General features: G+C 41.4%; 3 protein-coding genes across 8 annotated transcripts; 2 read left to right on the top strand and 1 right to left on the bottom strand.

Annotated features, from left to right (window-relative positions):
- Positions 1 to 5,220: 5,220 nt before the first annotated feature.
- On the top strand, positions 5,221 to 38,347 carry LOC140728244 (uncharacterized). The gene is made up of 5 exons (XM_073046721.1): positions 5,221 to 5,438; positions 11,525 to 12,087; positions 21,539 to 21,617; positions 33,430 to 33,540; positions 37,577 to 38,347. Exons 1-5 carry the CDS (start codon positions 5,314 to 5,316, stop codon positions 38,169 to 38,171), a joined length of 1,473 nt encoding a protein of 490 aa, XP_072902822.1. The 5' UTR covers positions 5,221 to 5,313; the 3' UTR covers positions 38,172 to 38,347.
- A 6,147-nt stretch (positions 38,348 to 44,494) lies between these two features.
- Positions 44,495 to 71,325, bottom strand: LOC140728245 (eIF5-mimic protein 2). The gene is made up of 12 exons (XM_073046722.1): positions 71,202 to 71,325; positions 59,715 to 59,788; positions 58,206 to 58,382; positions 57,291 to 57,385; positions 55,957 to 56,022; positions 55,201 to 55,336; positions 52,222 to 52,331; positions 50,905 to 51,075; positions 50,089 to 50,235; positions 48,194 to 48,332; positions 46,802 to 46,924; positions 44,495 to 45,560 (listed from the first exon to the last, which is right to left on the bottom strand). The coding sequence occupies exons 2-12, from the start codon at positions 59,776 to 59,778 to the stop codon at positions 45,532 to 45,534; spliced, it is 1,257 nt and encodes a 418-aa protein (XP_072902823.1). The 5' UTR covers positions 59,779 to 59,788; positions 71,202 to 71,325; the 3' UTR covers positions 44,495 to 45,531.
- A 20,388-nt stretch (positions 71,326 to 91,713) lies between these two features.
- als2b (alsin Rho guanine nucleotide exchange factor ALS2 b) lies at positions 91,714 to 237,841 on the top strand. 6 transcript variants are annotated; one of them, XM_073046715.1, is made up of 35 exons: positions 91,714 to 91,818; positions 111,330 to 111,421; positions 119,979 to 120,133; positions 125,048 to 126,358; positions 135,613 to 135,781; positions 137,421 to 137,517; positions 140,144 to 140,221; positions 142,058 to 142,243; positions 147,720 to 147,891; positions 148,796 to 148,985; positions 150,567 to 150,632; positions 151,843 to 152,005; positions 153,375 to 153,506; positions 154,351 to 154,383; positions 163,844 to 163,972; positions 169,034 to 169,104; positions 169,763 to 169,829; positions 171,233 to 171,432; positions 171,797 to 171,862; positions 173,672 to 173,770; positions 183,981 to 184,145; positions 187,257 to 187,370; positions 198,727 to 198,838; positions 208,991 to 209,068; positions 209,959 to 210,092; positions 212,273 to 212,437; positions 214,196 to 214,313; positions 215,863 to 216,020; positions 216,120 to 216,215; positions 216,835 to 217,014; positions 225,078 to 225,123; positions 226,147 to 226,208; positions 228,786 to 228,935; positions 229,140 to 229,236; positions 229,827 to 237,841. In XM_073046715.1, exons 2-35 carry the CDS (start codon positions 111,402 to 111,404, stop codon positions 229,863 to 229,865), a joined length of 5,118 nt encoding a protein of 1,705 aa, XP_072902816.1. In that variant the 5' UTR covers positions 91,714 to 91,818; positions 111,330 to 111,401; the 3' UTR covers positions 229,866 to 237,841. The 6 variants fall into 6 exon arrangements, with proteins under 6 accessions (XP_072902816.1, XP_072902815.1, XP_072902817.1 ...); XM_073046714.1 differs by having other exon boundaries at positions 125,048 to 126,370; XM_073046716.1 differs by lacking the exon at positions 154,351 to 154,383 and having other exon boundaries at positions 125,048 to 126,370.
- The last annotated feature ends 6,578 nt before the right edge of the window (positions 237,842 to 244,419 follow it).

Below are 244,419 nucleotides of genomic sequence, written 5' to 3'. Positions count from 1 at the left end.
GGTGAAAACCCTCCGGGTCGGTAAAGGAGGTGGAGAGAACAACGCGAATGTTTGTCGTAGTGGTAATCAAAGGAGAGTGCGTGATGAGTTGGAGGTGCTGGCCGAGGGAGATCAATGCTAGCAGGGTTAATTGTGGGTAATCTGCCTGCGGGGGGCGGGGGGGGGGGGGGGATGTAAATAGATGTTAACAAACGAAAACAGACGAGAAATGACAAAGTACAAAAACTGGGTCTACCAAAGCATGTCAGGTTTCAACTTTGAGAGTAGAAAGTGTTAGTATTTCAGGTTCACACGAGGAAATCTGCAGATGCTGGAAATTCAAGCAACACACACAAAATGCTGGTGGAACGCAGCAGGCCAGGCAGCATCTATAGGAAGAAGCACTGTCGACGGATTCCCCCCCCCCCCACTCCTTTTTTCCTCATCTCTCTCTGCCCATCACTCTTTGCCTGGTCTCCATCTCTCTCTGGTGCTCCTCTCCCCCTTTCTTTCTCCCTAGGCTTCCCGTCCCATGACCCTTTCCCTTCTCCAGCTCTATCCCTTTTGTCAATCACCTTTCCAGCTCTTAGCTTCACCCCACCCCCTCCAGTCTTCTCCTATCATTTCGGATTTCCCCCTTACCCCCCCCCCCCCAATTTCAAATCTCTTGCTATCTTTCCTGACAAAGGGTCTCGGCCCGAAATGTCGACAGTGCTTCTTCCTATAGATGCTGCCTGGCCTGCTGCATTCCACCAGCACTTTGTGAGTATTTCAGGTTCAACTGGAAAGTAACAGTCTGAAACTATTGCATTCAATGGTAATTCTTGAAGCCTCGATGTGCATTGATTGGATAACATTTTGAAAGACTAAAGGCAGGGGGAGGAATGAGATTTAAACTGCAGCAATTTACTTGCTACAGATCACATATTCTGGGAGCTCAGAATCACCCTTATGAACTCGTGTAAACAGTAGTCAATGACTGTGTTTGCTTTTATTTCAATGTAGTGAATTCTACATCATGAGCACGCAATGCAATTATTTAAATTTGGGGGTAAAAGTACACCCCTTTAACTGTTTAGATCGATGTTTGGTGGAAGGAAAAGACTTATAAAGGGGCAGATGCTGATTAAGAAGGTGCCAAGAGAAGGAGAGTATGAAGCAGATTTTTGAGGAGGAAGTATCTCCTTTTGAATGCCCAAACAGGAGGGCAATGCATATCAGGTGTGGCATTACATTAATGTTATTGGGAATTACATTGGATATTTGATTGAATGCAAGTGTGAGAACAAGGATTAAACAGAGTGGATGAGAGCACAAGTTGGAAATAGGGAAGGCATGGTTGAGAACCCTGTAGGATACAGTAGAGGAAAAACATCAGTTGTGGATAAATGGAGGTCTGTGGCAAGTAAGGTGTTGCAGTTGTTTTCATCAGAATGGATACAACAAACCTGGGAAAAAACGCAAGAATGGAGTGAAGTCATTTCAGGATGCAGAGTGGAAGGGTGTAGCTGTGGAGCTGAAGTATCTGGATATTGATGACCCACTTATCCTTCAAGGTGGGGAAATCAAGAAAAGGAAAAGTCAAAGATAGACAATGTATAAAAAGAAAGAGCAAAATAGAACTTGGCAGCAAGGATCTGATATTCATCGGTAGATTTATGGTCCTGAAGGAGAAATGAGGTGTTAGAAAGCTGATATTTACCTTCCAGTACATATGTATCAGTTCATCACACTGTAACAATATTACCCTTGTTGCAAGTACTGCCCTTTTTTGCAGGTTTTGTGCTGGTTTATAGTGAATAGAGAGCTCCAAGTTCAAAGGGGTGATAAACTGTTGTGGAAAAAAATGAGAAAACCAAGCCACTAAAATACTATGAGTATCCACCTGATTCATAATCATCATGATTTTGTAAATTACTGAGATCACCCCTCATTTTACTGCGCTCCAAGGAATAAAGATTCAGCATGGCCAACATTTCCTTATAAAATAGATTATCTAGTCCAGGCAGCGTCCTTATAAATCCCTGCTACACCCTCTCCAGTTTGACGATGTCTTTCTTGAAACTGGGTGACCAAAACCATGCACAATACTCTTGCGTGCTGCCTCACCAATAACTTACACTATACTTGATGTTTATACTCCTAAATTGGATGTCCTGGCTGATTAATTCCAACTTCCTAAATGCCTTCTTCACCATCCTGTCTATTTGCACAACTGTGCTCTTGTACTCTCAAGTCCCTCTGCTCCACAACACTTGTCAGTGCCCTCTACAAGTCCTACACAGGTTTGAACATTCAAGGTGAGTCAGCTCACACTTATCTAAGCTGAAATCCATTTGCCATTCTTCATGCTATCTCCCTGGCTCAGGGTTTCCCAACCTTTTTATGCCATGGACTCTTACCATTAACCAGATTGGGAACCTTTGTCCTAACTGATCAAGATCTCTTTGCAAGTCAATGTAACCTGTCTGACTACATTAGTAAACTTGCTAGCCATGCTATGAACATTCAAATCTAAATCATTTACTTACATAATGAACAATAGAGTCTCATCACTGATCCCTGGACCACACCACTAGCCTCTGCTTCCTATCATCGAGCCAATTCTGAATCCATCTCACTACTTTCTTCTGAATCTCATGCAACATAACCTTCCAGATCAGCATGCCACACAGGATCTTGTGAAAGGCCATAAAGTCCATATAGACAACATTCACTGCCCTACCTTCATCTATCCTTTTAGATACCTCTTAAGAAATCTCCCAAAAATTTGTCAAACATGATCTTGCACGCAAATGCCATGCTGACTAGCTGACAAACCATAATGAGGTGAAGAGATCTTTGCTGAGAATAAACTAATCTCACTCTAAAAATAAATGTTCATAATTCTCAATCTTACAGCTTTTTTTCTGACAAAATTAACTTATCCTTGCATTTAATATATTTAAATTCTATAACCTATGATTGGTCACAATATCCTGTTAAGTCTGCACCTTAAGGGGAATACACATTTATTGTAATTAATATATTACTTCTTTCAATGATAACAATGGCCTGCCCCAGTCTTGCTCTTTAAAATAGCTTCCATGCCTGGTACTGTACCTCATATCTTTGGTTTCCTTTGTCTATATTGAAACCATGGTTTTTGATTGAAGAACTGTCTACTGCTTTAAAACTTAACATAAAATCTTGACATTTTAAGGTTGCTCTTTCCTTCAGGTCCCTTTACAAGATGATCATCAATAAACACTTCTTCATTGCACAATAATAGATTTTAAAATGTTGTGTTCCCTAAACCTTAACGAACCAGCTTATAAACATTTCAAGAATTTATTTTCCACATTATTGCTACTAATGTAGTCTATCTAGTTATATTCATATTAAAGTTCTCTGATTATTCTATCACCCTTTACATATGTCCTTCTAAATTCCAAAATGTAGACTGTGCCTTAGACAACTACTATTCACTAACAACCGCTAACAGCCACTTCCAATGTTTACTGCTTATTGCTGCCTCTTAGATTGACTCGAAAGGAAATGAAGATTTGATAACATTGCTGTAATATATGCAGAGAACAATATATTTATTCAAATAACTTGCAGTACAAATTTTGCAGGAACCAATCAAAAATATTCTCAGTAACTTACAAACTTTACACAAAATTATGTACCCACAGCCCTCTGTCATAATTCAAATGAGCCCCTCCTGTTAGACTGTTTGTGGTAACTTTTTTATTCTGTCTACTTCTCTTCTAATATTTATATCTGTGCTCACGATGGAGAAGGATGAGTCTACAACATATTGCAGCCTCTTACAATCCTGTGCATTAGACCCTCCATATCAAGCCAAGATGCAACCAGTCAGAAGGTTCGCCATTGTACATGTGTCAAAATTTCCTCGAGTTTTTGGTGACAAACCAAACGTCCTCAGACTCCTAATGAACTATAGCTGCTGGTGTGTCTTCTTCATCATTGTATCAATATGTTGGGCCCAGGATAGATCTTCTGAGATGTTGATGCCCAAGAACTTTCAGCTGTTCCACTGCCAGGGGTAGTGGTAGAGGCAAATATATTTGGGGCATTTAATGGGACTCCTAGAAAGGCACACGGATGAAGGAAAAATGGAGGGCCATGTGGGAAGGAGGAGTTGGATTGATCTCAGAGTAAGTTAGATCGACACAGCATTATGGGCCGAAGGCCCTGTATGCTGAATTGTTGTACATTCAATGACGGGAGTGTGTTCTCCTGACGTCCATAATCAAATTCCTTCATCTTGCTGTGCAAGGTTATTGTTGCAACACCACTCAACCAGCTGATCTATCTAGTTCCTGCACACCTCCACATCACCATCTGAGATTCTGTAAACCAGCAGTGTCACTGGCAAATTTATAGCAGGCATTTAAGCTGCGCCTTGCCACGCAGTATTGAGTGCAGAGAGTTGAGCGTGGGCTAATGCCATTAGGCTTTACAATTCTACTGCCAGGACTTAAGAACTTTTTAAAAGCTATTATTAATGCTTTTTGAGATAGTGATTTAGATGCATATCATATTTTTTTTACTGAGTTAAGTATTGTATGTAATTAGTTTTGCTACAACAAGTGTATGGGACATTGGAAAAAAGTTGAATTTCCCCATGGGGATGAATAAAGTATCTATCTATCTATCTAAGCACACATCCTTATTATTAATTGTCAGTGGAAGAAATACCACACTAAGATACTAGGCCAGTTGTGGGAAAAAATGGCCAAGGAAGAAGACTTTAAAGATTCTCCTAGGGGAGCTGTAGACTCCTTAAAGATGACGTTGGAAATTAACTCCGAACTCCACGCTATGCTACTGTGGTAGATTAATTTGGCGTTGTAGATTAATTCAAAATACAGTGGACAATCAAAAAATCAAGGATAGGCAAAAAGCCACTATTGGAGCGCTGACTTATCTTCAGATTTCATGGTTCTGAAGCAGCGTGTAGAGTACGAAGGGGCGAGGCCCGCTTTAAAATTAAAGTTTTGCTCTTCCAGGAGCCAGAGAAGGCCCGGGACGCCCTAGAGAGACCGAGTGGATGAGGAGAGGGACAGGGTTTCGGGAGAGCTAGGAAATGAAAGGTGGCCCACAGAAATTTTCAGGCTGATTAACCATCGCCGCCCAATGTCAAACCTGTGCGAGTTCTGAACTCTCTCTCGCTCTCTCTCTCTCCTCCAGCCCCGCTCGCCCGCCCCTTCAGCCCCGTCCCTCGCCGGAAGAAGGGCGTGTGATGGACAGTGGTTTGGTCCAATCGGCGAGCCCAGCGCGCGAGTTTGAACCGGGCCCGGGCCCCGGCCCCGGCCCTGGGTTGTCATGGAGAGCCGTGCGGGTTCGGCGCAATGCCGGCCGCTGGCCGAGGACCGAAAGATGATGCAGAAACTGCATGTTGGCAGTTTGCAGCAGAGCCAGCCGGAGTTTGAGAACGCCTTTCAAGAACTGTAAGAATTTTAAAATTTAGGCTTCATGGTTTGATGTAACGCACTATGTAATTTCCAGGGCGGTGTGAACGTAGTGACCTGAGCGGCGTTCCTACTGGTTACGTGACGGGAAATTTGAGTTATCTTTGGAAGTTTTATTGTAATACGTCAGTGCAAACAGTAAGCATTACAAATGAGCTGAGAATATCTGCTGTGTATATAATACTCCACCCTTGACATTGTCTCCGGATAGACGAATGGATCAGAAATATTGACCTCAAGGCTTGTCTGGGTTTCCTTTTCCTTATTTTTATGTTTAAGTGGTAACAGTTGTTTAAATACGGTGCTATAAAATATAGTGGTACTGCACTCAAATCATCCTGCAGTGAGAGTGAAAATCAACTTAGTATACTGGAAACAAGACAAAACGAAGCATCACGACTTTCGTTTCAAAAGACAACTTCACCAGTATAAAAATAGAATGAAGTAATCTTCTGCCACCTCCAAACTCCACAAGTTTGGATCAGTTCAAAAAATATTTTCCTTTAGACTTTCATATGTAACCATATAACAATTACAGTATGGAAACTGGCCATCTTGGCCCTTCTAGTCCATGCCGAAGCTTACTCTCACCTAGTCCCACCGACCTGCACTCAGCCCATAACCCTCCATTCCTTACCTGTCCATATACCTATCCAATTTTTTTTTAAATGACAAAATCGAACCTGCCTTTACCACTTCCACTGGAAGCTTGTTCCATACAGCTACCACTCTCTGAGTAAAGAAGTTAACCCTAATCTTTTGCCCCTTAACTCTCAAATCATGTCCTCTTGTTTGAATCTCCCCTACTCTCAATGGAAAAAGTTGATCCACGTCAACTCTATCTATCCCCCTCATAATTTTAAATACCTCTATCAAGTTCCCCCTCAACCTTCAACACTCCAAAGAATAAAGACCTAACTTGTTCAAAATTTCTCTGTAACTTAGGTGCTGAAACCCAGGTAATATTCTAGTAAATCTCCTCTGTACTCTCTTTATTTTGTTGACATCTTTCCTATAATTCAGTGACCAGAACTGTACACAATACTCCAAATTTGGCCTCACCAATGCCTTGTACAATTTTAACATTACATCCCAACTCCTATACTCAATGGTCTGATTTATAAAGGCCAGCATACCAGAAGCTTTCTTCACCACCTTATCCACATGAGATTCCACCATTATTCCTAGATCACTTATACTGCATTCCTCAATGCCCTACCATTTACCATCTAAGTCCTATTTTGATTAGTCCTACCAAAATGTAGCACCTCACACTTATCAGCATTAAACTCCATCTGCCATCTTTCAGCCCACTCTTCTAACTGGCCTAAATCTCTCTGCAGGCTTTGAAAACCTACTTCGTTATCCACAACACCACCTATCTTAGTATCATCTGCATACTTACTAATCCAATTTACCACCCCATCATCCAGATCATTAATGTATATGACAAACAACATTGGACCCAATACAGATCCCTGAGGCACACCACTAGTCACCAGCCTCCAAACAGTTATCCACCACTATTCTGGCATCTCCCATCCAGCCACTGTTGAATCCATTTTACTACTTCAATATTAATACCTAACGATTGAACCTTACTAACTAACCTTCCGAACCTTGTCAAAGGCCTTACTGAAGTCCATATAGACAACATCCACTGCTTTACCCTCGTCGACTTTCCTAGTAACCTCTTCAAAAAATCCAAAAAGATTTGTCAGACATGACCTTCCACGCATAAATCCATACTGACTATTCCTAATCAGACCCTGTCTATCTAGATAATTAAATATACCATCTCCAAGAATACTTTCCATTAATTTACCCACCACTGACGTCAAACTTACAGGCCGATAATTGTTAGGTTTACTCTTGGAACCCTTTTTAAACAATGGAACCACATGAGCAATATGCCAATCCTCCGGCAACATCCTCGTCTCTAATGACATTTGAAATATTTCTGTCAGAGCCCCTGCTATTTCTACACTAACTTCCCTCAAGGTCCTAGGGAATATCCTGTCAGGACCCGGAGATTTATCCACTTTTATATTCTTTAAAAGTCCCAGTACTTCCTCTTCTTTAATCATCATTGTTTTCATAACCACCCTACTTGTTTCCCTTACCTTACACAATTCAATATCCTTCTCCTTAGTGAATACCGAAGAAAAGAAATTGTTCAAAATCTCCCCCATCTCTTTTGGCTCTGCACATAGCTGTGCACTCTGATTCTCTAAGGGACCAATTGTATCCTTCACTATCCTTTTGCTATTAATATAACTGGATTTATTTGGATTTATTTTCACCTTACTTGCCAAAGCAACCTCGTATCATCTTTTAGCTTTTCTAATTTATTTCTTAAGATTCTCTTTTACATTCTTTATATTCCTCGAGCACCTCATTTACTCCATGCTGCCTATATTTATTGTAGATCTCCCTCTTTTTCCGAACCAAGTTTCCAATATCCCTTGAAAACCATGGCGCTCTCAAACTTTTAACTTTTCCTTTCAACCTAACAGGAACATAAAGATTCTGTACCCTCAAAATTTCATCTTTAAATGACCTCCATTTCTCTATTACATCCTTCCCATAAAACAAATTGTCCCAATCCACTCCTTCTAAGTCCTTTCGCATCTCCTCAAAGTTAGCCTTTCTCCAATCAAAAATCTCTACCCTGGGACAAGTCCTATTCTTCTCCATAATTATATTGAAACTAATGGCATTGTGATCACTGGACCCGAAGTGCTCCCCAACACATACATCCGTCACCTGACCTATCTCATTCCCTAACAGGAGATCCAACACTGCCCCTTCTCCAGTTGGTACCTCTATGTATTGCTGCAAAAAACTATACTGCGCGCATGTTACAAACTCCAAACCATCCAGCCCTTTTACAGAATGGGCTTCCCAGTCTATGTGTGGAAAATTAAAATCTCCCACAATCACAACCTTGTGCTTACTACAAATATCTGCTATTATTGGAGTATAAAATGGAGTATAAAATATTATGGAGTATAAAACTTGTATTTGCTGTGTAACCAAAACTATGTGAAATGCTAGGAATGTAGAAGACAATGTTGTGTTAATGAGAGGTAGCTACAGAAAGAGCTTGCTATTTGCTATGCATATATCTTAAGAATGTAGAAGACAATAGTATGTTAATGAGAGGCAGCTAAAGAGATGTAGATTAGAACATGATTAAGTCAATGGGTAGAAACAATAGGGACAAGATAGTACGTGTGATATGCAACTATAGCAACTGGACCAGGAGATTGCTATAAAAAATGCTGTGTACGGTGGGCTATCAGTGACTAGCTCAATGACTGTCTCAGCTTTGATTTGCAAATTAAAGTTTAACCCTTCTTGAAGAATCTTCTGCGTCTCCTGGTCATTTGTGAGGCACGAAAAACCACGACACTATCTCCCTACAAATTTACTCCTCCAATTCCCGCTCCCCATTAGGTAGTCTATAATACAACCCTATAAGTGTTACTACACCTTCCCCATTCTTCAATTCCACCCAAATAGTCTCCCTAGATGAGCCCTCTAATCTATCCTGCCAAAGCATCGCTGTAATATTTTCTCTGACAAGCAATGCAACACCTCCCCCTCTTGCCCCTCCGATTCTATCACACCTGAAGCAATGAAATCCAGGAATATTTAGTTGCCAATCACACCGCTCCTGCAACCTTGTTTCACTGATAGCTACAACATCATATTTCTAGGTATCAATCTATGCTCTAAGCTCATCCACCTTTCTTACAATGCTCCTAGCATTAAAATAGATGCATTTAAGAAACTCTCCACCTCCTACTCTCTGTTTATCTCTAACAGTGCAAACAACTTTATTATCTTTTTCTTCCTTCTCCCCTACATCTTCGGTCTGTGTGCTCCCCTTCTCTGTCACCTGCCTATCCTCCCTCACACACTGTCTACCAGCTTTCTCTATTTGTGAACTAACCTCCTCTCTCCTAGTCTCTTCACTTTGATTCCCACCCCCCAACCATTCTAGTTTAAAGTCTCCCCAGTAGCCTTCACAAATCTCCCCGCTAGGATATTGGTCCCCCTAGGATTCAAGTGCAACCCATCCTTTTTGTACAGGTCACACCTGCCCCAAAAGAGGTCCCAATGATCCAGAAACTTGAATCCCTGCCTCCTGCTCCAATCCCTCAGCCATGCATTTATCCTCCACCTCCTTCCATTCCTTCTCTCACTGTCATGTGGCACAGGCAGTAATCCCAAGATTACTACCTTTGCGGTCCTTCTTCTCAACTCTCTAACTCCCTATATTCCCCTTTCAGGACCTCTTCCCTTTTCCTACCTATGTCATTAGTACCTATATGTACCACAATCTCTGGCTCCTCAACCTCCCACTTCAGGATATCTTGGATGCGATCAGAAACATCCCGGACCCTGGCACCAGGGAGGCAAACTACCATTCTGACTGCATCTACAGAATCGCCTATCTGACCCCCTAACTATCGAGTCCCCTATTACTACTGCCTTTCTCTTCCTTTCCCTACCCTTCTGAGCTACAGGGCCGGACTCTGTGCCAGAGGCACAGCCACTGTTGCTTCCCTCAGGTAGGCTGACTCCCCCCGCCCTACCCCCCCAACAGTTCTCAAACAGGAGTACTTATTGTCAAGGGGTACAGCCACTGGGGTACTCTCTAGTACCTGACTCTTCCCCTTCCCCCTCCTAACCGTGACCCACTTGTCTGCTTCCCGTGGCCTCGGTGTGACCACCTGACTGTAACTCCTCTCTATCAACTCCTCATTCTCCCTGACCAGATGAAGGTCATCGAGCTGCAGCTCCAGTTCTCTAACACGGTCCCTTAGGAGCTGCAGCTCAGCGCACTTGGCACAAATGTGGACGTCCAGGAGGCTAGGAGACTCCAGGACCTCCCACATCCGATACCGAGAGCAACAAGCTGCCCTCACACTCATACTTCCCCCTTTCTTCAAATAACAGGAAAAACTGAAACCTAAACCTACCTTGCCTTGCCCGTTGAGCCAAAGCTCTTAAGTCTTCACTCTACTCCCGGCTCACTCCGCTGCCCGCTGTATAAGGCTGTGTTCCTTTTAAATCTTCTGCACTTCACTGTCCAACGTCACACGCCTGCACAGTCCTGCCTCTCTTAACTCTGATGAGAAGAAGAAAAAATCAAAATGGCTCCCACCGCACACCTGCTCAGATCCTCAGCCTTCCTTCCCCAAATTTTACCATTATTTCTCAATATTATTTTATTCCTTTGCCTTTGGTGGTTGATTTCCTATTTGTTTGGCTGTCATGTTCATCTGCTGTAAAGAATGGTACAGTGTAATTGTCCCAGGCCTGCCATTGGTTTCTCATTTACAATATGACTTAATTTCCCAGGGACCATTTTTTTAAATTACAAAGTAAATGTTGATTTTGGTGATCCTTACAAGTTTTTTTTATGCTCTATATCCCAATCAGAAAGAGGAATTCTGCAAGAAGGGTGATCAAAGAAACTATTAAAGCAAAAAATAGAGAATACAAAGTTATGTAACCAGCTATGCGCCCTAAGGATTAGTCCTAGGAATTCAATTATTTATTTTATTAATGACTTTGGTGTCTAAAGTATCTAAATTTACTGATAACATGAAAGGTGGCAGGACATGCTGCTTGAGGATATTGGAACACTGCAATAGGGTACAGATAGGTTGAGTCAGCAGGTGAAAATAGTCAAATTTCAGTTTAACATAGGAAACTGGTCATATACTGGGTAGGAAGGATCTGAAGACAGGATTTTGTCTAAACAGAAAAATTGCAAAACTTGAGATCTGTCTTCTTATCCATAAAATAATTACTTGTTACATCTGATAAGTGTTTTAGAAAGCAAAGGGTACATTGTTAGGGGGTTCAGAGTTTAAAAAAATAGTTAAGTATTGTTGCATTTGTACAGTGTGGTGAGGCCACATCACTATGGGCTGTTTTAGTTCCCGTTAAAGAAAGAATCTACCAACATTGGAAGCAGTTCAGAAGCAATTCACAATGCTGCTTTTTTGTTTAGAAGTTTGATTTTTTTTTGTTTATTTTTGTTACAGGTATAAGTCTCTGTTTAGCAGCCAAGAGAAAGGAGCTGAAAATGTCAATATGAAGGAGAAATATCGTGCTTCCATTACTACACATAAAGGTTGTGGCAAATTTGTAGCATTGCAGAATTTCTCCCAAATAAGCAAAAAACTTCCTTCTAAAGACATCCATAAAACAAAGCCTTCCATTCATTCTGACCATGTAATGCTGAAGGACAGCAGCAATAATGGGGCCATTGCTGGAGTCTACAGTACCACAACTGAAACTGCAAAAATCTCTGCTGAAACTCACAATGTAAAACTTGACACATTTTTGGATAAGGCAGAGTCAAACACTGAAACTGGCTTTTCTGCTTTAATGCCACAAATTCTCCACACAAGTTCAAGCCCCACATCTGTTGATGAAGGAAAAACTTCTGAAGCCTTGCATGATGATGAATCCATCTCCATTAGCTCTGGAGAAGATTACAGAGAAACAGTTACCTGTGAAGAATGCTCGAAAATGTTTTGGAAAATGGCAAATAAAAGAGGTCCCAGGAAAAAGCAACATGGGTCAAGCAAGAAGAAGCTTTATGGTAGGATAATTACACCATAACCCTTCTCCCTTTCTCGCACTCCCATCCTTTCTTTCTTCTTTAACAAAGTACAATGAAAGAATATATGACAGTGAAGGTAGTGGAGGTAGTGGTAGTCCGTGAGAATGAAGAAAATGTTTCCAATTTTACTTCTGGCTTTGACAATCTCATCCCCATCTGCAGTAAAAAGGAATACATCATTTGCTGTAATGACCAGATAATCCCCTTTTAAAAAAATGAATTATATACATTAATGAACCGGGTATGCAGACCTGTTTCTTACAGGAAGTTTCTAAATAAGAAATTTGTTTGACTATATTCCACTGTCAGAGTCATAGAATATTACTGCATGGAAAGAAGAACTTTGGCTCAAGTCGGCCACAGCATCTTCTCTGCTGGTCCCAGTTGCTCTCACTTGGCCCATAATCCTCTATGTACTTAACCAAATGCCTCTTAAATGTTGTAAATGTATCTGGCTCAACCACTTCCTCTGGCAGCTCGTTCCATGTACTCTTTAGTGAGTAATGAAGTTCCCTCTTGGATCTCTTTTATGCCTTCCCCTATTATCTTATATTTGCATCCTCTATATTTGGACTTCCCAACCCTGGGGAAAGACCTTATCCGTGGCCCTTGTGATTTTTATAAACTTCTGAGGTCACCCCTCATTTTACCGTGTTCCAGAGAACAAAGATACAACATGGTCAACCTCTGTCTGACCCTCTAGTCCAGGCAGAATCCTCTCTGCTATATCCTTTGCAGTTTGACAGTCTTTTCTGTAACAGAGTGACCAAAACTATATGCAATACTCCCAAGTGCTGCCTCACCAACAACTTGTATAACTGAAACATAATGTTTATACTCCTATATTTGATACCTTGACTGATGAAGGCCAGCATGCTAAATGCCTTCTCCACCATCCTAATTGCATGGCTGCTTTCAGTGAACTGTGCAATTGAACTCCCAGGTCCCTCTCTTCCACAACACTTGTAGAGTGAATGGCAGGGCAGTGACAAGTCCTACCTTGGTTTGAATGTCTAAAATGTATCTAAGTTGAAATCTATTTGTCATTCTTTACCTCATCTCCCTAGCTAATCAAGGCCTCCTTACAATTCATTGTAACCTGTTTTACTTTCAACAAGACAGCGCTAAAATAACAACACGGAGTCGGTAAACTGCAGTTAAAGAAGATTTTATTCGAACTTCACAGCCTCGCTTTAAAGCCTCCCTGATCCCGCCCTCTCCGGGCGCGGATGCTGTAGGGGGCACGTACTCACCGTCCCGCGCGGGCTTTTCCCTTTGTTGGTGAAGCAGGCCTGGCGCCCTTTTGGGACTGGCCTTTGTGCCGGCGTGCTGGCTATTTGTGAGCCGGTTCGAGTGCGCTAGGAAGTGGGTCGCCACAATAACCTGTTTCACTTTCAACAAGACCCCCTAATTTAGTATCACTGGTAAACTTGCTAATTGTGCCATGTACATTCATATCCAGATCATTTACATATGTAATAGTTGAGGTCCCACTAATCACAAGCCTCCAGTCAGAGAATTGGCCTTCAACCATCAGTATTTGCTTCTTATCATTGAGATAATTCTGAATCCATCTTGTTTTGTTCCCCTGAATTCCATGCAACCTGAACTTCCAGGTCAGCATTAAAAATCGCTGCAGAAAGCATCTTATCTGGTTGTATCATGACTAGGTATAGCAACTATTATGACTATGACTACAGGAAACTACAGAGTTGTGTTGAGCTATGTCATGGAAACCAGCCTCTGCTCTACAAGTACTCACTACTTCTCACTGCTTCAGTAAAGCAGTCAGCATAATCAAAGGCCCTACCCATCGCAGATAATCCATCTTCTTCCCTACTTCACTGAGCTGAAGATAAAAGTTTAAAGCACAAAACAGCAGGCTCAAGGACAAGTTGTACTCTGCTGTTATACAACTATTGAATGGTTCCCTAGTACCAGAAGTTGGAGAATTCAATGTTCATGCCAAGGGGCTGGAGACTACCCAGACAGTATATGAGGTGTTACTTCTCCAACCTGAGTTGGGCCTCATCATGGCAGTGATTCTCCAACTTCCAGTAATTCCCTCCCTCTCCCTTCCCTCATCCCAATTTCACTTTGCCTCCTCCTCCAGCTGCCTATCACCTCTGTCATGATTCTGCCTTCTTCTACTGCACATAGTGCTTTCCCCTTACATTCCTCCTTCACCTTTCCTGCCTATCCCCTCCCTCACCCCTTGATCTTTCCTCTTATTGGTTTTTCATCTGGCACCTACCAGCCTTCTTCCCACCCTCCCCGCACCTTCTTTATAGGGCCCCTGGCCCCTCACTCTTCAGTCCTGATGAAGGGTGTCGGCCCGAAATGTTGACTGCTCGTTTCCACGGATGCTGCCTGACCTGCTGAGTTCCTCCAGCGTGTTGTACGTGTTGCTCCTGACAACTGAAGTCGAGGCTTGCTGGCCTGTAGTTCCCCAGTCTGACCTTGCTGCCTTTCTAGTCATTAGCCACCATCTAGTCTTCTGTAGTTGTACTTGGGGGCTAACAACAAAGCAAATATCACTTCCTCCCTGGCCTCCCATAATATTTAGGGGTGCACTTGGTCAAGCATGGGCATTTGCCCACCTTAATGGACTTCGAAGCTGCAAACACCTCCTTCCTGATAATGCTTATGATCCAAAGCTGTTCTTCAGTTTCTTGGCCCACCTCATTTCCTACGAGGAGGTCCAGTATTTTTCCTTCCTGAGTGGGTATTGCTATATATTGGGTGAGGAAACATTTGAATGCATTGCACAAATTTGACCCCATTCAGGCCTTTGCACTAGAGGCAGCTCATGCTATAGAACGACCACTACCCTCCTATTCTCATAACTGTGCAATTACTGTACACTTCTGCTCCTCCGGTTCCCACTGACTATTGGGAATACTATAATATAAGCTGACCATCCCCTTCCTACATCTAATTTGTACCCAAATGACCTCATTAGTTGATCCCTCTAGTATATCCTCTCTATGCACACCAGTTATGTCCTCCTTTATCAAAAAGGCAACTCCCCTTCTACCCTTACCTGTTCTTCACTAATGCCTAAAGCATCAGTGCCCCACAACACTGAACTGCCAGTCCTGCCCTTCTCTCAGCCATGTTTCTGTATTGGCCACAATATTCCAGACGCTGGAGTTAATCCATGTCCTCAGTTCGTCTGCCTTACCTGTTAAGCTGTGTACATTGAAATAAATGCAAATTAATTTTGAAAAATCTCTCCTTTTTCTGTAATCATAGCTATCCTCATTGTTAAGCTTACACTCTTTGGTTGCGAAATGTACCCGTCTTCTCACTGACTTCACTCTCTTAAGTCCCATCCTGCTGCCAATCTATTTTAAGTCCACCTGAGTTTTAAAGCCACAATGACAGGTACTTTAGATGCAGGCCAGTATACTTCTAGTGACAGAAATCTAAAGCACCTGTCATAGACATATTGTGCTGCTAATATAAAGGTTTAGATCATTAATCCAATGAATGTCAGTTTGTTATGAATCTGCTTTAAAACAGAAAATAATGAATTGACTGAAAAAGTGTGAATAATTTGTCAAGAGTTTTGCTTTTTCATTAAAGTCCAAGCACTTTACCTGATCTCTAATGTTATTTTGATCTGCCTCACTTCTGTACATCTTACATTGTACTAGAATTGGTTCATTGTCACATGCACTGAGGCACAGTGAAGACTTGTATACAGTTCATACATATCAAATCATGACACAGTGCGCTGAGGTAAAATGGTAACAGAATGCAGAATACAGTTTAATAGCTGCAGAGAGAGTGTAGCTAAACAAGATCATAGGGAGGAAGAATGAGTTCAACTTTACGTCTTGTACTAGGGAACCATTCAATAATTGTATAACAGCAGAGTATGACGTCCTTGAGCCTGCCGTTTTGTGCTTTAAACTTTTATCTTCAGCTCAGTGAAGTAGGGAAGAAGATGGATTATCTGCGATGGGTAGGGCCTTTGATTATGCTGACTGCTTTACTGAGGCAGTGAGAAGTAGTGAGTACTTGTAGAGCAGAGGCTGGTTTCCATGACACAGCTCAACACAACTCTGTAGTTTCTTGTAGTCAGTCATAATAATTGCTATACCTAGTCATGATGCAACTAGATAAGATGCTTTCTGCAGCGATTTTAAAAATTTGGTTAATAAAGAGATGTCATCCTCCTGAAGTAGAGGCAGTGGTGAGCTTTCTTGACCATGGCAGTTATATGGTTGGATGAGTATAAACTTGGTGATGTTCACTCCTAAGAAAATGAAGTTCTCAACCTCAGTACTAAAAGTTAGATAAAGATAGAAGCATGTGCACCATCCCCATCCCTATCCTCATTTCTGAAGTAAATAACCAGCTATCTTTCTTTGCTCACATCGAAGGAAAGGCTGTTATCATGTCACTAAGCTCTCCTTCCTGCACTCTGAGTCTTAATTATTTAGATATGGCCCACTATGGTGGTATCATCTGCAAACTGTCCTCATTGCTTACATATCACCTGATAATTTTGAAATTCAAATTCAGGTTACTAATTGATCAAATTCAAACTGTGCTAATTCCAATTTGTAGATAAGACTACTTGTAATATGTATATCACCTTTATTGCCCTGGTTAAGGTTTCTACTGCAAAGCTGAGAGGTAGTTTATATTGGCAGTTTTCTGTAAAAGTAGTATGCAATGCTGGAAAGAAAGTTTTGGCTCTGCTTAAGATGAGGAGCTATGTTGACTAACTTGGGAATGTGTGACAGCCAATCAGGATTGTGGGATGTGAGAGAAGGTTCTAGAGAGCTGTGGGGAAGAGGTTTCTGAGGGACAGTAGTCTGGTGCAGAATGGGGATGCCACAGAATGCTGTTCGAACAAGTGACCCCATTGCAAGAAGTGCTTTGTGTAGATGACTGGCTCCAAGGAGGAAGGGCCAATACTCCTGAGAGAACCAGTTCATTTGGGATGGTCTTCAAGGGGAGTTCAGAATCTGGTGGGTGCTTTTATACATACATACACACCCTGCATATGAGTAAAGATTAACACCCCCAATTACTCCAGTATGAACTCCAACATTATGTGCACATTGGACTGGTTGAACTGTATTGGCCCTTTTATTTTTCTTTCTCTGTAACTGTTAAAGTTGAAAATTTGGTAAATATACTGTCTCTATAATTTTATGGTGGTGTACGATCTGTCATTTCTGGGCTACCAATAACTGTATGGGCAGTATTTACACAGCATTCGCTCAAATCAAAGTTCCTTTAATTGGAACATCACAACATTCCTGTTTTGTTGAACCCCAAATCGTACTGACCCTAGACATATATCGTTTATGAAAGGTGGCCTTGTCACCACTGAGTCACATGGCTGTTAGCAGTTAGTGAACAAACCAAGTTTGTATACGAACCCTTGTAAGAGAGTTACAAACCCTAAGAGGTTTGGGAAGGGTCATTTTTAAAAAAGCCTTCTACAAGTTATGCCAGAGGGTGTACTTTCAAAATAACATGCATTAGCTGTATTCTAAAAATCAGTACAATGCTGTGTTAATTTTGATCATAAATAAGCAGGGTTCCTTAACATAGCTGGGGGTGGCAGAGAAGATGAGATCCCACTACCTATTAAATGCTCCCAATGGCATGCATCTCAAATAGTCTCCTGGCCTTCACGTGTAGCTTAGCTACTAAGCCAAGTGAAACTGTTTCTACTGAGAAGAGAAGAGGCAAAGGTGGGTTTTTCCACCTTAAAACCAGTCAAATGGGCAGATGGGGCTCATTAGCCATGGTTGGCAGCTCATCAAGGAGAAGGAAAACTGATCTCAAACCATTACTGCCTTGCAGTTATACCCACTCATGGGGCAAGCTTCAGGAGTAAACCCAAAACAAAATCCAAAGTTGAAGTCCTTAAGGTTGAGTTGAGTTCAACACTCACTGGCAATTTCTGTGATTCCACTGGTGCCAAACTATATCGGTCTCTTCTGTTCCTTTGTATTCATCAGCTGCATGGAGGGGTGAGCCTGCTACACGGGCAACAGCTTGCTTTCCATGTTTTACTGCTGTGGTTTGTGTATCATGTAGACAGCTGGTACACAACAATTTAAACTAGAATCAGGTTTAATATCACCTGCATGAAATTTGTTAACTTAGTGGCAGCAGTACAATGAAATACATGATTATATAAAAATTAAGAAAATCAATTACAGTAAGATCAATAACAGAAAGTGAGGTAATGTTCATCGGTTCAATGTCCATGTAGGAATCAGATGGCAGAGGGGAAGAAGCTATTCCTGAATTACTAACTGTGTGCCTTCAGGCTGCTATACCTCCTTCTTGATGGTAACTATGAGAAGAGGGCATGTCTTGGGTATGGTGGTCCTTAATAATGGATGCAGCCTTTCTGAAGCACTGCTCCTTGAAGATCAGAATCAAATTTAATATCACTAGCATATGTTGTGAAATTTGCTAACTTTATCATAGCAGTGCAATGGAATGCATGATAAATAAATGAAGAGAAAAAAACTGAGTTGTGTTAAGTATGTGTCTGTCTAATAGTTAAAATAAACAGTGCAAAATAGCAAAAATAAAAAAAAAGTAGCAAGGTAGTGTTCATGGGTTCAATGTCCATTTAGAAATCGGGTGGCAGAGGAGAAGAAGCTGTTCCTGAATCACCTGTGTGCTTTCAGGCTTCTGTATGTCCTTTCTGATAGTAACGGTGTTGGACACTACAGAGGCTAGGACCCCAGGTGGAGTTAACTAATTTAAAATTTTTTGTAGCTTCTGATCCTCTGCAGTCCCTTCCTCCTGCCCCCCCATGCCATACCATTATATTAAAGCAACCTGTCAGAATGCTCACCATGGCACATCTGTAGAAGTTTTTAAGTGTTTTAGGTGACACACCAAATCTCCTCAAACTCCTGATGAAACTCAGCCACTGTCTGGCTCCTTCATTGCTGCATCAATATGTTGGGACCAGATTAGATCCTCAGATCTTGACACCCAGGAACTTGAAATTGCTCACTCCATTTCTGATCCCTCTGAGGATTGGTTCATGTTCTGAAGTCAGCTCTTCGGTCTTACTGACGTTGAGTGCAAGGTTGTTGCTAAAACCCCACTCAGCTAGCTGGTGTGTCTCACTCCTGTAAGTCCTCTTGTCCATCTGTGATTCTGCCAACAATGCACCAGTGGAAGGTCTCAGAATAAGCAGGAGTTGTATGAGAGTATTTAGAAATTGAGAATTTTTGTATAGGTATTGAGTTTCCACGGAACTGTTATTTGAAGATTCAATTTATTTTTTATGATTGTGTCTATTGTAGTAATGTGATTACGCTGACTTCCATTCTAAATGGATGGGTTTTTTCACAAATTTCACCAAAATGAAATTGATGAATTGTGTATTTGTTTCTTGTGAATTGCCCACACCTGTGTGTGTCAATTTTCTTTTTGAAGTGATGGAAGATTATCTTGTAAATTGGGGCGGGGGGTAAGTGTGCAATGATCTCTGCCTCATATATTTTTTCCACAACTCTGGCATTTGACTGTAACACTAGGTCCCTAGGTTCTCAGCTCTGATTTTTTTTGTGTGGTCTCTCCCCTGAAAGTCATGCCATTCAAAAAAAAACACCTAAGGCATTTTAAAATGACAAAATAACAGTTCTGTCTTCTGTTAGATATTGTTACAGCTGTGAAATAAATATGGTCTTCTCTTTGTTCTTCCTTATCATAAATGTATGCTATAATGTGTTTGTACTGGTGTGGGAGACCAAAATATCCCTGTGAAGACAGAGATCTATTGTTTGATATCAATTTAGTTGGTTGTCCCAAAGCACCCTCCTACGGTCATTCTTCCTAATGAAGAGCAGGGACAAACTGAATCACAAATGTCGAAATTGAGTAAGAAATAAATCAACGTTAGTTCTTTTATTGGGCCTGATTAAATAAAATTAATTATTGACATTAAAGTTGCTTCTGTTAATTTTTTTAAAAAATGAACTCAGAATTGAATGAAAACTAAATTTACGATTTTTGAAATATTTGCTTCCTATAATTGGCCAAGAAATGGATGCTATTAAGCTAAATATGTGATCCAGTGCCATAAAAGTGGTGTATTAGTGCAGTCCCGTAAAGTTATAGTAGAGTTTTAAAAACTTGCTTTCAAATTGTTTAAAAATGCATATTGGTTATTCATGGCTATCTCTCAAATGTTCCACAGGATAACCTGCTTCAAATCCAGTCCAGAAGCAGTTGCCAAGGCTGAGAATGGCTTTGCTAACTGCCAAGTGTGTGATTGAGTAATGTAGGTGGTGGTGTTCTGATGAAGTGTTTTGAGGTTTATCTTGCTTTCCCGGAGTCTATTCTTGTTTGATCAATCTGGGCTTGTGTCTTGAGAGCAAGTCTAAAACTTACTTTTTTGATGGAGAATTTGAGAATATCTTTGAATTGTTTCCCCTCTCCTGATGGAATAGAATTACTGCTTCAAGAGTCTAGGTATCAAACATGTGAATGATGTGACTTGCCTTTTGAAGTTAAAACCAGAAATGTATTAGCTGAGAGTAATCGGAACCTAATGCCAGTGATAACCAAGGAGAGTGAGCAAATATTGGTTCATCAAAAGATTTGAGGGTTGTGTGTTTTTTAAAGTGATGGTGTCTCCCTATGCTTTGAGGTGCCTGCTGCAACTAGTTCATTTTGCCAAACCAGGAGACCATGGATCTTTGCTGCAAGGTAAGTGAATCTTACCTTGGTAGGCCACACACTTAGTGCTAGGTTTGGGGTTTTGATCATTTGAACTATTGTATTCTTTGATGCCTTGGGTGTAGTAGAGCCAGTAGTAAATTTCATTATGGATATTTGCCTTTACTGAGGAGTAGGTCCTGATAAATAGGAAAACAGGTACTTTCCAGAGGAGGGGGTAGGGTTTGAGTTGTGTAAAACTGTGCATTGGGGTGGCAGAGAGAAGAGTACCTTTAGTTTTGCAGATATACGGAATAAGGACTATTCTTTTGCGGGGTTCAATGAACATGTCTGTGATAACATGCACACAAGAGTTTCTGCGGATTCTGGAAGTCCAGGGTAACATACACCAAATGCTGGAGGAACTTAGCATTTTGTGGAAGGGTCTCAACCCAAAACATCGACTCTTTATTCCTTTCCATAGATGCTGTCTGTCCCGCTGAGTTCCTTTGGTATTATGAGTGTGAAAATGTGCTATTAATCTTCATTGCATACACAATCTTTGTACTGTATCAAGAAGGAAACTATCACAATAATGATGCATTCTACTCCTTAGTACATTGCATGTACTTGGATATTGATGTTTAACTTTTCTTGCTATTGATCTCAAAATCTCAAGAGCATTCTGAGCACAGCTCAAACTTGCTAGCTTTAAATTTGGTTTTGCAAATTGCAGTGACCTCCATTTTCATATGGATTTCTCTTTCAGATCCTACTTCATTATCCTGTGACCAATGGGTCTTGAAAAAGCCTTTGTTGCCAAGAGGTAATCTGCATAAATACAGAAGGCAAGTATTCATGGTTTTGATTTATTGGGGAAATGTATTTGACATTTTAAAGTTGAGCTATTCCCAGCATTTGTTAAATTGATCTGGAGCAGAGGCAATGAACAATACAGGAAAGGATTTTTTAAAAAACTATTAAAACATGAAGTGCTGCAGAAATTCCTTGAAATTGGAAGGTACAGCCACATCCACAGAACAAGTTTCTTTTATGTTTGTTTCTGTCTCCATCTCTTGGTTTTTAAAGCATTGAAAAAAAAAACAACCTTATACTTAAACTCTGGATTGTTACCTGAGTTTTATACAAAATGGTAAAGAGAGAAACAGATCAAAAGTGCAAATGTGTTGCTGAAAGGACTGATGCGTAGGATAGTTTTGAATCATGGGGCACTGGAATTGGGATTTGAGAACAGAGGGAGTTATTGTTTTAGGTTCATGCTCCAGAGTAATATTGTGACTATCTAGTGGACTTGATACAGTTTTAAATAAAAAGTGTGATTGGAAGATACAGGAATGAATACATCCAAGAATCGCAAGCGAAAGATTAAAGCATTGGACAGAATAGAAATTTGGGTTTAAAAAAAATCAGGAACATAGGATTCTGGAGATTAAGAAACTTGGTAGATAAGAAGTTTTAAATATTTAAATAATTTAAAACTCTTATGCCAAGTGTTATAAGATGATAAATCCTTTTGGAAAACTATTTAAAATTATGCTATATATTGAATTCCAAAAATAGTACATTTTTAATATTGTTAAGTCTGAGGACTTTGCTCTCTTTCTGCTGGATGTGGACAAGCCTAGTCTCTCCTGACGAAGTTAGTCTTTCTATGCTGTATTTTGTAACACCTGCAATTTTCTATCTAGTTTCTCACCATCTTTTCCTATTCACTCATTGACCAGATTATCAATTTTTAAAGGTTATTCCTATGGTCACCCTGGTGTTATCAGATCAGAGATTTTTAAAATTGTGGTTAACTACGGTTGGAACAGCTTGAAATTTCTGTAAATCGTGTGTTAGCTCAAATAGAGCGCCTGTGTAATTTGAAGTTACAGTAGACATATTAGAAATGTAATTAATATATTTAAGCTAAATCTGTTCAAAGGTTAACGTCACTCTGTCTGCAGTTTGATCACCACTTTGTTTTTATTTCAGTGTTCAACCACAATGACTTTTATGGCTATGTAGTATGGATCAAAATTTTTACAGGACAGGAGAGGAGACGATTTGTGTCCATGCCAGCTTGCAAAGCAAGCACTTCAGTCTTATTTCCTACAATTTTTAATCCCAGATTATTTTCTCTCAGCTACATAATGACCTGGGATGCAACAAGTCAATTCCAGGCACTAATTTGGAGAAGAAACCTATCCGGAGCAACAGGTCTTCCACCAGTGGATACATATCTAGTTACCCGATGTCAGAATGGGCCCAATTTGATATGATCTGGTACAAAGCTCATTCTATATTGTAATTATCGATGGCTGAGTTGTCATGCTGTAATTGAACTTCAAGTGGTGGTGATCCAAATACCATGTCATCCTTCCACCTCATGGAGAAATAATTGTACTCTCAACTTCCTGAATTGCACAAAAGTCATTTTACTGTAATATAAAATCAAATGATCACTAATTTAAACTACCTGAGATGTTTTTTAAATGGTGCCAAACTTCTGCCCCTTTACCTGTTCCACCAGTCACCTCCCAACTGCTTAATTCACCCTCTCTCCCCCCCGCCCCCCCCCCCCCCCCCCCCCCCCCCAGACTTGGTCTCAACTGTTAGCTTGTACTCTTCATGCCCCCATCTTATTCTGGCTTCTTTCTCCTTTCTTTTACAGTCCTGATGAAGGGTCTTGGTCTGAAACATTGTTTATACCCCCTCCATAAATACTGTATGACTTGCTGAGTTCCTTCAGCACTTTGACTATTGTGTACAGAAGCAACATACAATGTATTAGAGACACAAGAGACTGAAAGAGCTGGAATCTAGAGTTTAGAGAAAAAAACACATTGTTGGAGTAACATTTGCCAATTACCCTTCCTCATCTGATTCCATCTGTTGTTTGCTAACATTGCCCATCTCTTCCACGTGCCTCCTTATACTGGCTAGCTCCCCTCTACTCTTCCAGTCTTGACCTAAACATCGACTACCCATTTCCCTCTGCAGATGCTGCCTGTCCCATTAAGTTCCTCCAGCAATTTCTTGCCCTTATCATTATGTGCCATATCATATGACATGGGCAATTACAGTCTTCCATCTCTCTTTAATCTGTGTATTCATTTCTCCATCCATGACCATGATTGTTTTTGACAATTTTTTCTCCAGAGGTGGTTACCTGCTGCCACCTTCTCACACTACCTTTATAAACTCTGGTTCAACAAGACTGCACACTAGGAATCAAAGCAAAATACAATGACTAATACTTTGATATTCATCTAATTTACTCATTGCTGTAAAGTGAACCGCACAAACAAATGGTATCAGTCTGTTCCGCACACACGTGCACCAACGTTTTTTAAAAAGGTATGTGCAGCATTCTTTAAAGAAAATGTGGTTTCTGCAAGATTAATACTCATTGCCAGCATGGAGTTTTCCCAGTGAAGAAAAAGTCTATTACCAAGGAGGCCTTTTGTTGTTTTACTGTTTTCTAGTGTTTTTTGGTTGTATCCTTGATTATCGCTGTCTTCTATGCTTTTTATTTTTTTTTCCTACCATGTCCTGATTTTGTCTACAATACCCCCCTTGCCCCACTCCATGATAAGATAATTGCTTTGTTCCGACATCCTTAAGAATATGGTCTCTCGCTCAAACATACATAACACCTAGGTTCAGCCAGCATGCATTTGTCTAGGGGAAGACAGCCACGGTCCCAGCCAAAATGAGAAATCTCGTTTGTGTGGATGCTGCGGGATGTGTTGCCCTGGTTACAAAATCCGAACTGCAAAGTATCAGACAGTACACCATATGCAATCTTAAAATTGATCTGTTAGCCTGACATCAGTGTGTGGAAGATGCTGGAGTCAATTATAAAGATGAAATAGTGACACATTTGGATAGCAAGTAACAGGATCGGATCCAGAGTCAGCATGGATTTACGAAGGGGAAATAATGCTTGACTAATCTTCTGGAATTTTTTGAGGATGTAACTATGAAAATGGACAAGGGAGAGCCAGTGGATTGTAGTGTACCTGACTTTCAGAAAGCCTATGATAAAGTCCCACATAGGAGATTAGTGGGCAAAATTAGGGCACATGGTATTGGGGGCAGAGTACTGACATAGATTGAAAATTGGCTGGCTGACAGGAAACAAAGAGTAGCGGATTAACGGGTCCCTTTCGGAATGGCAGGCTGTGACCAGTGGGGTACCGCAAGGTTCGGTGTTGGACCGCAGCTGTTTACAATATACATTAATGCTTTAGATGAAGGGATTAAAAGTAACATTAGCAAATTTGCTGATGACACAAAGCTGGGTGGCAGTGTGAAATAAGAGGAGGATGTTGGGAGAAATGCAGGTGACTTGGACAGGTTGGGTGAATGGGCAGAGGCATGACAGATGCAGTTTAATGTGGATAAATGTGAGGTTATCCACTTTGGTGGCAAGAACAGGAAGGCAGATTACTATCTATATGGTGTCAAGTTAGGCAAAGGGGAAGTACAACGAGATCTAGGTGTTCTTGTTCATCGGTCACTGAAAGTAAGCATGCTGATACAGTAGGCAGTGAAGAAAGCTAATGGCATGTTGGCCTTTATAACAAGGGGAGTTGAGTATAGGAGCAAAGAGGTATTTCTGCAGTTGTACAGGGCCCTGGTGAGACCACACCTGGAGTAATGTGTGCAGTTTTGGTCTTCCAAATTTGAGGAAGGACCTTTCTTGCTATTGAGGGAGTGCAGCGTAGGTTCATGAGGTTAATTCCTGGAAGGCGGGACTGTCATATGTTGAAAGGATTGGAGAAGCTGGACTTGTATACACTGGAATTTAGAAGGATGAGAGGGGATCTGATTGACACATATAAGATTATTAAGGGATTGGACACGCTGGAGGGCACGTTCCCGATGTTGGGGAGTCCAGAACCAGAGGCCACAGTTTAAGAATAAGGGGGTAGGCCATTTAGAACGGAGTTCAGGAAAAACTTTTTTCACCCAGAGAGTTGTGGATCTATGGAATGCTCTGCCTCAGAAGGCAGTGGAGGCCAATTCTCTGGATGCTTTCAAGAAGAGTTAGATAGAGCTCTTTAAAGATAGTGGAGTCAAGGGATATGGGGAGAAGGCAGGAACGGGGGGTACTGATTGTGGATGATCAACCATGATCACAGTGAATGGCGGAGCAGGCTCAAAGGGCCGAGTGGCCCACTCCTGCACCTATTGATTGAAGTCTATAAATCTTAATCTGACTACAGTATAGGGTTAGAAAGAAAATAAAAATAAAAAGAGCTCATTTTAAATGAAACAGTCTAATGTGCACGTTGGAGCTCACAGATTCGTCCATCTCGTTCCCCATCGACCTCCTCTGAGCGTTGCTAACCGTCAGATCCTCGCTCTGAGTCCACTCTGTCTGGCGGTCTACCAACTCTCTCCACTTGCGTCTTCTTTCTTCATCTCTGGCTGACAAAAGACTGAAATCCCTGCTCCAATACTCACAAGAAAGAACAACATGCCTCTCATTGAATAACACACATTCCAAAGCTCTTGTTATCTCCTAGTCATAACCCAAACATTGCTGCTACAGAGCAACCATTACCTTAGAGTGAAACCTTAGAGAGAGGCCATTACATTAGCAGTGAAACCTTACAGCCCATTACACATCTTCAGGTTCAATTTAACTTTCAAAAGTAAATGGAGTTTGGGCTTCATAGCTTTTTCTTAATCATCTTACAATTAATTCTGAAGGAAACTTTAGGTCAGAAATTGTTGGAGTCCTTCTGAAAATCCATCTTTTTTGTTCCATCAATTACCTTCTAAAACGGGTCCCAACCTTTCATATGCCATGGACCCACACCATTAACCGAAGGGACAGTAGATTGCAGGTTGGGAACCTCTATTCCAAAAGGACACATCTCTATTTGCAGTTGCTTCTTTCATCAGTTTGTTTAATTGAGTTGTTATTTCCATGTCTGTAGTGACAACCAACTTTGCTGTATTTTAGAAGCAAAAAGTGATGGTAATCTGATATAAAATCAAATACTCAATTCTCAGCATCTAAGAAGAGAAAAACAGTTCAACACAAACGAGATGCTAGAGGAACTTAGGTCAGGGCAGCATCTATGGAAATGAAATAAACAGTTGACGTTTCAGGCCAAGACTGGAAAGGAAGAGGGAACAAGCCAGAATGAGGAGGTGTGGGGGAGGGGTAGGAGTACCAGCTAGAAGGTGCTGGTGAAGCTAGGTGGGTGGGGGACGGTTTTGAAATAAGCTGGGAAGGATAGGTGAAAAGATTAAGGGCTGGAGGAGAAGGAATCTGAGAGGAGATTGGACCATTGGAGAAAGGGAAAGACCTGGGGCACTGGTGGGGGGGGGGGTGGAGGTTGATAGGCAGGTGAGGAAAAGAAGTGGTAAGAGGGGGACCAGAGTCGGGTATTGTAAAGAGGGAAGGGGGCTGGAGATCATTACTGAAGATGGAGAAAATCGTTCATGCCATCAAGTTGAAGGCTAACCAGAGGGAATATGAGGTGTTTGCTCTTCCAAACTGAGATGGCCCTATCATAGCGGAAGAGGAGACCATGAATCGACATGTTGGTATGGGAATGGGGATTAGAATTTAAATGGTTGGCCACTGGCAGATCTTGCTTTTTGTAGATGAAGCGAAGGTGCTAGACAAAGCGATTTTCCCCAACCTATGTTGGGCCTCACCAATGTAGAGGAGATTGCACTGGGATCACCCGATGACTCCATCAGATTTGTAGGTGAGGTGCTGGCTCACTTGGAAGGACTGCAGGGTCCCGAATGGAGGTGGGGAAGGAGGTGAATGGGCAGGTGTAGCACTTCTGCTTTCAGGGATAAGTGCCGGGAGGGATGAATAGACAAGGGAATCATGGCAGGAGCAATCCCTGTTGGGGGGGGGGGGGGGTGCAGGTAAAGAGGTAAAGGTGTTTTTGGTGGTAGGGTTCCATTGAAGGTGGTGGAAGTTTCAGTGAATGATGAGCTGGCTCAGTGTAGGTAGGTAAGGACAAGAGGAACAGCGTCCCTGTTGAGGTGGCAGGAAGATGGGGTGAGGTGGTTCTCCAGGAAATGGAGAAATGGATGGCAGCATCAATGGTGGAGGAAGGGAAACCCTACCTCTTTGAAAGAGGAGGACATCGTGATGTTCTGAATAGAAAAGCCTCAACCAGATTAAAGATTTGGATCAAATATATGCCCAAACTAAGAACCCTGAATTATACAAGAAGCGCGTTGAACTCCAAACTAAATTTAACCTTCTGTCCACTCAACCTGTCGAACGCCAACTTCTCGAAAGCAAGAGCCGCTTTTACATTCATGGGGATAAGTCTGGTAAATTCCTAGCCAATCAGCTGAGGCGTTCCAAAGCCAAACAACATATTACAAAGATCCTGAAGGAGAACGGAGACTTTACATCGGATCATTTAGAAATTAATGACGCATTTAAAAATTTTTATTCTCAGCTTTATTCCTCTGAGTCCCTGAATGACAATATCTCTGTGGATCAATTTTTACAGAATCTGAATATCCCCTCACTTTCATCTGATTTCAAAGCCAAACTCAATGCGCCTATATCACCAGAAGAAATATCTTTTGCAATTTCTGCACTGTCCTCAGGGAAATCTCCTGGACCTGATGGGTTCCCTGTGGAATTTTATAAATCATTCTCCTCACTTCTTTCTCCTCAGTTACTTTCAGTATTATCTGACTCGTTTAATTACGGCAAATTGCCACCCTCTTTCAATGAGGCATCTATTATTCTTCTTTTAAAAAAGGGCAAAGACCCAACAGAGTGTTCCTCGTACAGGCCGATCTCTCTGCTCAATGTTGATGTAAAGATCTTAGCTAAAGTGTTGGCTCATAGATTAGAAACCGTTATTCCCTCCATTATCTCTGATGACCAAACAGGCTTTATTAAAAACCGTCTCCCTTTTTTTAACATTCGGCATCTATTTAATATTTTATACTCAGTTCCAACTGGGACTCCTGAATGTGTTATCTCCCTTGATGCGGAGAAAGCATTTGACCGTATAGAGTGGAACTACCTTTTTGCAGTCTTAGAAAAATTTGACCTCGGCCAAAGTTTCATCTCTTGGATCCAATTGCTGTACCTGTGTCCTCCTGCTTCTGTTCTAACTAATTTTCAGAAATCCCAAGTATTTAATCTCAAACGTGGCACCCGTCAGGGATGCCCCTTAAGTCCCTTTCTCTTTGATTTGGCTATAGAACCTCTGGCGATAGCATTTCGAAATTGTCCTGAATTGACCGGGATTTGGAGAGGGGGTGTTGAGCATAAAGTTTCTCTCTATGCTGATGACTTATTACTCTTTCTCTCAAATCCGTCTACATCCTTACCTCTAATGTTTTCACTTCTTGACCAGTTTAGCCAGATCTCTGGCTATAAACTCAACTTACATAAGAGTGAACTTTTCCCAATTAATAAAGAAGCACAAGAACTAATATTTCGTGATCTCCCTTTTAAAGTAGTCCATAATCAATTTACTTATCTTGGAATTACAGTCACAAGGAAGTTTAAAGATCTCTTTTGTGAAAACTTTGTCAATCTTTCATATGCTATAAAACAGAGTCTGGTACAATGGTCACCTCTATCTATGTCCTTGGTAGGTCGTATTAATGTTGTTAAAATGTATGTTCTCCCCAAATTTTTATACTTATTTCAGTCTATCCCAATTTTTATTCCTAAATCTTTTTTTGATTCCTTAGACTCTATTATTTTGTCATATCTGTGGCAGAATAAGCGCTCTAGAATTAATAAAATCCACCTCCAAAAATCTAAAAAAGAGGGTGGCATGGCTTTACCTAACTTTTGCTTATATTACTGGGCAGCTAATATACGTTGTGCTACCTTCTGGTCTTTCTTCCACGGTCAACCCGAGTGCCCTAACTGGGTGGCAATGGAGTTGAGCTCCACTAAAGAATTATCTATATCTGCACTTCTTGGCTCTGCACTCCCTAGCAGTCTGCCCAGATCAATAGCTAATCCTCTGGTTAGAGACACTTTGCGTATATGGGCTCAGTTCAGGAAATGCTATGGTTTCCAGGGGTTTTCCGTTTCTAGCCCTGTCGCACATAATCACCTTTTTTTTACCTACTACGTACGATTCAGCATTCCATGTTTGGTACAGGAAGGGCATTAGACATTTTGAAGATCTCTTCATTGATAATCGCTTCGCTTCTTTTCAGCAGCTCTCCGTTAAGTTCAACCTGCCTAACGCTCACTTTTACAGATATCTCCAAATCCGACACTTTACTGCTCCTTTAATTCCTAACTTTCCTGAAATGCCTGCGAAAAATGCTATGGACCTATTTCTTTCCATTAATCCACTAGGTAAAGGTTTAATTTCAATTATCCGAGATAAACTAGCAGCCTTACGACGGGCCCCTGTGGATAAAATTTAAATGGCCTGGGAGCAGGATTTAAATATCTCCTTATCCGAGGAGAGCTGGGACTCAGTTCTCAAATCGGTTAACTCAACCTCCCTTTGTGCTCGTCATTGCCTCTTACAGTTTAAGATTGTTCATAGAGCCCATATGTCTAAATCTAAACTATCTCGATTCTACCCTGGCATTAGTCCGCTCTGTGATAAATGCAAGAGGGGCTTGGCCTCTCTCATCCATATGTACTGGTTCTGTCCTAGCTTGGAGAAATTCTAGAAAGATGTCTTCACTACATTATCGGGTATTCTGAATCAGCACCTAGAACCTAATCCCTTAATTGCTCTGTTCGGTTTTTGGGGCGAGACAGATTTATGTCTGGGTCCGACCAAATGCTGAATACTATCCTTTGCCTCTCTCCTGGCGAGACACTTGATCCTCCTTAGATGGAGAGATGTTGCCTCGCCCACTCATGCGCAATGGCTTAACGACATTATGGCCTGCTTGGACCTCGAAAAAATTCATTATTCAGTTCTTAATTCGGATCTAAAGTTCCATATGGTCTGGGGACCTTTTATCGAGTACTTTCATAACCTTCCTCTTGACTAGGGGTTTTTTTTTCTTCTTTTAGGTCCCTTGCTTTCAGCTCCCTTTTTTTTCCTGGTAGTAGGCATTATCATCCTCTGTTACTAAGTGTATTCACAGTCTGGGAGTTTGACTGTCCGGACTTATACTCTTTATACTGTGTGGTGGTTGGTCTGGAGTTGTTATTGTTTTTTCTTGTGTTGTGGGGCTTGGGGAGGACACTAAGCTCACTTGTCTTTAATTTAGGTGCTTTTTTGTTAAATTCTCTTCCTTTGTAGCATATTGTTATTGTATGCTTAATCTTGCACTGTATTAATGCTCCTCATTGGGATTTGGGGTCTTTAATTTTGTAAAATGTTTTGAAAAACTAATAAAAAAATTTTTTTAAAAAGAAAAGCCTCATCCTGGGAATGCAGATGCAGGAACTGAGAAAAGGGCAAACATGAGGAAGTCTGCAGATGCTGGAAATTCAAACAACAACACACACAAAATGCTGGCGGAACACAGCAGGCCAGGCAGCATCTATAAGGAGAAGCACTGTCGACGTTTTGGGCCGAGACCCTTCTTCAGGACTAACTGAAAGGAAAGATATGAAAGTAGGAGGGGGGAGGGAGAAATGCGAAATGATAGAAGACTGGAGGGGGTGGGATGAAGCTAAGAGCTGGAAAGGTGATTGGCAAAAGTGATACAGAGCTGGAGAAGGGAAAGGATCATGGGACGGGAGGCCTCGGGAGAAAGAAAGGGGGGGGAAGCATCAGCGGGAGATGGAGAACAGGCAAACAACTAAATATGTCAGGGGTGGGGTAAGAAGGGGGGGAGGGGCATTAACGGAAGTTAGAGAAGTCAATGTTCATGCCATCAGGTTGGAGGCTACCCAGCCGGTATATAAGGTGTTGTTCCTCCAACCGGAGTTTGGAAAACCTGAGAAAAGGGAATGGCTTTTTTGCAGGAAAAAGGTTGGGAACAGTAGGGTCAAGGTAGCCATGGGAGTTGGTAGGTTTATTAAAGATATTAGTAGACAGTTTGTCTCAGGAGGTGAAGACATTGAGAAAGGGGAGAGAGGTGTCAGAAATGTACCAAGTGAATTTAAGGGCAGGGTGGAAGTTGGAGGCAAGTTGATGAAATTGATGAGCTCAGCAATGGTTTCAAAGGTACATTTAATGTCAGAAATGTATGCAATATACATCCTGAAATTCTTTTTCTTCACAACCATCCACGAAAACAGAGGAGTGCCCCAAAGAATGAATGACAGTTAAACGTTAGAACCCCCAAAGCCCCCCCTCAGCTTTCTCCTCTCACGCATAAGCAGCAGCAAAGCAACATTCCCCCTCCCCAACCAGCAAAAAGAAGCATCGGTGCCCCCCGCCAAGCACTCAAGTGTGCAGCAAAGCATCAATAAAGACACAGACTAGTAGTACCCCAAAGACTACTCGTTCACCCGTTAATGGTGTATGAAGCAGTACCAAGAAAGGCTTGATACATGGACGGTTTCAAGCAACAAACAAAAAGGCAGGCAAAGCTGGGGCCCATGGTGCACCTTGAGATGGAGGAAGTAGGAGGAGTGAAAAGAGAAATTATTGAATGTGAGGACCAGTTCCAGCAGATGGAGAGTGGTGGTGGATGAGAACTGGTCAGGTCTGTTGTAGAGAACAAAGTGGAGAGCTTTAAGACCTTTGGGGAATGTAAGTGTATAGGGATTGAGCAGCCATGGTGAAAATGAGGTGATCAGAGCCAGAGAATTGAAAATTGTTGAGATTAAGAGCATATAAAGTGTCATGGATTTAGGTGGGAAGGGACTGAATCAAGGTGGAGACAAACGGTTAATGTTGCAAATTAATATGCTTTCATTCGGACTAAGAAATGTTACAAACCTGCTTTAACTGGCAAAGTAGATGGTGAAGTGAACAGAGTATTTGCAATTATCTGGAGAAACCAGATGACACTCTGTGTTGGTGTTGAAATGAAGGACAATGCATGACCTGTTGTGTATTTCTAGCCAACTTCTATAGAGGAAAATTTGCAAGCTGAATACTTTGTATAAGGAATAACCAGTTCTGATGTAAACTGGAATGGCTGGTTTTAAGAGTTGCCTGAATTCAGAATTGAGTTTTGAGGTCAGTAACATGGCTGGATGGAAGGTGGAAAGCAGTTCCTTGGTTCTTTGTGACTTCATTGGAACAACAAGAGGCCAAAAACAGAGGTCATAGTGGGATGGAGAAATTAAGTGACTGGCAACTAAAGTCCACAGTCAGCTTTGTAGAAGGAAGAGATGATTTGCAAAGCATACACCTGGCACCAACTGTGTATCACTTCATTTTCTCACTTTCACTCTATCATTTACATTTCATTTGTTTTCAACTTCCAACAATCTTCCCTCTCTTCCTTGCCACTTAAATCAAGTTATCTTGATAAAACCTACAGAAAATGTTGAAGGAGCTCAGCATCTATGGAGGGGACAGTTTATTCCTGACTTGCTGGGTTCCTCCAGCATTTTGTTTGTTGCTCAAGATTTCCAGCATCTGCAAAATTGCTTGTGTTTGTCTTGATGAAATATTGTCAACCTGAAATGTTAACTTGCTCTGTACTAATACTGACTGGCCAGGGGATTTCCAGGATTTTCTGGCTTCATTTAAATTGAGTTTAAATTGTTGAGTCTTCTAATTTTGGTTGTGATTCTAATTGCAGGGAGATTGAGTTACCGATAAGGTACCTGCAATCACTGGGAAAGTCTGCCCAGGTGAAAGAAACAACAAAATGGATTCCCCAGTGTTCCAGGCCTCATGTGTTTCTACACAGGTAAAATTGTGTGCCTGTTCCTCCAAAAGATGAGTTTTAGGCTCTTCTTTTCCCTGATAAAGTATTTTTGTTTCACTCCTCTAAAAGCAGTATTCAGTGCATTTTGTAGAATTACACTGGGGCCTTTTTTTCCAATGAAGCTATTATTGGATTTGGAAGCGTATGGCTCAATGAAGAACTGGTGTCCATGTATCAAGACAATAGCGTTCATGATCAAATATTTTAAATAACCTAATCTCTCCTGATTGTGGATTAAAAAATGGTTATAGTTGAGGTAGACTGATCAGTATCAGTAAAGTGCTATGATTGTCTCATTATTCATGAACTTTAGTTTTTTCTTACACTGTTCCTTAAAACTTATTTAATTTATTGATTATTCCTAATATCCACTTAAAATATATTTTTTCTCAGATTTTTGATCTATTATCCTGTGGTACTCTCCTAAATTAGAATTATAGCTTAATCAAGCTGTCTTAAATTTTAACAAAATTGCCTTTTTGGTCAGTTCATTGTCAGCAGTGTTAAGGTTTCCACCATCTTGTCCCCACGATTCTCATTTTTGACATAAATCAACCTTCGCTCTTATTTCTACTGTCTCTACTGCTATAATGGCCCCATTTGTTGTCTGTGACCTGTCTTGGCTGCAGTATTCAAGATGCATTTTGTCAAGAACATAATGCACTTTGACTTTAACTGATTTATATTCTACACTGTTCAAAATCTAATTCTCCGTGAATGCTGCTCTCCATCAGCTGTTTTGACAACCTTCATGGAACATGCGCATTTCTTAATTCTCTTTCCTATTTGAGCAATCTTGCACACAGACAAAAGTTATTCACATCTCTGTTCACCTTTGGACTGAACTGGAATTCTTCAGCCATTGAAACCTGGAAAACTTAGACATTGCCAAATGCTTAAGTCCAAGGCCTACCCAGTAGATAACATCCACTGCTGTACCTTCAACTTTCCTGATAACTTCCTCAAAAAACTCTGTAAGATTGGTTAGACACAACCTACCACACATAAAGCCACACTGACTATTCCTAATCAATCCCTGTCTATCCAAATACTTAAATGTCCCTTGGAATACCTTGGGAACCAGGATGCTCCATTTTTGGCAGATGGAGAGGAGGTGGCATGATGGCCCCAGCAGATTCACAGTTGAAGTATTGCCTCATCTGGAAGGACTATTTGGGACCCTGAATGGGGGTGAGGGAGCAGGTGAATGGGCAGGTTCAATAGATACATTTAATGTCAGAAAAATATATACTATATCCTGAAATTCATTTTCTTTGCAAACATCCACAAGAACAGAGGAGTGCCTCAAAGAATGAATGACAGTTAAACATTAGAACCCCGAACCTCCCCCACCAGCTCCCCCCCCCACGCATAAGCAGCAGCAAGGCAATGGCCCCCCCACCACCACCAGGAAAAAGCAACGCTGTCCTCCATCAAGCACTCAAATGTGCAGCACTTTGGCCAGTTGCAGGGATATTCATAATTACATTGAAATAAATGGATTATGGTCACTAGATGCAAAGTGTTCCCTTTCACAGACTTTTGTCACCTGCCCTGTATCATTCTCCAAAGGACCTCTAATATTGCAGTCTCTTAGTTGGGACCTGTATGTACCAATTAAGGAAACTTTCTTGAACACTTGACAAACTCTTTCCCATCCAGTCCTTTTTACAGTATGGGAATCCCAGTCAATATGTGGAAAGTTAAAATCATCTACTATCACAACCTTGTGTTTCTTTCAACAGTCTATGATCTCTTTACAAGTTTACTGCTGTAAATCCTGTGGACGTTTGGGTGGTCTGTAATATAATCCTACTAATGTGGTCATACCTCATTTATTCCTCAGATCTATCCATAAAGCCTCACTAGATAAGCTCTCCAGTCTGAGCACTCCCATGACATTTTCCCTAACTAGTAATGCCACCTGCCCCTTTAGTCCCTCTTACTCTATTACATCTAAAACAACAGAACCCTGGAAAATTGAGCTGCCAGTCCTGTCACTCCTGCAACCAGATCTCACTAATGGGTACAATGTTGTAATTCCATGTGTTGATCCATGCCCTAAGCTCATCTGCCTTTCCTACAACTCTTTGCATTGAAATATACACAGCTGAAAATATTAGTCCCACATTTTTGATTCCTGACTTTGTATGTAGGTTTAACACTATCTTTCTCCACAACCACTCCACTGTCTATTCCCATCTCCCTGCAACTCTAGTTTAAACCCCCCCCCAGTGCAGCAGTATCATTGGGCTCTCCACGATTGCCATTTGTGTTAGGATGAGGCTACTCGTGGACCAACATGTTGGAATGGGCATTACAATGTTTGGCCACCGGGAAGTTCTGCCTTTGGCGGATGGAGCGGAGGTGCAGTTCAGGTGCAAACCATCCTTTCTGTACAGATCCCACCTTCCCTGGAAGAGAGCCCAATGATCCAGAAGTTTGAAGACCGCTTCAGCCATCCTACCCCATGTCATTAGTACTGACATAGACCACAGCCTCGGGCTGCTCACCCTCCCACTTAAGAATGCAGTGGACTCGATCCAAGATGTCTCTGACCCTGGCACCTAGAAGGCAACATACCAGGAAACTCGTTCTCATCCACATAACTTCCTTTCTGTTCTCCTACTGAGAAATCCACCATCACTATAGCTTACCTCTTCCCCGTCCCCCTTCCCTTCTGAGCCACAAAGCCAGACTCAGTGCCAGAGACCAGACTGCTGTGACCAGATCATTCAGCCCCACCAACCCACCTCCCCAGCCCAACAGTATCCAAGAGAGGAGCATTCCACTATCCTGTCTAGCATCTCCGTTGCTCTAAATGTGCATAAAAAGGCAGAACAAATAATGAAAAAATACACACATATGGCCTACGCCTCTCCTCGCCAAAGTCTCAACTCCCCACTCTAACACAGGCCCACTCACACAATGGTCGCTCTGCTTAAACTATTATCTTTTTATTGGATCTTGCCAATTGATATAGGAAACAAACGGACTGTTGAATTGGAGACAATGGAGCAAAAGGGTAAGATTGTGGTAAATGCACTTCAAATGGTAAATCTGAGGTTGTCCGCTTTGGATATGGTGTATTAGTTATAATTTACAAGTTAGTGCAATTCCAGAAACTTGAGCTCCCTGCACATTACATTAGGGTATCATAGAAATACAGAAATTCAAAGACTAATGGAATGTTATCTCATAGTTTTTGTCTCCTTGTAGTTTTCCTCAAAACTTGTATATAAAAACTCTGATCAGACCTGTTCTGGACAGCCAGAAAAGTGAGATGTTCCTTGAAAGGAATGCAATCGAGGCATGTCAGCAGGTAGAGAAACTAAGGGCAAAATTGAGAGAAATCAGAAATAGATTCCTAGGAAGTTAAAGGGATAAGAGATTATTTTTGCCCTGCTGCCTTTTGAGTCTAGGTCAAGAGAAGAAAATTAGACCTTTCAGAAGTGAAGTTAGTTGTGTAATAGCGTCTAACAATTTTGAACTCTTCTACAATTGGAAACTGATGCTGGATGTATTGTTAATTTTATTCTTGAATAGATTTGATAACTAAACATATTTAAGGGTATGGGATTGGAAAAGAAGGCATGAATCAATAATTACTGGAGTTAACTGTCAAGACTGGCCTCTGTTTCCATTCAGAATATAGCCAAATTAAGTGAAACTGGTCCCCTATTGTGTCACTGTATGATGTAATTTCTTCATTTAAAAGTCCACCTCTGCCTGAAATATACAATGTGATTTTGGACAGCTGAATGGTGAGGGGCCTCCAGCTGAAATGGGAGTTTAGCTTTTCTCGGGTTATTTAAGTATGGGACTCCTTGGGTGTGAGAAGATGGAGGCAGGCTACTTTAGTTTAGGTTGTAAGAAAGATTAAATAAAAATGTTATCAAACTAATGCTTCCTCCCATTTAATACAAAAATCCTAGTGATTTATCGGCTGCATCCTTTTTTTGAGATGAAGGGGATGGAAATGAGAAAAATAAATTAAGATGTATTACTTTAATCTCAGGAATCTACGGTCCTGTAAGAGAAAAGTTGACAAATTTCTTCATGAGAGTGGAGAGAAACAACCTCAAAAGAAAAGAAAGAGATCCAGGAAGAAAAATCTCTTTGTCTACATGCTTCCTGAAGCTCCTCCATCTGCTAATGTACTCTCAAAAAATGAAGACTCTGGATTTGAATTGGAGGTCGGTTCTGTAAAAAGGAAGCTAGCCTCGGCTGTCCTGAACAGAGAAGCAAGGCTCAAGAGAGGCAGCTGTGATTTTTCAGATGATTTGAACACCATCGAAAGTGGATTTTGCAGCTCTGACAGTAAGTCGGTGCTTTATGAGAATAGCACTTGTTTCAAGCAAGATAAGTCTGCACTTGATTTATTTGAACCTGAACCATCTATCTTTTCAACTTCAACTTTATTTTGCACTGAAAACCATTTACATTCCCAATATGATGGTCCTAGATCATGGGAGGAAGCACCAAACGAAAGTTCCACAGTTCCTCTTAACAGTTCTTTTGGTTGGTTAAAACCTGGAGGGTTTACATCTATGATTGCGAAGTTAAAGGCTCAACATCAAATCTTACCAGGCAATGTTATTAAAGAGACATGACCTGCCCTTTAGAAACTTGCCTTAAAGAAATTCAGTACAGTGCTGTTCACATTTACAGCTATTAGGTTTTCTCTTTGCATTGTCAATTTTAATTTTTTTTCTCCTGAATTTGATCAGTTGCATTAAACAGCAGTGTTTAATCTGTAAACTTTATTTAAAATAAATGCTAAAGACTGGGAATTCCAATAGCAGTTTCTTAAATAAATAAGCATCAAACATTTCCCAGCTCAACACTAGAACAACTTTCTCTAGAATGGATTCTTTTTTTTGGCTTGGTGAAAACTTTACAGCTGTAATCACTAAGGTAGGTGCTATTACTCTGAGCGGTAGCAGATGGTGCTTTATTCCAACTTGCATTGTCTTGTAGTGAGCAGAATGGCATCAAATGTGTATTTTGGTAAATGGATATTGTAACTTAAATATCAAGTTGGTACTATAAAGGGGATTTAGTGAGGTTTGTTATTTAAGTTCTGATTTAGCATCAGCTTAATACTATACCAGTATGAAGAGACAGCTGTCAGGTTTACCCCGATACAAAGGGGACAATCTGTAAATCTGAAATTTTTGATTTGTTCAATGTATGTTTTAATTACTTCTAAATGACTCAATATCCATTGATGTGAAGCCTATGCCATCACCACCAATTTCAATTTCTTCTACAATCTGCCATAACATTGCATTCCTATTTCTTGGCCAGTGAGGGTGTGGTGAAGTAACAATTAAGTTAAAAATCCACTAGTTGAGTTAAAGGGTAGACACTAATAAAAATATGTTGGTACATCAAGGAATGTAAGTTCAGTTTGACTATTGTTGGCAGAATGATCAAGGGACAGTGAAAATTTAGGTGGATATGTGCTGAAATCTATAAGGAGTACTTGGAGCTATAAATTCAGTAAGGCCTGAGTGAATGGAATAACACTGGATAGGGCAGCAAATAGACAAGGAAGCAGACAATGTACAATTAGCACAGATGAATGGCAGAATTTATTATGTAGAATGGATGTGATGACTGGGTCACAGAAACAACATGGAAATGAGAAACTACCACTCACTCATTCACTGGGGCAATTTATAGTGGCCGGTTAACCTTACAACCATTGGAAGTTAGGACCAATCTGGAGTCCACGGACCCCCTGCTTAATGGTATTGGTTGATGGGAACCCCGGTTCTAGAGGAAATCATGCTGTCAACAGAAAATTGCAAACTTCACATGCTAAGTGCCCAAAGTTAAGATCAAATCTAGGTTGCTGGAGCTGTGCAGCAGCTGCTCTGCAAGCTGCCCCAATGCAACATTTTCACTTTAGTGGAAATGAAGTCGTTTTAAATCTAGTTTAGGCCTAAATTTACATTTCAAATCTATCAATGTAAAGATGCAACAGTAGCATACTGGTTAATGGCACAGAGTAGAGATACCAAGAGTATTATGCTGGAAACATAAATTGAAGAAGGAATTGAAATTCAAGTGGAAATAATGATAATCGTGAAGCTTAAATTCAATTCTTGCATAGTACCAGGTTTCTTAAGGTTGCTATAGATGGACATGGAGGTGGGTATAAGCTCCAAATATCCATTAAATCTCTTAACGGTATCTCAAATGGCCTTTGATAACCGTCCAGCTCTGGATTTCATGTGCAGCTTAGCTACTTGGCATGGTGGAACTGTTTCTACTGTCAGATGGAGGCAAATGCAGGTTACTGGTGCTTTTGATGGGGCTCATCAGCTACATTTGGCAACCAATCCAGGAGAACAAAAACCTCCACTGCCTTGCAGCTATACCCACCCAGGGAGAAGACTTTGGAATTAAACCCAAAGAAAAAGGCTAGAGCCAGTCTCTAAGGTGGTTCTAAGTTAAGTTCAACGCTGACTGCCAACTCCCACAATGCCATGGGGGCCCAACTTTATAGGTCTCTGCCATTTCTTTGGCTTCAACTGTATATGGGCAGCAACTTGCTCTCCCTATTATACAGCTTTGGCTTGCGTATCATGTAGATAGCTGAGACACACATCCATGGTCAACCTTGACAAACGGAGGAGCTCATAGCACCACAACAACCTAAGTTGTGACCAGTGATGTCTGGAACTGATGTGTGACTACAGAGTGGAGGTAGTACCTATTGACAAGATATCCAAGGACTATGTCAGACATGGCTTTGATCAACTGAGCCAAAGTTTGAATCCACATAGGTGTAGAGTAGCACAAGACACATCTTGGTTGGATTACCATCTCTGCCACAGCACTTGAATCTAAGATGAGCATACAGTATGTACAAACCCCATTTCCAGAAAAGTTGGGATATTTTCCAAAATGCAATAAAAATCAAAAATCTGTGATATGTTACTTCACGTGAACCCTTATTTAACTGACAAAAGTACAAACAAAAGATTTTCAATAGTTTTACTGACCAACTTAATTGTATTTTGTAAATACACAAATTTAGAATTTGATGGCTGCAACACACTCAACAAAAGTTGGGACAGAGTTAAAATAAGATTGAAAAGTGCAGAGAATATTCAAGTAACACCGGTTTGGAAGACTCCACATTAAGCAGGCTAATTGGTAGCAGATGAGGTATCATGACTGGGGATTAAAAGTAGCATCCATCAAAGGCTCAGTCTTTGCAAGCAAGGATGGGTCGTGGCTCACCCCTTTGTGCCAAAATCAGTGAGAGAATTGTTAGTCAGTTCAAAAGGAACATTTCCCAACGCAAGTTTGCAGAGAATTTAGGTCTTTCAACATCTACAGTACATAATATTGTGAAAAGATTCAGAGAATTCAGAGACATCTCAGTGCGTAAAGGGCAAAGTCGGAAACCACTTGAATGTGCATGATCTTTGAGCCCTCAGGCAGCACTAAGAAACCGTCATGCTACTGTGACAATTATAGCCACCTGGGCTCGGGAGTACTTCGGAAAACCATTAACAGTCCGTCGCTGCATCCAGAAATGCAACTTGAAACTGTATAACGCGAGGAAGCCATACATCAACTCTATGCAGAAATGCCGGCGAGTTCTCTGGGCCCGAGCTCATCTCAGATGGACCGAAAGACTGTGGAACCGTGTGCTGTGGTCAGATGAGTCCACATTTCAGCTAGTTTTTGGAAAAAATGGGCATGGAGTTCTCCGTGCCAAAGATGAAAACGACCATCCTGATTGTTATCAGCGAAAGGTGCAAAAGCCAGCATCTGTGATGGTATGGGGGTGCTTCAGTGCCCATGGCATGGGTGAGTTGCATGTATGTGAAGGTACCATTGACTCTGAGGCGTATATTAGGATTTTAGAGAGACATATGTTGCCATCAAGGCGATGTCTCTTCCCGGGACGTCCATGCTTATTTCAGCAGGACAATGCCAGACCACATTCTGCACGGGCTACAACAGCGTGGCTTTGTAGACAGAGTGCGTGTGCTTGACTGGCCTCCTGCCAGTCCAGATCTATCTTCTATTGAAAATGTATGGCACATCATGAAGAGGAGAATCAGACAACAGAGACCATGGACTGTTGAGCAGCTGAAGTCTTATATCAAGCAAGAATGGACAACATTTCCAATTGCAAATCTACTACAATTAGTATCCTCAGTTCCAAAACAATTAAAAAGTGTTATTAAAAGGAAAGGTGATGTAACACAATGGTAAACATGCCTGTCCCAACTTTTGTTGAGTGTGTTGCAGCCATCAAATTCTAAATTTGTGTATATTTACAAAATACAATTAAGTTTGTCAGTAAAACTATTGAAAATCTTTTCTTTGTACTCTTGTCAGTTAAATAAAGGTTCACATGAATTAATGTATCACAGATTTTTGTTTTTATTGCATTTTGGAAAATATCCCAACTTTTCTGGAAATGGGGTTTGTACATGAAATACAGGGCTCAAATGTGAAAGGGAGAACATCAACCACCTTGCTACAGTAGGAAACACTTTTCTCCAGAAAGGAACCTGTGAACAAATAGTTAAAATTTTAATGGCTTGGACAAAATTAAAGCTGTTCCTAGAAATGGTTTGCTGATCTAGCATTCCCTTCTTATAGTAGTTCAAGTCTAACACATGAACAATTTTAGCCAACTGATTAGTATTATTAGGGCTTCAGTGCTGCAAATATTGGCTTGGGATAGTCACCAACATTGTCAATGGCTTTAGGGTATTTTGCAGAAATATCATTGGTGGTTTTGTTCTGTTGTTACTGCCATATGTTTCAAAGTACAAGGTATGGAATTACTTATCTAGAAGTCTGAGCTTTGTCAGTGTTAAGGCTTTGAATCTTCAAATGTCCTTAGGTTGTCAAACATTGTGCTGACATACTGAACATGCCCGTGAGTTCAACATTTACTTCTGTTGAAAATGGCTTTGCTAAGTGTGCTTATCCAAGATCATAATTGGCAGACCAGTCCTGCAAATGTTACATGCGAGACCTATTCTTGAGGTCATTTAACAAAGTAAATGTTTTGAATTTCTTCTTCCAATAGCTGCGTGGGTACTCTTAACTGCATAACTGAGCTGCCATACCCTTGCTGTACAGCATTAGAACTGGAGCATACCCACTACAGGTGGTTAGTTTGGGGCAGAGGGCTTATACATTCAGAATTTTCTTGGAAAAACTGCTGTGCCACAGATTTGTAATAAATAGATAAATGTCTCATTAATAAGAAAGCTTATTAATAAGTAAACTTATTCAGTCAACTTAATATTTGCAAATGATTTTGGAAGAGTGAAGCTGATTAATTTTCATGATCTGGGTAGCAATAGGAAGACAGTAGCAATGCACTGCAGTTGGAATGATTGGCCAGTAACCATCTTCCTCTGCAGGCACCCTAACCCCAATTGAATGTTTCCTTAAGATAGCTGTCAATTTTCATTTTTCAATCAACACCAATTCAGGGCTTTGGTTGAGCTCAAGAGCTTAAGTTAGTAGTACCATTGAGGATATCTTGCATCACTTCATTGATCATGAGGAATAGTACAGGAACAGGCCAGTTGGCCCACAAAGTTGTTCTGAGCCACCCAAAAAGCAAAAACACCCAAGCACCTATCCCACCTCTCTACATCATATCCATATCCCTCATTGTATGCACGTGCCTATCCAAGCATAGCTTAAAAGCCTCTAATGTATTTGCCTCTACCACCACTCCAGGCATCCACAACTCACCTACCCCCCTCTCACCTTCAAATGCATGCCTTCTGGTATTAGACTATTCAACCCTGGGAAACAGATACTCTGCCTCTCAAAACCTTTAAGCCTCTATCAGATCTCCCCTCAGCCTCTGACAATCCAGAGAAAACAACCCAAGTTTATCCCATCTCTCGTGATGGTACATGCCATCTAAACCAGGCAGCATCCTGATGAACCTCTTCTGCACCTTCTCCAAAGCCTCAACATCCTGAAGTGGGGCAACCAGAACTGTATGCAATATTTTAAAGTTGTAACATAACCTCCTGAACTCAGTGCCTCGACTAATAAAAGCAAGTATTCCGTAAGCTGCCTTAACCACCTATCAACCCGTGCAGTCACTTTCAAGGAGCTTTGAACTTGAATCCCAAGATCTTTCTGCTCAGCAACAGTGTATTGTCTCCTTGCATGTCATATGGAGGTGCAACATCTTACATTATCTAGGTTAAATTCCCTGTACTATTTCTCAGCCCATACCTAAAACTAGTCTATGTTGTGCTGTATTCTTTGCCCATCTTTTACACTAAACACAACCCCACCAATCTTGGTATCATCTGCAAATTCAGTAACCTGCCCATCCACCTTTTCATCCTGGTCATTTAAGTACATCACCAGATACTGTATCTCTAAATAAGTTGGTTTTAGTGGATTTTCATTGCCTTTTGAACATTCAAGTAAATGCTACTTACTAGAACAACTTGCTGGAAGCACAGTTTTAATGGGATCAAAGCAAGGTCTGGGGGAAATGTCAGCTACATTTTGATTTTATAAAGAGTGGCCAGTGGCACTGCTTGCAGTGGTGGTAGAGAGGCAGATACATTAGGGACATTTAAGAGACTCCTGGATAAGCACTTGTGTGGGAGGGAAAGGTTAAGATTGATCTTGGGTAGAGGCATAAATAACTGTTCCACTGTCCAACAAATGGTAACTAATCTACAAAGAGCATACAGGTTTAACGGGCATTCAGGCCCAATGCACACAAGACTCAACAGTAAACGCTAGTGATGGATTTTCAAAAAGACAGCTGGGTGAGGAAATTATGGTAGCTTGATTAACTTGCAGTATTTAATTTACTAATTAACTCTAAGAGCCATATTTGCTTGTATTCTCAAACCTACCACGCAAAGGAACCTAACTGCAAAAAGCTAATTTAGCAAGCAAATTGATTAATAAAAAGTTTAATTTTTTTGGTACACAACTGAAGTTACAGTTTTTTTGTAGGGGAAGGTTTCACCATCATTGACATCAGCCCTGTGCAGCTGTTTTCAAACCATGTTCTGAAAACATGCATCCTCCACTGGCTGTAAACTTGAATGCCAACAAAAGAAAAGGACTTGCAGAGCTGAAGTGCCCAGAACAATTCCTCTTCTGTTGTGTGATGTAAAAATGCTTTAAAAATAAGTATTCACATGAATCAAGTACCTCATGAAGGCAAAAAATTAACTATCCAATGAACTTAGTATATTGCAAGTTGGACTGTGCTTTTAAAGTTAACCAATTTCCAAGTACACTCAAAAAAGTAACCAACTTCATCTGAACCACAACTTTAGGATTGTACAATTATAAAATAAGATGCACACATTTCCATTCACAAGGATACCATTAAAATTCAAATACTGTTTAGTTGAAACTGAACAAGCACTCAATTTTGATCTGGAAAAATACAATAGTGTAGCTAAAGGGAGATTACAATATACTTTGTCCTAGTTTTAAAACTTCCTCCTCCTGTAAATTCTTGATAGTTTACATGGGGACTAACAGTTGTACTTTGAAATGACCCCAGTCAGCAACATGCCACACTTAAATTTGAATTTCAATCACCAGACCTGCAAGATACTGTCTCTGGGTCTTTACGTCCTCCGAAGCTTAACTGCTGAAAGCTACAAACAACTTGTACCCCCAATCATGTTTTCTTGTGCTCCCAAATGAACAGCAACAATCCAATTGGTCAAAAAGTAACTGCAACTGACTTTAGAGCTAAATTTCAAGTCAGATGATGCCAGCAATAACTTTTATTATATAGAAAATGAAATTAAAACAAACCAGTGTGATCACTGTAAAGCCCTTAATTTACATCTAGATATTACAGTAGAAAATACAGGAGGTAGAATGCCAAATCAATTTCTGAACTCTGAAATTCAACTCTACAACCCCTGTTGTTTATTAAAAATACAGAACATGATTTCAATTGAGTTAGTTTCAGTCCTCTTCACTTTCAGACTCTGATTCTGTGGAAAGAATAAAGTTACAATTAGGATAGGCAACTGGTGAAAAATTACCTTTGAAAAATACTTCAATTCCTGGAAAAAATATCAAAGAATGGATAACTATGCCTCACACAAACAAAAATAAGCTTGTGGCTTTAACATATGGATGAATGCAAAGTGCTGAAGTTTGTTTATCATTGAATGCTGTAGTAAATTAAAGCAGCTGCATCTCCCTCAACATCAAATTCAAGCATTCCAGGTCTTATAGATTCTCCACCTTTTTTCAAATACCCAAATATTAATTTGTACTTATTTTACAATTCAACAATTTTGAACCTAACAGACAAACCTCCACGTTAATCAGAGCTTGATTATCAATTGTGCCTTGTTCTAACTTCAGTTTTCAGTGCTGGTAATCTGACCAGTGCCCTTAATCTAACAGCACTTCTTTCTTACAATTGGTTGTGACAAATTCTTGGACATTCCACCTCCCAATTCTAATCCATCTAATCTAGTTTGCATCTTTAAGACTACCCTTTTAAGAGCATTGTATGGTTTTCTTCCTCAAACTGGTCCTTCAAAAACAATTTAATAAGCACAAGTGATTTTTTTTTTATATAAATCCAGTTAAGCAGATACTTTGTTTTTGGAGATGGCAGATATGCAGCTGGTCCATCTGCTAAACACTGCTTTACATCAGCACCAAACAAGGCAAAGTTTGTGATGATTTCTGGTCGAACTGAGGTGCCTTTCCTGCCCATACACTCAAATTCACTCACACCACAGTGCCATATTAAAAAGTAGCAAATCCTGGGTTCAGGGCAGGTACTTTAATATTAAGCAACAATTTTAAAGTTCACCCAATTATCCAATGCAATTTAATGCATACAGTACAATGCAAACAAAATCTTCTAATGCAAAGTAATAAACATCTTTGTCAAAGTCATGCCTTCGTTGGCTGGGCAAAGATTGTAAGCTGGGGAAAAAAATTGCTGCTCATCTTGGAGGATGACAAATAGATCTCAATGGGGCTACCAATTTTCCATCTTGCCCAAAATCTAGCATATCATTGAAATATTACACTGGACTGTGCTCAAGTCGTAAAGGGGTGACTAACAGCCATCTTACTGAGACCAAATCAAATAGAAGAATGGGATTTTATTTTAAAATCCCAAAAAAGACCTACCCACCCCCTCAAACAACTGATCATAACTGAATTATAGATAGGAGTTCCTACATTTACAAAAGGACCTTTGTACTACCTTCTTCAGCATTCTTGAGCCATTCAACAAATTTCTTCATCTGCTCCAGGAAAATGCTTCTCCCTTTTGCCATATTGGGCTCTCTGTACCACTTCAAAATTGCTTCCTCACTCAGGACATCAGCTACAAATGTGAACAAAAGGAACAAAATAAAAGCTCACAAAAAACAAATCTAAGCTGTGTGTAGTTCTGGTCACCATACCATAAAGGATCTGGCTACACACAAAGGATACAATAAAGATTCACACGAATGTTGCCAGGACTGAAGTAAAATGGAGAGACTGAACAGACATGGATTGTTTCTCCTGTACAGAAAGAGGCTAAGGGAATAGATCATAAAAGTCATGAGGGACAGAGTAGATAAGACTTTGTCATGGTAGAGGGGAAAATATTTAGAAGGGAAAGGTTTAAAGGAGGAGGGAATAGTTTAACGGGTACTAGGCAAATTTCTCTGTTCCACTAACACCTCCAAAAGGATGATGGTTATAAGGATTGAGCTGCCAGAGGAAGTGCCAAGACACCTGGGATCAAGCATGTATGAGTTGGACCAAAAGGTCTCGTTTCCATGCTGTTGAATGGTATTCCATGAAATTTTAAGTTAAACCAAAGAGTACTGATTACTTGGCTTTAAAATTTATTATTTAAAAAGCAGCCATGTTATATCCAGCTGTTATTTTCAGAAGCTGCACCACAGTATCTCAAAACTGCTCACCTCAAAAAGTGAGGGACTGCAGAGAACGAAAGAGGACTAGTCTGGCAAATCAGAGAGAGTAGAAATTTTTCCTAGATTAATGCATTAGTGGAAGAACTGGAAGCACTGATGTTTGGGCAACAGCTATTAAACCAATATTAGTGATCTGGCTGACAAGGTCAAATGCCATATTTGAGTCTTCTAATACTAAACTGGATGAAATTGGGATTATGGAGGAAGAAGCTTCAGAGATAAAGACAAAAATCAAGACATGGACATCAATTAGATGTTAGATACAGCACAATTAAAAAGGTCAGTTACTATGGTGCACAAACCTGAAAAGTGATCAGAGATTGGTTAATACTGATGTTCAAAATAACAGACATCTGCAGTCACTGAAAGTCAACAAGTCAAATGATAGAGGCAACTATAATAATTTTTTAATTGAGGATTTATTTACAAAAGTTTAGCACTAACAAGAGAACCTTCAATTGGTAGCTGGTGAATCTTTGGAATTCTCTGCACTGGATGGTCATCTACGGAGGCTCAGTCAAATTCAATAAGAACAGATTTTGGCATATTAAGGGATATTCAATGACTATCAGGGTAGTCAAGAAAGGTACTGTAGTAGACCAACAACAAGTCTGAATGATGGTGTAGGATCAAATACTCTATTAGGCTAGCCATAAAATAGAATTTACCTTTGTAAAAAAGCACCACAATTTTTTGAAAGGCCTTTATGAACTGAATGTTGTCATAACAATATTCCTGAAGCTTCAGCAGCAACGTCAGCTCTGATTGACCTTGGGTGGTAAAGGCAGCAAGGAGAGGGCTGTATTGCTGAAAACAAAAATAATGGAAAATATAATCACAAGAAACATTATACTAAAACATACAGAAAACAATTTGTATTCAAAGTACAGATCTGGAAATAGCACTCTCTTCAATATTGTATCTAGAAAAGGAGCATGGGTAACAACAGTAGGACACAGAGCAAGGGATTTTAGAGCAGGGACAAACGTGTAATTTGAACCTTGGTATAAAAACACATCTAACTCAGTAGCCATATTTCAGTACCAAATATTTTGGTTGAGTACCTGCTGCACCCCCCAGTGTTTCAGAGAGGGTACTAGAGGTGAATAAAGAACAAATCACTGAATAAATTCAAAAGGAAAGAAGAGTCAAAGAGTACGAGTTCAAAACACGGTCTTGAAATATTCAATGCCTTGAAAAAGTATTCAGCCCCCACAACTATTTTCACATTTACTTTCATTTGCTACGTGGGAAATACATTGAAGTTGGTCAAGTCACAATGGGAATGCTGCTAAATACAGACAAATCCTGTTTTAAAAAAAGCACTAGCCCCTGCTGGAAAGCTTAAACTGGTGAGGAAGTTGGTTCGTCAGCAAGACAACAACTCAAAGCACGCTGCCAGAGTAAGCATTGAGTGGCATCAAATGAAAATTGATGTCCTTGAGTGACCCAGTCACAGCCCTGATCTTAACCCAACTGAACATTTGGCAAGACCTCAATTGCTGTCCTCTGCCACTCCAACTAACTTGGCACAGCTCAAGTAATTTTGCAGGAGGAATGGGCAAATCTTGCTCCATCATATTGAGCGAAACTGACAGGCCTATACTAAAAGACTACTAGCTGTGACAGCTGAAAGAGGTGGTTCAACTAAGTACTGAGCAAAGGGGGATGAATACTTTTGAATTGCTGATGTGTTTTTTAATTTTTAGTTTTACTTTTTATCTGTTTTTGGACTTCTGTGGGGAAAAAGGAGCATGTGATTCACAAATGAAAATTCTCAGTTAAACTGATCAAAATGTTGTAATCTTCAATAATGTGACCAAAGCGTTGGAGACTGAATACTTTTTCAAGGCACTATACTATCAGCCAATATTGAATTGAATTGAAAGCAGCCTTGAAGAGCTGAATGGCCTGCTGTGTTTGGTGTAACTAGTTTACAAACTGCAAATTAAAAGTTCTTAAAACACGATCAAGATCAAGCAGAAAAATTAAGGATAACTATGTACAGGGAGATGTATTATGTCATTTCCATATTGAGACCAATTTCAATTTGGTATAGAAAAATGCTTTTGCATTATTATGTGAGTCACAGTGGCTATAATCCATTTGCAAAATCTAAGCTTTAAAGGCAATTACAGCTCACTTCTCCAACATGACATACTCCCAGAAGGTTTCTACAGTAATCACATCTAGAAGATGATATTACCCTAACCCCACATAAAGAACAGCAAATTGATACTAAGTCAGAAGGTCAGTCTTGATCTTAACAAATGTAAAAGCCTGCAGAGGTGTCAAACAGTTTTCTTCAAATTCAAATGTGATGAATAAACTAACAAATCTGGAGGATGGGCCATTCTCTTCTGTAGTCTTCCTTTCACCACAGCAAAATTAGCTGTGGACTTTTACATAAAGTTATAATAAAACTGACATAAAATTCTCAGTTTCAAACATCCCCTTGGAACCACACATAAACTAAATGCACAATGAATTTCACAACTTGGGACTTTCCATTAATAAATTACAAATGAGAAAAATCATTTGTTTGAAAGCAAATGGAATTTACCTTTAAGTGCTTAATGGCTTGTTCTGTTAGCAGTTCCTCCTTCTTGTTCCATTCCACAGCACCCATTACACAGTTCCAAACAATACTGATCATAGTCTGTTCAGAGATGCTGTTTTTCTTCATCTCTTCTTTGGCATATGTGATAATCTTAAATGGATGAATACTATTAATTTTATTCATATCCTTCAAACATTAGTTTTACATCAGATTTTCCATACAACATAAACAGTCTCATTTTACATTTCTGGTACCTTGAATGGCTGACAGAGCAAGCATTATTACTCAATTTCTACCCTCATTTGAATGACTTACAGATTTGAGCCAATTTGAATTGACCTTATTGGTGCATGTCATGCTAAGAACAGAACTGCCCTAAATGTGCAAGGTGAGTGTAGAATCTGCTGAGTGGAGAGGAAAAAAAAATTCATAAAAAGATTGATACAGACTCCAGATCAGAAACACCTATTTCATCATCACATCTGTCACTCAAGGGTTTGAATGCAATTAATCTAAACATTTTATCCACAAGTTAACATTTTTAAAATGGTTGTATATTATCCACTTTCAGAAGTACAGCTAGATTAAAGCATCTTCTAAAGCACACATCTTATGGAAACATTAAAGCCTTCAGGTACTGTTTTTAATTACCCAAGACAACTAATTATTTTACAGACAAGTCCATCTGTTTAGATACTTGTGTTTTTTCCTCAAGTATCAAAATTAGCAAACTGAAAACAAAAAAGTTATAATAGAAATTGTGCGAAGATTTATTTAAGCGTTCATAGCAACCTTTTTAGGTTTGTTTAGTAATACTACCTCTTTGAGGGGATCACCACGGGCCATTTGATCTTGGAGCTCCTTCTGTAGCTCCTTCCGTGCACCAAGAGATTGCTGGTTGCGGACAAAATCAGCAAGTTCCTTTAAACCAGCATCAGTGAAATATTTGACAAAGTGATCAAAACTTTGTTTGTTAGCTGGAAATAACTCCTGCAAAAAAAAATTTTAAACTATATAACTATCTCATAATATTCTTTGGCTGGAACACAAAGCTGATAACTGATACATTTTTAAATGAATCCCTGTATATTGAACTGTACCATCCCCAGGAAATGACATTTGAGGAGATCCTAAAGTATCTGTAAAGGAAGATGTACAATATAGCAAAAGACCACAACTATGGCAGACAAAGCAATTCACAAAAACCAGATTCATAGAATTAAATAGCACAGAAGTAGGCTCTTCAGCATAACTTCCCCATAGTGACCAGATTGAGCTACATTCAGCCAGAGTCCCTCCAATCCATGTTTCTGTCTGAATGCCTTTTAAACAGTGTAATTGTGCAGAAGTGCAGCTACTGAAATCTCAAATTGCATGCATGAAATGAAAGGATTTTTTAAAAAATCAAGGGAAATATCTTCCTGCAAACAGATCTACATTCATTCATTTTATTAGCTGCACCTGTATATCAGTTTGTTAATGCAAATATCAAGTCAGCCAATCGTGTGGTAGCAACTCAATGCATGAAAGCATGCTGTTGACATGGTGAAGAGGTTCAGTCGTTCAGATGAAACACCATGAAATGATTGTTGGTGCCAGGTAGGGTAGCATGGGTGGTTCAAGCTGACAAGAAGGAAGCAGTAGCTATATCAGTGGCTTTCAGATGAACATCTTTAAATGCACAACACATCAAACCTTGAAGTGAGTGGGCCACAGCAGAAGACCACAAACGTAGCCATTTTATGAGGTAAAGCAACAGACAAAGCATTGCTGATGATGCATCTGCAATTCAAACTTTATATGGAAGATTAAGCTAAATTTGGAGAGCACAATTAAAATATCAGCTACCTAATTTATAACATGTACATTTTTGCTGAGATTTCTTTCATATTGCACTTTTACAAAAAAATTTCAGCTTGGGCATTTTGAACACCAAGCTAATAAGAATACTGAACTTGTTGACAACAAGGCCTGAACTACATGATTAAATCAAAGCAATAAATACTGCCAGGCATACTGAGTATTTCAAGTTGTAGTAATTTACACTTGAAATGGGGGATAACTTCCAGGGGGGAAAAAAAGGAGTTTAAAATAGTTGAGAAAACAAAGGATTCAAATTTTTCCTTAAAAACTCACCAGTAATCTGTTGTCCATGCTGACCTTGCGAAGGCTCCCAGCAACAGCATTAATGTCTTTTTCAGATATCCAGGATTTGAACAGTTTTACAGCAAATGCTGCTGAAACACCTGGAATGAGAACAGAAAATAAGTGGGCAAATAGAAGTTAAAATGTTAAACAGATTGTTTTACCCTATTTAACGATGTTAGCATGTACTCTAATTAGTCAGACAGCATCTATGGAAATGAATAGATGTTTCAGGCAGAGACCCTTCATCAGGACTGAGATGGGGAAGATGCCAGAATAAAATGATGGGGAGAGGTTAAGCCAAATGGGTGGGAAAGGGGCCCAAGAGGAACTAACAGGCAGGTGAGAAGCAATGTTCCCTCTAATTTTTAGTAGTCGGTGTGCACAAAAATCTTTTGTGCAAATTCTTTTCCTGTGACAAAAGTATGTGTACACTGAGTGCAGACATGGCAGAGTGTATGTAGGTTTACAAAATATTTGACATAAAACTGCACAGAATGACAAAATAGCATACATTTTAAGTCACTCAGTTATTCTTTCCTCTCTCCTGTCTCTGGCATTTACCCATTCTTTGTAAACTCTATCTAGTCTAATAGAATTTCCATCCAATTGATAGCTTTTGGTAGCAGTATCCTAGATACTGTTTTCTTATCTTGTTAATTTTGCCTCGTGCAAAATGAAGTGAATCAATTGCTGAAACAATAGAAGCATCGCACACCTGCAGCTTAACTATTCCACCAAAAAAACCTTTTATAAACAGTACAATCTTTAGATCTGAATTTGAAGTACAGAATGAGACAATTGTTGACAGATATGTCTGTAGTTTCATCAACTGCTAACGTGTGGAAATCTGCTGATGCTATTTCTTCAAACACGTCTCTCTGAACAATATAGTTGATAGTCTCCAGAAATTTGAACACATAATTTTTGCTTCACCAGCTGTCTCAGAGTTGAACATACTTTTCCATATGTTCATTAATGTGTTGAACTGAATGTAGAGAGTTATTCATTTTAACAGCTAACAACACACTGTCGATAAGAATTTTGATTTCCTCTGGGTTTGATCGTTTTCGCCCTTGCTCATCTGCACTCAACCGTAACATGCGTAGCACTCCTGTAACGGGTAATCTGCAGTTCTTTTGCGCTTCATGCCCTTCGCTTCTTTTGAATTCGACATAGTGGATCAATATTTTTTGAAATAAAACTTAGTAAGCTATCTACAGGATTTGAAACAGATCTTTGTAAACTTTACGATATGAACACTGTCTGCCAAAGATGGCTGCCACCGTGATGCAGCTGTACAAACCAGAACAGGAAAGGTGAGGTGACGTAAATTAGTGACATGCATTGTGGTATTTGAAAAAAACTGACTAACTAGTTAACGGAAACATTTAGCTAAAAGATTATTTTCAATAAGTATAATTAATTACATTTTAGGTAACCTTTTGTGCACATATTAATTTCCTTTGTGCGCTGGTTGAAAAACGTGTGCGCACATTTTTGAGGGAACATAGGTGAGAAGTAAAAGGTCAGAGTGAGGAATACTGAGGGGGTGGCAAAGGAGAGGGAACGTTTTCCAGACAAAATAAATACTCATGCCATCAGGTTGGAAGATACCCTGACAGAATACAAGGTGTTGCCCCTCCATCTCAAGGTGGCCTCATCTTGACACAAGGGGAAGCCCTGGACTGACCCATTGGAACAGGAACCAAAATTAAAATGTTTGGCCACCGGAAGTCCAGCTTACAGCAGATGGTGCAGAGGTGCTTGTTGAAGCGGTCCCTCAATTTACTAGGGATCTTACCGACGTAGAGGATGCCGTACTCGGAGCACCAGACACAACAGGTTCACAGGTGAAGTGTTGCCTCACCTGGGAGGACTGTTTGGGACCCTGCATGGAGGTGAAGAAGGATTTAAGGGCATCTGCTGACTCTCTCATATTTATGATATACTCTAGTTATTTGAACCAAAAATCTACTAATGATGGTTTCGAGATCTGGTGCAGAAGGAGGATTGGGTATGGGGCTAGTAACACTGTCCTGTAAAAACCAAGTGCTACAAAACTCCGAAGATTTAATTCCCATGAGAGGAAGGATACACCAAGATGGGCTACACCTGGGGACAACTTAAAAGACCGGCCTAGGACAGAGGACTCTGGCGAGTTGCTGTCAGCAGCCTACGCCACAGTAGGGATGTTAAGTACTTACACCAAACAAGCACTGCTCAAAACTATAGAATTTTCTCAAATTGGAATATCTTGCAATACAGGATCTCTTCAGGTTACAAACAGCCTACTTATGTGCGTATTTGGGGGACCAGGGTGATGAATTTGCCTGTGGGCCTGCGAACATCTTCTGCCAGGTGGAACTGTATTCACAGCAATACTGAATTAAACACCCTTGTTGCCTACAGTGCTCTTGACTGGCCTAAATTTTTTCCAAATTAAGTTGTTTGGGTTACAAACTGTTCTTGGGAGCAGAAGTCTGTTGAAACCTGGGGAACCTGTACAATTCCAATAATCCAGCAGCTACCAAGAGTCTTTGTCACTTGTGTCTATGTTACAATTTATTGACCCAAAATAAATCAATGCAATTAAAAACACTATACTCTGTGGCTCTAGCTAAAAATTGAAATCAACCCATTTATCAAAAAAGGTTTTTCACAGCACTATGAAAGTGAACCAAAGAAAAATTAGAAAGATGAACGAGGGCACTTTAGCTCAATTTGTTGCAACAAGACCTTCAATTCCGTTGTTAAGCAATGATATTTGAGCTACATTTGAAATCTAACAGCTTAAGTGGCTGCAACTGAGCTGCTATCATCTGAAGCTCTGGGATTACCTCAAACTTCAGCCCTAGATGCTACTGAAAAGTGGCTTTTAGTATTAACAACTTTGTAAAATACATTCAAGTGTAGATACAAATGACTGGTTATCATGTACAGAAAAATTCATAACTCATTAGAATTTACCTTCCTTAACCAAGTTCTCATTAAAGAGACTGCTCAAAATAGAGGATGATAATGTTCCATTGCTTAACAAAATCCCAGTCAGCATTGCTAACTTAGTTCGTTCAGATTCTGTGAATCCCTTCAGGAATAGCAGCAACTGAAACAAACCACAGATGTTAATTAGTCTCATTTGCAATCATAGCAGGAAATGTCCAATACAGAAAACAGAAGTAGAATTACAAATTCACATTTGACACATTAGATTTTCACAAAGTTTGAGTAGGTTCAGTCCTTAAGGGTTACTTATTTTGCCTGCAGGACACAATCCTGTGCGCTAAACTGTCTTTAGCAGGTCAGAAACAGATTTTAGCTGATTTCCAATTTCAGCGCAAAAAAACAGCTTTACTCATGAGCCATTAGTGAAGTAGACATTGTGATAAACCCATTCAAGTTTGTGGCTTAATTTCAAAGCAAAATTCAACTCAATCTGAAGATATCTCATCAATAATAATAATAATAATAATAATGTTTAAAAGTGATGCAGATTCGTTTGCAAGATGTGCAGTACAGGGAAAATCATTGCAGTGGGGATGGAGGTAGAGGTGGGGTGGAAGTGGAAGGAAAAATCCAAGCAGGAAAATGAAGCTAGTGAAATCAGCAGTCATGTTCTTGAATGATAGAGCAGGCTATGGGGCAGTCATGATTCATTCTCGCTGTGAAACTGAACCATATATTACCAAGAGCAAAAAAGCCTTCAGGCAGCCAAAAAAGTCAGACCTTCTTTATCTCATCTTCAAATCCTCTCTCCAGGTATTTGTAACGCCTGATCAATTTATTGAACACCTGTGAAGCAAAAAGAAATTGCCAGAAATCAGGGAATGTTGGCAACTTAACCTGCTATGCAAAATTTTAGTAAGTCCATCAAAATGTGGCTGATCATTAAGCAATGACCAACAGGCAACAATTTACAGAGAAACAAACACTAGACTTTTTCCAGCCAAACAGTCCTTACTTAATGAGCAATATTTAATCATATGAGCATTAATGGAATATTCATTCAGAAACTGAAGCTCAACCAATTAAAAAGCAACTAAAAGCACTGGAGGAGGAATGCAGGTCAGGCAGCATCTAAGGAGGGAACTGGACAGGTGATATTGTTTCAGATCAAGACCCTTCATCTTAAATATGTTGTGTGAATATGAATCTGCAGTCTATTTCTTCCCTTGCCTGCCTTCCTCCTCCCCAACATTGCTTGTTCCAAGTTTCCCTACTAAACTTCAGTTGCAGCCAATTAAGAGCACTTTTACCCTTGGGAAATGTGCAAAACCATACAATTTTTATTCAGCAGTTCAACATCAACAAATGCACAAAATACCACAAGATTGTTTATGACGCAATTACATTGTCAGTGTAATTGTTAAGTAGATTAATGAAGCACCTTAAAATCTTAAAATCACTACAAATAGTTACTAACAGCCATCCAAAACCTGGAAGGTGGTTACAAGATTTTGTAGAACAGTAAGAGCTAGAAGGAAGCAACACTAATTTCAGTATAGAGTTTAGTAGAGGCTGCAGGAAGTAGCAAAGGGGTATGGAAGAGAAGGAGAAAGGCAGGTAATAGGCAGACTGAGGATTCATATCCACAGCATATTTAAGACGGAGAATTCTTACATCCACATTCAGCCTCACAGCATCATTCAGCAAGTGCTTAAATTCTAAACCAAAATCCAACAATGTGTCTTAGAAGTTAATTGATAAAGCCATTTTTCAGGTATTGACTAACCAGAGTATTTCCAGAACATATTTCACTTTCATCTTGTTTTTATAGACCTATTATTACATTACCATCCCTTTCCAACTATTCAACTGCACTCAAACTAGACCACAATTGTTACCATGAACTTTTAAGTCAGCAGGTTTACAACAACTTACACCTAGCAAATTAAGATAATCTGCAATGGGCAACTGCAGCAAAAGAACTTGCAAGAAAGCTTATCAAATGCCATACCAAAAAAGTTTCAAATATTCATTTTACTGCTTTTTAGAACTTTCAGCAGAAGATTAAATTCAATGCAAGCATCTTTCCCTCCACTTCATTAACAGTAATTTACCTGAGCATATGCACGTATTGTCTCCAGGTTTTCTTGAGCAGCAAACACACAGACATCTGTACGGGTCACGTTATCAGCAAGGGTACCACCTGGAGCTACAAAAAAAATTCAAAAGCTAAAGCAGATTCTAATACAAAATAACTGGTCTCTCCAAATTTTATTTTACTGTACATGCAACAAATTGAACTCAAAAAATTAAAACACAAGATACAGAATAATTTCAGCCATTGATCCTAGAACCAAAGGAACTTGAAAGAGACAGGGATCGAGTCCCAGTAACCCACAAGCCATTTGTCTCAGTCTTTAAACAATGCAAGTGCACAGCACATTTAATTGGAAGGTGCATATTTAGGTGGTGCAGGGGCACAAAAGGAACAAACCAGTCTTGCCATCTCCCTACAACAAAACCTCACTCTAATCCAGGTCTCCCCAAGATCCTTGCGAGCAAAAGCTAGAGCAGCTATAATTGATTTAACTTGGGTGACAAGGCTGTCAACAGCAAGATGATGAAAATAGAACTGGATTTGCAAAGTTTGAGATTACAAAATGATTAGAGATTAGGAAGACTGTGGAAAAGGACGGAAATTTGAACCATTTAAAAACATCTGAGAGGGCATACTCCTTTCTCATCCCATCAGTTGCACCATTGAAATTAACTTTCCAAGAGGAAACATTCATAAATTGTTTCTTATAGCTCACTTACTGTTTGTAATATCTGCCAAGTTCATCTTCATTATTCCAAATCCAAGGAAATAACCAAAATTAATAGATTTATACTAGCTTTGTTCCAATTAGTGCATGCTGGAACACATTAAGATTAAAATTTTCCCCACCCCAAAGTATCAATAAATTTACAAAGTCCGTCTTCACTTCAAATGCCAGGATAAATTAAGTTAGCCTTAAGCGAAGTCTTACCCAGCATCCCACCGGCCACCAAGATATCAAATAGGGTCTCGGCATAGCGACGATAGTCAAGCTTTGCTCCAGAAGCATCAAGAAATTTTGTTACAGCTTCCAAGTCACTGCCATTTTCATTCAAACCTTGGATAATAGAATCTTGGAACTGAGTAGGCTCAAACTTCTCTTTTTCATCTGCGTATCAAGAGATTCATTGTCAGCATGGTAGGTATTAAGCAAACAAATGCCTATAGCTTACAAATAAACCCTACTACTTAATCTTCAAATGTACAATATCATAAATGTTAACTAATCAGCAGGGATGACAAAATGCTGTTGTGAACTTATTTAGTATAGCAAGCACCTCATTCAAGTATTGCTGACTTGTGACAGTGGAACAAATCAGTGCCAAATCAGGTAAATGCCATTTTGAGTTCCTGATACAAGGATATTAGTCAAGTCAAAAGAGACTGGGGTTAGACCCAACTGAAATATGATTTTATATAAAATCCTCCATAAATTGAATTTTTCAATGCAGGAAAGTAAAAAAAAAAGCAAACCAATATTCATCACCAGATACAGTACATGTTCCACTACTCAAGACAGTGTTAGGGAGAACACAATATTCAATCAAATTAAGGAGCACTACAATATGAGTAGCTACCATTGATACTATTCAATAATTTGGACAATCCTATTCCGATAGCTTCCAGTTCCCAATCCTACTTGATTTTTGTGAAACAGCGTTTCATGGGTGAATCACTGGGGGGCGGTGGAGGGGGAGATTGTTAACAAAATTAATGCAATGGATTGACAAAAAGTCCCTTTTTAATGTATTAAGGAACAGAATGGAGGTAGTCATAAACATTTACATATAATATGGTATAAAATATAACACTGTAGTTGAGTTAAATCTAAACCTTACTGCTGTTCACATCTCAACTTGCACTAAATTTCTCATCAATTACTCGTAAACTCTGACCTGCACCAACTTAGAGGGAGGGGAAATTATGGAGAGCTCTCAACAGAACCCTTGAATTACCCTTAGACGACTGGTTTGCAAAACTACTCATTTTCTCCAAATACAAACAAAGAAAAACACAACCTGCAAGATATTCCCCAAACATTTTTCCCTATTTTGCAATGTTTAATATTGCTTACAGAAGGAAAACATGATTAAGCATGCAGACTTACACACAAAAAAAGCACAAGTCAATTAGTATGCAGTTAAACTAGCGGAAATGGGCTTTTCAACTCAGTCAAAGCATTATTTACACTAGGTGCATTTTTAATTCCGTTAGCATACACCATTCTTTTCAAAGGCCAATTAGCCTATCAATCCAAAAGTCTTTCAATAATCAAAGCAAGCTAAACCACCCAGAGTCCTGTATAATGACGGAAGCGTAGAGAAACTCAACATAAGTAAGGCTTAACCCAAGACTGTGAAACAAAGAGGGCAATCAATGTTATTGGTTGCACCAGCGTGCCATTCTAAAAACAAGTATACATTTAGCTTCAGAAACGTACCTCTTTTCCTAGTTTTAAAACGCTGGCCAGTTAGCGTTGGCTTCTGCTGCTTTGGATTATTCATAAAAGACACCCTGTCATGAGAGAAAAAGGAACTTTATACATTTATCATGTCTCAACCAGTGTAGATACTTCTATCAATTTGCACATTTTAAAATAATTCTAAGATGTAGAAAACAAACATGCTGGAACTTAATCTAAAGAAATGAATTACATTCAAATCAAAAGGCACCCACCACAAAACAAACTTACAAATAACAAATTTATTGTAATTTTCAAACTAGAAGAACGTACTTTTGCTCCAAGTTTTTGGTTCCTAGGACTAGAAGTACTTACAGCCTCACACACTGCTGCAATTAACAAGCCGTTCTATTGCAATGATCTCCAGTTCAACCTCAAATCCATCATTTACACAAACTGAGGTCACTCAAGCACAGTAGCTCAACTTTTCTCAAATCCCACACTCACTACCTGATGTTCTTACACTGGCTCCCAATGCAGTAATTCCCAGAATTTAAAAACCATAGAATATTATTCTCTTGTATTTCATGAACCACAATCTTCTGAAATTCTGCCCTCTTATATATTTGAGATCTCTGAATATTAGCAGCAATATTTTCAGCAACCTATGCTCCAAAGTCTGGAATTCTCCCTTAAAAACTTACACATGGCAAAGGCTTTGCAGAAATAGCAAAAATATTTCCACATTTCTCAAGTGTTTGGGGATGTGGTTTGTACACAAACATTTGTCCCATAGGGGGTGTGTAAAATTCAGTTAAAATTCAAGTGGATTTCAATCCAGAAAAGTGCGAAGTGATGCGCTTTGGAAGGTCAGTGACTGGATTTTTAACAGAGTGGGATCCAATCCACAGGTCCCTCAAAGCTGCCGTGCAAAGCTGATGGTAGTTAAGTGGGCATATAGTGTTGGCCTTCATTAGTCAGGGGACACGCTTCAACATTGCAGCTCCGTAAAACTCTGGTTAATCTACACTTTGAATGTCGTGAGGGTTATGAGTGTAGGAGAGAAGGGTTGGACTGGTCATGGAGGTCGACCTTCTATAATCCGGCACCAATGGGACCTGAGGAGTGCCAGATTAGTGAAAATGCCGAATTACAGAAGGATCACATTAAGCAATAGCTAACCGCCTCATCATACCTTTAAAATATCTTGTAAATCAGTACAAGTTAGATAATAATGAAACAAATATTAAATGAGTAGCAAGTGAAATTTTAATAAAGTAATATACTGTACAGGCACAGATAAAATAAAAAGGTACAGGTAAATGGTGCTGAAACTGGCACAACAGTTTCTTCAAAAACTGTTGATGTTGGTGGCAGCACATCTGGGTGAGCAGAAGCAGAAGTCGGAGAAAGGAGGTCTTCCATACGCCACATTTCAAGCGACCGCCAGGCAGCCAGGGATTCAGCACTGGGCTCTTCCCTCGCAGTTACTGAAGGAATCCTCATTAGTTTCTTTTCCTCCACCTAGTAATATGCTTAAATTCAGCGGGTCGCCACGTCTTATCTGCGGTTGTAGGCAGAAGAGAACAGAGTGCCAGCCGGGTGATGCCGGAGGGCAGTGTGTGACTGCCGGCAGCAGGTGAGAAGGCGGACCGACCCAGCATGCGCCAGCTCCCCCACCACTGGTGGGCGAGACCGTGGGTGCCAGGCGGCCGCGCCTCATGCAAATGATATTAATAAATTCAGGAAAACAAGCAGGAATCGCCTGTCTCTGCTTACAAGAGCACACCAACACGTGAACAGATCTAGCACAACCAAAACCATGCGCAGCAGATTGGTACGGCGGCCCGAGAAATTTGAAATCAGTGCCAGATTATCAAAGGAACCAGATTACAGGCAGTCGGATTGCCCTGTAGTTTTATATACATCAGCACAATATTACAAGCCAAAGGCCCCATACTGTGCTGTGCTTTGCTGTTCCACATTCTAGAGTGGGCAGAGTGTTGACAATGCCCAATGTATTAAGCATTTGTAATACTACAGCATTTCTTTTTCATGAAAACGTACTCTGAATACCAAATTTTCACCACTAATTTAGTGGAAAGTGAAAAATCACCAATTCCAAAATACACAGGTCCCAAAAACTGTAGTATAGGCAGCTCTGGAGGCAAACATATAAACATACATCAGCATTAACATAACAATGTAATGCACATAAAATGCTGCAGGAACTCAGCAGGCCAAACAGCATCCAAGGAAAAGAATCAACATTTCGGGCCAAGACCTCAGCATTAACAGTTGTTTGCAATGAAAATTGCTGTAAAAATACCAATGGAGATGGGGAAAAAAGATGTTATAAAACTGTACATCAGCAAAAGCTAAATTAGCCATTGGGGAAACTGCATAATGACAAGACAACAACACAAAAATCTACAAGTAGCCAGGAAGGTTAGGGGCAAGGGTGGGGAAGGGGAGAAGAGACACAATGAGGGCAAGCTTCCACTATTTATTAAATGCTCCCAATGGCATACATCTAAAATAGCCTCTAATAACCAAGTTCAGCTCCTAGCCTTCGCATATGGCTTAGCTATTAAGCCCACCAGGAAAAGTTTCTACAAACAGAAGAGGCAAAGGCAGGTTACTAGCACCTTAAAACCAGTTACACTGGGCAGACTGATTCGTGGGAAAACCCAATATCAAATCTCCACTACCTTGCTGATACACCCACTCTCAGGAGGGCTTCAGGAGTAAACCAGAGGAAAAATTCAGAGCTGGAGTCCTCAAGACAGTCCTGGGTAAAGTTCAACACTGACTGGCCAGTCCAACAATGCTTCTCGTGCCAAACCACGAAAGTCTGCCATTCCTTTGGATTCATCAGCTCTGTGGAATAGGGCTGCTACACAGGCAACAGCTTTGCACTCTCCTGGCTTAACAACTAGAATGCAATGTTTGTGGTCAACCCTGACCAGAGGGACTCTTCCACTAGCTTTGTCATTCAGTGAACTGAAGACCATCTGGTTTGCTTTGCTATTATGTTAGGAAGAGGCTACTCAGCCCTTCACATCTGCTTTAAAAAAGCCAAACTGACTGAAATACCAATTCTGCATTCCTATATAGGTGGTAGTAGTATCTTCAGGATGGTACCAGTGAACAATGTGACTAACAGTGACATCCTGCAGACAGGTCATGAAACTTTACATTTCTATCACAAACAAGAGAAAATCTACAGATGCTACAAATCCAGGCAACATATACAAAATGTGGAGGAGCTCAGCAGGCCAAGCAGCATCACTGGAAAGTACAGTCAACTTTTTGCTGAAGTCCTGCTGAAAGGTCTCAGCCCGAAACATAGAATATACTCTCCCCCCCCCCCCCCCCCAAAAATGCTGCCTGGCCTGGTGAGTTCCTCCAGCATTTTGCGTGTTGCTTACATTTCTATCAAACATGATTCTACTACTAAGCTGCATGCTGTTTGATGATTGTTTTTGGAACAATTGAGTGATCTGGCACTTTGTCTCTGAAGAGGTTTGGAGCAGAGTGTGCAATCTTGAGGCCTGGCAGCCTGGAGACCATGATAAACATCACCGGTTTGCTCTGATTGAGGTGTTAAGCAAAGTTGAAGTTGATGAGGAGGAGAGCGGAGGAGGGACAGGTGTCCAGTGCCATCTCCCTGTGCTGAACTGTTCTTCCTCTTCTGCTCGCTAGCAGCTGTGAAAAGTGTGGAGTCTTAGGATTCACATTGCAAAGATTAATCAGAGGGGCCATGGATCTGCTTTGGGGTTGATGTTGCATGTTTTCCTGGATTCTAGTTACTTTTTTGCTATTTTTGAGTGGAGGTGACCGAAGCGATGTGGGACACTTCAGTGAAGAATGCTTTGCCTTGCTGCTTGCAGTGGGCCAACAGCACAATGCTTAATTGAACATTAATGGACTCTTGGTTTGATGTTTTCTTGAACTGGTTCTATGGTGTTTCTTTGTTGCTGGCTGCCTGCAGGAGGATGAATCTCAGTTGTATACACACTTTGATAATAAATGTACCTTGAATTTGTGTAACTCAGCAATCTTCCAGCATGTCAGGAGTCGAAAAACACAAAAGACTCCTCTTCAGTGACAGGTGAAGTGACCATTTTTGTCCTAATGGGAAATATTTTAGTCTTTGTACAAAAAAGGCCTGATTGTCAATTTTTTTTCTACACCTCTCTACATGAGCCCCATGAAGATCCTTCAGGGGATGTTATAGAACCAAATCAAGTCTCCACTCGCTCCTCTAAGAAATACAAGAGCAGTCTGTCTAATCCTTCCTGATAAAATAATGTGCTCAATCCATATTCATCCAAGAAATCTTCTATCACTTTCAGTACATGAACATCCATCCTTAAAAGTTCTGTACACTGTACTCCAGAAGTGATCTTAATGTTTTACAACTGAAGTCTTATTTCCCTACTTGCACATACCTTTTGTAACAAGTTTGTGCTTTAATTACCTCCTTTACTTACACAGGAGCCTTCTGAGGCTAGACCAAGATGCCAGAACCCCTCACTCTTTCCCTTTTAAGAACTTTAAACCTACATAGTCTAAGCACTATGTATAGTCTAAGACTAAGCATAGTCTAAGGATTCCAGTTAATTGGGGCTGCCCTTTATTTGGGATAACTCAGAACAAAAACTACATTTAGAAAATAGCTGAGATTCCCTTCATTTATTTGGAACATTACGTCACTGAATTGGAGCAGGAGACTTGAACAGGTTTTAACTAGAATCAGTCACGTGCACTTGAGTGACTGTGCTTCCAACTACCATTTTTTTTAAAATAGCATCAGTTGCATGTGTTTTTGTTGAAAAAATAGTGATACCACTGACAGCTGACAAGAAATAAGCAGAAAGACCATTTGGAACAGTTTTGCTCACTGTGATTTCAAGCATTCAGGCTTGGAGATGCCAGAACAACAAGGAGTGAAAATGATGACTTGGAGGATACAATCATCTAAAGCACTGTATGAAGGCAGTCCCTTATCTGCACCAGGTATCTGACTACCATGAACTCATAGTTATAGCATTGTAGAGGTACTGGTAGTGTTAACATGTTCTGCATTTCACTTAAATACACAATTTTACTCAGTTACAGTAGTTTGTCTTTTTTATGAAAAAAAAGTTTTCCATGAAACTTCAGCTAATTGTGACAGCCACTTAATGAGGCCAAAAAGCACTGGCCCTGACCCTGATGTGTCCCAATTAATCAGAATCCACAGTACATCATGAACAATGGGAAGTGAACAAAATTCCTTTTGTTGGGCAAACCACTATGCAGGAAACCAAACCTTTAACCTGTTCCACTAAATCTATGGTTGCTGGAAACCTACCATACCCCACCAGACATGACAAAGTTGATGCAGATGCAATTAAATCAGTGTCAAATAACCAATGTCCTAATGCTTAAAGATGAAATAGGTGAACATAGTCAAGACTATCTTCAAACAGGTAAAGACACTCTACAAGCAACTCTTGCATGTTGTAGTGGTACCAAGATTTCCATATACACTCAATTTACCTTGTGATATGTACATTCCAATGAAGTTTCTGAATTCAAGTATCAGATTTTAATAAACATGAGATTTTGTAGATGCTGGAAGTCCATATTAACACACTGAAAATACCAGAGGAACTCTACAGATCAGGCAGCATCCATGGAAAGTTGGAAACGAATAAACATTTCACATGACGGGTCGAGATGTTTTGAGACAGATTTTAATTAACCCCCCCCCAGTGTGTTCTGATATCATAGATGTGCTGCCACAAATCATCTAACTTCTGGCAAAATCAAACTGAGTATTCAAAAGTTTCAAGTGACAACAAAGACCTTCAATCACTAATGGTTGAAAGGTTATTTAATTGACATATTCAATGTACTCTGCTTTGTTACCATAAATGGTTCGTAGTGCTAGCAATGTAGGGCAAGAACAGCTTCAACAGTCACAGGCAATTCTTCACCCAGAATCCTCTAAACTATATCAGATGCAATTGAATTCTGTCAATGCTTGAAGCCATTTCTCATCAGAAACAGAAATTGGAAGTCCAGGTATGACCTCTTGAAAAGTTATCTCACATAGAAAGTGACAATTCCTGAGTCACAGAAAAGATGCTCAACTGCTGTGATAGTCTTGAATGCTATCACCTCCTCCAAAGTAAAACCAATTAACAAGTGAAAACAAGGTTTTGTTCCCAGATGCTTTTTAAGCTCACTTTGACTGACAGAACATGGAGTCATCTTCACAAACTCCCACAGCCCTCAACAACCAATCACAGGAAAACCAATGAGTGCTGCAACAAGAAAGCAGCATCCATCAATGACCCAATCATCCAGACCATGGGAAGTAGTACAGAAGCCTCAAGTCCTACATCATCAGGTTCAAGAACAATTATTACCCTTAAACCACAGTGGAAAACTTCACTGATTCTACAACCTACAGATTCACTTTCAAGGACTCTACAACTCAAGCTCGATTTTATTTACAATTATTCTTATATTTGCAAAATGTCTTTTACACATTGGCTTTGCCCATCTTTGTGTGTAGCTCTTCAATGATTCTATTGTTTCTTTGCATCTCCTGTAATAATGACCCTCTGGGTAGTATATAGTGACATATACACACCCATATCAGGATGACTATAGCTTTGCATTTAACACAATCATTCCTACACTCCTAATCAAAAAGCTACAGAATCTGGGCCTCTCTACCTCCCTTTGCAACTGGATCATCTACTTCCAAACCAGAAGACCACATTCACAATAACATTTCCACATTGCTGATAATCAACGCTGGCACACTACAGGGATATGCTTATCCCACTGCTTTACACTCATGACTGTGGCTGGGCACAACTCAAATGCCATCTATAAATTTGCTGATGATACAGACATTGTTTGGCAGAATTTCAGATGGCGACAAAAGAGTGTACAGGAGGAAGATGTACCAGCTTGGCGAGTGGTGTTGCAGCAATAATCTCGCATTCAATGTCAGCAAGACGAGGAGTTGATTGTGGACTTCAGAAAGGGCAAAACCGGAGAACACAAACCAAACCTCAGGGAAATCAGAAGCAGAGAGAGTGAGCAATTTCAAGTTCCTGGGTGTCAATATCCCTGAAGACAATGTGGATGCAACATATTGATGCAGCTGTAAAGACAAGACAGCAGCTATATTTCATTAGTTTGAGATAAACCAAACCTTACAAATGTACAGTAGAGAGCATTCTTATTAGCTGCATCACCATCTGGTATGGGAGGGGGCTACTTCACAAATCTCTGCAGCTTGCTTCAGTCTTATCAGCTCCATCATGGAGACTAGCTTCTATAGTATCCAAGACATCTTCAAGGGCAATGTACACCATTAAGGATCCCCAGCACCCAGGACTTAACCATCAGGAAGGAGGTACAGAAGCCTGAAGGCACACACTCAACAATTCAGGAACAGCTCCTTCCCCTCTGCTATCCGATTCCTAAATGTATGTTGAACCTGTGAACATCAACTCACTACTTTCTTTTTTGCACTACTTGTTTTAAATTAACTATTTTATACCTAATGTAACTCAGTTTTTTTCCCTGTATATTTATAATGTATTTCATTGTACTGCTGCAGTAAAGTTAACAAATTTCATGATGCCAGTGATATTAAACCCAATTCTGATTCTTTAATAATAAATCTACGTTGAACTTTAACATTGCAAGTGAAATCAAATCCACTTTTATATAGACTCACCAGCAGACAGATGGATTTTCCATTTCACTTTTGAAAAATGACTAAACATGGTTCACTGTTTTTCACACCCCAGTTATGGTGCTAAGCCATCATGGAAATACTCAAAACTGCCTACTATTGTCAGTAATTCAACTCTGATGTAACTTGCTGGTGTGAAATTTTAGTTCAATGCCTCTCCCTCTTAGATACATGTAGCCAAGCATTTTTTTTTTAGTTTGACATCATATTCAAGTGCATCCAATGAAGTTTCTCCTTTGATACAGTGTTGAGTTCTTGGTTTATGGGATTAGAGATGTTCTAGCCAATTGTATATTGTAGTGAAAAACCATTATGCCACTGACTCAGATACACTCCCAGATACCCAACCTTCCAAACAAAAGCAACACTTGGGAAAAATATATACGGTTGAAAACAAAATGCAGAAACGTAGACAAGACTTATTTTTGGTTTCTTGTCACACATCCCTATATTCACAGAAAAGGTAATGAAAACCAAAATGCTAAATAATAATTGGTCATAATGGTCTAGCTAATGTCCAAATTCTAGCCTCCCTATTTCTCAACTAAACCTTTGTGATTTAAGCTTACAACTGTGATTTAAAGATATGATAGCTACATTGACCAGTGAATTGCTTCTGAGCCTAATTAGTAAAAAAAGTTAAATGAAGTACAAACAATGGCAAGAATTAATGTGCATTTCTAATTAAAGATCAATAACCCAAATACAAATAATTTCTCCCTGATTGACACCCAATAGCATTTCTAATTTAATTTTATACTACCAGCATCTACAATACTTTCTTTCAAAAATCAGGCCTGCTTCCTTTGCCCCTAAAGTTGCAAATCCAGAATTAGTAAAAACTATACAAAACCTTAATCTTTATTTGAATGCACACAGAATGTACAATAAAGGAGTTGACAAGATATCAACACATGCATGATCTAATAGTCATGTTGGGTGCATAGCCCAAGACAGCCAACAAACATCTCAGGTTATACAGTGTCTTTGAAAGTGCCAAAAGGGGAACAAGGCAGTAGCAGTGTTAAGGAAGATCTCAAAGTGTCATGATATGGAAGCAGTGGATACAAATGTAGAATACATTTGGGTTGAAATTAATCAACAACAGAAAAAGCAGCAATGGGAGTAGCCAAGACCCCAAAATGGGTCCACTCTATAAGGCACAGCATGAACAGGGACACATCTTTGAAAGGAACCACAATTGCCTTGTGAGAATTTAATCTACTGTACATATCGATTGGATGAACCTAATAGGCAGCAGTATCATCATAGAAGAATTTGTGAAGCATTTCAGGGATTGCGTCCTTTTACAGAAAGTATGCTATGGAACCTAACCAGAAACAGACAATTTTAGTTTTGGACACCACTAATGAGAAGAATTAGCCAAGAGATCACGTAGTTAAAAAAAAACTACAACCAGAATTCCAGATACAGTTTCAGGATGAGCATCACAGAACCAAAACTATCACCTTTGATATGAATAAAGGCAATTATAATTGTACAAAGCTGGAGTTAGCCTATTATCCCAAATCACCTAGGATGAGGGATTGGTAAATAGATGAACAGAGGCACATACTCAAACAGCCAAACAATGACACTCATCAAGAATGTTTGAAAGACTGCCATTCTCTCAGAATCAATCTTTTGTAAGCAAAGGAGATCAAGCAAAGTTAAACTGAATACTAGGCTATACAGTACAAAGTGACAAGGGCTCATAATAGGCAAGAGGGCTATGGAGATTTTAAATGATCCAGAAGTAACAGACTGAAATTGATTTTGAAATTACCGGTAAGTATAATACTCAAATAACAAGTTTCAAAAAATGGATATACAAGTAGGAAGGTGGCAAAGATGAGCATGTAAAGAGAATGAAGTTACTGAATAAACACCAGAAACCAAAATGGCATGCTAAAAAAATTTTAACATCAGTCTTCGCTTTGGAGGATCATGCAAATATTCCCAAACAGAAAAGCCATTTTAAATAAGAGGAACTTGCAAAAAATTCAATCACAAGGATACAGTATTAAACAAACTTAAGACTAAGGCAGAAAAAACAGCAGGATCCAATAGCCCACATCCAGGATTTAAAGATGGATTTAAAAATCTGGCTCCAAGTCTTGGAAGCAAGTGGGTATCTTACATTTCACCATCTGCCACCCTTTTGTTCTCACTCCTATCTTTTCAGACTCTGCATTGTCTCAACAATGAATGTCATATTCCAGCAACAAACTGGAATTTTCATCTATGCCATTAGCATGGACTGTAAATACAATCACTTTTGGAATGACTATAGCCAAAAGCCTACATGACCGTGGCAGTGAGCCTACATAAACATTTCAAATCTTAAGCTTTTTTTGCAGCTGAAAGTCCAAAATATGGAATGAGGCATGAAGTGCAAATAAATGTGGGAAGTTTAATAAAGTTCAAAACAATAATATTTAGTTTTCTAAAATGAAGTTTATTGCCAGCTAGCAAAATCTCAAAATAAAGGCTCATGCTGAAATGAGGAAGTTTGTACATTGCCTTTCTGCCCAACTAATCACTAGTGCAGAAAACAGCTTCATTTGAAAAGCTTATACACTTCCTACAAAAATCAAAGTAAATCATTGTTTATCTTTGGAACACCTTTAGCAAAAGACCCTTAAACTACCAGCCTACCATTTTTTTTAGGAAATTATTTCTTTCAGGAAGGTATATATGGATTTTAGGACAGATTTAAACTAATTCAGTTTATAACAGTCATTAGATAACTAATTTGTTTCTCTGAATTACATCCATACCAACATATTTTACTTCTGTGAAATAAAAGATCCTCCATTAAACAAAATCTTGAATCAATAAAAATGGGCTCCAAGCATGACAGCTAAAGAATTGTCAACAAGTGGAGTATGGCCTAATAATATTAATAGAAGAAACTTCCAACTTAACGGCCCTAGACCAGCTACTCCCCCAATAATTATTTTTTTTCTAGAAAGCAAATTGGCGGATGATAAAAATATTGTCCACTGGCCAAAACCATAGACAGGATTCCAGCATTTGCATTTCTTGTGCTTCTAGAGGAATGAGCGATCTAGTACCATGAGGGGTGCGCTTCAAGATTTTACAGCGTCGCCTCTACTCCCCCAGTTGTACCTCACACCCCATCACGTCAATTTCTTACTCAGTGACAGAGCGGGGACACGACGCTGCCTGATTTTATCTTGTCCCTTTTTAGACAGTAAATTCAGCCGCCGAAAGCCAATTGCAGTAATGGCGGAGGCACGTGTTTAAAGAGATTGAGCCGAGAACCAGACAGACCGAATAGCCGTCGGGGAGGGTGGGGAGAGGAAGGAAGGAAATCGGACAGTAACAGCCCATCGTTCTCTGACAAGATTCACCAAGGTGACTCTCCAACTAGAGAATTAGGACAGTGAGCGAGCGAGCGATCCGGCGAGCCGGCCTGGAAAGCAGCGAGCACGCCGAGCAGCAGCACCGACGATTTAATTAACCCTCCTCCCACTTCCCCGAGGCGCTGATCAGGCCTGTGCTCCCTCACAAGCCCAACGCAAGAGGAACAAACCGCTCTCCTTTCACAGCCGCCGGGTTCCCAACCAACGCCGACCCGCGCACAGCCTCGCCCTTTCCAGCCGGGCTTCACCCTCCCACGAGTGCGACCACTGCGCCCGCCAACGCGCCCCACAACGACAAAGCAGCATCGATACCCTGCCGTTTATTCATCATGCAACGTCCAGAGAGGCCGGACACAAAGGACTCACCGAGATAACTACAGCTGTACAAGTCAGTGACACGCAGAAGGACCGGACGACCATACAGTGACCTACAGTAAGAGCCCGGAAGCAGTGCGCATGCTCAGTCTTTGTACGGCCCGGACGATACCACTCATCGCCCAGCACAGGGGACACCGCTGACGTCAGTGGGCCAATGTTACCGCCCGCTGAGGTGAGGGACGAAGGCAGAGGTCATTCGGAACACTGCAAACCGCTGCAGTGTTATGGGACCACGCCTAACAGGCTAATTTTATGGAAGATTAATATTTTCGCGATGTAGTCAATTGAAATTTTTTTGTTCACCCTGTCCTTTTGATTTCCACACTATAAAGCACACGCATATAGTGTCGCCCTGAAGGCTGATGTAATTTTACGCAACCTAACTGTTGACGTCACCACACGTAAAGAGCGTGGTGAGGGAAATACTACACTGCCTGCGTCAGCGCACGTGACGAAGGGTTTGTTCCTCTGCCGGTCTCGGCGCCGAGCCGGATGGAATGGTTCAGCCGTGGTAACCCTTCCCTCTCTAAATCAAGTTCCGTGGCTGTGCCGAAGCATCGTCTCCTATGCGATAAACTCAAGAGATTCTACAGATGTTGGAAATCTTGAGCACCACACATAAAATGCTGCAAGAGCTCAGTCAGGCAGTATCTGTAGAGGAGAATAAACAGTCGACGTTTCGGGCCGAGACTCTTCATCAAAACTGGAAAGGAAGGGGACAGAAGCCAGAATAATAAGGTGGGATTTGCAGAAGGAGTACAAGCTACATAGAAACATTGAAAACCTACAGCACGATACATGTACCTATCCAAAAGTCTCCTCCTATCGTATCCACCTCCATCGCCGTCGCCGGCAGCCCATTCCACGCGCTCACCACTCTCTTGAGTAAAAAACTTATCCCTGACATATCCTCTGTACCTACTCCCAAGTACCTTAAACCTGTGCCCTCTTGTGGCAACCATTTCAGCCCTGGGAAAACGCCTGACTATCCACACGATCAATGCCTATCATCTTATACACCTCTATCAGGTCACATCTCATCCCCCGTTGCTCCAAGGAAAAAAGGCTGAGTTCACTCAACCTATTCTCATAAAGCATGCTTCCCAATCTAGGCAACACCCTTGTAAATCTCCTCTGCACCCTTTCTATGGTTTCCACATCCTTCCTGTAGTGAGGCAACCAGAACTGAGCACAGTACTCCAAGTGGGGTCGAACCCAGGGTCCTTTATAGCTGCAACATTACGTCTTGGCTCCTAAATTCAATCCCAGGGTTCATGCAGGCCAATACACCATACACTTTCTTTACCACAGAGTCAACCTGTGCAGCTGCTTTGAGTGTCCTATGGACTCGGACCCCAAGATCCCTCTGATCGTCCACACTGCCAAGAGTCTTACATTAATACTATATTCTGCCATCATATTTGACGTACCAAAATGAACCACTTCACACTTATCTGGGTTGAACTCCATCTCCCACTTCACAGCCCAAGTTGGCAGATGATTGGTGAAATCAGGTGAGGGGAAAGGTGTGTGGGTGGACGAGGGAGTGAATTAAGAAGCTGGAAGGTGAAAGATGAAGAGCTGAAGAAAGAGAAGAGGTGGTGGACCATGGAAGGAAGGGGGAGGAGGGGCACCAGAGGGAGGTGGGTGAGAGGAGAACCAGAACAGAGAATGGAAAAGAGGAGGGGAGAAATTATCAGAAATTTGAGAAATTTATGTTCTTGAGATTAGGTTGAAGGTTACCCTCATAGAATGAGAGGTTTTACTCTTCCAACATGAATTTAGCATCAACATGGCAGTAGACAATGCCTGAGGCAGAAATATGGGAATGGGAGGTTGAATGGAAATCTCGACAAAGCAGTCCCCACCGCCCCAGCCGATCTATGTCGGTCCCACTGATTTAGGGGAGCCCACAATGGAAGCTCTGGACTCACAGGTGAAGTGTAGCCTCATGTGGAAGGACTGTTTGGTACTCTGAATGATGGTGAAGGAAGAGATAGATAGATAGATAGATACTTTATTCATCCCCATGGGGAAATTCAACTTTTTTTCCAATGTCCCATACACTTGTTGTAGCAAAACTAATTACATACAATACTTAACTCAGTAAAAAATATGATATGCATCTAAATCACTATCTCAAAAAGCATTAATAATAGCTTTTAAAAAGTTCTTAAGTCCTGGCAGTAGAATTGTAAAGCCTAATGGCATTGGGGAGTATTGACCTCTTCATCCTGTCTGAGGAGCATTGCATCGATAGTAACCTGTCGATGTAGAGTTAGGTGTAGTACCTGCACCAATTGCAGGGATAAGTGCCAGGAGAGAGATCGGGAGAGGAATGAGTGGACAAAGGAGTCAAGTGGACAGTGAACCCTATGGAAAGTGGAGGGCAGGGGAACAGAGGGAAAGGTGTCCTTAGTGGTAGCATTCCATTGTAGATGGTGGAAGCTATAGAATGATGTGCTGAATACAGTCTAGTGGGTGGTAGGTAAGGACCAGGGGTACTCTATCCCTGTTATGGCGGTGGAAGGATGGCGTGAGGGCTGAGGTACAGGAAATTAATGAGATTTGGGTGAGGGCAGCATAGATGGTGGTGGAAGGAAAACACTGTTTTTTGAAGGAGGAGGACATCTGTGATGTTCATCCTGGGAACAGATCCAGCAAAGAAATAGGAAATGAGAAAAGGGAATTGAATTTTTACAAATGACAGGGTGGGAAGAGGAATGGTTGAGATAGCATTAGAGTCATAAATAAAAACACAAAATGCTGGCAGAACTCAGCAGGCCAGACAGCATCTATGGGAGGAGGTAGTGACGACATGGGCCAAAACGTCGTCACTACCTCCTCCCATAGATGCTGTCTGGCCTGCTGAGTTCTGCCAGCATTTTGTGTTTTTATTTATTTCCAGCATCTGTAGATTCACTCGTGTTGCCTTAGCATTAGAGTCAGTAGGTTTATAAAAGATATCAATAGACAATCTGTCTTCAGAGATGGAAACAGAGAGATTGAGGAAGGGACCAGAAGGGTCAAAGATGGACCATGTAAATTTGAGAGCAGGATGGAGGCTGGAGGTTTAAGTTGATGAACTTGACAAGTTCAGTATGGGTGCAGGAAGCAACACTAATTCAATTGACAGTGTAACATAGAAAGAGTTGGGGAGCATTACCAGTGTAGGCTGGGAACACGGATTGTTTCACGCAGCCAACAGAATTAGAGGCTTCATGTGGCCCATGCAGGTGCCCATGGCTACACCTTGGGTTTTGAAAAAGTGGGTGAAGCTGAAAGAGAAACTGTTAAGGGAGTGAGAGCTGCTTTCCTGAGGGGCCTGTGCCCTGTACCCTTTCTTGTTAAAGATCCTGTTGAATTCAAAGTTCAAAGCAAATTTCTTAACACAGTACATATGTTACCCGGAGATCCCTTTTCTGGGAAGCATTCACAGTAGAATAATTAATCAAGTTGGAATCAATGAAACTTTACGTACAAAATATAGAAAAACAGCCAATATGCAAAGGAAGACAAACTGCAAATACAAAGTAAAATAATAATAATTCTAAATAATTTTGAGAATATGGTTGTGTTTGTTGAACGTGACTCACCTGGGTGCTATGGGCAAAAGTAAGGGAGAAACGACGTTAATAAAAAGGGATCAAGTGCATCAAGGTCAAAGTCAAGCATGGATGTATCCTGGACCTGATAGCCAGCACCTTGGGGTGTTAATTTAAGTGGTAGCACAGAATGCTGATACAGGTGATCTTCCAAAATTCAGTGGATTCCACAATAGTCACGACCGATTGGAAAGCCTGACGGGGAAAGCCCTGCAAGAAAGGAAGCTGACAGAAATTGGGAAACAGGCCAGTTACCCTGAAATTATTGGTGGGTGAAGAAGAAATCCAGCATTATTAAAGTTGTATCAGTACTATCAGAAAAATCATAGTACAAACCCCATTTCCAGAAAAGTTGGGATATTTTCCAAAATGCAATAAAAACAAAAATCTGTGATATGTTAATTCACGTGATCCCTTATTTAACTGACAAAAGTACAAAGAAAAGATTTTAATAGTTTTACTGACAAACTTAATTGTATTTTGTAAATATACACAAATTTAGAATTTGATGGCTGCAACACACTCAACAAAAGTTGGAACAGAGTTAAAATAAGATTAAAAAGTGCACAGAATATTCAAGTAACACCGGTTTGGAAGACTCCACATTAAGCAGGCTAATTGGTAGCAGATGAGGTATCATGACTGGGTATAAAAGTAGCATCCATCAAAGGCTCAGTCTTTGCAAGCAAGGATGGGTTGTGGCTCACCCCTTTGTGCCAAAATTTGTGAGAGAATTGTTAGTCAGTTCAAAAGGAACATTTCCCAACGCAAGTTTGCAGAGAATTTAGGTCTTTCAACATCTACAGTACATAATATTGTGAAAAGATTCAGAGAATTCAGAGACATCTCAGTGCGTAAAGGGCAAGGTCAGAAACCACTGTTGAATGCATGTGATCTTCGAGCCCTCAGGCAGTACTGCCTAAGAAACCGTCATGCTACTGTGACAATTATAGCCACCTGGGCTCGGGAGTACTTCGGAAAACCATTGTCACTTAACACAGTCCGTCGCTGCATCCAAAAATGCAACTTGAAACTGTATTACGCAAGGAGGAAACCATACATCAACTCTATGCAGAAACATCGGCGAGTTCTCTGGGCCCGAGCTCATCTCAGATGGACCGAAAGACTGTGGAACCGTGTGCTGTGGTCAGATGAGTCCACATTTCAGCTAGTTTTCAGGAAAAACGGGCGTCGAGTTCTCTGTGCCAAAGATGAAAAAGACCATCTTGATTGTTATCAGCGAAAGGTGCAAAAGCCGGAATCTGTGATGGTATGGGGGTACTTCAATGCCTATGGCATGGGTGAGTTGCATGTATGTGAAGGTACCATTGACTCTGAGGCGTATATTAGGATTTTAGAGAGACATATGTCGCCATCAAGGCGACATCTCTTCCCAGGACGTCCATGCTTATTTCAGCAGGACAATGCCAGACCACATTCTGCACGGGCTACAACAGCGTGGCTTTGTAGGCACAGAGTGTGTGTGCTTGACTGGCCTACTGCCAGTCCAGATCTATCTCCTATTGAAAATGTATGGCGCATCATGAAGAGGAAAATCAGACAACGGAGACCATGGACTGTTGAGCAGCTGAAGTCTTATATCAAGCAAGAATGGACAAAATTTCCAATTGCAAATCTACTACAATTAGTATCCTCAGTTCCAAAACAATTAAAAAGTGTTATTAAAAGGAAAGGTGATGTAACACAATGGTAAACATGCCTCTGTCCCAACCTTTGTTGAATGTGTTGCAGCCATCAAATTCTAAATTTGTGTATATTTACAAAATACAATTAAGTTTGTCAGTAAAACTATTGAAAATCTTTTCTTTGTACTCTTGTCAGTTAAATAAAGGTTCACGTGAATTAACATATCACAGATTTTTGTTTTTATTGCATTTTGGAAAATTTCCCAACTTTTCTGGAAATGGGGTTTGTATAATTAAGTATGGTTTTATGAAATTAGCTCAACAGCAAGAAGCAAAAGGCAATAATTGATGAGTGTTTCTGTGATTGTAAAACTGCAGTCAGTGGGGTTCCACAGAGCTTAGCATTCTTGTCACTTTCTAATTGTAATATACAATGTACATTGATTTAGACTTTAAAGACTGAGCATATAGAGAAGTCTGCAGGTGATACAAAAGCTGATCTTGTCATTGACAGGGAAGTGGAAAGCTTTTCATTTTAACATGAGATTGATGGTCAGATCCCTTGAGGGGGTTGGGGAGGGAGTGGCAAATGGAATTCAATCCAGGTAAATGTAATGCAATGGGGAGGAACCATGAACCAGCAGCTGTCCCCTTAAAACATTGCTTGTAAGTCTCTGCTGAAAATAGTAAATTTCAGGTTTCTGTTCACTGATATCCCATCCAGAGGAGCTACCTCCCTATACAGACTGAAGATACTGTGGACAATTTGGGGCGAAACAGAGAGCGGATTCAGAAATCAGAGGTGTAAAGTGAGTTGGAAATCGTGAGTGCAAGATTTCCTAAAGGTTAACTTGCAGGTTGAGTTGATAGCAAGGAAGGCAAATGCAATTTAAGTATTCAAATATAAAAGCAAGGATATAATGCTGAGGCTTTATATGGCATTAGTCAGACCACATTTGGAGCATTGTGTGCAGTTTTAGGCTCCATATCTAAGAAAGGATGTGCTGGCATTGGAGAGAGTCCAGAGGAGGTTTATGAGACTGATCCCTAGAATGAAAGTGTTAATATATGGAGTGCTTTTGATGGCTCTGGGCATGTTCTTGCTAGAGTTTAGGAGAATGGGGGGGGGGGGGAATCTCATTAAAACCTACCAAGTATTGAAAGGCCTCGATAGAGTGTATGTGGAGATGTTCAGATTGTGGAAGAGACTAGGAACAGAGAGTACAGCCTCAGAATATGAGGACATCCCTTTAGAGCATGATGAGGAGGAATTTATTAAACGAGAGGAAGTCATTGCCACGTGTCATTTTGATGGTTCTGAGGTGAGAGGCCTCATCATTACTGCTTTGTTAATATTTATAAAATACAACTATTTACTTTTCTTTGCAGTATTTGAATCCCATTAAATATCTTTATTTGTGCTATGTCCTATTGCTCATTTCTTTCTTCACAAAATACACTACCTTATAGCAAACTACAGATGCCTCGAATAAAAAATCTGAAAGTACATCACAGGTCAGGCAGCATCTGCAGTGAGAGAAACAGTTAACATTTCAGGCAAATGATTCTTCATCAGAACAAGGATTTTGAGATTGAGCAGCATTGCCAATGTAGAGTTTACTTGTTATCCTTATTTGCCCTGAGTACTCCGGTTTCCACCCACATCACAAAAATGTGTGGTTTGGCAAGTTAATTGGTATAAATTGCCCCTAGCATGTAGGGGAAACTTCACACAGTCACAGGGAGAATATGCAAACTCCACATACTGCAGACAGTGCCAATGCTCAGGATTGAACCTAGGTCACAGCTGTTATACTACCGGCATCACCTTGTCTTTGGATAATGAAACATGTAAAGAAAGAGGTTCTGAGAACATCTGTGAAAGATAACATTTGCAATCATGTTTAACCTACTGTGCCATGTGGAGATCCATGCCAACATGGAATCTGGTCTTCAGCCAATACGGTTCTCTTCATGAAAGCAGGAAATGGTGTCATCAACAGTGGTATAAAAACACATTTACCTTTGTATTCATACCAACTTTGGACTTTGCCAGGACTGGTACCACACACTAACCTGAGATTCATTTTCTTGTGACCATTCACAGTAAATACAAAGAACATAATTGAATCAATAAAAGGCCTCACCCAACAGGATGGACAAACAGCCAATGTGCAACAGACAACAAACTGAGCAAATACAAAAAAAGGAAGTAATTATACAGTAAAATAATAAGGGAAAAGCACCAGAAATATCCTGTATTAAAGGAAATTGAAAGACTTTGAACATGAACAAGGTATACGTTGTCCTGATAGTAATATCTACAATTGGTATCATCCCAAAGGCTCTACACAATAGTATTAAACAATTAAGAGTACACAATAATACATATAAATCTTCAGAAAGCCACAATACTAAACACCGCTAGAATAGTCTGAAAGTTCTGAGTAATTGACAACTGAGTGTGCTTGGCTATGCTTGTACTTCAGGTTTTACCAGCTTGAGCTGAGAAAAATAAATAATAATAACAAATTCCTGCAACATCTGATGAAGGATTGGCATACTATTATCACCCTATCCATTAACAGCTAAAAAAGAACAACCACCATTATCAAAATAAAATGAGTCATTTTCCAAGATGACTAAGACCACTATGGTTTTGTCTTGCTTTAAACCTGCTTTCTAATTTACGGAATGGGACAAAAATTGGACATCAAATCAGAAACAATGAAATGAGCTATACCTTAACACACCTATAAATGGCTGATTTGAAATTATATACTTTCATCAGTAAACTTAAAGCAATTAATTCAAATAGTAGGTCCATTTTCAAAAGATATAGACGTGATTTTTGGTTTGGATAAATGCAGAACATTAAAGATGAAAGGAGCAAGAGAACTAATAGAATACAAAACAGTGCAGCAGGATAGAATATATTTGATGGGTGAATATGATGCTTTTGGGTATTTGGGACATCAACAAGGAAAGAAAATACAAATGTAGATCATAGTGCAATAAAGGAAAAACTTTTGACAGAATTTACTTCAAGGCTTAAGAACATCTGCCAAACAGAGCTCAATAGTAAAAATATAATAAAGGAAATAAACACTTTTGCTATACCTATATTATTGTATTCTTTTTGGCATAATATCTTGGTCCGAAACCAATCTGGAATATTTACAAAGAAAAACAAGAAGTGAAATGACAAATTTCAGAAAACATGTATATTCAAATGCACTTAGATTAACATTACCTAGGACAGAATGAGGAAGAGGAATAATACACATTAAAACTCTAAACAACAATCAGATAAAACTTCAAAGGTTATACCTTTATTAACAAAAACAGAAACTAGAACTCCACTCAAGCATTTGCAATTCCGATCAGAAGTATACACCACTAAAACTAAATGAGAGCACAATCCAGAAAAATGAAGACATTATCACTTGAAGAAAAAGTTAACCAATGAAAGGGTATGACCTTCCATGCCTGGCTCAGAGTTGGAGACCTCTTCCCAGAAATAGATGGGTTCCTTTTGACAATTTGGGAAAAAAATAATAAATAAGCAATAAATATTGATGAACTGAACATGAGATGAAAAGTCCTTGACAGTGATTCATTGGTTGTGGGCACAGTTCAATGATGGATTGAGTGAAATTAAGTGAAGCTACAGTATCAGGATACCCTGTGGTTTAGGAGCAGATGGTTGAGAGGTAATAACTGTCCTTGAACTGGTAGTGTGGGTCCTGAACCTCCTTCCTAATGTCAGCAGTGAGAAGAGAGCACAGCCTGGATGGCGGGAGTCCTTGTTGACGGTTGCTGCTTTCCTGTGATAGCACTCCATCTAAGCTTTACCTATGAAGGCTGGGCTGTATCCACTACTTTATATTGGCCTTTCTGTTCAAGAGCATTGCTGTTTCCTAACTAGGAATCAGTAAGAAGTTTGTCAAAGTTTGAGATAACGTGCTGAAATTTTGCAAACTTACAAGGTGTTACCATGCTTAATGGCTATGATGTGCTGGTCCCAGAACAGATTCTCAGAAATGATAATGCTGAGGAATTTAAAGTTACTGACACTCTCCACCTCTGATCCCCTGATGAGGGCTGGCTCATGGACCTCCAGTTTCCTTCTCCTGTAATAAATAATTAGCTCTTTGGTTTTGCTGATATTGAGTAAGAGGTTATTGTTATGGCACCACTCTGCCAGATAGTCAGTCTCCCTCCTATATTTTGATTCGTCACCGCCTTTGATTTGGCCAATGACAGTGGTGTCATCAGCAAACTTAAATATGGCATTGTGTTGCTGTACTTAGTTAGCTTCACAGTCCTAAATATAAAGCAAGTAGAACAGTGGGTTAAGCACACAGCCTTTGGTGCATCTGTACTGATGCTGACTGTGGAGTAGAAGCTGTTGCCAATCCAAACTGACTGGGGTCTGCAAGTGAGGAAATCGAGGATCCAATTGCACAAGGAGGTATTGAAGCCAAGTTCCTGAAGCTTATTGACTAGTTTTGAGGAGAGTGAAAGTATTGAAAGCAGACCTGTAGTTGATAAAGAGCATCCTGGTGAATGCATTGTTGCTGTCCAGATGTTCCAGGGTTGAGTGAAGAGCCAAAGAAATGGCATCTGCTGTTGTGACAGCAGGCATATTAGAACAGATCCAAGTCACTTCTCAGGTAGGATCTGATAGATTTCATCACCAACCTCTCAAAGCACTTCACAGTGGATGTAAGTGTTACTGGACAAAAGTATTCAGAATTTTGCCGTCATAATTTTGTTGAACCTGGCAAAACTAAAGGCAGTGGGCAGCAAAAGGAAAACACTTCAATGGTTGGAATTATACCTATCACAAAGGAAGATGGTTCTGATTGTTGGAGGTCAATTGTCCCAGTCACAGGACATCAATGCAGTTTCTCCTATGTCCAACTATTTTCAATTGCCTCACCAATCTCCTTTCTTCCATGATAAGCTCAGAAGTTAGGGATATTTCAGTAATACTTATGCAATATTTAGCTCTACACTTAGTGGCCATTTTGGAACCTCCTGTACCTAATAAAATCATCACAGAGTGTATGTTCATGGCCTTCTGCTGCTTTAGCCCATCCACTTCAAAGTTTGACATGTTGTGCATTCAAAGAAGTTCTTCTGTTCATCACTATTGTAACACATGGTTATTTGAGTTACTGCCGCCTTCTTGTCAGTTTGAACCAGTCTGACCATTCTCAGTATCCCAAGTACTTTCACAAGGAGTAAATCATCAGCTAGAAGGAATACTATCTATTTGCCTTGATAAATGCAGCACCAAGAATATTCAACATTCTTGACATTCTACAAGACAAGGCCACCCATTTGATTTCATCTCAACCACCACCAACCAAAGCATCTATTCCTTCCAACACTCATGCATGGTGGCTGCAGTGTGTGCCATCTACAAAAGGCACTGAAGTGATAATGTAGCGGATAGCGCAATGCTTATTAGAGCTCGGATTTCAATCTCAGTATCCTCTGTAAGGAGTCTCTATGTCCTCCCCATGGAATTTTTTTTTTCCTCAGGTTCTCCAGTTTCCTCCACAGTCCAAAGATGTACCAGGTAGGTTAATCAGTCATTCTAAATTGTTCCATGGTTAGCTTAAGTCAGGATTGTCAGAAGTTGTCGAGCAGTGTGGCTCAAAAGACCTATTCCACGTTGTATCTCTAAATAAAGAAATAAATTACCCTCAGGTTATGCAGGTACTTCCAAAACCTGTGAGCTCTTGTTCAAGATAGACAAGGGCTCATTGCCACCTTTCTAAGGATATTTAAAGATGATCATTTAATACAGGCCCTTCCAGCAGTTCTGGGCACCAAAATACAAAGTGAAGGGGAATAAACAGGAACATCTTCCCATGCAGGTCGATAATAAGGCCAAAATAAAACCAGGAGATTACTCATTGTTTCCTACAATAAATTTCCCCCATTTTATCTCTGCTTCATTACCCAATTCTTCTCAGGTCTCCCCTTAATTTTTGGTTGAGAATGTATTTCCCTGCTTTACAGAGTCAATGGTGTTAAGAATACTGCAGTAGGAATTAATTGCCCAAAATAGTTTGGAATATTTCAATTTCATCAGGTACTGGAAAAAACATTATTATTATTCCATTTTGAGAGCTTGGTTATTATCTTCAGAACAAAACCTCAGTGTTTGCTACTAATCACTGTTCATCATCTGTATGCTAGAAGGGCCAACTGTGATATTCTTGCCACATTTTTTTTACACTTTATGTATCCTTTGGTATCCTCTTTAATATTATTGGCTAGCTTACCTTTGTGTTCCATCTTTTTCTTCTTCGTGACCTTTTTAGTTGCCTTCTGTTGGTTTTTAAAAGCTTCCCAATGCTCTATCTTCCCACTAAATTTTGTTTATTATATGCCCTCTTTTTGGTTTTTATGTTGGCTTTGACTTCTCTTGTTAGCCATGGCTGTCATCTTGTCTTTTGAATACTTCTTCCTCTTTGGGATGTATATATCATGTTCCTTCCAAATTGCTTCTAAAAATTGCAGCCATTGCTGCTGTGCTGTCATCTCTGCTAGTGTTCCCTTTCAACGAATTTTAGCCAGCTCCTTCCTCATGCCTCTGTAATTCCTCTTACTCCACTGTAATAGTGATACATCTGACTTTAGCTTCTCCTTCTCGAATTGCAGGATGAATTCTATCATATTATGATCACTTCTCCTGTGTTCCTTTACCATAAGCTCTCTAATCAATTCCAGTTCATTGAACAACATCCATCCAAAATAATTAATTCACTCGCAAGCTCAGCCACAAGCTGCTCTAAAAAGCCATCTTGTAGGCATTCTAGAAATTCCCCTTCTTGTGACCCAACACCAGTGTCATTTTCCCAATCTATCCGCATATGGAAATCCCACATGACTATTATAACATTGCCCTTTTGGCATGCATTTTCTATTTCCTATTGCAATTTGCAGACCACATCCTTACTACTATTCAGAGGTCTGTATAAGATTTCCATCAAGGTCTTTTTATGCTTGCAATTCCTTAGCTCTACCTCCAATGATTCAACACCTTCTGACCCTGTGCCTCTTCTTTCTAATGATTTAGTTTCATTGTTTACAAACAGAGTCATGCCACCCTCTTGGTCTCCCTGCCTGTCCTTTCAATACAATGTGTATCCTTGGACATTAAGCACCAGTGGATGGTGATCATGGGCATTGCCACGATTCAGTGATGCCCACAATGTTACACATGCATCTGTAATTGTGCTACAAGTTCATCTACCTTATTCCGTATACTGTGTGCATTCAAATATAACAGCTTCAATCCTGTATTTACCCTTTTCGATTTTGTCCATCTTTTACATTGCAACTCAACTTTGCCCTATCATCAGTCTCTTCCTGTTAGCAGTTTTACTCCACATTGCCTCTGTTTCTAAACCAACTACCTCATCCTCAGCGCTATCACTCCTGTTCCCATCCCCCTGCCAAATTAGTTTAAACCCACCCAAACAACTCTAGCAAACCTGCCTGTGAGAATGGTGGGTCTCCTTTGGGTTCAGGTGTAACCCACTCTTTTTGTACAGGTCATACCTTCTTCCCCAGAAGAGATCCCAATGATCCATTAACCTGAACCCCTGCCCTATGTACAAATATCCAGGATGAATGCAATCTTTCATTATGCTGGCTGCTTTAATGAGGCAGCAAGAAGTGTAGACAGAATCCATGGATGGGGAAGGTGATTTTCATGATGTGCTGAGCTCTGTCCACAACTCTCTGCAGTTTCTTTCCATCATGGGCACAGTGATGAAGTGTTTATCAATTCCTGCCTGAAAAATGACTTGGATCCTCTCCAGTTTGCCTAGTGATACAACAGGTCCACAGCAGTTGCCGTTTCATTGGTTCTTCACTCAACCCTGGCACATCTGGACAGCGAAGGTACATACAGCAGGATGCTCTTTATTGACTATCTGTCACCAGGTTCGAATATGGCCCAAGTGCGGAGTGAGAGACATTGAAGCAGGTCGATAGTTCACAGACTTTAATGCGAACTGTGTTAAAGGGGAAAGAAAACAATAAACGCTAGGCCAAACAGGGCTGCTAACTAAAACTCCCAAATGGAAAAACAAGGCCTACACTGCAGCTGAAAGGAACAACTAAAATAAAAAACAAATACTGTTAGTCTTCAGAATCAGTTGACTCGACAGTCCAATTTCTCAGGCAAGGTCGAATGCAAACAAGCAGCGAAGCATTGCTGTGCTATGTCCAAGTCTCAACAAGCACTATGACGACAAGTATGGAGTTAAATACTATCACAATGAAATAATAATTAGCTGACATGTGCATATTCACAAGCACAATTACTGTGCTGTGTGACACTATCATTCCCTCAAAACTTATCAATACACTCTTGACCTCAAGATCTTGGCCTCAATACATTCTCGTGCAATTGGATTTCTTCACTTGCAGACCCAAATTTCTTCAAGTTGACAACTGTCACAATGTGTGCTGGCAATATCGGAGCCCAAGTGCGGAGGAACAACAGGTTCTCTGATATAGAGATGGCAACGAGATAATTCCAAGAACATTGGTGACCCAGACAAGTGATTCCATGAGAAGTAACATTCTCAAAACTAGGATCATGCATTTAGCATTATTTGGACATCTACTTAAGCAATACAAGAAGCACCGGAACACAGAGACATTACAAAGAGTGATTCGCTCGAGAAAAACACAAGGAAATCTAAATGATTAAAGACCTGTTAAGTAACAATTAACCAATGCAGGTGGTCTAAAAACCTCAGAACCTACAGGACCCCTCCCTATGGACAGCACCTAATGGCCCAGGCAGACCTGAAAACTTGAGATCCAGGGACAACTTGTGAGACCTGGGGAGCTCGAGAGGAAACTCAAGAGCAAAGAGACTTGGGGACTTCAAGAGGCAGAGAGACCTAGGATCCCAGAGAGACTGAAAGAGCAGAGAACCTTGAGGTGAACCTCGAGCAAGATCAGGAAGCCTCGAGGAGAACCTCGAGTGAGGCCCCAAGAGGGAGGCTTGAGAGTTCTCGAAATGGGGAGAACATTGAAAAACCTCGGAAAATTTGAAAAAAATACTTGGAAATCTTGAAACTTCCCTGGGAAACCTTGCAAACCTTTTACACCTAGGCTGGGATGCTTAGACCCAGAAATAAACTTTGAGACTTGAAAACATGAATTTCAAAACCTAGGGAAGGATCTTGCTCACACTGTTTACTCTTAACTATTTTCCAGGAGTAATTTGGACACAGAAGGCTGTACTCTCAATTTTACAGATCAGGACAGCATAGACAGGCTCTTCTTCAGGTTGAAAACCTAAATCACTGTTTAATTTGTTACATGAAAGTTCAATTTTCGCAGTCTGTATCATGATTTTCATCAAGGTTAAATATAAGGTAGCTTATTCTTGATAGGGTTACTTGCAAGGAAAAACATCAGGAAAGGGCAAGTTCTTCCTAAATTCACTCTATTGTCTTGAATGTTGATTTGTTGAATCAAACAAACTTTATTAATAAAGTTGCATGAAGCATTCAATTGTTGTGCAGACTTGAATCATGGGATCCCAAAGCTGGGAACCTGGGTATTTATGACTTGAAAAGCACGGAATAGAGACTGGAGAAACTTAGAACAGAGAACAGAGAAGCTCAGAACACTGCCTCAGAACGTGGACTTGAAAAACTTAGAACATAGAATAGAGAAGCTCAGAATGTAAATTTGAGAAACTCAGAATGAGGACTTGAGAATAGATAGCATTCTCACCTAAAGCCAACTGATGTCAAAACACTGCTGGGCCCATTACTTAGTGTGGTCCTTCTGTCATGATGTGCAATGGCAATATCGGAACCCAAGTGTGGAGTAATGACAGACTCTGATGTAGAGACGATGAGAGTTTAATCATAATAATTCCAACAAAACATCAGTGGCTCAGCCGCGCAATGTTGCAAGAAGTAACATTCTCAAAACTAGGACTCTGTGATGAGTATCCGCTTAAATAATACAAGTAATATTCTCAAAATAAGCTTAGCAACCTTAAACAGAAAGCACCGGGAGACCACGTTACGAAGAATGAGTCGCTGGAGAAAAACACAAGGAACTCAAAATGATTAATGACTCCTCATTAAACAACAATTAACCAATTCAGGTGCATTAAAAATCTCAGAGCCCACACTCTCCGCTGTCCCACACAGGCCCAAAGAACTCATTACAGCAACAGCAACTCCTCTACAAGCTCAAGCAAGAGAAAATCTGCAGCTGCTGGAAATCAAAGCAACACATACAAAATGCTAAAGGAACTCAGCAGGCCAGGCAGCATCTATGGAAAAGGGTACAGTCGACGTTTCAGGTCAAGGCACTTCATCCTGCTGAAGAGTCTCAGCTCAAAACACAGACTATTTACTCTTTTCCATAGATTCTGCCTGACCTGCTGAATTTGTCCAGCATTTTGTGTGTTGCTCCTCCACAAGCTCCATCAGCACAGGTGCACCACAAAGCTGTGTGCTTAGACCCCTGCTCTACTCGCTCTACACTTACGACTGTGTGGTTAAGCACAATGCTATATTTCAGTTTGCTGAAGATACCACTGTCATAGGCTGAATCAAAGGAGGTAACGAATCAGCATATAGGAGGGAGATTGAAAATCTGGCTGTGTGGTGCTATAACAACGACCTCGTACTCAACGTCAGCAAGACCAAGGAGCTGATTATTGACTTCAGAAGGAGGAAACTGGAGCTCCAAGAGCCAGTCCTCAGTCATGGATAAGAGGTGGAGAGGGCCAGCAACTTTAAATTCCTTGGCATTATCATTTCAGAGAACCTGTCCTGGGTCCACAAGTACAATTACTGTACAAAGAAAACACAGTAGTGCCTTTATTTCCTTAGAAGTTTGTGAAGATTCAGGATGACATCTAAAACTTTTGCTATCTTCAATAGATGTGTAGTGGAGAGTATATTGACTGGCTGCATCACAATCTTGTACGGAAACACCAATGCCTTTGAATGGAAAATCCTACAAAAAGTAATGGATGTGGCCCAGTCCATCACGGAGAAAGCCCTCCACACTATTCAGCACATCTACTCAGAACTTTATCACAGGAAGTGAGCATCCATCATCAGGGACCCCCATCACCTACGTCATGCTCTCATCTCATGGCTGCCTTCAGGAAGAAGGATACAGGAGCTTCAGGACTCACACCACCAGGTTCAGGAACAGTTATTACCCCTCAACCACCAGACTCTTAAACCAAAGGGGATAACTTTCCTCATCTTCACTCACCCCATCAATGAGCTGTTCCCACAACTTATAGACTCACTTTAAAAGTCTCTTCATCTCATGTTCTCAATATTTATTGCTTATTTTTTTTGTTTCCTTTTGTATTTTCACAGTTTTTTATCTTTTGCACACTGGTTGTCTGTATTGTTGTGCGGTCTTTCATTTTTTCTATCATAGTTATCAGATTTATTGAGGATGCCTGCATGAAAATGAGTCTCAGGGTTGTATATAGTGACATATACTTTGATAATAAATTTACCTTGAACCTTGAACTTTGAACTTTGATGCATCCAAGTGCTTTCTATGGTATATCTATAAAAATTGCTGAGGGTCAATGAAGATATACCAAATTTCTTTAGACTCCGGAGGTTGCAGAAGTGCTGGTGTGGACTTTTAGGCTATGACATCTACATGGTTTGACAAAGACAGGATACTGGTGATGTTTACACCTATTGTTCCTGCTGCGCACTTGAATAATAGAATCTGGAGGGAGTCTATTAACTTGTAGTAAATTCAAAAAGAGATTAAAGTAAACTGAGTGTCAATGTGTGGTTGATAGTTGGTGAGGCTCAGTGGACTGTGTCTTTGGCTGTGACTTAAAGCAGGACGTGGCCAATTGTCATTGCACCCTAGTATCTGAAAATACACTAATCTCATCTGATCCTGAGATAACTATCAATACAAGATATACAGTACTTTAGACTAGAGTAGTGACCATCTGATGATGCACATGGTCGATCCATTCTAACTTCATTGGGTTAGTTATAAACATGTGCCAATGGACTTCCTGAAATACAGTGAGAAGAGCTGTCTGCAGTACCCCAGCTGTGGCTTAAATGGTTATACTTTAGCCTCTTAATTCTTCTATTTTATGCTCAGCTAAAATGTTAAGAAAAAGAATCTGATACTTTTTCTTAATCACAATAATATATTTCTAGGGATCTTTGGACTCCTCTATTTCTTTATGCTTCTCAGTACTCTAATGTCATTGTATATTTTCATCCGCTTGTTTTCCCTGACTAAATACGTTGCCTCACATCTCTGTGTCCAATTCCATTTGCCATTTTTGCACTACCTGACTAGTCTATTGATATCCTTCTGCAATCTTCCTCATCATTAACCACATAGTCAACTTCTGTATGATCCATAAAGTTCTTAATTGTGCCCGCTATACAAATACCGCTAAAATATATCGTGAAAAGATAGAAACCAGTGATGAGGCTTACAGAAGTCACTTGACACTGACCTTTTCCTTTCCTAATACTGAGTTCATTTGTGTTCAAAATAAGATAGTCTGCTCTATCCTAAGGGCCTGTGTTTTTCCACCAAATAGAGCCTGATCAAAAGCTTTGCTGACGTCATTTAAATTAAATGTGGTTTATTTACAGATGCATCGCTTTCTGAACACTGTTTCTGATTACTCTGTCTGTGTCTTTCAAAATGATGGTTCACATTATCCCAGAAAATTGTATTCTAATGATTCACCATTGGTTAGCATGGCTGCACCATAATCGACTATACCTTACCAAGCAACCCACACAAAACGCTGGAGGAACTCTGCAGGCCAGGCAGCATCAATGGAAAAAGTACAGTCCTGCCGAAGGGTCTGGGCCCAAAACATCAACTGTACCTTTTTCCATAGACGCTGCCTGACCTGCTGAGCTCCTCCAGCATCTTGTGTGTGTTGCTTGGATTTCCAGCATCTGCAGATTTTCTCCTGTTTAAACCTTACTGAGTTGGCAAAAAGCTGTGAACTCACTTGCACTGTAATCTGGTATATAAAACAGATGGATTCATCCAGGTGCAGTGTTGGGCAGTAACAGATCTTTATCCACCGGATACTTCTAGCCATTAAAAAATAATTGACATTTGGTTGATTGGCTATTTAGATAGATAGATAGATAGATACTTTATTCATCCCCATGGGGAAATTCAACATTTTTTTCCAATGTCCCATACACTTATTGTAGCAAAACTAATTACATACAATACTTAACTCAGTAAAAATATGATATGCATCTAAAATCACCCTCTCAAAAAGCATTAATAATAGCTTTTAAAAAGTTCTTAAGTAGTTTACTTAAATACATTGAGTCCTAACCCCAGCACTTTAACATATCTTACTCCTGGCGGTTGAATTGTAAAGCCGAATGGCATTGGGGAGTATTGATCTCTTCATCCTGTCTGAGGAACATTGCATCGATAGCAACCTGTCGCTGAAACTGCTTCTCTGTCTCTGGATGGTGCTATTTAGAGGATGTTCAGGGTTTTCCATAATTGACCGTAGCCTACTCAGCGCCCTTCGCTCTGCTACTGATGTTATACTCTCCAGTACTTTGCCCACGACAGAGCCCGCCTTCCTTACCAGCTTATTAAGACGTGAGGCGTCCCTCTTCTTAATGCTGCCTCCCCAACACGCCACCACAAAGAAGAGGGCACTCTCCACAACTGACCTATAGAACATCTTCAGCATCTCACTACAAACATTGAATGACACCAATCTTCTAAGGAAGTACAGTCGACTCTGTGCCTTCCTGCACAAGGCATCTGTGTTGGCAGTCCAGTCTAGCTTCTCGTCTAACTGTACTCCCAGATACTTGTAGGTCTTAACCTGCTCCACACATTCTCCATTAATGATCACTGGCTCCATATGAGGCCTAGATCTCCTAAAGTCCACCACCATCTCCTTGGTCTTGGTGATATTGAGACGCAGGTTGTTTGAGTTGCACCATATCACTAAGTCCTGTATCAGTTTCCTATACTCTTCCTCCTGTCCATTCCTGCTTAAAGCTCAACAGAAAGGGGGATTGACACCCGCTAATCCTTTATTTTGCTCCATCGTTGTGTGTTCAAAACCATGGCAATTTAAGAATATGGAACTCCAAAGCACAGTGTCACCTCATGATCCAGTAACTAGTGTAATGATGCGAACCGACAGCGTGAGGTGCCCTGAGGAAAGAATGCAACACCAGAGCAGCGAGTGGTCCAGGGGAACAGTATAACACAAAAGCATAGCGGATTCAATCAAACCATAACACAGACTATTGGAAAGAAACAATATACCCCCCTGAGCACAGAACAACCTAAGAAACAATTTCACTCAGGACACACCACAACCTCGGAAAATGATGTAACCTTACAGCGCGGTATAGTAGCGAAAACAATATACCCCCGGAACCTAGAGCAACCCAGGAACTCTGTAACTCTAAGTGTCATGCATCCTCAGAGCACAGTGTACCTGAAAGGACTTTGTAGCCTTGTTCCATGTCTCCTTAGCTTACTCCGGGATTGGAATATGTTCCTGGAGTACAGTTTAACACCAAAGAACGATCTCACCAAAGGAAACAGTGTAACCATGCAGCACTCAAAGCGCGGCACGATTTAAGGAATCAGTCTATCTCGGGAGCATCGAATAAGACACAGACTGATTGAAAGAAACAGAGTAACCAGGGTAATCTAGAGGGACAAAGTAACCCCAAAGTGTAATGTACCCAGAAAACATCAGAGGACACTGTAATCAAATGAAACATTTGTGTCCCAGAGCAGTGCGTAGAATAGCCGAAGGATACAGTAACCCTAAATTGTAGTTTAGCCCAGCACCGAAAGACACAATATATTATAAATCTGCTGAGGAGAGAGCATAAGGATACAACGTTACCTCAAAACACAAAGGAAACTAAAACAATATAACCGAGGAGCTCATAGTATCCTTCGGTAACAATGTATTTTCGGGGATAGACTAACTCCAAAGCAAGCATATTAACTCAGCTGAAGTTTCTTTTTTATTATATTCACCAATTTAACTTATTTCTGCCCCACTCTCCAAAAGAAAGTACATCACTTTAAACTTTCATTTAGCACGTATTTTGTTTCTCTTTCGAATACTCCCTCAATGCTTATCTCTCATTTCCTCTGTCAATCTGTCTTTCACTCCTCCTTTCAAAACGCGTTTCCCACCAGTCTTCGCGTGTTCTGGTCTGCATCGGCTCCTGTGTAGGCCGTGCTTCCAATGCGAAATCTGGTCCTGCAGCCGATCCGACGCCGGCCACGGGAGGAAAGGTAAGGCCAAGTAAGGGAGCGGGCGAAAAGGACCTGGTGAGGAGCGAAGCTCCTGTGTAAACCACGGTGAGAGTGGTTTTGTGAGTGAGTCAGCGTGAGGATCAATCAGGTTCCTTGTTTGTGTCGGAGTGCGAGAATGTGTGTGTGTGTGTGTCTGTGTGCGAATGAGACGGAGAGAGCTTGAGGATACGTGTGTGTCAGAACGTGGGAATAGTATGTATCAGTGTGCGAATGTGGTAATATGTATGCGTGTCAGCTAGTGTGTCAGAGAGTGTATGAATGTGTGTGAGAATGGTGATGTGTATGCGTGTCAGCAAGTCTGTCACAGAGGGTATGAGTGTGTGTGTGTCAGAGAGTATATGAATGTGTGTGAGAATGGTGATGTGTATGCGTGTCAGCAAGTCTGTCACAGAGGGTATGAGTGTGTGTGTGTCAGAGAGTATATGAATGTGTGTGAGAATGGTGATGTGTATGCGTGTCAGCAAGTCTGTCACAGAGGGTATGAGTGTGTGTGTGTGTCAGAGAGTATATGAATATGTGTGGGGGAGTGTGTATGTGTCAGGGAGTGTATGAATGTGTGTCAGGGACTCTGGGAATATGCGTGAGTGACAGGGAGTCTGGGATTATGTGTGAGTGCCAGAGAGTGTGGGATTGTGTGTGAGTGTCAGAGAGTGTGAGATTGTGTGTGAGTGTCAGAGAGTGTGGGATTGTGTGTGAGTGTCAGTGTGGGATTGTGTGTGAGTGTCAGAGAGTGTGGGATTGTGTGTGAGTGTCAGTGTGAGATTATGTGTGAGTGTCAGAGAGTGTGGAATTGTGTGTGAGTGTCAGTGTGGGATTGTGTGTGAGTGTCAGAGAGTGTGGGATTGTGTGTGAGTGTCAGAGGGTGTGAGATTATCTTTGAGTGTCTGGGATTATGTGTGAGTGGAATGTGTGAATGTCAGAGAGTGTGGGACTGTGTGTGAATGTCAGAGAGTGTGGGACTGTGTGTGAGTGTCAGAGAGTGTGGGACTGTGTGTGAGTGTCAGTGTGGGATTGTGTGTGAGTGTCAGATGGTGTGGGATTGTGTGTGAGTGTCAGAGGGTGTAGGATTGTGTGTGAGTGTCAGAGAGTGTGGGATTGTGTGTGAGTGTCAGAGAGTGTGGGATTGTGTGTGAATGTCAGAGAGTGTAGGATTTTATGAGTGTCAGAGAGTGTGGGATTATGTGTGAGTGTCAGAGAGTGTGGAATTGTGTGTGAGTGTCAGAGAGAGGGGGATTATTTTTGAGTGTCTGGGATTAAAGTGAGTGGGATTGTGTGTGAGTTCAGAGAATGTGAGATTATGTGTGAGTGTCAGAGAGTGTGGGATTGTGTGTGAGTGTCAGAGAGTGTGAGATTATGTGTGAGTTTCAGAGAGCGTGGGATTGTGCGTGAGTGTCAGAGAGTGTGGGATTGTGTGTGAGTGTCAGAGAGTGTGGGATTGTGCGTGAGTGTCAGAGAGTGTGGGATTGTGTGTGAGTGTCAGAGAATGTGGGATTATCTTTGAGTGTCTGGGATTATGTGTGAGTGGGATGTGTGAGTGTCAGAGAGTGTGGGATTGTGTGTGGGATTATATGTGAGTGTTAGTATGGGATTGTGATGGGATTATGTGTGAGTGGGATTACGTGTGAGTGTTACAGAGTGTGGGATTACGTGTGAGTGTTACAGAGTGTGGGATTGTGTGTGAGTGTCAGAGAGTGTGTAGTTGTGTGGGTGTCTGAGTGTGGGATTGTGTGTGAGTGTCAGTATGAGATTATGTGTGAGTGTCAGAGAGTGTGGGATTATGTGTGAGTGTCAGAGAGTGTGGAATTGTGTGTGAGTGTCAGAGAGTGGGGGATTATTTTTGAGTGTCTGGGATTATGTGTGAGTGGGATGTGTGAGTTCAGAGAGCGTGAGATTATGTGTGAGTGTCAGAGAGTGTGGGATTGTGTGAGTGTTGGTATGGGATTATGTATGAGTGTCAGAGAGTGTGAGATTGTGTGTGAGTGTCAGAGAGTGTGGGATTGTGTGTGAGTGTCAGTGTGGGATTGTGTGAGTGTCAGAGAGTGTGAGATTGTGTGTGAGTGTCAGAGAGTGTGGGATTGTGTGTGAGTGTCTGTGTGGGATTGTGTATGAGTGTCAGAGAGTGTGGGATTGTGTGTGAGTGTCTGTGTGGGATTGTGTGTGAGTGTCTGTGTGGGATTGTGTATGAGTGTCAGAGAGTGTGGGATTGTGTGTGAGTGTCAGAGTGTGGGATTATGTATGAGTGTCAGAGAGTGTGGGATTGTGTGTGAGTGTCAGAGAGTGGGGGATTGTGTCTGATTGTCAGAGAATGTGGGATTATCCTTGAGTGTCTGGGATTATGTGTGAGTGGGATGTGTGAGTGTCAGAGAGTGTGGGATTATATGTGAGTGTTAGTATGGGATTGTGATGGGATTATGTTTGAGTGTCTGGGATTATGTGTAAATGTAGAGAGTGTGGGATTACGTGTGAGTGTTACAGAGTGTGGGATTGTGTGTGAGTGTCAGGGAGTGTATGATTGTGTGTGAAAGTCAGAGAGAGTAGGATTTTGTGGGTGTCTGAGATTGTGGGATTGTGTGTGAATGTCAGTATGAGATTATGTGTGAGTGTCAGAGAGTGTGAGATTGTGTGAGTGTTGGTATGGGATTATGTATGAGTGTCAGAGAGTGTGAGATTGTGTGTGAGTGTCAGAGAGTGTGGGATTGTGTGTGAGTGTCAGAGAGTGTGAGATTATGTGTGAGTGTCAGAGAGTGTGGGATTGTGTGAGTGTCAGTATGAGATTATGTGTGAGTGTCAGAGAGTGTGGGATTATGTGTGAGTGTCAGAGAGTGTGGGATTGTGTGTGAGTGTCAGAGAATGTGGGATTATCTTTGAGTGTCTGGGATTATGTGTGAGTGGGATGTGTGAGTGTCAGAGAGTGTGGGATTGTGTGTGGGATTATATGTGAGTGTTAGTATGGGATTGTGATGGGATTATGTGTGAGTGGGATTATGTGTAAATATAGAGAGTGTGGGATTACGTGTGAGTGTTACAGAGTGTGGGATTGTGTGTGAGTGTCAGAAAGTGTGTAATTGTGTGGGTGTCTGAGTGTGGGATTGTGTGAGTGTCAGTATGAGATTATGTGTGAGTGTCAGAGAGTGTGGGATTATGTGTGAGTGTCAGAGAGTGTGGAATTGTGTGTGAGTGTCAGAGAGTGGGGGATTATTTTTGAGTGTCTGGGATTATGTGCGAGTGGGATGCGTGAGTTCAGAGAGCGTGAGATTATGTGTGAGTGTCAGAGAGTGTGGGATTGTGTGAGTGTTGGTATGGGATTATGTATGTGTGTCAGAGAGTGTGAGATTGTGTGTGAGTGTCAGAGAGTGTGGGATTGTGTGTGAGTGTCAGAGAGTGTGGGATTGTGTGTGAGTGTCAGTGTGGGATTGTCTGAGTGTCAGAGAGTGTGAGATTGTGTGTGAGTGTCAGAGAGTGTGGGATTGTGTGTGAGTGTCTGTGTGGGATTGTGTATGAGTGTCAGAGAGTGTGGGATTGTGTGTGAGTGTCAGTGTGAGATTATGTGTGAGTGTCAGAGAGTGTGGAATTGTGTGTGAGTGTCAGAGCGGGATTGTGAGTGTCAGAGGGTGTGAGATTATCTTTGAGTGTCTGCGATTATGTGTGAGTGGGATGTGTGAGTGTCAGAGAGTGTGGGACTGTGTGTGAGTGTCAGAGAGTGTGGAATTGTGTGTGGGTGTCAGAGAGTGTGGGATTGTGTGTGAATGTCAGAGAGTGTAGGATTTTATGAGTGTCAGAGAGTGTGGGATTATGTGTGAGTGTCAGAGAGTGTGGAATTGTGTGTGAGTGTCAGAGAGAGGGGGATTATTTTTGAGTGTCTGGGATTATGTGTGAGTGGGATTGTGTGTGAGTTCAGAGAATGTGAGATTATGTGTGAGTGTCAGAGAGTGTGGGATTGTGTGAGAGTTGGTATGGGATTATGTATGAGTGTCAGAGAGTGTGAGATTGTGTGTTAGTGTCAGAGAGTGTGGGATTGTGTGTGAGTGTCAGAGAGTGTGAGATTATGTGTGAATGTCAGAGAGTGTAGGATTTTATGAGTGTCAGAGAATGTGAGATTATGTGTGAGTGTCAGAGAGTGTGGGATTGTGTGAGTGTTGGTATGGGATTATGTATGAGTGTCAGAGAGTGTGAGATTGTGTGTGAGTGTCAGAGAGTGTGGGATTGTGTGTGAGTGTCAGAGAGTGTGGGACTGTGTGTGAATGTCAGAGAGTGTAGGATTTTATGAGTGTCAGAGAGTGTGGGATTATGTGTGAGTGTCAGAGAGTGTGAGATTGTGTGTGAGTGTCAGAGAGTGTGGGATTATGTGTGAGTGTCAGAGAGTGTGGGATTGTGTGTGAGTGTCAGAGAGTGGGGGATTGTGTCTGATTGTCAGAGAATGTGGGATTATCCTTGAGTGTCTGGGATTATGTGTGAGTGGGATGTGTGAGTGTCAGAGAGTGTGGGATTGTGTGTGGGATTATATGTGAGTGTTAGTATGGGATTGTGATGGGATTATGTTTGAGTGTCTGGGATTATGTGTAAATGTAGAGAGTGAGGGATTACGTGTGAGTGTTACAGAGTCTGGGATTGTGTGTGAGTGTCAGAGAGTGTATGATTGTGTGTGAAAGTCAGAGAGAGTAGGATTTTGTGGGTGTCTGAGATTGTGGGATTGTGTGTGAATGTCAGTATGAGATTATGTGTGAGTGTCAGTGTGAGATTGTGTGTGAGTGTCAGAGAGTGTGGGATTGTGTGTGGGATTATGTGTGAGTGTTAGTATGGGATTGTGATGGGATTATGTGTGAGTGTCTGCGATTATGTGTAAATGTAGAGAGTGTGGGATTACGTGTGAGTGTCAGAGTGTGGGATTACATGTGAGTGTCAGAGTGTGGGATTACGTGTGAGTGTCAGAGAGTGTGTGATTGTGTGTGAGTGTCAGAGAGTGTGGGATTGTGTGTGAGTGTCAGTGTGTGATTATGTGTGAGTGTCAGTATTGGATTGTGTGTAGGATTATGTGTGAGTATCTCTGAATATGTGTGTCAGAGAGTGTGTGTGTGTGTGTGTGTGTGTGTGATGGTCCCATCTGGCAACCCCCCATCTTGCTATTATCTCCTTGAAATTCCGTCGGCTAATTTCCAATTGTTCCCAGTTCTATAAATTACAGCACACCTGGTTTCCATTGGTGAATGCAGGATAAGAACCCTGGAGTCACAGCAATGAGCTGCCAGTTCGTTGGTCAATTCTGGTGTGTATAAACCTTGGTTCTCGATTCCTTAGGACTGTTATTTCTAAGCTCCACACCATTCCCTGGATAATCTACGTAAACCTTGTCTCCGTGTAAAGACTCTCCTGGATACCTGTTCCACGTTCACGACTGTGCTAATGCCTCACGACCATGCACTTGGGTTTGTCCCCAGTCACGTCCTTGCAAGAGAGGGAACTGGCCAAGAATGAACCGAGCGGACATGGACCCCGTGCAACAGGCCATCGTCAGCCAGGTCTCCTTACTGGGCTTACATGATCAACTGCTCAGAGAAGTCATGGAAAATCTTCATGCCCTGTCCAAGGATGTACAGAAGGCCAGTGAGCAGGTTGACCGGGTATCCGCTCCCATTACTCTGTCCCTTCCAAGAACCCAGTCTGACCAAACCGCACAGCCTGGGATGGCTCCACCCCTTGGGTCAGCAACACAATCACCTTGAGAGCCGTACGTACCCGAGCCGGAACCCTACGCTTGGGACCTAGGGAAGTGCTGGGCTTTCTTACTACAATGCTCTCTGGTTTTTGTGCAACAGCCATGTATGTACACCTTGGACAGATCAAAAATTGCGTACATCATGGGGCTATTACAAGGGGATGCCTTAGCATGGACCACTGCGATCTGGGACAACCAGCCAGAGGTCTGTTCCTCCATCTCCTCGTTTGTCTCCAAAATGAGGAAGGTTTTCGAACAGCCCATTCGTGGTAAGGACGCCGCTAAGCACCTGCTAACTCTCTGTCAGAGTTTGCGAAGCGTAGCAGAGTGCTCCATAGAGTTCCGAACATTAGCGGCTGACTATGGATGGAATGACGAGGCACTGCGGGAAGTGTTTCAACAGGGTCTGTCAGACAAGATAAGAGATGAATTGGCAGCGAGGGATGATGTGGACAGCCTGGACTCTTTGGTCTCTCTAGTCACCAGGCTAGATAATCGACTTCGAGAGCATCTGAGAGAAAAGACTGGTCTCGGGTCAACCCGTGGCCCGCCTTACCATCTTCGGCCAGCCTCCCTTCCCCAGCCGCTCTAGGTATAGCTCCTGCTCCGACCGTTCCCACTTCCCTGGGGGAAGAATCGATGCAGCTGGGATGGAACCGTCTCTCCTGCCGAACGACTCCAGAGACAGAGAGCTGGGGATTGTTACTATTGCAGCCAGCCTGGACACTTCCGGGATACCTGTCCTCTTCGACCAAAAGGGAGAGCTCACCAGTAGAAAGAGGTTACCCTGGTGAGCCAGACAACACTCCCTGCAGTCCTCCAGACCTAGATGCAGATCCAGGCTACTGTGACCTATTACCAACGGTCCCTGTCCCTATCCGCCTTGGTGGACTCCGGTGCTGAGGGAAATCTGTTGGACGAGGACATAACCTCCTGGGCCGGAATTCCTCAGGAACCGTTAAGTTCCCCTCTGGAGGCCCGGGCGCTGGACGGAAAATTTCTGGCTCAGGTCACCCACTGGTCACCCCTGACCTTGATTCTGTCCGGTAACCATCAAGAGAAGGTACTATCTAATTCATTCTCCTCAAGCCCCTATAGTTCTGGGATACCCGTGGTTAAACCACCACAATCCCCACATCGGCTGGTCTACTGGGAGGATAGCCAGCTGGAGCCCATTTTGCCATGCCACCTGTCTGCATTCGGCCCTATCCCCTATGGAGGCTACCGCAACCTCGCCTGTCTTGGAAACCCTTGACTTGTCCAGAGTTCCCACAGAATACCATGACCTGGGACAAGTATTCAGCAAACAACGGGCCCTTTCCCTGCCTCCACACCACCCGTATGATTGTGCTATCAACCTTCTCCCCAGGGCCTCGTTACCCACCAGTCGCCTATATAACTTGTCCCGACCTGAGAGAGAGGCCGTGGAGATATACATTAGTGAGTCCTTCGTGGCAGGCATTATTCAACCCTCATCCTCCCTGATGGGCGCCGGTTTCTTCTTTGTAGAGAAAAAGGATTGGTCGCTTCGTCCCTGTATCGATTACCGAGGCCTTAACAACATCACCATTAAAAACAAGTACCCACTGCCCCTCATTAACTCGGCATTTGAACCACTTCATGGAGCCACCATCTTCTCAAAGTTGGACCTTCATAGCGCCTACCATCTGGTCGGGTTAAGGGAGGGAGATGAGTGGCAGATGGCATTTAATACACCATTAGGCCACTTTGAATACTTGGTCATGCCATTTGACCTCACCAATGTCCCCGCCATTTTTCAAGCCCAAATCAATGATGTGCTGAGGGACTTTATTAACCGCTTTATGTTCGTCTATCTAGATGACATCTCAATATTTTCTAGCAGCCTCCAGAAACACATTCATCATGTCCATCTAGTCCTACAGAGACTGTGGAAGAACAAGTTATTTGTGAAGGCGAAGAAGTGTGAATTCCACGTCCACTTGGTCAGCTTCCTGGGCTACATTCTCAAGAGCGGGCAAGTGAGGGCAGATCCTGAGAAGATCCGGGCAGTGGAAGAATGGCCCAGACCCACAATCCACAAGCAACTTCAGCGGTTTTTGGGGTTTGCAAACTTCTATCGCCGATTTATCAGGGATTACAGTTGGGTGACGGCACTCCTTACCTGACTTACCTCGTCAACAACACCTTTCCTTTGGGACTCCGAGGCCAATTCAGCATTCACTGAACTGAAGAGGCATTTCACGACCACTCCCATCCTGGTCCAACCGGACCCCTCCCGCCAATTCATTGTAGAGGTTGACGCCTCTGACTCCGGGGTGGGAGCAGTTCTGTCCCAGTGATCAAGTCCAAATGAGAAGCTTTATCCCTGTGCCTTCTTTTCTCACCGGCTGTCCCCGCCAAACAGAATTACGACATGGGGAATCGGGAGCTACTGGCAGTCAAGCTAACATTGGAGGAATGGAGGCATTGGCTGGAGGGGGCAGAAAACCTGTTTATTGTTTGGACTGATCATAAGAACCTCGGATATATTCAGACCGCCAAACGTTTGAACTCCCGCCAGGCCCGTTGGACATTATTTTTTGGTCGATTCAAGTTTTCTCTCACTTACCATCTGGGGTCCAAGAATGGGAAACCTGACGTGCTCTTCCGCCAATGCAGTTCCAAGGAGGACACTTCCAGCCCAGAGACCATCCTCCCACCATCCTGTGTGGTGGCAGCCCTCACTTGGGAGATTGAGTCCATAGTAAAGGAAGCCCAACGGGATGACCCTGACCCCAGCAATGGACCCGCCAATCACTTTTTTGTGCCCGATTCCGTCAGGTCTCAGGTTCTCCGGTGGGGGCACACGTCTCAGTTCGCCTGCCACCCCGGGATTGATCAGACACTGTCTCTCCTGAAAAGACACTTTTGGTGGCCTTCCATGGAGGCAGATACCCGTTTCTTTGTCTCTGCATGTTCTGTCTGTGCCCACGGAAAAGCATCCCACCAACCAGCTGCTGGATTACTTCGTCCATTACCTGTCCCTGGTCATCCTTGGTTGCACATAGCCCTAGATTTCGTCACCGGTCTACCCCCTTCACACAGAAACACTACTGTACTCACCGTGGTAGACCGGTTCTCCAATACGGTGCACTTTGTAGCCCTCCCTAAACTCCCTTCTGCTCAGGAGACCACGGACCTTCTCGTCCGCCACGTCTTCCGCCTCCACGGAATTCCTGCGGACATCACCTCCAATCGGGGTCCCCAGTTCGTCTTGCAGGTATGGAAGCCCTGGGTGCCTCTGTTAGCCTGTCATCTGGCTTCCATCCACAGACGAACAGGCAAACGGAACGGGTCAACCAGGATTTGGAGACTGTGCTATGTTGCATAACAACCAACAACCCATCTGCCTGGATTAACCACCTCGCGTGGGTAGAGTAGGCCCACAACTCTCTGGTTCGTACTGCCACTGGAAGGTCTCCTTTCGAATGCTCCCTTGGGTACTTCAGTACTTTTAGTACTTTATTGTCACCAAACAATTGATACTAGAGCGTACAATCATCACAGTGATACTTGTTTCTGTGCTTTGCACTCCCTGAAGTACAAATCAAAATAAATATAATAAAAATTTAAATTATAAATCATAATTAGAAAATAGAAAAGGGAAACCCCTACCCGCTCAAGAAGAGGAGATGGCAGTACTATCTGTTCAGGCCCATGTCGATCAGTGCCGCAAGGTTTGGGAGGACGCACACATGGCCCTGCTCTGATCAGCCGATTGCAACCGGGGGATTGCCAATCGTCATTGGACCCCAGCGCCTGAGTATCGACCTGGGCAGAAGATGTGGCTCTCATCCAAAGACGTTTCTCTAAAAAATGAGCCCAAGAAGATCTCCCCTCGCTCCCTGAGACCTTTCGAAGTTGAAAGTATCATCAGACCCACAGCAGTCTGACTTAAGCTGCCTAAGTCTATGCACTTCCACCCTAATTTTCACGTTTCCCAATTAAAACCAGTTTCTGTCAGTCCCTTGTGTTCTCCGACTGAAACCCCTCAACCGGCCTGAATCATCGACAACCATCGGGCATACACCGTCCGGCAGCTGCTGAATGTGCGCCGTCGGGGCAGGGGCCTCCAAAACCTGGTCGACTGGGAAGAGTACGGCCCAGAGGAGCATTCCTGGGTTCCCCGCTCCTTCACCCTGGACCCTTCCCTCATCCAGGACCATCGGGACCATCCGGACAAGGCTGGAGGATCGCCTGGAGGCTCCCATTGGGGGGTGGGGGTACTGTCATGGACCCGTCTGGCCATCCCCCATCTTGCTATCATCTCCTTGAAATCCCCTCGTCTGATTTCCAGTTGTTCCCAGTTCTATTAATTACAGCACACCTGCTTTCCATTGGTGAATGCAGGATAAGAACCCGAGTGTCATAGCAATGGGCTGCCAGTTCTTTGGTCAATTCTAGTGTGTATAAACCTTGTTTCCTGATCCCTTAGGACTGTCAGTTCTAAGCTCCGCACCACTCCCTGGATAATCTACGTAAACCTTGTCTCCGTGTAAAGACTCTCCTGGATACCTGCTCCACGTTCACAACTGTGCTAGTGCCTCATGACCCCGTCTCCATGCCTGTGTCCTGCACTTGGGTTCGTCCCCAGCCACGTCCTCGCAACAGTGTGTGTGTCAGAGAGTGTGGGACTGTGAGAGTGTCAGAGAGTGTGGGATTGTGTGAGAGTGTCAGAGAGTGTGGGACTGTGTGAGAGTGTCAGAGAGTGTGGGATTGTGTGTGAGTGTCAGAGAGTGTGGGATTGTGAGAGTGTCAGAGAGTGTGGGATTGTGTGTGAGTGTCAGAGAGTGTGGGATTGTGTGTGAGTGTCAGAGAGTGTGGGATTGTGTGAGAGTGTCAGAGAGTGTGGGACTGTGTGAGAGTGTCAGAGAGTGTGGGATTGTGTGTGAGTGTCAGAGAGTGTGGGACTGTGAGAGTGTCAGAGAGTGTGGGATTGTGTGTGAGTGTCAGAGAGTGTGGGATTGTGTGTGAGTGTCAGAGAGTGTGGGACTGTGTGGGAGTGTCAGAGAGTGTGGGACTGTGTGAGAGTGTCAGAGAGTGTGGGATTGTGTGTGAGTGTCAGAGAGTGTGGGATTGTGTGTGAGTGTCAGAGTGTGGGATTATGTTTGTCAGAGTGTGGGATTATGTTTGAGTGTGGCTCTGTGTAATTACTGTTGTTTTGGCAATCACACAACTACAGTATTGACCTCAGTGTTAGGCAATGGCAGAACTCTCTCCAACATTACAGTTTCACAGCAACAACTCTACTTCTTATGCAGTGATTATATTCACTGACATACTAGTGTTCTATAGCAATCATTCATGAACCCCCAAAATTACACTTTAACTGTGTGGATCCACTGGTGATTTACCCAGTGCTATAGTCTCAGAGCTCTATGTATTGATATCGTGTACACTCAATGGCTACTTTATAAGTTACTTCCTGTACCTAATAAAGTGGCCACTTAGTGTATGCTCATGTTCATCTGCTGCTGTAGCCCATCCACATCAAGATTCAATGTGTTGTACATTCAGAGATGCTCTGCTGCACACAAATGTTTTAATCTGTGGTTATTTGAGTTACTGTTGCCTTCCTGTCAGTTTGAAATAGTCTGGCCATTCTTCTTTGACTTCTCTCATTAACAAGGCATTTTTCCCACAGAACTGCAACTCACTGGATGCTTTTTGTTTCTCACATCATTCTCCTTAAACTCCAAAGACTGCTGTGTGTGAAAATCTCAGGAGATCAGCAATTTCTGAGATACTCGAATCACATCTAGCACCAACAATCATTCTATGGTCAGAGTCACTTAGATCACATTTCTTTCATCCTGATGTTTGGTCTGAACAACAACTGAACCTCTTAACCATGTCTGCATGCTTTAACACACTTGAGTTGCTGCTACATGATTAGCTGATTAGATTCTGCTTTAATGAGCAGGTGTACCTAATAAAGGGGCCACAACGTGTATTTGTTATGCAATAAGTGTTGTACTGACCATCCAGTGATTTTGTTTCATCACTGAGATGTACCTACAGTATGAGTAATGACTCAGTTTTTTACAGAGTAACAGAACTGTACCTTACCAGTACTAAGTACCCCAGTGTTTTATATTTACAGTCCTGCAGCTGCTAGTGCTATCCTTTTCTCTATCAAACCTACCTTGTTTAATTCCGTGTCTTGGTACTCTACATTACACAATTTGGGTTTATTGGAAATGACTGTGGGGGTGTATTAATGATTACTTGTTCCCCTGGTATTCAATAGTTGTTGTTTAAATATCACAGTATTGTAAGTACAAACCAACATGTTAGGGCAACAGGCAAACATTTTTCCAATTGTGTTTTGCAATGCTCTAACTGGAATATCAGGGTGTGCTGAAATAATTGTGCTTATATGAGCCTGCTGTAGGTTTCACTTAGGGACTGAATAGAGGGTGCAGTTTCATTGGATAGGAACATTGATATCACTGGCACAGCCAAGACATTTGTGGAGTCTAAAAATGCAAACACGAGGAAATCTGCAGATGCTGGAAATTTAAGCAACACACACAAACTGCTGGTGGAACGCAGCAGGCCAGGCAGCATCTATAGGAAGAAGTACAGTCGACGTTTCGGGCTGAGACCCTGCGTCAGGTACATTTGTAGAGTCATCAGGCCAATTTACTGTTAGAAAGCAGAAGTTGCTAGTTTGCAATGACAGTAGTGAACATTCATTATCTTATACTAACAGGCTCCAATTTAGTACTGTCTTTCTTCATCCCCCTTCCCTTTTTGGCCTATGTCCACAGACGGCGGTGGAGGCCAAGTCTTTGGATATACGTAATTAAAGTGGAGGTTGGTAGGTTCTTGATTGGTCAGGGTATCAAAGGTTACAGGGAGAATGGAGTTGAGAGGGATAATAAATCAGCCTTGATGGAATGACAAAGCAGACTTGATGGGCCAAATGCCCTAATGCTCCTATGTTTTATGGTCTGAAAAAACGGTACCTTCTCTACATTTACCTGGCAATTTATTTAAAGATTTCTATTGGGTAATTTCTTAAGATTTTTTTTCCCCTTTCTGGAGTAATGAATTCAGACCTGTTCAATCTGTCTGGATTTATGATCTCTGATTCCAGTATTACTGCCATGATTTTTTTTCTTAATGCTTCCATATTTTATAATTTGGGATTATAAGTATTCCCAAAGTAAGATCTAAACAAAGTTCAGTACAACATTAGTATGACCATTTTCTCAGATCCTTTCACTCCTTTCCTATCTGATTCTTTTTTTCTCCGGCCATTTGCCTTTTTAATCTGTCACCTCCCAGCTTCTTACTTCAAAATGCTCCCTCACTCACCTGGCATCACCTATCACCTTCTAGTTTGTACTCCATCCCCTCTCCCCACCTTCTTATTCTGGCTTCTTCCCTCTTTCTTTCCAGCCCTGATGAAGGATGTCAGCCCAAAACATCAACTGTTTATTCATTTCCATAGATGCTGCCTGACTTGCTGAGTTCCTTCAACATTTTGTGTGTGTTGCTTTGGATTTCCAGCATCTGCAGAATCTCTTGAGATTAGTATGACCTTCCTACTTTTTAATTCAGTTCACTTACAAGTAAACCCCAATGCTTCATTTGTTTTTATTTAAATATGGCTTTATTAATTTCCAATTCTACTTCTAGTTGCTTGTATTTTTGTTCAGCCAGATTTCCTCTGCTGAACTTAACTACTGGCGCTTCCCTATTCTACCTCATCAGATGCAACACCTCAGACCATAGAATAGTATGTTACAGGACCAGGACCACTCAGCACACAATGTCTCTGCCAGCCTTGATGCCAATTGTTACTAATCTTACCTGACTGCAGTGAGCCATGATCTATTGTCATGGAATTATCCATTGCATTTTGCAAGTTTTTTTTGTTCTTTTTATATTTCTATTTTCAGAATGAAAGTTCAACTTTGATGTCATCTGCAACTTGAGGAATAGTACAGCTAATTGCAGAGTCCGAAGTGTTTATATATTGTGAACATGGTGAATGCATTTTATCAGTCTGAATGGCTGCTGTGTTGCATTCTGTTTGGCTCCTGTCTTCACATACTATGACCTAGTCATTCTACAATGTAGTATCTTAATCAAAGACTTCTTGAAATTAGAAGTGATAAATATAATGTAAATGAAGACTTAATTTCAATGCAGTCAGAACAAATTGGCAACTTAAAAAATCTCATAACTATTTTAAGTTTCCTGTGAATAATACAACTAAATAGTTTGTCATTGAATCATTTGTATTTGTTTGTTCTAATGTGCACACCTTCAAGAAAATGAATCTCAAGGTAGTCTTTGTTGACATATGTGTACTTCGAGAATAAATTTACTTTGAACTTTGGACTTTTGATGAACTTGACTTCTTAGCTATTATCATGAATTTCAGAATAAGGTTTTGCTCTGGTTTGCAACCAAGTGATAACTTTCTTGAACTAGAAATTTGAGATGAAAGTTCACAAAGTGTAGAATTCATTTTGGTATCAGTCCGGGTTCCAGCTTCCCTTTATTCATACACCCCAAGACTCCCTGATGGCTTGCAATGGCATCAACAGATACAATGGAAGATGGAGCATTTCTACGGATCATGAAGGGGCAGTAGGAAATTTTGCTCTTTGAAGGTGGTTTCAGTTGTTCAATACCACAGGGAAATAGTACATCGTGATTTTATTTGATTTGTTATTTTAACAGTGATCAGTGGTAAAAGCAGGATTTATCACTCACCTCCACCTGCCTTGACACAGTATCAGTGAGCAGCTTTTTGAAAAGTTATAACTTTTATGTTTAATATACCTCATACTGTGCTGTTTTAGGATATGGACATTGCTGAGAATGTCAGCGTTTTTTTTGTATGGTTCTAAATATCATTGAGAAAGATAGTAGTGAGTATGTGGTGAGAATACTCCCACTTTGCTGTAAGGTAGGGAGTTCCAGCATGTACACTTTGCAACAATAAAGGCATGATGATACATACTCAGTGGCCATTCTATGAGGTAACACCTGAGCACCTGATTTTTGCAAGTACTTAATTAGCCAATCATGTGGCAGCAACTCAGTGCATTAAAAGCATGCAGACCTGTTCAAGAGGTTCAGTTGTTGTTCAGACCAAACATCAGAATGGGGAAGAAATGTGATCCAAGTGACTTTAACTGTGGAACTGCAGGGTTGTTTGAGTTTCTTAAACTCCAACTCTTAGAACCTGCTGATCTCCTGGGATTTTCACACATAACAGTCTCTAGAGTTAACAGAGAATGGTGAAAAAAAACATCCAGTGAGCGTCAGTCTGTGGGCAAAAATATGTTGTTAATGAGGGAGGTCAGAGGAGAATAGCCAGACTGGATCAAGCTGACAGGAAGGTGACAGTAATTCAAACAACCACGCATTACAACAGTGGTGTGCAGAAGAGCATCTTGAATGTACAACATGGTGAACCTTGAAGTGGATGGGCTACAGCAGCAGCAGAGTATGAACATACACTCAGTGGCCACTTTATTAGGTGCAGGAGGTATCGAATAAAGTATCCCCTGTGTGTAACTCCAATTCAGAATGGTGGGCAATTTGGAGAACTTGCAGGTGCTGGTGTTCCCATCCACCTGTAGACATTGAGATCCTTGGTGGTGAAAATTATGTGTTCTGGAGTTGTCAGAGTGATCTGTGCTGAATGAACACTGCCTCAGTGAATGTGGGGATAAATGTTTAAGGTATGGATGACATAACAATAAGATCATAAGACATAGGAGCAGAATTAGGTCATTGGGCTCATTGGGTCTGCTCCACCATTTCATCATGGCTGATCCAATTTCCTTACAACGCCATCCTCCTGCCTTGTCCCCATAACCTTTCATGCCCTGACTAATCCAGAATCTATCAACCATTGCCATAAATACACCCAGTGACCTGGCCTCCACAACTGTCTGGGATAAATTCAACACCTTCTGGCTAAAGAAATTCTCCTCCAAGTACCCCGAAACCACACCTTTTTTTTGACTCCAACATCTTCCTAACCACTAACATTGGACTAACTGGCATATAATATCTCCCTTCTTGGAGTGGAGTATCATTTGCAATTTTCCATTCCTCCAAAATCATGCCAGAATCTATTGATTTTTGAAAGATCATTACTAATGCTTCCTCTTTTGCTACCTCTTTTAGAACCATTAGGTCTAAGTGACTTATCTACCTTCAGACCTTTTAGTTTCCCAAGCACCGTCTCCCAAGTAATAACAACTGCACTCACTTCTGCCCATGATGCTCTCAAACTTTTGACATACTGCTAGTATCTTCCATAGCGAAGATTGATTGAAACTGCATCTTCAGTTTGCCCGCCATTTCCTTGTCTCCCGTTACAATCTCTCCAGTGTCATTTCCAGTGGTCCAATATCTACTCTCACCTCTCTTTTACTCTTTATATATCTTTTAAAAACTTTTGATATCATTTTTGTTATTATTGGCTAGCTTACTTTCATATTTCATCTTTACTCCCATAATGTTTTTTTATAGTTGCCTTCTGTCAGTTCTTCTAAAATTTCCCAGTCCTCTCACTTCCCACTAATTTTTGCTCTATTATATGCCCTCTCTTTTGCTTTTATGTTGGCTTTGACTTCCCTTGTCAGCCACAGTTGTGTCATCCTGCCTTTAGAATACTTCCTCATCTTTGGGATGTATCTATCCCATTGCTCCCAGAAATTCCCAGATGTCATTTGAGCTCAGGCTAATTTGTCCTGGATAGTTAAACTTCATGTGTATTGTTAAAATTGCACTTATCCAGACAAGGGAAAAGTATCCCATCACACTCCTGATTTGTGCCAAGCAGATTATGGAAAAGCTTTGGGATGTCAGGAAGTAAGTCACTCATTGCTGTATGCCTAGCCTTTGACTTGCCCTTGGCAGATATGATTCCATGAATTGGAGAGTTTTCCCCTTGATGGAGCATTGACTTTTGATTTACCATGACTTCTTGACAGCATGCGAGGTCAAGAGGATTCAGTCTCACCTTACCCCTGGGATTCAGCTCTTTGATCCACATTTGCATCCAGGTCCCATGAGGTCTTGAGCACAGTTGTTTTAAGGGGAACACAAACTGGGGATTGATGAACAGATTATTAGTAAATAAGTACTGTGTGGTAGCTTTCTGTAGCTTGATTGGATAGTGATCAGCTTTTGATTTGTCCTGCTTTTTAACGACAGAACATATCCAGGCAATTTTTCACATTGCCAAACTGATGTCAGTGTTGTAACTGTATTTGAACAGCTTGTTTAGAGGTTAGAGGTGCATTAAGTTAGAGTTTGATGGGAAGGGTTTGCCCAGTTTTATTTTTCACATGAAGGACAGGTATGGAATTAAACTAATGTGTTATTTTAAGAATGGAGTACGAAACTGAAAGATGATAATTTTTTTCCCCGGAAATGTTTCTAATTGGGACACAATGAATAGTTTGCACTTTTTAAAATCACCTGTGTACAAGACCCCAAGACACTTACTCGAGCACATTCTGACATAAATTGACACAGTTACAGATCAGGCTGAGTGACCCAATGAGTCAGGTTTTATGGAGGAGAGGTTTAAAAAGGTTAAGAGAAGGAATTGCAAAGCCTTCGATGTACATAGCTGAAAGCAGAGTTGGCAATGGACATGTTTAGGGAAGTAAATTTAGGACAGATGGGTGGGGGGAATGTTTTCCCCAGAGACACAGTTAGACAGATTTTTGCACCATAGGGGAATTGAGGGTTATGTGGAATGGTAATGTTCGGTGGACAGATCAGCCATGTTCCTATTGAATAGCAAAGCAGGCTCAATGGGCCAGATGGCCTATACCTGCTCCTAGTTTGTAAGTTTTTATGTTGTAGAAAGGAGTGGATAAACAAGACGAGGGAGTTGATGAAAAACAACATCAACAGGTTGTCACCTTGAGAAGATGACGGTGTTGTGAATGCCTTGGAGGAATTTGAAGTATGAATTGGAACTTGCAAATGAAAGCACTTGGGGTCCAGGAGTCACTGTAGGTCAGTGATTGGAAGAGTAATAATCATGTTGAAGTTGATGTAAGGTAGGACTTGGATACAAGAAGTTTGCGAGACATTAAGCTGATTCAAAGTACAATAATGGCAGGTTATTCAAGGTAAGTTGAAGAAGTCTAACTGTGAAAAGAAGAGGTTGTTAATTGTGCTTTTAATGGAATGGGGAAAGTCTGGGGAAGGTAGTGAATGAACAACTTGCATTTTAGTAATAAAACACCAAAGACATTTCTCTTGAGCAAGCTCATACAGTAAATAAAAACTAGAAACTGGGGTAGAGGTTACAGAGCATCTCAAATGAGGGAGAGAGAGAGAGAGAGAGGAGAAGAACGCAAGAGAGGAAATTCCAAACCTTGGTACTGAGACCATGGCTACTAATGGTGGCGGGAAGGAAGGAGGGTGGATGAACAAGAGACTGGAGGTGGAAGAATGCAGAGATGTCAGCAGGCTGTATAGAACTAAAGAATCCACATTGAAACATAGGGATTGGAGACTTAAAGGGATTTGAAAAAAGAATAACAATTTTAAGATGAAGGTGTTCAATGACCAGAAACCAATACAGAGGATGAAGCAACACACACAAAATGCTGGTGGAACGCAGCAGGTCAGGCAGCATCTATAGGGAGAAGCGCTATCAACGTTTCAGGCCGAGACCCTTCGTACAGGATGCAGTTAAATTTACAGGTAGAGTACAACTAGAGACTAATTAGGATGAGAATGGTGAGAGAAAGAAGATGGAGTCTCAATTTACCAAAATCAAGGATAAATACTTCAGTGTAGGCAGGCTGAGACTTAGGTGTGATCAGCAGTTTATAGAGCTGGAAGTTGACGTCCAATGGCCAGAAGCCTAAAGCCTGCAGATCTCTGCAAGTCTGCTGGGGAAGTCAAAGGCCCAGTGCCTGCAAATGCATGAGTCCGCTGGAGGCTGAAGTCGGCCTACCCTGAGGTTAGAGGACTGTGTATGTGCGTGGGTGGGAGGGAGGGACAGGGCTTGTCTTGCTAGTGTTGCTTTGTCGATTGGTATGTTCTGTTTTGTTGTATCCTATGTTGTTTTGCCCAGCATGGTGGGTGGTGGGCATATGTGGCGACTCTTGCGAGCTGCCCCCACCTCATCCTTGGGTGTGTTAGTTATTAATGCGAACAATGCATTTCACTGTACAGTGTGTTTCGATAAATAAATGAATCTGAATCTGATCATCGAGATGGAGAAGGCATGGGGCAAAAAGCTCACACAAATAGGACACTTCCGTTGCAAGTAGACTGGCTCTGGACCACTGGTCAGTCAGCACTTTGGGGGATGACATGTTCAGCTGTTTTAAGTCAAGAAAGAAGAAGGAATTGTGACCTATTAACAGAATCAAAAAGACATGTTGCAAGAACCATGATGATGATCATTTCAGGCCCATAATAGGGATAGAGATCTAAATGGCAAGGTTAAAATGAGAAGTTGCAAAAAGATCATAATGCATTGGGAAGTATAAAACATTAGACAACCTGATGAGGTCTGGAAGCCAAAAGCTGGCAAATAGTCTTCATGACAGAGAAAGATCATGAGTAGATGTTTGGAAGGCATGGCTACTGATAACAGATCTTGTAAGGGAGGGTGAACAGTACTTGCTTTCAGAGTCAAGTGGGAACATGAATAAGAATTTGAATGGTAAGTAATTTGGAAGTAAGTCTGATGGATATGGTATTTTGTTGTGTAATTTGAATAATTCTTTCTTGTCTCAAGGTTAAACCCCATGGAATTTAATGAAGAGCTGTAAAGGTCTGAAATGGACAGCAGTGAGGGAAACGCCTATTAATGGCTGGCCAGGACACAAGGTAATATTTGCATCTGAATGCTTTTATTGGATCGGGATGAGGAAATGTGGGAGTCTAGAACCAGGAAAGACGCTGGGGAAAATGTACCTGATGACAAAAATAGCTTTCCCAAATCTTTATACCGTGCATCTGAAAACATGTGTTATGCATCAATAGTTTGGTCACTGCTTCATAGCCGCATTTGCTTGTGTCTGCAAAGCAGTATAACTGTGCAGCAATAACTACTCCAAAATCCAAGGGTTTCAAACATCTAATAATGTTGAAGCTTTTCAACTGGCAGAGTTCTTCCAACCAGCTTGTCCACTCATAAGCAACTGATGTTGGTATAGTGTCATCCCAGCCAAGCCCTTTCTTACATCGGTTTTGTAGGATCTTCTTAGCAGATAGCAAAACCAGACTGAGATCGTGATCTTAAACTTTGAAGTATCAGACTGAATGCACCATTGCACACCTCTCCACCGAAGGAATATCTTGATCCAAATCCAAATCCTTCATGTCTTTTGCTCTTTGCTCTTCTGGTATCCGAACACTACGTCTGTTGCTTATCCACTTTGTGAGTCAAAAGCCAACTCTAGCACAAATGGAAGAAGGTGTTGATATACACTGCTTCTTCCTCGGAGGACACTTACACAAGACAGTCATCAACATAGAAGCAATGCAAAACCTTATTCTCCATATCACAGCTGAACTGTTTTTCATTGTCTTCCATGCATTTCCTAAGAGCAAAGTTGGCACAGCTTGATGATGAAGTTGCTCCAAAGAGATGTGCCACCATTCTGATATCTACCATATCTTGGCTGAGGTCACCTTTAGACCACGTAAGAAATCTCAGTAGATCTGCATCTTCTGCTAGTACTTTAACCTGATGGAATATTGATTTAATATCTGCCACGGTCACCACTGGTTCTTTTCTGAATCTGGTTACAATTGCAATCAGTGAGCGAGTAATATCTGGTCCCTGTAAAAGCTGAACATTGTGATATTCCCTAAAAAGTTGCTCCACGATCAAACACAACACAATTTTCCTTTTCTGGGGTGATAAACATCATGATGTGGAATATATCAGACTTTCCCATCACTGAGTTCCAGATCCTCTGCTGGCAGTCTTTCAGCATAACCTTTGGAGATGACATCCTTCATGAAAGCTGTGTAGTCAGTGTGAAATGACAAATCCTTCTTAAACCTCTTTCAGAATTAGAGCATGCTGTTCAGTAATCTTGCTATTATTTAGCATGTTAACTTCTTTCTTTCTCAAAGGTAAGAAAATCTGGTAGTGACCTTATGCCAGTTTTGCAGAATTCGTAACCAGTTTCATGAACTTGTGATCTTCTTTTGACAAACTAGGTTGTTCATCCTGCGTTCAGAAAAGTCTGTCTTAAACTGCTGCTGCCAAAGGTCATCCAAGTTGAAAACTCAGATCCTGTTAACTGTCAGCTCGGCTGTGCAGTTTCTTCCATCACAAAGGTCTCCTATCAGTGGTCCATTCACAGTCCCAGCCAAAATTGTTCTAATTGTGTAGGTTCCATCATTAACACTGCAAATCATAGAGTCATAGAAAAATACGGCACAGAAACAGGCCCTTTGGCCTGCCTAGTCTGCCCAAACTATTTAAACTGTCTACTCCCATCAACGTGAGTCCATTTATTACTCAAATATATATACATTATGCAACCTTGAGATTTGTCTCCTTCTAGGCAGACATGAAACAAAGAAACCCAAAAGGACCCAGATTAAAAAAAGACCATCGAACACCCAATGTACAGAGAGAGAAAGCACACCATGCAGACAGTAACCACAAGCAAATAGCATTTTGAATTGAAGTCTGCAAGGACAGTCCTATAGTTCAGCGCAGAGTTGAGTCATGGAACAGTGATCTGACCCAGCCTGTCCCTTGACTCGGGCCCCAACACCCTGACCTTTTCAATCAGCCCGACGCTTAAATTGGTGTCCGAACATCGAGTTCCATTGCTGCTTATACGCTCTGGGGCCTGAACCCTACTGCTTTGATTTGGCCTGTACCTAAACTTTCCAATTGGGCCTAGTGCTTAAATCAACGTCCAGAATTGGGTTCAATCATCTTAAGTCTCCATCCAAATATTAAGTTTAGTCAAAGGTGCCCAGACCTTGCTGCCTTGATTCCACCTTCAGCATGGCCCTTAAATTGATTGAACCTCAGGTCTTCGTTGTTCTCAGCGATGGGCCCACTGCATCAATTTGCCTCAGTTCCACCACATCGAATTGCCTCCAAGTCCAAAGGGAAGTTACAGCCTATTATTTGTGATGATTGTTTGCCAGAAAAAGTGTGATTAATAAAGTATTTAGTTGTTTTCGTTGTTTCGTAAGCAACCAGCCAGAAGTTACTGAGGTTCAGCAGCGCCATCTTAAACCAATTTTGGTGTCATCCATAAATTTGCTGATCCAGTTCGCCACATTATCATCCAGATTATTGATATAGATGACAAACAACAATAGACCCAGCACCGATCCCTGTGGCACTTCACTAGTCACAGGCCTCCAGTCTGAGAGGCAGCCATCTACCACCACTCTCTGGCTTCTCCCACAAAGTCAATGTCTAATCCAATTTACTACCTTATTTTGAATTCCAAGCAACTGAAACTTTTTGATCAACCTCCCATTCGGGACCTTGTCAAATTGTTTGCAGAAGTACATGTTGATAACATCCACTGCCTTGCCTTCATCAGCTTTCTTGGTAACTTCCTCGAAAAACTCTGTAAGATTGGTTAGACACAATGTACCATGCACAATGTCATGCTGACTATCCCTAATTAGTCCATGTCCATCCAAACACTCATATATCCGGTCTCTTTGAATACCTTTCAATAACGTTCCCACTACTGATGCCTGGCTACCAACCTGTAATTTCCTGGTTTATTTTTAGAGACTTTCTTAAACAGCAGAACAATGTTAGTTATCCTCCAATCCTCCGGTACCTCACCTGTCACTAAGGATGATTTAAGTACCTCTGCTAAGCCCTTGCATTTCTGTTCTTGCCTCCTGTATGGTCAAGTGAACACCTTGTCATGGCCTGTGGATTTCTCCACGCTAATTTGCCTCAAGACTGTAAACATCTCCTCCTCTGTAATCAGTATAGGGTCCATGGCCTCACTGCTGCCTTACCTCACTTCTATAGACTCTATATTCATCTCCCGAGTAAATACAAATGCAAAATTCCATTGAAAACCTCCCCCATCTGTTTTGGCTCCACACATAGATTACCATTCTGATCTTCTGGAGGACAAGTTTTGTCCCTTGCAATCCTTTTGAATCACTTGCAATGGCTCCAATGCTTTAGGAATATTTGTCCCTATCAGCAGCTCAATCTCTGGCGAATGGACATGTTTCAGGTGAGACCGTCCCTGGAAATCCCTCTATTGTGGAATGTTCTATTTGTGGACAGGTGTACTATACTGTGTATAGATGTTAGGTAGTTCACAATAGTTTTCACTGTCTAATCCAGCCACTTCCAATCATGAAACAATGTAGCTATTCATGATCTTCTCTTGACCCATAGTGGGTAAGAGAATGTGGGTCCTTTTTCCTGCGAGATTGAGCTTGTTCATGAGGACCACTGTGCTTCCTTGATCTAGGAAAGCATAAGTAACCACTATCTTGTTACCCTTCTTAGACTTCACTTGTACTAGAACTATGGGAAGTTTGTAGTCATGATTACCAGCCCCTGTAAGGCCATTAGATACCAGGGCTCTACTCACTACTGTGTCTGATTACTTTACAGCTTGTTTTGATTTCGTCAGAGTGAATATGAAGTATGCTGGGATGCTTACCACTGCATACAGTGCATAAAAGCTGCTTCCTGCAATTCTTGCTGATGTGTCCTGTACACAAACAGCCAAAGCAGACACTATTTTCTTTTAGTAAGGCAACCTTCTCACTTTGAACCCTTATTTACAGCTGAGGGCACAAATTCAGTCTATTTTCACCCTTGCAGAACAGACTATCCTTTTTGGCTGACGGGACTATTTCCCTTCCTTTTGTTCCAGGTTCAGTTTTAGCTTTACTTCTCACAGTGGCCTCAGCAGTGGTTAAGCTGCTTCCTTTAGCCACAGAATGAAGTTGTGACTTAGTTTTGTTCACACCTTTGCTTATTGCTGGTGATGCAGCATCTGGTATATCCCTAAACACTGGGTCTGCAGCAATCTTTACTTGCCTTTCTATAAAATCAATGTCAGAGAAAGGGTTGTGCCTTTCTTGCAGTTTACAGACCATTTTTCTCCATTTATTCCTAAGTAGGGCAATTACTTTATGACAAACTACATATTAGCAGGCATGCCCAGTTCAGACATGTACTGCGCTTCTTCCATGGCATTGCAACAGCCTCTAAGAAAAGCTCTGCAGTCTTGAAGAGCTTTCACATCTTCAGACTTGATAGACATCCAAGAAAGAACCTTTTGCATGTAGGCGGATGCAATTTTCTGTTCATTTACAAAATGTTCTTATAGTAAAGTCTTAGCTTTTAGATACCATTTCTTAGAATCAACAAGCTGGCAACTTCTGACAAGTTCTCTAGGGCAACCTCAAGTGTACCGTTCAAGGAAGTAGAGGCAGTCACAATAGCTGTTAGCCTTGCCTTCAACGCTGCTTTCAAAAGCCCTCATAAATGCATGATACAGCAATGGATTTCCATCGAAGATTTGAATCTCTCTTTTAGGCGAAGATGAAATGTGTTACTGTTGTATCAATAAGGTTGTTAATTCATTTGGCTTCCTTATAATATCAATAGTATTATTTTGACCCCGACCATCTAAAACAAGAGTGTTTCCATGCTGTAATGTCACCTTGAGGACTTTGAGCTGTTGGACGTGATGTTGGCTCAGAATGCCTCATTAGTGCAGGATGAAAGTAAACACCCTGAACTACCTCTTGGGAGTATTGATCATGTTTCATAGACACATGATGATTGAATAAATCAGCATTCACATTGGGTGTTTATTGCTTTTCTTTATGCCTTTTCAATATAGAACTCACACCATAAGACTGTCCTGCTGGAGTACTTGTAGTACTTGCCACACTTGAAGCCCTTAGCCTATTAACTTTAGCCATTTGTGCAGCAATTTCTTCCTCTAACTTAAGCTGTTTCTTTCTTTTCTGTAGATACACTTCTTGCTCTTCCATCTGCTCCACTTGCTTTCCAGAGCATGTTGGTCCTTGAATAATTATTGACATGTGATTAATGCAGCTAGATCAGCCTCCATTTTAATGCATGCAAAGGAGGTAGTAGATACAGAAAATGTTCTTCTTGCAACAGAGCTTCGAGTGCTGACATTAGACACACTGTCATTCAGTTTCACGTCATCTTGTGGGTCACCTGCTCTATGCATAGTCAAAACATGCCTTGGAATTTGGGAAATATTGTGTGATGGAAGGTGAGACACATATTCACTTGATGCAGCAACGTGATCTTCAATATAACATACTTGGGTCACCATTGTTTCATATCCTTTACGAATGCAATGCAATAGCAATCAATGTTTGAAAAATATTGTTTTTTTTTGTTTGGCCTTGAGATTAGCAACCACAGAGATTAGTCAAATCCTCAAGGCAAGATTGCACTTGCAAGGCATTTTCTTTAATTTTCATAAGATCATTAATTGATGGTATTAAATCATAATTTTGTTCACATTTGTTTCATACTCTTTTTGAAGACTTTTGAGTGGATTATCCTTAGCTTTAGCCTTAATTTCTCTTTTGCAAGCCCTAACTGTAGGGTTGCTGATGCCAATTCCATGCTTTGATACACTCATGATATTTTCTCTCATTACACAACTTGCAATTAATTCTTTGTTCGCCTGCAGCACTGGTGTTATTCGATTGAGTAAATGTAGTGAACAAACTGCCCACATGTACACTGCACTTAAACCAGACCGAACGAACAACCTTCAATTCAAACGTCAACAACTGGAATATTTCAGCACTTTAATAAATCAAAGTGATGATCCCTTAGGCAATCACCACACAGTCAAGCAATGGTCCCGTGTGGATGGGCAGTGCTGACCATTCAAAACTGTTCGAACCACAAATACACAACATGAATCGCAAATAATCCTACTAGAAGCTGCTTGAGTTTCCGATGTGTTCTTCTCAGTGTTGCAATTCCCATTTTGCCAGTGGGTCCAAGGCAGTCCTTTGCCATAGACTGGTGTTCGTTTGGTATAACAAAATATAGCGGTTATTTGAAAACAAACCAAAACCATTGGAGGACTATGCAAGGTAATCAACACTGTATGGCCCATTTTCAAATAACAAATTTCCAAATCATAAAAGGTACATCCAGTCCTTTATTACAAAACCAGCAACACAAATGATCTTGTAGTGGTAAAAGAACTAACTCAACTAAATTAGTGATATAACTGAGTGATACTAAGCATAATTAGCATTCCAATAATGTTCCAATTAGCATTCTATATGCATTTAAGAGGTCTAATAACGTTCCAATTAACAGTTAACACAAAAAAATCATTCCCTGTGGCTTACACGAGGAAATCTACAGATGCTGGAAATTCAAGCAACACACACAAAATGCTGGTGGAACGCAGCAGGCCAGGCAGCATCTATAGGGAGAAGCACTGTCGACGTTTCAGGCCGAGACCCTTCATCAGGACGAAGGCTGCCTGGCCTGCTACGTTCCACCAGAATTCCCTGTGGCTTACTCACTCTCACTAGACTAAACTTAGCAACTAACAAAACGAGAGTACACAACTATACTCATTTGCTTCTACCACAGCCCAACCCACATGACAGATTACCATAATAAACGCACCACAAACTATAATACAGACAGAAACTAGATACATGGATAGAAAATAGACACAGGGCACCTGCACTGTCAATACATCTTCCTTTATGTTCACCAACCTTAGACTTTGTGTCAATCTTCAACATGGCATCAGGTTCAAACCTTAGATATTGAATCATTTAATATTCATTCCCCTGTCTCATCTTCCCCCAATTTCATCGATAACTTAGCTCCTGGAACCAGTTCCTAAGTACCTTAATCACCAGTTAGTTTTCCGTACTCAGAGGAAGGCTAGTCTTTTAAACCACTCCTTGATTTTTTAAGTTACTGTTCCAAAAAATCCTGCAAAGAACAGGAACTAGCATCTCTCTTGTACTTATGGTACTTAAAGCCTTTCACTGAGGTTCCTCTTACTTCATTTCTAGTAACAAATGAAAAGTGCTGGGAACACTCAGGAAACAGGCAGCATTTGTGGAAAGAGAAACAAAGTTAGTGTTTCAACTCGGAGAATCTCCATCACTTATTTGTTTTTATTTTTATTTGGAGATATGGCGCAGAATAAGTTCTTCCAGCCCTTTGAGCTATGTTGCTAGCACCTCCCAACAGCCCTGATTTAACCCTAATCTAATCTCAGGACTATTTATAATGACCAATTAACCTACCTGGTACATTGTTGGACTGTGGGAGGAACCTGGAGCACCTGGTTTTTTACCTCCACGTTCCACAGGAACGATGTACAGAGACTCCTGGCAGACACTGGGATTGAATTCCAAACTCTGACAACACCCCCCCCCCCCCCCCCCACTGTAATAGTGTCATGCTAACCGCTACACTACCACAGTGCTCCCTAACTGGGATAACACAAGTCAGCATCCAACTCTGGGGTGAATGTACATAACACAGTATTTTGCTCATCTGCAATCTTTTACCATTTAATTATTCCTCTGATAATGAATTCCTCTTAGCGGAGTTCATAACTCAGACTTCCTACATTTACCATTTACCAGTGTTCATTCAGTCACTCAACCTGCCCAACCTAGTTGTGTGTTCAAGTCCATTCGAGGAGTTAAACATAACCTCTGGTGATGTTCTGTTTATTAGGGGAGTTGTGCACTTCTTGAGGAGCCATCTTACATATAATTCATTATACTAATTCTTGGTCTGTATCCTTAGTTGAATATAGAGAGCTTTCAGCAATGTTTCAGAGAATAGCAGGGAAGCTCTTCCCATACCCCAAATCACTTCTCTGTATCACAATCACTTTCACAAAAAATAATGAATCTTGTTGCTGCTTGTCTGAGCTCCTGTTAGCGTATTAGCTGTCACATTGTGACCAGAACATCAGAGACTACACTTTTGAATTAAATCATTGGGTAAAAGGTTGCAAACTATGCTGTTGGATAAATTCCAAGTAACTTCTAGACCAGGCTGTCACAAGACAGAGGAGCAGGAAGAGGGTTAGGAGGGGGAGATAAAAAACATCACTCCTTCCAGCAAAGGAACTGGGATGAGTATTGTCTGATTACAGACAGGATCCCTATCAAAGCTGGTTTAAACTACCAGTTAGAGGTTGTTGCAGTGTGATAGACTTGGAAGTGTATCACACAACAACAAGTCATGTGCTGGCTCTCATCTCATCGGGTTGATACAAATAAAATAAACCAGGAGGAAAGAAGGGAACAAAGATACAGAGACAATATACACAGAGGGAAGATTTCTTAATAAAAATGTGGTTTAGCTTTTAAAGATGTTTTAGCATGTTTTTTTCTGTTTAATGTTGTACAGCCTGAAAGAGCAAGAGAATCCTCCGGAGCGGGGCATTCTACATATCTGGAGAGGGTATGGTAGCTCTGAAATCCCGGAGTTGCTGCCTGGTTTTGGCGGAAAGGTTGTGTTACAGGCTGCCCTGGGAACAGAACACGGACTATTCCTGACCGAAGGTGAGTGGGCCAAGCAGAGTGACTCAACATGCAAAGCAGGAGGTTGTAAGACTGCCGCAGGGTGGGAGTGTGTGGTGGGCAGCGATAGTACCTTTGCAAGGGGATAAGCTGGCAAATGTGAACCAGACATGCCGAACTTCCATCGACGTCGTTGCTGGCCTACAAGATGCAATGGACAGGGCAGTGCAATTGTAATGTGATGTGACAAGATAACGTGTGATGATTAGCATGTCGTCTCTTGCCAGAATTCACTATATCTGTCACCACCCTTTCTGAGTACAGGCACAGACCTTTCAGAAATGAGTTAAGGAAACAGCCTCACTTACAAAGAGAAATGGAAATCCAGAGCTCCCTCCCTAAACGTTTTATGGTTCATTGAATTTGAAAGCATTTCTTTTTGATTTTTGGTGGATAGGGATTTCAAAGGAATTGAATCAAAAGCTGAAGCTGACTTACAGATGATTGAATAGTGAAGTTGCAGTCCTACTCCAATATTCCAGTTTTCCACCTATTCCACAGCCTCTCTAGACAAATAACAACTGTTGTTCCTGTTAAGCTGCAATTCCTCTTCTCAGTAACATTAACTGAATCTATATCCAGTTGTGCCTCTTGACCACCTTCTAACCCCTCTACTGCTTGCATGCCTCTAAGTCCTGGATGAGACAAGATTCCAGTGGTTACACACAAAGGAACCAAAATCATTGTCTTATGTCCCCGCTTGAGTCATTCAACCCTCAACATTGATCCCATTGCTCACTGGAAGACTGACACAAATGGTGGTTGAAAGAGGGCGGTAAAAGGTAGTTAATTCTAAATGATTTTTGAAGATGCAGATAATGGGAGATGAATGAGGAGATTGGAAAAATAGAAGGCAATGTTGGAACGGTGAGATACATTCCTAAGCCTCTCAAGATCTTCTTAAGATCAACCTCTCCAACTGAGTTGATGGTTACCTGCCCAATATAACAGGGTGGGTCTTCCCAGTGCCACTAAATAAAGCTTTGGATGCAGCACAATGCTTCAGCTTGCAGAGCTGTTGCCTCACAACGTACAACAACCCAGATTCAAACCCGACCTCTGGATATCTCTGTGTGGAGTTCGTGCATTCTCCCTGTAACTGTGTGTGGGTTTCCTCCAGTGCTTCGGTTTCCTTCCACAGCCCGAAGATCTATGGGTCAGGAGATTCGTTAGTCGCTGTAAATTGCTCCGAGCAATTCCTATTCATTCCTGGATGTGCAGGAATGATGATGTGGGATTAGTATAAAAGGATGCTGATGGTCAGCGTGGAAGTTGTGATCAGAAGTTTCTGTTTTTGTATTGTGTGACACTGAGAATATTACAGCCGCTAAAAATCGAAACACCGCTGAACTGGAAGATCATTGTCTTGAAATATTAACTGAGTTTCTTTCTCCACAGAAGCAGGGCAACCTGCTGAACATATCGAGCATTTTCTGTTCTTTTAGTAATATGTTTAGGAATCACCTCCCTGTTCAAGGATGGCAGAACTCTTCTACAAGTGACAACTGATGCTTGGCCAGATGTTCATTTAAAATCTGATATTGCTAGATATCTGTAATCCAAAAGGTATTAAAGATGAGAGGCCCAGTGTCAGTCATAATGACAGCAAACAACAGAATATGTTCAAGAGATTTGGTGATTGATATTTGTTTTGATTTTCAAGCTATAGTTTTTATTTCTAGTCTTGGTTATTCCAATATAATTCAAGCCAGACTCCCAAATGGCATGTTTGACCATTTGACCATTTTAATCTCTTCCAAATCTCTATATCCAAACTCAGTTTGACTCTTGCTGATCAATAACTCTGTACTCACTGAACTACATGGGGTCAAAAAGTACAAAACTGCTGGTTAAGCAACAACTGACACGTAAATTCAGTATTTGCATTCTTCAGTGCTCATGGTCCTAACTACCCCCACCAAACCCTATGACTCTTATATAGTAAAGCTCTGTTTTAAAATCTTATCCAGTGGAATAGTATATTTTTCAGTGAACCTGGAAGTTGAGTTAGTGCCACTATGTGTCACAGGCTGATCCACTGGGACTTCTGAATATAGAAACATAGAAAACCTACAGCACAATATAGGCCCTTTGGCCCACAAAGTTGTGCTGAACATGTCCTTACCTTAGAACTACCTAGGCTTACCCATAGCCCTGTATTTTTCTAAGCTCCATGTACCTATCCAGGAGTCTCTTAAAAGACTCTATCGTTTCCGCCTCCACCACCGTCACTGGCAGCCCATTCCACGCACTCACCACTCTCTCTGTAAAAAAAACTTACCCCTGACATCTCCTCTGTACCTACTTCTAAGCACCTTAAAACTATGCCCTCTCATGCTAGCCATTTTAGCCCTGGAAAAAAGCCTCATGGTCAATGCCTCTCATTATCTTGTACACTTCTATCAGGTCACCTCTCATCCTTCGTTGCTCCAAGGAGAAAAGGCCAAGTTCACTCAAACTGTTCTCATGAGGCATGCTCCCTAATCCAGGCAACATCCTTGTAAATCTCCTCTGCACCCTTTCTATGGTTTCCACATCCTTCCTGCAGCGAGGTGACCAGAACTGAGCTCAGTACTCCAAGTGGGGTCTGACCAGAGTCCTATATAGCTGCAACGTTACCTCTCGGCTCTTAAACTCAATTCCATGGTTGATGAAGGCCAATGCACCATATGCCTTTCTGACCACAGAGTCAACCTGCATAGCAGCTTTGAGTGTCTTATGGACTAGGACCCCAAGATCCCTCTGATCCTCAACACTGCCAAGAGTATTACTATTAATGCTATATTCTGCTATCCTATTTGACCTACCAAAATGAACCACCTCACACTTATCTGGGTTGAACTCCATCTGCCACTTCTCAGCCCAGTTTTGCATCCTATCAATGTCCTGCTGTAACCTCTGACAGCCCTCCACACTATCCACAACACCCCCAACCTTTCTGTCATCAGCAAATTTACTAACCCATCCCTTTTCTTCTTGACTAGATTTACAACAGCCTTTGTACACCGCAGTTCCTGTACCCTACCATCCTTTCGCTGTCTCATTGGAATGTACCTATGCAGAATCCCATATAGAATGTACCTATATATATCCCCTGAAAATTTGCCACATTTCTTCTGTACGTTTCCCTGAGAACATCTGTTTCCAATTTATGCTTCCAAGTTCCTGCCTGATAGCTTCATATTTCTCCTTATTCCAATTAAGTGTTTCCCTAACTTGTCTGTTCCTATCTCTCTCCAATGCTATGATAAATGAGATAGAATTGTGATCACTATATCTAAAATGCTCTCCCAGTGGGAGACCTGACACCTGTCCAGTTTCATTTCCCAATACCAGATCAAGTCCAGCCTCTCCTCTTGTAAGCTTATCTGCATATTGTGTCAAGAAACCTTCCTGAATACACCTAACAAACTCCACCCTATCTGAAGCCCTCACTCTATGGAGATGTCAATCAATATTTGGGAAATTAAAATATCCCACCACAACAACCCTATTATTAATACACCTTTGCAGAATCTGTAATAATAGTCAAATAGTGAATTATCAGACTTTCACTGTATCTGTCTAACTCTTCAAATATAAACCCTGCATCCTGTCCCCAATTGCAGACATTAGTGTTCTTCAGCACGAGCCTCTAATGCATCATACTCCCATTGCCTTAGGGACCATACACAATGATGCTAAACAAGATAGGTGATCATAGTATTACAGCAAAGGTGCTAACATGAGCAGAAGATTGGCTGACTGGTAGAAGGCAAAGAGTGGGAGTAAAGAGGGCTTAGTTGGTTGGCTGCCAGTGACTGGTGGTCTGCAGGGTTCAGTGCTGGGTCTGCTAATTTTCACATTATATACTAATGATCTGGATAACAGAATTGGTGGCTTTGTGGTCAAATCTGTGGATAATACAAAGTTAAGTGAAAGATAGGTAGTGCTGAAGAAGCAGGAAGTCTGCCTGTATAGGTTGGGAGAATGGGCAAAGAGATGGCAGATAAAATACAGCGTAGGAAAGTCATGCATTTTGGTAGAAGGAATAAAGGTATAGTCTATTTATTAAATGGAAAGGGAATTCCGAAATCAGAGGTTCAAATGGACTTGGAGGTACTCATGCAGGATTCTCTGAAGGTTAATTTGCAGGATATAAGAAGAGCAGTACTGAGCCTCATATATAAAAAAGGATATACAGTACTGGTGTTGAAGAGGGTACAGAGAAAGTTTACGAGAATGATCCAGAGATGAAAGGGTTATTATGTGAGGATGCTGTGGGCCAAGGCTTGCTGGAGTTTAGGAGGGTGAGGGGGTATCTCAGTGAAACCAATGAAATATGGAAAGATCTGGATAGAGTAAACGTTGAGGGGATGTTTCTAGTTGTGGGAAAGTTTAGAACCTGAGGCACAACCTCAGAATGGAAGGTTCCCTTTGAAACAGAGATGAGGAACAATTTCTTTAGCTAGAGGGTGGTGAATTTGTGGAATTCATTGCCATGATTGCTGTGGAGACTGAGTCATTGGATGTATTTAAAGCAAAGTTTGATAGGTTCTTGAGTAGTAAAGACGTTAAAGATTCCAGGGAGCAGGCAGGAGAATGGGGTTGAGAGAGAATAAGAAATCAGCAATGACGATTGCTGGAAAAGACGTGATGAGCTGAGTGGCTCAATTCTCCTTCTGCAGTTTAAGGTTTTGTGGTCTATCATTGCCTTTAGCCAACTGGATATCATACTGAAGAGTTTCTCTATATCCACTTCTGCATCCTATTTGAACATCTTCAAACCCAACCTCCTAAACCCTCTCATCAGTTCCTGCTTCAGTTTTGCAAATATTTACCAAGAGCAGTTTTTCTTCTAAATGCAGATTATTTGGATTGATGAACTGATGGCTGAAATTTTTTCTCCCTCTACAGATGGCGAAGTCTACAGTTTTGGGCACTTCCCATGGAGACCAGACTGTGACAGTAGAGATTCAGCACTTCCTATGCTGGAGCAGGCATTAGTCGGTCTGCACGTGGTTAATGTAGCCGCTGGAAGCTACCACAGTGGAGCCGTGACCAAGGATGGAGCATTGTACATGTGGGGAGAGAACTCATCCTGTCAGTGTGCAATCGAGAATCAGAGGCAGGTCCCCACGCCCACTCTGGTCCCAATTTCTGACCCTGAATCCAGCCCTCCTGAGCTGACTCAAATAGTGCAGCTGGCCTGCGGAGAGCAGCATACATTGGCTTTGTCGTCGAGGCGGGAGGTCTGGGCCTGGGGGAGCGGCTGCCAGCTGGGACTCATCACTGCAACCTTCCCCGTGGCAAAGCCTCAGAAGCTGGAGCACCTGGCCGGCCGGGTGGTGGTGCAGATCGCCTGCGGTGCCCACCACAGCCTGGCGCTAGTTCAGAGACCCTCGCCCCATGAGAAACAGAACTCTGAAAAGTGCCACCACTGCCACCAGCTGCTGCTGACCATGACTGACAAAGAAGACCATGTGATCATATCCGACAGTCACTACTGCCCCCTGGGTATGGTGCTGTCCGAGTCTGATCCCAAACCTTCTCAGTCAGACCTAGAAAACCACTCCCCTTCTCTCCCTCCCAATCATACCGCAGAGTCTCACGCCACTGAACTACCTCAGAACATGCAGCCCGAACATGTCCTCTCTGTCGCCGATCAGGTGGAATTGACACAATATCTAGGCAAAACTGAGGATGGCAATACATCCAATTCACTACTGGAGCCTAACGGAGCCCTGAATAACTCGAAACCCAGGAGCTCTCAGTACCCTGATGAGAAGGCCGTGCAGGAGTACCTCAGAAAACTGTCGGACATTTCCCAGCAGGACAACCCCATGAAAAGCACACACCTTCCATGCTCGCGACACTCACCTTCGTTGGAGGATGCCTGTCCCGTCAGTCCTTCATCTGCGGCTCCATCGGCATTCAATAATCTGGTGGTTTCCTGCGCCTCAGTGGTTGGCGAGAGAATGGCAGCCACTTATGAAGCCCTGTCCTTCAGAAAGGTTGTGAACTACTACTACCAGTCTCCAAGTCTGCCAGAGAGCAGTGGCAGCAGCACGGCAAGCGGTGGGACCCAGCACAAGGAGACAAGGGAGGAGCGGATGAAAAGTGAAGAGTGCATGCCCGACAAGAAAAGCTTCAGCTTGGGGGATATCCGAGAGCAAGGGTCAGAGGGCATGTGTCGCCGCTTGTCTCTACCAGGACTTCTATCTCAAGGTACGCACAGTTGTAAGTAAATTTATGGTTCAGTCATGTTGAGGACTGTATCTAAGGAATCATTAAGGTGCAGGAGAAATAGGAGTGATAACATTCAGCATCACAGCAGAGACAGGTGTAGGCTGTAGTGATCTTGAGTCTGCAGATCAATTGCTCACCTACCACTTTCAGTTTCACTGACCCATTTGTTGTATATTTCAGTTTCACTCTGTCCCCAGTATTATGTATGTCATCTCACAGCCCTTTATTAGGCGCACCTGCTCATTACTGCAAATATCCAATCAGCTGATGATGTAGCAGCAACTCAATGCATAAAAACATGCAGGCAAGCTCAAGAGGCTCAGTCGTTGTTCAGATCAAACATCAGAATGGGGGAGAAATGTGATGTAAGTGACTTTGACCGTGGAATGACTGTTGGAGCTAGACAAGGTGGTTTGGATATCTCTGAATATCTCCTGGGATTTCCACACACATAAGTCTAAATTTTACAGAGAATGGTGTGAAAAACAAACAAAAAAAATCCGATGAGCATAGTTCTGTGGGTGAGAACATCTTGTTAACAAGAGAGGTCAGAGGAGAACTGAAAGGCCAGTCTGGCTCAAGCTGACAGGAAGGTGACACTATCTCAAATAACCATGTATTACAATAGCAGTGTGCAGAAGAGCATCTCTGACCACATTACACATTGAAGCTCAAAGTGGGTGGGCTACAGCAGCAAAAGACCACGACCATACACCCAGTGGCCACTACCGAATAAAGTGCTAGAATAAGGGACAATGGCAGTATGGTAGCTACAGAAATTTATGATAATTTATTGTTTTCTAACTGTTGTTAGAAAACATTGTTTTATGCCTGATGGGAATATATGATGTCCGATGTGAGTTATCTAACTGTTGGGTTCACGATGTATTGTGAATGCATTTCATTTCAACAGTCTCACATTTACTGTCTGCTTCCAGCTTAAATGCTGTTTCCTTATTGCTCGTTATTCCTTATTCTTTCCAGAACCCTATGTGTACAGCTATTATATGGGCTTCTAGGTCATTCAGGGTGTCACAGGAATTGGGTGTAGGAATATCCACAAGCTGTCAACAAAAATTTGATGCAGTATCTCATGGCCTGCCTCAATATGGTATATTCGGGTTGGATATTACAGGTGCAGAGGGCCATTCGCAGAAGTACTAAAACTCTTTAGTATTCAATTCATTCGTAACTTTCTTGGTTTCACTGCTCTGTTGGAGTGTCAGTCACTTTGTGAAGAATATCTTGAGATGTCTCAACTTGCCTTTTAATGGTATTTTCTCTGTTCAGTTCAAAGCACCTTATCACCTCCAGATTTATCATTTATATACCTCTTTCTTCATTTCTCCCACTGTTTCTCAGTGGAGGTTAACGTATCTCTGGAGAATCCAACTAGAAGCAAAATCATGGCCTTTGTGAATGGCTAAGCCTTAAAAAAGAGTACAGTACGAGATAAATAGTACAAAGTCATCAGTGATAAGTGATGTAGCAATGAGGAGAATAGGTATTTCTGATGCCACTGACATGAATCTGGGAAAACTCCCAAACCAGAATCAAGCAAGTCACAGAGTAGTTATGGAGTATTCTAAAAGGAGAGGGTAAACAACTTTAGTATTAATATCACAGGTACAAAAAGTGGCAAGATCTTGCAATTTATATTGAAGGGAGTAAGTTGCATATTAGAGTGCAATATCTTTATCATAGCGGTGCTACATACTAAAAGCTCCAGGAAATGGAGAGCAGGTCAGATGAATGGGTGGCTAAAGACATAGCATGTTGGTGCCAAACTTTTAGTCTTCTGGATCACTGGGAGTGTTTCTGGGAAGGAGGGACTAATACAACCTGTGGTTCAAGTGCAATCTATCCGACTTGCCTATCCTTGAGTTAGGGTTTGCAAGTGCATTAAGGATTTGGTACAGTAGATGTGCAATGTATGGAGGTGAGGAATTGTTTACAGTCAAACATAGGAGAAAAACTAAATCAATCCAATACATTTAGGGTAAGTTTAACTTGCATTGACTTTAATGCACAGTTCTGAATAGTAAAGCAGATGAATTTGGAACATCAAATTGCACATGGGAATGGTAGTTCACTGTCTGACACTTTCACAGAGACTTGTTTGAAAAAAGGGCAGTGTTGGAGCTCAACCTTTCAAAGTGTAGAATCTTCAGGTGTGCTGTGAGGGATGAAAAAGAAAAGTCCTTTACTACAGCAAAAAGGGAAGTTTTTCAAAGGTTCCTTTATTTTCAAGGTATGTATGCAGTACACAACTGAGATCCACCTTCTCCAGATAGCCATGAAACAAAGAAAACCATGGAAATCATTTAAAGAGGAACAGCAAACCCATCCCCACCGCACAAAAAAAATAATGGCAACACAGTCATCAACCGTCTCCCCACCCCCACTAAAAAACTAACAAATACTAGAACATTGACCCCAAACCCCCTCCCCTGCACAAACCACAACAAGAACATTAATTCCTCCAAATCCCCCTCCCCCACACAAAAATGAGAAAGAACAGGCAAAAGCACAGAATATAAAAAGCATTAAGACTGAAAAAGTCCATAGTTCAATCCATAAATGTAGAACCTCGGTGTCTTGATATCTCTTCAAATAAGGCCATATAGGTAGAAACAAAGAGGATGCAATCACTTTGCTGGATATGTATCACAGGCTCCTGAAAGTCAGTTTAAGGTAGAGTAGCAGATGTGCAAGCAAATCCCAGGAGGTGCAAAATTACTAGTGTTACATTAGTCGGCAATTTCAACTTGCTCATTTTAATGTGAAAGACATGGAGGGGATTGGATTTCTAAAGCTGTATCCAGGAGAACATTTTAAGCCAGTGCACTGATAGTCCTGGACCCGACCTAATCTTAGGGGATGTAATCAGGCAAGTGATTGGATCGTTTGGAGATACTGACTATACTCTAAATTTCAACGTAGCAAAGAAAAAAGCAGGAAGTTAAGGTCCTGAAAAAGAGAAATTTCAGTACCACATGACAGGACCTGGCAAAAATAGATTGGAAGCAGGTAAGTCTGCATCCAAGTAACAGTCACTTAATAATAAAGTAATGGGAGTTCAGTGCCAGTGTGTTCCCATGAAAGCAGGAATGAATCAAACAACTATGGATGTTAAAGGACATCAACATTGGATAAAGAAAACAAAAAGTACAGTTGGCCCTCCTTATCCGCAGGGGATTGGATCACTTTATTATTTCCATTTTATTTTCCGGAACAGAAACACCGCGGGCGGCAGGTCCTGAGCTCCGCCGGGTCCTAAAGTCCACCAACTTGTGTTTCAAGTTTTCATTTTCCAGAACAGAAACACTGCGGGCAGTACCCACCACCCACAGTGTTTCTGTTCTGGAAAACGATCACGATTGAAAATAAAATGGAAATAATAAAGTGATCAGAAAGAGGTGAAATGCCATCGGCCATTGGAAAAGCGTTAGGCTACAGTTGGTCAACGATCAGAAAAATTTTAAAGAATAAAGTGCAGGTTTGCTGCAAAGTCCTGAATGTGCGGCACAGGGTAGCGGTCCGGTGTTGTAGCCTCGTTCAGTCTGCGATAGTCGCCGCATGGTCTCCAGCCCCCTGTTGCTTTGGGCACCATGTGCGGGGGGAGGCCCATGGGCTGTTGGACCGCCGTATGATCCTCAATTCCTCCATCCTCTTGAACTCCTCCTTCACCAGTCAGAGCTTGTCCGGGGAAGCCTTCAAGCATGGGCATGGAGAAGTGGTCCCTGAGTCAGGATGTGGTGCTGTTCTCCGTGTCTGGGCATGTCTACCATGAACTGCGGCGCCAGAACCGATGGGAAGTCCGCCAGGACTCTGGTGAATTCGTTGTCGGACAGCGTGATGGAGTCCAGGTGTGGGGCTGGCAACTTGGCTACACCCAGGGAGAACGTTTGAAAAGTCTTGGCATGGACTAGTCTCTTCCCCTGCAGGTCAACCAGCAGGCTGTGAGCTCGCAAAAAATCTGCCCCCAGGAGTGGTTGGCCCTCGGCGGCCAGTGTGAAGTCCCATGTGAACTGGCTGGAACCAAACTGTAGCTGCACCGTGCGGGTGCCATAGGTACGTATTGTGCTGCCATTTGCTGCCCTCAGGGTGGGTCCCGGTTCTCTGTTGCAGGTGTCGTAACTCGTCGGAGGTAAGACGCTGATCTCGGCTCCGGTTTCGACCAAAAAGCGGCGTCCCGACTGTTTTTCCCAGACATACAGGAGGCTATCCTGATGGCCAGCCGCCGTAGCCATCAGCAGTGGCTGGCCCTGGCATTTCCTGGGAATTTGCAGGGCGGGCTACAGCGGCGGGCTTCTGTGCCCCACAACTGGTGGTAGAAGCACCATTGTTTGTTGGCCTCCGCACTCCTGCCTCTGGGTTTTGTGGGCTTTGCTGCCGGGCCTGGTCTGGTCTGCTGTTGGGCGCGTGGCTTGGTGATCTGTGCGACAAACGCCCCTCTCTCCTTGGCTTTCCACAGCACATCTGCCTGGGCCGCCACCTTCCGGGGGTCGCTGAAATCCGCGTCGGACAGCAGCAGGCATATGTCCTCGGGCAGCTGCTCTAGGAACACCTGCTCAAACATGAGGCAGGGCTTGTGTCCTTCAGCCAGGGCCAGCATCTTGTTCATTAATGTCGATGGCGGCCTGTCTCCCAAACCATCCAGGTGCAGTAAGCAGGCAACTCACTCACGCCGTGAGAGTCCAAAAGTCCTTATGAGCAGGGCTTTGAATTCTGTGTATTTGCCGTCCACTGGGGGAGACTGTATGAACTCCTCAACCTGGGCCGCTGTTTCCTGGTCAAGGGAGCTCACCACGTAGTAGTAACGTGTGTCCTCTGAGGTTATCTGCCAAATATGGAATTGGGCTTCTGCTTGTTGGAACCATAGGTGAGGTCGCAGCGTCCAGAAGCTTGGCAGTTTTAACGAAACTGCATGAACAGCTGCGGTGTCGTTCATCTTCAGTCCAAATATCGTCGGGGTCACCAATTGTAGCGGTGTGCTACACGCAGCGCTGAAATAACGACACGCAGACGGTGAGTTGCAGTCGATTTATTCAAACTTCGCAGCCTTGCTTTTAAGCCTTCCCGTTTCCACTCTCCCTGGGCAGGAATGCATATTCACAGTCCTTTCCCACACATGGGCTTTTCCCCTTGCTGGTGAAGAAGGCCTGGTGCCCTTTTTGGGGCCGGCCTCTCTGCCGGCACACGCCATCTTGTGAGCCGGTTCGAGTGCGCTGGAAAGTGGGTCACCACAGGGTCACACATTCTCGCGTTTATGATGGGCCAGAGAGCTTGTTTCAGTGCTGTGTGACTCAAAGTGAAGTCACTACTACAGACCTTCATTCTCCACTAATTTTAGTAGTACATGTCAGTATTTTCCAACTCCAGCTCAAGTTCAAGTTCAATTTTATTGTCATCTGACTGTACCTATGTACAATACAATACACCTACAATACATAAATCAGGCATAGCTCATAAAACAAAATATTACCACAAGTACTTTAATACAATGTAATTCAAAATGTATGTGATGTCCACAGCACAGGAAAACAGTTAACAGTATAGTTAACCACTCACTGTCCTAGAGATGAGACTTTGGTGTTGGCAGGGTATTCAATAGTCTCACAGCCTGAGGGAAGAAGCTGTTAGCCAGTCTGGCAGTGCTAGTCCTGATACTCCTATACTGCCTTCCTGACTGAAATGGGTCAAAGAGATTGTACACAAGACAACATTTGCAGATGCTGGGAATCCAAGCAACACACACACAATGCTGAAGGAACTCAGCAAGCCAGGCAGCATCTATGGAAAAAAGTACTGTACAGTCGAAAGTTTTAGCCCAAAGCATTGACTGTATTTTTTTTCCATTGATGCTGCTGGGCCTGCTGAGTTCCTCCAGCATTTTGTGTGTGTTGCAAAGAGATTGGAAGATGTGTTATAGGTGTTAGAGTGATTTTGGGTTTAGGACATATACATTTAGCAATTGACTTTGGCTACCAATACATCTGAAAATGTATTGTGTATTTCATTTGGAGTGCAGCTCTGAACAATGGGTTCCTAAAAGCTGTGAATCTCATTCCAGACAATGTTATAACCATATAACCATATAACAATCACAGCACGGAAACAGGCCATTCCGGCCCTCCTAGTCCGTGCCGAACTCTTAATCTCACCTAGTCCCACCTACCCGCACTCAGCCCATAACCCTCCACTCCTTTCCTATCCATATACCTATCCAATTTTACCTTAAATGACACAACTGAACTGGCCTCTACTACTTCTACAGGAAGCTCATTCCACACAGCTATCACTCTCTGAGTAAAGAAATACCCCCTCGTGTTTCCCTTAAACTTTTGCCCCCTAACTCTCAAATCATGTCCTCTCGTTTGAATCTCCCCTACTCTCAATGGAAACAGCCTATTCATGTCAACTCTATCTATCCCTCTCAACATTTTAAATACCTCGATCAAATCCCCCCAATGTTGATTAAAATTCATTTGGATGTCTGTGGTGGGGAGGTGAATCAGGAGGTGTGAAGGTTGTACGTAGTTTCAAAGAAAGCATTGTCCATACATTGTAAATATGGAGTTGTCCTTTGATGTTTGGCACATACAATATTGAGACCCAAGTTTCAACCAAAAGCATCTCCATATGATGCCTCCTGTACCTTGTTAAGTAAAGAAACTGCTTTGTATTTTCCTGTAATTTTCTCTGGCAATTTCATTTACACAACAATAGGGATTCTCAATAATGCTTTGGGTCCTTTGTATACAGTATCCCTAGTAAATGTCACAAATAGGGAGGGAAGAAGACCCTAGTGATTCTTTTGGTAGTTTTTTACTACTTTCTGTAGGGTCTAGTAGTCTGATGCCTTGCAGTTTCCATAGCAAACAATGATATAGCCAGCTAGGACTCGCTCAATGGTGCACCTGTAGAAAGTTGTTAGAATGGGGACGGGAGGCCTTGCACCCCTTACTCTCCTCAGAAAGTGTAGATGCTGCTGTGCCCTCTTGACCAATGAAGAGGTGTCATGGGTCCATGTTAGATCGTCTGTTATGTGCACACCTTGGAACTTTGTGCTCTTCCTGGGCAGAGCCATTGATATGCAATGGAGAGATGTCGACCTGCACTTTCGAGAAGTCCACAATCATCTCTTTTGTTTTGTCCACACTGAGAGTAAGGCTGTTGTTCTCACACCATTTGACAGGGATCTCTACCTACATCAGTATGCTGACTCACCATTGTTGCTGCTCAGCGGATCTGGCAGGGCAGTTGAGTCAGCACTAGGGGCATCAGTGCTCAGCGTGATGGAGCCTGAGATATTGCTGCCAACTTGGACTGACTGGGATCTTTCTGTCAAGACGTTGAAGATCCAGCTGCAGAGCAGGATGTTGAGTCCCATAGAGGACAGCTTACCCATCTGCCTCTGATAGATGTTCATATTAAACACTTAGCTGAAGCCGACAAACAACATCCTGAGGCTTCGTTTTCTGGCTGGCACAGGGCAGAGTGGAGGACCGAGGCTATGGCGTCATCAGTGGGCCAGTCTGAGTGGTAGGCGAGCTGGATAGGGTCCAATGTAGCCGGAAGGTGGAATTTTATATGATCCATAACCAGTCACTTCATGATTGTTGAGAATAGTGACAATGAGCAGTAATCATTTAGGCCAGTTACAGTCGCTCCCTTGGGCACCAGAACAATGATGTCTACCTTGAAGCCTGTAGAGACAGTGGACTGTTGCAAAGAGATGTTAAAAGATGTCCGCTAAGACCTCCATTAGCTGAGCCGCACAATCCCTCAGCACATGACCAGGCATGTTGTCCTGCCCCATGGCTTTTAGTGGGTTTACCCTGGTTAGGAAACACCTCAGCTCAGCTCCAGCCAGACAGAGCACCAATTCCTTAGAGGGAAGAGGGGGTTTTCCTCGCTGTCCATCATTCATTGCGTTAAATCATGCATTCAGCCTATCAGGAAGGGAGATGTCACTGCCATTGGCATGTAGGGTGGACTTGTAACCTTTTATAATTTGTACTTTGCCATATGTGCCTGGTGTCGCAAAGGTGGCTGTGAATTTTCTGTAAGTACTCTTGCTTTGCCTATCTGATGGCATGGGAGAGTGCAGATCTTACTGACTTTAGAGTCGCCTTATCCCTTGATCTGAATGCAGCATCCCAAACCTGAACAGCAGTCTCAAAGTTCTCTGGGCCATAATCACTTCATCTCAGTATAACTGCTGTATTCAGATAGAATCTGAATCTGATTCAGGTAGAATCTCAGATGCTCCAGAGGCCCTGGACTTTTCATCCTACATTCATAAACTCATCCAAAACTTTGTTGTTTGTATCTTGTCTCATACCAGGCTCTTGTTAATCAGTAATGAGTTCTAAAACATCTTGTGACTTACTTTTATAATATCTCCTAACTTTGCCCAGCCCTACAACTGCCTCTGAACTCTTCAACCTCATAAATCAGTGATGTGAAGGACAGATGGTCATGACTTTGCTCATGACAACTTGAAGGAACTTTAACTTCAGCCGCTGGTCTTTCTGCAAACTCCTGTCTCACATATGATGGTCATATCTCTGGCTGTGTTGTCCTTGTGGTCCGGAGTTAATCACCTTAAATTAATTTCTTCCCATCTAGTTTATAACCGCTTTCTTTGACTGTAGCAACCAGTTTTGTCCAAATATATATCTATGAAGCATGCTGCAATTTTTCTCCCTCACATCAAAAGAATTGATGGTTCACCATGCTGAGTGTTCTTAATAGTGTTGTAAGTGAGTGTGCAGCTTGCAGAATAAAACTCTGCCTTAACCTTACACTAGTTGGTAACATAATTCAGCTCCACTGATGGACAGCCAGCATGTGAAGGGAATTGTGCTACACTGAAGAATGATCATGTTGGGTTGTTATGGAAGGGGCATAGCTATGATGGGATGGAGAAATCAGGTGAACTGTTCACCTAATAGGTACTGTACAATGAACTACCATCAACCTGTGAGGATATGTATACTGCCACATACAAGATGATAGGGTGAAATATTTCAGAATGACTGTTTAGTTCAGTGCTTATTTACCTGGACATTGGATTGGGAAAGGAAGACTATATACTAGAGATGGAAGTCGGACTATGGGACTTCAACTAAGCAAAATCTCACAAATATACTTGGACAATATTGAAGTTGCCAGGTAATGAATGGTACTCCACTCATTTGCTTCATTGTATCATTTCCTTCCAGTTTCACCCAGGCTTCTCAGAAAAGCAGGACATGGCAGAATCAAACGAGTGAGCCTAACTCCTACGCCAGGAAGCGACACTGATACAAACCTTCCTTCCTTACAGACCGAGCTATGGAGCTGGGGACGAGGTAAAGAGGGCCAGCTGGGTCATGGAGACGTGCTTCCCAGGTATTACAAATCTCAAAGCTTTCCAGTATTGATGCATCCCACAAACATCACATTCAGATTTCTGCCAAATTCAATGATGATTCAGTTTAATGGAGGCAAAATGTGTATTTTTAATTTGCTACTGAGGTCAAGAAAGAAACCACAATACTGTAATTTGGGGGGAGGAAGGCAAAACTATAAAGAGCATTAATGGAGTGGGAAAACTGGCAGACAGAGCTCAACTAGGGAAATTTCAGGATGTCCAATTTGGACCAAAGAATGTATTTCCCAAATGGTCAGAAATCAGAAACTCATACAGAAAGAGGCCATTTGGCCCTTTGGGTTCATGATGGTCAAAGCATGATAAATCCAGTTTGTACCACTCCTCTATCTTCATATAGCTTGTCTGAATCCTCATCATTTTCTGTATAACCATTTTTCTTCCTTGCTCTACTTTTGGTCATTTGTCTTTTGTCATTATATTCAAATATCCATGACTCTGAAAGAGGCTATTCAGACTAAGGCAGTGTGCCACTCAAGAATTACTCAGTATAATCCCACTTTCCAGCACTGTGTTTGTAAAATTGCAAGCTCAGGCATCCAGGCACTTTTTAAATGTGACAAAAGTTTCTTGGACTTGCCATCCTTTTAAGCCGTGACTTCCAGAGCCCTACCATCCCTCTGGTTGAAAAATATTTTTCTTATATCCTCTCTAGTTCTTATTCAACCAAAGCCTCCTGGGTTTTGACCCTGCTGCTCAGGGAAATTATTCTTCCAGTTATTGTAGGGCTCAGAATTTTATGCATCTCAACTGAGTTCCCTCTGAGCCTCCATTGCTCTGAAGCATATGATCCTAGTTTATCCCATCCTTCCTCATAGCTCCAGTTTTCCAGCTCTGGTAACTTGCTCAATTCCAACCCTCTCCAGCGTAGTCATATTTTGGTATTTTGGTTGTACTGTAGTAACTAGAGGTGGATGAAGTATTCAACCTGTGGTTCAGCTACAGTAGTATCCAGTTCTACCATAGTTTCCTTGTTCTTATATTCTGTTGTCAATTATGCAATTTTAATCAATTTACTGACCCATCCTGCTGTTTCTGTTGGGATACATGTCAAGGCCCCTCTGTTCTTACACACTTCTCATTACCCTCCCATTTTTGTTTTTTGTTTAGCTATGTATCCCCTTGCCAAGTTACACTTCCCAAAGTGCATTACCTAACTCTTCTCTGGATTAAATTTAATTTTCCAGTGTCCCCACTCCCTCCAGTTGACTAGATCATCATTTTTTCCTGCCATCCAAAGATTTCCTCTTATGCTCAAGCTGGTTTTTTATGCTATTTGCAGATTTCTTTTAGGTTATCTTACATTTAGATCTAATTTTTAAATATATATTACAAAAAGGGCCAGCATTAATGAATAATTTAGACCAGTATTCTACCTGCATTCCTTACCCCAAGTACCCTGGCCAGTTATAAAATTTACGAATGTCCTGTTTGAGTCAGCTCACATAACTCTGACCAGGGATTAGGCTGCATTGTGAGGAGTATTCAGTTACTGTGACTCAAGAACCAATCTAGGATCACTAACTAGTAATGATTAGTGTTGAATGACATGAATGCTGCTTACCCACGTGCTGAACAAAATTTTAATACTGTTCCCAGGCTTCAACCCTTGTGCATCAAGAGTCTGAACAATAAAGAAGTTGTCCAAGTAGTTGCTGGAGCATGTCACTCACTGGCCTTAACTGCCAGGTCACAGGTAAGACCCAAGCAAACTTGTGCTTCTTTTCCACAATACATGTTCAATAAACAGGAAATCCTGGAAGATTGAATGTTCTGGAAATCGCAAATAGAAATTGAAACAAAAAATTCACCATTCCCATGCCACAAATTCAGCACAGGCACAGAATGCACGGATGAGTCCACATGATCAAAGTTTGGGAGCAATGGGACAGAGGGGCATACCAATGGTACGGTAAGATTTTCAAGTCAAGTCAAGTCACTTTTTATTGTCATTTCGACCATAACTGCTGGTACAGTATACAGTACAAACAAGACAACGTTTTTCAGAACCATGGTGCTACATGAAACAATACAAAAACTACACTGAAACTACGTAAAACAACACAAAAACTACACTAGATGACAGACCTAAACAGGACTGCATAAAGTGCACAAAACAGTGCAGGCAGTACAATAAAAACAGTAGAGGGCAGTAAGTTGGTGTCAGTTCAGGCTCTGGGTGTTGAGGAGTCTGATGGCTTGGGGGAAGAAACTGTTACATAGTCTGGTCTTGAGAGCCCAAATGCTTCGGTGCCTTTTGCCAGATGGCAGGAGGGAGAAGAGTTCGTGTGAGGGGTGCGTGGGGTCCTTCATAATGCTGTTTGCTTTGCGGATGCAGCGTGTGGTGTAAATGTTTGTAATGGCGGGAAGAGAGACCCTGATGATCTTCTCAGCTGACCTCACTATCCGCTGCAGGGTCTTGTGATCCAAGATGGTGCCATTTCCGAACCAGGCAGTGATGCAGCTGCTCAGGATGCTCTCAGTAAACCCCTGTAGAATGTGGTGAGGATGGGGGGTGGGAGATGGACTTTCCTCAGCCTTCGCAGAAAGTAGAGACGCTGCTGGGCTTTCTTTGCTATGGAGCTGGTGTTGAGGGACCAGGTGAGATTTTCCGTCAGGTGAACCCCAAAAAATTCGGTGCTCTTAACGATCTCTACAGAGGAGCCGTCAATGTTCAGTGGAGAGTGGTCGCTCCATGCTCTCCTGAAGTCAACAACCATCTCTTTTGTTTAGTTCACATTAAGAGACAGGTTGTTGGCTCTGCACCAGTCCGTTAGCCACTGCACCTCCTCTCTGTAAGCTGACTTGTCATTCTTGCTGATGAGACCCACCACGGTGGTGTCATCGGCGAACTTGATGATATGGTTCGAGCCGTGTGTTGCTGCACATTCGTGGGTCAGCAGAGTGAACAGCAGTGGACTGAGCACACAGCCCTGGGGGGCCCCATGCTCAGTGTGATGGTGTTGGAGATGCTGCCTGCGATCCGGACTGACTGAGGTCTCCAAGTCAAGAAGTCTAGTATCCAGTTGCAGAGGGAGTTGATCAGGCCCAGTAGGCTCAGCTTTCCAATCAGTTTCTGAGCAATGATTGTGTTGAATGCTGAACTGAAGTCTTTGAACAGCATTCGAACGTATGTGTCTTTTTTGTCCAGGTGGGTTAGGGCCACGTGGAGGGTGATGGAAATAGCATCGTCTGTTGAACAGTTGGGATGGTACACAAATTGCAGGGGTTCCAGTGAGAGAGGCAGCAGGGTCTTGATGTGCTTCATGACGAGCCTCTCGAAACACTTCATGATGATAGATGTGAGTGCAACGGGACGGTAGTCACTGAGGCAGGACACTGAAGACTTCTTCGGCACGGGGACGATGGTGGCGGCCTTGAAGCACATTGGAATGATGGTGCTGCTCAGGGAGATGTCGAAGATGTCAGTGAGAACATCTGCTAGCTGGTCTGCACATCCTCTGAGCACTCTGCCAGGAATGTTGTCTGGTCCAGCAGCCTTCTGTGGGTTGACCCTGCACAGGGTTCTTCTCACATTGGCCACGGTGAGACACAGCACCTGGTCATTTGGAGGAGGAGTGGTCTTCCTCGCCACCACATCATTTTCCACCTTGAAATGAGTGTAGAAGTTATTCAGTGCATCTGGGAGGGAGGCATCACCCGCACAGTCAGGTGATGTTGTCCTGTAGTTGGTGATGTCCTGAATGCCCTTCCACATGCGCCGCGTGTCATCGCTGTCCTGGAAGTAGCTGTGGATTCGCTGGGCGTGTGCATGCTTTGCCCCTCTGATGGCCCGGGACAATTCGGTCCTTGCTGTTGTTACGGCTGCCTTGTCGCCTGCTCTGAAGGCGGAGTCACAGGTTCTCAGCAGCGCACGCACCTCCGCGGTCATCCATGGCTTCTGGTTAGAGCATGTAGTGATGGTCTTGGGCAATGACGACAACGATGCACTTGCTGATGCAGCTAGTCACTGATGCCGTGTACTCCTCTAAGTTGGTAGAGTTGCCATGGGGTGCAGCCTCCCTGAACATGTGCCAGTCAGTGTGCTCAAAGCAGTCTTGAAGAGCAGAGATGGCTCCTGCTGGCCAGGTTTACACCTGCTTCTGAACTGGTCTGGAGCGCCTGATGAGCGGTCTGTATGCTGGAATTAGAATAACAGAGATGTGGTCTGAGTAACCGAGGTGGGGGCATTGGTTTCATTGGTCTCAAGAGCACAGATCTCAATGGCCTCCCCTTTCGAAAGCTAATTTATCATATATAGTGGTACAAGCACATAATGGATAAAATTGATGTATCTGTTGACTCCAAATTTCTTCTCACAGGTCTATTCATGGGGCAGTAATACCTTTGGACAACTTGGCCACACAGAGTCACCAACTGTTGTCCCTCGCCTTGTCAAGGTACAGGATACCTAACTTTAATACAATTTTAAAAAATACTCAGTTCTAAAGCTATGCATAGAAACCACTAACATAGGTGAACCAGGTAAACCATCGTCCTCCTACTTTGAGGATCACTTGGTCCAATACACAAGAAGCAAGTTAGAAAGAGACCACAAAAGGCCCTGAAATAAGCATTAGACCATTTTGAATCAGTTGACTTTAATAGATATTGGACAAGGGAAAGGAATATCAGTCAGAGTTATATTTCCTCAACTGGAAAGTTCATGTGCAGACGTTGGGGAAGGAAGATTAGACTTTGCTCCTGCTCTCACCTGTCAGAATTGACCAAGGTTCCAAAGCTGATCACCGTGTTCCCAGAGGATTAACTGCTGATATCCATGAAATTTCACTCAACAAAATCATCTCCTTAACAAAAGAAAAATCAGGAGCACATTGAAAGGGAACTTACTTTCGTTGTCTTGTTACTCTGGGAAATACAAGAGTGGTTTAAAGGCTCAACCCAAATAAGTATCCAGGGAAGAGTTTATTCCAGAATATGATGATTCTTGAGGAGATTAGTGAGGCAAGAACTATTAAGCATGAAGGTGTATTAATTGGTCAGGAGTTTAACTGAATACTTGTTTTCAACTTCAAGGCTCATTTTAAAAAGACTATTTGCATTGACAATCTGCACAAGTTGTGGAAACATCTTTGACCCGGTTGGTTTTAACTTTACAAAACAAAACTCCTCAGGAACATGTAAACAAACTTGTGGGAAGGTTTTGTGAATGTGTCAGTGCTGTAGAGGATCTCCTGCTAGAATTCAGCTGTGGAGATTTAGGCACTGGATAAAACATAAAACAAGAACAATAGGTTCTCTGAAGATTAAAAACAAGTTATTTTTTTAAATTGAAAGTTCAACCTCATTGGTATCAGCTTTGTATTTTTAGACTAATTTCCAATTTAAGCTCCCACTGAATGGATTGTAAACTAAGTGATGTATAAACTGGTTAGCTGAGGAATTAGCATTGGGCAGAATCTTTTAAGGCCAGATATGGTGGTAGTCTGACACCACATCTGATAAACAGTCTCTCTGTGAGTTCAGCATTCCCTCAGCTGCACACCAAAATGACTTAAGACTTTAGTCTCAATTCCAAACTCAGAAGCCTGAACATACCCATCTTCTAAGAGACAAAGGACATGGACATATTCATAGCTTCAGTTGTCCAAACCTCATCCTTTAATTGCCAAATAATCCAAAAAAATACACTTTGTATCCTTCCTCTTACCTACACTACTAATCCCATCCATCAGCTGTGGGTCCATAGTTTTTAATGTCTAGGCATTTCAAGTGCTTGTCCAGACACTTTCTAAATGCTGTCAGTGACTCTCCTTTCACCACTCCCTTAGGCAATGCCTTCCAGTTCCTCACCACTCTCATCAGATCCCCTCTAGATCTCTTTTCCATTATCTAAGTCTGTGTTCTCTAGTTTCATTCATTTCTGCAAGGGGCAAAAATACCCATGGCCTACCCTGTCTGTACCCCTCATAACTTCACTAGCGAGCTGCTGAGAACTTTTCCAGTACTCCATTGGGAATGCTGAGTGGCTGTTCTCCTGCCTTTCACCTTGTGAAAGTTTAAACACATTCTCTTTGTAACTCATGGAATTTGACATCTAGATCAGCTTAAGGAGGAAGGAAGCTTTAAATAGATTTGATGGAGGTGATGCTGCTGAGAAACATTTGTGTCTGGATACAGAAATCCCAACCATTTTGGAAGAATTAAATAGATTCTGATTATTGATTACTGAATAAACCATGGCACCCAACATCACAAATGCATTTCTGCTGCAGCTTCCTGAAGGTCTGCGCGTGTGGGATGTGGCGGCAGGACAGGGACATACACTCTTTTTGGCTGATGGGGAGTTTTTCCAGCCCAACGTGTACTACAGTGGACAGCAAGTTGTACATGACACCAAGGACACTAACTGCAGTCCGCCTTACACCAAGCAACCTGTGCTTCTGTCAGCATGCAATGAGGCAAGTGAAACTAATATTATTTATTATTCAATGAGATTAGAAAGAGTGAACCTCATACATTGGTCAAAAGAAAGTCATGCTAATTGAATGCAAGTTTTAAAACAAATTAACTTTTTAAAAGGAAAGGAAGTACATTTTGAGGTTCACTCAAATTTCTAATGTTGGAATCACCGGAGCCAGTTTGCATTCAGAAAGTGGCACATGAAGGAAAAGGCCAGCTGGGTTTGCTTTTGCTCAGTTCTGCACTGGGAAAGCCTGCTAGATGCTTATGTTTATTTCAGATGTGTGAGTGGGCCAGATTAAATTGGAAAAACTCAACATTCATTTGAGGCTGGATTGGACTTTTAACTGGGACAGTTGGAAAGTGGAGTGGGCAAGTCTGACATAGTCAACACTACAAGCCAAATTCTGTTGTCATCGTTTCATTTTACAAATCCCCATTACCTCATTTTTCAGTAAATTACATTATTTTACTATAATGCTCTTACTCAAAAACTAAAGTGATTGAATATCAGTTATAAGTGAAGATTTTAAAGTAGAAATTCAATTTTAAAAGGAACTTAGTTACTATACCATTGTAAAGTAATTTACCAGGGAAAATGACTGACACCTATCTAGAGAAACCACAGGAGACTTCGTTTCAGTGAAATGGCATCCAACCAAGATGGAATAGAGTAGAGAATTGAAAGGGCAAAGGGTTAAAGGAAGACCTTCTGATAAATGATAGTTATTGACTGGGTATATTTCCTTTCAAAGTTAATATGCTCCAGGTGACAAAAGATAAACATGTTAAAATAAAACAGAATTAGGTTAAAGTCAATCAGTTGGGGTTAATAATTCATCAGTAGTGGCAAAACAAACAAACAGGAAGCAAGGGGAAACGGCATAAATAAATATGCATATATTGTGAAAGGTTAATGAAGGATGGCAGTTGATTCAGAGACTTAATGGGAGTCTTCTTGCATTAGAGAAAAAAATGCTACCAATGTCTTTTAAAAAGTACTTGTAGAGAAAGTAGTATAAAATAGGGGAAGGGATAGGTGGAAGCACATTACACCCACAATTATATGGTAAAAAATCTTAATCAATAATCAGTAGTAAGGTTTCCAGGCATGTGGATGGACACAAAGCTAACATGGAAGGTGCATGTGAATAAAATTCTTCAGCAGTGTAAAAAAGCCCTTAATGTGATGAGGTGCTTAGTTGAGTGTGACTGGGGTGCGAGTAGGCAATCACTTGAACAAATGTATATTGCTTTAATCAGATCTGGCTTTGACTATGGATGTACTGCTTCATAGTTCAAGAGACGTTTGGACAGTAGGGTTATAGAGGGCTATGGCCCTAGTGTGGGTCAATGGGAACAGGCATTTGAAATGGTTCAGCACAGACTAGATGGGCCAAATGGCCTGTTTCTGTCTGTATTTTTCTATAATTCTAACTCTGAACAACTTGTTTACATACTCAGCATGGAACATGATACTTACTCTCAAGTACTTATTGCTCAAAACTGTTCCTTTTCACTTCCAGATTTGTTTCCTATTTCACTTTGTTCTCTTTAGCTATTTAAACTCATAATGATAATGGATTCTTTCACTCCAATCATATGTTAAATAAAAATAGCTGCTTCAATCCTGAAAGATTACGACCAGCTGGTTGGGTGATGCTCTCAACAAAAATACACATCAAGAGCAAATAAGCATGCTTACTTCTGACCTTAAGTGATTGCTTCTCTGCAGTTTACCAATGAAATGTCTATACAACCACAGCTGCAGCCACTTTTGGAAACTACCAGCCTTTTATTGGCATTTAGTGGATCATGTCATAGTTATTATGTCACTAGTGGTGGGAGAATGGAAGTATCTCAATTCGATGTAGGATATTAATCACCTTTCAAAGTAGTTAGAGCCATAGAACTATTTAAATATTTTAGAAGCTGCATAATCTTTGGTTGTATTAAAGATGTTTGTGCATTGTATTGGATTGATGACTGTCTCTGAGCAGGATTTGCCTTGATCACTTGCTATGTTTTGAGGAAAGCATTTTGAAGCATTGCAATAGTTTCCTCTTTGAAAAACCAGCAGTGTTTCTATTTTTGTTTGAGTATAGTTGTTGTCCCCAAGCCTTTATCTTTCATGGAGATATTTTGACTCATAACTTTGTTATGCATTAAATTGTGAATCAAGATTTCTTCCTTATTTTTTGTTGCTGTTAAGTTCCTTTTTTTAAAATCTACTTGGATGTTCTTAATTAGACTATAATTTATTGTATTATGTGTTGAAGGAGCAGAAGTGTTTCTTGATTTAAAAGAGTTTGGTGTTGGGGGTTCCGGTGACGTCATCGTCGAGAATGGCAGCTTAAGTCACTAGCTCCTCTGGAAAAACACGTATTAAGCCCTGTTAACCCATCAAATATAATATTTTTTGAAAAATATTTGAACTGAAAAGAGGGGCAAGAATGGGGAAAAGGAATGGAAATAATAAAGTGACACTGCGGAGCCTGCGCAGAGAGGAGTGCAGCGAGCGACTCTCCTACCCAACTGCGTGCTAGCAAGGTGGCCGCTGGGCCTCGTTCAGGCGAAGCGGCGAATATCTTCGAAATCCTGAAAAGAAATAATGGAGGTCCAGAAAAATATAAAGCAGCAGCTCTGTGATATTAAGTCAGAGCTCGCCAGCGTCAATCAAAAAATAGCGGTGACAGAGACTCGAATTGAGAAGGTGGAAGATCAGGTTCAAAATGTGGAACGGATACTGAGTAAGACAATAAAAATATTACATCACCAAGAAGGTAAACTACTTGACCTGGAGGGAAGATCACGGCGGAAAAATATCAGAATCTACAACGTTCCCGAAGGAACGGAGGGCTAGTCTATGACGGTTTGTTGGAAAGTTACCGCGGGACGCGCTGGATCTTCCCCCGGCTATGAAGCTGGAAGTCGAAAGAGCCCACCAGGCGTTAGTCCCAAAACCTACCCAGGATAGAAAGCCACGCTCAATAATAATTAAATTCCTTCGGTACAGCACCAAGGCGGAGATTCTGCGAAGGGCCTGGGGTAAGAAGAAAGTGTTTATCGACGATAAATGAATATATTTCGTCCAAGATTGCTTCTCCCCCCCCCCCCCCCCCCCGCGGTCCTGCAGAAACGCAAAGAATACTCTGAAGTAAAGCGAGTACTAAAGCAAAAAAAGATTAGATTTCAAACTCCGTACCCTGCTAAACTTTGAGTGTTTTATGACAACGGGACGCGGTTGTACCAGACAGTGGAAGAAGCGACTACAGACATGAAGGCCAGAGGGTTGCCCATCAGCATGACCAAAACGAGTGAAAGCCTGACTGAAGAATTATCCCGCTCCGCTTGGGAAATAATGTGAGAATCGAGAAGGCAGGAGACGGGAGGAGGCTGAGAGAAATATATCAGGAAGAGACCGGGAGTTTCCCAAAGACAGTCCTCACCCCCTTCAAAAGAGCCATAAGGTTTGGCTAACTTTAAAAATGTTGAGAAGCTAAACGGAAGCAAAAGTACACAATGATATACCTATCTCGAGAAATACTTCTTATAATGTGGATTTTATATTACTTAGTTATCCTTTATTCACTCACTTACTCCTTTTTTCCCACCAAAATGAGAATATATATATATATATATATATATACTTGTATGTGTATATTTATATAGGAGGAGTACACAGGGAAATCTTTTCTCTGTAATAGATTTGTTCACTGACTTTTATGAATACTGCAATGGGGGCCCTCAACTCACAAGTAGGAGGGGTTATCCCCCACAGCTAGACATTTCCTCTAGCTCAACGCAGGGTCATCTACGAGAGACCTCAGCCTTGGAATCATACGTTCGTTGCCATTTTTGTTATTATTTGTGTTACTTGGTTCTTATTTGTTCAGGGAGTAGATCGATTAAGTTTTATTCTAATTTCAATGATACACTGACAGATAAATACAGATGGCTAAGGACAAGGCAAAATTCATTTCTTTTAATGTCAATGGGCTATTAAATCCAATCAAACGTAAGAGAATTTTATCCAATTTGGAACTATTTGATTCATACTGGGAAAAATGGTTTAACTACATAATGCCTCATAGGCCTGATTTTATTCTCACAAATCAATGAATATGTTGTAAAAAAAAAAATCGCTCCCTACTTGTACATAGTTCTTCCCTTTTGCTTGTTTTTTCTTTCCACTCTTTTCTTAAGTGTGTACCTCAGATAAATACTTTGTGGAGATTTGTGATATATATTATTATATGATATATAGGTGCAATGTCTGAAATACATCTTATGGAAATGTTTGTTTGGTGATGAACTTCAATTTAAAAAAAAATTACAAAAAAAGAGTTTGGTGTTGATAGTATGCTTAGTTCACTGAAAATATCTGGGTCTGTATCCTAAATCATTGGGTGGTAATTTTAATTTATCCAATATGAAGTTTTGTTGAAAGTTAGTTGAGTATATTTAAGATATAACTGTTTAATCACTTGCCTCTTATTCAATATGTATAATTACAGAAGAAAAGTTAGTCTATCTGATTGAGAGAATTGCAGTATTTTAAATTGATTTTTTTAAAACTCTCACAACAATGTAAGCTTAAGACAGAATGATTGGTGTTAAAGCAAACCTTGTCTCAGAAGTTTGAGATTATAGACAAAGTTAATAAAGAACAGGCAAATGTTTAAAGTTGCTCTCTTTTCTAAAACTCTTATGGGTTCCTGTTTATGTAGCTGGTAAGTATACTTATTATGTAACTGTATACCACTGCAATATTCAGGAGGTTTATGGGTGTTGATGTAGTTACAGAATTCTGATCATGCAGTAGGTTAGTGTTGTCGTTGTGAAATTATTGGGAGTGAATTTTTTTTGTCAACTGGTAACACTAATGGGAAGTTGCTGTGTATGTATGATGGTGAGTGTTACATGTGTTGTTCTGAGTTACAAAAATGAAAGTGATAAGATTTCTAAAATCATTTTCAGGTATGCAACATGTCATGAATAACCACCTGAGAGGAGCAGTTCCTTTTGTGGTTTTCTGCTACCTTTGCAACTTCGTCTGGTATCCTGATGCTGAATCCTTCTGTAATTTAGTTATCCCAACATACTGCTTGTAGAGTCTTACTTTGCACATTGCAAACACAATTATAATAAAATGTGCCAACAGGAGGGGGGAAAAACCTGAAGTATCTCAATAATGTGAATGGCATTTTGTATGCACTCTTTTCTAGCTTGGTGCCCTGAATGAAATGAAGGAGAATACGTTCTTTATCCCTTTGAGAACTGAATGAATCTTGGGGGGGGGGGGGGATGTGTGTGTGTGTGTGTGTGTGTGTGTGTCCTTTTAAGCTCTTTTTCTTGCTCCTGGTGTGGTGTTGACAAATATTCTTAAAGTCCTGTCCGAAGTTACGATGTTTACCTTACTGTAATGTTCTGTTGTTTTCCTGGTATGGTGGTAATGCTGTACTCTGATTTCAGCTTGGCTACATAAACAGTCTGTTCGCTGGAGGGCAGAGGTGCCTTGCTCTTGCAGATAGGAATGTCATGGGTTATATCGCCAGCTTACATGAATTGGCATCATCAGAGAGGAAATTCCACTGTAAGCTAAATGATATGAAAAATCAGATTCTCAGACCTCTGCTGGGTTTAGGTATGGAAAATTATACTTTTTGACTGCTTGTTCACTCTAACATTTTATGCAGCAAGATGATAATACTTTTAGGATATTGATCTAAACTGGAAATCTAATCAATGACATGATTAGAGATGGGATGTTCTCAGAATTAAAATGATTGTAGACAATAGTGTGAGATAAATAATGTTAGCCTTTAGGACTGAATTGTTATACTGTATGGTGGTAGAAACTGTTCTTGCAATATTACACAGTGAAATGTGCTCATTGGTATTACACTTGGTCAGATGTGCACCAACTGCGACTATATCCCAATAAACGTGCACCACTAATGTTGCAGCCTGGCGTTACACTACGATAGAGCTGTGCCCATTGGTACTGTGCCCAAGCATTAAATAACAAATAAGCCGAAAAATATCCCTATAATCTATAGTGACTTGATACTATATGTGAAGAAATGGGTATGTCATGGAGACTTAACAATACCATTGCCTTAAGTAAATTCCTATTGTATTTGGCATTGAGATATTGAAGCTCTAGAAACTCTTTGAAGAAACCAGGTTCTGGGTAGGGTAATGCATTGAACATGGCCAAAAGATTGAGGTAACTTATGTTTTGAGAGTTCTTGAGGAACTTATTTAAAAATAAAGTATCTTTTCGTCTAAGAAAATAAGTTGGATGTTGCTCATCTGTTGGGAACATTGTACTGTCTAGTAGCTTTTGGAATTGGAAGCCCATTCATCTAATTTTCCACAAATCCTTTGTGGACTGAAGTACCATTGCAGGGTCACCCTTCAATATATGTGTGAGACTAAAAACTGTGAAGCATGAATGAGGATCTTGTGATGTGCTGATGATCTTGATTTTTGTAATGCAAATTGTTAATATTACTGATTTATCAACTTTTTTTTTCCCCTCACAGATAATTTGGCTTCTGCTTTGGGATCAACACTGAGTCAATTACTACAGGCTGCTGCTAGTAAATTTAGTAAACTGTGCTACCTGATTGGACAACACAGTTTCACCTTGAATAAATTTCTTCACAGTTCAAAAGATGTCAAGACACTTGTCATGTTGGAGAATTCAAAGGTCTTCCTGGACACTTTCAAAGAGCAAGTACACAACCCTGTTACTATTAGAGTAGTGCCAATATTTGCAAGGGATACAAATTAGAAAAGATTTACTTGATATCCCATTGAAAGGGGAAATGGTACAAAAGTTTACTGTGTTAACTGGGATGCTGGTACCTCAGCCTTTGAGCTACATTCCCATGGTATCATTGTAGCGTTTAGAGTTGCATTACTACCAGTGGTGGGAGGTCCTGTGACCTGTCCCAGTGATGGTGATATTCAGTGGCTGGAATACTCATCTTGCCCTTCACGGGCAGTTCCTCTGTCCCAAGCTCTGGCCAATTCATTGCTGCAAGAGTGTGGGCAAAAGTCAGGGATTTGTGCCAGGCTTCTGATGTAGCAGAGGTTCCTATCACAGCATGATATCTTTTTTTTAAAAAAAATGTAAGGCAGTTGGCACACATGTTTGGACTGGAGGATCTGGGGGTGTTGGTGGGGGGAGTCGGGAATGCATTATTTCCAAGCGTGTTGTGATGAATTGTTTCTGGTCTCAAATTGGTCACATAGTGTCCATGACTGGAGATCTGTGATCAGTACAGAATCCCTAGTTTGATTTTGCCTGTTTTGTTCTGGCAATCTCATTTTATTGGCCATTACTTGGTGTTACTATGCTGGCTATGACTTTTTAAAAAAAAAAACAAGTTTTCTGCTACTTCCATTTCTTAATGTGATGTCATTCAGTGGTCCAGACATGAGTCATCCTCCATTATAACTTGTGGAATCCTTGGTTTTGTGTGGAAAGGAGGGCTGAGCTGAACAGCTCTATTCTTGCCTTATATCCTGTCAGTCCCATTTTTCCTTTCCTGATGCTGTGATGCCAAAGCCAATCGACACCCTGTCTCCTCACCAGTTGTCAGTCTAAAGTACATGTATATTAGTTTGGTGCCCATCAGAGCTTCACCTCCCAGGTGTATGTAATCTATGGATCGGAGCACTAAATCCTTGACTGCATCTTCTACTTCACCCCTCCATATTCAGTGTTTCAGTTGCCAGATACTTTGGCTAACCCCAGCAATAATATAACTTGACACATCATTTCTGAAGGTATGTAATTCTTTGGTAGGCTTGCTGTAGCTTTGCACACTTCATCTATACCCATTGGATCTTCACTCTGATTCTATCTCCTCTCCACATGCTGTATTCCAAGTTTGTGTCTTCATGTTTGAGTATTTCCAATTAATTTTCTTCCCAAAATATGACTCTCAGATAGTGAGAGTCAAATAGATGTGATGTCCCGACTGACTTAATGATCCCTTTTACTTTTCTCAACCTGACTGCAATGTTTTAGTTTGTAACATCATTCTGCTCCAATGTTTATCTTGTATAGTCCAGCTTGATAGGACAAGCAGCTTGTTGGGTGGCCTAATTTGCCTCCCAGATTCCTGCCAGAGGCAGACACCCACTGAAATGCTTTCTGCACACTTTAGACTATCACGTACTTCCAGAATCCTTGAGTGTTGTCAGATATTGTAGGTGCCAATACCTCAGTTCTATCTTTGATTGGAGGTGTCTGTTCACTTGTGTACTATTAGTTCTTATGATTGTGCTTTTCTCTGGTTTCAGGTACTCCAGCTCGGTGGGGAACTTTGTGGTAGTTGGTGGTTTTCAAGCATTAGCCAAACCAACAGTGTAAGTATATCTGATCTTGTATCCCTAAGGCCATATTATCCAGCAGCTCAAGTCCTCATAATCTTCTGTAAAGGATGCTGCTTCAAATGGATAGATGAAAACAGATAGTTTACAGCAGATCTGTCTGTAGTGAGCTGGATGGATAGTTTATCACTTTCAGTCCATCTTTTCCTTAATTGTCTGAAGGGAGTGGTAAACACCAGAGAAAAATGAGCAAGTTATTTAAATAAGTAAAACATTATTTATTTTCAATTAAATTCATGGGCTCTGGATGTTTCTGAGCTTTAGAATCATTGCTTCCATGACTGCATACTCTTGTGTTACATTAAGATAGTGTGCAGAAAAATTGGCTTACTAGTGAAAAGCTTAGACAAGCCAGTTATGGATAAGAAGAGTAAAGGGAAATTTGTTCAATCATGGAATAATCGCTAAGATTAAATTGATTTCTGGTGAGGGAGCAATGGTCAGAGAATGAGGGTAGAGATACATATGAAGTTGGAGCAGGCGTTGGCTGATCTGGCCATGAACACAGCTCCACCTACTTGCCTTTTCCCCGTAAATCTGAATTCCCCTACTATGCATAAATCTATCTGTCTAAAACCATATTTAATGAGGTACCCTCCACTACTTCCTTGGGCAGAGAAATTCTTTGGATTTGCTGCTCTCTGGGGAAAAGTAGTTTCTCCTCATCTCTGTCCTAAATCTATTGCCCTGAATCCCACTGGGTCTATTCCAAACCAGTTCTATTTCCTTGTATCAATTCTGAACATCTCATCTCCTTGTGTATGGGCAAAGATGATAAGCTTACATTTATTTCCTAGTTACCCTTAGAAGATGGTAAATAGGCCTTCTCCACCATTGAAGGGATTCTTTCAGTACTGGCAATTGGAAAGTTCTTGTATTTTGATGCAGTAGCAATAGAGACAGTGGTCCAATGACGAGGTCAAAAGGTCATGTGGTGGGTACTTAGAGGTGACACCATTTCTGGAACATTGAACTTCTTGTCCTGCTTGGTGATGCTTTTGGAGGAAGGAAATGTTGGTGTAGGCTTCCAGTGAGTATCCTGTGTATAGAAGGCACCTTCTCGTGGGGAGCAATGAGATGCCTCTTCACTGTGCATTTCTTTGGTTGAGTAACATGTTAATAGTATTTTTTTTAAGTAAAGCTCACAATGTGTTACAGCCCACTCACAAATTATTGTCTTGCGTAGGGAGCTCTTCAGCAGAAATCTTCAGACCCTCCAGCAGTTGTCGGAAGTGACAGATGAGAACGTTTCAGCTGCTGACCTCTTGCATATTCTCTTCTACATACCTACCAGGCAATTGCATGAATATGCACGTTTGCTGCTAAAGCTTGCAACCTGTTTTGAAGTGGTAAGTAGAAGTTCACACGTGCAATGTCCTTCTGTATTTCTTGCTCTATCATGGGGCCTAATTCACTGAGTCATGAGATCCAGATCATAAGTTTCTCCAAGACTGAAATGGGCATCTGATGACATCAGCTGATCTTGAATAAAGCCTTCATTATAGTTGTCCAGGTAACACAGTAGTAAAGAGTTATAAATTGATGCTGGAGAGGAGCCTGATTTTTGGATTTGAACCAGCAGATTAAACATTATCTGTGTTTTGAGGTAATGAGGTGAAGCTGGTCACTCGTACAGAGTTTTGGAGCTCTGTGTGAAAGTTGAAGTGTTCCAAAGGTTCAGTTTCATGTAAGGTAGCCATGAGCCTTGTTTACCTGAAGCTCATCAGTCATTTGGAGGGTATGGCAATGTTGTGAACAATAGTCTAACACCCTCAGTTCTGGGTCATTGACTGTGATCAGCTCCTACCATACCTACTGGGAAACTTAAATTGTGTTGCAAAAATAACGCTATTTGCAAATAAAAGTTAGTGGTGATCATGCAAACACGAGGAAATCTGCAGATGCTGGAAATTAAAGCAACACACACAAAAATGCTGGTGGAACGCAGCGAGCCAGGCAGTAACATGTTAATAGTATTTTTTTTACTTTTTTTTAAGTAAAGCTCACAATGTGTTACAGCCCACTCACAAATTATTGTGATTTGTATATAGGAGTTCCTGACGAAGGGTCTCGGCCCGAAACGTCATCTGTATTTCTTCCTATAGATGCTGCCTGGCTTGCTGCGTTCCACCAGCATTTTGTGTGTGTTGCTTTAGTGGTGATCATGGTGACCAGGATATTACTGGGTAATAATTATGCAATTTTGCTATGTCAAGGTTTTAGAGGTAACCAGCATGTGTTAACATCATCTAAGATAGAACTTGGGTAAATATTAGTTCCATTTAGAACCTTGGTATTAAAAGTTGACCCATGCCTCACACATCCTAAAAGAGTTGTACTATATTTTAGAAGGCTATCAATAAGTGTTAACTCTTCATTACCCTCTGAAATGATCTAATTGAAAATCTATTTGAGTTTAAGCAATAAGTATTAATCTTGCTAAAAATGCCCAAATCCAAAAATGATCTATAAATTTTTGCATTGACACATAACATATGGTTGAAAACTGTTGCGCACCTTGTGGGTTGAAAATTTTGCTTCTCCCAAATATTCCGTCAATATGCTGCTGAAAGGTGTATTCTGCACCTGGCGTGAGAGAACCTGACAGAATCCTTGGCAGCTGTAGAATACCATTTGATCAGCTTTGTCACTGTAATGAAAGAGAGGAGAAGCTGATCTGAATGGGATAATTCAATTCTGTTTGTTAAACTGTGGCAGACCTCCAAGGAATACCACAAATTGCAGGAAGTCAGCTGCCAGTGTGAAGCTCTTGGTCTACACTTGAAGAAGAAACAGAAGGAGGCAGAATACACATACAGCTTTTGGAAGACTTTTCCAGGGAAAATGACGGTACGCTTAATACTAATGAGGTTGACCACTGTATATTGGATTACAAGCCTTTGCCTTTTGTAGAATGCCCCTGATGCCATTTAATGAATTGGGTGCTGCTTAATTAATCCTTTTGTTGGAGGACAAATCTGCTGCTTAGTTTCTCTTTTCCATAGACGCTGCCTGGCCTGCTGAGTTCCTCCAGCATCTTGTGTGTGTTGCTTTGGATCTCCAGCATCTACAATTTTCTTGTTTTTTACTGCAACTTTTTTTTGTTGCCACCCCTGCCTCCTCTGCTGCTTTCCTCTAATATTCTAACTGTGTGTATTTGAGCATGTGTGCCATGTTTGCTCTTCCTTTGCAATGCCAGTGGAAGTGCTGTCGGAGCAGTGTTGTGGTTTCTAATCAGAGCTCTCCTGGAGCTCGTCGGTTATGATTTGTCAAATCTGAATCAATTGATTGACCTACAACTGGCAGAAGTCCAGTGTATGATGTGAATTGTCTCTTTATATTGGGTATATCTGCTCCGTGGTGACATTAAAGCTTAGCTTGTCAAACTACCAATGGCACTTGCAAAGGGAGCACTTTACTATGCTGTAAAATCTTTATTTTTTCTTTATTTAATGGTGTTGTGCATAGGAAGGGGCACAAACAGAAGCCAATGGCATTTGTTTGGTATATATCACCCCATGAAGTAGCACATAGCAAAAGATGGCAGTGACTCATCAGTGCTTCAGTTCAATGTAAAATGAAGCCAGAGTGTAAAGACCTCTGTTTAAAGTTTGCAGATTCTGTTTGTTTGAAACATATTGCATGTTTCCTTGCTCAGCAGTGGAAGGGTTAATATGGGTTTAACTCTTTTTAGGGTTTTCTGACAAGATATATTCCTGCCCTGAGTGTAAGTATGTATTTAATGTGTGGCCTGAAATGGATGTGTGCTTTATAAAAATGCAATACCCCTGTTCTAGATTTAGTTTATTCTGCAAGTGATTCCATTGTGGTGACCCTTCCCTTGCTGACTGCTACCAAATAAATTAGTTGCACTCCATTCAGTTGCTCCATTTACACGCTTGTGTTTGGTAACTCACTGCACTGTAGTGCATTCTGAAGTTGTCTATGGTTGCTATGGTTTGATTCACTAAAGTCTTTGCTTAAAAAAAAGGCTTTTGAAATAGGAATACTTTGCTCTGTGTAACCTTCCCATCTTAACTTTCACAGGATAAAACTTGTGTCATAGCAAGCACTTGAGGCTTTAAGGGAGTTTTTGTTGGCTCTCTGGATTTGGGTCAGCCCCAGCCACGATGGTTGAGGAGTGAATCTGTCTACCACCTCTTCTTTTAGCTGTAAGAATCAACCTTACGAAGACAAAGCTAGGCTCAGAAACCTGCTCACTAACCAGGAAGCAACTCCTGCTCTGTGGCTGGGGAGAGTTTCTAAATCTAAAGGGACCATTGGGATATTGATGGTGGGATTGAGTTGAGGTAGAGTGGGAGAATGGTGCATGAAACTTGCTTATAGGCAGTTTATCAAGTGAGTGATGCTGCAGAAAAGTATCTGACTCCTGACCTCTGGTAAATTAACAGAGGGCTTGGGCCATACTGACGCGGAAACAAATAAAGGTTCATCCTGCTGGTGTTTTTCTTGTTCTGTCAGAGATGAGTTGGGACTCATTAGGGCAAAGATGATCTATGCCCAGAGACCAAATAGTACTTAGAAGGCAAGGATGGGGGCAGTCCCTAAATGGTTAACAATATTAACTTAAAATGTCATGACAAAAGGCGGGGGAGGACAGGCTGGTACAGAGATTACCAGTGCTTTCTCTCTTCTAGAAACCTGGGATCAAAGTGATAATAAACGCACTTTGAAAAGCATGTATACACTATACAAGCTTGAGACTTGTCTCCTTACAGGCAGCCACAAACCAAAGAAGCTCCAAAGAACACACTTTTTTAAAAAAACTGTTGAACTCTGAACCCTGAACTCCGGTGCTGTCAGGGTGATGGATGCATGTTGATCACTTAATCCATAGAACATTACAGCACAGAGCTTTGGTTTCCTCCAGGTACTGCAGTCTCCTCTCATGCTAAAGGCAGGGGCTTGGTATATCGTACACGTGCTTGGAGTGGGTGTGTTGTCCAGTTTGCATTTCTTGCACCCTAATAGTGGCAGAAGAATGGAGAGTAATTAATGAAGGGTGACAGAGATGAGGCAGGAGCCTGCAGGCCCGTGAGCTTTGTGCCAGTGTAGGGAAACATTCTTGAGGATAGGTTTATAATCACCTAGAAAGGTGGACTGGGTCAGATGGTGTACATGAACTTGAGCAAGGCTTTTGAATAGGTCAGAGTTGGGGCATATGAAATCAAGGTGTTTTAGCAAAGTGGACTCAAAGTTGGCTTTGTGATGGGAAGCAGAATTATGGTGATGAAGGCATGTCTTTTTAGATACAGAGTAGTGTGTATGTGGAATAAGTTGCCCCAGAAAGTGGTTGAAGCATGTATAATCGCAGCACTTAAGAAACATTTGGACTATTGTATGGGTGGGAAAGAAATAGAGATGTGGGTGAATGCAGGAAAATGGGATTAATGTTTTTTTAAAAAAAACTCTCGTGATGAGTTAGGCCAAGGAGCCAGTTTCCATGCTGTATGACTCAGTGGATTTAACTACGGTACTAAATGAAATAGGTTGAAATTGTTCTTCCTATCTTCCCTCAACATGAGGGAACTGCCGGTGTGATGGAAAGGATCAAATATTAGACAGTAGATGTTGTATGGATTTTTAAGCATTTGATAAAGTAGTATATAAACAGCATCTTAACAAAATTAAGGCTTATAGAATAGGAGAATTGGTGTCAGACAGAATTTTTAAAAATGGATTAAAGATTAACAGAGTTCTGGTTACAAAGAGTGTAGGAACAGAGGAACTTTGGGATTAAAATGCTTTGATATTGTGACAGATGTGGTCAAAGCACATGGATTTCATGAGGAATTGAGTACAAAAGCAGCTACCGGTATTTAAAGCTTAACCAGAGCTTTATTTAAAGCTAGAGGACTGGACTCAGTTCTGGTTATTATACCAGAAGATTTTCCATTGCTACCAGAATGTTGGAAGAAAGTGTCTTCAGCTTCAACACCGTCCTTTGTTTAAAAATAACTATATTATAATGAAATGCAAGGATGTTACAATGATTGGTAGTAATGTCTTGCTGTGCAAAACAAAACTAACCTGATTCACCCAAACTTCCTATTGGAACAATATTACTGGGGGAAAAATGCAGCAGTAACTATTCAAAAATGTTAAAGGGGTATCATTCATTGCTCCCAATGTCTATCAACCCGCTTGATCCAAAAGTCTAATTGGTAAAGCTACTGGAGAAGTGAGTTTCCATTTACCTGTTCAGATTATTAATACATGGTCTGCTCTTGTAAGCGAGTGATTTTTACAAGAGCAGGTCAAATATGATGGCAGAATATAGTATTAATGGTAAGACTCTTGGCATTGTGGAGGATCAGAGGGATCTTGGGGTCTGAGTCCATAGGACACTCAAAGCTGCTACGCAGGTTGACTGTGCGGTTAAGAAGGTGTACGGTGCATTGGCCTTCATCAACCATGGGATTGAGTTCAAGAGATGAGAGGTAATGTTGCAGCTACTTAGGACCCTGGTTAGACCCCACTTGGAGTACTGTGCTTAGTTCTGGTCACCTCACTACAGGAAGGATGTGGGAACCACAGAAAGGGTGCAGAGGAGATTTACAAGTATGTTGCCTGGATTGGGGAGCATGCCTTATGAGAATAGGTTGAGTGAATTCGGCCTTTTCTCCTTGGAGCGATGGAGGATGAGAGGTGACCTGATAAAGGTGTATAAGGTGATAAGAGGCATTGATCGTGTGGATAGTTAGAGGCTTTTTCCCCAGGGCTGAAATGGCCAACACGAGAGGGCACAGTTTTAAGGTGCTTGGAAGTAGGGAACAGAGGAGATGTCTGGGTAGGTTTTTTTGTGTGCAGAGAGTGGTGAGTGCGTGGAATAGGCTGCCAGTGACAGTTATGGGGGCGGATACGATAGGGTCTTTTAAGAGACTCCTGGATAGGTCCATGGAGCTTAGAAAAATAGAGGGCTATGGGGAACCCTAGGTAATTTCTAAAGTAAGTGCATGATCGGCACAGCATTGTGAGTCGAAGGGCCTGTATTGTGCTGTAGGTTTTCTATTATTTATTTAATCTTGTGTTTAGGAACTGTTTATACACAGATATTATGATAATTGTTTTAAGCAAACATAAATGCCCTTAAATTTTATTTCCTCTTGCAGCAGCTTCGACAGTGGGGATTTGGTTTCATGACTAGATATCTGGTCTTGTTTAACCTGATATTTACAAGACTTTCCAACAAATGTCAGGAAGTTGGTAAAAGCCACAATGGCTACCTTTTCTGCATGTTCTCTTCCCTGAAACTAGTTACCATTTCTGCTATGCGTTAGGCCAATCCAGCACAAGAAGGAATTCAATGTAATTATTTTTCCCTCTGGTGTTTGACCTAGGAATATATGGGAAATCTAAAGTGAAATTATATTCAACTTGTACTGAAGAGAACAAAAGAACAATGGGAACCTGTACCACACCCTTTAAATTTTTATGCTTTATTTTATTTCCCAGCCCCACCCCAGCATTCATTATCTGACATTATCTGACCTTCAAATTTGTGCACAAAACACCGTTCAACAATTCTCTAACTTTCTACTGCTTTTCATTTATTAGACTGTTTTGCCTTTTACAAGCTTATTTGGGCTGTCATTTGCTAATTTGGTGTTTCTTTGGATATTAATATGCCACTGTACGAAGTATGATCTTCCAAGCTTTCCAAAATATCCACCTGGCCTGAAGTCCATTTTTTAAAAATTGTATATAATTTGCAGTTCTGCTGTCCCCTACAATCATGCCTGAATGCAAGGAAGATCTAAAGTGACTTAATTCTTGTGCTGCATCCCCACAGAAAGTGAATCCCACATAGGGCCTTTTTACATCTTGTATTGGCATACAGTTTAAAGCGGTTTTTGCTTTTATTTTCTTGCAATATAGAGGCCAGTCATTCTCTGAAGTTCATAGAGCATTCCCATTCTCCCACTAAATTTCCCTGTTCTCCCTATGCTGTCATTCACTTTGTCTGATTCTATCCTGCATCTACAAACTATGGGGGATGAGCTAACCAACACAATTTTTGGGACGTGGGAGGGAACTGAAGACCCGAGGGAGAAACTCGCACCCTCACGGGAAGCTTTGCACAGAGAGTGCCAAAGGTTAAAATGGATCTGGACTGCTAGAGATGTGAGGCAGCAGCTGCACCACTGCACTGCACATCTGTTGTTATTGCATACAGGACTTGTTCTTTCACTAATACATTGTTTGTAACTTCCCTGCTGAAGATGGACGCGTAGTAGCATCCTCTACCTCCGCCAAATAGTTCCTTTCTCTTCTCTAATTGTCTGCATTTTCCCTTAAAAAAGGAAACATTTACCAAAAAAAATTTTTTTTATGGCACCTGCTAATTATGTCTGTCTTTGTTATTTATCTCATTCTAATCAACATACTTTAGTGATCTAAGGTGCTGTATCTTTCAATCCCTTGTCACTTCCTCACTGTACCTCATCTATTCCTGAACATCACCTCTTGGAAGGCTTCACAGTATTCATTCACCTTGGATCGCAATCTTGGACTTGATCACATTTTAGCTGACTGGCATTAACCTTCTATTTTAATACTTTGCTTTTAACCATTTTTTAACCATTTTCTTCAATAATTATATGAACCCTCACATTAGATATGATCTTAGCTTGTAACACTGATACCTACAATGGATTGAAAATGTGTTGATCTGGGAAATATCAGAAATCCGCCATTTTCTACTTTAATGCTTTGTTTTGTTCCGCCCATATTTAGGGTAATTAGGGCCTTCATTTTCACTCTATTTCTAAAATATGTTTACAGAATTGTTCCGCTTTCTTCCTGTGATCTAGGTAGGTGTGTGTGTGTGTGTGTGTGTGTGTGTGTGTGTGTGTGTGTGTGTGTGTGTGTGTGTGTGTGTGTGTGTGTGTGTGTGTGTGTGTGTGTGTGTGTGTGTGTGTGTGTGTGTGTGTGTGTGTGTGTGTGTGTGTGTGTGTGTGTGTGTGTGTGTGTGTGTGTGTGTGTGTGTGTGTGTGTGTGGTGCAATTTCCTATTTCACTTATTACTGACCAAAAATATTCTTTTCTTTTTAAATCTTTTTATTCATTTTAAGAAAAACATAAGTGAAATATGAATACAAAATGTTTGAGAGTACATAATTAATAGTTTAAATAGACAATCAGATATATAATAATCAATATATAAGGCCTCCCAAACTCATAGTATTAATGTAAAAGAATCGAAAAAGAGAAAAAAAAACTAAAAAAAACTTTTTAAAAAACTAACCAACATGGGCCATTGCATAATGTTAAATACATACAGTAGTGCCGATAACTCCGAACCTCCATCCAAATAATTAAGGATAAAAACAATAAGGTTTAGGATCAGACCATTTAACTCATATGAAAATGTTGAATAAATGGTCTCCAAGTTTCCTCAAATTTAACTGAAGAATCAAAAACCGCGCTTCTAATTTTTTCTAAACTCAAACAAAAGATAGTTTGAGAAAACCACTGAAATACAGTTGGAGGGTTAATTTCTTTCCAATTCAGTAAAATAGATCTTCTAGCCATTAATGTAACAAATGCAATCATTCGTTGAGATGAAGCGGATAGACGATTATTATGTATCATTGGTAAACAGAAAATTGCAGTAAAAGGATGCGGTTGGAAATTGATATTTAAAACTCTTGAAATAATATTAAAAATATCTTTCCAATAATTTTGTAAACAAGGACAAGACCAAAACATATGAGTCAATGAAGCAACATCAGAATGACATCTGTCACAGGTTGGATTAACATAAGAATAAAATCGAGCAAGTTTATCTTTAGACATGTGAGCTCTATGTACAACCTTAAATTGTATTAGGGCATGTTTAGCACAAATAGAGGACGAATTTACCAATGATAAAATTTTTTCCCATTCCTCAGTAGATATAGGACAATGCAATTCTTCTTGCCATTCCTTCTTAATTTTTTCTGATACATCTGGCTGTACACTCATAATCATATTATAAATGATAGCTACTAAACCCTTTTGACAAGGATTGAGGGCTAAAATTCTTTCTGTAATGTCCAATGGACATTCTTTCGAAAAAGACTTTAATTCATTATACAAAAAAATTCTGACTTGCAAATATCTAAAAAAATAGGTTTTAGGTAAATTATATTTATTAGTTAGCTGTTCAAAGGACATAATGTTATCATCCAAAAACAGATCAAAAAAATATTCTGACTTGAAACCCTTGAATATCTCCACACCTCCCTAGTTTCCCTGCTTCCTGAAAAAATCATACCTAGGACTGTTTCCATTCCTTATTGAGAATTATTCTTCCTCTCACATTTTAGCAATCTGTTGCTTATTTTTAATATGATAATTGCTTCTTGCTGGGTAACCAAAAATCAGGGTACTTTTCCCTGATGCATCAAAATAAGTTGAAACCCTTACTAACTTCTCAGTTCCTTCTACTTCAATGTAGATATTTTTAAATCTCTATTCATTTACTGGCAAAGCTACAATTTGCTTTTGTTCCTGTTGTCCTCTGGTGGTTTGGGAACCACTGCCATGAATGGCTGCATTTTTTCCAGTGACAAAGTGCTGTTGGGTAGTGTATAGGTAAGTGTATGGGTAGAGTGAGTGGGTATGAAAATGGATACGGTAAAGAAATGGTTAACAATTAGGAATTTGTGGGCCTGTTATGTTGTTGGGTAGATTGACCCTTGATACTAAATAGGGGGAGAACAATATATGCCTCTGGTCTACCGGAAAACATGCCTGAGAGCAAGCTAAAAGTGCTGATTTGCATAAAAGCAATCAAATACCTTGTCTCTAAAAATGTTTTTTTTTTTACATTGGTTGTAAGCTTAATAGGGTGCATTGTCCCTGGGGAGGCAGAGGCCGATTGTTGAAGATCACATTGACCTTGGTACTTGCAGGTGTGGAGGATGTATGTTGGCTTAATACGTGAATGGGACTTGGATTGGCTAAGTTGGGGTCATGTAAACATCGGATTGGATGCCTAGCCCTTTCTAGCTGGACTGGGAGGTGGCAATAGTGCTATAAAAGTGGGCAAGTCCCTTCTTGGGCAGACCACTTGCCTGGGTCCCACCTGCGGGACGAGCACTGAACCAGCGCCAAGGATCTCCACCCTAGCCAGTCCACAGTCGATCGCCTGCTTCACGGATCACGCAGACATCGCTAAGTATATTCGGCGGTGTAGACTACTAGGGGTTGATTGAGTTAGCCCTACCTATTAGTGGTGTAGATAGTGTACAATATAACACGTTTCTTGTAACTCTCTATTTCTTCTCTGTATTAACAATAAAGTGGGTTTTGAAGGAACTACTGAGTTTGGGTCCATTTGTTTAAGCAAGACCAAATAGTTGCAGCATCCACCCGTCACGATTATTCTGTTTAGATCTGCGGAACAGGTAGGAAGTTCAGCTGTTTTAATGCAATGATTGGGAAGGACCAGAGATTAGATTTTCAAGGCAAGATACTGTTTGCCTTGAGGAAACCTGCACAGGTGGTGTTTCATGCTCTTATTGCCCTTGTCCTTGTGGAAGAGGTCCTGTCTGAGAAGTACTACCAGAGCAGCCAGGTCCAGCAAGTGCAAAGCACTTTGTAGATGGTGCGCACTGCTGTGTTGGAGAGAGGGTGAGTGTTCGGGGGGTTGATGGGTATACTCAAAGGAGCTGCTTCGCCACAAGTGATTTTAAGCTTTTTGAGAGTTGTTGGAGCTGCTGCTGTCTGGGCAAGTGGTGAGTATTTCCTTGTGCTCCTGACTTGTGGCCTGTAGGTGGTGGAAAGGGCTTGGTATCGGGAGGTGGGTCACTCACAGCAGATCTTGTATCAAAGCCTTTGACCTGCTCTTATAGCTATAGCATTCGTGTGGCTAGTCCAGTTGAATTTACCAGAGGTGACATGTCAAAAGTGGGATTTGGTAATTGGTTAATCTTTAATTGTTTTATTATTATATGGTAGGTAATAATCCAGTAACGTAAAACTCTAATAATCCAGCACACCTGGGACTTAGTGCTAGACTTGTAGATTTTTCTGGACCTTTGGATGTTACTTCTAATAATATACCAAGAAAATTTTAACTGGCCTATCTTTAGAGATTACAGTCAATTATAACAAATTTTTCAGTGAACCACGTCAGTTGATCGTGAATCAGTGCCCCGGTGTGGAAAGGGAGAATGGCTGGCTGCTGAACCAAACAAAATATAACTTTCTGTAGCGAGGTGCTACAAACAGCTAGAAATAACGACACGCAGTCTGTAAGTTGCACTCCAGACTAGTTTATTCAAACTTCACGGCACTGTCCTTTACACAGCTCCGTTCCCACCCTCTCCGGGCGGAAATGATGTCAGAGGTGCATTACAAAAGTCTCTTCCCGCCTGCAGGCTTTCTCCCCTTACTGGTGAAGAAGGCGGCCCAGCGCCATTTTGGGGCTGGCCTCTCTGCCAATGCGCATGTCATTTTGTGAGCTGGTTCGCCTGTGTAGAAAGTGGGTCGCCACATTTCCTATCCACTGCATTTTGACTTTGGCCTCATCATTGCCTTGTGCAAATTTATAATTATTTCCTTATTCTTTTCCCTTACTAATCTTTTCATAGTTTTGTCCTTTTATTTTGCTTTCAGAGAATTGTTTCAACTTTTGGATCCCTCTACTCTTGGCATTCTTGATTCCTTGTTCCGCAGCTGGTTTGGGGTGGGAGAAGGGTTTTCTGTTTATAAATCTTATCCAAGGACAACTACTGGGAGGTCTGTTATGCAGAGTGAAGTGAAATGCTGTAGTTGGTGAATATTATTCTGGAGTATGAAGGCAAGAATAACACTATTTAATAGGAACTTAATGGTAACAGAAAGTATTGTTTTTTTTTAAAAAGCAAGAAGCTGAAAATCTGAAGTCAATTGTTAACTTTTCTGGACTGTAGTCTCTCAATAGAATCAATCACTGAATTGGATTGACTACGATGTTTGGTATTAATCGCCTTATTACAGAAAGAGCATTTTAACAATGGTGGCCAGATGCCCAGGACAAACATCAAGCTGATATTGGCCATGATTCCCATTTCACTGAATCATGTTAGTGTGAGATGTAACTAGTCAATCTTTGCTCTTGGCTATGTTGAGATAGCTGCTGATATGAATACACTTGACTGTAGAATCAATCGCTTTTTTAAAATCTTTTTTGCCAAGGATTCTCTGAGAAAACCAGAACGTCGACTCATCTGTGAGAGCAGTAACCGGAGCTTGACACTGCAACATGCTGGTAGATTCTCCATCAACTGGTTTATCCTCTTCAATGATGCACTTGTCCATGCTCAGGTCAGTCTATCTGATGCGAATGTGAAAGGTCAGTAAAGGGAGCAGATTAGCTCTTCATTCGTGTTGGGAATGGCAATGGTTTGAACATTCACTGGTGGGAAGGTGTCCCCAGTCATTTCATCATTTCTCTGTGTAGAGAAGACGGTATGGTCATACTGAACTTGGAATACATTTGTATAATAATAACTATAGATCACTTTGGACTACATTGTATGGAAAATTCTTTACAACGGGATAAAGTACAAACATAAAAATGAAATACAAAATGACATCAATTAAAGTTCTCAGCTGAGTCCTCCTTTCTCATTTCCTGTCCCAACACAGATGTGAGCTGTTCAGCCTGGTGAATTTTTGGTACCTTTTAGAGCCTGAGTACAGTTTACTTTTGTCTAACTCTTTTTGAAGAAGGATAGTTATTTTCTTTGTCCAATTTACTTAAAATAGTCTACCTGGAATATTGATTACAGTTGTGGTGCTGAACTGCAGTACTTGCAGGTGACGTTGGTCAGAAATGGCTATTCCCTTTTGTGCTTCGCTGCTGGCCATCCTGTAAGAGGTAACAACAACTGGTGGCCAAGCTACCCAAATGCCATTGCTGAGTCCCGGGGTCAGAACCAGGACACGATGAAGCACCTTGAATCCAAGAAAAATAAGTCAATATGTTTTTCTAATGTAAGACTAGAACTATTAGTTGGCCAAACACAAAAATCAGTTAAGTTGAGTTTAATGCCCATGTTAATCACCAGTGGCGTTATTGTAATGGAATGTGATCAAGTTTAATTGTCATTCAACTGTACACATGTAACAGCTAAATTAAAGTGTTCCTCTGGGGCCAAGGTGCAAAACACAGCACCTGCAAACAAACGCAACACATCAATAGCACATACATATAGTCTCAAATAAGTAATAATATTAGCCAAATCCCCAAGTGTCATGGCCTGCAGATTGGTGCATGGGATGTTGTCCTGGAGCCATGTTTCTACAAGAACAAGTGCATAGTAGTTCCTCATGTGCTAATGCAGTGGCAGGCAAATATAACTCAGCTTGTCTTCTGCCGAGCAAACACTGGAGAGCAGCATCCATGGAAAGGACAATCCCCTAATCCAGCTTGGACTCCACTGTGCCTTTATACTCTCCCATACCGCCTCTGGTGTGCAAACACCTGGGCGTCTGCAACAGGTGATGCTGCGTCATGAGGGCAGGGTCAGTGCAGCAACCGAGGTCAGACAGCTCCCCCGCCGTCGGTCTCACCTATGAAGCAGACTTGCAGTATTCTACATTCCCAATATCTGACAGGGTCTTGCAATCATGAAAAGAAGTCCAAAACAATCATTTGTACCATTTATTGGACTGCACCACCTTCCCTGTGTTGCTGTTGTAGGTGACAACACAATACTCAACAGGCTCGTGCTGTGAAGCTCCATAGCTGTCCAACAGCTTGGAAGTGAGTGTTCTTAAAATCCAGTAGTGCCTTGTGATCAAAGGAAAGATGTAAAGGGCAAACAATTACATTGGTTGGACCTGGGGAGGCCACTGCAACAGAGTGTGCCGCTGTGTTACCAGAAGGGTTCTCTGTGTCCAGACCCCATCTGGAAGACCATGACTGATTTCAGATCTTGGGGAAAGACATATTGGCCTTGGAAATGGGTGGTTTGGGAAAATATTTCTCACAAATATTTAGAGGAATGATGTCAAGACTAGTAAGGCTAAACATTTCAGCTTGCATAAACTTAGTTGTTAATCTCAAGGGTAGTAGATTTGAAATTTACCCAAATGGTTGTGGCTGCTGGATCCATTTTAAATTCTTGGGAATTTAAGTAATGAGTTTTGTGCCTACATGTTGAGGCTTTTGAAATGGTGTCTGAAAATGATGGTGAGATCAACTATGATGTATCTGAACTGTGAAACAAGCTTGAGGTTGAGCAGGTGACTCCAGTCAATCAACCTGTGTTCCAATGATGCAGGTGATACATGATTGCAGAGCTAGAGAAACATATTACAATGAAAATCTCTTCAGTGAGGTGTCACCACTTGTGAGTTTGAAACATCTTTGCTTGACAAGCTGCAATTGAACGTACCAGTTTTTGATCTTGTCACAGATTAGTTCACTTAACTTCAAGCCTCTCCATGTTAATAAGAAAGCTGAGTTTTAAGCTGTAATGTCTTCAATATTGAGTTAACTTTGATTACATCCAGTTTGTATTCCAGTTTTTAACTGGGGCTCCACTGGACCAGATTCCTTTCACATCACTACTTTCATTTACTGACTTCATTTGTCCCCTTATTCCCACCTCCTGTGATATTTCCCACTTTTTGATGATATTTGGCCGTCAATAGACTTGCAAATGCAACTGCCCTCTTCTGTTACAATCAAGGTATATAAAAATGGAGCAAACTAAAAAGTAGATATAACTGAATTGCCCTTAACTGAAGGGTTAAAACTGTAAGATGTTTGTCATTGTTAGCAGAAAGAATAATAGCGGAAGAGTTGAATGGCTTTTTGCATCCAAATTATGAAGAAGTTCTCGAACTTGAAGCTTTAATTGAGGTGGAAATGATCAGAAGACTTTAAAATTTCAATATGTCTAAGGTCAAGGACTAAGTGTAGTTAGTTTAGATAGATCTTGTTTAACCATGATGGGTTAAATGGTCTCCTTTTGTCTTAAATTTCAAAGTTCAAAGTAAATTTATTATCCAAGTATGTATGTCACCATATACAAACCTGAGATTAATTTTTCTTGCCAGCATGCTCAATAAGTCCATAATAGATTAATAACCATAATAGAATCAATGAAACACCGCACCAACTGGGTGTTTAACCAGTGTGCAAATATGAAAATGAACAAATAATAAATAAGCAATACATTTCGAGAGCATGAGATGAAGAGTCCTTGAAAGTAAGTCCATAGGTTGTGGGAACATTTCAGTGATGGGGTGTGAAAGAAATTGAGTGAAGTTATCCCCTTTGGTTCAAGAGCTTGATGGTTCAGGGGTAGTAACTGTTCTGAACCTGGTGGTGCGAGTACTGAGGCTCTTGTACTTAGCAGCATGGGCGGTGGGGATCTCTGATGGATGCTGCTATCCTGCGACAGTGCTCCATGTAAAAGTGCTCCCTGGTAGGGAGGGCATTACCCAGGATGGACTGGGCCATATCTACCTTTTTTTTTGCTGGAATTTCAGTTCAAAGGACATTGGTATTTCCATACCAGGCTGAGATGCAGCCAGTCAATATACTCTCCACTAGAAATCTATAGAAGTTTGTCAAAGTTTTAGATGTCATGCCAAATCTTCACAAACTCCTAAGTAAGTAGAGGTACTGCCTTGCTTTCTTCATAATTGCACTTGCACGTTGGGCTAAGGATGAGTCTTCCGAAATAATAACACCCAGGAATTTAACATTGCAGAGCCTCTCCATCACATTGGGGAAATCGGAGGATTGGTTTATGGACCTCGAGTTTCCTCCTGGCCAATAATTAGCTCCTTGGTCTTGCTGACACTGAGTAAGAGGTTGCTGTTGTGGCTTCAGCCAGCCAGATTTTCAATTTCTTTCCTAAATGCTGATTCATCACCACCTTTGTTTCGGCCAGCAACAGTGGCGTCATCAGCGAATGTGATTATGGCACTGGAGCTGTGCATAGCCACACAGTCATCAGTGTAAAGTGAGTGGAGCAAGTGGCTAAGCACATAGCCTTGTGGAACAACTGTGCTGATGGAGATTGAGGAGATGTTTCCAATCCAAACTGACTGAGGTCTGCAAGTGAGGAAATCAAAAATCCATTTGCTCAAGTAGGTATTAAGGCCAAGGTCTTGGAGCTTATTTATCAGTTTTGAGGGGATGATAGTACTGAATGCTGAGCTGCAGTTGATAAGAACATCCTGATGTATGCATCTTTGCTGTCCAGGTATTCCAGGATTAAGTGAAGAGCCAGTGAGCTGGCATCTGCTGTGGTCCTTTTGCACCAATAGGCAAATTGGAGTGGATTGAAGTCACTTCTCAGGCAGGAGTTGATATGTTTCATCACCAATGTCTCAAAACACTTCATCACTGTGGATGTCAGTGCTACTTAATTATAGTTACTGAGACAGGTTGCCATGTTCATCTTGGGCTCTGATATGCTTGAAGCAGGTGGGTACCTCACACTGCTGAAGTGAGAGGTTAAAGATCTCGGTGAACACCCCAGCCAGTTGATCAGCACAGGTCTTTAGTACTTGGTCAGGTACCCAATCTGGTCCGGATGCTTTTCATGGGTTCACCCTCCTGAAGGCTGCTCGTGTATTGGCCTCAATAATCATAGGATCATCAGGGGCTGTGGGAATTTGTGATGGTTCGTCCATGTTTTGATGGTCAAAGTGAGCATAGAAAGGATTGATCTCATCTGGAAGCAAAGCCCTTATGTCGCTTGATTTAATTTTGAGAGGTGACAATATTCAAGCTCTGCCACAACTGTTGAGCATCCTTTGTTGGTTCAAGTTTAGTCCCAAGTTACCACTTCACCTGTGAGGCAGCCTTCTAGGCTTACCTCTTGTAAGCCACATGTTGCTCTGACATAGAACACAACAGTCTTTCATTTCCCTCCAGCACAGCAGTCTTGCCCTCACTTCCTCGATTTTTGTTCTGCAGTGACTGCACATTTGCAAACAAGACAGTGGGTGGAGGGGCCTCCTCCCTCTGTTTTCAGCCTGGCTTGGTGCTCTCTTACCCACCCCACCTTCCTCGGTAATCATATGTGTACTCTCCAAGGCTGTTTATTAAGAGATCAATTTTGTGGGAAGTGGAAAATTTTTATTTCATCTTCTTTGCGATTTCTGGGTCAGTGATGAAAGAGATAGGTGACGCAAACTGAAGCCCGTTTCCCACAATGTCTTGCCAACACAACAGAAGGGTTACTGTCTAGCTGATATGCGCTTGTACTCGTTCCTCTTTCCATCGTTCTAGATGAGTCTCATATTTTAACTCTTGGTGGTTTTTGCAGATTAATTGGAGTTGATTGTGCCTGAAGCTTTTTACTTCCCATGAGCATCATCTAATGTGAGTTTCATTCTCTTTCTCTGATTCCTCAGTTTTCCACTCACCATATATTCCCCCTCACTACACTCTGGATAGAACCCCAACTTGAAGAAAGCAGCAACCCGTGAGTATGGAATGATTGTATCCCTTGTAGGCATTTTCATGTAAGAAATATTCTAATAGTGATTTATTGGGATTTTCTCTACATTAATCAGTTCAAGCATCCTCTAGGGTTTCTTCTGTCATTTTTTTCAGCCTCAAAAGTTAAGTAGTTTCTTAGATTTGGGCAATGATTGTTTGTCATGAGTTGTTGATGGCTCTGAGCTGTTTGAAAACAACCTATTTAAGGTGCTTTTATTTTATTTTCCTTCTGGAAAGGTATCTTTATATTGAAAGGAAACCACCAATATCCTTTTTAATGTTCATTGATATCTAATCTGGGCACACCAGAGATCTGAGGGTACAGTAATCCACCCATTTCATTTGCAGTAAACTGAGGAGTAAAGAAGTAATAGAAATAAGATAAATATGAGCTTAATGGGCATATTTATCACATTTATGGAGGGTGGTTGTAGCTGCTTCCTCACATGCATATTCTTGCTAAGGCAAAGATTGGCATGTAAGGCAGTGATGCAGATATTAGAAAGTTGATGGGTACAAGTGATACTGCTTGAAAATACTGGTATTGGTGTTTTGTTACTTAACACTCTAGGTCACTTACCTCTAAATAACAAAAGTGCCCCTGGCCCCCAGCTGTTATCTGTTTATACTTTTGTGTGTAGGAATTCCCTGAAGATAACTACACCTGAAGAACAGTTCATCCTCACTGCGGCATCTCCACAGGAGAAGGTAAAGTGAGCTTCATTCAAATTCATCCAACCTTCCTGGCTTTGAAAGAGTTGTTTTCTGATGGCCACTTTGAACTTGATGGGAAGTAGTCCACCAAATGGGCTTCGGCAGTCAGTGATTTCATTGGGGAATGGTAGACTGAGTGGGCACTGATGCTCACTAATATGGAAAAAGTTTAAGGTTGTCCATTTTGGTGTACACAGCAAAGAAGCAGAGTATGTGTTAAATGGAGAGAGATTGGGGAGTGTTGATGTTCAAAGGGATCTGTCAGTTGCTGAAGGCAAGTGTAAAATGCAGCCAGCAGCAAGGAGGACATGTGGTGTGTCAGCCTTTATCATGGAGGGTTTGATTACAGGAGTGAGGAAGTCCTGTACAGAGCCTTGGTGAGACACTGCTGGAATATTGTGCCCAGATTTTGGGTTCCTTGCCAAGAAAGGATGTATTTTCCATAGAGTTCTTACAGATTTGCTGTGTGAGAAAATTACAACTGTGTTCACTCTGCAGAATTTTTAAAGTTTCAGTGAGATTCTTTAAGCACTAAAGGCCTTTAATTTAGATGCTGCAAGGCTGTTTCTGCTAACTAAGGAGTTTAGGGCCAGGCAGTAAAAGGGGATGCCTGTTTAGGACTCAAATGGGAAATCTTCACTCCCCACTTCCTATCTCCTGCTGTTGCAGGAAAGCAACATCCATGATTGCCCCCCCTCCCCCCCCCCCTGCCACCCAAGGTGTGCTCCCTTCTTGCTGCAGTCATCAGGAAGGAGGTACAGAAGCCTCCGTACTCACTACCAGGTTCAGGAACAGTTGTCTCTTGAAGAGATAACTTCACTCACCCCATCACTGAACTGTTGCTACAACTTATAGATTCACTTTCAAGAACTCTTGATCTCATGCTTCCCTCATTCACTCATTCTCTTTCGTATTTGCACAGTTTGTTGTCTTTTGCACACTGGTTGCTTGTCCACTCTGTGCAGTCTTTCATTGATTCTATTATGGCTTTTGGAATTACCGAGTATACCCACGAGGAAATGGATCTCACAGTTGTTTCTGGTGTCGTACAGGTACTTTGATAATAAATTTACTTTGAATGGAAGTTGGTGAATTTTTTGAAATTCTCAACAACAGGGTTGCAGATGATTAGTCATGTTCATTCCAAACGGAGGCCGATTAATTTTCAAACATCAAGGGATTTGAGAGATGCTGGTATAGTGTGCAGAGGTTAAAGATCATCTGAGATAATGAATTGCAAACGGGCTCTTACCAACTTGAGTTGTGTTCATGTAGACTAGAAAGAAGAGTTGGGTTGTCCACAGGAGCAAAGAAACTGAGTAAAGCGGTTGATATAGGTGGGTGTTCAGACTGTCTAATGTTAAATTGTAAAATGTTTCATTGTAATCCCATTGCAGACAAAGTGGCTAAGAGCAATTAACCAAGCTGTAGATCAGGCATTGAGTGGAGCTTCAGATAACGTGGCTCTTGGACTGGGTGGTGTCATGCGAGTAGAACCTCCAATTTCTCGCACTGCCAGTTACACCTTCTACAAGGACCCACGGCTGAAGGAGGCAACCTACGAAGGTCGTTGGTTGGCTGGAAGACCACATGGCAAGTTAGTATTGGCACAATACTGAGGGTCTACAGTAAATGCAAAGATTTTCAAGTTTTGCTTGTATGCACCTCCTTGTGTGTATGCACACATAAATGTAAAGAATGTGCATACACTATCAATGTGCCTTGTGTGTTACCGTGTGTATGTATGTGGATATATTTACACAGACGTGCATTGGGCATGATAAAGAGGGCATGTCTTTGCAAGTGTGTCATTTCAAGTCCTGAGGATTGATTTGTAAAGATCCTAACTGTTGACTTTGGGAGAAAAAACTTTAAAATGATCAGGGAAGAAATTGTAACTACCACAACTGAGACTTTGGTTTGATTCTCAGCACTTTCCAACCTTGTTCCTTTAATTCCAGGGGTGTATTGCGGTGGCCTGATAAGAGATTCTATTCTGGCGATTTCAAAAATGGTTTGGAGGATGGGTAAGTATCGTAAAATTCTGTGTGATGGTAGAGTTTACTGATCTCATCTGGCACAGCAACTGCAGGGCAGTAGATAAGAGCAAGATGAAAAATAACAGCCAGCGCTGTCCTTCCCTTTGTTTTCAAAGTGTGTTCGCTTGTATAGATTGTTGAATAGGAGCAGAGATAAGTGCTTATTGATCACAAGTACTGACACCTTGTCACAGCATTTTCAAACTTGATGGCAGCTGTAAAGAAATTGGAGCTCAAAAAGCAAGTTTTTCTTTTGGTGCCATACAATTGGAGTAGCAGTTCTTTGAAAGAAATGTTAAACTGAAGTTCTGCCTCCTCTGATACAAGTAATGGTGCTATTGTGAAATTATACCGGCTGTCCTGGGCAATTTTATTATTTGCCAGTTGTACGGTCAGCTGCCTTGCAGCTTACAATCTTCTGTAAAGGGTTTTCAGACCTGAAACCATAACTCTGTTTATCTTCTTATAGTTGCAGTCTGACCTGCTGAGTATTTCCAACGTTTTCTGTTCTGATTTCAGACTCCAAGCGTCCACATTTTCTTTTTGATTTTTGTTTCTGTTTAAAGGGGCTTGAATGTTAACACTACATTGGTCATGTCCCTGAGAAATGCGTAGTACAAGTGATATTCTGTGCTAATATTTTTTTTTTACTTTTTTTGATTGTTTTCAAATAGTTACAGAATAAATGTGTATGAAAAAAAAATGTTACCCAGCCCCCCTCCCCTTAACCCCTCCCCCCTAACATCCCTATTAAAAAAATAAGAAAGAAAAAAAAAAGTCTATAAAGCAAGTAGGTGTTGCGAAGTGGAGCAGTGTTCCCTTCCCATTTGGGACAAACTTCTTGATGAGTACGAAGTTTTAAATGTACCGTAGATTTCGCACTACAGAGCGCACCTGATTAAAAGCCGCAGCCTCTAATTTTAGAAAGAAAATCAATTTTGTACTTGTACAAGCCGCACCGGATTTTAGGCCGCAGGTGTCCCACGTTGTAATATGAGATATTTACACAGAAAGATATTACACGTGAGGATTTTATAACTTTTAATTAAATCCATATGGTAACATAAACAAATACATATTGCAAATGCTTTTTTTCGAACCGTGCCTGTAACACGGCTACTTTGAAATATACATACGTATCGGTAACACACAAATTACCTTGCGTATACTTTTTTACTGAACAGTGCACGAACAACATTCCAATATCTCCTAACGACTGGTAAAAAAATATATACTGCAGCCTACCAGGAAAAGTTATTGATCGCCTTTAACTTAAAAGCAGCGTTTTCGCGCTCGCCTAATGCCCCCACCTTTCCATTTATCGCAAGCCGGTATTTCCCACAAGACGTGGCGAAACCGGATGTGACGTCATAGTATCCCGGGATGTAGTACAGAAAGCAAATACCGTATACTTAAAACACTTCTAACTTTAACTAGAAAATACTAACAAATGAATTACTAAGCGAAAATATTATAAACTAAATAACTGCCATAAAGGCAGCACAATGCTTTTCTTCAAGTGTTTTCCACGTTGATGAGGGTGAGTACAAATGACTGATTTACAATAATTTAATTGTGAAAGTGCGCTTGATTTATCGTACAATTTCATTGGACCTCTGTGAACTACTCATCAATTTTATTGGTCTACTGTTACGAGGCAAAATGTTTTTGGCGGCATGAAAAAAAACCATGCATTAGCCGCACCGTATTAAAGGCCGCAGTGTTCAAAGCTGTTCAAAGCGTGGGAAAAAAGTAGCGGCTTATAATCCGGCATCTACGGTATTTCTTTCTTATCAGGTATGGAGAGTTGATTGTGCCCTGCAAAGCACTCAAGAAGAACAACCACTATCAGGGCCACTGGAAAGAAGGCAAGATGCACGGCCATGGAATTTATAAGTAAGCTCAGTTCTCAGTTCATCCACCAGTTAACTTTGGAGTCTAGTTTGATATGTTTCATGTTAGGAGGATTATCTGATTTGTTTCGTTGGTTACTGTAGTGAGGTGGGAATGGTTAGGGTCCTGATTTGATCTCTCGGTTTAGCGAGGTGTTTGGTTACATTTGGACTGCTGTTTGTTTTTGTGAGGTGTGTCCACTGCTTAAGTAATTGACTCATTCCTTGTATGCCTCTAGCATGGTGATTGAATTTGTGTACCTTCCATCTGATTTCAACTGAAACTTCCACTGAGAATTTTGAATTCACTGCAGACTGAAAATGGTTGTACTCCCCCCACCCCCCAACTCTGCCATTCCCACTTTAATCTCGGTTCCTTAGCATTGACAAAGACAATTGATGCTGGCTTATCTATATTTCTTTGCCTGATGGTCCTAGGGAAAGAAGTGACACCCCATATTTCTAGGCTTGAGAAGCTCTTTGGTGCCTTCAATTATTGTAGTTAACAGGTAGAAAAAGCCTGTTAACAGTACTTTTTAATAAAAAAAAAACTTGGGTCTTCATCTGTGATGCACCAACTGATAGAAAAGCACTGCAGTTAATTGAGGAGGAGTAAGCCTGAGATTGAGATATTATGATGCATCAGAGGTGAGGAGAGTTACCTGGATACAACTATCCAGGAGGCAGTCACACACATCAGATTATGTGCAGCAGCATTGGTGTTCAAGGTTGGTTTGGTGTGATCACAAGTGAGCCAAATGTGGGGATCCTGAGCAACTTGGCCTTGCACTTATCCAATGGTACAAAATTCTTAAAGCTGGTACAGTTGAGAGCAAAGTCTGCGGGGAGGATGAACAACACTGTGGTACCTGGGAATCATTCAACATGTAAGTAAGAATTTTCTAGTGAAAGTTTGTCTGCTGCAGAGTGTGCTTGAGGTCCCAAATGCTGTGTAGCCTGTTTGATACCAGGGCAGGAAGGGGAAACAATTGTCAAGATCCATTTGGGAGCCAGTGACATTGCTAGGAATGAAAAGGTTCTGCTAAAAGCATTTGAACAATTGGAGTCCAAATCAAAAATGTTCTATTTTTCTGAATTTACACCCAAGCTATTAGGCCAGTAACTTAGCTGACTTTGTGTTTCAACTTGTGAGGCACCTGCAGCAGGGGTGGGGAAAGAAAGAGCTATTCTGCTGGACAGGCTTCATCTGAACCGAGCTGTAACCAGTGATCTAGCAAATTGTATAATTGTGCCTTAAACTAAGCAGTAGAAGGGGAGTGTAGTGTTCTCGTGCAGGGTGTAGAAACTCTGAATTAACACCAAGTTAAACCAAAGTCAATGAAGACAGGATCGCAGTAAGATTAACCATTTACTGTTCACTCTTCCACATTAACGTATGGTGAAAACTGTTGATAAAACAATACAAAATATATACAGTATCTCTTCTTGGCATCACATTTACATTATAAATACTTGTAAAAGTAAAACTACAACAAACTATATTACATTAAAGTCTCATTAAAGTAGAACATATAGTCAGACTCTACCTACGCCATCAACAACTTTAAATACACTTCAACACAAACTTTCCAGCAACACTTTCAATAGCACAAGAAAATAAATTTTATCATCCGTCATTTCTTTTAACAGAAACAGCGTTAACATTTTTACTTCAACATATCGACTGTCATGAACTTACGGCGTTGCTTCTATGATGTTTCTTAGTGTGTAGAAATGGAACTTTTCTTGCGCTGATCCTGCACACGCAAGCCCCCGCCTTCCCGTTTCTCCAAACCGGTATTTACCCACAAGACGCGGCAAAACCGGGTGTGACATCATCACATGCCGCAATACATCACAGACAATGAATTTACCTTCAACAAACTTAACTTTAACTAAAAAATAATTACAAACAAATTACTAAAGTGAAAATGTAATAAAGCTAAATAAATGCCTTAAGGGCAACATAGGGAGGGTTGGGTGACATGAAATTTAGAAGGTTGAGAAGGAAGCATAAGACAAAAATGTAGAGCAATGTGAGTCGGAGACAACCCATACAAGCAACAGATTGTATCTTGGTCAGAACAGGGAAAGAAAGATGAGATCACAAAATTGAAGGCTCCTTATTGGAATGCGTGAAGAATTTGTGACAAGATTAACTCTGCAAATAGAACTAAATTGGTCTGATCTAAAGGGTATTATAGAGATGAGATTCTTTTAAATTATCAAATTTGGGATTTAAATATTACAGAATGCTCTTTTATAAGAGCTAAGCAAGCAGAGATATTTAGAGAAATAATTCATCCTTTTAGGCATAAAAATCCAGTTGAAAAATGGTGTGAATGTGACTAACAAGAAAAGTTAAGTACAAGTCTTAGGAGAAAAGAAATTGCCAAAGGTGCAATAAACAAGAAAATGTAGCAAATTTGGGCTGGGAAGATGAAATATAAGAATAATCTAGTAAGAATATTAAATCAAACTGTGAACTCTTCTATAGATAATGTGGGTCCCTTACAGCAAGAAGCTAGAGTGGAACCATAGAACATTACAGCACAGAAACAGGCCTTTTGGCCCTTCTTGGCTGCGCCGAACCATTTTTCTGCCTAGTCCCACTGACCTGCACCTGGACCATATCCCTCCATACCCCTCTCATCCATGTACCTGTCCAAGTTTTTCTTAAATGTTAAAAGTGAGCCCGCATTTACAACTTCATCTGGCAGCTCATTCCACACTCCCACCACTCTCTGTGTGAAGAAGCCCCCCTAATGTTCCCTTTAAACTTTTCCCTTCACCCTTAACCCATGTCCTCTGGATTTTTTCTTCCCTAGCCTCAGTGGAAAAAGCCTGCTTGCATTCATTCTATCTATACCCATCATAATTTTATATACCTCTATCAAGTCTTCCCTCATTCTTCTACACTCCAGGGAATAAAGTCCTAACCTATTCAACCTTTTTCTGTAACTCAGTTTCTCAAGTCCCAGCAACATCCTTGTAAACCTTCTCTGCACTCTTTCAACCTTATTAATATACTTCCTGTAATTCAGTGGCCAAAACTGTACACAGTACTCCAAATTCGGCCTCACCAATGCCTTATACAACCTCACCATAACATTCCAACTCTTATACTCAATACTTTGAATTATAAAGGCCAATGTACCAAAAGCTCTCTTTACGACTCTATCTACCTGTGACGCCACTTTTAGGGAATTTTGTATCTGTATTCCTAGATCCCTCTGTTCTACCTCACTCCTCAGTGTCCTACCATTTACCTTGTATGTTCTACCTTGGTTTTTCCTTCCAAAGTGCAATACCTCACACTTGTCTGTGTTAAACTCCATCTGCCATTTTTCAGCCCATTTTTCCAGTTGGTCCAGATCCCTCTGCAAGCTTTGAAAGCCTTCCTCACTGTCCACTACACCTCCAATCTTTGTATCATCAGCAATTTTGCTGATCCAATTTACCACATTATCATCCAGATCATTGATATAGATGACAAATAACAATGGACCCAGCACTGATCGCTGTGGCACACCACTAGTCACAGTCCTCCACTCAGAGAAGCAATCCTCCACTACCGCTCCCTGACTTCTCCCATTGAGCCAATGTCTAATCCAATTTACTACCTCACCATGTATACCTAGCGACTGAATCTACCGAACTAACCTCCCATGCGGGACCTTGTCAAAGGCCTTACTGAAGTCCATGTAGACAACATCCACTGCCTCCCCTTCATCCACTTTCCTGGTCACCTCCTCAAAACTCTAATAGATTTGTTAAACATGACCTTCCATGCACAAAGCCATGTTGACTCCCCCTAATAAGTCCCTGTCCATCCAAATATTCGTAGATCCTATCTGTAAGTACTCCTTCCAATAATTTACCAACTACAGACGTCAAACTTATCAGCCTATAATTTTCTGGATTACTTTTTGAGCCTTTTTTTAACAATGGAACAACATGAGCTATCCTCCAATCCTCCAGCACTTCACCCGTAGATACCGACATTTTAAATATATCTTCCAGGGCCCCTGCAATTTCAATTCTAGTCTCCTTCAAGGTCCGAGGGAATACCTTGTCAGGTCCTGGGGATTTATCTACTCTGATTGCCTCAAGACAGCAAGCACCTCCTCTTCTTCAATCTGTATAGGTTCCATGACCTCACTACTTATTTGCCTCATTTCCGTTGACTCCATGCCAGTTTCCTTAGTAAATACAGACGCAAAAATACAATTTAAGATCTCCCCCATTTCTTTTGGTTCCATACATAGTCGACCACTCTGATCTTCAAGAGGACCAATTTTATTCCTTACTATCCTTTTGTTCTTAATATACCTGTAGAAGTTCTTTGGATTATCCTTCACCTTGACTGTCAAAGCTACCTCATGTTGTCTTTTAGCCCTCTTGATTTATTTTTTAAGTTTTTTTTTGCACTTTTTATACTCCTCAAGTACCTTGTTTGCTCCCTGTTTCCTATACATGTCATACATCTTTCTCCTTCTTTATCAGAGTTCCAATATCCCTAGAGAAGCAAAGTTCCTTATTCTTACTCACTTTGCCTTTAATCCTGACAGGAACATCCAAACTCTGCACTCTCAAAATTTCTCCTTTGAAGGCCTCCCACTTACCAACAACATCCTTGCCAGAGAACAACCTGTCCCAATCCACGCTTTTTAGATCCTTTCTCAGTTCTTCAAATTTGGCCTTTTTCCAGTTTAGAACCTCAACCCGAGGACCAGATCTATCTTTATCCATGATCAAGTTGAAACAAATGGTGTTATGATCACTGGAACCAAAGTGTTCCCCTACACACACTTCCATCACCTGTGTTAACTCGCTTCCTAATAGAAGATCTAATATTGCATCCTCTCTAGTCGGTACCTCTATATATTGATTTAGAAAACTTCCCTGAACACATTTTACAAACTCTAACCCATCTAGACCCTTAACTGTATGGGAGTCCCAATCAATATGCGGAAAATTAAAATCCCCTACTGTCACAACTTTGTTTCCTGCAGTTGTCTGCTACCTCTCTGCAGATTTGCTCCTCCAATTCTCGCTGACTATTGGGTGGTCTATAATACAACCCCATTAATGTGGTCATACCTTTCCTGCTTCTCAGCTCCACCCATATGGCCTCGGTAGACAAGCCTTCTAATCTGTCCTACATGAGTATTGCTGTAACATTTTCCCTGACTAGCAATGCCACCCCCCACCCTTCATTCCTCTACCTCTATCAATTCTGAAACATTGGAACCCTGGAACATTAAGCTGCCAGTCCTGCCCCTCCTGCAGCCAAGTTTCATTAATGACTACAGTGTCATAATTCCACATGTCAATCCATGCCCTCAGCTCGTCAGCCTTCCCCACAATACTCCTCGCATTGAAATAGACACACCTCAGAAGATTATTACCACCACACACAACCCTTCTGTTTGTGACTTTGCATGAAACTTTAACATAATTTATTTTCACTCCTGCTCCACTATCTACTCTCACTCTGGTTCCCATCCCCCTGGAAACCTAGATGAACCCCCCCCCCCCCCCCCAGTAGCACTAACAAACCTCCCTTCAAGGATATTGGTCCCTTTGTAGTTCAGGTGTAACCCATCTCTCTTGTACAGGTCCCACCTGCCCCAGAAGAGGTCCCAATGATACTGAAATCTGAAACACTGCCCCCTACACCAGTTCCTCAGCCACGTGTTCATCCTCCAGAGCATCCTACTCTTACACTCACTGGCACGTGGCACAGGTAGCAATCCTGGGATTCCTATCCTCGAGATCCTGCTTTTTAACTTCCTATCAAGCTCTCTGTACTCACTCTTCAGGACCTCCTCACTCTTTCTCCCTACGTCATTGGTACCGATGTGTACCATGACATGTGGCTGATCACCCTCCCACTTCAGAATGCTGTGCACGCGATCAGAGACATCCCTGACCCTGGCACCCGGGAGGCAACAAACCATCCGGGAGTCTCTGTCATGACCACAGAACCTCCAACTATCGAGTCCCCTATCACTACTGTTCTCCTCTTCTTGGCCCCTCCCTTCTGCACTGCAGAACCAGACTCAGTGCCAGAGATCCGGCTGCCGCAGCTTGTCCCAGGTAAGTCATTCCCCCCAACAGTATCCAAATCGGTATACTTGTTGAGGGGAATGGCCACGGGAGCCCTGCTCTGTCTGCCTTTTCCCCTTCCCTTGCCTAACGGTAACCCAATTACCTGTGCACTACTCCTTTGGTGTAACTGCCTACCTGTAGCTACTATCTTTAAACTTCTGATTCTCCCGAATGATCCGGAGGTCATCCAGCTCCTGCTCCAGTTCCCTAACACGGTTTGTTAGGAGCTGCAGCTGGATCCACTTCTTGCAGGTGTCACTGTTGGGGATATCGGAGGTCTCCCTGACTTCCCACATCCTGCATGAGGAGCATTCCAACATCCTGCCTGGCATTCTCTCTATTCTAAACGAACAAAACAAAATTTACCGGGGACCCACCCTTGCCTCTGCCTGTTCACGCCGAAGCCTGTTGAGCCAAAGCCGTCTCACTCTGTCTCAGTCCACTCCGATGGCCACTACGACAATGGCCGCTGTATATAGCAGTCTTTTTATTTTACACCTTTGACGTGATACATCACGCGCCTGCGCAGTCTAGCCTCTTTGCCCCGAACAGTTTTTTTTAAATGGCTTCTCTCCGAGATGCCTTTACCTCTTCACTCTCCGCCTCTTGCTTTGATTGGAAATGACCGGGAAGTTAAATGTTTCACATCTGTCTTCATAGAAGATGCAACAAAACTGTGAAGAACAGCAAGCCAAGGGAAAATGAGGAGCCAGAGTAAATTAACATGATTGGAAAAAGTGGAAGTAATTTGTGGATTTGAAAGTCAATTTTTAAAATAGACAATAGGTGCAGGAGTAGGCCATTCGGCCCTTCTAGCCAGCACCACCATTCACTGTGATCATGGCTGATCATACACAATCAGTACCCCATTCCTGCCCTCTCCCCATATCCCTTGACCCTGCTATCTATAAGAGCTCTATCTAACTCTCTTGAATGCATCCAGACACTTGGCCTCCACTGCCTTCTGGGGCAGAGCATTCCACATATCCACCACTCTCTGGGTGAAAATGTTTTTCCGCATCTCTGTTCTAAATGGCCTACCCCTTATTCTTAAACTGTGGCCTCTAGTTCTGGACTCGCCCATCAGCGGGAACATACTTCCTGCCTCCAGCGTGTCCAATCCCTTAATAATCTTATATGTCTCAATCAGATCCCCTCTCATCCTTCTAAATTCCAGTGTATACAGGCCCAGTCGCTCCAATCTTTCAACATATGACAGTCCCGCCATTCCGGGAATTAACCTTGTGAACCTACGCTGCACTCCCTCAATAGCAAGAATGTCCTTCCTCAAATTTGGAGACCAAAACTGCACACAATACTCCAGGTGGGGTCTCACCAGGGCCCTGTACAGCTGCAGAAGGACCTCTTTACTCCTATACTCAATCCTCATGACTGAGTGACCTAGACTGCAAGGTTTTGAAAAAGGTGACCTTTGGCATAGTGGAAATATTGGTCATTATCTTCCAAAGTTCCATAGTCTGGAACAGGAAGGCTAGAAAAACTTTGAAAAGCTGAAGACCATTTAACCTGTAATAGGGAAGTATCAGCCTATAAGTGTGGTGGCAGGGCATTACTGTAACGCTGGGCAGAGTCAGCATGGATTTATGGAAGTGAGGTCTTCTTTGACAAATTGTTTGGAGTTTGATTTTTGAGGCTGTAAGTAGAAGGATGGAGACAAGCCTTGTATGTGAACTTTTAAGATGTAGTTACAAACTAATCCCACATGCTCCAATTTTGTTGAATGAGAATATGTGTAGGTTAAAAATTACCTGTCTGATAAAACAATGTATGGTTAAAAACAGATTATTTTTGAGACGGGTTGCTGTATCTCGGGATAAGAACCAGGTCCTAGCTGTTCACAATCTATATTAGTGATTCGGATGAGGGGAGTAAATGTTATAAAACAACATTTGCTGATGTTACAAACCTGGGTAGCAGTATGAGTTGGGTGGATGGAAGGGTTTCCAGACTAGAGGCAGATTAAGTGAATGGGTGAGCAAATGATACAGAATGTAATTTGTAAAATGAAGTAAACAGGTTGTACCTCCTATCAAGTTAACCTTCTGCCTCAGGGATCCAATCTCTCCATAACCTAATCCTCCAATCCAGGCAGCATCATGTGAAGCTCCTCCAGTGCAATCATGCCCTTCCTGCAGTGTATTGATGAGAACATATAAAAATACTTGGTGTAGTTTAACCAATGTATCATATAGTTGCAGCATGAGGTTCCAGCTCTTGTATTTTATCCCATGTCTTATTATAGGCAAATGTCCAGAATGCTGGCTTCACCACCCTTTCTACCTGTGCTGCCACTTTCAGGGACATGTACTCCAATGCCCCTTTTAATAAATACTCCCTAGGACCTTGCTATTGACTGTATATGCCTTACTCTTGTATGCCCTCCCAAAATGCATTATCTCACATCTGTCAGGATTAAATTCCAGTTGCCATGGCTCTCCCTAACTTTCCAGCTAATCTGTATCCTGCTGTAGCCTTAGATGACCCCTGTTGTGTTTTTGTTTTCACACACCTTCAATTTTCCTGTGAATTGCAAATTTATTAATCAAACCTCCTGCATTCACATCCAAGTCATTAATATACATCACGACTATCAAAGGTCTGAACACCATTGATCATAGAATTCTAATGAGATAAGCAATTCCCTTCCTCATAATAAGCCAGTTTTGGATCTACTTTGCTAGCTTGCTTTGGATTCCTCAGTCCAATGTTAGGGTCAGGTTACCGTACAGAACTTTATCAGTAGAGGCTATCCAACTACTACTATACACTCATCAATGTGCTTGATTATCTCTCCAAACAAAATACTATCAAATTACTGAGGAAGCATTTCCCATGAACAAAACTGTGCCAACTATTCCTCCTCAAGCCATACCTTTCCAAATACAGATAAATCCTGTCTTTTTACTTTTTTACAGTTTGCTTTCCTACTAATGGAAGACTTGCTCCCCTGCATCACCTGGTTTCCTAGCTTTCCTCCTTACCGTCTTTCAGCCATCAGTCGCCTCACTTATTGCTGATGAAAGTGCAGGAATCTCTGTCAGAGCCCCAGCAATTTCCTATTTTGTCTCCCTTAGCAGCATCAGGTTCTGTAGATTTGGAGCATCTCAGCATTAAGGAGACAGTAGATGCTGCAAGACATCTTGTACTTCCACTTTAATGCTAACATCCTCCATAATATTACAGTCTTTCACCTTGAATTTTCCATTTGCCACATCTTTCTCCTTGGTGAGTACAGATGAGAAATATTAATTCTTCTCATTTCTGATGAAGGAACTTTGATCTGAAACACTACTTGTTTCTCTTCCCACAGTTGTTGCCTAACCTGTCAAATATTTCCTGTTTTAATTTTCATTTACAACCTTGCCCACATCTCCTGGCTTCACACATGGATGTCCCCTGTGATGTATAAGGGGACTCGTTCTTTCCCTGGTTACCCTTTTTACACTTGATACACGTGTCTGTAATCTTGTCTGCTAATGCTATTTTCTGGCCTCTTTTTGACACTTTAAAAAAATATTTTCCTACATTGGGTAGGGTAACTGCAACATTGTCACGAACGTCTGTGAATTGAGATTGGTGTTCAGAATTTGGGACACTTGGCAAAAGACCATTAGTTCCTTAATAAAATAAATGTTATAATACAGTTGGACAGATCTTTAGGCACCAAGAGATGAAGATGATGTGTAGATCAGCTGCAGACAGAATAAATATGATACAGATTACAGCTGAATGGTGTACTCTTTTTATACTGATTTAGGAGCAGTGGAAGTGCCCTGGGCTATTGATCTTTTGTCACAATGTCCACAGTGTAAATGAATCCATTCAGCCATTAACTTTAAAAAAAATAACTTCATGTTCATTTGCTGCATTCAACATGTTTAAAGAAGATCCCAAACTTGAAAGGAAAAAAAATTGGTGACTGTCCAGTGATGTTTTGCTCTTGTACATGCCTGATTGCTTTTCTGTGTTAGCTCTATAATAAGTGATCTCTGATCTTCCTTTCCTGGCTACCTTGACCTCACACCCTTTCTCCCCAATTTCCACTCCTTTCCCCCTCCCCCCCAATACTTTCCTCACAGGTATGCCACAGGAGAGGTGTATGAGGGAAATTTTCAAGATAATATGCGTCATGGGCATGGCTTGCTCCGAAGTGGAAAGCTGACGTCGTCCTGTCCCAGCATGTTCATTGGCCAGTGGGCACAAGACAAAAAAATGGGCTATGGTGTATTTGATGATATCACAAGGTAATAGATTCCTTTTCTTTTGCAATAATAAGTCCCTTTGTGAGTCAACAGTATGTTGGAAAGAAAGTCTGGATTCTGTCTCAGTTTTATGTGTGCTTTGCTCTATCTAATTTGCAAATTGAGTTCTGAGCTGTACAATTTCCTCTGCCTTTTGATAATCACACTAGAAAAATGTTGACAGCTCTAACATTTGACATTGACACTTAAAGAGGCTGTTTTTGTCATCCACTGGAGACGGCATATCTAAATGAAACCAGAGAGGTTGAATAGAGTCCTGAAGCCAATTGAAAGCAATCTTGTTCCCTAAACAAATGCTTTTTTTCAGGTTGCTTTAGCGGTTCGGTTAGATCCGTGTACTCACTCTTACCTTGGACTTGTTCAAGCCAGCCACCTTCAAGTACTCAGCAGGAATGATCAGAGGCCATTCATCCTGTGCCAGCTAGAGTCTCTTCAAACTAATTCAAAGACCCTGCTTCCTCCTGGTGTTCTACCCTTCTATAAGGAGATTGATTGTTGCTTTGTGCCTATTGTTTTTGAACACATTCATCACCCCCCTGTTTTTTTGAAAGAACACTTTTTACCAGTCTGTGCTGCAGAGCATCAACAACTATTGGTTTTAATATAATGCTGCTATTAGCATTGCAAAATATGACCCAGTGCTTCATGAATAAAATCAGACCAACCAAATGGACATCAAACCAGAAGGTGAGTTTTGGAAGTGGTAAATATTAATTTCTATAGCACCATTCATAAGCATTTCAGAATATTCCGAAGTGCTTTTAGGCTGAAGGAATATTATTCGCTTTTTGAGTGGCAGAGTATACAGCTGTCAATTTGTGCAAGCTTGCTCCCAAAAGCAGCAATACATAGCTGACTAAAGTAACAGTACCCAGCGTTCCATCACTGCCACTACATGTAGAGTTTCTTGCACTTGCCTGGCAATTAAATTGGTTGCCCCTAGGATTTTTCAGTGGCATGTGATTATTTTTTTATATATAAAAAGAAAAATAATAATTGACTGAACATGAAATAAACTGTATTTGTGACCCAAGTTGCATTGATTGTGAAATTCAACCTGAGGGTTTTCTCTGTTGTTTTACATCCCCATTTCATTTTGGTGTTGGGGGACCCAAGCAGTCATGCCATTCTGGATACAATGCACCTTTTGGATCATTGCAAGGTAACTTGGACCAGATGCCCATCTTGGGACACTCCCAAGTCAATGTGATTTTTGGATCTGCAGTACTGACTAGGGAGTTGCAAGCAAGTAAATACCTGAATCCTTGTCTTTAAATCCCTTCCGTTCAGCATACAATACAGTCTTTGTTTTTCAAACATGCCCTATATCAACTAAAACTACAATTTCCATATCCCTCTTATCATTAAAATGCTGAGCCAACTTCTCCCAAGTCCCTTCCGAACATATTGTCCTGTTCTTTTCCCATCCTTTGCCGTACTCTCTGGAATGCTTTGTCGCATTGTCACTGATATGAGTCCCAAAACCATTGACCCTGCAGCACGCACCCCCCCCCCAGCCAAAGCTCAGCTACAAACTCGACTACAAGCCTGTGTCTGACTTCTGAACGCAACCTTGGGAGAGGAAAACAAAGTTACAGATATTTGTACATGAAAATATACAACATGCTATGTTACAGCAAATTCTTATGTGGTGGTCAGAACTATCACAGCAACACCAACCCAGTGTGCAGTTTAGAGTGTATTGGATTTTTGGAAAACATTGTTAAATGGTGTGATATTAAAAGTTTACACAGGAGTAGAAAGTAAAATATGAACAATATTTTGTTTAATTCATTTATTTTATTTTCTGGAAGAGTTTGTTTGCAACTTAACTGTTGAAAATATTGCAGAATAAATGTCATATTGGCACCTTTTCTGGACCTTCTCGAGATATTACTCAGTATTTTACAGCCAATTAAGTAATCTAAAGTGTATTGATGTGAAACGATGTAAGGCATTTCATTTATTGAATCAGTGTCAGTATTGAAAAGCAATCTACTACTTATTCTTTCTTCATATCCCCAAGTTTTTGTTTATAGGCGTTTCTTGCATTTCCTTTTTGAAGTCTTCTAATTAATTCCAACAATTAGGCAGTGCTCTGCAACCATGGGACCTTGATTGTGCTCTTCATTACAATCAATCAAATACTCCTGCAGTGTATCTTTTTTGATGTAAACTTCACAGAAGGTAACTTTTCATATGACTATCACCCAAAAAGAGATTGTGACAATGGATTAATTACCTGATCCAGAGGTCTTTGAGCCATTTTCGTGAACCTCCTTTGAACCCTCTCCAGTTTCAGCACACCCTTTCTAAGATGAGGGACCCAAACCTGCTCACAATACTCCAAGTGAGGCCTCACCAGTGCTTTATAAAGCCTGACCATTACATCCTTGCTTTTATATTCTAATCCTCTTGAAATGAATGCTAACATCACATTTGCCTTCCTCACCATAGATAAGTGTTTTCTAATTGGATTATACTTATTTAATACTCTAGTAAAATCAGCCAATCAGAAAATACTCATTCAGAACAAAGAAGCTTCCAGAATTCTACTTCGGACAACAATGAGAGGCATATTAAATTAACTACATAAAAGCTACTTAAAATACAAGCAGATCATTGATTGTTATTTCCTTAGAAGTTTAACAATTAAAATTAAACAGTTGGATCCAACAGTATTGAAGCAAAGACCCTTGTTTTATTTCAGAGGCGTCAATGGTTTTGATCTAAAGGACTATATTTGATATGTAGGGATAGTGAAAGATCTGTTCCTTATTACTAAGTGCTTGCTGAATTTAGTGTGGAAAGGATCCAGCTTGCTTGCAGTGTTCCTTGTAGAAGAAATTCCTACATTGCCTTTCTGAGTTTGCACGTTTAAGGTCACTGATGCTGGGATAAGAAATGATGGAAGTTGATACCACTGGGGCTGTAACCTATGCCATATATAACACATCCTCCACCACGCTCCTCCCCGTCTCAAAAAAAATCAAGATGCAGGTTATGGAAGTGAGAAATTGATAGTATGGAAGGAATCCATTCTTTGTGTTTTATTTCTAGCCCATATTTCTGACTATTCTTGTCCCCTTGCAGGACACCTGCCTTCTCATGTCCTGCTTCCACCAGGAGGGTGGGATGGTCCTGGCCATGGACGTCTCGGGTGTCATCATCAGTGCAGCTCCATAACCAGCCAGTGGGAGGCACAGGGTGAGCCCAGCCATGATCTCCTTTTACCCTTTCCCCATGCATGGAACATCTCACCTCTGCATGGTACCCCATCCTGATTGGAAAAACTAATAACTAAAGCACCACACACACAGTGTTGGGGGACCTCAGCAGGTCAGGCAGCAATGTAGAAATGAATAAGCAGTTGACATTTCAGGCCGAGCCCCATCTTCAGGTTTGGAAAGGAAGGGGGAAGACACCGGGGAGGAGAGTGGACCATAGGAAAAAGGGAAGGAGGAGGGGACCTGGGGAGGTGATAGGCAGATGAGAAAAGTTAAGAGGCCAGAGTGGAGAATAGAAGAGGGAACTTTTGTTTGCAACTAGAAGAAGAAATCTATACTCCTGCCATCAGGTTGGAGGCTACCCAGACGGAATATAAGTTGTTGCTCCTCCACCCTGATGTTGGCCTCGTGTGGTACAAGAGGAGGCCATGGAAAGACATGTCAGAATGGGAATTGTAATTGAAATGTTTGGCCACTGGGATGTTCCAGCTTTGGCAGATGAAGCGGTCCCCCAGTTTACAATGGGTCTCATTAATGTAGAGGAGACCGCATCGGAGCATCAGACACAATAGACCCCCCTCCCCCCAGCAGATCAGCAGATGTAGTGTTGCCTCACCTGGAAGGACTGTTTGGGCCCTGAATGGAGGTGAGGGAGGAGGGGAATGGGCAGGTGAAGCACTTGGGCCGCTTGCAGGGATAAATGTCAGGGGGGAGATGAGTGGGGAGGGATGAATGGACAAGGGAATCACAGAGGGAGAGTGACTGAGTTTATAGGACTTGACTCTACACACTGTTACATGTGTAGCCAGAACCTCAATACTGAGTGCAGGTTTGAGCACAGCCTGTTCAATTCACAACAACTGCAGCAGCAGTCCACTGCATTTTCATTCCCATTCTTGGAATGGACATTTTGTCCCTCACCAGAACCACTATCTTACCACTCGAACTTCAGAAGTGATTGTGAGCCCTTCAATCATTTAAAATATCACAGCTCAGCAGAATAAATTAGAAATGACCAGTTATCCTCTTCAAGTGAGTGGGCCAATCAAGTTCTCCAATGGCAGCCTGTTTGAACTGGGCTGACTATTATTGCAGATCAAGGAATCAATTTGGCTCACTGCCTCACTGAGGAGAGCCATCATCCCTAATATATAACCGTGTTGGAGGGAGGTTCCTTTAGGTTGTCATGTTGTTGCAAAGTTCTTTTTGAACAATGAAGTTTTTGCCATAATTATGTAAGGGATGCAACATGGCAAACTCCCAGGAACAACTTTAATTACAGCATATTTTGTTTTAGTTATGTTGATAATTCAGATGAGAACGTGTTGGGAACACCACTCCTTGAATTGCTTTCTGAGAGCCGCTGAATTTCTTAATCATAGAGAGCTGACAAAACATGGGTATAGTATCAGTCCCAAAAAGGTTCTTCAAGTTGTACTGTTCTCAGAATGGTAGAAGAAACTTGCAGACTCGGTCGGTGTGCCTTTGGACAGCTGAGGAGCCCAGGTCTGGGTGCATTCATTCTTTGGCAACTGTTTGGGGAGGTGGGTTTTGCAGCCTTGATTTAATCCTCTTTCTCCACCTCCATTGTTCTACCTCAGTGCTGAGTTACTGGTTCTTAATCAATGTTTTGGTGGACATTAATCAATTTGCGGATTGCTCTCCTTGTCATTGGCATTGATGCTTCTCTGCTTGATGTAAATTTGAGTGAGTCTTGTAATGTTTGTCTCAAGAGCTGGAAAAGAGAACCTGGATCTTGGGAGCATCAGAGTACAGTGCTTTATCCACTGGAGCATTACCCCCAGAGTAAGGTGTAAATGTTGTTGGACATAGTTTATGGAGGAGAGCGTCATTCATCCAGAGATTCTCTTATTTGATCCCCAAGATTAGACCTGAACACCTGGAGAAGGCGCTCAAGTCTTAATCAGATCTAGGATATGCTGTATTGGAAGAGAAGTTTCCAACTTGTTTTGGGGATGATATTGGAGGACATTTTGTTCAATGATGGACCAGGACAATTTTTGGCAACATGGAAGAATTAGTATTACTTGCAGATCCTGTGCAACGGGTGACATTATGCAGCCATCATCTATGTGCTGGAGGTTGTGGCAGTCTTTATGATTTAAATTTTCCCATCCTGTTGATGCCAGCGCTGAAGTCGGGTGGTAGATCGTCTCTGTTCAGGCGAAGGGTGATGGTCAGTGAACACAATGGAGATGATAAATCTTGTTTCACCAAGTTTGGCTGTGGAAGGCATTAATTTAGGATCTTTATATCATGGTGCAGAGGCCTTGAGGCTCTGATACTGTTTTCTGGGGAGGGGTAGATGGTGGTCCACAAAGTTTTTAAATGCCTTGGTTTGTGTCAGTGTAGGCAAGGAACAATCCTTATTTTTTAATTCTAGATGCTTTTCTTGGATTTGCCTGGCAATGGAGAACTATATCCTCTGTAAACCAGGATAAATGAAACTGAACTGGATTTCTCACTGATGTCTCACAAAGGTGGCAAGGAAGGATAAGGTTCAGGATCGTGCCCATGATGGCAGGGTGGAAATTCTATCTGTCTGTCTTTTTTATTTATTTATTTATTTACATATTTATTCCTTCTGGGTTTGTCATGGTAGTCACATCCTGGAGTGCGTGAATGTTCATTGATGACCTGAAAAATTATCGTCTGGAAAGACAAATTACCATTGTAGCCCAGGAGCTAGTGAGAATAGCATTAATGTCTCAAAGAATTCGGTGTGTCAAGAAAGACCAATGGAGGGTACAATTTCTGGAAAGAGAAATCAGCCAAGCCTCTGACACTCCAAGTCCTGATGTTTAGCTTTCCATGTTTTACCACAACTTGATGCTGTTTCCCAACCAGGGAAAATTGGACAGCCTCTGTTCACTCCAGGTGAGACAGGACCTGCAGAAAGGTTCCTCAAACCAGGTTTCTTGGAGAGGACCACTCAGTTCTGATGCATCTCCTGAGGAAATTGCACTGGAAATCATCATTAAATTGATTCCCAAGAGCCATCACAAACTTGCCTTTCTGCACAGTTTTGGCAAGGAACCCCCAGGTATCAGAGCCCTGAACCCATCATTGATCTGGACTCTTGGGATTTGAAAAAAGCAGGCATAAGTCAGGTTTAGTGTGGGAACACTAGCATGTAGTTGACTGCACACAGTCGTGGTTGGTGGCAGAGTAGACTTGATGACTGATGTTACTTGCGTTGCACTTGCCTTCATAACTGGGCCATAGCTGCCTTCTGACTGCTTCTTCAGTGAGCACTTCTTGCATTCTGTTTTTAACCTCTCCCTTGACCTTGTTAATGACCCCACTGAAAGCATTGCCTTCAGGTGACCTCTCGATCATTTAAACATTCAAGCTCCTCCACCATGTGTGTTCTGGGAATGTGAAGCAACGTTACTGATGAAGTGCTGGAGTAGACCTGAGTTCACAAAGCTCAAGCTCTGAAGTTGCTACTGACTGATGACTATTAAAATTTGCATTTCATGTTAAAGATTGATACTGCCTGACAATGCACAGAACAATATTGTTATACAGTGCATCCACACTGGTCTTTGTTGCTAACTTCTTCCCACCTATCTCCCCTTTCTACAGCATAATTGGCACTTTTTGAAAGACTCTATTTTTGTAATGCTAAACTAGACTTGGAATAGTGTGCCTTTATTACATCCTTGGCTCCAGATCACACAATGAATCACACAGCCACACTTAATCATAATTTATTCTCTGACAGCTGGGTTGAGTTTTAAAACATTCAGTCTGACAGCAGCATAGCGATTAGTGTATTGCTTTACAGCACCAGCGATTGGATAATTGAGGTTCAATTCCTGCCGCTGCCTGTAAGGAGTTTGTATGTTCTCCCTGTGACTGTATGGGATTCCTCCCACGTTCCAAAGATGTGCGGTTAAAGTTATTGAGTTGGGGGCATGCTGTGTTGGCACTGGGGGCATGACGGCGCTTGTGGGCTGCCCAGCGCAGTCCTTGCTGATTTTGATTTGACACTATGCATTTCACTGTATGTTTCAATGTACATGTGACAAACAAAAACCCAATCTTTCTCTCATCTTCATAAAATACTGTGTGAAGAGAAGGTGTGTTCAGGACATTGCATTGTCTCCTGGTTGCTCAATTCATTGTGGTTGATCTTGATGTGGGTAAAGTTCTTCTGAAACTTGGTGACATAGGACAAAGTCAGCATGGTTTCCTTCAGGGAAAATGTTGCCTGATTCGTCTGTCGGAATTCTTTGAGTAGGATAGATAAAGGGCATGCAGTGGATGTTGTATATTTGGACTTTCAGAAGGCCTTTGACAAGGTGCCATGCATGAAGCTGTGTACCAAGTTAAGAGCCCATGGTATTACAGGAAGGTTACTGGCATGGTTGAAGCATTGGCTGATTGGTGGCAGGCAGCGAGTGGAAATAAAAGGATTCTGTTCTGGTTGGCTGCCTATGACTGGTGTTCTGCAGGGGTCATGTTGGGACCATTTCTTTTTATGCTGTATGCCAATGATTTAGATGATGGAATAGATGGCTTTGTTGCCAAGTTTGCAGATGATACAAAGATTGGTGGAGGGGCAGATAGTGTTGAGAAAACAGGTAGGCTGCAGAAAGACTTGGACAGCTTAGGAGAATGGGCAAGAGTGGCAAATGAAATACAATGTTGAAAAATGCATGATCATGCACTTTGGTAGTATAAATAAATGTGCAGACTATTTTTTTCTAAATGGGAAGAAAATCCAAAAATCTGAGATGCAAAGGGGCTTGGGAGTCCTTGTGCAAAATATCCTAAAGGTTAACTTCCAGGTAGCGTCGGTGGTGAGGAAGGCAAATGCAATGTTAGCATTCCTTTTAAGAGGTCTAGAGTACAAGAGCAGGGATATGATGCTGAGGCTTTATAAGGCACTGATGAGGCCTCACCTTGAATATGTGAACAGTTTTGGGCTCCTTATCTAAGAAAAGACTTGCTGGGAGAGGGTTCAGAAGTGGTTCACAAGGATGATTCTGGGAATGAAAGGGTTATCATAGGAGGAACGTTTGGTAGCTCTGGGTCTGTACTCACTGGAATTTAGAAGGATGGGGGGGGGAATCTCATTGAAACTCTTTGAATGTTGAAAGGCCTAGCAGTAGATGTGGAAAGGATGTTTCCCATGGTGGGGGAAGTCTAGGACAAGAGGGAACAACTGCAGGATAGAGAGGCGTCCATTTAAAACAGAGCTGTAGAGAAATTCCTTTAGCCAGAAAGTGGTGAATATGTTACCGCAGATAGCTGTGGAGGCCAGGACACTTGGTGTGTTTAAGGCAGGGCTTGATAGCTTTTTTTGATTGGACAGAGCATCAAAGGTTACAGGGAGAAGGCTGAGGAGGGCATAAAGGTTCAGCCATTATTGAATGGTGGAGCAGACTCAATGGGCAGAATGGCCTAATTCTGCTCCGAGGTCTTGTGGAAATCTTACCCAATGCCAATCAGGATCCTGGACATGGTTGTGACCTTTGTGTTCTAATCCAGTCTGTCACCACACCAGGTAAAGTTGTTGGTCAAGAGGAGGAAATGCACATGTCCATTTCTCCTTAGTAAAATCTCTTTTACCACTCTCCATCTCCTACAATTGTAATATTTCCAGTTCACTCACTCCCGTCAGCAGCCACTTTATGCATGAACTAGACAATGGGTTAAAATGTAGAATAAAATCAGTGCTCTTGAGCTGAAATTTTCCTAAAATAGAATACACTTCACATATGATTATTCTTTCTTGGTAATAGTAGCATATGAATATCCACATTCTGATCATTGCTACCTCATGCAGCCAAAGAACTGTATCCAGTGATTTGTCAGCCCCTCCTTGCTCATATGCAGGAAAACTATTAGTATTTGGTGTAGGAGTATGATGTTGTCAGGTCAATAGAAAATAACTGATATGCAGGATTATCTTGATCTAATGTTATTGTCCAGTGTACAGTTGGCCCTTTGTATCCATGGGTTCCAACCAATTGCGGATCAAAAATATTTGGAAAAAAAATTAGAAAGTTCCAAAAAGCAAAACTTGAATTTGCCGCGCACCAAGCGCTATGCTGAATCCACATGATTGAAGTGATGTGTCGGCATAGCCTTCTGTAGCCTCCCACCATTTCACAGATCCTCTGTCTCTCTCCAGCACTCGTTGTTTGAGCATTGTTCGCCTCGTGTCTCGTTCGTTCACTACTTGTGTTGTGAGCAAGAGGAAGGAGTTTAAGGCTAGTAAGGGATGGCTGGCTAGCTATGTAAAGCGCTGCAGCCTCCAGAACTTAGAGATCACGGGAGAATCGGCATCGGCTGATGCCAAAGCAGCATCAGCGTTCCCAGCAGAGCTACGATGGTTGCATCTGTACTGAACATGTACAGACTTTTTTCTTGTCATTATTCCCTAAACAGCTATTTACATTATTGTATTAGGTATTATAAGTAATCTAGAGATGATTTAAAGTATACGGGAGGATGTGCGTAGGTTATATCAAATACTACACCATTTTATATAAGGGACTTGAGCATCCAAGGATCCTGGAACCAATCCCCCGTGGATACTGAGGGACAACTGTATTTGCTTAACATTAAGGAACTGCTGGCAGTTGGAAAGAAGCTCTGCCCAACTCTTGTGTTCCAGATTAATTGATGTTGAGTATTAACAAAACTGGAATATTAATTCGCCAAGCTAGTTCTTCCCAGTCTATGTCCATTAACTTGAGTGTGCTCAAAGGATAGAAGTAGTTTATATGTGATGAAGTAATTTTGAAATGTAATTGTTGTAGATTCAGCAAGCTCATAGCCAGTTTGTATAAGAACTCCCAAACGAGTCTTGCGCAGTGAGGATTGAATTGCAATCCTGAGTAATGACTTTAAAGTGGGGATGATGAGTGGAAATTTACTCATGAGTATTGAGAGGTTATAGCTTTTAAATGAAACATTTTGAATTGATATTTTCTATATCTTAAACTTCCAGGCAATGTTAATCACTTGTACGATGGGTCACTGTTTATTATCCTGTGTCTGTAAATATAAACCATTTGAAAGCTGCTGGGAACATAGATTTGCATCTCCCTTGATTGGGCAAATATAGTCGGCCCTCCTTATCCGCGGGGGATTGGTTCTGAGACCCCCCCGTGGATACCAAAAATCGCGGATGCTGAAGTCCCTTATTTAACCTGTCTCAGTGTGGTGGACCTTAGGACCCAGTGGAACCCCAGACTTTATTTAACATGCTCAGTGCGGTGGACATTAGGACCTGGTGGTATAGCTCTGAATCCGTGGTGTTTCTGTTCACGAAAATAATCACGATCACAATTGAAAGTAAGGTGGAAGTAATAAAGCGATCAGAAAGAGGTGAAACGCCATCGGTCACTGGAAAAGCGTTAGGCTACAGTTGGTCAACGATCGGAACAATTTTAATGGAGCATGTGAAAGGCCCTGCCCCGATGAAAGCTACAATTATTACTAAGCAATGCAATGGTTTAATTATTGAAATACGTATGTTTCTTAAGTGTTTTATATGCATACATAGAAAGGTAAAATATGTACTATATACTAAGAAAAACATTTGACTAACTGACGCTAAATAATACCGGATGTACCTGTTCCGACTTCAAATCCGACTAAAAGACGGACTCAGGAACAGAACTCGTTCATAACCCGGGGACTGCCTGTACTTTTAAGTTATTTCTAGATTACTTATAATACCTAATACAACATAAATGCTACGTAAATAGTCATTATACTGTATTGTTTAGGGAATAATGACAAGAAAAACTAGTTTGTACATGCTCAAACAACGAGTGCTGGAGAGAGAACTTCCGGGTTTTCCCGATCCGCGGTTAGTTGAATCTGCGCATGCGGAATCCGCGGATAAGGAGGGCCGACTGTACATATGGAACCTGCTTAAATGCAGCTTCAAAGTTTCTAATTTATTTTGGTACAAGTGCTATTTTTAAAAAAGCACTAATCAGAATGAGGTTTATTATCATTGACATATATCATGAAATTTGTTTTGATGAGAAATACAGTGCAATACATAAAATTCCTAAGTTAAAATTAATTCTACTGTAAGTATTTACTATAATGCTTTGTATATGGAGAGGGTGTAACTGGTTAAAGGAATGAATGGGAAACTAAATGAAGACTTTAAAATGGAAATTTGGAGTAATTGGAAATAAGAGCTGGAAATGAAAAAGAGGGTGAAAGAGGAGTTCAGAGTAAGTAGTATGATTCCTGTGATCCCCTGTTAACATTCTGAACAGTTGCATTCAGGAAATGCTTCCCACATGCTTCAGGAGCTAGTGGTGTGCCAACTGAAGTCTCCATGTCTGGCTTTGTAGGAGGTGTCTACACTACAACAAAATTTGGTAGTGTAATCAGCAAGTGAGCATCTTGAAGTAATGAGGGATTTTCCAGGAGTTTGATGAGCAGAAACTTGTTTCCGATCCAAATTCTGGTGAGGATGCCTGTGCTGTGGAGGTCTGAACTTCAGTTATACGTACAGTCCAAGGGTAGGTTATGGAGGACCACACAACAGGACATTCAATGATTAGGGATACACTGATGTCAGAGTTGCCAATGTTACTAAACAAGTGAAAAACCTTTTATAGGGAAGAGGAATGTTAAGGTCCAACTCTACAGGAAGGAGTTGAGGCTCTAGGGAGGGAACTCGTTCTGATACCAAATGGATAAGAAGTTGGACGTTTCAAATTCTACAGTAACTTTATTTTTCTAATGTAAAGTTGGAATGGTAATTGCTGGAATGTGGGAGGAAAAATGTATTTAGTGGAATTAAATTGGACGAATCTCCCAAAAAGTGATTGGACGTGATGCCCTGATGTGTGTTGACCATCCTGGGGCAGGAAGAACATTCACATGATAAATTCCACTCAGCTGGCTGGGCCCAATTAGTTTAATTCTCATATTAAGGTGCCCTGAGTACATAAGTCCTCCTCGGGAATTTAACTAGTGGTTTGTGGTAGGAATTATTTGGTTGTGGGATGAAACTAGGTTAATTATAAGAGAAGACCCTACTTTCACTTTTCACTACTTTTACTCACCGAAACACTCAGTTCTCTTGCTCCTTTGAAACTTGGGTCACTGGAAAATGTATTATTTTGCATGTAACTTCTTTAATGTTAATATATGAATAATATTTCAGTAGTTTGTAAAATCTACTAGCCTGGCTCCACAAAGACCCCAGAATGCCAGATTAATGGAATATAGAAAACTGGTGAACTTCTGGCATCAGTTATCACATGAGGGTATTAGCTAATTGTACTGACTCCAACCTGAGTGTGAATGGGGATTTGAAATACTTTGTGAAATATATTTAGAAGGACTGGAACAAGAATGAGGAAGTGGTGGCGTGGATGGTAGCATTGCTCAAAAATACTGTTCTATCTCCAGAAGTACAATGCACTTGAAGAATCTCTTTGGCTGACCGTTTGGAGTGGAAGAGATGTTGACTGTAAGCATTCCCACAAGGCTGGAAGATAAAGCACTTGAAACTAGAGCTTTCCAACTTTTTTTTTAAAAAAACTCTTAAAAATATTCTGGCAATCTGCTAATCATCTCCATCTTTTTCCTCTTGGGACGCTGCTAATTGGGTTTCTAAGCAAATCACAGAAATGTCTCCAACCAAAGTTACATGTGACATTCTGAGCATGATAAACAATCTTCTTGCCCTTTTTGAAGCATACCAGTGAGACTCATTGTTCAGCTGAGTGGGATTTTCCCAGACTATCAACTACTGTCTAAGAATCAACAGCAATGGGAGGTCCAGAAGCTATCTTTGCAATAGAGATGCCCTTTCATATTTATGAATCTCAACTTGGAGCAAGTATAAATTCTACTTTGCTGTAGAATGCCACAACTTGAAATCTGGTTCTGGATTTTTCCCCCATCAGCATCTTGAGCCTTCATTGCAAAGAATATCTTCGACATGGGCTTTTTATCTGATTGCACCCCAACTGCCTCAATTTGAGATTATTTATTTGCACTTTCTGCACCAATTGACCCTCCATTACAGAGGTCACATTCTTTCACTTTAGTAATATCATAGATGGGCATAGAAGTACAGCAGAGCAACCAACCATTTGGCCCAACCAGTCCACACCATTGCCTAAGTTCCATGCTGGCTTTTTCCTCCTCCTGCTCAAATATTTCTGAATGCATAGCTTTGCATTCCTTTCTAATTCACCTGCGTTAGTTATGCCAACAAGTCACGGTGTTGAGTTTCCCCATTCTTGCCAGACTCGGAATCAAAGTTGTGACCTTAATCTGTTCATCATTAACCAATCTCTTCCTGAAGGTCATCCATATTGTTGTTATCTCCAATTTCATTCTATTCTGTCCTTTTATTTACCAAACTCTGGAAGTTTCAGTGTGCCCAAAGCTCTGGTGCCAGAGAGGCTAGAAGTATATTCTCAATGTTCTATCATCCTATTCTCTCTGACCTACAATCCCATTCTATCATTCAATGCTGCCTGTCTAAAATTCTCATCAGTACACTTGTAGTTCTCCTTTGTAGCCAATCCGTCACTGCAATGTCTATATCAGACTTTTCCTACCTTTCTGCCGTCTCTCAACACCCACCACCTATCCCAACTTCGCTCTGTATCATTGAACATCTCCAATTTCCTCTGCCCTGCCACTGACATTGCTGAACTCACCATAAAGTTCAAATTCACTGATCTGATCGGTCTTTTTAAAAGTCATGCTTTAAATTATGGCGGACCTCTTTTGGCTTGCTGTCCATTTATTTGGCAGGCTACAGATTTGTGACGTAACGATGAATGTTTTCCCATGTTAAAAGTTATAGTTACAAGTCTTGGGTGACAATGAATTATGATGTACCACTGCTTTTCTCAGCTGGATTTCCAAATCACACTTTCATTATTGGGAAGTGCAATGAATTGTAAAAACAGGCCATGTAATGATGCTACTTGGTAACGTAGGTTCATTCTCGCACTAACTAGAAATCGTGTTTTTATGTAGTAAAGGACTGCTAAGTGTGGTGATCTTGGCATTAGAGGAAGACCTAGATAAAATAGATCTTATAATTCTGTGCTTGCATTGCTTGTTCATGCTTCCCCTGTGCTGCCTGCTTCCCTTTGCATGATTTTCAGTGTTTAGATCTTTTCGAAGTACTCAACCAAACATGCATCTACCTTTCCTACCTATCCTATCTATCATGTGCTGATAGACTTGTATGCTGTTCTGTTTAAATCCTTACGAATGTTGCCAGAATTTGTTCAATCTCAATTCCAATGAACAAATTTGCTTAAATTCCACCCCCCCCCCCCCCCCCGTTACAGAGGAGAGAAGTACATGGGCATGTGGCTGGATGACACTCGCCACGGGAATGGAGTTGTGGTCACTCAGTTTGGCCTGTACTATGAAGGCACCTTCAGCAACAACAAAATGATGGTGAGTATTTGTTTGTATTACATGGATAGACAAAAGCTTCTGCACTGTTAACAAGCTACCCACTGCTAATCATTCTTACCAGAGCAGATAACCAAGCTAGTATTTTACTTAACTTATCGCATCTCAAACCATGTGGTAAAGATTCTTAATCTCAGGAAGGGGTATATTTGATTCAGTTTTTAGCCTCTTGTTATCAAAGGTCAATAAAAAGCATCTGTGGAGAAGGAACAGATTATTTGGATAATTGACCCCCAACAGTAGGATAACTATGCATGGCCAATTGATTTGCAATACTTCTAATAAATATTTGCAGTTGGGTGTATTTGATGTCAAAAGTAACTTAAAAGAGAATGTACAATGACCAGGGATGGGGCAGATGCAGTTTATCATGTGTGTAGTAATGCATTGTGGAAGAAAAATGGCGAAGGCAAGTGGATGAGATATACAACAGAATTACTCAAAAACATGAGATTCTGCAGGTGTTGGAAATCTTGAGCAACACAAGTCAGCATTGGGTTGGAGGGGGGGAGGAAATAAACAGTCAACATTTCAGGCTGCGACCCTTCAGGACTGGAAAGGAGAGGGGTAGAAGTCAGAATAGGGTGAGGGGAAGGAGTACAAGGTGGCAGAGACCAGGTGAGGGGAAAAGTGGAGGGGGGGGGGGGGTCCATGAAGTAAGGGGCTGAGAGGTGGGAGGTGGAAGAGGTAAAGGCCTGAAAAAGGAATCAAATAGGAGAGGACAGACAATAGAAGAAAAGGGAGTGGGGGTGGGGAGAGAACTGGAGGGGAGAGGGTAACCAGAATGGAGAATGGAAAAAGAGGAGGAGGGAGGGAGGAAAATTACAGGAGTTTGAGAAATCGATGCTCATGCCATCAGGTTGGAGGCTACCCAAATAGATGAAGTGTTGCTTCTCCAACTTGAGTTGAACCTCATTGTGGCAGTATGGTAGCCCAGCAGCCACATAACATTGTGCAGCACTGGTGATCAAGTTTCAGTTTCTGTAGGGTTGAGGAAGTGGTGGGCATGCTATGTTGGTGTCTGAAGCATGGTGACACTTGCAGGCTGTATCTGTATCGGGTCTCACTAACGTGAGGAGGCTGTGCTGTGTAGAATAAATGATTCTGACAGACTGAGGTGTTGCCTCTCCTGGAAAGACTGTTTAAGGGAGGAGGTATAGGGGCAAGTGTAGCACTTGCCATGCTTGCAGGGGTAAGTGCAAGGAGGGTGATCAGTGGGGAAGAACGAGTAGTCAGGGGAGTTGCATAGGGAGTGATTCCTATGGAAAATGGAGGAGAAGAAGGCAGGGAAAGATGTGCTTAGAAGTAGGACCCCTTTGGAGATTGTAGAAGTTATAGAGAGTTATTACTAGATACAGAGGCTCGATAGGTGGTAGATCTGGGAGCAGTTTGGAAGGCACGGAGTAGATACACCCCAAAGACAAAGTAATACCTTGGTTTCAGCACCCAAGTTACAAAGAAAGGTTGAACAAGTTAGGTTATTCTTTGGAGCGTTGAAGGTTGAGGGGGGACTTGATAGAGGTATTTAAAATTATGAGGGGGATAGATAGAGTTGACATGGATAGGCTTTTTCCATTGAGAGTCGGGGATATTCAAACAAGAGGACATGAGTTGAGAGTTAAGGGGCAAAAGATTAGGGGTAACACAAGGGGGAACTTCTTTACTCAGAGAGTGGTAGCTGTGTGGAACAAGCTTCCAGTAGAAGTGGTAGAGGCAGGTTCAGTATTGTCATTTAAAGTAAAATTGGATAGGTATATAGACAGAAAAGGAATGGAGGGTTATGGGCTGACTGCAGGTCAATGGGACTAGGTGACAGTAAGCATTCGGCACGGACTAGAAGGGCCGAGATGGCCTGTTTCTGTGCTGTAATTGTTATATGGTTATAATATTCGAAGCAGAAGATGAGGCAACTAAAGCTGACAAGGGAAGTCAAAAGATGGCATCAAGGCAAAAGAGAGGGCATATAATACAGTGGACTTTGGTTCATTGGGCTAGCTGCTTATTTGGGACAACTCTTAAAGAACAAACACCATTTGAGGAAATGGCTGGGTTTCCCTTTGTTTATTTGGGATGCAATGCCACTTAATTGGGACAGGAGACTATTGCTGTACAGCGTCAGTCATGTGCACTTATGTGGCCATTAGACACTACGTTGTGCTTCAAGTGAGCAGTTTTTAAATGGTCTCAGTTGCGTGTGCATATTTTCAAAAAGCTGTGATTTTTGTTACTGATTGTTGGTGAGAACTATGTAGTAAGATAATACAGAATTGTTTAGCTCACTGGTGTAAAGCATTCAGACTTGGAGATGCCAGAAACGGTCAGAAGTGAAAATGAGGTAGTGAAGTAGTTTCAAGTTAGGAATCAAGAAGAATTTGAAGTTATCGACAATCATCTTGAATGTTAGTTACAGTGAAAATGAAAATTTAGAGAGTGCGATCATTGAAAACATTGTATGAAGGCAGTCCATCTGAACCAAGTGTCTGCGCTGATTTTGTTCATTTACAGTCAAAAGAACACAGTGTAAACTGGATGAATTATTCCATGAATAACTATTAGGAACTAATACAGTTTTATAGTACTGTTAGTATTGGTAATTTGTTCTGTACAGTCGGCCCTCCTTATCCGCAGGGGATTGGTTCCGGGACCCCCCTGGCAGATACCAAAATTTGCGGATGTTCGAGTCTCAATGTGGTGGATCCTTGGACCCAGCGGAACCCCAGACCTTATTTAACGTTTCTCAGTGTGGTGGACATTAGGACCCGGCGGTAGAACTCTGAATCCGCAGTGTTTATGTTCACGAAAATAATCACGATCGCAATTGAAAATAAAGTGAAAATAATAAAGCGATTGGAAAGAGGTGAAACGCTACGGTCATTGGAAAAGCGTTAGGCTACAGTCGGTCAACAATCGGAACAATTTTAATGGAGCATTCGAAGGGCTCTGCCCCGATGAAAGCAACAATTATTACTAAGCAACACAGTGGTTTAATTATTGGGTTTTGGGGTTTTGATCCTCACATCAACCCGGCATGGTGGAGAGCACACTCAATAGTGGCCTGTCACTGGATCGAACTCGAGAATAAGTTCCCGAGTCCAGCGCTGAAACATACGTTCTTAAGTGTTTTATGTGCATAGAAAGGTCAAATATATACTATATACTAAGACAAACGCTTGACTGACGCTAAATAATACCGGATGTACCTGTTCCATCTTACTGAGTAAGAGAACTTCCAATTTTTTTCGATCCCGATCCATGATAACCCATGCACATCCTCCCGTATACTTTAAATCATCTCTAGATTACTTATAGTACCTAATGCAATGTACAAACCCCATTTCCAGAAAAATTGGGATATTTTCCAAAATGCAATAAAAACAAAAATCTGTGATATGTTAATTCACGTGAACCTTTATTTAATTGATAAAAGTACAAAGAAAAGATTTTCAATAGTTTTACGGACCAACTTAATTGTATTTTGTAAATATACACAAATTTAGAATTTGATGGCTGCAACACACTCAACAAAAGTCAGGACAGAGTTAAAATAAGATTGAAAAGTGCACAGAATATTCAAGTAACACCGGTTTGGAAGACTCCACATTAAGCAGGCTAATTGGTAGCAGGTGAGGTATCATGACTGGGGATAAAAGTAGCATCCATCAAAGGCTCAGTCTTTGCAAGCAAGGACGGGTCGTGGCTCACCCCCTTGTGCCAAACTTCGTGAGAGAATTGTTAGTCAGTTCAAAAGGAACATTTCCCAACGCAAGATTGCAGAGAATTTAGGTCTTTCAACATCTACAGTACATAATGTGAAAAGATTCAGAGAATTCAGAGACATCTCAGTGCATAAAGGGCAAGGTCAGAAACGACTGTTGAATGCGCGTGATCTTCGAGCCCTCAGGCGGCACTGCCTAAGAAACCGTCATGCTACTGTGACAATTATAGCCACCTGGGCTCGGGAGTACTTCGGAAAACCATTGTCACTTAACACAGTCCATCGCTGCATCCAGAAATGCAACTTGAAACTGTATTATGCAAGGAGGAAGCCATACATCAATTCAATGCAGAAACGCTGGTGAGTTCTCTGGGCCCAAGCTCATCTCAGATGGACCGAAAGACTGTGGAACTGTGTGCTGTGGTCAGATGAGTCCACATTTCAGCTAGTTTTCGGAAAAAATGGGCGTTGAGTTCTCCGTGCCAAAGATGAAAACGACCATCCTGAGTGTTATCAGCGAAAGATGCAAAAGTCAGCATCTGTGATGGTATGGGGGTGCTTCAGTGCCCACAGCATGGGTGAGTTGCATGTATGTGAAGGTACCATTGACTCTGAGGCGTATATTAGGATTTTAGAGAGACATATGTTGCCATTAAGGCGACGTCTCTTCCCAGGACGTCCATGCTTATTTCAGCAGGACAATGCCAGATCACATTCTGCACGGGCTACAACAGCGTGGCTTTGTAGACACAGAGTGCATGTGCTTGACTGGCCTGCTGCCAGTCCCAATCTATCTCCTATTGAAAATGTATGTCGCATCATGAAGAGGAGAATCAGACAACGGAGACCATGGACTGTTGAGCAGCTGAAGCCTTATATCAAGCAAGAATGGACAAAATTTCCAATTGCAAATCTACTACAATTAGTATCCTCAGTTCCAAAACGAGTAAAAAGTGTTATTAAAAGGAAAGGTGATGTAACACAATGGTAAACATGCCTCTGTCCCAACTTTTGTTGAATGTGTTGCAGCCATCAAATTCTAAATTTGTGTATATTTACAAAATACAATTAAGTTGGTCCATAAAACTATTGAAAATCTTTTCTTTGTACTTTTGTCAGTTAAATAAAGGTTCACATGAATTAACATATCACAGATTTTTGTTTTTATTGCATTTTGGAAAATATCCCAACTTTTCTGGAAACAGGGTTTGTAAATGCTATGTAAAATAGTTGTTATACTGCATTGTTTAGGGAATAATGACAAGAAAAAAAAGTCTGTACATACTTGAACAACAAGTGCTGGAAGAGCACTTCCGGGTTTTCGTGATTCGCGGTTGGTTGAATTTGCACATGCAGAATTCGCGGATAAGGAGGGCCGACTGTATTTCATTTAAACAGTTTGTTATTCTATTTAATGGTAGGATATCAGAAGTTTTTTTCAGATATATAAAGAGGTAAAGGAAAAAGGGAGTGGATATCACACTGCTGGAAAATAATACTGGAGAGGTAGTAATGGGGGACAAAGAAATGATGGACAAACCGAATAAGTCTTTTGAGTCATTCTTCACTGTGGAAGCCAGAATTATGCCGGAAATTTGAGTGTCAGGGGCAGAAGTGTAATTGCTATTACTAAAAAGATAGTTAGGATGCTGAAAAGTCTGAATGTTAATATATTACCTGGACCAAATGAACTACCCCATGTTTCTGAAAGAGGTAGCAGAAGAGATTGTGGAGACATAAGTAATTATCTTTCATGAATCACTGGATTCTGGCATGGTTCCAGAGGCTGAAAAGGCGCAAACGTTACGCCATGATTTTAAGAAGGGAAGGAGATAAGAGACAGGAAATTATCGGCCACGTAGCCTTAATTAAGTGGTTGGTAAGATACTGGAGTCCGTTATTAAAGATAGGATTTCAGAGTACTTCAAGGCACATAATTAAAAACAAAAATGTTGAAGTCAGCATGATTTCCATAAGGGGAAATCTTGCTTGAGAAATCTAAATTTTTTTTTAAGGAAGTAACAGGCAGAATGGTCAGTGGGATGTTGTTTACTTGGATTTTCAGAAGGCCTTTGACAAGCACATGAGGCTGCTAAACAGATAGGAGCCCATGGTATGTCAGGAAAGATAGTAACATGGTTAGAACATTGGCTGACTGGCAGGAGGCAAAGAATGGGAATAAAGGGCTTCTTCTAGTTGGCTACTGGTGCCTAGTGATATTCTACAGAGTCAGTGTCGGGACTGCTTTTCACATTTTGTCAATGATTTGGATGACGGGGGTAGGTTGTGTTGAGGTAGTAGGGAGTCTGCAGAAGCATTTGGACATATTAGAAGAATGGACAAAGAAGTAGCAGATGGAATGGTATGGTGTGGTCATGAATTTTTGTGGAAGGAATGAAAGTGTAGACTATTTTCTAAATAGGGAGCAAATTCAGAAATCAGAGTTGCAAAGGAAAATGCAGGATTCCCTGAAGGTTAAGTTCCAGGTTGAGTCGGTGATGAGGAAAGCAAATGCAATGTTAGCATTTATTTTGGGAGGACTAGAGTACAAAACCAAGGATGTAATTCTGAGGCTTTATATGATATTGGTCAGACTGCACTTGGAATATGATGAGCAGTTTTGGGTCCCATGTATAAGAAAAGATTTGGAGCGGGTTTCAGAGGTTTACAAGAATGATTCTGGGAATAAAGGGGTTAATGTATGACGAGTATCCTGTACTTGCTGGATTGTTGAAGAATAGGGGGGTGGGGAATGTCATTGGAGCCTATCAAATATTGAAAGGCTTAGGTGGAGTGGATGTGGAGAGGATATTTCCTATAGTGGGTGAGACTAGGACTAGTGGGCACATTCTCAGAATCCAAGGATGACCTTTTGAAACAGGGGTAAGGAGGAATATCTTTAGCCAGAGGGTGGTGAATCTGAGGATTTAATTGACAAAGATGGCAGTGGATGCCAAGCCATTGGGTATATTTAAAGCAAAGTTTTTGATTACTAAGGGCATCAAAGGTTACAGGGAGAAGGCAGGTAAATGGAATTGAACAGGATAATAAATTTAGCCATGAGAAATGAAGGAATAGACTCATTGTGCCACAGGAGAGAATTAGGCCATTTGTCTTATGATAAGCAAGGGCAAGTGGAATTCTATCTCTTTTATGATAGTGGGTGGATAGGGCTTGGGCAGATGTGCATGGGGGCAACTTTAATGATGGTGGAAGGGAAACCCCATTCCTTGGAGGGAACAAAAAGATATCTCAGATGTTCTAAAATGGAAAGCTTCATCTGAGAACAGATACAGTGGAGATGGAGGAACTGAGGGAAGGGAGTAGTATTTTTTAAACAAGTAACAGGGTGGGAAGAGTGTTTCATCAAGGAAGTTGTGAATATCACTAGGTTTGTAAAAGATGTCAGTGGATAGTCGCCATCCAGAGATGGAGACAGATTGAGAAAGGAGTTAGAGGTTGGAGGCAAAATTGAGCTTAGTAGGACGCAGCATCGGTGGATTCGTCAATAGGAGAGAAAATGTTGGAGTGTTGCCATTGTAGAGTTAGATCACTGAGGATCACTGCGTTGTCATGGTGGAAAGGATTATGAGTTACTGAGATCCCGAGAGTGATGCCATCTGGAGTCTAGCGATCCGGAGCCTGATGGTGGTAAGGTCATGGGACCTCACTGATGCATTGTGATGTATCAGCATCTTCCCAGTGAAGGTAGAGGAAGGCTGTGACAGTGAAGGGTACCTAGTCAACTTGCATTTCATGCCACTGGACCCTTGCCCTAATCTGTCATGTCTGTGGTGGCTGCCTGTGCATCAACCTGCCCACATTCAACAAAGTCACACAAAGGCATTCTCCATTAAGGGAATTCACCCTAACCGATTAAGTCCCATGGCAAGTGGCGAAGGGGGCAGAATTGTGAGGTAGCTTTCTACAACCAATCGATAATGCTTTTGGGAGAAACCATCCAGCATACAGTAGCAGGATGCAAGATGCATGCAGGTAGGGACACTATACACTGAATGGCACAACTATGTTGTAGGAATTGTTACAGGAACATCTGTGCTGAGTATGGATTGGACACTCCCAAATCCAAATGGGAAATCCCAAGAAGGTAGTGGAGAATGACAGAGTTAAGATCCTGTGGGACTTCCAAATACAGACTGATATGCAGATACTGGCCAACCAACTAGGCAGAGTAATACTGGACAAGGACCAGAAGAAAGCAATAGTAATAGATGTGGCCATCTCAAATGACAGTAACATCAGGAAGATGAATAAGAGAAGCTGGAGAAATACCAGGGCACGAAAGAGCATATAGAAAGGACCTGGAAGGTTAAAGCCAGTGTAATCCTGATGGTGATAGGAGCACTTGGAGCTATGACACATGGACTGGGAAAGTGGCTCCAACAAATCCCTGGGACATCTGTGATCTTGGTACAGAAGAGTGTACTACTAGGAACAACGAGGATACTGTGCTGAACCCTCAAGCTCCCAGGGTTCTGGTAGAGGACCTGCGATTGAGGGGAAAATACTCATACACACCATCCTTTTTGAGGATGATGAAGATGCTTTTGATGCTGGGGAGGTTATTGCCCATGGTGGAGCTGACTGCTTTTGCAATTTTCTGCTGCATTTTCCGATCCTGTGCAGTGACTCCTCTATTTCCATATAGCCAATGATGAAACAGGCATAGCTGTAGCCCAAGTGAATGTCCGTGGCTACATCTTCGGTTTGGAGAAAGTGGGAGGAGCTGAAAGGGAAAGTCTTTCAGCTTGGAGGCTAAGTTTTTATGTACATTTAAGGCAGACATTGATTTAAATTCTTGATTGGTCAGGGTATGAAGGGATTTGGGGAGTGGGGGGAGGCAGGAGATTGGGGCTGAGAGGAAAAATGGTTCTGCCATGATGAAATAGTGCAGGAGACAATGGCCTGGTACTCTTTGGTGGGGTCCTGTGGGGAAAGTAAGAGAAGAGTTTGAGAGCTGCTGTCTGGTCTCAGCAAGGTAGAGGTCAGTCCACCAGACTGGAACAATGCCTCTTTTTTTCCCCCTCCCATCACCCCATGTGTGTGGTTTGATAGAGGGGTAAAAATGATAGCACAGGAACAAGCACTTCAGCCTACTGTGTACTAACCAGGATGCCAATTAAACTAATTTGACTCTCTGAAAGGTATGGGTGAGGGAGAATGCAAGGGCTCACATATAAACTTTCCTGAAAATGTGTGCAGATGGATAAAGTTGCAAAGAAACTCATTAGCATTTTTGAACTTTTGTACTCCACTGAAAACTCAAAGCAGTATGAGAAAATTGTGTAAAATATTTTCAGGATCAGTTGCAAGATTAAGAGAGCTGAGGTGGGTACTGAGGTTATCTCCAATAGAGTAGGAAAAACTAAACATTATTTAGCAGTTTCAAATCCATAAAGCATTTTGAAATTAATACAAATTACTACTTGTGATTCATCATTATCTTTTCACACTGTTAGGAAGAGATTGAGGGAAATACCCTTGTACCACTTAGCTTTTGGGAAAGTTAAAGCAGAGTTTCTTATTCTTGAGAGGAATTAGTCTGAGATTTGGAAGTGAATTCTGAGGAGATGGCCCTTGGTGCATAGAACCCTGACCCAAACTGGACTTGGCTTTGTTGGCATCATATCTCTATTGTCAGATATATAATGACTTTGTGCTGCCAAACTCCTCAAGTTTTTTTTTACTGTTGACCCATGATTTGCCCTGTTAATCACACCACTAAGTATTATAGGAAATAAAATCCCCTTTTTGTGCAAAGATCATAGTTAACCCAATGGCCCGGAGTCTGTGGCAGTAGGAGCTCTTGGGACTTGTGGTTGAAGTTTGAAGTTGCCTGTAGGTCCCATGCTTTATCTTTGCCTCTTGATGCAAGCAGCAGAGGGATGAAGCATGCCCATTCATTGACAACTACACTTCAATCTGAGCTCAAACGTATGTGATTCTGCGGTAGAACATGGCAGGATGAGTGAGTATTTGACAATCAGTCTATCTATGCTTCACTCCTTTCTCTTGGGTTGTTACCAAGTTCTACCTGAGGGGAATGAGGAACTAGAGGGCACAAGTTTAAAATGAGGGAGAAGAAACTTGAAGGAAATTTGAGGGTATGGTTTACATAGAGTGGTGGATATCTGGAACATGCTTCCAAGGAAGTGGTGGAGGCAATTGTTGCATTTAAGAGGCTTTTAAACAGGGATAGGAAGGGCTAAGAGGCATATGGGCCTGAATTAAATGGGTTCAGCATAGGAGTGGATCAAAACAGCCCAGTTCTGTGCTATACAATTCTCTCATTTGATATGTACAGTTCTACATTCTAGCACCCACCGAGTGTTCCTCTTTATTTAATTTTAAACCAGTAAGTTCAGACCAATAATTGAATACTCACTTTACCTGCACAGGGCAATGGTATCCTGCTGTCTGAGGATGACACCAGCTTTGAAGGAGAGTTCTCCGATGACTGGATCTTAAATGGAAAGGTAAAATTATCAACTATAGATGCAGATTTAAAGGAGTTGACATTTACTAAGGGCTAGAGACTGAGGATAATGGCAATGAACTCCAAATGGAAGGCAGTGACTTGCAGTGTTCCATTATGTTCAAGACATGGATAACATAATAGAAGGCAAATGACAACTGTGGGAACAGGATTGAGGGGCTGAGTGGCCAGAAGCAAATTAGATTAGTTATATTCCATTGATCTAGCTGTATGTAAGGCCCCAGGGTGATTTTTGCTGCTTTTGTTGTGGCCTCTGTTTAGTCTGGGCATTTTTAAAATTAGGTCACAAATGTAAACTTGCAGATGTATGGTAAAGTCTGCTGACTTGGTGAGACAGATTACCATTGTCCTTGCTTGGGTAATTTTGAAACATGATGGTGGAAGGTGTTTAAGTTTGCATTGTGCCATACTGAATGGGAGGGAAAGAAAAGCAAGGATTTTGCAGGTGTGGATTGTTCCAAAACACCTGACTGCTAAATCCAGGTCTAGTTAATATTTTAATGCAAGAAATACTAACTTATGCACGTTGTGATGTCACTTGAGTCTGAAAAATGAAAGCCAGGAAACGCTCAAACACTCAGCAGGTCAGGCATTATCTGTGGAAAAAGAAACTATTACATTTCAAGGCCAAATTAAACTTCAGAACCAAGAACTTTTTGACTCTGAACATTTCAGAACATTTTAACTCTGATTCCTTTTTCTGAATGTTGCCTTACCAGTTGAATTTACTTACCAGTAAATTCTATATTTCAGATTTTATTCCTTGAATCTGAGAAAATGTCGGCTAGACTATGATTTATACCTGAAAATCTGATTACTTATAAATAAACGTGACCTCTTTAGTGCTAAAAATGATGTTTTTACCTGCAGGGAGTTCTGACCATGGCAAATGGTGATTACTTTGAGGGAACTTTCAGCGGAGAGTGGGGAGCAGGGATTAAAGTTGCTGGAACGTACTTCAAACCTAATTTATATGACAGCGACAGAGAGAAAGCTCATGCATTGTAAGTAGTATCAGTTTTGGAAAAGCCTTGGATTGGCCAGCTGACGCTGTCTGGATTCTTTTCTGATAAGTTGACCTGAGGCCTTAATTGAAGCCTTGCAATAAATCCCAAAGCAGGCCATGTGTACCTACTCAGTTCTCACTAAGTGATGAAACAGCTGCAGATAGTGACGTGTGGTGACAAGAGTGATTATTTTGTAGCACAAAACTCATTTAGTAGCATCTCTACAGTAATCTTTTCCCATCAATTTCTCTTTCCCCATCAGAGTATCAACTCCTGGTAGGAGTTCCTGCGGTATTTTCCGGAAATAGCCATTCATATTCATTTTTGGTGCCAGATTTTGAGGAGCAGCAAGCTGTACACAACTCTATTACGAGCCACATGGATCCAGCAAATGGGGTTGTTCACACTGTGCAACCTTTCAAGTTCGATTTCAATGCTGCCATGCCTGTAACGCAAGGCAGTCAATTAAACAAAACACTGTCTAGTTACCACAACAAGAGGATGCAAGGACAAATCTAATTCCCAACTAATGAGCTTTTGGAACGGGAATGGTTTCATGGGCATCGTGTCCCTGATAGCTATTGAAAATCAAAAAGCTTATTCTATCACAAGCACTCCTTTTTCTACACATCCTTGAACTGAACTTTCATCTTCCTCTTTTCCAACTCTAAAGGTCGCAGAGCTGACAAGTCACCTCCTCCTCTTTCCACAAATGCTGAGGTTTTTTTTAACAATTTCTGTTTTTGTTCCATTTCTCAATATTCACCTTGTCATTGAAGTCTCTAAAATATAGGAACTTTCAAAGCTGTCTCACTTTCTCACTTGAGGTGAAAGTGAGAAAAATCAGACCCGTCTGATCAAAATGTTGAATGTGATTCTAGAGAAATGTATGAGGGTCAAATTGAGGTTAACATTCTTGTATCTGTTTCACTAATTTAAAGAGCATCATGTTGTTATTAGCTATTTCATTTTTCTGTTAGCATCCTGGAGGTAGTTTTGCTGGGGCTGTTTCAGCAAGTTCTGCACACAACAGGAACTTTTGTTATGGCCGCCTCCATCTCACACCCCCAGATCATGCCATTGAATGACTATTTAATGGGGAACTCTTGATGATTAGTTTCCAATGGAAAAAAGCAGAAACATAAGACCAGTGCAAACTTCCAGAGTGGAGACTAATTTATAATGGGGATTTTTACCATTCTCTGTCCCATGTCTGTTTGATTTGAAATCAACCTGCAAGCGCCTTGCAGCTGACTAATATGCATGGGTACCGTTGATTTATTATTGTCACATGCACTGAAATAGAGTGGAAAAACTTTATTTTTCATAACTAAAAAAAGATAATTTCAATACATAAGAACAATGAGGTAGTATAAAGGGAAATGCCATATATAGTGTAATTTAGATTTAAAAGTAGACCAATTATAATAGATTTAATAAATAGATCTATTGAAAGTAGCTTGCAAAGAGTCACCACATTCCAGTTGCTATGAGGAAGTTATCTTTGAAATGAACTGAACCTGGAGATGTGAAATGTGTACTGTGCAGTAACGTGGCAGGCATGAATCAATACATTGCTCTCCAAATATGTGAGCAGAGTAACAGAACAATGCTTCACTTGCACTGCCCTGTTTTGCACTCATTCCGTAATGTGTGATTTCAGTGTTCAGTGTAACATGCCCATCCATGTTACTTATGCCAGTTCCTTGGCATTGGCAAAAGATTGTACAGTAAAACATTATCAATGCAGTCTGGACAGAAGTCAAACCTGTACAATAAAACTCTGATCTGCTATCTGCCAATTCAAAAATCGCAATGGTTTGGTATCTGCTTCCCAGGTGAAGTTTGCCAAGCTCTTGTTCTGTTCACCTGGGCCCTAGTTCCCATGCTCCCTTGAAGCTTACTTAGTTTACTAGTTTTACTGTGAAGTTTATTGTTCTACTGTTTTTAAAAATGTATACACAAAAAGTGAATTAAAAGTATGTTGGAGTATTAATATGAAAGCTAATCTGACACCATTGAATTCCCATGTGTTTATTGAGGTTGAAATTTTCCAGAGATATAAAAGGCCAGGTTCCATTAACAGTGCTTCTTGCACACACTTTTTTTCCTTGCTGTCTATTCCTGACAGTCAAGTTCATTTAGTTGCTTATGGAGCTGTATGGCTATAATTACAGGAAACTAGGCCAACTGGCAGTTGATCCTGATGAGAAATGGAAGGCTGTGTTTGAGGAGTGCTGGAGTCAACTTGGTTGTGAATCTGCTGGGCAGGGAGATGTCCTCAGGGCCTGGGAGAACATTGCAGTGTGTCTCACCACAAGCAAACGGCAGCACAAGGATAGGTGAGTGTTAACGGCCAAAGGAACTGATGGCCTCTGATTGAAGAGATTCTTGTTGAAGCATGTCTTGAACTCCTCAGGAAGTTTTCTAATTGTTTCCAATTTTGTTTCCACTGAAGTTAAAGGTCTTTTGACTTGTGCCATCATTCCTTTCATGTCTCCTCACTTTCTGCCCTAACATCCCTTCTGTTTGACTCATTCTCAATCGTCCATACCTTGTTCCCTTTCCTTAATTGTTGCCCCTCTGTGTTTCTGTTTCTCTCTGCAGCCATATCCCCCAACACCCCATTACTGTTTGTGGAGGCTTACAGTGTGTAATTTGGTTGCAGCATTACCCAGCTGTTGCTTTTGGTTGATGTACTGCAGGATACTTTGGTTCCTTGTCACAACGTGAACTCTGATGTGTAAATCCTATTGAGCAGTTTAATGCTTGTGATCTCAAAAGTTGCATTTCAGTGCATATTAATGTTTATTTTAAAAGATCAATTTGTTATCAGAGTGCATGTTTGTCACTATACGCAACCCTGAGATTCATTTACTTGTGGGCATTCACACTAAGTACAAAGAAACGCATTGGAATAAATGAAAAACTGCATACAACAAAGACAAACCAACATGCAAAAGACAACAAACTCTATAAATACAAAAAAAAAGCAAATGTTGAGAACATGAGTTGTAGTCTTTAAAACTGAGTCCATAGGTTGTTCAGTATTGGGGTGAGTGAAATTATCCACAGGGGTTCAAGAGCCTGATGGTGTAGGGGTAATAACTGTTCCTGAACTTGGATGTGTGGCTCCTGAAGTTCCTGTACCACCTTCCTGGCAGCAGCGAGAAGAGAGTATGGCCTGGATGGTGGGGGTCCTTGATGGATACTGCTTTCCTGCAACAGCACTCCATGTAGGTGTGCTCATTGGTAGGGAGGGCTTTAACCTTGATGGACTAGGCTCTATCCACTACTTTTTGTAGGTGGTTCTATTCAAGGGCATCGGTGTTCCCATATTAGGCTGCGAAGCAACCTGTCAGTATACACTCCACCAAACATCTATGGACTTTTATCATAGTTTTAGGTGACTTGTTGCATCTTTTGCAAATTCTAAAAAAGTAGAGGTGCTGTTTGTGCCTTATTTGTAATGGCATGGCAGTGTGTTGGACTGAGGAGAGATGCTCTGAAATGATAATGCTGAGAAACGTAAAGTTGCTGACTCTCTACACTTCTGATCCCCTGTGAGAACTGGCTGATGGACCCAGGGTTTCCTTCTTCTGAAGTCCATAATCAGCTCTTTGGCTTTGTTGACATTGTTGTGGCGCCATTCAGCCAGATTTTCAATCTCTCTCCTATATGCTGATTCATCATCGTCTTTGCTTCTCCCACAAAACTGTTGCCATCAGCAAGCTGAAGTGTGACGTTGACGCTGTACTTGGCCTCACAGTCAAAGTATAAAGCAAGTAGAGCAGAGAGCTACGCACACGGCCTATGGGAATATGTTCAACAAATTTGGTAACTTATGACCTGACAACACTGAAAATAATTTTTTTTTAGGATTACCATAAATTTATGAAATGTTCAATTTTCTCCTTCCTTGCTACTCTCTCACTCTGACTTGTGTGTGTGATGCTACTCTCCTGGCATGTGCAAGGAGAGGGATCTAAAGCAACTTCCAATTAGATCTTGTTCTCATCATTTGACATGACAACATTGTTAAATCAGTTTCCTTTTTGTTCCCTTTTTTCATCCCCCCCCCTGCACTGTGACTCATTTAGCCCTGATTTCCGGAGTCGATCTCATGCACAAACACTGGAGAGTTTGGAAATCATCCCTCAGATTGCTGCCCCTATCACACTGGACAAGTATGAAGCCATCAGAAAATACTTAATGAAGGTATTGAAACTTGCTATTTTTCCTTCAACAATAAATTAAAATAGATGTGCATAAAAAAGATTTTTTAATAAAGCGAATGGTGTTTAAAAATAGCTGGTAAGGCAGCAGCCTAAGAGAGAAATAGTAAACCTTTTATCAGAGTTCCAATGAAAGAATACTAATTTGAATGGCTAACTCAGCTTTATTTCTCCATTGATGCTACTGACCTGAAAATTTTAATATTGTATGTTTTATTTCACATTTCCAGCATCTGCAGTTGTTAATTTTTAGAAATTAATAAATATAAGTAAATTCCAAATAGAGCTGAAATTAAGTTATAAGGAAATTTATGGGGATTGACTGATTCCTGACTAAGTAGGAATGGTTTCAGATTCTCTTGTGGTACTTCAGACTCCATTTTGAATCTGAACCTGTTTAAGCTGGTTCTGTAATACTGACATGGGCTGAGAAACTCAGAATTTTGAGGTGTGTTTTTTTTTGCATAACTAAACACAAATTTCCCATCTTCCCTGGAGGTTAACAGACCAAATGAAGTCCATTGAATGTCGAGACTCCTAATGACATTACAGTCCCATGTAAACTGGGGTGTGATGTCCAAAACTATGTGAAGCTCCTGGGAGTTGTGTTGGGGAGAAGTAAGTAAGTAGCAGAACATGTACAGCCTGGGTGAGCAGCAACTGAATGTCAGGCTTTAAAATTATTGGCACAATCATGCAATCAATTTGCAGCTAATTCTGAGACATTAAGCATCTGATGCTGGTAGCTACCCAGAATGCAAATACTGAAGCACTCTTCCCGCCCTAACACTCATCCTCCACCTCATCTCCCTAAGAATGCAGAACATTGCAGAGGATACAGGTAGCTTGGCTATGATGTGAATTAGTTACAATGTAGTTGTTAACTTAGAGAACACTATATGTATTATGGGGACCAAATTGATTATGTGATTTTGATTGGGAATTGGAGATCTCGCGAGTTACTTTGGAAAATTGACAAGCAGAAAAAAAATGCAGTTTTGGGATGGAGGGAGCCTGGTTACATTTGACTTTGATCCATTAAGAGCATAGGCTACCAGTTTCATCGTGAGAAGCCATTGGAAATTGATTTTGCAGTTATTTCTATTGAACCTCATGCTTTGATATTCTCTTAAACAAAATAATGTACAGGCTTGAGTATTTTTAGCCTGAAGTTACAGAATAAAGTTTGTTATTTAAAAGTACCTTTTTACTTTTTTTTTTAAAAATGCAGAGAAGTTAACTTTGTTATTGCAAATCTGAAACTCTGGTCCCTAAACCCTTTTATCTGATTGACACAATTGTTTCTGTAACAATTTTTAAGTGAATTTTCTTAAGAACCCAACTATGACATTATAGCAGAACTACCTGTACATGTATTTTGTAGTTCTCTTTCCATGTGTGCGTGTGTCAACTCCTGCCTCTTATACTAACATTTGGTTTCAATCATTCCAAAGCAGCATACGCTACATTTTAGAATTAAATCCTGCCTTATTTCAGACTGACCCATGTTCCTGACTTGTACCCTTGGACAGGCATGTGACACGCCTTTACACCCACTGGGGTATCTCCTGGAGACATTGGTAGCAGTGTACAGAATGACTTATGTGGGAGTTGGTGCTAACCGGCGGTTACTACAGCAAGCAGTCAACGAAATCAAGTCATACCTAACTCGCATATTTCAGCTGGTCAGGTAAGGTAAACTCCTTTCAGTGGCCTGCAATTAGTTTAACTGTGCTGAAGCTATAGACCTGTTATAGCACAGTTGATGTTTGCTTCTGCTTTCTTTCAGATTTCTTTTTCCAGACCTCCCAGATGGGGGCAGTCTGATCCCAGTAAGAGATAAGAAAGCTCCTGGCAGTGAGGAAGAGGAATCCTCTGATACTGGGTAAATAATAAATATTCGTTTGACTGCTCTTTTTTTAAGCTTTGTCTGACAGAATGGAATATCAAAGGAGCTAGGAGGAGTGCAACTGAAGCAATGAAAGGGTGGGAATGAGATGTTTAATGTTTAAACAATGAACACAGCTCTCTTTTGGGGTTGATCACGAGTGAAAATCTTGCACTGTGAAAATCCATGTTCAACATCCCAAAAAAACTTGTATTGTGACAGGTCTTGTTGGAATTTTTGTGTAGCAGCACAGTGCATTGGGGCACAGGCTTGCCATTCCCCACCCTCCTCAGATTGACTGTTACTTCCCTAGAGCAGCTGCAAAGTCATTCCACATTGCCCCCAGTACCACCAGCCCCTGCAAAGGAGGGCTGCACCAGTGAGGTATTCTCAGCTTGCCCTTCAGAATTATCAGAGTGGTTTACAGAGTCACTTAATGTAGACGTGTATTCTTCTGAATTCCCATTCCCACGTCTCCTGCTTGTCTAACCAGATGTACCTTGCATCGAGGATGCGGAGAGATGATTTGGGGTGGAGGTGGTTACAAGTGTGAATAGAAATGGCAGGGTAACTCTCCCTAATGATCTCCATTGGTTAACTCTGTTTATCCTTGTAGGAGCCAAATGATCACAAGTTGCAGTCTGCTCCTTCCAGTTCTCTTACCAAGGCTCTACCCGCCTCTCTTCACACTCTATGCTCTGGACAATGAGAGGGAAGAAGACATTTACTGGGATTGTGTGCTCCGACTGAACAAGCAAACGGACCTGGCGTTACTGGGCTTCCTTGGGGTGCAGCAGTGAGTGTTACCTCTAAGTATCTTTGCACCAACATGTATATATTTAAAAGAAACTGCTATCTTACAGTCCAGGGCAGTTGGATTGGCACATGGGATATAGAACAGGACAATATGGGATCAAGCCCTTTGGCCTGCAACTTGTGTGCAGACCTGTCTAAACTAACTCCATCAGTAGAAAGGTGTGATTGATGACCTAACAGCTGTTTGTTAAAAGGAAGTCAAAGGGCGGGCACCAAGTACATCTGTGTACTTTCCTCCTCATTGTTGCTTTGTGCAGCAAACCCCTTCCAAGGTGCAACGTATGTTACCTGATACAAATGCTTTTGAGGCAGCCAAGTTAGAGCTGATACTAAACAGGTGAAAGCTCAAATGCAAGAAAAAATAGTACAAGAAAAACTGAAATTATAGAAAATGTGAGCGCCATCTGTGATGTCATGACCTGCGTGTTATAGACTATTAACCTTTCACCACTCCGTTCCCTGCTTTTAATAGAACATCATAGAAGGGGCTTCATTGTGCCTTTCCTGTCCTGTGCCCAGGGGAGTTTAATAACACTGGACATCTTAAAGCAGGAAAAATATTCTTGCATCTTACTTAACAAAAATAAGATTACATTTAATCATCTGCTTAGAGTTACCACTCAACAAATTAGTGAATCAGAATAGCTCTGATTTCCATGTTTTTGGGATTTAAACTATATCCGTGAATACTGTGCCATGTTGCACTGCCTGTGGGGAACACATGATGCCTGATGCAAGAGCAGCAGCTGGAAGCTCAGGCCATCACCTATCTTCTAAAAGGTGGCTATGGGAGAAGACTATGGGTAAAACTGAAGCACAGGTTCCCAAATCCTAACTTCACCCCCCCCCCCCCCACACACACATTATTGTCCTGGCTAATGCGCAGTCTTTGGGGTGGGGGGAGAATTGAAGATGTCAGAGCAAGACTGCAATACCAGTGGGATACAAGGAATTTTGTGTACTCTGCTTCATTGAGACCTGGCTCACCTGGGAGCTTCACCATCCACTCTGTGGGCCAGACAGTGGTGTCGGGTAAAGGCAGTAGTGGTAGCGTTTGCTTTGTGATGACTGCATCATTGTGCAGCGATGTGGCGGCTCTGTCTCAGTCCTGCTCCCCTGACCTGGAATATCAGGCTGTCAAGCATCATCCATTCTATCTGTTAAGGGAATTCTCCGTCAAAATCCTGAATGCAGTCTGCATTCTACTGGCAAAAGTCAAGCTGACCCTGGAGGAACTGGGCACTGATCAGCAGTCATGAAACAGTGCACCCTGATGCCTTGCCAGTCACTGCAGGGAATCTCAACTGGGCCCGCTTCATCTCTTTGTCCACAGTGCGGACAAACACAGTTATGCAGTGAGTTAAAAACCTTCTCAGAGAGTTTTGAATGTGATCTTACTTGTTAAACTGCAGAAAGATAAATAAAATGTATAAAATTCAATACAGAATTGTTGCGCACCTGAAGATACTATTGTTGTCAATTATTGCAATCCGTGTTAACCAAGGTGCCACACCCCACCCCACCCCACCCCTCTTGTAAACGAGTAAACTCGTGGTGCAATGATATCTTAACGTTAAGTGATAAACATAATACTTCAAAATATGCCTACTAAATGTTTAACAATATTAACAAAACTCATGACTCTCAGATATTGCTATTTCAAGAGCAAATGGATATCTTTCCACTATGTATTACAAAATACCGTAGATTCCGGATTTTAAGCCGCTACTTTTTTCCTACATTTTGAACAGCTTTGAACTTTGCGGCCAATAATCCGAAGCGGCTAATGCATGATTTTTTTCATGCCGCCTCGTAAACATTTTGCCTCGTAACAGTAGACCAATAAAATTGATGAGTAGTTCACAGAGGTCCAATGAAATTGTACGATAAATCAAGCGCACTTTCACAATTAAATTATTGTAAATCAGTCATTTGTACTCACCCTCATCAACATGGAAAACACTCAAAGCATTGTGCTGCCTACTTAGTTTAAACTATATTTGTTTTCTGTACTACATCGCGGGATGCTATGACGTCACACCCGGTTACGCGGTGTCTTGTGGGAAAATGCCGGTTTGCGATGAAACGGGACGGAGGGAGGGAGCGCATTACGCGAGCGGCTTTGGATCCGAGCGAACGCTGCTTTTAAATGCCGTTTGCGATGAAACGGGACGGAGGGAGGGAGCGCATTACGCGAGCGGCTTTGGATCTGAGCGAACTCTGCTTTTAAGTTAAAGGTATCAATAACTTTTCCTGGTAGGCTGCAATATATATATATTTTTTTACCAGTCGTTAGGAGATATTGGAATGTTGTTCAGTAAAGAAGTATACGCAACGTATATTTAAAAGTAGCCGCGTACGGGCACGGTTCGAAAAAAAGCATTTGCAATATGTATTTGTTTTTGTTACCATATGGATTTAATTAAAAGTTAAAAAAATCCTCACGTGTAATATCTTTCTGTGTAAATATCTCATATTACAACGTGGGACACCTGCGGCCGAAAATCCGGTGCGGCCTAAAATCCGGTGCGGCCTAAAATCCGATGCGGCCTTTACAATTAAAAAAATGATTTTATTTCTAAAATTAGAGCCAGCGGCTTAAAATCAGGTGCGCTCTGTAGTCCGGAATCTACGGTAAATCAAAATTAACCCATGCAGGAAATGATATTTTTAAAAAACAGTAGGAAGTGATGTTCATACAAAATGAACTGTGCCTCTAGATAGATAGATAGATAGATAGATAGATAGATACTTTATTCATCCCCATGGGGAAATTCAACTTTTTTTCCAATGTCCCATACACTTGTTGTAGCAAAACTAATTACATACAATACTTAACTCAGTAAAAAATATGATATGCATCTAAATCACTATCTCAAAAAGCATTAATAATAGCTTTTAAAAAGTTCTTAAGTCCTGGCGGGAGAATTGTAAAGCCTAATGGCATTGGGGAGTATTGACCTCTTCATCCTGTCTGAGGAGCATTGCATCGATAGTAACCTGTCGCTGAAACTGCTTCTCTGTCTCTGGATGGTGCTATGTAGAGGATGTTCAGAGTTATCTATAATTGACCGTAGCCTACTCAGCGCCCTTCGCTCAGCTACCGATGTTAAACTCTCGAGTACTTTGCCCACGACAGAGCCCGCCTTCCTTACCAGCTTATTAAGACGTGAGGCGTCCCTCTTCTTAATGCTTCCTCCCCAACACGCCACCACAAAGAAGAGGGCGCTCTCCACAACTGACCTATAGAACATCTTCAGCATCTCACTACAGACATTGAATGACGCCAACCTTCTTAGGAAGTACAGTCGACTCTGTGCCTTCCTGCACAAGGCATCTGTGTTGGCAGTCCAGTCTAGCTTCTCGTCTAACTGTACTCCCAGATACTTGTAGGTCTTAACCTGCTCCACACATTCTCCATTAATGATCACTGGCTCCATATGAGGCCTAGATCTCCTAAAGTCCACCACCATCTCCTTGGTCTTGGTGATATTGAGACGCAGGTAGTTTGAGTTGCACCATATCACAAAGTCCTGTATCAGTTTCCTATACTCCTCCTCCTGTCCATTCCTGACACATCCCACTATGGCCGTGTCATCAGCGAACTTCTGCACATGGCAGGACTCCGAGTTATATTGGAAGTCTGATGTGTACAGGGTGAACAGGACCGGAGAGAGTACGGTTCCCTGCGGTGCCCCTGTGCTGCTGACCACCGTGTCAGACCTACAGTCTCCCAACCGCACATACTGAGGTCTATCTGTCAAGTAGTCCACTATCCAATCCACCATGTGAGAGTCTACTCCCATCTCCGTTAGTTTGTGCCTTAAGATCTTGGGCTGGATGGTGTTAAAGGCACTAGAGAAGTCAAGGAATGTAATCCTCACAGCACAACTGACCCCCTCTAGGTGAGAGAGTGATTTGTGCAGCAAATACGTGATAGCATCCTCCACTCCCACCTTCTCCTTATACGCAAACTGAAGAGGATCCTGGGCGTGCCTGGTTTGTGGCCTCAGATTCTGTATTATCAGCCGCTCCATGGTCTTCATAACGTGCGACGTCAAGGCAACAGGTCTGAAGTCATTCAACTCCTTTGGTTGTGGTTTCTTCGGTACCGGGACAATACAGGATGTTTTCCACTGTCTGGGTATTCTTCTCTGCTCCAGGCTCATGTTGAAGATGCGCTGTAGTGGTTCTCCCAGCTCAGTCGCACAGGCCCTCAGTAATCGTGGGGAAACTCCATCCGGTCCAGCCGCCTTGCTGGTACAGATCTTCCTCAGTTGACCTTCCACCTGTGCAGCCATAATCCTGGGCGTGGGCAAGGTCTCCTGTGAGTGGCTATTTTCCTGTGAGGGAAGTAAGCCTGGTGTGGATTTCTGCGGTGAGGATGAGATTGAGCTGTCGAACCTGTTGAAGAAGTTGTTCAGTTGTTCAGTTGGCCAGAATAAGCACCAACAGGTCAACTGTTGAACCAGATCATCGCCATTACCCCACCATCAACAACGTTTATAGTGACACTCTTTGGCATGTTTAATCAGCTGTACGTCTGCTCCTGGTGTACAGGTGGAGACTGAGGACCACAGCACCAGTGGTGAGGATAGTAAAGGTATGGTCAAGAGAGGCAGAAGAGTTCTTGCAGGATTATTTTGAATTGGTGGACTGTGCTGTAAACCTTCACTAATCCGACTACCTGTAATCCGGTCCCTTCGATAATCCGGCACTGCTTTCAAATTTTCTGTGCAACTGTAATTTCAAATTTCCCAGTACACCGTACCAATCTGTTGTGCATTGTTTTGGTTGCACTAGATCTGTTCACGTGTTGGCACGCTCTTATAAGCACAGACAGGTGATTCCTGCTTGTCTTCCTGCATTTATTACGGTAATATCATTTACATGAGGCGCAGCCACCCGGCACCCACCCGTCTCACCCGCTAGCGGCGCGGGAGCTGGCGCGCACTTGGTCAGTTCGCCTTCTCGCCCGCCTGCCGGAAGTCACACACTGCCCTCTGGCGTTGCCTGGCCGGCACTCCATTCTCTTCTGCCTACGACCTCAGATCAGACGTGGCAACCCACTGAATTTAAGCATATTACTAAGCAGAGGAAAAGAAACTAACAAGGATTCCCTCAGTAACTGCAAATGAAGGGAGTTACTTCAGCGCCAAATCTCCGGCTGCCTGGCGGTTGCATGAAATGTAGCGTATAGAAGACCTCCTTTCTCCAACTTCTGCTTCTGCTCACCCAAATGTGCTGCCACCATCATCAACAGTTTTTGAAGAAACTGTTGTGCCAGTTTCAGCACCAGTTCCTGACGCTTCACTCATTTTTCAAGATGAAGATGTTGATGGTCCTGACAACCCCACACTTGCAGACATGTAGCTTTGCCTGAAGGTATATTAAACGTCTCACTTTAGAAGTGGAAATGCTCAACTGTTCTGTATCAGTTAATTCCTGTACATTTACCCATACCCTTTATTTTATATGTGCCTGTACAGTATATTACTTTATTAAAATTTCACTTGCTACTCATTTAATATTTCTGTTTCATTATTATCTGACGTACTGATTTACATGATATTTTAAAGGTATGATGAGGCAGTTAGCTATTGCTTAATGTTATCCTTCTGTAATTCAGCATTTTCGCTAATCCGGCACTCCCCAGGTTCCCATGGTGCCAGATTATAGAAGGTTGACCTGTACCATATTTAGGGATTTATCTTTGGATCTGCTTCAATACACAGTCATCAGCAATGTCATCAAGGTCTGCACGGATGAATTAATACCTTTTTAAGAACATACCAAGTTTTCCCAAGCCAGAAGCTTGGAATGAAGCAGGAAATGCCCAGTTTCCTGAGGGCTAGATTTGGTGTTCAAGACCAATGACCTAAAACCCTACAAGTCCAGCTATGACCTATGGAAGGCCATTGAGAGAGCAAAAAGGCTTCTATGTGAAGCAACAAACACAAAATGCTGGAGGAACTCAGCAGGTCGGGCAACATCTATTGAAATAAATAAAGTCAATGTTTCAGACCATCTTCAGGACAGGAAAGGAAGGGGGAAATTTTTATGTGAATTTAAGGACACAGTTCTGATGCACAAAAGCTGTGGCAAGTTTTGTGTGTCGTTACTTTCTGTAATTGAAACCAACAGCAGAAGTGTCAATGATGCTTCACTCCCCAGTGAATTCAGCATCTTTGAATACACTTTGAAATGAATAATAATGCCACACCTGTGCAAACACTTGCAGCCTCCAGCAACTTGTGATCTCCATCTTGGAGACCAATGTCAGACCATGATGGTGTACCCAGTTGTGCACTGAAAACCTGTGCTGACCAACTGGCTGGAGTATTCAGGGACATCTTCATTCTCTCACTGCTGCTTCAAAATGGCAGCAATTATTCCAGTGCCTAAAAAGATCAGGGTAAATGCCTCAATGACTATCACATGGTAGCACTCATGGTGACTATCACCTTGGAAGTGTTTTGAGAGGTTGGTCATGACTAGAATTAACCTGAACAAGGACTTTGGACCTGCTACAATTTGCCTACCACAATGGGGCCATAGCAAATGCGATGTTACTGGCTCTGAAGTCTGCTTTAGAGCACTTTGAACTGCAATAACATTCAGCAGCCTGGTGCACTGTATGTTTTGCTGTTGTCTGAGTTCAGTACCATCATTCCCTCATTATTAATCACCAAACTTCAAAACCTGGGCCTCTGTACCTCCCTCTGCAACTGGATTTTCAGTTTCCTCATTGGGAGACCAAGGGCTGTCCAGTCAGAAATAACATCTCCTCACTAACAACTGACACAGGTACACCTCAAGGATGCATGCTTAGGCCACTGCTCTACACTCCCTCTACACTTACAGAAGTGTGGCTAAGCTCAGCTCAAACGCCAGTTCTAAATTTGCAGATGACATATTTGTTGGTAAAATCTCAGGTGGCAGTGAGGACAGTGTAAGACGGTCTAAGAGTAAGACGGTGGCTGGTTGAGTGTTGTGGCTACAGCAACCTTGCAATCAATGTTATCAAAGCCAGGGAATTTATTGTGGATTTCAGCAAGAGGCAAAAGGGTGGAAAGGATGAGGATCTGCACCTTCCTGGGTGCCAGCATTTCGTATCTGTCCTGGTCCCAATACATTGATGCAATTTCAAAGAAGGCACACCAGCGGCTCTACTTCCTTAGGAGTTTGAAGAGATTTAGTATGTCACCAAAGACCCTTTAGTGATGATACAAATCTTCTCAAACATAGACATTGCAAATGGACAGGGGTAAGCTCTCTGACTTGTTTCATCACAACCTGGTATGGAGGCTCCAGTGCAAAGAATCACAAGAGTACAGAAGGTTGTAGACTTGGCTGGCTCCATCGTAGGCATAAGCTTGCCCACTATTAAGGGCATCTTCAACAGGTGGTGCCTCAGTAGGCAACATCCATTGTTACGGACCTTCACATCTAGGATGTGCCCTGTTTTCATTACTATACGGGAGTAGGTAGAGGAGCTTGAAGACTCTCACTCAATGACTTAGGGAATAGCCTTTTCCCTTCCATCAGATTTCTTAATGGTCCATGAACCCCACCTCTATTTGTTTAATTGTTGCATTATTTATTTATTTTGTACATTAAGTAATTTTGCCTTTTTGCTGTACTGCTGCAAAACAATAAACTTCACATCACGTAAGATGGTGATAATAGGCCTGTTTTCTGATTTTCTGAGGTTATCTTTGTTTATTCTAGATCCTCTAGCCCACTGACATTGTTCCTGCTTATCCAAAAGCAAGATCTTGCATATGCTAGAAATATGAAATAAAAACACAAAACTCAAGAAATGCTTGGCAGGTTATGCTAGTGCAGAGAGAAAGAGTTTAACATTTTGGATCAACATTTCATGTGATGGAATGTTGTGAGCTTGAAACATTAACTGTCTCTTTCCACAGGTGCTACTTGACCTGCATAGTATTTTGGCCTGCTTGTGCTCATGTCATCAGATGCACATTAATCTTTGCCTCATCAACTTAGCATTTACTGGTCTCTTGATCTGTCTTTCAGGAAGTTCTGGCCCATTACTGTCTCTGTGCTGGGAGAGAAGATTGAGGTACAGATATTTTTTATTGTTCCCTCATCCTCACTTTTACTATTTTCTTGCTCCCACCATCTATCCTACTGATCCCATCCCACCCACCCACTTACCCAACAAATTTTTTTCCCTTCACCTCATTTGTTCAGCTTCCAACTGAGCCCGGGAGAGTTCATGGAGCCCGCAGTGGTCTGACCAAGTGAATGTTCTTCCTGCAGAAGAACAATGCATGTGGCAAACTACTGTACTGCAGATCTCTTAATAGTCATGCCCAATCTCATGTCCTACAATTCCAAAGTTAGCTATAGCACTCCAAATTTCTATGCTCTGATGTGCTTTTAAGCTTGGATGTGGATTAAGACCGGATATCGGCAATTGCTTTGGCTCTACTAGTCACTCTGTACGTAAGTATAATACTGAAATGTTGTGGCATTCAATGGCAGTAAAATATGAAAAGTACTAAGCAAACTAGGAGCTGGGTCTTCAGTATTAAACTTTCAACCTAAAATGCCAACTGCAAGTACCTAGTGGTGTAATTTGATCCCTGCAATGTTTCCTTTTAATGCCAACTCCACTATATGGTACTAAATTGTAAAATGTAGGTTCAATTTCACTATGCCACAAGTTACTACTTTTAATACCTGATGTTCTTTTTTCCTTGCAATTACAAGTGACTAAGATTATTGGGATTTAAAATCTAGATCTCTGCAGGGAAGCTATGCCTACAGAACATGGGGGCTATCTCCTAGATATTCAAATGTGGGCCAGATAAAGATTGGAGCAAGGTTTCCATAAATGTTTGTATGCAAGACTTGGCCAAGGTGCAGTTTATGCTGTTGGCAAAGTGTAGGATCAGTGTTTGAAAACCACCAAAGGCCATTCTTGCCCCACCATTACTCTGGGATTTAACAATCCCTGTTACCTGTGAGTCTCTTCCCATTTCCCAACAATGGTGGGGTGGGAGAAGCAATGACCTGGGAGCTGTTATCTGTACAGATCAGCCTTTCATTTCTTTCAATAATGTGTGATTCATCCTTCCAGATTCAATCCACCACAAAGGAGGTTTGCTATGCTTCCGCTGTTGAGTGTTTACAGCAGATCAGGTAAAGCAACTGTTGTCCTGGTATTAATTTCAGTGAAAGGAGAACATCTGGGATTTTGGGGAGATCTTGTTGATAATTTTTAAACTGTTTTGAAATATTTTACAGATCTGTCATTGACGAGGCCAACATCTATCTCCTATCTTTAATTGGGGTGAAATAACAGTATAACACTATTACAGTGTCAGTGACCCGGGTCAATTCCACCACTGTCTGTAAGCAGTTTGTATGTTCTCCCTGTGACTGTATGGGTTCCCTCTGGGTGATCCAGTTTCCTCACATGTTCCAAAGACACATGGGTAAGAAGGTTAATTGGCCACGTGTGTAATTGGGTGCCGCAGGCTCAGGGGTCCAGAAGGGCCTTTTACCATGCTGTATCTCTCAATAAGATTTTTAAAAATAATATATTTCTCTTAAATTGATTGGCTTAATGGGCCAGTTTGAGGTCACCCATGTTAGTAGATCTGTATAAAGATCAGGCAAAATCATGTTGGTAGATTTCCTTCCCTTGTACAATTGAAGACCTGATGGATTTTTGCAACAATTGGTCATCATTTGCTAATGACTGGTTTCTTTGAAATTCAGAGTATCATCATTGTACTCACAACGGTCTTTAAGTAGTTAATGCAGTTTACTCCAACTCTTAATATGCATCTCTCAACTTTCATCTAATATGAGCAGGCAGCTCGGTCGCAGATGACAGTTTGACTTATCCTGCCAGAATTTTTAGCTGATTCCAGGCTCTTTAGATTTGAGGAAGCAGATCAAAGGATCTACTTGAGTTTAAAAGCAGACTCTGAATCCAGCATGCTTTTTAATCTTCAGACACCGTCTAATCTAACCCTTATAGATTTGCAGTTTTTAGTTCATGAATCTTCTTCTGCTTTTCAAGTTCAAGTTTAATTATCATTCAACCACGCATGAATATAGCCAAACAAAACAGCGTTCATCCAGGCCAAGGTGCAAAACACATTACCGACAGTACTCAGCACATATGGTTAAGATTTCAGAAATAAAAGCGTACAGTCACAGAAAGAAGATAGCCCAAGTCCCTGAGTGGCATGACTGTAGATTGCCCTGGTCCAGTTTGTTCTTCTACTGAGTGAACACCGGAGAGCAGCATCAGTGGGGTGGGGGGCAACCCCAACCCAGTATGGGTTCCAGCACACCCAACTCTCTCCCACACCACCTCAGCTCTCCTCCCCTGGGTAGTTGCAACAGGCACCACAGCAGCCTCTGTTTAGTCCTCCCACAATGCAGCTCGCTCTCAAAGTCAGTCTCAGCAATGAGCCAGTGAAGTTTATTAGGGGACAGGAAGATTAGTGCGCAAAATGTACTGAAGATTGAAAAGCATTTACCATTCAGAAGCAGAATCACAAATGGTGAAGTTCCACATCTGCTTTATTTTCCTCTACTTGGCTGCCAATCAGTTCCCCTTCCTTTGCCTTACATGAATGTCCATATAATAGTTTAGTTTTGTTCACTAGATCGGGCATTGAAGGCTGGAATCCTGTCCTGGAGTTGGAGAACTGTTCATGTGGGAGGGAGGATGGAATGGGGCTTGTTTTGCAGTTTTGTTTTCTGATGTGCTTCCCTTGTGGGTGTGAAGCACTGAGTATGATAGGATATGTGTGCAGTTGTGTGTATGTTTGCAAGGTGAAAAAAGATTAGCTTTGTTAGTCACATGTACATTGAAACATCGAGTAAAATGCGTCATTGGCATCAAATCAGTGTGGATTGTGCTGGGCAGACTGAAAGTGTCTCCACACATCTGGTGCAACATAGCATACCCACAACTTACTAACCATAGCCCTGTGTCTTTGGAATGTGGGAGGAAACTGAAGCACCCGGAGGAAATCCACACAGTCATGGGGAGAATGTACAAACTCCTTGCAGGCACTGGCTGAAATCAGTTGGCAAAATACACACCACAGGCTTATTAGTGTTTTTTTTCTTTTTGACCCTCTGTTTCATCAGTTCAAGACACAGACCAATACTTTTGAGAAAAATGCAGAGGTTTAATATGTATAATGACTTTTAGAAAGTGTTACATGATAGAAAAGCAAAAAAAAACCTAGCTGGAAATCTGAAATTAAACACAATGCTGGAAACTGCTTTTCAGCAGTTTTTCTGCTGAAAAGCAGAGTTGATAATTCATGTACAAAATATTTTGTTAGAACAGTGAAAATACATACAGTTGTGAGCAAAACTTGAAGCTTGTGTGATTAGTGGAATGTGTAGCATGATTTTGAATTGCTTAAAAGAATGAGCAACAAGTTGCAGTGAATAGTTTTCAGACAGCAAAGTATTTTGTAAATTGGAATTTAGCCGAAATCAACTGCTCTGCCCAGACCGTGGGGTACAGACAGCTGTGCTGTCACTGTTTTTCAATGCCTTAATCTGAGAAGAAGGCACCTCAATATTGATGTAGATACCAACAACGTAATTTAATCCTGTTTTTCTTTGTTCCTCTCCCCCCCCCCGCCCCCCACGTGCAAGTGTGTGCTTGATTGTACCATAAAGAGTTGGCTTGGATCAGATTGTAAGATAATTGTGCTAATGCTTCTCCACCCCCACCAGTACTACTTTCACTCCAGCTGACAAGCTGAAGGTTATTCAGCAGACCTTTGAGGAGATCACACAGGAGGTACTGATGATGCTGCAGGAAGATTTCCTGTGGTCCATGGATGATCTGTTCCCTGTCTTTTTATATGTGGTGCTTCGGGCAAGGTGAGGAAATGGTTCTTCTGTACTCTCCCCTTTCACTGTCGTTACCTGTAATATTTCTTTCCAGCTGTTGGGATATAGTTTGATACATACCATGAATTGATTTTTTATTTAAACCTCCTGTAATTATTTACGTGAATGAAAGCTGGTTTGATCATCCATGTCAAATACCAATTCCTAACCTAAGCCTGTATTATTGTCTTGCAGGATCAGGAACCTGGGGTCAGAAGTTCACCTTATTGAGGATCTGATGGACCCCTCTGTTCAACATGGAGAACAGGGCATTATGTTCACCACGCTGAAGGTGAGTGACAGCAACAGTGCAGTCACATTTTTGTGATGTGGTGGGGAAGGAGTGGAAAAGTAGAGAGACCTCTCGGTTTTCTGCTTTTTTTCTCTCTCACCTTTGCGTTTCTTATTGCACTGCCATTCTTTGTACCATTCTTGTGCTGATAGCTGTATTTGTAATGACCATGTTACTGATTGTATCTGACAATAAACTCCTCTGAGTCTGAACATGTTTGTAAGGGAGGTTGCACGGTAAGTGGGGGCAGCATCAATGGGATGAATGCGGGGGGGTAGAGGTTGCATTTAAGTGGGGAAAGGAGAATCTAGTCAACAGGTAGATGCTGGTGGGGAGGAGAAAGAGAATTTGTTCATTTGGGTGGTGTGAAAGGAGAGAAGCATGAAAGCAGAATTGGGGGAGGATGGTGGAAGGTGGCTCGCCAGTTTTGTTTGAAGTGAAGGATGGTGAAGGAGTAAAGTGCTCCAATTGCATTCACACCTCTATGGCCTGTAATGATTTATTGGTAAGTCATGTGTGCAAGACAAGTGCAAATAATAAAGTAGGAAATACAGAAAACAATTACCAACAATTTTTTTTTTAATTTCTAGGCCTGTTATTATCAAATTCAGCATGAGAAGCTAACATAGAAGAACAACCTTTCCTCTTGCTGATGGAGTGGTCCTTCGCACAATTTGGAGAGTGGGTCTGTGGGCAGGCCAACATAGACACATTACCTCATACATTCATGTATTAGCTCACATAAGCCTGCACATTTAGCATTCCCCCACAACCACAGCTTCCCTTTCACCCTCTGCCACAGCTTCCCACACATTTCATACGTTTCCCATCCACTCCCTCAGCCAAATCACGCCTGTACACCGTTGCTCCTCTCCTTATCTAAACAGCCAGCAACTACCCATCTCACAAATGAAAATCCAGTGATGACGTGCTCTGCAGTGTTTTAAGTCTAAATAATTGAATGTACATCTTGTTTTACTTGGAATTGGTATTTAATTGAATAATAAAGGGTAACTTGTTACTCCAGGATAAAAGGTTATGAATGTAGCAGTGTATAGAAGGGAAATGTATTACATTGAAGTATTGTAAATATACATTATGTCACAGAATGCTGGACTGTTTTGGAAATAGCACATAACATTTAAGCATTTGTTTAAAAACTTTCTGCACTAATACACTGTACTTCAAGGATGGAAAGCACTGTCACTACCCAGCCACTTGGACCAATAATATTTCATGAGCACATAACTCCCTGTCTGTTTGGGATAATACCAGTGTGGTGTGTAGCTGACCCGAATGGAGATAAAAATCATAATGTAACTAAGTGAATCTATACAAAATCCATTAAATAGAATACAACTCGAGAGCTGTGCAGTTTTGAGCTTCACATTATAGGAAACGTTACAGAGACGGCATGGTTCATGCTCTGTAGCAATTGGGATTGTTTGCATTAGAATTGAGGACTCTCGATGGAATGAAACCAAGCAGATAGATACAGGGCATCTCCAATGAGTGGGGGCTTTGGAATGTGCATCAAAAACATGAGAGTTTGAGTTGCTTTTTTTTTTAACGTGAGTTTTTAAAGTAGGAAATTCTGTAACTTAAGACATGGGTACCTTTAGTGAATCAGTCACATTCAGGTATTTTCAAGAAACCAGAAGTGAATGTTGACAGATTTCAGGCCTACAAGGTTTGGTAACAGAATAGGAGGTGTGATACTATAAGCGGAGTTTGAGCAAATCTTAAAATCCAAGTGTTGCTCAACTGAGAGTAGTGTAGGTCAGTTAGCACAGAAGTGATGGGTGAATTTTTGCAGTGTTTTCAATTGATTTTTTTTTAAGGAATAGAATGAACAATGCCAAAGATGAGTGTGTTGGAATTCATCCTAGAGACAACAAAGGTAGGTTACAGCAGTTGATGACCTTGTGCGGAGCAGATGGAGTAGTGTTGGGGAGGTGGAAGTTTGTAGCCTGAAGAAGGATCTACACCTAAAGTCAAAAGTTCATGTTAGGTTCCAGTTTGCATCTTGATTCATCTGATACAGCTTATTTCCAAAGGGATGGAGTCAGTGGCAAGGAAGGAATTGTGTCCAAGATGAATGACTTTGATTTTCTGAGTGGTTCGTCGGAAAATATTTCCTATCATTTGATAAGACCATAAGACATAAGAGCAGAATTAGGCCATTCAGTCTGCCTTGCCATTCCAATATGGCTGATTTATTCCTCTCAACCCCATTTTCCTGCCGCTTTTGTAATGTTTGACACCTTAACTAGTCAAGAACCTCTGCTTTAAGTATATTCAATTACTTGACCTCCACAGCATATCTTTTGGATAAGGGGCCCAAAATCAGCCTCTTTGCACCTCTGATTTTTGAATATGCTCCCCATTCAGAAAATAGTCTACACCTTTATTCCGTCTACCAAAGTGCATTATCAGACACTTTCCTATACTGTGTTCCATCTGCCACTACTTTGCCCATTCTCCCAAACTGTCTAAATCCTTCAGCAGACTCCATACTTCCTCACCTATCTGTCGCTCCATCTAACTTTGTACCATTCACAAACTTAACCACAAAGCCATCAAGTCTGTCATCCAAATTATTGAAATATAAAGTGGGAAAAAAACTGATTCCAATACCAACCTCTGCAGAACTAGTCACCAGCAGCCAACCAGCAAAGGCTCCCTTTATTCCCACTCTTTGCCTCCTGCCAGTCAGCTAATCTTCTATCCATGCTAGTATCTTTCCTGTAATACCATGGGCTCTTCCCTTGTTAAGCAGCCTCGTGTGCAGTATCTTGTCAAAGGTCTTCTGAAAATCCAAGGAAACAACATCAATTGATTCTCCTTTGTCTATTCTGCCTGTCATTTCCTCAAAGATTTCCAACAGATTAAGCGGGCATGATTTCCCCTTAAGGAAACCATGCCAACATTGGCCTATTTTATCAAGTTGCCTCCAAGTACACTGAAACCTCATTGTTAATAGTGAACTCCAACATCTTCCCAGCCACTGAAGTCAGTCTAACTGGCCTATAATTTCCTTTCTCTGCTCCTCCCTCCTTGAAGAGTGGTGTGACATTTGCAATTTTCTAGTCTTCCAAAAATATTCCGGAATCCATTGATTCTTAATCATCACTAATGCCTCCACAGCTACCTCTTTCAGAACCCTGAGGTGTAGTCCATCTGGTCCAAGTGACTTGTCTACCTTCAGACCATTCAGCTTCCCAAGCACCTTTTCTTTAGTAATAGCACCTACTCACTTCTGCCCCCGACACTCTTGAATTTCTGGCATGCTGCTGGTGTCTTCCACAGTGAAGACGGAGGCAAAACACTTACTCCATTTGTCTGCTGTTTCTTTGTCCCACATTACTACCTCTCCAGCATCATTTTCCAGCAGTCCAATGTCCACTCTTATCTCTTTCTTTTTACTCTATATATCTGGGCGTGGGGGGAGAGCTTTTGTATCCTTTTATATTTTTGGCTAGCTTGCCTTCATATTTCATCTTTTTCTTTTTTTAGTTGCCTTCAATTATTTTTTTTAAAGCTTCCCAAGCCTCTAACTTCCCACTAATTTTTGCTCTATTATATGCCTTTTCTTTTGCTTTAATGCTGTCTTTTACTTCCCTTGTCACCCACAGTTGCCTCATTCTCCCTTTTAAAATACTACTTGATCTTTGGGGTGCATCTGTCTTGTGCCTTCTGAATTGTGCCCAAAAATTCCAACTATTGCTGTTCTGCTATATCCCTGCTAGTGTCTCCTTCCAGTCAATTTTGGCCAGTTCCCCTCTCGTGCCTCTAATTCCCTTTACTCCACTGTAATACTGATACATCTGACTTGGATTTCACCCTGTAGAGGGAGAAGATGATCATGTTATGATCACTGTCTCTTAATGGTCCCTTTACCTTGAGCTCCTTGATCAAATCTGGTTCATTACACAACACCCAATCCAACTTTTCCTTTCCCTTAGTGCTTTAAAAAGCCACCTCATGGGCTTTCTACAAACTCCCTCTCTTGGGATCCAGCACCAACCTGATTTTCCCAATCTACTATCTGCATTTTGAAATCCCCCATGACTATCATAACATTGTCCTTTTTACATGCCTTTGCTAAAGTATCTCCCATTGTAATTTGCATCCCACATACACAGGCTTCTGAACAGTAGCCAGTATAAACTCCTATTGGTCTTTTACCATTGCATTTTCTGAACTCTGCCCACAAAGATTCTCTTCTGTCACCTCTTCCCAAGGATTTGATTTTTTTTTACCAACTGAGCCACCCCACCTCCTCTACCTACCTACCTGTCCTTTTGATACAATGTGTATCCTTGGATGTTAAGCTCCCTAATATCTTTTTCAGCCATGACACATTGATGCCCACAACATCATTCCTGCCAATCTCTAATTGCATTACAAGATCATCTACCTTATTCTGTAAACCATTTGCATTCAAATGTAGAACGCTTCATTTCTGTATTCATCACCCTTTTTGATTTTGCTCTGATGTTACAATTCAACTCCTCCCACTGACTGTAACTTTGCTTTATTGTCTTTCCTCACAGTCTCACTATACATTGCATCTGCTTGTATACCAACTGCAATGGTATACCATCCTCAGCCCTATCAGTCCAGTTCCTATCTCCCTGCCAAATAAGTTTAAACCAGGTGTTCCCAACCCAGGATCCACAGATCCCTCATTAATGGTAGAGGTCCATGGCATTAAAAAGGTAGGAACCCCTGGTTTAAATGCTCTTGATTCTGCCTGATGCTGGATCTCAAATCAAATTCAAGTTTAATTATCATTCAATCATACATGAATATGCCAAACGAAAGTGTTCCTCTGGGGTCAAGATGCAAAACATACACAGCATATTCAAAATAGAAAAAAGTAGTCACACAAAAAAAAGACATATTTAGCCTGAGTCCCACAAATTTATGGTGTAATTCCCAGCAGTACGCGAACATTCATATGCAATCCAGCTTGTCATTCCACTAATTGAACACTGGAGGGCAGCACTGACAGGAGAGGCCAGTCCCACCAGTGTTCTGATAATTTGAGAATGGAGAGGTGAAGAAAACAGCTTGTCATTAACTTGTTGTAATTAACATTGTTTTAAGATGCTGAGGAACTGCCTGCCTCTAGGTGATAAGTAGATAAGAGTCAAAGATTGACTTGGAAACAACAGAATGAAAATGGACACCACAGTGTTGCAATTAGTAAGTTGCTGCCTCGTCTAAGTTCGGTCCTGACCTTGGGTGCTGTCTCTGGCTGCATAGGTTTCCTCATGATTTTCTGCTAACAGCATGCAGTGTGGTAGATTAATTGGCCATGGTAGTGTGTCGGTAATTGGCCTGTAGAGTCGGTGAGTGGTAGAATTTGGGATGAGTTGATCAAAATGTGAGAAATAAAATTGGATTAGAAGAGGATTAACATAAAGTGATGCTTGATAATTGATGTGGTATCAGTAAAGTGGAGGGCCATTACTATGCTGTTTGATTCTGGTACCCCCATGTTGAAGAGGAAAATAATTACTGGCTCCCTGAGTCTTGTGAGGGTGAGAGTACTGTTGGTTCCTCTGTCCTGGAAGGGGTGATAAGTTCAAGTGATGCCATCTCTCTCTGCCCCTGAGATAGATACAGTATCTGCAAGAGAACTATCCCCTACACTGAAAGGCCTCCACTGTTCTATTTTCTGATTTTCATATCCTCAACACTATCCACAGGCCTGTTGTTCACTTGCATGATCCTCCCCACCTCCCCACCCCTGTTAAGTGGCTGATTTGAAGTGATCAAAGTGCATTGAATTCTCACATTGTATAGAAATGGGAAAAGAGGGAGTTTGATCCTTAGTAATCATTCTTTGCAATTAATTCTTCCTGAATGAATTACTCCTGTCTTCCCAAACTACTTCCAGATACTTTGCAGTTCATAATGCTGTAAATCTTTATTTCACTGTGCTTCCATTGTCCAACTTTGGAAGGGTAAATTCTGTAAGTCCATTGAAAAAATGGATCACGGGAGCAAAGTATCACTTTTTTTGTGGTCAGTCAGTTGCACTTTGCTCCAAGTCAGGATTGTGGCCTCAACCCACTAGAAATCTAAGCACACATATTGGCACTTCCACTTGGTCTGAAAAGTTTTGGGTTAGACCATAAAATATAGGAGCAGAATTGGGCCATTTAGCCCATGCAGTCAGCTCCTCCATTCAATCATGGTTGATCCTTTTTTTTTCCCCTTTCTCAGCCCCACTCCCCGGCCTTCTCCCCGTAACCTTTGAGGCAGTGTCCAATCAAGAACCTATTTTGTAGATTGTAAGTGAAGATGATATCATAAGCTCCTTTTTGGAGGGACAATGTTGGTGGTATTGCACCAAAAGCATTTTCTCTAATATTCTTGTCAATGTCCATTCCCCAGTCAACGTGAAATCTGATTTACCTGGTTTGTTCTCGTGGACTGGTCTGACTGAACTTCTATTCATATTGTCTGCTGGGTTCCAGACCTCAAACCTGAGACCATGCTTCACACTAATGAACTGATTGATTAATGCTTTCAGGTGTAGTGAAAGCATCTGCAGAATTAAAACTTTTCTCTCTGGTTTTGGACCAGAGGTGTGAGAAATTTATTTTGTTGAATTGTTTTTCTTTTGCCAAGTGGACAGAAGAAAAAGGGAAGAGTTTACCACCTTTTGGAGCCCACTGTTTCTGAAGAGTCAATTTTAGCATTTCATTATGTAATTGAAGCTGCCATTCAGATAAATGAGGATTTCTAAGAAATATTTAATTTGAAAAGAATAAACTTGGAGCTAAACAAAAACAAATAATCTCAAACTGTTTGTTTTATTCTGCATATCTGCCAAAATGCTGCTGCACTCAATTGACCATTATTTTTCTGGTTAGCAAACGGTTAACACTTGCCTACAACATTACACTACAGTAACAGCAATCTTAACCCAAGGCTGGGCATTTTTAACAGATGAAGGAATTTAATTTAGTCTCCCTGCTTCTTTTTCTTCCTTATCACCTCCATTGCTAAATCTATGTGCTTAGTTCCCTTCTAAGCCATGAGCAGATACAGCTCTTGCAGAGAAAGTAGATTATGAATATTAAACACTGTACAAAATCCCTCCTACCACACCCACTAGGATGAAGTTCTCCCTGCCATCTGTTTCTCAGATGGGGTGGCAATCTGTCCTGTTCACAGTGCCAGAGAGTGTTTAACCATCACTGGATCTTCAGCACATTCCCAATTATGACCCTATCTTGTCTACCCCCTCATAGCATCATTTACCCCACCCCCATCTCTACCACTTTCCTGCTTCCTCCTGGGGAGTTGCAGTTTACTGAGCCAAGTTACCTTTCAACTTTTAACATATTTGAAATGACTAAGCTTCCTTAAATGTATATTTAACATAATGTTGATTGACATCCTGTTTGAGTGGCCTGCTGTTGACAAGTTCTATAAATGCCAGTGTCTTTTAATCTCTACTGAAAACCATTTGAATGCCCTCACCCTTGGCTCTTCTAACTCTGCAGGGTGCTTGTCCTAGAAATTGTCGCTTATTTCTTGTCATTGAAACCTTTCCATTCCCAGCTAGATCCACGGGCTTTTGCTTCTAGGATGGCTGAGCTCTCCCACAGCAGCAGATCAAGCATCTTATCAAGCTGGCTGCTCCAATTTTCACAGGGCCTTTCCTTGGGCAGTCTGCCTGATGTCTCCTCTCCATAACACTCTACCCACTTGAATGCCTATGTTGATTGTTGCAGGGAGAATTGACACACAGGCATGGGTAGGTAGAATGTGCCTTATTCTCTTACCATGAGTTTATAAAGAATTTTAATAGCTTTTTTAAATTTTTGCTGTTTTGTGTATTGTTGGCATTGAGCATGAAGTATTGCAGGAAACTCGCTAATCTCTGAATTATGACATTAATTTATTATAATAGCATTCTCCATTGATTCCCCTCTCCCTCCCCAGTAGTGAAAAGTAGCTTCACTCTGACCCTAACTGCCAGAAAATGACAATTACTTGAAGATGACACAATTGGATCCTGACATGATTCCATTGTTTACAAAGGCATTTGGTAATGAGAAGATGACCCGATGCGCCAAGTAACCAAAAATAAATGATGGAAATGAAAAGCAGGGCATTGCAAAGCCTGTAGGACAGGAACCCTGCAGAGAGCCTTAAGTGCTTTATCTCTGTAAAATATGCCTCAGTGGTTTACAGTATCCTGTTTATTAATAAAGATTAATATTTTGTATTGTGAAAATTGTTTAAAAAGAGATTTAATTCTGAAGTATGTACAGAGCTGATTAGAACTGATGCTGCATACTGGAGTGCTTCACAGTACATTGAACTATTGTAACCTACTTGGTGGCAATAAAGTGGAAATATGGTTTTCTTCATACCACTATATTGTTTTGTATTCACATAAAGGAGAAACAATGGTTGGTTAAGTGAAAAAAAGAGCATCTTGTCTGCTGAAACTTCAGTTCCTCGAGTATCTGAATGAAAATGACTAAGTCGTTGGTAAACCTCCTTAGGTGAAAGAGACGATGCGTGTACACTGTTGTAATCTTCATGCACTACCAGATTAAAATCTTGAGTTGGATTGGGATGTTGAACAGACTGTATTCAGAGTTCGTCTGTTACTTTATTCACCCTTGCACACGTGTGTTTAACCTTGCTCCATTACTTCCAGTTCTCACTAGCATACGCTCTTTCCCTTTACAAATCATCGCTGAGTTGCCCTCAATCTATATCTCCTGAACCTGGGATTCCCACTTTGTCCATCCCAAACACGTTAGAATATAAACCACTCCCCCTTCCAACTACTCTCCACGTCCAACCACTTTCCCTGAAAGGAGAGTCTTCTGTTACTCTTTAATTTTTTTGCCAATTTTTATTAAGGATAAAGGATACTGTGCATAGATGAGAAAACACAGTTAAGGATACAGTCAGGTTAGCCATGTTGGAGCAGGCTTCTTGGGAGGATGACCTAAATCGTGAGATTTCTGATGAAAGATGGAATAAAATTCTTAAAGGGGTTAATAAATCATCTTTCTGTGCTTGTCATTCTCTTCTACAATTTAAAGTGGTTCATAGAGCTTACATTTCTAAATAGAAGCTGTCCGGTTTTTATCCGACTGTTTCTCCACTTTGTAATAAATGCAACTCTGCTGATGCCTCTTTAATTCATATGTTTTGGTTTTGCCCTAAAATTGAAAAGTTTTGGCGGGAAGTATTCCATACCTTCTCACAACTTTTTAGGGTCCAACTTGACCCAAATCCCCTTACTGCCTTGTTTGGTATTATTGCAAATGAAGATATAACTTTAAATACTCCTAACCTACAGGTTTTAGTTTTTACCTGTCTTTTAGCAAGGAGAGCAATTTTGCTTAAATGGAAGGAGTCTACCCCTCCTACACATCTTCAATAGCTACGTGATATTATGTCTTACTTAAATTTAGAAAAGATCCGCTGCTCAGTCTTAAATTCGAAACAATCTTTTTATGATATCTGGGGACCTTTCCTAAATTACTTTTCCAATTTATAAAGTTTAACAGTGCACAGACTTTTATGTATATTTTTATCTTCTCTTCTTAAGCGAATATGTTTTTTTTCTAATTATCCATTATCATCCATCAGCCTTTTTCTTTGGTAGTTGGTAGGGGGTTGACTTTTTTTATATAAAAAATTTCTTTTATGATGTATGACCTATCTTTAAATTTTTGGTTACAGGGTGGTATACCTTTACGTGTTATGCTATAACATTTTGATCAATTTTATTTCAATATATGAATGTACACAATTTATGTTGAGATGTATCTATGTGTTGCACTTTGTAAATCTTGGTTTCTATTTCTTCTGAATAAAAATATTGTAAAAAGAAAAGAGCAGGCTTGAGGGGCCAGGTGGACAACTCCTAATATGTATGCTCATTTCCTGACTGAACTGATCACAGTGACTTCCCTGTTATGTAGAAGTTCTGTAATCTGGTGCTAGGACTACAGGGACAGAAAGTTCAGCTTAGTGCCATCTGTGTTTCAAGTACCTAGGGTGGTGGATATCTTGGATTGATCTGAAAGCAGATGATGCAGACTTGAGCCAAATGGAAATTAACTAGACACAGACAGAATTAGAATGCAATTCAACCTAATAACATTTGAAATAACTCTTACCATAACGGTCATTGGCATCTATCTGAAAACTGTTCAGTGGGGTCAGTGGATTTTCTCCTGCACCCTCTTCTGAAGCTGGCCACAGTTTGCAAAAGGTTACTTAAGTCCTCCCATTAGAATAGCTTCTATTTCACCATTTAAAGTTAAAAGTTGTTGCTATCCTGTTTTTTTCCCTGACGATGTTGAATACATCCATTAAATCTGATCAAATGTGATAAATAATAGGACTTGTATTAAGTGCAATTATGTACTGTACTGTAAAAGTAGGGTCACATAGAAAACCTACCAGCAGTGAGATGAAAGGCTGATAATCTGCTTCAGTAACATTGGCGCCCTCCATAGATCAACACTCTCCTGATAATAGGCATTTCCCAGGTATGGACCCTGTCACTGAGTTTCAATCCAGCTTCTCTGGAAAAGGAAGGTGGGGAGATCAAGAGCATTGCTGAGGCCTGGAAGAGGCTGGAAGATCTCAGGAGGGGCAAGTGGATGTGGAAGAAAGATCAAAGGCCTCCGAGTGAGTGGAGGGAGAATCACCAGGGCTGGTGTGCCTGAAATAACATGCATTTCCATTTACTGCGGTACATCAATGGCAGAAGATTTTGAGGATGCATATGATTTAATTGATAATTAGCCTTACAGCACCTGTAAGGCCTTCAAAGGTCCAGAACCACTTTCTCCAAGGAAATCTAGGCGAGGCAGAACTTGATGAGGGATTCACAAGTATTACAATCCAGCTGTTGCCCAGTTCCTTGAGCTGTCCAGAATCAGAATCAGATTTAATATCAGATGTAAGATTTGTTAATGGCAGTTGTACAGTGCAATACATGATAATATAGAAAACTAAATAAGCAAGTTACAGGAAGTATATGAATATTAAACAGTTAAATTAAAGAGAGTGCCAAAACAGAAATATATTTTTTAAAGTAAGGTAGTGTTCATGGGTTCAATGTCCAGAAGCTGTTCCTGAATCACTGAGTGTGTGCCTTCAGACTTCTGTATCTCCTTCCTGATGGCATCAGTGTGATGGGGGTCCTTAATAATGGGCACCACTCCTCAAAGATGTCTTGGATACTACGGATGGTAGTACCCAAGATGGAGCTGACTAATCTTACAAATTTCTGTAGCTTCTTTTTGTCCTGTGCTGTAGTCCCCCCCCCCGTCCCCCCCACTGTCTTGCCTTCTTTATGGGGGCATTGGTATGTTGGGACCAGGTTAGGTCCTCAGAGATCTTGACACCCAGGAACTTGAAACAGCTCACTCTCTCCACTTCTGATCCCCCTATGAGGATTGGTATGTGTTCCTTCATCTTACCCTTCCTGAAGTTCACAATCAGCTCTTTGGTCTTACTGACAAGGTACAAGGTTGTTGCTGCAACACCACTCAATTAGCTAGTATGTCTCACTCCTGGATTTCTAGAGTGCCTACGGGATGGCTTTTTGGAGCAGCTCCTGGTTGAACCCACCAGAGGATCAGCTATTCTGGATTGGGTGTTGTGCAATGAACCAGAATTGATTAGAGAGCTTTAGGTAGAAGACCCCTTAGGGGAAATGATCATAATATGATTGAATTCACCATGAAACTTGAGAAGGAGAAGTTAAAGTCAGATGTATCAGTATTACAGTGGAGTAAAGGGAATTACAGAGACATGAGAGAGGAGTTGGCAAGCATGGCAGCAGAGTAGCAACAGCTGGAATTTCCGAAAGCAATTTGGAAGGTGCAGGATATATACATCCCAAAGAGGACCAAGTATTCTAAAGGAAAGATGACTCAATCATGGCTAACAAGAGAAGTCAAAGTCAACATAAAAGCCACAAAGAGGGCATATAACTGAGCAAAAATTAGTGAGAAGTTAGAGGATTGAGAAGCTTTTAAAAACCCACAGAAGGCAACTAAAAAGTCATTGAGAAGGATGGAATATGAAAGTAAGCTAGCCAGTAATATTAAAGAGGATACTAAAAGTTTCCTCAGATACATAAAGTGTAATAGACAGGCAAGAGTGGATATCGGACCATTGGAAAACGATGCTGCAGAGGTAGTGATGGGGTGGATGAACTGAATAAGTATTTTGCATCAGTCTTCACTGTGGAAGACAGAAGCAGTAAGCTGGAAGTTCCAGGTGTCAGAGATGATGAAGTGTGTGAAGTTACCATTACTAGGGAGAAGGTTCTTGGGAAACTGAAAGGTCTGAAGGCAGACCTCACATGGATCAGATGCTGCACACCCAGGTTCTGAAAGAGGTGGTTGAAGAGATCGTGGAGGCATTAGTAATGATTTTTCAAGACTCACTAGATTCTGGAATGGTTCCAGAAGACTGGAAAATTGCAAATGTCACTCCATTCTTCAAGAAGGGAGAGAGGCAGAAGAAAGTAAACTAGACAATTTAGTCGGACCTCAGTGGTTGGAAAGATGTTGACCTCGCTGTAGTGTCTTGCTCATAAAACTCCGGCAGCTTCAAAGTAATTGTGTTGGTCGACATGTTGTTGAATAACTCGGGAATCATTTGAGAGCATCAGGGTCACCAGTGTACAATTTTGTGAATAAAACATGCAATGGTTCTTTTATGTGCTTAACAAAAGCCACAGCCCTTCCATTACGAACAAACCAAGCATAGTCACCTTACACTGAAGTCATTACATTAGACACCGTCTCTCAAAGTGAACACAACTTGATGATGGTGTTTGTGAATAATGTAGAACAGTTTCTATTATAAACAATACGTGTCATCTGTCACCCATTATATTAGCTGACACCCTCAGTGTGTCCTCTCCCAGTCACTGACCACAATGTTACTCCTGTGGAAGGCCAACCCCTCCAGTCCTTTCAGTTGTCTGTCCTCTCCCGAATGCCTGCAGGGACATTCCATCTGGCTGGAAGAGCTGCCCCCGGAAGTTGCCATTGTTGCCCACCAGAATATTGCCATTGTGGTCGGCCGCCACGTAGCCGGGGTACTTCAGCCAGCCCAGTCCCACACAAAGGCACCAGAGCTGGCAGCGCTGCCATGGCAACTGAGCGCATCCGGGTGATGTGCCTGTCAAGTGAGAAGACCTACGTCCTTGTAGCTGACGTAGGGGAGGCCCAAGCAACAGGTAGCTCACATGCCACAGGTAGTTCAGGTAACTTTGCAAGTGCCCCTCCCTCCCCCACCCACTGTCTCTCATCGACATCCACAATTCCATTCAGGGATGCAAGTAGGAGGTACCTGTACAGGCTGCTATCCACACCCTCCACTTGTCCACTGTCCCGACACGCCATGGCAGACTGTCTTCCCACCTGGAGGTGAGGGGTGTCCCCAGTGGAAGTCCCTTTACGAGGGAGTTCTTCCCATGCACCTTGGGGATCTAGGGTGAAGGCTGCTGCATAAGCAGTGCCCTGTAACAAGTTCCTTAGCTTGTACACGGACCTCCCAACCACAGGCCTTCTCTGCAGGCTGGAGGAGACCGTGTACCACATGTACATGGAGTATGTGAGGCTGCAGCCCCTTTCCACAATTCTGTGTGGGCTGGTCCTCACCTTCTGGTTACATTTTAGGAGGGACAGGGGTGAGCAGCAGGCGACAGTGAGAAATACCTCACCTTCCATTAAGATTTAATACTTTTAAAGAATTGTACAGCACAGAAATAGACCATATGGCCCATCACATCCATACTGGCCCCACCTATTCTAATCCTATTTGCTTGCATTAGGTCTGTATTCTTTCAAAATCTTGCCTTTTTAAATGCCTGTCTAAAAAGTTTCTTAAATATAGTGATAGCATCTGGCAGCAGGTTCCAGATATCAGACCCTCTCTATAAAATCAAAACTTACCCCTCAGTTCCTCTTTAAAACTGTCACCTTAAATCCACACCCTCTTGGTTTTGATGTTCCTTCCATGGAGAAAAGTTTTTGACTATCTACCTTATTTAAGCTAATTATTCCTTCATTCAGGGTAAATAATCTCTCCCCTTCATCTCTCCATCTATGTTGTGCCTCTCATGGTTGTAGAATCATAAGGTGGTAAGGAATAGGAGCAGGAGTCAACCATTCAGCCCATTGAGCCTGCCCCATCATTCAATAAGATCAGGGCTGATCGGGTCATAGACTTGGCTCCCTCAACCTGTCTTTTCCCCACAGCCGTTAATTCTCCCATTATGCAAAAAGACAATCATCATTCCCAGGAGTGAGGTGCCAGTAGACTAAACAGTAGCAAATGTTGGGTCATTATTTAAGAAAGGTGGCAAAGAAAAATCTGATAATTATAGACTAGGTTTTTGTTCACAAACAAGAGAAAATCTGCAGATGCTGGAAATCCAAGCAACACACACAGCATGCTGAAGGAACTCAGCAGGCCAGGCAGCATCTATGGGTAAAAAGTACAGTTGATGTTTTGACCGGAATCGGCGACTATACTCCTTTCCATCGTTGCTGCCTGGCCTGCTGAGTTCCTCCAGCATTTTGTGTGTGTTGCGAAGTTTTTGTTTCTTTTTTTCCCCCTATTTTCCTTTGCTCATCTATTAACTAGGCTCCTTCAACGTCACATTAAAATATGACATAAAAAATTAACACCCTCTGGGACTGTTCTTGATACAGTTCAAATGATAAGCGAGGAACTCATTGAAGGCCTGGATGGAGTAAATGCCCAGAGGGTGTTCCCATGAGAGGTAGAGTCGAAGAGCCAAGATCACAGCCTCAGAATAAAGGGCATCCATTTAGAACTGAAATAAGGAGTAATTTCTTCAGCCAGAGATGAGTGAATCTGTGGAATTTGTTGCTATGGAAGTCATATAGAGGCCAAGTCATTGGGTGTACTTTGGACAGAGATTGATAGGTTCCTGATTAGTAAAGGGGTTAAGGGTTACAGGAAAAAGACAGGAGAATGTGGTTGAAAAAATACTGTTTGAATAGTGGAGCAGACTCTTAATTGTGTTCCAATATCATATGGTCATCGTGTTACCAGGACAACTTTAGTCTCCATCCATTTAGAGACATTCACTCTGTTCTCATCACCCCTTCCTGGAACATTCCTGAA

The sequence above is a fragment of the Hemitrygon akajei genome, chromosome 5, assembly GCF_048418815.1.
Source record: "Hemitrygon akajei chromosome 5, sHemAka1.3, whole genome shotgun sequence".
In the NCBI taxonomy this organism is placed as follows: domain Eukaryota; kingdom Metazoa; phylum Chordata; class Chondrichthyes; order Myliobatiformes; family Dasyatidae; genus Hemitrygon; species Hemitrygon akajei.
This window is presented reverse-complemented; position numbering and strand designations above follow the sequence as displayed.

Bases quoted from the DNA above. Each gene is read 5' to 3' on its own strand.
- LOC140728244 (XM_073046721.1), top strand. From the start codon at position 5,314: ATGGAGAGCCGTGCGGGTTCGGCGCAATGCCGGCCGCTGGCCGAGGAC. The intron at 5,439-11,524 runs GTAAGAATTTTA...TTTTTGTTACAG, and splicing joins GAGAACGCCTTTCAAGAACT to GTATAAGTCTCTGTTTAGCA. The intron at 21,618-33,429 runs GCAAGTATTCAT...TTCTAATTGCAG, and splicing joins AATCTGCATAAATACAGAAG to GGAGATTGAGTTACCGATAA.
- LOC140728245 (XM_073046722.1), bottom strand. From the start codon at position 59,778: ATGAATAATCCAAAGCAGCAGAAGCCAACGCTAACTGGCCAGCGTTTT. The intron at 58,383-59,714 runs GTACGTTTCTGA...CTTGATACGCAG, and splicing joins TTTTAAAACTAGGAAAAGAG to ATGAAAAAGAGAAGTTTGAG. The intron at 45,561-46,801 runs GTAGTACAAAGG...TTCTTTCCACAG, and splicing joins GCTCAAGAATGCTGAAGAAG to AATCAGAGTCTGAAAGTGAA.
- als2b (XM_073046714.1), top strand. From the start codon at position 111,402: ATGGCTGGCCAGGACACAAG. The intron at 169,830-171,232 runs GTAAAGTGAGCT...ATCCCATTGCAG, and splicing joins CGGCATCTCCACAGGAGAAG to ACAAAGTGGCTAAGAGCAAT. The intron at 225,124-226,146 runs GTACAGATATTT...TCATCCTTCCAG, and splicing joins TGCTGGGAGAGAAGATTGAG to ATTCAATCCACCACAAAGGA.